Source organism: Watersipora subatra, chromosome 10 (assembly GCF_963576615.1).
Source record: "Watersipora subatra chromosome 10, tzWatSuba1.1, whole genome shotgun sequence".
NCBI lineage: Eukaryota > Metazoa > Bryozoa > Gymnolaemata > Cheilostomatida > Watersiporidae > Watersipora > Watersipora subatra.
The window spans coordinates 32,374,577-32,642,003 of record NC_088717.1 but is presented as its reverse complement, the minus strand read 5'-3'; the positions used below and the strand labels follow the sequence as shown (position 1 = coordinate 32,642,003).

Below are 267,427 nucleotides of genomic sequence, written 5' to 3'. Positions count from 1 at the left end.
ATAATTATTTTCTTGCGAACCAGAAAGTATACAATATCTAAGCTACAAGTTACAGAAATGTAGCTATTTTACTATTCTTTTGAATTTTGTTGTTCTAGAATTGAGGAATGTCTTCATAAGAAAATTACTGTGTAATATGAGTTGTTTTACTAAACAGATCAAAGTTTAGTTTCAATCTTTAACAAATCTTTTTTTATGAATTTAAATTGGTATTATTATAGTATTATTATTACCATTATTAAAGCATTGTAATACCAAATATACTTCTCTACATACCAGTTTGTTTCTGGTTGTATTTGATGACTTTACCAGTATCAAGTCATACAAGTCTTATCAAGTCATACAAGTTCTGCTCTTAAAACACTGGATTATAATTACGACTGATCATGTTGCCCTATTAAAGCTAAATAAGTATTATGTAATCTTAATTTAAAACAAAAATGTAAAAAATGGACTTTCATGAATAACTAAATAAGATGAATCTGGGAGAGAGCGCCGCTGAAGTTCTTTGCCCGTAATAAGTTATAACCATACTGGGTAGGAAACCTGTCACAACTAGTCAGTAATTGACAGGTTGTGACAGATGACTGTGAGCTGAGTGATATTTTGGTTTCTATATGATGCTCTTTGGTTTAATTTCATAAAAGGAACAATAAGACATCATCAATAAAATAACAACTAAAGGAACTTCATTTAAAAGTTTCAGAAATTTAGTTTTTAAACCAATCTTTAAGTGACCAAAAATGATTAGTTCTGTAACATAATTTTAGACAATAGACAACTCCTCAGACTTCGATGTTTTTTTTTATGATCAAAACTACGTCATAACCTAATGATACTACATTTGCTTTGTGATCTGGTGTTTCTATAAAGTAAATGACATTCTCTTTCAACTGTTTTCCATCAAAGTAGCCTATGAGAACTTATTACTAAGTACCACAAGATATTCTAGACAGCAATTAGATAAGTTATTCTAGAAGATTAAAACAATTGATAAAAGTAATAGATAAAATTGGGTTTTACCTAGTTTCCTTCCCTTAGAGAGTTATTTTCCCTTAGAGAGTTATCTTCCCTTAGAGAAGTATGCACATGTGTAAACATGAGGATGCGGAAATTGCGGAAGTTGCGGAAGTTGCGGAAGTTGCGGAAGTTGCGGAAGTTGCGGAAGCTGCGGGCTACAGAGATACAAAAGTGTTAAAATAGATATGCGATATAACTTACTCTATTTAGGAACAAGTTTGAACTAATTTGAACTATGTACTTTTTTAGGCACCAAATTTTTCTACTGAATTTTATGTGTATATTGGCAGCTATTTTGATGTGAAATAATATATAGCAAAGTTAAAAACAATATTTAACTAACATGCAAGTCTAACCCGTGAATATGACTGAGTTTTTACCTTGACGAAGCTGGGTTGTGGGTTTTAGCTCATATCAAAATGTTCTTAGAGGTGAGTTATTCTTGTTATTCTTATTCTTGCTACGAAACTTCAGAGATGTCAGATTTAGTTTATTAAACTATTAAACTAGGTTTTTTAGGTGTTTATTAGTAAATCTATTATCATTTGGTCATTGAACTAAGTTTAAAGAAGTTTTATTCATGTTGTAAATTTTTGTATTTTTATTAGATTTTTAATGCTGTCTAGACAAAGTGATTCTTGTCAAATGTCTTGTTCAATATGCTTCTGGCAATGTCTGAATATTTTGTTATTTATTTTACTGCATTCTTAACACATAACTTTACTAAAACAATTTTTTTTTGTAATTTTACAGTTGAACGTTTTACATTCCTGCTACGATAATTTTTAGTTTACTAGACGATGCTGAGCATATGTTTACTAGACGATGCTGAGCATATGTTTACTAGACGATGCTGAGCATATGTTTACTAGATGATGCTGAGCATATGTTTACTAGACGATGCTGAGCATATATTTACTAGACGATGCTGAGCATATGTTTACTAGACGATGCTGAGCATATGTTTACTAGATGATGCTGAGCATATGTTTACTAGACGATGCTGAGCATATGTTTACTAGATGATACTGAGCATATGTTTACCAAAAGTATCAAAACTTTGTTTCATGGTGCTGGTTGGTTGATAAAAGTATGAGACTCAAGTTTTTGACTTCATTTTCAATGAGTATAACTACAATATATTCAGAACCTAACAGCAACTCAAACCACACAATGCTCTGAGTTGGATACTTATGACAGGATAAGAAAACTAAAATGTTTTCAAACAGTGAATACATAAAACTTCGAATTGTATCTCGATGACTGCCGAGCAATGATGCCAAAACCAAGTCATACAGATTCAGATTACAGACTTTATGTTCACAAAAATTAGAATGCTTCCTTCCTCTACAAAACAATTACACTGAAATCGAGAAAAGAAACTGCTCTAATGTTTGTATAAAGCGATTCTTTATAAATATTTTTAGGTCCATCTCATTTCTTGTAAAAAGATAATAAATTCTTTGATGCCTGAAAAGTGCTCCATTTCTATACATCCTTAGGTAATCATTAATAATTAAACATGTCACGCTGGCACTTCTGGTTTAACAATTAAGCCAGAACATCTCTGACGGCGCCAAGATGTAGAAAATCACAGTGACAGAATTCCACATGTTTTTCGTATGAGTAGTCATGGAAAAACTCATAATATTACTTAATGCAGCACATAGTGTTGCTGGAGCCTTTGTATATGGTGTTAATTATTAACTCTCCAGATGTTTATCATGTAGCCACATGTTGGTCTAAACATTGTAATAAAGTTAAAATAGTGTCATGGAATAGTCTTCAAGGATAGTCCTCAAGCTATTGCAATCACTAGAAACTTAAAGTAAATTAACAGCCAAGGTTAGAGTCACACATACAGAGTAAATCAACAGCCAAGTTTAGCGTCACACAGACAGAGTAAATCAACAGCCAAGTTTAGGGTCACACATACAGAGTAAATCAACAGCCAAGGTTAGGGTCACACAGACAGAGTAAATCAACAGCCAAGTTTAGGGTCACACATAGAGAGTAAATCAACAGCCAAGGTTAGCGTCACACATACAGAGTAAATCAACAGCCAAGGTTAGGGTCACACATACAGAGTAAATCAACAGCCAAGGTTAGGGTCACACATACAGAGTAAATCTACAGCCAAGGATAGGGTCACACATACAGAGTAAATCAACAGCTAAGGTTAGAGTCACACATACAGAGTAAATCAACAGCCAAGGTTAAGGTCACACATACAGAGTGAATCAACAGCCAAGGTTAGGGTCACACATACAGAGTAAATCAACAGCCAAGGTTAGGGTCACACATACAGAGTAAATCAACCACCAAGGTTAGGGTCACACATACAGAGTAAATCAACAGCCAAGGTTAGCGTCACACATACAGAGTAAATCAACAGCCAAGGTTAGCGTCACACATACAGAGTAAATCAACAGCCAAGGTTAGGGTCACACATACAGAGTAAATCAACAGCTAAGGTTAGGGTCACACATACAGAGTAAATCAACAGCTAAGGTTAGGGTCACACAGACAGAGTAAATCAACAGCCAAGGTTAGGGTCACACATAGAGAGTAAATCAACAGCCAAGGTGAGGGTCACACATAGAGAGTAAATCAACAGCTAAGTTTAGGGTCACACATACAGAGTAAATCAACAGCCAAGGTGAGGGTCACACATACAGAGTAAATCAACAGCTAAGGTTAGAGTCACACATACAGAGTAAATCAACAGCCAAGTTTAGGGTCACACATACAGAGTAAATCAACAGCCAAGGTTAGGGTCACACATACAGAGTAAATCAACAGTCAAGTTTAGGGTCACACATACAGAGTAAATCAACAGCCAAGGTTAGGGTCACACATACAGAGTAAATCAACAGCCAAGTTTAGGGTCACACATACAGAGTAAATCAACAGCCAAGGTTAGGGTCACACATACAGAGTAAATCAACAGCCAAGGTGAGGGTCACACATAGAGAGTAAATCAACATCTAAGTTTAGGGTCACACATACAGAGTAAATCAACAGCCAAGGTTAGGGTCACACATACAGAGTAAATCAACAGCCAAGTTTAGCGTCACACATACAGAGTAAATCAAAAGCCAAGGTTAGGGTCACACATACAGAGTAAATCAACAGCCAAGTTTAGCGTCACACATACTGAGTAAATCAACAGCCAAGTTTAGGGTCACACATACAGAGTAAATCAACAGCCAAGGTTAAGGTCACACATACAGAGTAAATCAACAGCAAAGGTTAGAGTCACACATACAGAGTAAATCAACAGCCAAGGTTAGGGTCACACATAGAGAGTAAATCAACAGCCAAGGTTAGCGTCACACATACAGAGTAAATCAACAGCCAAGGTTAGGGTCACACATACAGAGTAAATCAACAGCTAAGGTTAGGGTCACACATACAGAGTAAATCAACAGCCAAGGTGAGGGTCACACATACAGAGTAAATCAACAGCCAAGTTTAGGGTCACACATACAGAGTAAATCAACAGCCAAGGTGAGGGTCACACACACAGGGTAAATCAACAGCTAAGGTTAGAGTCACACATACAGAGTAAATCAACAGCCAAGTTTAGGGTCACACATACAGAGTAAATCAACAGCCAAGGTTAGGGTCACACATACAGAGTAAATCAACAGTCAAGTTTAGGGTCACACATACAGAGTAAATCAACAGCCAAGGTTAGGGTCACACATACAGAGTAAATCAACAGCCAAGGTTAGGGTCACATATACAGAGTAAATCAACAGCCAAGGTGAGGGTCACACATACAGAGTAAATCAACAGCTAAGGTTAGAGTCACACATACAGAGTAAATCAACAGCCAAGTTTAGGGTCACACATACAGAGTAAATCAACAGCTAAGGTTAGGGTCACACATACAGAGTAAATCAACAGCTAAGGTTAGGGTCACACATACAGAGTAAATCAACAGTCAAGGTTAGGGTCACACATACAGAGTAAATCAACAGCCAAGGTGAGGGTCACACATACAGAGTAAATCAACAGCTAAGGTTAGAGTCACACATACAGAGTAAATCAACAGCCAAGGATAAGGGTCACACATACAGAGTAAATCAACAGTCAAGGTGAGGGTCACACATAGAGAGTAAATCAACAGCTAAGTTTAGGGTCACACATACAGAGTAAATCAACAGCCAAGGTGAGGGTCACACATACAGAGTAAATCAACAGCTAAGTTTAGGGTCACACATACAGAGTAAATCAACAGCCAAGGTGAGGGTCACACATACAGAGTAAATCAACAGCTAAGGTTAGAGTCACACATACAGAGTAAATCAACAGCCAAGTTTAGGGTCACACATACAGAGTAAATCAACAGCCAAGGTTAGGGTCACACATACAGAGTAAATCAACAGTCAAGTTTAGGGTCACACATACAGAGTAAATCAACAGCCAAGGTTAGGGTCACACATACAGAGTAACTCAACAGCCAAGTTTAGGGTCACACATACAGAGTAAATCAACAGCTAAGGTTAGGGTCACACATACAGAGTAAATCAACAGTCAAGTTTAGGGTCACACATACAGAGTAAATCAACAGCCAAGGTTAGGGTCACACATACAGAGTAAATCAACAGTCAAGTTTAGGGTCACACATACAGAGTAAATCAACAGCCAAGGTTAGGGTCACACATACAGAGTAACTCAACAGCCAAGTTTAGGGTCACACATACAGAGTAAATCAACAGCTAAGGTTAGGGTCACACATAGAGAGTAAATCAACAGCCAAGGTTAGGGTCACACATACAAAGTAAATCAACAGCCAAGGTTAGGGTCACACATACAGAGTAAATCAACAGCTAAGGTTAGGGTCACACATACAGAGTAAATCAACAGCCAAGGTTAGAGTCACACATAGAGAGTAAATCAACAGCTAAGGTTAGGGTCACACATACAGAGTAAATCAACAGCTAAGGTTAGGGTCACACATACAGAGTAAATCAACAGCTAAGGTTAGGGTCACACATACAGAGTAAATCAACAGCCAAGGTTAGGGTCACACATACAAAGTAAATCAACAGCCAAGGTTAGGGTCACACATAGAGAGTAAATACACAGCTAAGGTTAGGGTCACACATACAGAGTAAATCAACAGCCAAGGTTAGGGTCACACATACAGAGTAAATCAACAGCCAAGTTTAGGGTCACACATAGAGAGTAAATCAACAGCCAAGGTTAGGGTCACACATACAGAGTAAATCAACAGCCAAGGTTAGGGTCACACATACAGAGTAAATCAACAGCCAAGTTTAGGGTCACACATACAGAGTAAATCAACAGCCAAGGTTAGGGTCACACATACAAAGTAAATCAACAGCCAAGTTTAGGGTCACACATAGAGAGTAAATCAACAGCCAAGGTTAGGGTCACACATACAGAGTAAATCAACAGCCAAGGTTAGGGTCACACATACAGAGTAAATCAACAGCTAAGGTTAGGGTCACACATAGAGAGTAAATCAACAGCCAAGGTTAGGGTCACACATACAAAGTAAATTAACAGCCAAGTTGAGGGTCACACATACAGAGTAAATCAACAGCCAAGGTGAGGGTCACACATACAGAGTAAATCAACAGCCAAGGTTAGGGTCACACATACAAAGTAAATCAACAGCCAAGGTTAGGGTCACACATACAGAGTAAATCAACAACCAAGGTGAGGGTCACACATACAGAGTAAATCAACAGCCAAGTTTAGGGTCACACATACACAGTAAATCAACAGCCAAGGTTAGGGTCACACATACAAAGTAAATCAACAGCCAAGTTTAGGGTCACACATAGAGAGTAAATCAACAGCCAAGGTTAGGGTCACACATACAGAGTAAATCAACAGCCAAGTTTAGGGTCACACATACAGAGTAAATCAACAGCCAAGGTTAGGGTCACACATACAGAGTAAATCAACAGCCAAGGTTAGGGTCACACATACAGAGTAAATCAACAGCCAAGGTTAGGGTCACACATACAGAGTAAATCAACAGCCAAGGTTAGGGTCACACATACAGAGTAAATCAACAGCCAAGTTTAGGGTCACACATACAGAGTAAATCAACAGCCAAGGTTAGGGTCACACATACAAAGTAAATCAACAGCCAAGTTTAGGGTCACACATAGAGAGTAAATCAACAGCCAAGTTTAGGGTCACACATGCAGAGTAAATCAACAGCCAAGTTTAGGGTCACACATACAGAGTAAATCAACAGCCAAGGTTAGGGTCACACATACAGAGTAAATCAACAGCCAAGGTTAGGGTCACACATACAGAGTAAATCAACAGCCAAGGTTAGGGTCACACATAGAGAGTAAATCAACAGCTAAGGTTAGGGTCACACATACAGAGTAAATCAACAGCCAAGGTTAGGGTCACACATACAAAGTAAATCAACAGCCAAGTTTAGGGTCACACATACAGAGTAAATCAACAGCCAAGGTTAGGGTCACACATACAGAGTAAATCAACAGCCAAGTTTAGGGTCACACATACAGAGTAAATCAACAGCCAAGGTTAGGGTCACACATACAGAGTAAATCAACAGCCAAGGTTAGGGTCACACATACAGAGTAAATCAACAGCCAAGGTTAGGGTCACACATAGAGAGTAAATCAACAGCTAAGTTTAGGGTCACGCATACAGAGTCAATCAACAGCCAAGTTTAGGGTCACACATAGAGAGTAAATCAACAGCCAGGGTTAGGGTCACACATAGAGAGTAAATCAACAGCCAAGTTTAGGGTCACACATACAGAGTAAGTCAACAGCCAAGGTTAGGGTCACACATACAGAGTAAATCAACAGCCAAGGTTAGGGTCACACATAGAGAGTAAATCAACAGCCAAGGTTAGGGTCACACATACAGAGTAAATCAACAGCCAAGGTTAGGGTCACACATACAGAGTAAATCAACAGCCAAGGTTAGGGTCACACATACAGAGTAAATCAACAGCCAAGGTTAGGGTCACACATACAGAGTAAATCAACAGCCAAGGTGAGGGTCACACATACAGAGTAAATCAACAGCCAAGGTTAGGGTCACACATACAGGGTAAATCAACAGCCAAGTTTAGGGTCACACATACAGAGTAAATCAACAGCCAAGGTTAGGGTCACACATACAAAGTAAATCAACAGCCAATTTTAGGGTCACACATAGAGAGTAAATCAACAGCAAAGGTTAGGGTCACACATACAGAGTAAATCAACAGCCAAGTTTAGGGTCACACATACAGAGTAAATCAACAGCCAAGGTTAGGGTCACACATACAGAGTAATTCAACAGCCAAGGTTAGGGTCACACATAGAGAGTAAATCAACAGCCAAGTTTAGGGTCACACATACAGAGTAAATCAACAGCCAAGGTTAGGGTCACACATAGAGAGTAAATCAACAGCCAAGGTTAGGGTCACACATACAGAGTAAATCAACAGCCAAGTTTAGGGTCACACATACAGAGTAAATCAACAGCCAAGGTTAGGGTCACACATACAGAGTAAATCAACAGCCAAGGTTAGGGTCACACATAGAGAGTAAATCAACATCCAAGGTTAGGGTCACACATACAGAGTAAATCAACAGCCAAGGTTAGGGTCACACATACAGAGTAAATCAACAGCCAAGGTTAGGGTCACACATACAGAGTAAATCAACAGCCAAGGTTAGGGTCACACATAGAGAGTAAATCAACAGCTAAGGTTAGGGTCACACATACAGAGTAAATCAACAGCTAAGGTTAGAGTCACACATACAGAGTAATTCAACAGCCAAGGTTAGGGTCACACATACAGAGTAAATCAACAGCCAAGGTTAGGGTCACACATACAGAGTAAATCAACAGCCAAGGTTAGGGTCACACATACAGAGTAAATCAACAGCTAAGGTTAGGGTCACACATACAGAGTAAATCAACAGCTAAGGTTAGAGTCACACATACAGAGTAATTCAACAGCCAAGGTTAGGGTCACACATACAGAGTAAATCAACAGCCAAGGTTAGGGTCACACATACAGAGTAAATCAACAGCCAAGGTTAGGGTCACACATACAGAGTAAATCAACAGCCAAGGTGAGGGTCACACATACAGAGTAAATCAACAGCCAAGGTTAGGGTCACACATACAAAGGAATTCATGTTTCGAAGTATCACTGAAAAAAAGACTGGATAGTCTTCCGTCGCCAACTTTCAACTTTCCTCATTTGCTGGCTCTTTTCCAACTACATTGCCAAGCAGCTGGTTTGTTCTTTTGACAAAAAAGAGTCAAAATATTTGTAATATATTTCAGTTGAATAAAATCTCTCGGGAACATCTATACAAAGCATGCTGGCTAATTTCCTTAATTATAGGACACATAGGGGGGGCATAGAGATAAGAATAAGACAAAGTCATTTATGAGATAAGAGAGAGCAGTCAGTGACTGTGATAAGAGAGAGCAGTCAGTGACTGTGATAAGAGAGAGCAGTCAGTGACTGTGATAAGAGAGACCAGTCAGTGACTGTGATAAGAGAGAGCAGTCAGTGACTGTGATAAGAGAGAGCAGTCAGTGACTGTGATGAGAGAGAGCAGTCAGTGACTGTGATAAGAGAGAGCAGTCAGTGACTGTGATAACGTTTTTATAGAGCAGTCTGGTATTGTGCAAAATAATATCTTAAACGAGGTCAAGAGTTCAGCATGAAAAAGTTGGGTAAATCGTCGCTGACAAATAATAGTAATAGAGGGTTGGACATTTTTATTCATATTTGAATTATTAAAAGTATTTCCTCTGTGTGTATCATTTATTTATTATTTGGTTATTAACATTAATGAACTCTACATTTAATTAAATATTTAGCAATTAAAATACAGACATCTTAATTTATGTTGTATTTACATTTTATGGGGCCATCTTTTTGCAGAACAAGGTGGCAAACTGTTTTGCTTTACTGTCAGCCATGATGGGAGGAAAGTTAAAATATTATAAAACAGACATTTCCTATAAGTACTGAATCCTTGGTGCTTACATGTAACTAAGGTGTAACTACCATATAAAATAGCGTCAATAACTGTGAGTATTGATCTATACAAGTATAACACGGTGTTGTTATTTGTAGCAGTTTATTTGGGGACCATTTGGCAGACTCAGGGCTTATCCAACGAGAACATCGTGTCATTAAGGTAACTTACTGCATATTACGCAAACCTATAGCTTTTTACAAAATAATCTGTAGTTTATAGATGTTGATGTGTATAAAAATCAGAAGAGGTAAGCCACCAGTAGCTTAGTTTGAATATTTTGCAATCTCAATTGTGGAAAAATTTGATTTTATTTTGCATATATCTGAATCAGCAGTTTTACCGCACTCTCTTATTTGACGAGTTTACAGAACTCTGAAAATTAATAGATAGACATGCAAGTGTCACAAACCTTTAATACTTATCCAGTTGTTAGCGGACTGGAGTTCTTTATTAGTTTGAATTTGTGTAATCAAGTCTTATTAAATTTTGTTGTTTTGGTTACAAATAGAGTTATGTCACTTTTCTACTATTTCTGAACTCGTTAAATTTCAAAAAACATTAAACTAGGCCATGATACTCAAAATTACATAACCTAAAAAAATAAATAAAAAATACACCAACCTATTTTATCAAATAAAGTTTTAATTGTGAAAGTGTGAATTACTTAAACCTTTGAACGAAATGCATCCAAACCATACATAACCATACATGTACACAACTCAAATCATACATAACCATACATGTACACAACTCAAATCATACATAACCATACATGTACACAACTCAAACCATACATAGCCATACATGTACATAACTCAAACCATACATAACCATACATGTACATAACTCAAACCATACATAACCATACATGTACACAACTCAAACCATACATAACCATACATGTACATAACTCAAACCATACATAACCATACATGTACATGTACATAACTCAAACCATACATAACCATACATGTACATAACTCAAAGCATACATAACCATACACGTACACAACTCAAACCATACATAACCATACATGTACATAACTCAAACCATACATAACCATACACGTACATAACTCAAACCATACATAACCATACATGTACATAACTCAAACCATACATAGCCATACATGTACATAACTCAAACCATACATAACCATACATGTACATAACTCAAACCATACATAGCCATACATGTACATACTCAAACCATACATAACCATGAATGTACATAACTCAAGCTGTTGATTGGACAATGTCAGAGATGTGCTATTAATTACTTGCTTTAGTAAAACGTTAGCGAAAAGCATAAATGTATGGTTACTATCAGGCTATATATCTAAGTTATTATAACTGATCAGTTTGTGTCTCTATCAAGGGCTACTAAAGCTCAATATTGATTTAATTATTTAGATGGCTGCTAAAACTGTTAATCTGCCACTTTATATAATGAGTGGTCAATCAACTTTTGGTATCAATAAATGCAAACATTGAAATATATTCAACAGTATTCCATGACAGACAGTCGTATCACTCTATCATTATGGAATCTTACATAATATGGTCCCATCAAACTGACGGTGATGACCATAAGAAATAAAGTCAATAACTGTGATTATTGATCCATCTAAGCACTATATAACTTAATAATTTCTGGATATTCATTTGCTGAGATACTGACAAATAGAGGATTCAGTGCTGATGTGATGTAAACAACGTACCAATAAAGTAAGTTGCTGTATATCACCAAAATGTGTATACCTTTCTTACACAAAGCTTTAGTTCATAGATACCGCTAATGTTTATGGCAATTAAAAGAGTATTTCTATCAGTATTTTAGTATCTTAGTCTAAATATTTCTCAACCTCAATTGTAGAAAAACTTGATTTTATTTTGCATATATCTGAACTAGGAGTTTTACTGCACTCTTTTATTTGACGTGTTTACAGAACTCTGAATATGATTACTAGATGTACATGTCACAAACTGCTAATATTTATCAATTTTTCAGCAGACTGGAGCTCTTTATCAGCTTGAATTAGAGTAATCTAGTCTTATTAAACCTTGTTGTTATGGTTGCAAATAGAGTTATGCTGTGGTTCAAAAATTCTAAATTTGTTAAATGTGATATACATTAAAATGAGCTAGGATACTTAAAACAAAATGAAAGTATGATGATTCATTTTATCACATAAAAAATATGAAACATTTTAAACTTTTAAATAAATGCATCATTACTAAAAAAACCGAAACTGATGAGTAGGCAGTTTTAAAAATGGGTCTTGAGTAGGATTTGTATGTATACTTGGAATAAAAAGCGGGCTGAAACTTCAATTTGCTGCCATAACTTGGTAAAAAAGTAGCATCAAGTTTTCAATCAAGTTTTCAATTTTGTAAGACTTACATATGATACATCCACCATTGCATGTTTCAGTTTACGAGCTTTCTGTAATACAGCTTATCATTCATAGTATCCACACTTATGCAATACTATTAGATTACCAACATTTAAACCACTTTGCTTTTTAAAAGTCATCAACATAATATTAGTGAAGTAAGCTACCAGTATAATCTAGAGCTCACACAATAATTCCTGATTTCTGACTTCTTATTTTTGTTTTTGTGGGTAAAAGAAAATATCACTTTGTTAATTATTGCTAATGGCAGTAAAAAGCTATACTTACATGGAAAAGCTGTTGAAAGCTGTCAATAATGATGTGAAATATTAATATAATACAATCAAACGAACTTAGATAATTTAAAAGTTTGGGTTCATGTCAAAAGAATCAGAATTTCTTTCCTTGTTTTCCAGGTTTTACTTGAAAAGATGAAGTCTTCATGGTTATTTATTCTCTTCCTGTCTGTTGAAGCTGGAGTTGCTCTAGTAGTAAGTTATTTACAAACTCATCATTGTTAAGAATAAGAGTTAGAGTTCCAATAGCGGTACAGAGTTTGAAAGGATATATTGGAAATACTGAAAATAATTTTAATATATAGTTACATGGTATCTCCAAAGATTCTTGAACATTCTCTTATAGTTTGCATCAAATAAACATCTCTAGTAGTCACCGATAGACTCATAAATATGTATGTACAATTAAGTTTTTAGTTTGATATACTAAAGGCAAAAACTAATTGTTAGGCCAGCAGAAAGGTGAAGCTTGGCGACTATGAAAGGAAGACTGGAGGAACTCTGGTAGAAGTCAGCAATGAATCATCAGCTGTTAGTGTGATAGACTGCTCTCTTCAGTGTATGTCAGAACTGGAAGATAACTGCTACTCCTTTGAATACGATAAACAAACCAGAGTCTGTAAAATGTCTCAATTTCCTGCAGTGACAGGCAATGGAACTAACAGTTCGTCTTCTTCTGTTTATAATGGTAAGTAGAGAAAAGAGTGATCATTAGGTCTTCTTTATAATGGTAAGTAGAGAATAGAGTGATCATTAGGTCTTCTGTTTATAATGGTAAGTAGAGAGAATAGAGTGATCATTAGGTCTTCTTTATAATGGTAAGTAGAGAATAGAGTGATCATTAGGTCTTCACTTGATAATGGTAAGTAGAGAGAATAGAGTGATCATTAGGTCTTCTTTATAATGGTAAGTAAAGAATAGAGTGATCATTAGGTTTTCTGTTTATAATGGTAAGTAGAGAGAATAGAGTGATCATTAGGTCTTCTTTATAATGGTAAGTAGAGAGAATAGAGTGATCATTAGGTCTTCTGTTTATAATGGTAAGTAGAGAGAATAGAGTGATCATTAGGTCTTCTTTATAATGGTAAGTAGAGAATAGAGTGATCATTAGGTTTTCTGTTTATAATGGTAAGTAGGGAATAGATTGATCATTAGGTCTTCTTTATAATGGTAAGTAGAGAGAGCAGAGTGATCATTAGGTCTTCTTTATAATGGTAAGTAGAGAGAATAGAGTGATCATTAGGTCTTCTGCTTATAATGGTAAGTAGGGAATAGAGTGATCATTAGGTCTTCTTTATAATGGTAAGTAGGGAGAGCAGAGTGATCATTAGGTCTTCTGTTTATAATGGTAAGTAGGGAATAGAGTGATCATTAGGTCTTCTTTATAATGGTAAGTAGAGAGAGCAGAGTGATCATTAGGTCTTCTTTATAATGGTAAGTAGAGAGAATAGAGTGATCATTAGGTTTTCTGTTTATAATGGTAAGTAGGGAATAGAGTGATCATTAGGTCTTCTTTATAATGGTAAGTAGAGAGAGCAGAGTGATCATTAGGTCTTCTTTATAATGGTAAGTAGAGAGAATAGAGTGATCATTAGGTCTTCTGTTTATAATGGTAAGTAGAGAGAATAGAGTGATCATTGGGTCTTCTTTATAATGGTAAGTAGAGAGAGCAGAGTGATCATTAGGTCTTCTGTAACACATAACCATTTTTAGCATCTTACGAATACACCAAAGTAAAAGCTTTCAGCTTTCAGTAAAAAAACCAATGTTAGACGCTTGCTAAAACTTTCCATCTGATAAAACTAAGCAAAAAAGCTTAGACTTTTTTGCTTAGTTCCTGAAAAGGATGAATACTTTTTTTAGATATAATAGATACAAAAGTTTCTTCTCATCACAGATTTATTTAACAGTTGTACTTCACACAAAACTTCAAAATGAATTCAGACTTTTAATTGCATAAACTTGTTAGCTATTCACTTAAACATTGTAGCTACAGTCAAAGTTACTACAACATAAATATGGAATGTAATGACCTCGGACGAATTCTGTTTATTTAAGACAAGGTGACAATGGCTGAAGCTACATTGACTAGTGATCACATACAGTTGTCTATTTTATAGACATTGATGAATGTATAGATGAAAATGGAGGATGTAATCAAGCTCTCTGCGTAAACACTGGAGGAAACTTCTTTTGTTCCTGTGATAACTTAGCTCTTGTGGACATGGTAGAGCTTATACAGACATTCAGAAGTAGGTTCTTGACTAAAACATCTATTGGCAGCAGTTGATTGGTTTTAGTTGTTATTTCTGTTTCACCAAATACTTGTATAGATAACATTCCTTTAGGTCATGTCAAATCAACAAGAGCCAACTTATGAGACTCAATCTTATGATAACAATTATTAGTGCCGTGATCGATCGCCAAGACCAAAGTGGTATCAAAGAGAGAAGCCGATTTTTAGTCGACCAAATCCTTAACCAGGCCGAGCTCTGAACCAGCAGACGACATGATTCCTAATGATAATTCTGGTTGGCCAAGGGTCAGCTGCCGCGTCGAATGATAACAATAAATCAAGCTTGAACATGAAAAAAAACATTGTGAACAAAGCGTTGGATGAGCTCATTTTCAATGTATCTAATCAAAACAATTCTCATAGCTTTAACATCGGCTTCACTGAGTTAAAACATAGTCTGGCCTTTAAAACTAAGTAGGTAGTATGCATTGCGTAGGTGGGCTTGTTATATTATAATGTTACTGCCATCTACTATTTAATGTAATGAGTTGTGGCTCAGCGTAAAATAGCAACTCAAGCACGAGCATTGACCTCTATTACCTGAGCATGATGTCAAATTATCAGCTAGTAGCTTGTAAGGAACTCGAATAATATTAATTACTTCACTTTTTGCAGCTCTGCTTGATTTAAAAACTAGTTTGTTCCTGAAATGGGTTGAACAACAGTCTATTCTAAAAACTATGCCTAAATTATAAAAGGCTCTCGAAACTATTACCGCCTAATCTTTTGGAAGACAATTTAATTATTGTTAACCAATGATCTCCTGATAGTCTTTCTTATACAATGATCTATCATCACTTTATATCTCATCTTTTGCTTATCTAGCGCAGTATAGCACATCATATTAAAGTGATAATTAGTATTATGTACATCAATTAACATACAAATTGAGTATGGTTTAACATATTTAATATGCAGTCTCTATAGTCTTATGTTTCTAAAAACTTAATCCTTAGCAATAACATTTACTGTTTCCTACCACATATAATTAACCAAAACTAATTTATAAAAAGTTGTACTTTATTGATCTGGTTACTTTTGAGTTCAATTCACTGTGCAGATATGACAACACTGATTATATGATATATCACTGAAAAATGACAGCACTGATTACATGATATATCACTGAGATATGACCGCACTGATTATATGATATATCACTGAGATATGACAGCACTGATTGTATGATATATCACTGAGATATGATTGCACTGATTATATAATACCTCACTGAGATATGACAACACTGATTATATGATATATCACTGAGATATGACAGCACTGATTGTATGATATATCACTGAGATATGATTGCACTGATTATATAATACCTCACTGAGATATGACAACACTGATTATATGATATATCACTGAGATATGACAGCACTGGGTATATGATATATCACTGAGATATGACAGCACTGATTATATGATATATCACTGAGATATGACAGCACTGATTATATGATATATCACTGAGATATGACAGCACTGGGTATATGATATATCACTGAGATATGACAGCACTGATTATATGATATATCACTGAGATATGATTGCACTGATTATATGATACCTCACTGAGATATGATAACACTGATTATATGATATATCACTGAGATATGACAGCACTGGTTATATGATATATCACTGAGATATGACAACACTGATTATATGATATATCACTGAGATATGACAGCACTGGTTATATGATACCTCACTGAGATATGACAACACTGATTATATGATATATCACTGAGATATGACAGCACTGGTTATATGATATATCACTGAGATATGACAACACTGATTATATGATATATCGCTGAGATATGATTGCACTGATTATATGATACCTCACTGAGATATGACAACACTGATTATATGATATATCACTGAGATATGACAGCACTGGTTATATGATATATCACTGAGATATGACAACACTGATTATATGATATATCACTGAGATATGACAGCACTGGTTATATGATACCTCACTGAGATATGACAACACTGATTATATGATATATCACTGAGATATGACAGCACTGGTTATATGATATATCACTGAGATATGACAACACTGATTATATGATATATCGCTGAGATATGATTGCACTGATTATATGATACATCACTGAGATATGACAACACTGATTATATGATATATCACTGAGATATGACAGCACTGATTATATGATATATCACTGAGATATGACAGCACTGATTATATGATATATCACTGAGATATGACAACACTGATTATATGATATATCGCTGAGATATGATTGCACTGATTATATGATACATCACTGAGATATGACAGCACTGATTATATGATATATCACTGAGATATGATTGAACTGATTATATGATACCTCACTGAGATATGACAACACTGATTATATGATATATCACTGAGATATGACAACACTGATTATATGATATATCGCTGAGATATGATTGCACTGATTATATGATACATCACTGAGATATGACAACACTGGTTATATGATATATCACTGAGATATGACAGCACTGATTATATGATATATCACTGAGATATGATTGCACTGATTATATGATACCTCACTGAGATATGACAACACTGATTATATGATATATCACTGAGATATGAGAGCACTGGTTATATGATATATCACTGAGATATGACAACACTGATTATATGATATATCACTGAGATAGGACAACACTGGTTATATGATATATCACTGAGATATGATTGCACTGATTATATGATACATCACTGAGATATGACAGCACTAATTATATGATATATCACTGAGATATGATTGCACTGATTATATGATACCTCACTGAGATATGACAACACTGATTATATGATATATCACTGAGATATGAGAGCACTGGTTATATGATATATCACTGAGATATGACAACACTGATTATATGATATATCACTGAGATAGGACAACACTGGTTATATGATATATCACTGAGATATGATTGCACTGATTATATGATACCTCACTGAGATATGACAACACTGATTATATGATATATCACTGAGATATGACAGCACTGATTATATGATATATCACTGAGATATGATTGCACTGATTATATGATACCTCACTGAGATATGATTGCACTGATTATATAATACCTCACTGAGATATGACAGCACTGGTTATATGATATATCACTGAGATATGACAGCACTGATTGTATGATATATCACTGAGATATGACAACACTGATTATATGATATATCACTGAGATATGACAACACTGATTATATGATATATCACTGAGATATGACAGCACTGGTTATATGATATATCACTGAGATATGACAACACTGATTATATGATATATCACTGAGATATGATTGCACTGATTATATGATACATCACTGAGATATGACAGCACTGATTATATAATATATCACTGAGATATGACAGCACTGGTTATATGATATTTTGCTGGAATATGACAGCACTGGTTATTTAATATATCACTGAAATATGATTGCATAGATTTTACGAGGATAATAATAAAATATACACTGTATTTTGTGTATATAAATATTTGAATGACTTGAAGCATTAAGTTGCTAATGAATTTACAGGGTATCGTATGCTTTTTATGTGAAGTAGTGTCTTCATCCATGAGTTTGTGTGCCATAAAAGAATAATACAGATGTATTCTTAGCATTAAATAAAAAATACTATTGTTTAACAGCTGTTCAAATCTAAGGTTCTGTTGCCACTGTTACTGTGCTAGAAGATTTAAGAAAACCAACAACACAGCAGCTCTATACAGTGAGGTATACTACAGTACACAATGTATGGCATTTGCTTCTTGTGCACAGATGATGTAACTGCCACCATTTCATCTCAATATTATGGATCATACAACTACGGCCCTGACGCTGTTATTGATGGTAACACAGGAGCCTTATGGACTAGTCTCACTGTGACTCTTATTGAACATTCTCCATGGATACAACTTGACTTTACCATCGCTCACTGCATTCACTCTGTCAAGGTTTATGATCAAGTTTTTAATGACTTCTCAGGTAACAATGATTTAATTCTCAGTTAACTGTAATTGAGCTCTCAGTTAATTACAACTGATCTTTCAGGTAACTGTAATTGAGCTCACAGGTAACTATAATATAGCTCTCAGGTAACTATAATAGAGTTCTCAGGTAACTATAAACAAGCTATCAGGTAACTATAATAGAACTCTCAGGTAACTATAATTGAGCTATCCGGTAACTATAATAGAACTCTCAGGTAACTATAATTGAGCTCTCAGGTAACTATAATAGAGTTCTCAGGTAACCATAATTGAGTTTTCGGGAAGCTACAATTTAACTTTTAAGGGTTTGCTTTTGTTTCAGGTGAGTTGTAATTATGCAGAGAATATTAATTATTACTTTGTTGATGCTGTGAATAGGCTTTGACTGTAGTTGCCAAAATAGCTGAAATACAGCATGCTGAGAAACAACATGCTGAGTTACAACAAAATCAATTTGAGGTTTAGTCACAGCAAAGATGTTCTAATCATTGTCAACAATAAAATATGTACATACCACCATTTAATGACAGAGTACAACGAACCCGCAAAAGCCTTTGATAAATATCTTCAATAAAAAAATCACTAAAACTATTTGGCAAGAAAATGCAAAAACTGATAGTTGGTTTTTGATTTGATTTTTGTACAAACAAATACATATGTATATTTATTTATGCAAGGCACTTTCCTGACATACATGTGATTGCAGTTACGCTAGGTAAAGAGCTAGAGGTTTAATCTTTTATCAAGGATACATTATGTCTTTCCTACGCAGTCTCGGAGAATTAACAAATAATAAACAACCGATTTCTTAAAAGAAGTTTGCAGACAAATTACATGTCATAAGATATATAATTACATGTCATAAGATATATAATTACATGTCATAAGATATATAATTACATGTCATAAGATATATAATTACATGTCATAAGATATATAATTACATGTCATAAGATATATAATTACATGTCATAAGATATATAATTACATGTCATAAGATATATAATTACATGTCATATGATATATAATTCAAGACCATTGCATTAAACTACATGCAGTCTTTCTAGAAGCAATGTTTTTTTGATGAAAACTGAATCTATTTAAAGCAAACTCATATAAAATGGCCATTTCACACCCCCGCGGACTCCATGTTGTTTGACATAGTCATACTTTATACTAGCCATAGTCAGTGCAGTCTAACGAGGTACACATATGTTTTTGAGCTGAGGTAACTGTGTGTGTGCTTTTGTTTTTTAAATGCCCATGTATACTATTAGTTATTAATTTCCTTCCATAATATCAATAAATAATTAATTCACAGTTTATAATTTATAAATAACATAGCGCATACCTAAGACTTGGAATGGAACAGTATAGACTTTATGTATAAAATAAAATGGTGTAGGTCTCACGTTTAATGAAAAATAGTGTATATCTTATGCCTAAAATCTAAGTTGCAAAGTAAAAATTTGTACCTTTACATATTGAAGGCAAACAAATCCTTCTGGAAGCTTGCAGGTCTATCTAGTGCTTCCCGCTGCCTGGCCGGTAATTCTTTCAGTTGGGCTGGTTGCTCCTCCTCTTGATTCGGTGATATCGAGCAGTATTCCATTGCAACCTGGCAAGGCCTAGTTATCGTTTTCTTGAAGCAGTGAAACAAAACCATCTCCATGCCGGCTGAGTAGGGCTGCCAAGCATTCAGCCAATTGTTGGTTGTCTGGCATCCGTTACATCATCTAATAACTTTTAACAGTAAAAGGTTCAATATTGAAAACATATTGAGTGCCACAGAAAAGATATCGCAAACACCTACAACACAGAGTTACAGTTAGACGGTGCAAAAGTTAAACGTTAAGATTAACTCTAAAAGAGAGCAGCAGAAAGTAGTTCTCCTGTTGAAGCTTTTTGGAGTTTGTTATGGTGGTAGCCATGAGATTATAACAAAAAATGTGGTACCGTATTTCAAGCCAGCTGTGTACCTTTTATTACCAAAAAATGAAACGAAAAAATACACTAAACAAGGTACTTCACTTGAGTATGAGGTATTGGGCCTTTTAAGAACCATTATGGCCATAGACCCCTTACCCCATAGACCAGCTAATACCCAACTATGGTACCCCAAGCACCCATAGCTGCTACCCAGACATCTAAGATCTGAAGCTAGTTATAACAACTAGCAATGGCCTAAGATCCTCCATACCTATCTCTATGCCTCCATCCATGATAGGTATTCTAATTCCATTTTTGGTTTTACTGTTTGATTTAAAATAAGTTTCCCTTTTTTCAAATGAATAAATGAATTGACCATTTAAAGAAAACGCCAAAAAAATAGAAAGATTTGACAGCAGTCTCTTCCCTTTCGGTCTGGTCATGCATCTGGTCATGTGCACAGTCATGTGTTCAGACGAATAACCAAATTAAACAGAAACACCCTAAATTTGGAATCAGTAAAAAAGCTCTTTTTAATGTAATAATTTTTTAGCAATTATTAGCCTTTCTGAAATTGTCACCAATTTCTGTGAGGGTTGGCACTACTTAAAATGTGTTTAAATCTATATACCGTAAAACCTGTAATTGAACGCTGCCTTTATTTGAACGCCGCTATAAGAGATAGGTTGACAAACAGAGTGCAACCCTTTATTGTGTGCCACCTTCAATTGCCCGCCATATTTTTGTTGTAAAAACGTTAATTTTGGTTTCTGTGTGTAATATAAGTATGGTTCAGTTATTTCACTTGTTTACGAATATATATTGTTATGGTTTAATATATTGCCATTTTAGAACTTACTAATATGCACATTTATAGCATGTTATTTATTAGGATCTCTGCGGCCCTTTTACCACGGCTTACAACGGGTCGATGCTCATAACTCAAGTTCTATTGCACATACAAAGCTAGTTTGACATGCACACTATAGCAAACATACCAACAAGTGCGATGAGCTTTTATGCAACATTGTTAAATATAGATATAAAATAAAAATATGTTTTCAAATTTAGAATGAAATAGAAAGTAAAAACTCCAACAATTTTCAAAGCAGGACACAGGCTATAATATCATCGCAGGTCAATTGCAAACAATAGATATCAACTGATAAAGACATTTCTCGGTTTCCCGATGCACATTTATTAAGAAATCTTTGACAAGGTTGAGGTAAGTTAGCAATGAGCAGAGTTATTGCACTCAAAAGGTTTAACTGCTCTACTGGAAAAGAGAGAACCAAATATAGGTGACATTCGCTTTGCTCGTGATAAGGCCAAATTTATTTTCTAGAAATTCTGACAAGCCATTTGAAAAATACCGCCGCCAGCCTGTAGTTGAAAGCCACCTCCAATTGACCGCCACTACAGGGGAAGGGTTAAAAATAAAGCGCCATGGCTGTCAATTAGCAGTTTTGGTATATAAATCTCAAAGTTTGTGTCTGTGTCCTTCGGTTTATTCAGCAATAGGTATTGAAATTTAAGAATTTAATATCCATACCATGCTGGATTTAGGATGTAATATCCATACCATGCTGGATTTAGGGTGTAATATCCATACCATGCTGAATTTAGGATGTAATATCCATACCATGCTGGATTTAGGATGTAATATCCATACCATGCTGGATTTAGGATGTAATATCCATACCATGCTGGATTTAGGGTGTAATATCCATACCATGCTGGATTTAGGATGTAATATCCATACCATGCTGGATTTAGGATGTAATATCCATACCATGCTGGATTTAGGATGTAATATCCATACCATGCTGGATTTAGGATGTAATATCCATACCATGCTGGATTTAGGGTGTAATATCTATACCATGCTGGATTTAGGATGTAATATCTATACCATGCTGGATTTAGGATGTAATATCTATACCATGCTGGATTTAGGGTGTAATATCCATACCATGCTGGATTTAGGATGGAATATCCATACCATGCTGGATTTAGGATGTAATATCCATACCATGCTGGATTTAGGATGTAATATCTATACCATGCTGGATTTAGGGTGTAATATCCATACCATGCTGGATTTAGGATGTAATATCCATACCATGCTGGATTTAGGGTGTAATATCTATACCATGCTGGATTTATGATGTAATATCCATACCATGCTGGATTTAGGATGTAATATCCATACCATGCTGGATTTAGGATGTAATATCCATACCATGCTGGATTTAGGATGTAATATCCATACCATGCTGGATTTAGGATGTAATATCCATACCATGCTGGATTTAGGATGTAATATCCATACCATGCTGGATTTAGGATGTAATATCCATACCATGCTGGATTTAGGGTGTAATATCCATACCATGCTGGATTTAGGATGTAATATCTATACCATGCTGGATTTAGGGTGTAATATCCATACCATGCTGGATTTAGGATGTAATATCCATACCATGCTGGATTTAGGATGTAATATCCATACCATGCTGGATTTAGGATGTAATATCCATACCATGCTGGATTTAGGGTGTAATATCCATACCATGCTGGATTTAGGATGGATTATCCATACCATGCTGGATTTAGGATGTAATATCCATACCATGCTGGATTTAGGATGTAATATCCATACCATGCTGGATTTAGGGTGTAATATCCATACCATGCTGGATTTAGGATGTAATATCCATACCATGCTGGATTTAGGATGTAATATCCATACCATGCTGGATTTAGGGTGTAATATCCATACCATGCTGGATTTAGGATGGATTATCCATACCATGCTGGATTTAGGATGTAATATCCATACCATGCTGGATTTAGGATGTAATATCCATACCATGCTGGATTTAGGGTGTAATATCCATACCATGCTGGATTTAGGGTGTAATATCCATACCATGCTGGATTTAGGATGGATTATCCATACCATGCTGGATTTAGGATGTATTATCCATACCATGCTGGATTTAGGATGTAATATCCATACCATGCTGGATTTAGGATGGATTATCCATACCATGCTGGATTTAGGATGTATTATCCATACCATGCTGGATTTAGGATGTAATATCCATACCATGCTGGATTTAGGATGTAATATCCATACCATGCTGGATTTAGGATGGATTATCCATACCATGCTGGATTTAGGATGTATTATCCATACCTTGCTGGATTTAGGATGTAATATCTATACCATGCTGGATTTAGGGTGTAATATCCATACCATGCTGGATTTAGGATGTAATATCCATACCATGCTGGATTTAGGATGTAATATCCATACCATGCTGGATTTAGGATGTAATATCCATACCATGCTGGATTTAGGATGTAATATCCATACCATGCTGGATTTTAACACAAGAAGATTGCAAAAACAAGTTTTGAACTATTCATTTAGCCACCAAGTTAAATAAATGGTTTTATCTCTCTTCTTACGATTCTATTGCTCTTATCATACACTCTATACCTTTTTTTCAGTTGTCAATGCTGAATGATGTGGTAATTAAAACTCTATGAATTCTATTAACTCTATGAAACATGATACTTTTTAGTCTTTGCCATACTAGGGCTAATTTGTTTTACACTATGCGATACCAACAAACATCTCGAAATTAAAATTAAGCGGTTGTATCTCAGCATCATCCGTTGTTGCTAAATTTATATAAATTAGTTTCAGGGTTTATGTTACGCGTCTGTCTCAAAGGTAACAACTCTCTACATAGCACATTTTAATGTTATTTTACTTGCAAATTATAGCCACAAAATGCACTAAAGTTAATGTAGGTGATTATAGTCACCAAGGTGAACATATTGTTTTCTTAATGTTTTTAAATGATGATGATGATCTTGATGATTTTTAACAGGCAGTGATTGCATTAGATAAATACTATGGGTTTCTATACTACTCTATACGTATATACAATAATTTCACCTTATGATGCTAACACTGAGACGAACTACATGTACAATCATAATATAATCGTATACCAAATAATTATCCATTGAAAATCACAGCAAAACGGACCTACAACACAGCAGAGTAAGACATGATGAATCTTTTGATATTAAATAACTGTCATGTAACTTTTGTTGCAAGTCAACCTTTAACAACAATAATTATTTATAACAATAATAATTGATAACAATAATATTTCTGCTAATTTAATGGCAAGCAGTTCTAAATCCCATTTTATTTAAACATTTACCATATCTACTATATCTACCATATTTACTTTGATGAGTAACATATGCAATGTTATTTTATTATTTTTTCCACCTTTTCTGTAAAACGAATTTTTTACTTGTTACACTTATAACTAATTTAAATAGTAGTTAAGATTTAAAACAAACTGAATGCTTTTTCATATGAAATTTGTTTTTAAAAGTAACAAATTTTAGACAGTTGCATTTAGAATATACCTTATAGAATATTTGAAAACAGCTAAATGATCAATTTCAAGCATAAAATTAACAACAAAAAATTATATTTTTTAAACTAATTGTAATTCCTTTTTACTTCCATATTAATCGCAAACATTATGGACTAAAATAACAGCTATGTTGTTTGTAATTATTTGTATAATCTCCTAATCACAATATTACAAACTACCTTAAAAACTACCTTGCCTTTAGGAGATGTAATAATGGCATAAATTAGAATAATTCAGATTGAAAGCTCAGATATTATTCAATTCATATGGTGGAAATGCGTAAAGATATCTAAACTATAGACTTACTTAAAACAGTGCAGTACTTCAAAATACTGCATACTACTTTCTAGATGATAATTTGGCAAATGTCAGGGTAACAATTGGAGAGACAGAGAGTGACTTAACTGAGGAAGGTGATGAGTACTTGTGTGCTTACAATGAAGGTCAACCTCCAGGAGATGAGTTCACCATGATCTGCACTCAGAGACTCTACGGGAGATTTGTAAGGGTTACTGCTGTCGGCATCGATAAAAATTTAAAGCTGCGTGAACTAGAGGTGTTTGGCTGGTAAGACTGGCTGGTATAGTAATCAAACTTTGAGAATGAGGAAAATTCAAAATACTAACTAGCCTCTGGTCATAAGTATGTACAATTGCTAACAGCGCATCTAGTAAGTTTTCAGCTAAAATTTAATTTTATTAGTTTGTTGTGTCATCATTGTAGTCTCATGAATATACTGGTTTATTTATACTGCTTATATTAGTTGATTAGTTGCTTTACAAATGCATTTGGAGACGATCATAGGTCTGTCTTCATCTTTCGATTAGCAATTTCACAAGACCCATAAGTTGAGCTAGTTTGATTTTAACAGTTGATGCTGAAATAGGCCTTATGTAACTACTTTCTACGCACATTTTTTATCTCACAGAGCAAAGAGTGCATGCAAACGATAAAAAGTACTCGTTTGTTAAAATTTTGGTTTCACAGACACGATTAGAACTTTAAACTCACCAAGTTCGAGCTATCACAAGCTATCACAATGACTCATAAATAAATCAGTTTAAATATTGGTAGTCATCTTTAGTTTTTGAGGTAATTCATACCAAACTAGAAAACAAAACTACAATTGATAAAACAAATATTTAATACAGTGGTATGCTGGGATATTGCGGAGTACATACATGTATTTGTGACTAGTGTCTTAATGTTAACTATAGGTGGTAACTTTCTGACACATTCACTAGTGACTTGTGTCTTCTGGGTCTAGTATTTTGAACAGTGAGACAATGCCAGTTGACCTAGTTTGACATCTAATTAGAACAGATCGTGTTTTAGTAATAAAAACTGGAAAAAGAAAGAAAATATTGTTAAGATTCAAAACCAGAAATTATCAGGAGAACATAAATACTATGTTTTCTATGCTACTAATTATTACGGTATTATAATTAAATAATATACTAAGTCAAACGGATCATGTTTGTAGGGAAAACAGAATGACGCATATATATATAAAAAAAATTGTTTCCTCACCCCGGATACTCCGTATGGGTGGTGAATTCTGCTCTAACTCGGGTCTCCTACCAGAGACCTGGGAGTTTGACCACTCGCCTCAAGATCTTAGCTGCTCCCAATAGCGCACTTTTCTGCAACTCACCTGAGTTGATTGTTGTTGGTATTTGGGCAAGCCACATTTTATGCGCCGGTGTTATTGCGCCCAGTGTCCCAATGACTACTGGGATTACAGTTGTTCTTACATTCCAGCATTTTTCAATCTCTTCTCCAAGAGGGAGATATTTCTCTACCTTTTCTTTTTCTTTGCTGGCTATATTGAAGTCATTGGGTACTGCTATATCTATTATAGTAGCTCTCTTGTTCTCCTTGTCTACCACCACTATATCTGGTTGGTTTGCTAGGACATGCTTGTCAGTTCGGATGTAGAAGTCCCAGAGGATCTTAGCGCGGTCATTTTCATTGACCTTACTAGGAGCTTCCCACCAGTGTTGTGGTTTATTACGGCCGTACTCATCACATTGACTTCTATACACAACACCTGCGACATGATTATGCCGCTCAGTGTATGCGTTTCCTGCTAGCTGCTTGCATCCACTGATAATGTGTTGGATGGTCTCAGGTGCATCTTTGCACAGTCTGCATCTAGGATCGTCTCTAGTGTGATAGATTTTCGTTTGGAGTTGCCTTGTTGGAAGCACTTGCTCCTGGGCTGCCATGATTAGCGATTCTGTATTGGCCGTTAGGTTTCCTTTGTTCAGCCACATATATGTCTGGTGAAGATCGCCAACCTTAGATATTTGTTGGTGGTAAGCACCATGAAGAGGTTTCGTGTGCCAGTCAATTTCTTCATCATCAGGGCGTAGGTTCGTTGTAAGAGCGGCCGATTGAAATTCAACTAGCAACTAATCTGAAATGGCCATGGAGGCTACATATGCTTTGATGTTTTGCTCCTCCTCTTTCACTGTCTGTTGTACACTTTTGAGCTCCCTACCGCCATCCTAAGCGGTACACCAAAAAGCGGGATAACAAGAGAATGAACAAATTGTTCATCAATAATCCATCTAGAGTGTATTCCCAGTTCAAAGGTGAACTGCAGAAGCCAATGTCTGAGCCTCCCCGATCTAGCACTTCATATATACATATGCATATGTATATATATATATATATATATACATATACATATACATATATATATATATATATATATATATATATACATGTATATATATGTATATGTATATATATATATAATTGTTTCCTCACCCCAGTTAACCCGTATCGGTAGTAATTTCTGCTTTAACTCGGGTCTCCTACCAGAGACCTGGGAGTTTGACCACTCGCCTCAAGATCTTAGCTGCTCCCAATAGCGCACTTTTCTGCAACTCACCTGAGTTGATTGTTGTTGGTATTTGGGCAAGCCACATTTTATGCGCCGGTGTTATTGCGCCCAGTGTCCCAATGACTACTGGGATTACAGTTGTTCTTACATTCCAGCATTTTTCAATCTCTTCTCCAAGAGGGAGATATTTCTCTACCTTTTCTTTTTCTTTGCTGGCTATATTGAAGTCATTGGGTACTGCTATATCTATTATAGTAGCTCTCTTGTTCTCCTTGTCTACCACCACTATATCTGGTTGGTTTGCTAGGACATGCTTGTCAGTCCGGATGTAGAAGTCCCAGAGGATTTTAGCGCAATCATTTTCATTGACCTTACCTTATATATATATTATATATATATATATATATATAAAATTGTTTCCTCACCCCGGATACCCCGTATGGGTGGTAAATTCTGCTCTAACTCGGGTCTCCTACCAGAGACCTGGGAGTTTGAGCACTCGCCTCAAGATCTTAGCTGTTCCCAGCTATATATATATATATATATATATATATCCACTATATACATATATATATACATACAGCCTATATATATTATATATATGTATTATTATATATATTATATATTACTTTGTTGGCAATAATTTCATTCCAAACAAAAATGCTTTTGAAATTATGCCATACAAAAATCATAAAACAAAAACAAAAGAAAAGAAGGGCAACTATTAGCTCTTTTTTTGTTCATTGTAATGTAAAGACAACTATACTTTGTTGAAACTCAGATTGAATATTCATTTTGAAATTTATTCACCACCTAAACGCTCTAAGAGAGGCGCTGAATGAAAATGAACCTGTCATCTGCACAAAAATTATACATCTACAAGCAGTTACTACAGACAGGAAAGTCACAAACATTATACATCTACAAGTAGTTACTACAGACAGAAAAGTTACAAAAATTATACATCTACAAGCAGTTACTACAGACAGGAAAGTCACAAACATTATACATCTACAAGTAGTTACTACAGACAGGAAAGTTACAAACATTATACATCTACAAGCAGTTACTACAGACAGGAAAGTCACAAACATTATACATCTACAAGTAGTTACTACAGACAAAAAAGTTACAAAAATTATACATCTACAAGCAGTTACTACAGACAGGAAAGTCACAAACATTATACATCTACCAGTAGTTACTACAGACAGAAAATTTACAAAAATTATACATCTACAAGCAGTTACTACAGACAGGAAAGTCACAAACATTATACATCTACAAGCAGTTACTACAGACAGGAAAGTCACAAACATTATACATCTACAAGTAGTTACTACAGACAGAAAAGTTACAAAAATTATACATCTACAAGCAGTTACTACAGACAGGAAAGTCACAAACATCACAAGTACATGTAGTTACTACACTACTACACTACTGAAAGTCACTAACAAATTCAAAGCGATTTGCATGCAACAGATTTAATGGAAAAAGGACAACTGCCGAGCCTACGCCACAAGATGAACTTTTACCACATGCAAAAATGTTTTCAGCATGTCCACGCAGACACTGCACAGACACAATCAGTACGGTATATCAAAAAGTTAATTGATGAACACAAAAGCTTGTTATTTTTGCCACAAAGGAAAAATGTCCCTCATACGGCTTATAAAGAATTTTTAAAAGATGTCGTTGCACCGATTTACAATGAGTCAAAAATTCAATCCAACTATCAAAAAGAGTTCAACAGCTAAAAGTGTTCTAACATCCTGCTTGGGAAACAAATCAATCTTGCACCTACAGCTTCATTTTTGACTACATGCAATAACAGAGCTGAATGCAACCTCAAAAGTTTCAAAGAAATAGCAACGTGTAACGCCAGATACAATTTTCTCTAAAGATTGCTGAACCAGTACTTATTTAACTGAAGTTATCAGTACTTATGCAACTGAAGTTATCAGTACTTATTTAACTGAGGTTATCAGTACTTATGCAACTGAAGTTATCAGTACCTATGCAACTGAAATTATCAGTACTTATGCAACTGAAGTTATCAGTACTTATTTAACTGAGGTTATCAGTACTTATGCAACTGAAGTTATCAGTACCTATGCAACTGAAATTATCAGTACTTATGCAACTGAAGTTATCGGTGCTTTGCTAGAAAAACTGTCAACAAAGTTTCACAGTTATTAAAGTCAACAAGCCTAAGATACCATTCTTTATAGCTCAGCTCATGTAAAGCACAACAACCGCCAGCTTAAACTTTATTCATGAAAATACGTATATGGAATGCAATCATGTTTTTAAAATACCATATACCAAAACTGAATATATGTACCCTCCAAAACAGGCTGCCAAGCTTTGATAATCACAAATATCATTACATATAATAATTGGCAATGCATGGAGGAACAAGAAAAAACCTGTTTCATGTTTGGAGTTGACCATGCTAGAGGCTCCGAGACGGGGGTGATGAAAGATGTCAGCCACTAACAAAGAAGATCTACAACTACTTAAATGAGGTCCCACAAACCATCCAGTCACTAGTATGCTGATACAGCTGATATTACAAGCGTACAAGTCAATTTCTGACAGCAAAAATTAGCAATATATATACAACTAACTGCATTACCCGTCAACGGGATCAGATTCTTGTACAGCAAGAGGTTTATTGAGAGTTGTCTTTCATACTGTAAAACAACGCCAACTATGCAGTTACATCTCTCTCTCTCCGTCTCTCCCCTCTCTCCCCTCTCCCTCTCTCCCCTCTCTCTCTCTCCCTCCCTCTTTCTCTCCCTCTCTCTCTCTCCCCCCCCCCCCCCTCCTCCTCGCTCTCCCTCTCTCTCTCTTTCTCTCCCTCTTTCCCCTCTCTCCCTTTCTCCGTCTCTCCCCTCTCTCCCCTCTCTCTCTCTCCCTCCCTCTTCTCCCTCTCTCTCCCCCCCCCTCTCCTCCTCGCTCTCCCTCTCTCTCCTTTTCTCGCTCTCTCTCCCTCTCTCCCCCCTCTCCTCCTCGCTTTCCCTCTCTCTCCCTTTCTCTCTCTCTCCCTTAGTTCAACGCAACATATGCGGATAGACAACATTTTTGGTTTTTCTGTCGGGCGTATGAAGAAACAGTTTTCGGCGTGTGCCTACTTTTGAGCAGGCGATGTATAGCTGGTCATGGCTGATGCAGGGTGACAGTAAGTCGATAGCAGCTGCTCTCTTTCTTTTCACAATAGCGTATCGCAACCCTCGGAGTACTCGTGAAAGTTCTGTAATAGTAAGTTACAGTAGGCCTACTCAGAGCTGGAAAAAAATTAGTAACTCGGCTGCTGAAGGAAATGAACATGACCCACTATCACGAACAGCGGCAAATCCAACGTTATTAAGTAGTGAAGATGTGGCAATTCATAGACAATACAACATCGTATAAGAAACACTTACCTTTTTGATGTGGAAATTTAGTAGGTGAGAAATGCGTTTTTTTAGTGGCTCCAAGAAACAAACGTTTACGTGACCTTCTCGGTACACGTTGGCAGTAAATATTAATTGCATGTAAATAACTACTCATTAATTTATTTTATTTAATGAATAGTACATTTGTATAGCTGTATAGACACCTTTGTATAGGCCGCAGAACTCAGGAAAGGTGCTTTTTAACACGGCAGAAAATTTGCCGTTTAAAAAGCATGCTAACAGGGGATTTCGGTTAATGCGCTCGAGCGGTGAAAGAAAAACAACAAAATCGCCACACCTTTATATAAGCCGCTTGGCTCAAATCGTCAGAGAAAAGTAGCGGCTAATAGTCCATATTACGAAATTACGATATTACGAAATTACGATAATTAGTACTCATATTAATTCAGTTGGCTTCGTTCGACCGAATGGAAAAAGAAAGACCGCTCTATAATTTATTTACCGTTACTACCCATATTAATTCAGTTCGCTTCGTACGACCGAAATTCGTACGACGATAAAAGAAAAGACCGCTCTATAAGGCGGACAGACAGATAGACAGATAGACAGATGGATAGACAGATAGACAGACAGACAACGATTGCCGTTTATATAGTAGATAATTGACTATGCACTCAGTGTAGTTCTAATAATTCTACTAGCCCACAGAAATCACCAGTCTTTTATCAATTCTAAAAAAATGCCACTTTGATCATTGCAGAAGATACGAATTACCACGATTATGCCACTTATATGAAATACTGTTAACAATTTATGAAAGAACTAAATGGCATTCCATATGAGTAAATAGCTGGTGGTGACCGTGTCACTGCCTGTATTCCCAAAACAATTGGCTGCAATTGGTACTACATCTATAATGTTCATCAACTATGCAGGCAGGCTGAGGGTGGTTGTTAAAATACATGTACATTCACAGTGCTTGCAGTCTTATTATGGTTGAGGCTGTATTGTAAAGAAAACCGCCAGCCCCTTTACTCTCCACCCAAATAAATACAATAAATAGAAAATAAAATAAATTTATATGTTTACATGAAGTCACTGTATGATCTACCTGAGAGCTCCAATATAGTTACCTGGGAGCTCTATTACAGTTACCTGAGAGCTCTATTATAGTAACCTGAGAGCTCTATTATAGTTACCTGAGAGCTCTATTATAATTACCTGAGAACTCTATTATAGTAATCTGATAGTTCTACTATAGTTACCTGAGAGCTCTATTATAGTTACCTGATAGCTCTATTATAGTTACCTGAGAGCTATATTATAATTACCCGAGAGCTCTATTATAGTAACCTGATAGCTTAATTATAGTTACCTGAGAGCTTTATTATAGTTACCTGAGAACTCTATTATTGTTACCTGAGGACTCAATTATAGTTACCAGAGAGCTCTGTTATAGTTACCTGAGAACTCTATTATAGTTACCTGATAGCTCAATTATAGTTACCTGAGAGCTCTATTATTGTTACCTGAGGACTCAATTATAGTTACCTGATAGCTCAATTATAGTTACCTGATAGCTCAATTACACTTATTTGAGACCTCGTTTATATTTACTTGTGTGGTCATTAGATATATGGTGAGGCTGTACCAACTAGCTCCTGCGTAACCATCTATAACTTTGTGACAGCCATAATTGAATGTTCAATAATATTGAGATGAGATAGAATAAAAGTGGTAGCATCACCAGCATTCAGAATGCAGATGCTTAGTATAGGCTTAAAAATATAAAGCTGCTTGAACCCCCTAAACTTCAAACAAAAATCTTTGATATATACATGAACAGAGTAATAAAAACTGTTGTTTAGCATCAAGTCACGACTTTATAACTGCCAAACAAATGTGGTAATGGTAATAATAATACTAATATTAACAATAATAATAGTAGTAATAATTATAGCGACACTTCGTTTTGATGTTTAAAAACTTTATACTTGGAGCGAATTTCACAAGCAGTTCTAAAAGCACAGCGCAGTTGAATCAGTATAAAACTATGGTTCGAATGTTTGTACATGTATAACAAGTTTATAATAATGTTTGTTGGAATAGTTTTGAATGTCTGCACTAGTTCTAGGAAAGGTGGGCTAACACAGTGACAGGAATTATTATTAATAGTCTCATCCGTTATTTAACACAGTGTCTGGCCACACCCTTCATCTTTCATACAGATTGATTGGCAAAATCTTTCATTTCCATCTTTGCATTCATCAATATCTGAAAGTTTGTAAAGTAAAAAATCATGCCAGGTCAAAATTGGTGTGACAACTCTTTTATTACTTGGCTACATTCCGAATCAACTGCTTTAAGGTTTTTCAACATCAGGAGACCATTCATTTATATATATAAACCGCAATGTTTGTCTGTCATTTGTTTGTCCAGTTATAACAAAAAAGTTTTCGCAACGACAAATCACCTTTGTAGTGAATTTGACCTCGCAATGTTCAAATAACAAGGCTACAAAAAAACACAAGGTACAGCAGCTGCAAGTAAATAGGTAAATAGGTAATGTCATGCAGGGTATATGCGTGCAGTGCAGAGTATATGCGTGCAGTGCAGAGTATATGCGTGCAGTGCAGGGTATATGCGAGCAGTCACAGTCAACCCGTCACAGTAATGTGACAAAGGAAAAAAACAGGCTCATTTGTGAACAAATGGAAATCTGTCAAGTGCCGCTACAGCCAAATATAGCTAAATTTAGACGGATATCGAGTGTAAGATAAAATGATTTTGCATTGAAGCCTATTCTGCAAAGCTATTTAGAGTAGTCCGAAGCATTCTATGGGCATTCCATAAGCAGAGAAAAGCTGGGCCAAATGATGGAAGGATGATTTTGTGAAACTTCAGTTTCAAAACTGAGAGTCGCTCCCCCTTTTTTCATATATTGCAATGTTATGACAAGAGGAAACAATTTTAATTTGTGTTGGTGAGGTAACATAGTTTAATAAAACTCGTCGATCGAAGCGCAGTCATTCGCTATTTGAACATCAAAAAGGCTTGTATCCATCCCATAAAAAGATTGTATTGTTGCCCGCCGTGTGTCCGACATTTTGGAAATACTTTTTAATACAGATTGGCTGAGACTGTTAAACAGTATTTTTTGCTATCAGGGCTTTATCTCGGTAAGTTGGCGTTGCAGTTTACGTTGTTTATTTGCTCTTCTGATGTTCGTTGTATCAAAATATTCATACTTCTATATATACTTACATAAAGAATCAATGTTTACAACTATACACACGGAAACCAAAATAAAAACTCGTAAATTATTTTAGAAAGCATCTTCCGACGAACCAACTCTCAGTTGCAATTTGACTGTCGCCTTACATTTTTCTTTTTAACACAGTTTTTCTGGCTTTTCAGTATAGAGCATTCCGTCTTCCGACTTGAAATCTTTTTTCACGTTGCTTACTAGTCGATATGATCGCCTAAACAATGTTTGTAGCGAAGCCCAACTTGACCGCCATGGCATTGTCAAATGTTATGCTACAAATTAATTATGTACAAGTTATATCATAATAATCTATCAAAACTAAAAATATATAGTTTCAAAACGAGAGACTCAAGCAAACAACGTTAAGGATATATGCAGGAACCAAAATAAAAACTTGACAATTTTCGAAGCTGCGAAGTATCTCTATAAGTCGCTTACTATTGCTTGCAATTACATTGTAACCGTGCGTTAATCTTAGAGCCTGCGTTGAAATTTGCTAGAGCTCTCAGTCTTTTATTTCACTCTGAATTTGAAGGCTTGTTTTTTATTATAGAACTATTTTGCGCTACCAAACTTTTAGCACTCTTTGATATGTTTGCCAAAGTTTGCAGCCATCGATACATAACAAGCCGAGTGTATATAACCCCGATGACACTATAAAAAATACGGTACCAACCTGTGAGTTTATAATATAGTTATGCTTGTAGTATATAGTTATAAATTCTATAAAAGCAATCTATTGAGTGCCAAAAGTATATACATGTATATTCAAGATCAAGTGACATAAACCATACTTATAATACTCGCAACATCAAAAATTAGGATGTTAAAACATATTTACAGTCATGAAACAGAAATATTGGCGTCGTTTGCTTGACCAGTTGCGGTCTGATTGTTGCTTCTGTTTAGAAACATTTCCTATGCTTCTAACCGTTTGATACCTTTCAAAGTGTTGTCCGACCTCAAATCTCTCCGCTCAATTAATGGGCAAGAAGTGATGGTGAATGTTCTCACAAGTGAGCCTGCTCGTCGAAATGAGCCTTTCTGAAGGGATGGTTGGTGTATATTCGTTGACCTATAAGAGGTAAGTCAGTTATTATGATAACGCTTTACTATTCAAAACATCTCGCTGTGCAAATTAGCTTTTCAATTCGATTTTTACATTTTCTTACAGGTATCAATGGACGTTTAGATGACTAAAAGCTGTTTCAGTTGTCCGAAGGAGGAAAGTCGTTATCGCGCCGCCCACTATGAGTTGTAAGCTATAAAGATTTAGTTTGACGCAGCGCCGTCTTATCGTTAAATGATTTTGTTTCCAACAGGCTTCTAAATACTGCGTAATTGGTTCACCTCGTCTTTCCACTCAATTTATAGAGAAGGATCGATGGAAAATGTTCTCATGAGTTTGCCTATTGGTTGAAGGGAGCCTTTCCGAAGCGATGGTTAGTGTATATTCGTTGACCTATGAGAGTTAGTATAAGTCAGTTATTATGAAAACACTTTACTATTCGAAACCCGTCGCTTTACAAATTAGCTTTTCAACTCGATTATTAAATTTTTTTCTTTACAGATATCGAGAGACGTATAGATGATCAAGACTTGTTTCAGTCGTCGGAAAGGAGAAATTCATTGTCGTCTCATCTCATTTCAGTCAAGAGACACGGTGAGTCCATCGCATCGCCCACCCTGAGTCATAAGTTATGAACATTTAGTTTGATGCAGCGCCATCTTATCGTTTAACGATATTGTTCCCAACACGCTTTTAAATATTGAGTAATTTTATCTACTTGTCTTTTCTTTCACTTTATAGGGAAACATCGATGGCGAATGTTCTCACGAATGAGCCTACTGGTCGAAGGAAGCCTTTCTGAAACAATGGCGTGGGTATATTCGCTGACCTATAAGAGGTAAGTCAGTTATTATTAGAACGCTTTACTATTCAAAACCCCTAATGGTTGTTAGAAAGTTTTTGGTAACATTTCACAGTAATTTTTCGGGATATCGTGCTAAATTGTCATTGCACACTGATTTAGTGGTGATTCGTAAGTTTTCGCCAACATTTGACGGTAGTTGTTTGGGATTTTGTGCATATGTGCTAACTTGTCATTGCACACTGAATTAATGGTTATTAGTATGTTTTCATCAATATTTTCAGGCAATATTTATGGGGCCTTGTGCATATGGTAGACATTTAGCGCAAAGGCAAACTGTTAGATCACTTAATGTTTGAACAAAAGTACTCCCTAAGAAAATCTCATTGTTTAACAATTTCGAAAGGAAAAAAAGGTAAACAAAACATAAAAATATTAGACAGGAATCTAATATCTTAAATTTATAAACTATAAAAACCATCTTTATTTAAAGAAAATGTTATGTTCTTTTGTTACATTCTTTTAGATCCTTGATTTCTCTATTATTTAGGTCGGGTGAAATTGCATGCTTTAACACAGACTAACAGAATATACGTCTCAAAGCAGCAAATGGAACTGTCAAGACAGGTACTTGGTCTAGTCATCAATAAAGGACGAACAAGACTTCTATAAACTATCTGTAAGCATCTTGGATACAAATATTCACTACGCCATGTTTATGATGTTAAATTATTTATATTTAAAAATGGGCTCTCAAATTAACACGATGGCTCGAGCATGCTTTAACTCTCAACTCATAATTGTGTTTAATCAATCTTCAGTATCTCTTCACTTACTGTAAAAATTAATTGAGTCGTTTCATCCTACTAAAAAAACAAGTTGTATTGGCTGTTTGCTGTCACCATAAACGAATTGACTTGTTTATCTATTTCCAATAAGCAAAATGACTCGAGCCAAAATGAACTAAGAAACCGTCGACGGTTTTAGAAACCATTGATGTTAGTGAGTTAAAAGTGGTTGGGAGTGTGGTAGTTCATTTGGAAAGTAAACACATGCATATGGATGCTGAAGTTCATGTGGTGAAAAAATTGAAAAAAAACTTTTTGGGCATAACTGAGTTGAAGCAGCTAAAATTATTTGCTGTTGTAAATGCATTATGCGAAAGCAAGTTTGAGCCTGTTAAGGAATGTAAAAGTATTAAGCCAGTTAAGCCGTTTTCGCCGAGAACCATTATTGAAGGGTCAAGTTATGTTTTAGATGTCAAGTTTCAAAGGCTGACAAAAAGTACGACAGAGAGAGAGCAATGTAAAGAAAGGTCACACAGCTCAAGATTGGTGGACTTGTAAAACCAAGGGGGTGAAGAGTAGTGGATACGTAAAAATTGGTAGTCAACGGGGGACAGCCCAAGGCACCAGAGATGTGCAAGTGTCTATGGGGTGTGATAGAGGACACAGTCACGATGAGGTAAGGTAAGGTGCTGAGAAAGTAGCTGAACCAGTATCTGTAATGGAAAAAGGTTTGCTCTTTTTTAGCTGAGGTATCCAGCAATGGAATGTTAGACAGACTGCTACCTTTCTCTCATGGAATGGTCATGAGAGAAAGGTAGCAGAGATTGAAAGAAAGGAAAAGGAGGTGCGGAGGAAGTCGAAAGAGAAATTGGCTAAGCTAAAAGCCATACGTGAGGCAGCAGTCATGGAGTTGGAAAATGTCAAGGCATTCAGGGTAGTTGTGCAGGAGTTAGCCAAGGTTAAGAAGAGAATTGCTGGTAGCAGACCTGCACTGATTGCAGGTGAGGCCGAGCTAGATAGGTCTGGGCCTATGCCAACTTCCAGCTCTGCGGTGCCATCCCCTGTGCAGCCAGTTACGGCCCAGGTAGAGACCTCCCACAGGAAGCCTGTTGAGCCTGCCTCTTATTGGGGAGAGCGAGGTAAAGACGGAAGAGGCGAAGTTGAGGTTGAGGAGTCATTACCGACCCAACCAAAAGACTCCCGGCTAGTCGGGGTTGATGGAAGTAGTGTTGGAGATGTTGGTGGAAGTAATGTTGGTAGTGACAGTGGCCACAGTAAAAGTATTGGTAGCGGCAGAGGTCAGTGCGGACTGGCAATGGAGCTGGCAGTAACGAGGAGAGTATTTTAGATGGTGGCACAGGGTCAGACAAGCCAGAGGCATAGCCTATGGAGACTGCCCTAACGAAATCGGGTAACGAGCACCACAAGTAAGGTAAGTTACTACGTCTGCTTGTTGGTAGTGATGGGGTGGCCCAAAACAAAAAGAAAAAAAGAAAGGGCATGTTGTATTATGGGATTTGTTAGGCTCAGGCTATATTGGTGTCTGAGCTCAAGGCAGAACAGGTGGTCTTGGTAATTACGGTGAGTGTATAAAGCTTGATAAAGCTAGTGGGTAAAGCTAGTAGATTAGCTAGTGTAAGGCAGTATAGGGAGGATAAAAGGAAGTGTAATAAAAGACGGAGGAGCTTCTTCTTCATCTTCACATCAATACATGTAAATACATTGATTTATACAACACTGTCTTAAGTCAATTTTTTGATGAGAATCTATAAAGAATTGGTTTTGTCGATTGGTGTGAGTTGAATTGAAATAGTTCCTTGAAAGTATTTGAACAGGGTTATTTTAAAGCGTTAAAAATAAATCTAATAAAGTATGACATGAAAATTCTCATGAAACTTCTATTCAATCTGACGCAGCCAAAAAAGGTTGCATCAGATTTTGTTAATATTCTGTGCATATTAATACCTCAACTGAATTGTAAACATCGGTCGACTTGTAAGCATCGGTCGACTCGCAAACATCTGCCGACTCGCAAACATCTGCCGACTCGCAAACATCTGCCGACTCGCAAACATCTGCCGACTCGCAAACATCTGCCGACTCGCAAACATCTGCCGACTCGCAAACATCTGCCGACTCGCAAACATCTGCCGACTCGCAAACATCCTCCGACTCGCAAACATCCTCCGACTCGCAAACATCCGCCGACTCGCAAACATCCGCCGACTCGCAAACACCCGCCGACTCGCAAACATCGGTCGACTTGTAAGCATCTGCCGACTCGTAAACATCTGCCGACTCGTAAACATCTGCCGACTCGTAAACATCTGCCGACTCGTAAACATCTGCCGACTCGCAAACATCTGCCGACTCGTAAACATCTGCCGACTCGTAAACATCTGCCGACTCGTAAACATCTGCCGACTCGCAAACATCTGCCGACTCGCAAACATCCTCCGACTCGCAAACATCCGCCGACTCGCAAACATCCGCCGACTCGCAAACACCCGCCGACTCGCAAACATCCGCCGACTCGTAAACATCCGCCGACTCGTAAACATCTGCCGACTCGTAAACATCTGCCGACTCGTAAACATCTGCCGACTCGTAAACATCTGCCGACTCGTAAACATCTGCCGACTCGTAAACATCTGCCGACTCGTAAACATCTGCCGACTCGTAAACATCTGCCGACTCGTAAACATCTGCCGACTCGTAAACATCTGCCGACTCGTAAACATCTGCCGACTCGTAAACATCTGCCGACTCGTAAACAACTGCCGACTCGTAAACATCTGCCGACTCGTAAACATCTGCCGACTCGTAAACATCTGCCGACTCGTAAACATCTGCCGACTCGTAAACATCTGCCGACTCGTAAACATCTGCCGACTCGTAAACATCTGCCGACTCGTAAACATCTGCCGACTCGTAAACATCTGCCGACTCGTAAACATCTGCCGACTCGTAAACATCTGCCGACTCGTAAACATCTGCCGACTCGTAAACATCTGCCGACTCGTAAACAACTGCCGACTCGTAAACATCTGCCGACTCGTAAACATCTGCCGACTCGTAAACATCTGCCGACTCGTAAACATCTGCCGACTCGTAAACATCTGCCGACTCGTAAACATCTGCCGACTCGTAAACATTTGCCGACTCGTAAACATTTGCCGACTCGTAAACATTTGCCGACTCGTAAACATTTGCCGACTCGTAAACATTTGCCGACTCGTAAACATTTGCCGACTCGTAAACATTTGCCGACTCGTAAACATTTGCCGACTCGTAAACATTTGCCGACTCGTAAACATTTGCCGACTCGTAAACATTTGCCGACTCGTAAACATTTGCCGACTCGTAAACATCTGCCGATTTGTAAACACCCAAATAGAATGATTTAAAAACTCTGACTTGTATAAATGCTCTATGAATAAATGGATATATTGAAAAATACTAGTTTGGTTCAAAACGAATAGAACTGTGTGTTGACTTCAGTTACAAAAGTTATAATGCTAATTGCAAAGTGATATGTATGTGGATTATAAAATGGTCTTTTTAACCAGCTTCAATGAGCTTGAAAAAGTTTTAAAAAACTTAAACTTTGTTTACCTGTACATGTAAATACTTGAAGTTTTATAGTGTGTGAAAGGTCTTGTGGAACTATCACTTATTTTGGCTATTATTGCTATAAACTTATGCGTATGACTAGCAAAGTATTTTCTAAGCTGCTGCTAACTGTATTGCTAGGAAATTAGCTATGCACATATGAAGATCATAGGTTTCCTTTTTCAAATGTTGGTTTGAAACAATTGAGCAAACCATAATAATAGCATTGCTTGCTCTGGATTTCCAATTGTTCCTATGTTGTTGATTTTAAATAAGCGCGCAATCTTTTCATGCAGCTACTTTGAAATTCATTCTACAGATATTTGTGAACCTTTTGGGTTTAAATTTCAATCTTGTCCTGAATATACAGCAAATCAATGCTGAACACATAAAAACCGCCTCCTAGCTTATTAATGTGTCACTAGCTTTTGTACTACTAGCAGCACCGATTTAGAAAGAAGAGAAGTTATCAGTGATACGAACTGCAGAGTGCCTCTTTGATTGTCTTGATTCTGTGATATCACAATGGCTAACTAATAGATAATTCTAGTTATACCCTAAGAAAAAAGTAATTTTATTTATGCAGATAGCATGTTGTCATGCAGCACTGACTAGTATTAAACCATGATGTTAGAACTACAGCCGCGGCTAACTATTCAGTTTCTGCCTTCAAGTCCTTAGAAGCTAAAGTAAGTCATCAGATTAGTTGGACCTCGTCTCATCCCATCAGGCAGACTGCTCTAAATTTTAGGGTTGACCAGAAACTGGTAAACTATCAGATGCTAGTTGGTAAACTTCAGTTTAGGTGTTATTTCAACATTTGAAAAATACTTACAAATGACATCTGGTAATCCATATTCAGGAAAATAATGTGGCATTCAAATTGTAGGTTTTGTCTTCAGTAAAACAACAGCATTCTATATTCTTATGTCAATATAATACTCAATCATTCTAGCTAGTAATATACCTTGTACTCAAATAAAAAGAACTATTACAAAGTAACACCCATCAGGTCAAATGCATGCTAGTAAAGTTATGTTTAAAAAAGACAGCCTAGTGCGCTGTCAAAGGTCATCAGGTGACACGATACATTGCAAATAATAACTCTGGGCACAATAAATATGTATTTGTATATCTATGTTACAACCAATTCTATGTTAGGACTGCACTATGCCACTAAATAAGTTTAGCTAGCCAAGTATTTGAAACTCAACTACAAAAGCTGTTATAATGTAACATCAATCAGGTCAACTAGAGGTCAACTAGAGGTCAACTACAGGCTAGTAAACGATATGTCCTTATAAAAAGTCAGTCTAGTGTGTTGTAAGCGAATAATCTGAAATGTTAGCTTACAACTATTTGGTGGAGATTTTAGAGTGTTGGTCTTTCAAAATAAAAGTCTAAAGTTTAATTCATGTCTGCTATGTTTGTTTAATATTCTGCCATTTCTCCAGACAGACTGACAGACAGACAGACAGACAGACAGACAGACAGATTCACTACGCTCTTACTAAAGTAAAGATTTTGTGGCACTTCTCTACCTGTCTCATTTAGCCTTAAAGTGCATAAATTATTATAAACACCAACCAATGTCTGTCTCACTATGCCAAACAATGGCTTATTTGAAAGCCACGATATTGAAGAACCTGAATAAACTAAAACAGTACTTATGTAATTGATGTGCTTTAAGCTAACATTATTATATAATTCGAAATATTTTGATTACAAATACTAATAACCTCAATTGTGTACAAAACAGGCGATAAACTTGAGTCTTACTACTGAAGTCATTCTTGCTTTCAAAGTACAGCCTACCAGCAGACAGCATTTAACAAAGTTAAATAACAGAAAAGAACAAAGCAGATTCCATGACTGGAATACCATGGTATGTAGTTGTGTAAGCGTGTGTATAGCAAATGACCTTAGAGTCTGGTTAAAGTGGGAAACTGAAAACTCTGCATCACACTCATCTACTTAATATCTTTTCAGTGAAAAAAATCACAAATAATAGTGACGAAAATATTTTAAAGAGAAATAAATCTTTCCTTAAAATACAAAGTAAATACAAAATACATGCATTTATTTTCTTGTACTCATGTGGTTTGGTTTTTGGGGAGCAAGTAGATGAAGTTGGGCGGTTCCTTTACATTAGAAAACTTTTTAAGAAAAATTACTAATGAGGAGAACTAAAATGTTTTAGAGGACTGGCACAATAAAAACAACCTTGAAGCAGGTAGATATAAAATGTTTGTGACTATTTGGCACAATGATACATGTACTGTATGTCACTGCAACTGCGGTCCTTACCATAATTAAATGCAGTAGATAGGTCAGGCAGGCAGTACAAAAGTAGGAAAGAGAAAGATTTGCACATATCACGACATTTGAAAAACCCATCTGATGAATGTGACACTTCGGACTTTATTCAAAAAAGCTAATAGCATTGAAAAGAAGTGAAACACTACTAAAATAGTTTGGTGCGCTTACAGGACAGCCATGTCATTATTAAACTCAATAATCAATAACCTATGACATTAGTATATTAATTTTTCAGCACTAAAGATTTAGCTGCATTTTAGAACTGGCTCATTTATAAGCCCTAAAATTTAAAGTCTCAGGAACACTTAAAATATATCTATACATGACTGAAAATGCAGGCTATAGTCATACAAGTGACTCAACACATCAAGCGACTCAGCATACAAAAAAATCTAGACTCAAGCAGGTTTTCAAGTCAGTTTCGTGTTTGACAAACGAGTAATCTTTGAGATAATAGCCGGTTTTCGATGGCCGCTATATGCCCAATTATGTTAAAGGCTACTTTCAAGAACTGCATCGCTCGATTGTTCTCCTCAAATCAGCTCAAAAGTTTTGATACAGTCGGCTAAAAGTTAGTCGCAAAAATGAGGGAAAAGCAAAAACCGGAAGAGATAATAAAAAATGTAGACAATAAAATTAAAGTTTGTTTTTAAAGGTTTAGCTGAATGCGCAATGTTCTCTTGCAAATTTACCTTCGTCATTTGCTAAAATCTTATCACTGGTCTCGTTTTAAGCTCCCTTTTGCTATAACTTATAACGGAAAATGCTGAACTGAGATAACAAGCATCATATATATCTTTCAGGCATTGTGGTAGAATTTTTGGCAAATAGCATATCTTCATTTTTGTCATATTCAGTATACCGACTGCAAAACTTTAAATTTAAGAGAAATTCATTTTTATATCGTATGGGAGAAAACAACTTTTCTCTAGTACGGCGAGGATAAAAAAGCATTGTGTTTCATAGAATGAGGCAAAATAATCTTATCACTTGTGTGCGCACTAAAGTAATTAATAGTGTAGTGTGTGCAATTGTGAAAAGAGTATACAGTATACAGTGAGAGCGAGTACAATGAATAGAATGGCTTAGCCTTGTGGTTAGGTACTCATATCTACAAGTTTGTAGTTGCAATCTATATGAGTGTAAATTCAGAATGATGCACATTTGCCATTCCTAGATATTCTTTGCTAAAGCTCGACAGGCGATCGATAAACTCTGAGATTTAAAAATATAAATTAAAACTTAGCTTTAAGTGTGTGTTTAGTATGCTAAATGTATTGAAAGTAAACTCAAAGTTTCTGTTACGCAGCGTCACAAAAGTTTAACGTGTCTGGAGCGATATTGTCATGTCTCTTTCAATCCTAATCAGCCACTACGTGTGTCTCGAAGGTAGAAGCTTGTAGTGTACAGAGTATTGTTACATTTTATTGTAGAATCTAAAAACTAAATATATATTTGTTACTTTGTTAGTGTATATTCTAAACTAAAACAATTAAAAACGATTTTCCTATCTCAATACTCTGTTTTGCGCGTTTATTTATAGTATGGTTATATTAGTTGGTATTTAGTTATTTTATATAGGAAATAGGGCTATGAAACACAAGTAAATTAACATATAGATGTAAGCACAGTTCTTGAACAAATTAAGTGCGTCGAGGTATGACTCTATTCACAACTGCAAGATGCTAAAGGAACAATTGATGACAGAACAACCCTAACATTTGTTAAAGCAGATATAATGAAGAGTAGGACTGTGCATGTTGGTGAAATCAAATTTGCTAAGCTTCCTGAGCAAACAAACAAGTTGGTTTCAAACATGCAAGAAACCAACAAACTTTGATAATATTAATGATGCAAAATATATAACAGGTTAGACTAACAGTATAATGATAACAGGGAAAAAGATAATATTGAGCAAACGTAGAGCTCTAATAGCACATGCAGACTCACTTATGAAAACATGACCAGTAGCTAACAGAATATGTTAATATCAGATGAGTTGGCTTGGGTTTAATTTACCATTCAGTTTGTTTCAACTTCTATGGTTAACCAGGATCAGATACATTATACTGATTGATTTTGTGTATAACAAATGTAACTGTTATCTAGATATAAAAAGACTTAAAACCTTTTCTTGGTAAAACATGTATGTATGTCAAACTAACAAAGCATTTATATTGTAGATTATGTTCAGCGCGACAATTATATTCTAAGCTAGTATATAGAGAGAATTGGTAAGGTCACTCTGAGCAACCAGACTTTTGTGTTAAATGCTACAAGCTTCACCATTGTTTTACCAACATATCGTTGGTTTATAAGGTCAAATATTTTGGTTGCTGTCATTGCTATTGTATGGTTTATTATTATTTACCATAATAAAAGCCGCGCTTGTCTGTTTGTCCATCTAAAGCCTGATTGGAGGTTGGGAGAAAATTTGCATCACACGGTGTTTGAATCCATGCAATCATGCAAAAATGCACAGATATACTATCCCATCACTTAAGTTAGGAAATACCTAGTGCTCATCTAAAAAGATATAATAACAATAACCATCGAGTCAACGACCAGTATTTATTTTAATCAAATATTACTCCAACGTTTCCTCTTTGTTTTGCTGGTTATAGTGTATCATTGGTATCATGACGATGAATGTGTGGTCAATGGATATGATACAACTGTAAATATTTTTACGATCTTTTAGAATTGCACTGTTTATAAATTTTGTTCCAGTATGAACTAGTGACAACCAGCTGTCCGTGTTTCTAAAATTAAGTTTTCAATAAATTTCCAAACGGTGAAAATATTAAATTACCGTTGTAGTGTTGTTTGGTAGAACCAATTCTATTGTAGAGAGAAACTAAAATATTTTGTTTGACACTGACTGTACAATGCATTGCTTGATGCCCAGAAAAACCTAAATTTCAGCTCCTACACTGTATGCTAAAAGGTTGGAACAGTTTGTGTCAATAAATGAAAATCTACACTCATTTTGATAAGCATATTATACAAAACGTTAAAGATGCCGTGTCTGATCAAATAAGTTTTTTTTCTTTGATACACATAAATGAGTCATATAAATTCTTTATAAAAAGTGTTTAAATCGTACTTCATGATTTGAGGTGAATGTCAAAGTGCCTAAGATACCCCTTAATATTTGTACAAAACTACCAAAAAATCATTGATTGTTTCACAAACCGATAAAAAAGGGATATGAATACTTAAAATTGTAAACTCAAAATCTTAGAATGTTGGAAATTACTTATCTTACTTAACTATTTCAATTTTTATCTCAAATGGCAAAGATGAAAAACAAACAGGCTTTCTTATTTATATTTGGTAAGTTTTTCATTTGCATCGGGCAACTTTTTTATTTGTTCACACTGACTCCAGCAAAAGATTTATTTGGTGGAAAAGTTAAAATTTGACCAAGAGCAAATGCTTAAATGACGTTACTGTTCCAACCTTGAATCATTTCATTGAACCATAATCAGAAACCTAACATATATATTTACGATAAGGTGAATATTCTGATAACTTTGTCAATAATAATATGCCTACAAACAGACATATATATATATATATATATATATATATATATATATATATATATATATATATATATATATATGTATATATATGTATATATATGCATATATATGTATATATATGTATATATATGTATGTATATATATGTATATATATATATGTATATATATAATGTATATATATAATGTATATATATAATGTATATATAAATTGTTTCCTCATCCCGGTTAACCCGTATGGGTGGTAATTTCTGCCCTAACTCGGGTCTCCTACCAGAGGCCTGGGAGTTTGAGCACTCGCGTCAAGATCTTAGCTGTTCCCAATAGCGCACTTTTCTGCAACTCACCTAAGTTGATTGCTGTTGGTATCTGGGCAAGCCACATTTTATGTGCCGGTGTTATTGCACCCAGTGCCCCAATGACTACTGGGATTACAATTGTTCTTAAATCCCAGCATTTTTCAATCTCTTCTCCAAGAGGGAGATATTTCTCTACCTTTTCTTTTTCTTTGCTGTCTATATTGTAGTCATTGGGTACTGCTATATCTATTATAGTAGCTCTCTTGTTCTCTTTGTCCACCACCACTATATTTGGTTGGTTTGCTAGGACATGCTTGTCAGTCCGGATGTAGAAGTCCCAGAGGATCTTAGCGCGGTCATTTTCATTCACCTTACCAGGAGTTTCCCACCAGTGTTGTGGTTTATTCAGGCCATACTCGTCACATAGACTTCTATACACAACACCTGCAAAATGGTTATGCCGCTCAGTGTATGCATTTCCTGCTAGCTGCTTGCATCCACTGATGATGTGTTGGATGGTCTCAGGTGCATCTTTGCACAGTCTGCATCTAGGATCGTCTCTAGTGTGATAGATTTTTGTTTGGAGTTGCCTTGTTGGGAGCACTTGCTCCTGGGCTGCCACGATTAGCGACTCTGTATTGGCCGTTAGGTTTCCTTTGTTCAGCTACATATATGTCTGGTGAAGATCGCCAACCTTAGATATTTGTCGGTGGTAAGCACCATGAATAGGTTTCGTGTGCCAGTCAATTTCCTCATCGTCAGGGCGAAGGTCCATTGTAAGAGCAGCCGATTGAAATTCAGCTAGCAACTTATCTGAAGTGGCCATAGAGGCTGCATAGGCTTTGATGCTTTGCTCTTACTCCTTCACTGTCTGCTGTACACTTTTGAGTCCCCCACCGCCATATTTCCTATCGAGATACAATCTGGTAGTATTAGATTTTGGGAGGAGTGCTTCATGCATGTTCAGCAGGCTACGAGTTGCTATATCTGTTTCCTTGATGGCTTCCTCAGTCCACTTTATTATGCCTGCTGGATATCTTATTACTGGCAGTGCGTAGGTATTTATTGCCATGACTTGGTTCTTGGCATTGAGCTGGCTCCGTAGGACCTGCCGAAGGCGTTTCTTGTATTCAGTAATGGCTTTGTGCCGTACCTCGGCTTCGTGGTTGATGTTGCTTTGCATAATCCCCAAGTACTTGTACCCTTCTTCTATATCTTTGATGGTACCATTTGGCATTCTTAGGCCATCTGTGAGCATAGAATGGTTTTTCTTAAGAATTAGCCTTCCACATTTCTCAATACCAAAGGTCATTCCAATGTCCTTGCTGTATACCTGAGTGAGGTGTATTAGCGAATCAATGTCCCTTTCTTTGTTAGCGTACAGCTTGATGTCATCCATGTAGAAGAGGTGGTTTATGTTGGTGCCACTCTTAAACTGGTACCCATAGTGAGTCTTCTCCAGCATATTACTTAGAGGGTTTAGGCATATGCAGAAGAGCAGCGGTGATAAGGAGTCACCTTGATAGATGCCTCGCTTAATTTTTACACTCGCTAGCTTTTTGCCATTAGCCTCCAGTTCTGTCTTCCATTTGGTCATTGACATCTTGATGAATGCCACAAGAGCAGGGTGAACATTGTACATACTGAGGCACTCAAGTATCCAACTATGGGGAATTGAGTCATAGACCTTTTTGTAGTCGATCCAAGCCATGGCAAGATTGGTATGCCTTCTCCTGCTGTCTTGACAGACCGTCCGATCCACCAGTAACTGATGTTTGGCTCCTCGGGTGTTGCGTCCAATTCTTTTCTGAGCACTGGTCATATGTGAGTGACTCTGCAGTGACTTTCTCGAACTGGCAAAATGGCTCTTCCTGCCAGGCAAAGAAACTTTCTCTATATCAATCAACTGTCAAATCAATCCTACAAGTTTGTGTATGATCTGTTATAAAATTATACCGTATTTGCAATTCTGACACAAGTTGTCTTCTCCTGAATGTTTTATACTTATCTGCCAGCTCGGTAGTTGTCTAGCCTCGCTTCGGCACAATGTTTGTTCCTATGTAGAATGAGTGTTAGCCACTGTTGTATTACCAGTATATAGCCTCTTTTAAGGAGCAATTTCAAATGCTGGTTGCAAACTCAAATATCGTTGTCGTATTAATAATAGATTGGCCTATCTCAGGCTTCGATATAAAGTATATTTATCAATCACAAGCCTCATTTGGGCATAAAACGAATAAAGAAAATCGTTCAAATTATTCATAGTGTAATAAATGTATATTTTATCAAAATGAGCAATAAAAAATGTCCTCAGAAACGTGCGAGTATTATCATAGTGTTCAGCCAAATGGCTTTATCTCCTCGAGATAAAACAGTAGTAAAAGGGGTATATAATTTCACCCACTTGGCCTCCCTGGCCTGCTCTCTGCCTTGATTACTTTCAGAGACTTTTTATATACAAGCTGTCTGAGAATAACAACTTTTAATTGGCTTCTAGTCAGTATTTTGCAAACTTTGTGCAATTGCTGACTAGGCATATCCCAACAGATCGGCTATGGTGGAGCGTCTGAGCTCATCTTTCTGGGAAGCTCATGTTGTTTGAAAAACTTGGCCAATTTTCTTAGTGTGGAATTTATAAAAGTGTCTCTATCTCTTTTGTTTTTAGCTTTAAAAATCTAGAAAAATTCTGGAGTATGTATTTCGCTCCATTCTTTTCCTTACTATAAATGTCATATTTAAAAAAATGTAATCTAGCTGTGAAAATTATTAAAGCTTATTTTTTTAGAGACTCTGCTTGCTGCTAGAAGCCAGTTCCTTGGGAAATTCCATGATTAAATTTAATCCCATGGAGATCCAGTTGAAAGGACTGTTTTTCATGAGTTTGATAGTTTCTGAGGACATTTGCTTTGACATTGCCAGTGTACAATAAAACAAAAATTAGCATAAAACATAAGTGTAAAACTAACATAAAGTAAAAGCATAAAATACAAAGATTCAAGTGTAAGCTCAAATTATGTAGTTATTGTTTATGTAACATACTCAATATTTTCGTTGTAGCTCAGGGATGTACGCATGGAGGCTCTCTTCTATTCTGTACTGGCTCTTTATAGGATTGGATGGCTGCTCAGCTCTCACGTCTCTCCTTCCGATGTTTATGCAATATTTTGATGAGTTGTGTTGAATCTGAATAAGTATATAAATAAAAGTATATATTATGGTGAGATATAGTGATTGGTGGTTTTCCGTCCAGTTAGCATCCGACATCCTGGGGTGGTCTGTGCGTTGTGTTAAGATGAATAGGTCATTAAATTTTCTTTCAGCATGTATCGTTGTCATCATAGGTCATAGTACATGTAGTTTCTGGTTTCCTTGGCAAAATAGGTTCTCCTGTTTTCTTCCAGAGCTGATATCTGGCAGTACGGTATATTATAAGGATATTTTTATATACATGTACGTCAAAAAAATTTAAATGTTCACAGAGTTGAAAGAGCCACCACAAAGTTTGCAAAGAGAGGGCAAAGAGCCGCAACAAAATTTCCAAAGAGCCGACTTTACTCAATCCTGGTGTATATTGTATATTGTGCCCTGCGCTACCTAATCGGAGTTATCTCATCACGAGTTTGATATCTTATTTTTAACGTATTATGGATACATTTATAAATACACAGTGTGGTCGGTCAGTCGGTCACTCACATTTCCGAAAGCTAGCTCAACTACCGCACCGAACAGTACCATCTGCATCTAACTGAGAGCTCTCGTATCCGTTTCATATTTGGATGTTTCCTGTCTCCGCCGCGCCCCTTCGCAGGTTGATCTTGCATTCGTTGAGAAAGTCATAACCAAAGCACTAAAATGTCGCGAACAGATGCAACGCCCGAGCATACCAAGGTAAACGTGCTTTATATTAAACATTCAACATTTACAGTATATATATATTTTGTAATTTCAGTTGCAAAATACGAACGTGAATGCGTCTAACCATTTTATCAGTAAGCAAAATTGTGCACAACATTGACCAAGTAATTTCATTCGGCAATGCTAATTGTGCCCGTGCGCCTTTTGAAAACGCATAACGGTTTGTGAAACCAAAATCATGAACATTTTTTTTGTCTGGATAAATACTTCACTTTGTTATTTTCGTATGTTTAAGCAATTTTAATCGCTTTCCTGCTTAAAAACTCGGAGCTCACTAAATTCATTCTAAATGCTACCCATTGGCGATATTACCGTAATGTAAAAAATACTAAAATAATATGAAAAACTTCAGCACAGAAAGCCAAGGAGTTAAAATTACTTTTTTGCTTTAAAAGCGCATTGTTGGCCATCTTACAAAGAGTGTACTTGAATATATCAGAGTTCGCGCATTTTAATTATGTTTGTTCGACTGTATTAGATTTATTATTTTTAAAGTCTTTACTAAGGTGCTAGATATGACAACTGTATTCATATGTTAGCAGATTTGTGCCTCGGCATGGTTACTTGCTTGTCAACTTTAAATTCTATTACGTGCTTTAATCGTGTTATTCGATTAGACTTAATTAGAATGGGGCTGTAAAATGACATTTTGTGACTGCCTTTGCAAATAACTTGTAGTGGGAGTTATGCTTTCTAGTTTCAAGCATTTATATAAAACCAATGATAGACAGCCCCCCAGTGGGGGCTGCATATCATTAATAGAACATAATATGACTCCACACATGCTAGCTCATTGTTTATCAATGAAATATAAGGCTCTGCTGGAAGTTTAGCCTGTAAATCAATATTCAATCTTTCTTTTCTAATTTGTTTTACAAATAGTGTACATTGGCATTCAGCTAAAGAATTCCATAACAGGGCTCAATCTTCAATCTGAATAATAGTCTGTGTAAGTAGCCATAGCTAGAGAGTTCATCTAGTTTATAGTCATAGTTTAGTAAGTCACAACAGTGTCAGATGTCTCATGCAGAGAAGCTACCTATGTGTATACAGTGCTTCAAGATGACAGGCTATTATCAAAACCTAATCACTCATGAGGAGCATTCTATACCTCATATGGCTAATGAACAGACGACTCTTCACTACTACTTCACTACTACTCTCACTATTAATAGGCTTGGACATGTGACACATAAGACAGAAACGTAATCTGCCCATACAGCAATCTCATATTGCAGCTAGCAGCCAAGCTGGGCAATGGACTTGGGTTGCCCTTCCCTTCTTACTATGTTGTTTAGATAAACAGCCAGCTAGGGGAGCAAGAGAAAAAGGATTATAGACATTTTAGTTTGAATATACACCGATATGCAAGGATCAGTCGCTTTACTCAGTGTTGAGACAGATTTCATCATTAATTTTGATATCCTGTTAGAAACAAATTTAAAATTACTTATGTTGAAAGCAAGCAGCCTTTCATTTTCTAAACGGGCCAGCTTGTTTTAACGTTGAAGCAAACACCAAAGGCTTGTAGGCCAAAGCTAGGCAAACACCAAGCTGCTGTTACAGCTATGGAGGAATTGAAGAGTGACTTGGCTATTTTGAGCTGTTTCTAGTATACTTAAGCTATCTAGCTTGTTTCTACCTTTAGAAGGGGACATTCAGATTAACCGACCTTCAGTAGTGAGCTTGCTCTTCAAAAATCGTGCTAAAGGTGCAACAGTAAGACTATTTATGCATTATCTTCTCAGCAGTTTTGATAGCATTCAAGTCTTAGCTATTCCAATGCAAACAAAATGTGCCTGGAAAAAGATAAGATTTCCAAGAAATGGTTGTTTATTAAAACAAGAGCATATCTACCCCTGTGACACAAAGGTTAATCATTATGCCAAGGTTGCGCATGAAAAGTCCCACCAATAGAGTAGTACATGTAGTTATCAGGTTCGTAATATCGTTATAGCTTTTCATCAATGACGAATGGCTGGACTCCGTTAGTGGCAAGACATTTGAATGCATAAACCCTGCTACGGAGGAGAAAATATGTGATGTTGCTGAAGCTAATGAGGTAAGGACACAGTATTCGCTTCTATTGTAATATATATGCATGTCAAATAACTACATTTAAGATACCTGTCAGGTCATAGACGTACTCTTTAGATCATAGACCTACTTATTACATAATAGATCATAATAATTGTTAGATAATAGAAATAATAATTGTTAAATATATGTGCGCAGCAGATGGTGGGCGTGCGAGAGGGGATATTTATACCAATCCAGTTCAAGGACATTCTGATAAAGCAGAGAAAAGTATAAAATTTTCTCATGGAAAATGTATCAGAGGCTGCCATATAGATTACGGGGAATTCAAAACCTGGTGCTCAACTCCCTTTTACATAAATGTTTATAATGTTAGTTTATAAGTAAATTTTCCATTCACCATTTCTGAATGAGTAAGTTTTTTTACTTTTTTGAGAGCTTGTTAATGACATTATATAATCTCAAATCATTGAATTTTTTTTCAAATGCACGCTGTAGTTGCCCTCTCTGGTATAGGAAGATGTCAACAAGGCTGTACAGGTGGCAGCCGCTGCCTTCAAACGAAATTCTCCTTGGAGGAAGATGGATGCGTCAGCGAGAGGGAAGATTATGATGAAGGCAGCCGATATTATTGAGCAGAAGGCATCCTTTATCGCTGTCAGTGGTATTCTTCATGAATTTGTCCAGCAATCTATTTATATGAATAAAAATAATTGATTGCATACGCTTGAAAGATATGAGCGCGCAGATGTGGATCAGGGAGATGTAGATGTACGGGTAGGGGTTATATAGCTACACGTGTGGTAGGTGTGTGTACGTATGGGTTGTGTATGAATGTACATGTAGCTAAGTTGGTGAGTAGGTGTATTTGTGGGGGGAAGATGTTTGTGCTGTTAGAAGAATCGCTGAAAGTAGAATTTCACACATTGCTGTTGTATGAATATGACAGTGTGACAGAAAATATGTGTGTTTTTAAATGTTATGGTTTATTCTTTTTGGCAACAGAAACTTAATATGTTGGACACGGGAAAGACGCTAAATGAGTGTGTGGCAAGTGTTCACGGAGCTGTTGTGGTCTTTAGATATTATGCTGGTTTAGCAGACAAACTTGGAGGAAAGACAATTCCATCTGGTAAATATTATATTTTGTAATTGATGTAGTTGTGAGAGGTTATTACTCAGCGTGTTTTGCCCAACTGTCACTTCATAAACTTTTCACTATTTTCACTATGTTTGTTTTTTAATGTTACTTATATGTCGTCATGCTACTACTTCTATGTCTATGCCACTACATATCACACCACTTCATCATAGAACTATCTAACCATAAAATCTCAAGTCATGGAATTGTTTTTATGCAGTATCAAGCATAGAATTATTTTGGTATCACATGTCATAGAGTTATCTACATATCGCTTACCAAGTCTGTGTATCACATACCAAATTTATAGAAGTATACATATATCACATCTCAAATCATAAAGTTCTTTATGTATTGCATGCCATAACGTTATCGGTATGTTGCATTGTATTATAAAATGATTTATACACTACATATTGAATCATAGAGCTGTCCGTCTATCACACCTTACTTCATAGAGTTATCTACTATCACACTTTATGTCATAAAGCTATCTATTACATCATTTTGTCATTGAATTATCTACTGTACATATTTCATTACGTACCTTAATGAAATGGTTTTTAGACGGCGATTTCTTCACTTACACTAGAGCTGAACCAATCGGCGTCTGTGGAGTTATCATTCCAGTAAGTAATGCTCAATGATCTTTTATGTTCGCTGTCTGTGGAGTTATCATTCTAGTAAGTAATGCTCAATGATCTATTATGTTCGGCATCTGTGGAGTTATCATTCCAGTAAGTAATGCTCAATGATCTATTATGTTCGACGTCTGTGGAGTTATCATTCCAGTAAGTAATGCTCAATGGTCTATTATGTTACACACTGAATATTAATACAATTTATTATTCATTTTTTTCAACTAGTAAAATGAGAAGATGTAATTTGTGTATCCAACGAGATAGTTAGACAGGGATTGTTAAGACTGATTTGATCAAGTAATATTAGGGGTCAGCATACAACAGCAGGGATGACTGTACTTTCTCTTTAGGTATTGTAACAAAGAGCGCAGTCACCTGCATTGTGTTTGCCACGTAGTCGTCCTTGACATAGCCTATGCTCGCGCTTGTCTAATTAACAGTGCTATTCGATAATTAAGCTTTTTTCATTATAATAAAAAACTGGACACTAGACATTTGTAAGTTTGCTGACAGGGACAACTCTACAAGAAGAACATCCAGAATGCTGGAAACTATTATTTTGTCAATCTCTGTTAATTTTTTTTCAACAAAAGCTGAAAAACGGAATGATTCTACAAATGAAAAGAGTTGAACATTCCTTATTGATTTGGAGCACAAAGCATTTCTTACCATAGGCTAGCTTCTTCAACTGTTTCTCCACCCAGTTGGGCAACTAAAAGTGAATTACAAAGGTTGCCAATACGTCGCCCTGTCAGTCTTTCTCAGGAAGTGTATCAGTCACACCTTATACAGTGGAGCAGCAGCCGCAACATGTGACAGCAGCTATGTGACAGCAGCTATGTGACAGCAGCTATGTGACAGCAGCTATGTGACAGCAGCTATGTGACAGCAGCTATGTGGCAGCAGCTATGTGACAGCAGCTATGTGACAGCAGCTATGTGCTAGCAGCTATGTGCTAGCAGCTATGGTCATATTAGTTCCATTTTATGTTTTAGTGGAACTTTCCCATAACTCTCTGTTCATGGAAGCTTGGTCCAGCACTCGCTTGTGGTAACACTGTTGTGCTCAAACCATCGGAGTTGACTCCACTAGCAGCACTTTGCATAACTGCTGCCTTTGCTGAGGTGAGGCTCATGTACTTGATATTTTTGTCTCACGGTTGTGGTTATTTTTGTTTGTTGTGGAAAGCAGTTTACAAAGTGTTTTATTGTAACGATGGGCGGATTGCTGTGTGCTGTGCTACTCGAGTACAAATTCGAGTACAAGTACTACTCGAGTACCGATTTCAACTACTCTCTACTCTACTCGAAGGGGCCATAATATGGGATAAATATACTCTACTTGTAATCCCTTGAGAAGAAAGAACTCAGAATCTACTTGCAAACTTAAATACTCTACTTTACTCTACATCAAATATACTCTACTCTACATCAAAATACTCTACTCTACATCAAATATACTCTACTCTTACTTGCACCAGGGAGTTGTCAACTCCCTGTTGACACATAATATTTCTCTTTACTTTACCTAGACTGTGATCCAATTTGTATTGTGTACTACCTGCTTTGTTCAGCACCACAATTTCTCTGTTTGTACTCTGTACGTGTGCAATGTATGTTGGAACAAGGGCTTTTTCTTATTGAAATGTCAATCCAAGGTCACATAGACTACTGAAATGTTGTGCAAGTAACATGGTATGATAGTTAAGTGTCTATGAGAATTCAGAAAACTAAAATGTGAGGAGAGATTTATTTTAACAATGGCAGAGGCAGTGGTGGCATCTTGGTGAGGCCACATCGCGTCTCAATGAGCGATGCCGTTCTGGAGAACCTCATTTTCTGCAAATGCAACAGGCTGCAGGGCCTAGTATAAATAAAGAAAACTAGAACCCGGGGATAGTTTGACATTATACTTTTATATTATCATATTATATTATCATATTATTATCATACCCTAATCATTATCATATTATATATATAGGCCTACCTGTGATGGTTAATTTGGGGGTTTTACTTGTTTGTTCATTTTACTTTAATTTAATAAAAAGTACTTGATATTTGATTAATGTACTCTATACTTGTACTTGAAATTCAGAAGGAAAACTCTACTTGAAATTTGAGAGATAACTCTACTTGTACTCGGAACCAAGTTGTAATACTCTACTTGTACTCGGAATCAAGTTGTGATACTCTACTTGTACTCGGAAGGCAGAAACATGTGTATACTTGTACTTGTGCTCGATTTTGTTTTGAGTACTCACTTATTCTACTTGAACTGAAAAAAAGTACTTGAGCACAGCTCTGGCGGATTGTGTGAACAAGTGCAAGGCTTTTCCTCAGACACACTGCGCTAGAAAAGGTGACCGATGCTTGAAAGTGTCTGCCTAGTGCCTACTATGTAACTGCTGCAGGCTGGCCTTCCCAAAGGAGTTCTCAACGTTGTCAATGGCTTTGGACCAGTTGCGGGTGCTGCCCTGGCCTCCCACCCATTGGTGAGAAAAGTGTCCTTCACTGGATCTGTTGTGGTGAGTACTTGTGCCGTATTTAAAATATTTAGCTTAATATATCTTGAACAATATTTTCCTAAACATAAGTTATCCTGCGGAGTTGTCTTACCTGAGAAGGTACAACAGAGGACAATTTTCTGTCTCCGTCCCTTATCACTACTGTTAGTCTACTTCTTCTTGGTCTGCGCTAGCATAATCTGAAAGCAGCTTGTCAAACCTACACTGGTCCAGCAAAGAAACAGGTTATTTTTGGTCGACCCTCGCGACTAGGTCATCGCATCACTGCTGTAACACGCTTCACCTAAAGTCTGTGCAGACCAAAGTTGGTCAAGGTCATCGTATATGATCTTTGGTGTATCATAAAAACTCAGCACTGACTATATAATAGACTACGTGTACACTATTTTGCTGGTATGGACGTCTGTTGTTTGTTTGATTTATTTACGCGTAGTATTATCCTCTGAAAACAAGAAAAAAATATAGAGACGATGAGGACTCGTAGCAGACGCGTAGGAGTTGGCATGGCTAGTCAAGATGCCCGTGCAAGAAGTTGGTATGGCTAGTCGAGGTGTTCGTGGAAGATGTTGGGGTGGCTAGTCAAGGTGTCCGTGGAAAAAGTTGGCATGGCTAGTCAAGGTGCCCGTGGAAGGAGTTGGCATGGCTAGTCAAGGTACCCGTGCAAGAAGTTGGCATGGCTAGTCAAGGTGCCCGTGCAAGAAGTTGGCATGGCTAGTCAAGGTGCCCGTGGAAGGATTTGGCATGGCTAGTCAAGGTGCCCGTGGAAGGAGTTGACAACTCCAATCAGCACAGACACTAAGTGATCAGCTGGTTAGTAACTGGCTACTCGTATCTCCAATACATTCTCACCTGGTAATCTTTAAAAACCTCTGCGGTTGTCTTAGACAGGAAAAAAGATTTTGGAGATGGCTGCAAAGGATACTTTGAAGAAAGTCACATTGGAGCTTGGAGGAAAGAGTCCATTTGTTCTTTTTCCAGATTGTGATTGTAAGTGAATACCTCTTCACCCCCTTGTCAATTCAACCCCCTTACTCTCATTTGTGGATCTTTACCTTTGATATTGTAACACTGAACATTCTGATATAACTGGTTGTTGTTGTAGTGGAGACTGCATCTACAATCTGCCACAACAATGTGATGTTTAATAATGGACAGGTCTGTTGCGCCGGGACACGTAATTATGTGCATGCTGACATCTATGATGAGTTTGTTGCCAAATCAGTTAGCTGTGCCAAGGCAAGGAAAGTAGGGGATCCTACAGATGAAGGGAATCAAGCAGGGGCTTTGGTGAGTTGTCTATCAACTAGGGATCACCTAGCTGCTGGCACTCTAGAAATGTTTTATCATGTTTACTGCCGGCTTGTTGCATACAAGCGCTTGTACCTGCGAGCTTGTACTTACCTGTTTGTACTTACCTTCTTGTACCTGCCTGCATGTCTCATATGCAAGAAATTGTATTATTGTGAGCATTAGAAATAAAGCGCAGTTTAGCTGTTAGCATTTCCAAGAATTTAGGAAATAATGTTAAAAAAAATTTCGGAGTTTCATATTTGCGTTTGTATTTTTTATTGTTTCACGCAATGTTTATTCAATAAGGTTAGAGTAAAAATTTATTTATTTGAGCGTATTTTTCCGAATTGTTGTCTAATAACTTCAAGGCTAGATATTACTATCTCAAAATATTTTCATAATTCATGCCTCTTGTTCTGTTCACAGATAAGTGAGCCGCAGATGAAGAAAGTGCTTGCCTACATCGAGAAAGGCAAGGCAGAGGGAGCCAAGCTTGAGTGTGGAGGTGAAAGGATTGGTGATAAAGGGTTCTTTGTACAGCCCACTGTCTTTTCTGGAGTAACAGATGACATGACCATTGCTAAGGAGGAGGTATATAGAGTGCACCATCTAGTAATCCATTTTGACTGCTGCACCGGGGTGTAGCATGCTTAATCGCTATGCAATTGCTTTTTGGCAGATATTCGGGCCTGTACAGAGCATCCTCAAGTTTACAGACATGGAAGATGTGCTGGATAGATGTAACAACACGGAATACGGTTTGGCTGCAGCAGTCTTCACCAAAGACATGGATAGGGCCCTCTACATGGCTCACAATCTTGAAGCTGGAATGACTTGGTAAGTGTCTTGAGTTGGCTTATCAAACTATTTCACACCTGTTATGTAGTGTCATTCTTCCTGTTGCAACTATCTTACACCAGCTATGCAGTGTCACTCTTCCTGTAGCAACTATCTCACACCTGTTATGTAGTGTCACTCTTCCTGTTGCAACTATCTCACACCAGCTGTGTAGTGTCACTCTTCCTGTTGCAACTATGCTACACCAACTATGTAGTGTCACTCTTCTTGTTGCAACTATCTTACACCAGCTATGTAGTGTCACTCTTCCTGTAGCAACTATGTTACACCAGCTATGTAGTGTCACTCTTCTTGCAGCAACTATCTTACACCTGCTATGTAGTGTCACTCTTCCTGTAGCAACTATTTTACACTAGCTTTGTAATGTCACTCTTCCTGTTGCAACTATCTCACACCAGCTATGCAGTGTCACTCTTCCTGTAGCAACTGTCTTACACCAGCTATGTAGTGTCACTCTTCCTGTAGCAACTATGTTACACCTGCTATGTAGTGTCACTCTTCCTCTAGCAACTATCTTACACTAGCTTTGTTGTGTCACTCTTCCTGTTGCAACTATCTCACACCAGCTATGCAGTGTCACTCTTCCTGTAGCAACTGTCTTACACCAGCTATGTAGTGTCACTCTTCCTGTAGCAACTATCTTACACTAGCTTTGTAGTGTCACTCTTCCTGTAGCGTTAATTGCTGTATTCTGTAGTGTAACTTATGTGTATCTAACACCTATATAGAAACCACTTCTTGGTTGTATTCGGGAGCATTTCCTAAATAGCACCTGTCATGTGGTGTCATTTGTCTAGTAGCTGTAGCTTGGTGCAACTTGCTGTGCTTTTCTCGCAATTATTGACTATATAGCACCTGTACAGGAGTGTCATCAATGTTTGAATTGAGGGACTTTCTTTGGAGCATGAGATGGGTCTCAAACTTTAAAATTTCATACATAACATAGTTCCACATGTCTATTTGTACATAACGTAGTACCACATGTCTATTCGTACATAATATAGTTCCACGTCTATTCGTACATAACACAGTTCCACATGTCTATTCGTACATAATATAGTTCCACATGTTTATTTGCACATGACATCATTCCACATGTCCATTCGTACATAATACAGTTCCACATGTCTATTCATACATAATATACTTCCACATGTCTATTCGTACATAACATAGTTCCACATGTCTATTCGTACATAACATAGTTCCACATGTCTATTCGTACATAACATAGTTCCACATGTCTATTCGTACATAACATAGTTCCACATGTCTATTCATACATAACATAGTTCCACATGTCTATTCGTACATAACATAGTTCCACATGTCTATTTGTACATAACATAGTTCCACATGTCTATTCGTACATAACATAGTTCCACATGTCTATTCGTACATAACATAGTTCCACATGTCTATTCGTACATAACATAGTTCCACATGTCTATTTGTACATAACATAGTTCCACATGTCTATTTGTACATAACATAGTTCCACATGTCTATTCGTACATAACATAGTTCCACATGTCTAGTCATACATAATATAGTTCCACATGTCTATTTGTACATGACATCGTTTTGCGTGTCTATTTGTACATAATACAGTTCCACATGTCTATTCATACATGACATAGTTCCACGTCTATTCGTACGTAACACAGTTCCACATGTCTATTCGTACGTAACACAGTTCCACATATCTTGTAAGTACAATGTCACTGTGAGAAGAACTCACACTCTTCCAACCTTCCAATTAAGCCCACTCAAGTTAATATCTGCTGTCCTCAACGTTAGGTAGGTGGGCAGTGACCAATAGCATTGTTTATTTTAGGGTCAATTGTCCCAACATTTCTTCCCAGACACCATTTGGTGGTGTAAAAGGTTCCGGATTTGGTCGAGAATTGTAAGTAATTTTTAAATGTTGTCAAAAGTTAAATTCAAGTTATTTTTGTTTTATTATGATCAACTTGAATGACCTATCAATATCTCTGACCGATTGTTTATCGAATGAATAGAAATGGCGGACTGCAAGAAATAAACAGCCTCATGTATTTTCTGTGTATGTTACGAATTAGAATTTAGCCTAGGGCAGAGACCAGAGTAAATTTATGATCCTATTTCAGGGGAGAAGATGCCATGAAGGAGTTCAGTCACCTGAAAGCGGTCAGCATCAAGGTCTCCAGTAAGAACTCATAAAGAGGAAAAGTCTTGGGCTTGTGATAATTCTATTTATATTTAATCTCAATCATTCAATCAAATGCGACTTCACAGATTTCTATTTTTTATAGTCATGTGTATTTTCCAAACTATTGATGCATTGCTACACTTGGGCTATTCTTGTTGCTTCTTTGTTATCTTGGAACGCTTGTTGGTGCAAAAAACTTCTATGTTTAGCTTGCCAATAATATGTACTACCCTATGTTATTTAGCCTTTTATCATAGTCTTACTGCTGTTTGACTCAGACGATGGTTAGTGTTATGGGAGTGTTGTGTGACATAGACGGGGGTAAGAGTATTGGTACGGGAGTGTTATGGGACACAGACGGGGGTAAGAGTATTGTTACGGGAGTGTTATGGGACATAGACGGGGGTAAGAGTATTGGTACGGGAGTGTTATGGGACATAGACGGGTGTAAGAGTATTGGTACGGGAGTGTTATGGGACATAGACGGGTGTAAGAGTATTGGTACGGGAGTGTTATGGGACGTAGACGGGGGTATGAGTATTGGTACGGGAGTGTTATGGGACATAGAAGGGGGCAAGAGTATTGGTACGGGAGTGTTATGGGACATAGACGGGGGTAAGAGTTAACATAGACACATAGACATAGTGAAGTCAGTGGAGTATTAACTGGCGGCTGTCTTGTAATGCGCACTGCACAAGTATACAAATGTGTGAATAGAAAACATAAATAGCTTGTCTATGACGCTTTTCAAACATTTCACAAAACAATCTTTAGTAGAATCCATTGCAAACAATTGGCACAGTCAAGAGGTAAACATAAATGGCTATCAGTTACATGGAAATAGCGCCGCTATGTATGGAAAGATTGAGCGAGATGGACTAAACATAGAATTGTGGGTAGGGAGGTGACGTAAGGCAAACATCTTAAAAATTTGATAAGATATTTAGCAGCAATAGCATCGAAAGTCGATGAAACGACTAAAATATTAAAAAAAAGTTCATGCACAAGACCTCTAATTACGTCACACCTGCCCAACCTGCCATTTGTACCCAATAAAAAAGATGTTTCAGCTAACAATAGAGGGCATTTTAGAGTGGACTAAGTTGAAGGCTACGTGTTCGCCGAGGAGATAGCAGCTGTATTGCAAGTAGGTCAACTTGGCTAGTCTATCTTATCCGTTACTCCTCTTCCTGCGTTATATCAGCGATAGGTGCGGTGTATTGGCTGTGCCGTAGTCCAAAGCTATAGGCTGGGTTCCGTTGTCCTACTACATGCGAGGACTGAAAAACAGATGGTTAAAAGGATGGAAAGGTTATATACGTTTGTAGCTAAAGGATAGGTGAAGGTCGAAATGATTAGACTGTTAGTCGGTTTGCAAATACAATGAGAGTGGTTTTGAAATCCTCATAAAAAATGTCTCATGTCTCACGTCTGCTTAAGCAATGAGCAATCATGGAGGTTGACGCATACCAAAAACTAGAAGTCATCCTCCCATGTTCTAGATTTGGCCGATAAGCGAATGATGTAATTACTCGACATGAAAAATTCACATTTACTGATAAATCCAAAAGCAACATTTGTAGCATTTACTGGACGCATTTGGCAAGCAATCGATTATCGGCTGCCTAAAAATAATAGATATCGGTAGATTTTTTTCCATGATATTACAAGAAGTGGATATCATTGAATACAGCCCTTGTTTACATACTCCCTCTGTAAACAAAGGCTGTATGTCTCGGTTATCACATACTATCTTATCTTATAGCAGAAATCATAGCGAAGGTATTTTTGCAATAGGGAGAGGTACACGATTGGAATGAGACTGCCATGCGCCTCCCCTACACAGGAACAGCATATGAGTGGCGAGTCCCAAAGCGCTCTAACCCGAAACAAACATCAGCTAATGACCAGAAATGGTTGACTGTCTACGCTGAAATAGCCCCCTGAAAAAGTGTCGACCTTTGCTATGTATGTAATCACACCGTATGTGACCCATAAAAAAGCATGCGAGGATGTGAGGACACGAGTCCTAACATCTGTGGATCTATACGAGGCGACCAATCAAACACACGAATGCTAGAAATATCTTACATTCTCGACAGAGTGGGCACCAGGACCGGGTTTAATTGTAGCATCCTCTGGCATGTATGTCCTGCTGGTTATGCTGTAGACTGGGGCTTTTGTTTTGAACTTGTCCGTCATCTTGCTCAGGTCATATGCACCGGGTCCCGGTGTCTAAATATGACACAAACCAACAACCATGAGCAAAATCTACTTCCTTTACCTGACCGTAAAAACATCAGTTTAAAGATGATATAGCACAGCCTTTTAGTATATTTTATCAGAAGGTATCATTATTTTTCTTTCATTTGCGATGGTTTTTAATGGTTGAGGCGATCTGACTGCCAGGATGTTTCAAGATAAAAATCAACAAAACCTAATTACGGTTTAACCGCATGAAGTTGCGCGGTTAAACCGTGATGAACTTCATACGCTCATTCTTTACGTATTTTTTTGTCTGAGCATTTTAACTGCGATCAAATTTTGTCGATTTTAATCTTGAAATATCCTGGCAGTCAGATCACCTCAAACATCAAAAACAATCACAAATAAAAGAAAAATACCGATACTTTCTGATAAAATATACTAAATTTTGTCAAAGTTATTCTTTAAGCTAGTCATAAGGTACTCCATAGCAACCCAATCAAGGATTTCACATGTGTGAAGGTACTTTGAAGGTCAGTTGGACAATGTTTAGGTGAAACTACATGTATCTGCTAGCACCATGTTCTTCAGTAGATAGTCTTATATTTAGAAACACAAAATTACAGGTCATTTGAAGTACCAGTTTTTTCCAATTGGCTAAAATATTAGAAATATATGTACATGCATACTCGGCGACGGGTCAAAAGACTACTGTCTCGGCCAGCCATCTATTAACGTGTAGAAACAATTGTGTGTTACAGCAATGGCATCATATAGCACTGACATCGTATAGCACTGACATCATATAGCACTGATATCGTATAGCACTGACATCGTATAGCACTGACATCGTATAGCACTGCCATCGTATAGCACTGACATCGTATAGCACTGATATCGTATAGCACTGCCATCGTATGCACTGCCATCGTATAGCACTGACATCGTATAGCACTGACATCGTATAGCACTGATATCGTATAGCACTGACATCGTATAGCAGTGACATCGTATAGCACTGACATCTTTTCGCCATAAAACTATATAGCAGTGACACCATCGCACGACAATCTACCTCAGCCTACTTCTAATATGCTGCAACGAAAATGAGATATATATGATATGTATATACAGTATATGCTCGTGTCACCTTCTGCAGGTCTTCAGAGAAGCCGCCAACGAGGCTGCGAGAGACCATAGTGTATTGTGGTGCTGATGACTTGTTGATAGGCTTGTTGCCCACTATAGGTGGCAGTGAGTAGATATTGGGACCCGGAGCTGTGTCTACCTGTCTTCCCTTAGGCCGAGTTCCAAAGCTAAAGGCAGGGGCACTTTCACTCAGACACTTGCCTCTCAAATCATACGTCCCTGGTCCAGGGACATTCAGTCTGGAACATAGCTAATAGGATTAGGGTATATATTAGCATTAGAGACTAAAGAGGAGCAAAAGCTATTTCTCCCACACTCTCCCTGTACATCCTCACTGGTTGGCCATCGAACTTATGCAGCAAGTAGGAATTGTCAAGATGAGGTAATCTTACATGAGCAGCTACTATGACGTTTTAAAACACTAGTATTATGGGATAAGCGGAGTGTATTAATCGGGGAGCTCCCAAACATCCAGTCATCTTACATGAAAAGCTCTCCTTCAATTACTTACTTGGCTTCTGTAGGAGGGAATTTTCTAGACGCCAGTGTCCAGACAGGCAGAGAGTTCTTGTGGGAAACTTTAAGCTTAGGCAGAGAATATATAGGACCTGGGCTGGTGTCCGTAGAGAATTGTTTATGTCTGCAGTGAACAATTTTCTCAGAAGAATTTGCTGTACAATTAAAACTGCAACTAACTCGACAAAACTAAACAAGTTAAGACCTTGTACAAAACTGGGACCCCAGTCTGAGAGCGACTCAAAGCTTGGGCTATCGGTTAGGGAACTCTGTAACACAGGCTCTTTGACTCCTATGCTAATGATGTTAACACGACCCGATTTCAACCTCTTACCAGTGTTTTGATTTCTTAATGAGGCTTTTGAGCACTTATATAGGGCTGTAACATCTGTATAGCTCATCAAAAATGTGGCAGAATGCGAACTTACTTGAGACCAAAATGGTAAGCGGGAGCCTTCTGCTGACTGCTGTCTTGAGTACCAGCTCCTATGAGAGATGGCAATGCATAGCATGGACCCGGACTCGAGTACATGGCCGCCACTGGGCCACGAGGCTTTGTGTATTCGTAAGGCATTTTGGCAAACTTAACATAAAAGCATAACAAACAATTGTTAGTAATACAGTACCTGTACCTGTGTATCACATACCAAGTACACACTACGTGTACCTAATACAATACTTGTGTATCACACACCATGTACACACTACCTGTACTCAATACAGCACCTGTGTATCACACACCATGTACACACCACCTGTACCCAATACAATACCCGTGTATCACACACCACGTACACACTTATTACCTGTACCCAATACAGTACCTGTGTATCACACACCATGTACACACTTATTACCTGTACCCAATACAGTACCTGTGTATCACACACCATGTACACACTTACTACCTGTACCCAATACAATAGCTGTGTATCACACACCATGTACACACTTACCACCTGTACCCAATACAATAGCTGTGTATCACACACCATGTACACATTTACCACCTGTACCGAATACAGTACCTGTGTATCACAAACCATGTACACACTTACCACCTGTACCCAATACAATAGCTGTGTATCACAGTCAACGGTGTGACTGATTTCAAGCAGCCTGACTACCTTCTTTATTTGCTCTCTCATCTTATACAACTTGAAGACTTCATCTTCCAAAAGATAGGATTATACTAAGAACCATATGCTCAAGTAGCGCACACCATCAGAGGAAGACTTATTCAACATGCATGGATATTATACAATCAGAATCTAAAAACTAAATCAGATGAGCTCCTAAAAGTACAAGATGAGAGCATTTACTATAAATAATGGATCCCTTACAGCATTATAGATGTAGAATAAAAAGCATTCATTTACAAACCAGCTGTTTGGTGAATGACCAGTGAACTCCGTGGAAGGCTACACTGTGAAATGGACGCAGTTGTGATATCCCACACTGAGATATCGTCCACCAGAATGTTTGTTAGAACAATACAAAGCACTGTGTAACCACACTTGTGTTTCACACGAATGATTTCAAAAGACTGATACAATATTTTCTTTGTGCATTTACATGAAACTGAGACCTTTGAATAAGTGACCCGTTTTAATGTTACCTAAGCCACTATTATTGTGAGAACAATGGCTAATAAAAATAGGACTGAGCCGTGCTAATGCTGCACAGCACCTATTTTCCTACCCTACCAATTAATTTTCTAAATAAATTGCTTGCTAATTAGATTATCGTTTCACATGTAATCGTGCAATTGCGCAGTCGTGGCCATTTCAGATGGCAGCCATCTAGGCCTAGCGCATTTTTAAACGCTACTCCGACATCTGTTCAAGCGTGTCCGTATCAGATGCATGCTGATGCCGCTTGCTGCCAACCGCATGCTGCCAACGAGCCATAACTGCTTTTAACTAGTCTACAATAAGTATTTACGAGATGATTGAAAGCACAATTTACATACCACCGCAGAGCATGAACTATCAGCTAACTGCCTGTGACCAATCGGCGAAAAGTATGAAAGCCTGACTTGAAAATCGACTGAGCTGTTCGTAAAACTAAACCTATTGAAAGTTGTTGCTGTTGTTGCTGTTGCGCATGCATACACATTGATAGGAGTGTCTGTATAAATTCATAGTTAACTGAATCATTTGTCAAATAAAAATTTACAATTTTTTCAAGTTTGAAAAATAAAATTAAGATAAACATAACACTATGATAAAATTGCCTTTGGCATTCCAGAAAATAGAAATAAGAAAAGTATTATGGTCCTTAGAAGCGTAAGCTAACGGAAGACACTCCGGGTCCGTTAAACTTATCACATCACCAACTGGCATATATGTATCATTATATTGTTATAGTCACACCTACTCACTAATGAAAAAGCATCGGTATAGAGTGAAAAGACAAGATAAAATGTTTCAACCCATTGAATACAATATAAATCATATGTTACCATAAAATGAGAAAAAAATTAGTAGCATACACAAAACTACTTCATTTGAGACATTTGAGAGCGTCCAAAAGGAGCCGGTACTTCATTGAATGACTCATTTGGCAGCGTCCAATAGGAGCCAATACTTCATTGAATGACTCATTTGGCAGCGTCCAATAGGAACCGGTACTTCATTGAATGACTCATTTGGCAGCGTCCAATAGGAGCCGGTACTTCATTGAATGACTCATGACAAACTCATTTAACACAAAACAAATAGCTAAAAGATAAAAAAGAATGCTCCAAATTAATCCATTAAAAAAGTGTTTTATGAGTCTAAAAGTATAAATTAATCATTCGAGTATGACCACTAAAACTAGACGACTATTTACAGCATGCTCCGACTCCTGCATAGGAATGTAAGAGGTGGTTCCAGCAGCACCAAACATACTAGACAGAAGCACCAGACACGTGTTGTCTAATTGCTGATGGGCCGTTCAGCGGCTGGCGCAAGTAGACAAACACAGCCTACAAAAAAACACGAGCAACTTTCAAACTTAATATCACGAAGAAAATGTTTTGTGCAGGTCAAATTAAAAAAAGAAAACAACTATAAAAAGGTTTAGATGTAAATGTGAAATAATTAGCAAGTAATAGCTAAATTAAGTCTGTTTTGCTACGATTACAACAAAATATGATTTTGTAATAATACATTAATACATACAATTAATACGTACTGAAAAAAACAAAATATATTGAATAAATAATAATTCTTGCATAGAAGTGGGTGTGTATAAAAAAGATTACTGTTCCACCAGAAGCTATCCATCAAAAAATTGAATACAACGATACTGGTTGCTCTCGATACCTTAACAACTGTAAAAATGAGATATCGTACTGTCTTTGTTTGACCGAACGGAGAGACAATGTCGAAGCTCTTCCCACGGAGACAATATAACTGTTCGCGTGAGAAGAATTGACCTTGACCCCAGATATAGTAATTGAACCTTACGAAAAATATTTCTCTACAGGGGCATCGTAACACATGACCGCATTGGAAAAACAATCAGCGTGCGCTATATCTATATCCACAATGACACATACTTTGAGAAATATATGTATATATATATATACATGTATATATATACAAGTCACATATATATACATATGTATATATACATGTGAAAAATATGATGATTTTTTGACTATATATATATATACACGTATATGTATACATATATACATGTATATATATATTTCTCAATGTATGTCCATCTGTCTTCTGTCGTCGTATGTGGATCTGTACGCATTCCGGCTAAAGATCTTAAAATCTTGGAATAATGAACCCGTAGCGAGGAAAATTTGACTTCGGACCCCACCGTTTGCTAGGCCAGCACCCTACCCAATAGGCCATTGAGATTGATAGACTGGCTACGCCATATATGTCGCTATATCAGAGCAAATACTTAACAGCTTTGTGTACGACGCAGGGTCATAGCATAACGTCACGAGAAGCTGTTGGCTCACATTATTGAAGGTTGACTTGCAATAAAATTCACATTACAGTTATTTGGTATCAAAATATTCACCATGTCTTACTCTGTTGTGTTGTAGGTGCCAAATATGTGGAAATGTGATTACAAGGTCTTAAAAGCTCAAAGACGAAAAGCCGCCGTAGATTGGAATCTCTTTATTTCGATGACATAGCCATGAAATTTGGTTATCGTCTTGTCACGTGATATTCTCACGTGAATTGGAAGGCCAATAAAAAGCTAAATATAAAACTTATCGTAGCACTAGTTTATGACAAACACTTCGGGTTTTACCGAAGACCCCGTATCAAATATAGATGCTCGCTACTTTGCAGTTTTGTTTCGGTTTGGTCTAATCGGCAAGTCGTAATCTAATCATGTGACTCAATACTTCGCAAATAATTTCTGCAGCACTTTTCGACTATCACAAGTGACCAACAGGCTCGTCATGATTATCAGACAACGATATGTACTCCTTCGAGGTAAGGTTAAAATATTTAATGAATTTTTACAGTACATGTAAGTTATAAGATATCACTGCTAAAAGTGACAGCATTACGATGACGATAAAACAGACGCGTAAGAACAATAGACATAGTTTTATTGAATGCGTGAAGTATATTTGTGAAAATATTTCGACGAATAAGGTTGCATGAAAGTGTAAACAGAAACCATCTCTCACAACTACATCACATTTGAGCCGTTTTGGAAAGAGAATCCAAACTACGGCAGTCTCGTATGGCTGCGAGTTTCTGTTCGCTTTTGAGCTTTTAAGAGCTTGTAATCACCTTTCCACATATTTTGCACCTACAACACAACAGAGTAAGACATGGTGAATCTTTTCATATCAAATAACTGTAATGTGAATTTTGTTGCAAGTCAACCTTTAGGCGTACTCAAATTTTCCATTGGCAATGTGCCAGGCTAATAGCAAGCAACTCTCATTACTTCTCATTGTTTATAAGACAAAACATTTTTCTCATGAGATGTAGTTTGAAAGTTAGAATGGCAAATGTAGTTGTATGTTAAATACAAATCAATTTTTTGTCCAAAGACGTTTCTATTACCCAGCCGACGCCGGGTAGCACAGCTAGTATATATATATATATATATATATATATATATATATACACTAGCTGTACCAACCGGCGTTGCCTGAGTAATACAAAGTCTTTGGACAGAAAATTGATTGTCCTTAACATATAACAACATTTACTATTCTAACTTTCAAACTACATATCATGAGAGAAGTGTTTTTTGTAGTTGAATTAAATTAGGAGAGAAAATAAAAACAACTGTAAAAGTTTTTAAACTTTGTCAAACTGTAACTTTCAAACTTTATATCATGAGGGAATGATTTTGTGCAGAACAAGTTCTTTTCTTTTGAGGTATTAGACAATGTGTAACTTCAGAGAATACATGTATTTAACAGATTAATAAAAAAAAATGACAGAATATGGTAGTATTTTGTGGTTGAAATTTTATTAGAATAATGTCTGCCAAAAATGGTGGAATGAAAAATTAATATTAATAATAAAGATTGGAAACAAACTAAGTAATAATAGGCAACAGTGATAGGACAATGAATAACGGTAAAATTTCAAACAGATATTAAACTCAAATTATGATTAAAAAATTCAAGTTCCAATAAAAACGATAACGTAACAAACTGTAAAAACTTATATTGTAAACTTCAAAAGTTATACAAAGTTTATAAATGTAATAAGAGAATGTAAATCTACCTATATATGTATTTCTCAAAGTATGTAAATGTATGTAAATATAAGTGAGGAATAACTGATACTAACGATAAATCTTACAGAAAATCTTACATTAATCTTACAAATGATTGTTGTAAAATGTGAAAATAATTACGAATTACTAATTGGTTAGGTTTAGAAGGAAAAATGTGTAAGCTAATACACAAAGCGAGCACTGATAGAAAATTTTTTGAAACACGCATTTAACAAACGAAACATTCGGCTGTTGAGGAAAGGAAATAGCGCTTGCTACTATACTATATCGATATTAAAATAAACGCTAATTAACAAATAATATAATAACAGAATAACATTTAACAAAATAAAAACAACTGTAAAGGTTTTCAAAATTTTTCAAACAACTGTAACTTTCAGACTTCATATCATGAGAAAAAGGTTTTCAAACCACTGAAATTTAAAAGTTCATAACTTTCAGCGACGTATAGCTTTTAATAACGTACAGTTCAACCTATTCTAGCGGAACTGTTCTAGCATTGCTAACCGAGTTTTTCGAGATCCGCAACGATTTTTCCCATTAAAATAAAATCAAGTAGATTTTAATCCGTTCCGAGATGAGGAAAAACTTGGGTAAATTCAGAGATATACTTCGGTAAAGTATGTTTTCAACATTTTACACCATAAGCTGTACTGTATACTGCATACTACAAATAGAAAAGGGTATATATAGATCGTGTTTAAATTTAATAAAATGTTTTATATTTATGATGATGGAAAAAGAAAGCAAAAGTAAACATTTCGTACGTTTGGCTTTTACAACATCCAAAGCATTAAAGGTTAAAATACAATAGTAAAAATTTGTAACAAACAGTTATATCAAAAATCGTAGGAAAAAGAAAATATAAACAGCAATGGCCTGTTTTCTTTACATCTTTAAAAATTGCAGTAAAATTCACATTACAGTTATTTGGTATCAAAAGATTCGCCATGTCTTACTCTGTTGTGTTGTAGGTGCCAAATATGTGGGAATGTGATTAAAAGCTCTTAAAAGCTCAAAAACGAACAGAAAATCGCAGCCACACGAGACCGCCCTAGTTTGGATTCGTTTTCCAAAACGGCTAAAATGTGACGTATGTGTGCGAGATGGTTTATGTTTACACTTTCATGCATCCTTATTCGTCGAAATATTTTCACAAATATACTTCACGTTTGCAATAAAAACCATGTCTATTGTTCTTACGCGTCTATTTTATCGGCATCGTAATGCTGCAACTTTGAGCACTGATATTTCAAAACCTAGCATAAAAATACGTTTAATTTTTTAAACTTAGCTTGAACGATTGCATATCATCCTCTGACAAACATGATGAGCCTTTTGGTCCGCTATGATGGTCGAAAAATGCTGTAGAAATTGTTTGCGCCATATGGCGGGAATTGTAAGTCACATGATCAGATAATGTTAGTTTCAGTTCAAGTTTGATCTATCGCAAATAACAGACACGCTTTCTCATATTAAACTTGTTAATTTCAATTCGTCATAATGTCTAACGCGCCACATCGTGATTGTGCTGCTGGCAAGCTGAGAAGCACCTTTTTTCTTGGCCAAGAGCAGAGAAAAGACCAGACCTTCACCGGGCGTGGAGCAACTGGGTGAAGCTGGATGTGACAAACTTTATTTATTCGCCTGCTTACTCTTACCTTTGTTTTCGCCAGTTCAAAGACGACATGTTTTCTAACCTGTTTGCATACTCCACATGTCACCAAAGCACGTGAGTAATTTATTTTATGAACTGCTTGTATTAGTAGTAGTAACTCGGGTTATTTTCTAGTATTCTCCTAATACTATTGTATTAATCTATATTTAATATTACAATATTAATGTCATTTAATTGTAATATGATATTATTAGTATTTTATCTTTTTAATTACGTGTATTATTCTTATTATAATAACAAAACTAATTCATACTGCATATCTATCTGTAAAACGTAATATATTAATCTACAATTGATAAAATAATGTTATAAGTTTCACGATTAATTTCGGCAAATTTCTTAACCCCACTCACTTATAGATATGTTATATAAAATAGTTATTGTCATTTTCTGGTATCATCGTTAATAGCATATTAGTATTATTAGATGATTATTATTAGTATTAGATGATGAAGTTTGTGCCAACCACTGAAGACTGGGAAAAGTTTGAGCGCTATGTTGGCCAGTGTCAAACGCTCTCCAATTACATGTAAAATAGAGCTGAACTTAACCAAACTTGACAAAATATAAAGAATATCCATAGAGTTATTACTCACATTTTTATGTTTACAATATCATGGATTCTGATAAGGTTTGGTAAAATCTGTGTCATGATTGCATGGCTATGTATTTATTCTTTTTCTGATCAAGCAAATAAGATATAATAACAGGAAATGATGTTGTACAAATCTTATTGCAAGTCAACTATTGTGTTGTGATTTCAGACCCGAATCCTCCTTCAAAGAGGAGAAAATAATAGTAAGTGTGACAACACTCCAGCGACTATTTCACTGTCACGCCTGCGCCCTCCCCTGCTCATTCACGATGGTGCAAGAAGGCGGATGGGTAGAGTTCAAGGTTACATGTGCCTCCTGTCACTAATCGTACATTTGGGAAACAACTGCCAGGGTGAACAGAGCTCACGTCATCAACCCCCTGCTGGCAGCTGCATCACTCTTCTCTGGCGGATGCCTTACGCAGAACCTCCGTTTTCTGTCGCTCCTGAACATCGTGATACCAAGCCACAGCGTTTGCCTCTACCAACAAAGAGAATACTTACACGGTGTGAGTGTTAATATTACCCATAAACTTGGAACATGTGAATAAAAGCTAGGCACACTAATTGAATAACGATATTTAGAAACAATTTTTTTCTTGAAATGAAAATATGTCATCCTTCAAGCAAAATATATTATAATTTAAAATTCTGATTCTTCGTCATAATATAACACAAAAAGGGGAAGAGGATTCTACATTCTTAGACTAATGATAATGATACAAATTAATCTTGTATAATGAAGTTTTACAATATTTTACAGTGTATTGCTGAGCAGTGCACCCTGCATAACGAGGGATTGATGGCAGCAATCGATTGGAAGCTTGATTTGGCAGGTGACGATAGATGCGATAGTCCAGGGCATTGCGCACTATACGGGGCCTACACTATGATGGATCAGAGCTGCGGTTTAATAGTCAGCAGCCATCTTGTCAAGGTAAAACTTCGACAGTTTTTACTTCACAGCCTGACAAAAACCCAAAGTTTTTAGTAGTTATCAATACATAAACATAAAGTTGCTGATCTAGCTAAATAATTCATTCAAATAATGTGAAAGTGATTGTTGGTCGTAACTTTCTTTACTTTGCAGTCAACAGAGACCACCAGCTCTAACGCCATGGAGCTGGAAGGCTTCAAGCGATGCCAGTTCGATCTAATTTCCCATGGCCTGAGAGTGAGGTCCATTACAACGGATGTTGTTACAATGGTTGTGTGCATACCGCAAGCTTGCGTTTTGGCTTATGCCGCAAAATCGTCGCGGTGAGCGACGGCCTCTACCTGCCTGCTTGGTGTCTAAGATTCGAGCTCTTTTCCCACCAACGGATGATGATGAGTTTGCAGACTTGCAAACAAGATTTGCGGCATAAACCAAAACACAAGATTGCGGTATGCACACAACCTTTTCCGAGCATTTGGCGATGGCTTTCCAAATGGGAATAGATTATCTACCAAAACAATTATTGAAAAACAATAATTGCTGATCATCAAAATAATCTCGATCTTTATATAATAAAATCACAAAACTAATACACCTCTCTACTGTAGTAAGTGTACAAGCCAAATATAACAATTCTCCTTGTGTTCCACGAGTTCAGAATATGTGTGTTCAACCGATGCATTAAATGTGTAGCACAAGAATTGTAGATAATGCTTGACACATTAGCATAGCTTTGGTGTTGTTGACATTAAATGAAAATTCAACTCACTATGATATCGCAGGTAATTATTCCACCCCAACTCAAGGGGTGCAGGCGCCACAAGTTCGTCCACACCAGAATGCATACACAGGCATTCATGCTCCCCGCGGTCATGGAGACGATGAGCAAACTCAGCATCATGACAGCACAAACATTCAGGAAGAGATGGCATGTCTTGACAGCGCTTGCAGACACACCACTCTGTAGCCGGTGGTATTAGCTCCTAAAGAAATGAACAGATATGTCTATGCAACCATAGCTAATACATTAGGTCGATGTTATCCAACAGTATATCAGTGCAGCACTAGATTTAAATATTAAAATTGTTAATGTTATCATTCGAGAAAAATCTGTAATTATTTTTTCGCAATATGAAGGGATAATTATCATCACTAAAATCATATATATATAATAATATTCGTTCTATCACTCTCTAGCTAAAACTATTACTACTAGCTAGCTTGGCACATAAGAGCTGGCTAGTGGCGGTGCTTACTTGCTGGGAGGTTTGATTCTGTTGAGGATCTTCTTCAGATAGAGCGTCAGGCTCGAAACGCCAGGGTCTTAACTCTTCAGAATTTGACATTTTTTATGATCGCAACTCGGACATGTACACGTATGTTGCATTGTCGGATGGAATGGCCAAGCTGAAACTGTAAAGTAGCGAGCATCTATATTTGATATGGGGTCTTAGGTACAACCCGAAGTGTTTGTCATAAACTATTGCTACGATAAGTTTTATATTGAGCTTTTTATCGGCCTTTCAATTCACACGAGAACATCACGTGACAAGACAATAACCAAACTCCGCGGATACGTCATCGAAATCAAGAGAATCCAATCTACAGCGGCTTTTTGTTTTTGAGCTTTTAAGAGCTTGCAATCACATTTCCACATATTTGGCACCTACAACACAACAGAGTAAGACATGGCGAATCTTTTGATACCAAATTACTGTAATGTGAATTTTGTTGTAAGTCAACCTTTAAAGGAGACTCAAACTCCAAAATATTTTAGGGTAACTTGACTGGAAGGGTTAACTCCCTAGCGAAATTCTTCGGTAGAGGAGGCGTCGTCCCACATGGTTTTTCCCTTTTTGTAAAGGATTTGCTAAGCGTAAAATGCTTATCCCGTTTCCAAGCGTTTCTGGAGCTTTGCTAATTGCAATGCGCATGCTCCAGTTTAGTTGAGAACCCAATTTATGTTCAAGCTCTGAGGCAAACATCTCAAAATCTTTGGTGAAAACCCTAAAAAAAATAATTAGCACGCGCATGCTGTATATTTTATATGAAAACATAAATGATCGCTATGGTGTTATAGCTCAGTGGTAGAGCATCGGGATGAAACCCTCGTCGATGAGAAAGCCGTCGTGAGTTCAAATCTATCAGATTGCAATGATCCAAGATTTTAAGATCCATAGCCGGAAAACCGACAAATATATGACACACGACGACATATTTTGAGGAATATATAGATGTAAGATGTATTCATGTATGCATATAAATACATACACAGTGCACCCTCGGGATATGATCCCCCTGATGTACGATTTTTTCACCTTACAAAGTGGAACATGATGATTTTTTCACCTCGCTATACAAATTTTATTTTACCATACGATTTCAACAAACTTTTCGCCTTAGTTCAAATGGGGCGGTCGGTGTGCTCTACGTATTATGTACAAAGACCTATTAACTATATTTAATTAGCTAATAGGTCTATGATTATGTGCGCTAAAATAATAAAAACACCAAAATGCTGTTCACCGCAAATATTCTCACAACGACCCTAAGAGACACGATGACTGACTTCTCTGTTCAGCAACTCTTGTTTGTAAAAGGGTAACTCTTTCCATTTTCAACCAGTAACAAAGTTGGAGTTGCGATTTCTTCAAACAGAAGGTCGGTCAACATCTCTTAACCCGCTAACAAAAATCTACATCATTACGAAAGAAGCATCGTGCTTTATGTGCATGTTTAGTAAGCTAAACTTATTTGAGGTGAATTCAAAGTTGATGTTATACATACGTCTGTCTTGAAGGTAAGAACTTTCTACGGTATATTATAATGTTACATTTTATTGCAGATCATAACCACTAAATAGACTAAATACAATAAAGTTCTTGTAGGTAACTATAGTTACTAAGGTTAAAATACCATTACTAGTTAATAATTGTTACTAGTTTTTAATATGTACATTACTTATATAAAATTTTGACGATTTTTTCCAGGTTATGTTTGAATTATATAATTACTATGACAAGTCCTTAGTTGACTCCGTCCTTAAGCGACTTCGTCGGTAAACGAAACCTAAAACTGGTAATCAAAATGCCTAACAACATGTTTACGGTCTATCTAATATCTAAAGCTGTGACCATGAAGTCTATGTAATACATACAGCTGTGAGCATGAAGTCTGTAATATCTAAAGCTGTGACTATGAAGTCTATGTAATATCTAAAGCTGTGACCATGAAGTCTATGTAATACATAAAGCAATGTATGCACTTACTAGAACCTTGACCTATACAATGACCTTGACATGTACAAATCGGGAAATTATTGTGAGACTCGAAGATCGAAGGGAATGTAAACTATCTGCAGAGACTAATGTCTCTTACAGTGGGTACACTCATGTCTCTGACAGTGTGTACCATCAAGTATCTGACAGTGTGTACCATCAAGTCTCTGACAGTGGGTGCCTCATCTCTCTGACAGTGGGTGCCCTCATCTCTCTGACAGCGGGTGCCCTCATGTCTCTGACAGTGGGTGCTCTCATGTCTCTGACAGTGGGTGCCCTCATGTCTCTGACAGTGGGTGCCCTCATGTCTCTGACAGTGGGTGCCCTTATTTCTCTGACAGTGGGTGCCCTTATGTCTCTGACAGTGGGTGCCCTCATGTCTCTGACAGTGGGTGCCCTCATGTCTCTGACAGTGGGTGCCCTCATGTCTCTGACAGTGGGTGCCCTTATTTCTCTGACAGTGGGTGCACTTATGTCTCTGACAGTGGGTGCCCTCATGTCTCTGACAGTGGGTGCCCTCGTCTCTGACAGTGGGTGCCCTTATTTCTTTGACAGTGGGTGCCCTTATGTCTCTGACAGTGGGTGCCCTCATGTCTCTGACAGTGGGTGCCCTCATGTCTCTGACAGTGGGTGCCTTCATATCTCTGACAGTGGGTGCCCTCATATCTCTGACAGTGGGTGCCCTCATGTCTCTGACAGTGAATGCCCTCATGTCTCTGACAGTGGGTGCCCTCGTGTCTCTCAATACGTTGTTAAAACCTTAGGCAGAGATCTTTGTAAATAGTTTAAGCTTGTAGACTATACGGAAGTTATCTATACTTGCCCGTATAGATAACATCTTCGACAATGTGTTTCTATTGGGTCCATTAGACCTCAACCTCTAATCGATAAAGTAATTACGATGTAGTTGATACATCCTTGTAAACGGTATTAAAACAATATTTCCAAGTCGATGGACACATGTAGGTATAAAAATTAAACAGATAGCATATATTTTTTAGTGCTAAGCTCATATCCACTGATGACTTTAATGATATAACCATATAATGAATTGTAGTGATTTATAACTCACAGGTAAGAAACTTGATGTATGAGCATACTTGAACAGAGCAGATAACTCACAAGCAGCAACAAAACTAACAGTGGTGAGTTAGAGGACTAAATTGCGGGAGGGTGAAAAGAGAGCTAATACCGGCTCAAGGTAAAGGAGAAATAACTCAGGAGAGATAACAAATACTTAAGGGAATAAGAATGAGGGGATAACCTAATATGCTTGAGATGGTAGAGAGGAGGTAGAGAGGAGGTAGCTCACCAGCGCTAGCTTGAGGTAGGCTTTTTCTGTGGCGTGTCGAGGGAGTTGATCATGTAGTCAACACTATCATTAGCCAAGATGGAAAAGCCTGTGTCTCCCATCTACAATATAAAGAGCACTTTTATCATTAGTATAGAACTTCATAAGTGAAGTAAATTCAACTCAGTACAAGGTTTAGTTAGGATACCGTGATTGTGACACGAATAAGTGATTGTGACACGGATAAGTGATTGCGACACTGATAAGCGATGTTGACACGGATGAGTGATTGTGACACGAATAAGGGTTTGTGACACGGATAAGTGATTGTGACACAAATAAGTGTTTGTGACACGGATAAGCTAAGCGAATGTAACATGGATAAGTGATTTCATTGGTATTTAGGGAGTTTACAAGCCTGTCGCAGAGTTCAGTGACAGTGTCACTACTGTAGGTGCGGAGTGCCTTCCATACAAAAGCTAAAAGATGCTATAATCTTGCTACCCTTCAATGTACATGTTGCAATGATGCAAGTTGCAAATTTTACTTTTCGACCAATGAAGTGTTTCTGACAAATCTAACACTGGTAGCTCCAATATTTACCTACAGTACCATTTGTTTGTGACAATTATATTTTTTCATTAATAAAAGTGTAGCATATTCTGCTATAAGCTATTCAGTGATAAGATTGATCATGAAACCTTTATTCAAAAAGAATACAACTCCCTATATTTTCCTTGTAAACTACAAGCTAAACAAAGCTGGGGCGAATTAAATATTACTAAAAATACTAAAATCTAAGCTGTATTGTAAAATGAAAACAATCTTTGGGTGGCGGTGGATCTGACTCATGCTGTGATGTAGTTAGAAATGCCCCTCATACGAACTTTAAAAAGCAATGTAAACTGCTAATCCGTATATGTGGTTGGGCGTCATAAGGCACTAAACAGTTGAGTCCTACCATCAGTACGTACTTTAGTTGTCCACCTCTTCCTCGTATTGTCACAACTACAGTAGTAGCCTATCAGTCTCAAGGGCCATGAGGGCATGACAGGCGCAAGTGGTAGTGAACAAGGAGTGTTGTGGGTGATGAATGTCGGAGTGTCGTGGGCGATGAGTGTCGGAGTGTCGTGGGTGATGAGTGTCGGAGTGTCGTGGGTGATGAGTGTCGGAGTGTCGTGGGTGATGAGTGCCGGAGTGTCGTGGGTGATGAGCGTCGGAGTGTCGTGGATGATGAGTCTCGGAGTGCCGTGGGTGATGAGTGTCGGAGTGTCGTGGGTGATGAGTGTCGGAGTGTCGTGGGTGATGAGTGTCGGAGTGACGTGGGCGATGAGTGTCGGAGTGTCGTGGGTGATGAGTGTTGGAGTGTCGTGGGTGATGAGTGTCGGAGTGTCGTGGGTGATGAGTGTCAGAGTGTCGTGGGTGATGAGTGTCAGAGTGTCGTGGGTGATGAGTGCCGGAGTGTCGTGGGTGATGTGTGTCGGAGAGACGTGGGTAATGAGTGTCAGAGTGTCATGGGTGATGAGTCTCGGAGTGCCGTGGGTGATGAGTGTCGGAGTGTCGTGGGTGATGAGTGTCGGAGTGTCGTGGGTGATGAGTGTCGGAGTGACGTGGGTGATGAGTCTCGGAGTGTCGTGGGTGATGAGTCTCGGAATGCCGTGGGTGATGAGTCTAGGAGTGTCGTGGGTGATGAGTCTCGGAATGCCGTGGGTGATGAGTCTAGGAGTGTCGTGGGTGATGAGTGACAATTATTTCAATTGATGAGTTTCAATTATTACATCATTCAGAGTATAAAATCAAGAAAATGGTGTATAAAGTATATAGTAAGGGCTTTGAATTGCAAAAGCCTTTGTGGACTGGTGGTTAGACAATTGGGTTGCAACAATCATGAGCTCAAATCCAGCAGGATTAGATTTTAATTCCAAGATTTAACAGCTATAGCCGGACAGACAGAAGACAAACTTTGAGAAATATATATACAGTCAAACATGGATAACTCGTCCACGGATAGCTCGAACACATGGTTAATTCGAACATTTCCTTTGGTCCGTTCCCACGTAATGATAAATTGCTATAGATAACTCGAACTCAACACTGTTAATTCAAACTGTTTTTTTGCCCAACAGCTACCGAAACGGTTGTTTTCGCTTTAGAAAATCACTTTATTCAAAGCCATAGAGGTAAACTTCATCTTTTCGTAATTCATAAGCGTCGTTATTACCACCATCGGCAAAATATTTGTGTCAACGACTTTTCTAAAAGTTTGGTGAAATTTGATTTATACTGCGATACGATGAATAGCACGGGCTAGCCAGGTCACGCGCGCAAGAATTTTCGCCACGCACATACAAAACAAAAATCGCATGTTGTTTTGTATGTGCGTGGCGAAAATCTTTGAGTGCGTGACTCGGCTAGCCCGTGATGAATAGTTTTCCGACGTTGATTCCGTGTTGAATCAACGTCGGAATGTTGAATGTTTAAAACGTCTTAAAAAATGTTGTAATTAAACGTATACGTTGTCTGAGCTACAAAAAACTATTCATCGTTTGACCTAAACACAGAATACGTGTGTACATTCAATAAGTATCTATTAAAAAAGCGTGAGTGATATAGAATGTACCGTAAAACCTCGTAAAACTTCTAATTGTACTGCCTCGGAGTGTTGCTCTTAACGAATTCCAGGTAAAGTAAGGTAATCTGCATAAACTTCAAGAAAAAACGGCAAAATTGATCGTGGGTAAAACCCCAAAAGAAAAAAATGTCTTTTCTTTTGAGCATTTCAACAACGATCAAGTTTTGCCAATGTCAATCTGAAAAACGTCCTGGCAATAACATCACCTCAAACAACAAACCAATCTCAAGTGATAGAAAAATCTCTATACTTTTTCATGAAAACGTTTTAAACTTTACATTAGAAGCATTTAATTTGAAACAAGCCATTTGTGCTTTTGATTTATATTATAGTTTGTATATGTACATGTATCTACTAATAAATAAGTAAATACATGGACTTGTGACAGTGCTCTGATAACTTGAATGCTCTGATAATTCGAACACTTTTGCTCGGTCCCTTGAAGTTCGAGTTATCCATGTTTGACTGTATATAGTAAACGTATATATATATATAAATATATTTATATAAATAAACACTTTATTTTGGACATACACAATACAATTATTGTTCTTTGCAGCAGTGACCTCCAACTGACACTGACAACAATGTTACCACAGATCTTAACCGTTTGAACCCTGGCTGTTCTTGCCAATGTGTGTCAGTAACTCTGGGCAATTTTTCCAGCGATCCGAAGTATTCAAACTTTTGTTAAAGGTTGACTTGCAATAAAATTCACATTACAGTTATTTGGTATCATAAGATTCACCATGTCTTACTATGTTGTGTTGTAGGTGCAAAATATATGGGAATGTGATTACAAGCTCTTAAAAGCTAAAAAACGAACAGTTAATCGCAGCCACACGAGACCGCCGTAGTTTGGATTCGCTTTCCAAAACGGCTCAAATGGGACGTAGTTGTTACAGGATGGTTTCTGTTTACACTTTCATGCAATCTCATTCGTCGAAATATTTTCACAAATATACTTCACGCATTCAATAAAACCATGTCTATTGTTCTTACGCGTCTATTTTATCGTCATTGTAATGCTGTCACTTTTAGCACTGATATCTTATAACTTACCGTAAAAAATCGTTAAACTTTTTAACCTTAGCTCGAAGGAGTACATATCATTGTCTGATAATCATGACGAGCCTGTTGGTCACCTGTGATAATCGAAAAGTGCTGCAAAAATTATTTGCGAAGTATTGAGTCACGTGATAAAATTACGACTTGAAGATTGAATAATGCCAAAACAAAACTGTAAAGTAGCGAGCATCTATATTTAATACGGGGACTTCGGTAAAACCCGAAGTGTTAGTCATAAACTAGTGCTACGATATGTTTTATAGTGAGCTTTTAATTGGCCTTTCAATTCACGTGAGAACATACGTGACAAGACGATAATCAAACTGTAATGACAACGTCAAATAAATAAAGAGATTCCAATCTACGGCGGCTTTTCGTTTTTGAGCTTTTAAGGGCTTGTGATCACATTTCCACATATTTGGCACCTACAACACAACAGAGTAAGACATAGTGAATATTTTGATACCAAATAACTGCAATGTGAATTTTATTGCACGTCAACCTTTAAGTATATCTAAATGTGCTCATAATATAATAATATTTAGTAAAACACTAGTAAAAAAGTCGAGCAACCCACAGCAAATGTCATCAAATAGAAAAAAAACAGTATTTCACCGTTATTCGATAAAACTATAAAAATTCGTATGATTTTAAAAACTAGTAAAAACATTTACAGTAGTATCGTATCCATCGAACAAACATTCATCATCATTTCATGACTCAAAATAAACAGAAAAATTATAGCTAGTATTATAAAATACTTCATTTGCATCATATTCATCTATGATCTACCAACGACTGAGCCCTATCGATTTTTTCTCTTGATATCGTTCTAATAAAATTTGTTATTATAACAAAGGAAGTAGATGAAGATATTTGCAAACTGTTACAACTGGAAGTTAAATTTCTGGTTTAACATCCTGTGCAAGAATTAATTTGATTGGTTTGAGGTGTTACTTGAAAACAGCTTTTGTAAACAGAGCCACGTGAATGCCGGTATTCCGGCCGCTAGGGTTTCTGACACACATTAAGCAATGCTGGAATAACAATCGTTGGAGCTCAGAAGGTTAAGCACTGATCAATGGCGTGACAGAGGGACGTCAGTCTACCTTGTTACACTTGCTAAGTACATGTGTGTATGCAGGATATACATACTAGACATACCAGCTATAAACCCTGTACATGTTTGTTATACATACTATACTATTGTATACTTGCTAGCTATACATATTAGCTACATTTGTTAGCCATAATCGCTAGCTATACTTGATAGCCATATTCGTTAGCTATGCTTGTTAGCTATTCTTGTTAGCCATATGCTCAAAGCTCACCCCCAAGTCTCCAACGTCGAGTCGATTTAAAAAGGAGAGGCGAGTATCGTCTGAACCTATTGTGCTAGAGGGTCTGTCAGATAAAAGCATTCCTCCAGCAATGTTTGACACTGACTCTGGAGCACGTCTAGGTGACTTGTCCCCAAGTAGACTGGATAGTGAGAAATCTGTCATCTATGTCATAGACACATCAATCTTACAGAGCCAATAAAGCAATAAATAAAAAGCAGCATAGACATAGAAGAACATAGACATAATAACACAGGCATAGAAGCATAGCCATGGTTGAATAAACTTAGCAGTAGAAACAACAGGAAATCTCATGAGATGTGGCAGTTGTGCGAAGATATCACAAGGTCAGTATGGAGACAGCGAAAATCTAAGAAGAGGTCAAGTCTATGAGAAGATGAGTAAATGTGATGAGAAGCGGAGAAGGACATATACATGTAGGAAGTGAAACATATCGGAACAATCATTACAGGAACAAAACGCGATAGTTAAAGGAATAGAACAATTGCAAGAATGAGAAAACACGGGGAACGTACTGCAACATCAGGAGTAAGCCAAGCATCCTTGAGGGGTGCAGTAGTGGCCCCCACAGGATGAGAGGTATCTCCAGCATCGGAAGACGAACTCGTCTGTTCCTTGCAATTGACTCCCTTGGGTATGAGATTCTGGAAGGACAAAGGAGCTCCAGCTCCGTTAAGCTCCAATGAAATGTCTGAGCAAATAGATTCATCTCCTTTTTGTGTGTGACCTAGAGAAGGTAGTGATATAGCCATATAGCATATGGTGACCTAGAGAAGGTAGTGATATAGCCATATAGCATATGGTGACCTAAAGAAGGTAGTGATACAGTCATATAGCATATTGTGACCTAGAGAAGGTAGTGATATAGCCATATAGCATATGGTGACCTAGAGAAGGTAGTGATACAGCCATATAGCATATGGTGACCTAGAGAAGGTAGTGATATAGCCATATAGCATATTGTGACCTAGAGAAGGTAGTGATACAGCCATATAGCATATTGTGACCTAGAGAAGGTAGTGATACAGCCATATAGCATATTGTGACCTAGAAAAGGTAGTGATACAGCCACATAGCATATTGTGGCCTAGAGAAGGTATTGATATAGCCATATAGCATATTGTGACCTAGAGAAAGTAGTGATATAGCCATATAGCATATGGTGACCTAGAGAAGGTAGTGATATAGCCATATGGTACATTTACATAAGAGCTACTTTACTTACAGGTATGGTACATCTACATCAGAGCTACTTTGCCTACAGGTATGGTACATTTATTTCAGAGCTACTTTACCTACAGGTATGGTACATCTACATCAGAGCTACTTTACCTACAGGTATGGTACATCTACATCAGAGCCACTTTACCTACAGGTATGGTACATCTACATCAGAGCTACTTTACCTACAGGTATGGTACATCTACATCAGAGCTACTTTACCTACAGGTATGGTACATCTACATCAGAGCTACTTTACCTACAGGTATGGTACATCTACATAAGAGCTACTTTACCTGCAGGTATGGTACACCTACATCAGAGCTACTTTACCTACAGGTATGGTACATCTACATCAGAGCTACTTTACCTACAGGTATGGTACATCTACATCAGAGCTACTTTACCGACAGGTATGGTACATCTACACCAGAGCTACCTTACCTACAGGTATGGTACATCTACTTAAGAGCTACTTTACCTGCAGGTATGGTACATCTACATCAGAGCTACTTTACCTACAGGTATGGTACATCTACATAAGAACTACTTTACCTGCAGGTATGGTACATCTACATCAGAGCTACTTTACCTACAGGTATGGTACATCTAGATCAGAGCTACTTTACCTACAGGTATGGTACATTTATATCAGAGCTACTTTACCTACAGGTATGGTACATCTACATCAGAGCTACTTTACCTACAGGTATGGTATATCTACATCAGAGCCACTTTACCTACAGGTATGGTACATGTACATCAGAGCTACTTTACCTACAGGTATGGTACATCTAGATCAGAGCTAACCAAACTGTTGCAGTGCATACACATACCTACAGTAGCTCACCCGCTGGTCAAATTCGCTCACGCTGCTAAATCCCTACCTAAAAAGTAGCTCGCTGTAATTAGACCCGCGTACTTGCCTGCACCGATGTTCCTGAGTAAAGAGTTGAGACTCATCTGTGAATCACTCTGCTGCGCACGCTGCCTTTCAGCCATAACCTGTAACAGTAGGTTTATTAAAGGATCAGTTTATCAATGCATAAGTACTCCTTAAAGAATAGAGAAAGCATAATATTATTATGCTTTATTAGTTATCTTGAGGTGTTGACTGATGTTCTAAAAAAAGAATCAAGGAGATTGACCCAATAGAAGTTGAGATATAGCCAGCCAAACACAGGTCTACCTAATAACGAATCAGAGGAAAACCCTTCGCAAATCCCGAGAACTGTGACGTATGAAATCGACTTATTGGTAATGTGCCGGAGTTGCGCACCCTTACCACCGTTACGTATAATGATTGTTTTAGGCTACGAAATGTGAAACGCTTCTCGCGATAGTAAAGAATTTACAGGCTAGCTCTGGTTTCTCAGGAAAATCAAGCAAACATTGTGTGGTAAAGGCATTTGCCCACACCCCTCGCCATGATTTTTCAAAACAGAGGAGCAGATTTTGACTATTGTGCTTCAAATTTTGACTCGATCTCCACGGATATGCTCCGAAGATCCTCTGTTCAACGAACGGCGCGTGTATAGTCTATATGCGACATCCGCGATTTGCAGTTTGTTTAGAATAAGAAATGGGAATGTGAATTTTTGTTCATTCATCATTTTTCTACTGTGTACCTCTACTGCAGCATTCAGTTGATTTTCATGATTATCGTCACTATTAACAGACTGTAAGTTCACTACAGCCATAATTTTTAAAAAGAATAACTTGACCGTGCTGCTCTTGCTGTAAGAAAAGAAAACAATAACTTTTGATTTGATTTTTCTATATATCTATTATCTTATCTATGATTATTTTTTATGATTAATATAATAATCATAATGCATATTATACAAAATAATAATATAACTACCTCTAGAATAAATGATGTAACTAATATAATTTGTAGAAAATTCCAAATGATAACCGAGATTGATGATTGATTTAATTGATTCTATTTATTAGCTATAGTTAAAAAAATCTGAACAGCGCTAAAGATGAGTCTGAATAGGGAAGCTAAGTGGGAGAACAACAAAACTGAGCTGAACTAGCAAGATAGCGACCTAACTAAAGATAGCGAAATGTTGCAAAATAATAGATGCGTGTAATTATTTTATGCTAAAACTAATCTACACGTCAGAGGGACTGGTTCGGAATTCTCAGAGCAATGATTGTTAGGCCCAATTTGATTGTTCTATACTTCCAGGGATTAAACCAATTAAAACGCCGTGATTGTTATAGGAGAGTGCATTAGTTGGCTTAATTGACCAATGGCACACAAGTCGATTTCATACGTCATATATAGATGATTACCAAAACACTTGTTTTTTGGTAGACCTGTGTTTGGCTGGCGATATCTCAGCTTCTGGTTGGTCAATCTCCTTGATTTTTTTTAGAACATCAGTCAACACCTCAAGATAAATAAAGCATAATAATATTATGCTTTCTCTATTCTTTAAAGATGATCTCACGTCTCCATATTTTTCTACCATTTGCGGTTGTTTTGATGCTTTTGATCTGACTGCCAGAATGTTTCAAAATTAAAATCAACAAAACATGATCGCTGGTAAAATATTGTAACCAAGTTGTTGGCTTTTAAAAATAAAATGTAACAACTATGCATTCCTCATAGAAGCTCATGACGTATATTTATTTATATTGAAGGGCAGAACCATGTCAGCGCATGAGTTAGGAAAAGTCATAATTATAGTTATAGTTAAAGTCATAGACCTAGTAACTATACTTAATAGGTCTATAACAGGTATAGTTAATAGATCTATGGTTATAGCGCTATGGAAGATGTTTACCATAGAAATCCAAAATGACACCTAGGTACAGGTGATCGTGTACTCATGACATGTCAGTCATACTAGCGAGAGAAAGTAAACCAAAATGACACCGAGGTACAGGTGATCGAGTACTCATGACATGTGAGTCATACTCGCGAGAGGAAGTAAACCAAAATGACACCTCGGTACAGGTGATCGTGTACTCATGACATGTCAGTCATACTCGCGAGAGGAAGGAAACCAAAATAAAACCTAGAATATAAAGGAACAGGCAGCTTACGGCTGGTTTAGATGAGAAGGCAGGATCATCTAAAGCAGGAGAATCAGCTTGTGTTGACGAGTCAAAGAATTTGTCAAGTGTGGTCGGCAGCGTGGCTGAGCTGTCGACAGGTCTCATACTAGGTGAGAATATCATCCCTTCGACAGTAGGAGATATCAGTGTTGGAGTTATTCTCCTCTTCTTCATGGGGCTGTTGATTGCGTTCATTGCTTGCTCTAGAAGGTCCAACGACTCCTTTTCTTCGCCTGACTCAGAGTTTCTAGGCACTTCAGCCATAATCGACTGAACAAATGAAAAAATTGTGTGATGTTACATGTAAAACATTAAAAGAAATGTGAATTAATTGGTAAGTTATATTGTATTATAGTCTACATATACCAATCTCAGTGTTTGTGTTTGTTTTTTTTTGCCTTTTTGTACACCCGGTGTACGGTTATAGCGATTACAATCTAGCAATGATAACAGTAATGGGATTGAACTCGGAAACCCAATACATTTGGAACACGTAACAAGCGGTCAACCCACCACTCCACGCGGCTATCTTGCCCATCTTGCCCTCTCTTCTATCTATGGCATAACGCTCCTACTTATTGCAGCTACAAATCAAAGTGAGTGGGACTGCGCATCCGTGCATCCAAATGTACCAGATACATGGATAGGGTTCGATTGCAGGCATGGGAAATCTTTTTTCCCAACGTTGTAATGACGTGATAGTCCGAGTTTTTTAGCAACACATTTCACAGAGTTTTTCTGTGAAATGCATCTGTTTTTAAAAAAGTCGATTTTTAAAAGGGATGCTTCTCTTAGTTGACTTATGCAATGAACAGCTTGTGTGCCACCATTGAATACAAACAAAACTTTGCCTTTGTTCCTTCTCAATTCACAGTTTTACGTTATCTCTTTGTTTATTTTAATTAAGTTTAATTTTTTTTATAACTAAATGTCTTTGATCAATTTCATTTAAAACATTGTCATTTGTATGCATATTGTCGTTTGTATGCATGTTATTGCATGTTATATGGATATAGTATATTAGCATGCAGAATCTCCTTGCAACAGACGAGTGTTGAGTTCTATACAAGCGTTCACAAAAAAAACTCATTACAGTAATTGTTTTGTATATTGTCTTACATTTTTTTTCTGAATTTCATGAATTTATCTCTTTCCGCTCAGCAGATAGAGAACATTCTTTACCCTCGTGCACTTCAGTGATATTTTATTATACCTCATTTTTACGTTTGTACCAGCATCGCAGCGTTCAAAACTTTGATGGGCAGCTTCTACAGCAGTAATCTGTTTATATACACACTTCTATGTACTCACTGTTAAAATTATTTCAACATATTCATGATTTTTATTTGTTTTTCTCAATTTGTATTAATTGCATTACGTTAGTATCAAATATTTTTATCACAATCATTGTTACAGTAGTAAATCAGACTTGATCTAGCCATTACTAATTATTTCACATTTAAACACCTTAACTGTGGTCCTATTTTTTCTGCAAATATTTTTGAACTACACACAAAACATTTCCAATAATATGAAATTTTAGAGGATTTCTATTCTCATCTAATAAATTTTGTGTGCAACAATTAAATTCTTTAGATATTAAAATTTACAAATTGTATTTAATTTCGGTGGCTGATACACCTACTGGGAAGCCTGCCACCCTAAAAATGTGTAATGCATCATTTGTCCACGTGGTGGTGGTGGTTGGTGGTGTGAAAACTACAGAAGTGGCTGTCAGCCAGCTCAAACATACGGGCCAAATATCAAAATAATCAAATATATAAATAAACTAGATGAATGCCACTAGAAGGTTTTTGCACAGAAAACTTACTTTTAATAAACATATACAACATCTACCATTCTAACTTTTAAATGAAGGTGGTAGTTTATTTGTGTGTACTGTGTTTATTTGTGTGTACTGTTTATTTGTGTGTAGTGTGTTTATTTGTGTGTACTGTGTTTATTTGTGTGTACTGTTTATTTGTGTGTAGTGTGTTTATTTGTGTGTACTGTGTTTATTTGTGTGTACTGTGTTTATTTGTGTGTACTGTGTTTATTTGTGTGTACTGTGTTTATTTGTGTATACTGTTTATTTGTGTGTACTGTGTTTATTTATGTGTACTCTGTTTATTTCCGTCTACTGTTTATTTCCGTGTAGTTCGTACTGTACAGCTCTATACTGATTGCAATAGCCTTGCTGTCCGTGTGAGTTTAAGGATATTTCTTCTGACCAAAAATTCTAGCATAATGCGAGCTGCAGTGGTAAGCGTGAAGCCATAAAAGATTGGCATATGTAATGAGTATGCACACAATTTATTCCACAATATAGCCAGTTTAACAGTGTAGCGTATTAGATAAATACCTGTTTGCACAACTGGATTTCCAAGTTCAATCCCAGTATCAAGTAGATTATTCATTACTAAATTTTAATCGCTATAACTGGACATAAAGATGACAGAAAACAAAAAAACGAAAGATAAAAGCCTCCATTTAAAATTTAGAATGATAAATGTGCTATGTTAAATAAAAACTGTTTTTGTGCAAAAACTGTTTTATTACCCATACAACGGCGAGTATTCAACTAGTTATATTATATTGTATTAAGGGGGAATAACCGCTCGATCAGTAAATCGTCATCGGATGATAGGATGTTAAATATTCAGTCGTGCACCTGTTCGCGTGTTCTAAACCTAAAATTGTCACACACTAATGTTGAAAAAGATAAAGTAAAAGCGTAACCAAAGATCCGTGATATAACAGTTTTAGTATGAAAGACACACTGTAGAGCTAAGTCTATTGTAGGGGTATCATGGTAGTCTATTGTCTTGTAATTATTACCAAAATTAATACAGATGAACCTCTACTTATAAAAGTAATTCATTCAAGAAACCATGTCCTACGGAGAAAATTGTGCGAGTAGGAATGCATCTAGGCCTACACAAATCTCAAAGTTTGTCATCTGCCATCCAGGATGTCTGCCTGTCCAGCTATAGCTACTAAAATCTTGGAATGAAAAGCACGATGCGTGCTGGGTTTGAACTCACGGAGAGCTAACCACTGAGCTATTAATACAGTCCTTAGCTTTCCGTTGCTTTTATCAAATACCCTATACCATATACACAGGCATACGGTGCAAAGGTGCACGCCAAATGTGCACTTTCAATTATTAACTAATTTACTTTTTGCATTTATTGTTTTTCGAAATTGCTTAAAAACTAATTTTTTGCTACTAATACTTATTTCTTCAATTTGTAATTTTTAAATGTGCCGTTTCAATTTTAAAATGCATTACACTTCTATTTCTGGTTTTTTGTAAGGTTTCGGTTGCTAAATTAGTAAAAGTTAATACTTTTCACGCCGACACTTGTATTACCTCGAGTGGAAATAGCCTCTACATTTTCTCTTCGTTTGGTCAGACAAAGTACCTGACAGAGACAGCCCGATATCTCATTTTTACATTTGTACCAGTAACGAGAGGTACCAGTAAAGTTTTGATGGATAACTTTGGCTGGAACAGTAACCTTTTTTATACACACACTTCTATGCCCGAATTGATATTATTAATTCAACATAATCAGGATTTTTATTTTGTTTTCTCAGTTTGTATTAATTGTATCATTACCAAATCATCTTTCATTGTAATCGTAGTAAAACAGACTTAATTTAGCTATTACTTGCTAATCATTTCATATTTACATTTAAACACTTTTATGGTTGTTAAATTTTGTTTTTTAATTTATTTGACCAGCACAAAACATTTTTCTCATGATATGAAGTTTGAAAGTTAGAACGGTGACTGTTGTTATGCGTTAAATACAAATAAATTTTCTGTGCAAAGACTTATTACCAGGGCAAAGCCAGGCATTCAGTTAGTTTTACCAAATAAATGCCCTAATCTGTTTCAAGCCTCCACAATACTCGAATAAGGTATTTGTATAAATTATAAACACATGTTATGCTTGAAACCTATAACAAATATGTGTTACAATTTTATACTTATATCACTATGTGATGAAAAGAAAAATTAACAGAGAAATAACGGATAAAAAGTAAAACCTGTTTGTTTACTTTTGTCAGTCTAGACGAGGTTAAGCGTAGACTGTGGGAAGTAAGGAACAACGATCAGAGGAGATGGGTGATTGTCGTTTTCGTCACAATATATATATATTTCAAGAATGTCCGGAAAAAAATTATTTACATCGCCGCGAACTAAAAACAGCCGCGTCACCATACAACAACACAGAACTTTAATTGCTAGAATCAAAAATTGTTCTAGCCTTTGTGACACGATAACTCCAAAGTATTTGACAAATAAAAACTAAGCACTTGTTTACTGACTTTCGCTAGCAGATGAGACAGAGTGAGACAGAGTGAGACGCGTTGTACATCGCACCCACAAAAAGCAAGCAGGCAAAAACACAAAGCAAGCAGGCAAAAACACAAAACAAACTAACAGCCCAAAATATGAAATCAACAAATGGGCAAAAATATGAAACACCGGCTAAAATACGAAAAGCCTTTTGTAACTGGAAAAGTAACTCGTGAATATTCTACCAAAACACATTTCATAACTTAAAGATTTAGTATGTAGAATTCCACTGTAGTTTGACTATTTTTAATATTTTCCACATGATGTCAATATTATCACTATGATTGATGATGACACTAAAGGTGTAAACACACTAGGCGATTTTATCGCGAGCGTCATGAGGAGGGCGGAGATATTGCTAGCGTGTGCATTAACACACTTGAGCGATTCACTAGCAAGCGATATAATGGGCACGCCCACAAACTGCCAATAAAATTCCGTATCATTAGTTTCTTCGGAGTTGTTAATAAATTTAGGTCAGTCAATATGGCGCCGTCTAGGCGACAACGTAAACAACTTACGCATTTGTTATTAAACCTATCTCACTTTCACGGATTGTACACTGCCTACACTACAAGGAGACATAAGAAAAACGATTATTGCATTTTAACTGTAACATTTTTCACTATTTTTATACATATTTTATTTTGTAGTGGTTTTTTATATTAAGGCCTAATATATTAAATATTTACCGTTCTCAAGATGGTCAACTTGCGCAACGATTGATTCAAAATGTTGGTTTTCAACTTGGATTTTTTGTAATTTTTGTTTGTTATGGTGCACATGACTAGGAGTGCTATTATTAAATTTATGAACAATTCAGTGCTCGTTCTGAAGATGTTTCAATATTAACAAAATAGCAAATTGTCGCTGCTGTACGTTGGTGAACATCGATAAGAAATAATTACCCGCCATAAAATTGCATTCTGGTAAAATCCAACCAATCGAAATGCATCTCGCTAGCGATAAAGTTGTGCAGAGAAAGTCTAGCGTTATCGCTCTGGATGAGCACGCAGGGTGAATTCTAGCGCAGATTAGCGCTACGCAGCGCGATATCGCTCTAAATATCGCCTAGTGTGTTTATACCTTAAATGATAATCTAAACTGACATGATTCTGTGAGCCGGCTATAGACATGGACCAACCCAGTTATTCAATACTGGGTATAGACATGGACCAACCTAGTTATTTAATACTGAGCATAGACATGGACCAACTCAGTTATTTCATACTGAGTATAGACATGGACCAACCCAGTTATTTAATACTGGGTATAGACATGGACCAACTCAGTTATTTCATACTGAGTATAGACATGGACCAACCTAGTTATTCAATACTGGGTATAGACATGGGCCAACCTAGTTATTCAATACTGGGTATAGACATGGACCAACCTAGTTATTTAATACCGGGTATAGACATAGGCCCACCCAGTTATTTAATACTGGGTATAGACATGGACCAACCTAGTTATTTCATACCTTATGTTTAAAATTGGTCTGTCATGTAGGCACTGCATTGGCAATGCATTGTTGATGCGTCGTTTTGAAATGGACCTGTTGGTCTGCGCAGGTTGAAACTGAACAGCAGCGGTCTGCGCAGGTGGAAATTGAACGGCAGCGACTGTGTTTGGCTGAATTAGTTTATCACAGCGATCTTGAATATATTTTAATAATTTCCAATGCCTGCCAGTCTTGAAAATGAACTTTACATAGACGATCACGATAGGGCTTCAAACAAACATCAATTTAGCTGTTGACAAAAATATTCTCACTTATAATATATATACGAGAGCCAACTCAATGCATTGAAAGGGTTTATGAAAAATTTCAGATGCTTTCTGGTAAATAAATATAATAATATACTTTTTCTAAAGTTTAAGCAGTAATGATCTTGTGGTATTTTTGTACTTGGCTGTTTTTATAATTAACATTTTATAGACAAAATACAGCCATGTAAATAGCTATTGCTATGTTAAGTCATAAATGAGACAATCTGTTACAATCCAACATACGGTTACATACAACATACGGTTACAATACAACATACTGTTACAATACAACATACGGTTACAATACAGCATACGGTTACATACAACATATGGTTACATACAACATACGGTTACATACAACATACAGGTACAACATATGGTTACATACAACATATGGTTACATACAACATACGGTTACAATAAACATACAGCTATAATACAACATACGGTTACAATACAATATACAGTTGCATACAACATACGGTTACAATACAACATACGGTTACAAGATATGGTTACATACAACATACGGTTACAATATAACATACGATTGCAATACAACATACGGTTACAATACAAATATCATCGAGCTACTTGAATAACGCTACTGGGATATCTAGCTATGACATCATTAGCTATTTGTTAACACAAGGTATTTAGTAGCATCGGTGCATGCAGCCAATGAAGATGCAGCCACTGAAGATGCAGCCAATGAAGATAACATCACTACATTTTTTCCCTACCTTTAAAGCTACCTAGCAAATTGCATTCTAGTCAAAGCAGATGTTACAAGATATTGAATGATAACTACCCCTAGGGTGATGCAAATCACAACCGAAACAAACAATCTGCTCCAATAGTTTCAACAAACTCCACAAATAATCCACAGCTATGACCGGCAGCATTCAAATGAACGAAAAAAGAGCTATTCATTACCTGAAGCTTGGCCAACTTGGGGTTTGAGTTGGCCAAACCAGAGCTTGAGCTGTTAATGAGACGAGACAAAGACTCTGAAAGATCTGGGTTAGCACCAGATGGCTCTCTGACTTCTTTGGTTATTAGTGCTTTAAGGGACTGATGAAGGCCCCCGCCTGTTGATAGTCTCTTGGCTACGCTGTATTTACCTGTAAACAAAGTAACTCTTGTACATCACACCAACAAAAAATAAAAAGAAACACGGCTTTTGCATTTAATTTCTTCAGGGCTCAAATAAAGCCATATTCCAAATAATAAGGAGTTGGTAGTAGATGAGGAATTATTGATCAGTTCTCAATGTTTTGGTAGTAGATGAGGAGTTATTGATCAGTTCTCAATATGTTAGTAGTAGGTGAGGAGTTATTGATCAGTTCTCAATATGTTAGTAGTAGATGAGGAGTTATTGATCAGTTCTCAATATGTTGGTAGTAGGTGAGGAGTTATTGATCAGTTCTCAATATGTTGGTAGTAGGTGAGGAGTTATTGATCAGTTCTCAATATGTTAGTAGTAGGTGAGGAGTTATTGATCAGTTCTCAATATGTTGGTAGTAGATGAAGAGTTATTGATCAGTTCTCAATATGTTGGTAGTAGGTGAGGAGTTATTGATCAGTTCTCAATATGTTGGTAGTAGATGAGGAGTTATTGATCAGTTCTCAATATGTTGGTAGTAGATGAGGAGTTATTGATCAGTTCTCAATATGTTGGTAGTAGGTGAGGAGTTATTGATCAGTTCTCATTATGTTGGTAGTAGGTGAGGAGTTATTGATCAGTTCTCATTATGTTGGTAGTAGGTGAGGAGTTATTGATCAGTTCTCAATATGTTGGTAGTAGGTGAGGAGTTATTGATCAGTTCTCAATATGTTGGTAGTAGGTGAGGAGTTATTGATCAGTTCTCAATATGTTAGTAGTAGATGAGGAATTATTGATCAGTTCTCAATATGCTAGTAGTAGATGAGGAGTTATTGATCAGTTCTCAATATGTTGGTAGTAGATGAGGAGTTATTGATCAGTTCTCAATATGTTGGTAGTAGGTGAGGAGTTATTGATCAGTTCTCATTATGTTGGTAGTAGGTGAGGAGTTATTGATCAGTTCTCATTATGTTGGTAGTAGGTGAGGAGTTATTGATCAGTTCTCAATATGTTGGTAGTAGGTGAGGAGTTATTGATCAGTTCTCAATATGTTGGTAGTAGGTGAGGAGTTATTGATCAGTTCTCAATATGTTAGTAGTAGATGAGGAATTATTGATCAGTTCTCAATATGCTAGTAGTAGATGAGGAGTTATTGATCAGTTCTCAATATGCTAGTAGTAGATGAGGAGTTATTGATCAGTTCTCATTATGTTGGTAGTAGGTGAGGAGTTATTGATCAGTTCTCATTATGTTGGTAGTAGATGAGGAGTTATTGATCAGTTCTCATTATGTTGGTAGTAGGTGAGGAGCTATTGATTAGAGTTGCACAAATTTTCAACTCACATACAAAACTATAAATGCGGAAGCTAAGACAACACAAATGTCGTAACGTGTTTAACTGACAAGCTGCGCTCATAAATACGCCTCACTTCATTGATTTCGCTATGCCCAAATTAAAACCAGGTCTTTTTCACAAAATGGGGACAGAAATAATTATGTTGGTAGATTTAGCCAGTCCAAGTGTGCAATGTAATGACACATTGAATATTTAGCCAATCGAAGTGTCTGTTGTCATGACACACTGAATACTTAGCCAATCCAAGTGTGTGATGCAATGACACAATGAATATTTAGCCAATCCAAGTGTGAGATGCAATGACACACTGAATATTTAGCCAATCCAAGTGTGTGTGTGTGTGTGTGTGAAGTCATGACACAGTGAAATACTCCTGTCAACCTACATTTTGTAGCGTCAACACAATCTTCTGCTGATCATATTTTGTGCTGTAAATATGGTTTACAAACAAAAAACTTTTCATGCTTAATATCACCTACACGTGCATAGCCTCACCTCCTGTAATACATGAAACATCCATGACATGAGTCTTGGTGGAAGTGGCGCAGCTGCGAGGAGCTAAGCTTCGTTGTCTTTCTACATCTGCTATCTGCATGGCTACAGGAGCTGCTAATCGCTTGGGTAACAGGTTCTTTTGTATCACCTGTTTAGGTCGAGAAGTTAGTCGACGGGCATAAGGCAGCAACTATAACACCAATGTATTAAGTTGATGTAATAAGTAGATGTAATAAGTAGACATAATAGGTAGACGTAATCGTAGACGTAATACGTAGACGTAATAAGTAGACGTAATATGTAGATGTATTAAGTAGATGTAATACGTAGATGTAATAAGTAGATGTAATACGTAGATGTAATAAGTAGATGTAATAAGTAGATGTAATAAGTAGATGTAATAAGTAGATGTAATAAGTAGACATAATAAGTAGATGTAATAGGTAGATGTAATAAGTAGATGTAATAAGTAGATGTAATAAGTAGACATAATAGGTAGACGTAATCGTAGACGTAATACGTAGACGTAATAAGTAGACGTAATATGTAGATGTATTAAGTAGATGTAATACGTAGATGTAATAAGTAGATGTAATAAGTAGATGTAATAAGTAGATGTAAAAAATAGACGTAATAAGTTGATGTAATACGTAGATGTAAAAAGTAGATGTAATAAGTAGATGTAATAAGTAGACATAATAAGTAGATGTAATAAGTAGATGTAATAAGTAGACGTAAAAAATAGACGTAATAAGTTGATGTAATACGTAGATGTAAAAAGTAGATGTAATAAGTAGATGTAATAAGTAGACGTAAAAAGTAGATGTAATAAGTAGACATAATAAGTAGACGTAATCGTAGACGTAATACGTAGACGTAATAAGTAGACGTAATATGTAGATGTATTAAGTAGACGTAATATGTAGATGTATTAAGTAGATGTAATAAGTATATGTAATAAGTAGATGTAATAAGTAGACATAATAAGTAGACGTAATCGTAGACGTAATACGTAGACGTAATAAGTAGACGTAATATGTAGATGTATTAAGTAGATGTAATAAGTATATGTAATAAGTAGATGTAATAAGTAGATGTAATAAGTAGACGTAAAAAGTAGACGTAATAAGTAGACGTAATAAATAGATGTAATAAGTAGACGTAATAAGGAGACGTAATAAGTAGACTTAGTAAGTAGACGTAATACGTAGAAGTAATAAGTAGACGTAATAAGTAGACGTAATAAGTAGATGTAATAAGTAGACGTAATAAGTAGACGTAATAAGTAGACATAATAAATAGATGTAATAAGTAGACGTAATACGTAGACGTAATAAGTAGACGTAAAAAGTAGATGTAATAAATAGACTTAATAAGTTGATGTAATACGTAGATGTAAAAAGTAGATGTAATAAGTAGATGTAATAAGTAGATAAAATAAGTAGACGTAATAAGTAGACGTAATAAGTAGATGTAATAAGTAGACGTAATAAGTAGATGTAATAAGTAGACGCAATAAGTAGACGTAATAAGTAGACGCAATAAGTAGACGTAATAAGTAGATGTAATAAGTAGATGTAATATGTAGATGTAATAAGTAGATGTAATAAGTAGATGTAATATGTAGATGTGATGCGTGGAATAAGGGTACCAACTGCAATACGCTTTAAATGGGAAGCAACAGAAATAGAAAAATAGAGACAGCAGCTACAACATAGATGATAGGGGAAGCAGCTGTAATATGTATATATACTGTCAAACCTAAATTCGAACGCCATGGCGCCGTATTTTTCAACCCTTCAATTATGGTGGCGTTCAATAGAAGTGACATTCAAATAGAGAATGACGCTGTATTTTTTGACTTGCTCGTCAGAATCTTGGGAAGACTAATTTAACTCTTTAACAAAAGAAGCAATGCTAATCTCCCCTCCATTTTGCACTCCTTCAGGTGGAGCGACGTTAATGCCATCAGCCTCAACATTTTTCATATACATCCAAGTATCAGACCGAATTAAACAAGGTACTACTTTGAGTAACAATATATTAGCCAGATATAGGTATTAATTATTTCGATAGTGTTGCTTTTAAGATTTCAAATAAAAAAACCATAAATCTTTGGAGTTAGACAATGGACTTCGATATGCCATAATAATTGCTACTAATACGTGTACCGTGTTCTTGAAACGTGTTCTCATCGTTCATGAAAATGCTTTAAACTTTTAAACGTTAGCAAACGAAAGTTAGAAAACGAACTTCAATATACACCATCACAATGGTTGCTATTAAAAAACCATTCATCAAAATGCATTAATTGTTCACATCAGATTGTAAACCATATGGATGAATCTTAAGACTATTGATTGGACTTAGATCTCAGTGATTTTGAATCGGAGTGTATTTCTGATGATTGTGACAACCAATCTTCTCATGTACACCGTCACTAAAACCATGGCATTGGAACACCAAAAAAATGTATTCTTGTCAATGTAACCAAGTCATTATTAGTACCATTTTGTGGACATTTTTCTACCGATCACTTTCTATTTGGGTTAGTAAAGCCCAAACAAAGAATGTCAAAGTGGCGGTTTAATAGAGGTGGCGTTTAATTAAAGGGTAGCGCTGTATTTTTCAACCTTTCCCCTGTAGTGGTGGCGTTCAAATAAAAGCTTTACAGTTATTATTTTATACCGCAAGCTATATTGCGGTAGTTTATTGGCAATAAACTGACGCAAATGTAATACAACAAATTATCATGAACTCCTTTTTTAGAGCTTTTCCTGTGGGAAATCAACATGATACAATTACAAGTAAAGTGAAACAAGCCAAAAGAAACATTAGGATTAGCAAAATAGAAACCTGGCAATACACTGGTTACACAATAAAACCTGACAAGACACTGGTCATCCATTAGAAACCAGACAATACACTGGTCATCCAATAGAAACCTGACAATACATTGGTCATCCAACAGAAACCAGACAATACACCCGTTGTCCAATAAAAACCTGACAATACATTGGTCATCCAACAGAAACCAGACAATACACTGTTTGTCCAATAGAAACCTGACAATACACTGGTTACACAATAAAACCTGACAATACACTGGTTACACAATAAAACCTGACAAGACACTGGTCATCCATTAGAAACCAGACAATACACTGGTCATCCAATAGAAACCTGACAATACATTGGTCATCCAACAGAAACCAGACAATACACCCGTTGTCCAATAAAAACCTGACAATACATTGGTCATCCAACAGAAACCAGACAATACACTGTTTGTCCAATAGAAACCTGACAATACACTGGTTACACAATAAAACCTGACAATACACTGGTTACACAATAAAACCTGTTAATATACTAGTCATCCAATAGAAAACCAGACAATACACTGGTTGTCCAATAGAAACCTGACAATACACTGGTTACACAATCAAACCAGGCAATACACTGGTCATCCAACAGAAACCAGACAATACACTGTTTGTCCAATAAAAACCTGACAATACACTGGTTACGCAATAAAACCTGTTAATATACTGGTCATCCAATAGAAAACCAGACAATACACTGGTCATCCAATAGAAACCAGCCAATACACTGTTTGTCCAATAGAAACCAGATAGTACACTGGTTAAACAATAAAACCTGACAATACACTGGTCATTCAATAGAAATCAGACAATACACTAGTTGTCCAATAGAAATCTGGCAATACACTGGTTACACAATAAAACCTGACAATACACTGGTCATCCGATAGAAATCAGACAATACACTAGTTGTCCAATAGAAACCTGGCAATACACTGGTTACACAATAAAACCTGACAATACACTGGTCATCCGATAGAAATCAGACAATACACTGGTCATCCAATAGAAACCAGACAATACCCTTGTCATCTAATAGAAATCTGATGATAAGTGATGTGCCAATAGGAACCCTGACACATGCAGGATAAAATAAAGAGACTTCATGTTAACTTGCTCCATAACCGAGCTTCATATCAATAAATGAGCTGTTTGTTTACCTCCTGACGACCGAGAGCAATAGCGTCAGCTAGCTGTTTATTCTCTGATTGGAGAGGAACTCCTGGCTTCTTAAATTCAGGAGAGTCTTTAGAGGGGGCGGGCTTAAGAGCCACCAATTTTTGGAGTGACTTTGGTGTAGCTGGACTAGCTCTTCTGCCGCGTGTTGATGGAGACCGGTTGGTGTTTGGGGAAGTCGGTGTGTTCATGAGCTGTGCAAGAAAATAGTGGTTGCTAGCTACAGAATCTTCCCATTTATAAGTTACATTACATGGTCAGTTATTTAGTTTACCTGCAGAATAAGCCTCTTTAACAGACTTGCAAATATGAGCCTTTAGGTTTGACAAAGAAGCCAAATGTATTCAGTTATAAAACACTGTCTGAAATATTGTAAGCTAACCGGTACACAATTATAATAACACATAAAAGGGTAAGCGAACAACTCTGAAGTTGCTCTTCCTTCAATATTGTCTTACCATTGCTTCAATTAAAGATGAATTTTGGCTAGTTTGATGACTTTAGTGAATACAGAGTAATTTAAAGATATTTATGCAAAGCAAGGTTTGACAAGTATGAACACCAGCTACTAGCATAAACAACACGTGTGAGGATATGTCAGAGAACAGGATGCTTATACAAAGCAAGGTTTGACAAGTATGAACACCAGATACTAGCATAAACAACACGTGTGAGAATATGTCAAACAGGATATTTATGCAAAGCAAGGTTTGACAAGTATGAACACCATATACTAGCATAAACAACACGTGTGAGGATATGTCAGAGAACAGGATGCTTATGCAAGACATTTTTATTGTTTTCTTTCTAGTGAAATTGAGACAGATGCTCCGATGAATAAAACTTATGTAGAATTGATCAAATATTTTTGTAAAGCTAGCGGCAGTATTGCTCCCCTGGTATGCGCCGTGTCATAGTCTATTTTATTAGCTAAACTTTCAATTGATAATTACGAAGATAGTATGACAATGATAATGCTCATGATACTATAATAAGCTATTGTCAGTGGTAGAAGCTGCCAAGGCAGAGAAGAACTGCATTGATGCCAATACAACCTATAGGAGAGTTAAACCTAGACCTACATGTCTATTCAACATACAGTCGAACATTAGATGCAAACTTACTATATTCCTATGGCACAGGAGCCATGTAAAGTAAACATAGAGTTATTCTTGACATACAATATAATGAGATAGGTCGACATAGAATAACCTTCACAATGATAAGATAAATAAAATTGAGTTATTCCACAGCTAAAATGCAATAAAAGCGCTGACAATAGAGTTTTCCTTGCAGTAAAGGTGAATATAGAGTTATCCTTGACATTGAGTACAATAGAAAAAGCGAACATAGAGTTATCCTTGACATGGAGTACAATAGAAATGGTGAACATAGAGTTATCCTTGACATGGAGTACAATAGAAAATGTGAACATAGAGTTATCCTTGACATGGAGTACAATAGAAAAGGTGAACAAAGAGTTATCCTTGACATGGAGTACAATAGAAAAGGCGAATACAGAGTTATCCTTGACATGGAGTACAATAGAAAAGGCGAACATAGAGCTATCCTTGACATGGAGTACAATAAAAAAGGTGAACATAGAGTTATCCTTGACATGGAGTACAATAGAAAACGCGAATATAGAGTTATCCTTGACATGGAGTACAATAGAAAAGGTGAACATAGTTATTTTTTATGCAAGATAATAAGAAGGTTCAACCAAAATACTTACCAGTTTTTTTTTTGCAAACTCACTCTGAGCCAGGTTAATGAGCTTATTTATCATACCAGCAAACATGTGCACAACCTCATTGTCGGTCTCTAGTTCCGGCCACTCGTACTCCAGTCTCACCTGCCATTATGTACAAACAGATAGTCATTCACTGTGTTTCCATGTTTCGAATGAGCTTGGAATTGCCTCTACTTTGAATCATATAAAAAGGTAAAATGCCGAAGCATTTAAGAGCATTTTCATTCGCTAAATTTTTAAAGTTGTGCAAATGCATTCACTGTGAGAGCATTTCGATATCATAGAAACGCTAACTGCTGGTGGATCTGAATAGATCTGAAAATTCAGCTAAGCTCTCCCCAGAAGAGGTAAGCATATTTCAGCAGACAACCACACGGGTCTCCACTAAAAAAACATTATATTGCTACTCACTACTGTTCTACTTGTCTTTTTGCCTTTACATTAGCATTTACATGCTAAGGATGGGTTGCTTGTGAAAGGATGATGAAATAATCACTTTTTAGTGCAACTAGTTGACTACGCGTGAATTGAAGAGTGACCGTAACTCAAAAGTGAGTGCATTTTAACACGCTTTGTCTTGAGGGATACATCGCGAATCTAGGAAAGACCTATACCGCAACTCTGACTCGTTGACACGGTAGGGGGAATTTGTGAGCAGCAAGTAAGTGCGAATCCATTTGAAGCATGGAAATACAGTGAATGGTAGTTCTGCTAGTTGAAGACTTAAAGATGTGGTTGCGTCAAAAAAGTCAATCAAATAATATTAAGACCAATAAAAAGCTAAAACATCAGCTACAATTTGACGTCATTTTCGTCTTTGTAGACTAACCCTGTCCTGAGACATAAGCGTTTGAAACGACATAATTTTTTGAAATGCTCAGATTCGAGTGGGTGCTTTATTCGTGACGGGTATAGTGATACATATGAAGAGACTCCACGAGCGATAAATATAAGATCTCTTCATTAGCCAATCATTAGCACAAAATATGTATATAGACCATAATAAATGTTATCACTCGTAAAACGGGTCGTCTGTGATCTCGAAGTTAGGGATTTTACTCTATTACTAGATCACTCACCTACATCAATATTTACTGAATTAATTGACATCGTTAATTTACTGAATTACTGCATCGACACGTTTTATTGATGAAAAACAGAATTATAACAATGATTCCAGTTCCTGCGAAGGTGACTCTGAGTTTTCTGAGCATCAGGCTGTTAAAGATTGGGGCAGACAGATTAGGGTTAGAGCTGACAGGCGTCAGAAGCGTTATGCTACAGAGCAAGACAGGAGAATGGAGGTAAATTTATCTTTAACTTTGAGTCTCCTATATATATATATATATACTGTTGTGTTTACATTCAGATTATATTTCCTGTTTGAGAATACAATGTAACTTCCTGTGCACACGTGCGAGATACGAATGCACAGTGAGTTTTTGCTACAAAATATACGATGTTGATTGTTAATCTTAATCAATCTATAGCATCTAGTAATATAATGGCTTAGATTGATGAACAAGTGTTATATACCGTACAGGATGAAAATATCCGATGGATATAAAAATTCGCGATTTCGCGAGCAGTCAACTCCGCGAATTATTAAATTCCGTGAATAATTAGTTCTATTTTTTATCACAAGGGAGAATAACTACTGCATCAAATTGAAAACTAGTCGCTAGGCTAGTTTTTAATATAACTACTAAACGTAGGTGAGTTCCAAAACATTTTTAAAATCATTGCCTAGGCTTTGAGCTAACACCATTGCCAATGCATCACATTTATTTACAAAATTATTCAAGGTTGTCACAAGATAGGCAGAATGGCGTCATAGCGAAAATAGCCACTAGGCAGAAGTACTAAACGTAGCCGAGTTCCAAAACTTCTTTAAAATCATTGCCGGGGTTCCGAGTTTTATTGCCATTGCAACAAACTTTACAAAATTATTCAAGGTTTTTACGAGTAGTTCGGCATGGCTTCATCATCGCAAAAAAGCTCTCCTAGTCTTTATATATTGAAATCAACTCCATCAATCTCGAATACCGAAGTTGAGGACGATCATGATTCTGATCTGGACATTATGGTATGTATTTGATGTGCTGTGCAGATACGTTTTTCCATTATTAACTGCATTAGTTAATTCTTTTGTTTAAAAACTGATCGCTTTCATTAAATACTTCAGCTATTGTTTTTGTACTTCTTTGACACTTGTTAAGATTTTTTTCTTTTTTGTGTTTACTGCAGATTGAGAATAAAACAACCTACTCCGATTACGAAAACTAGAGACAAGTAGTAATATTCATCAAGGCAGGAATATTGGCAGAGAAGCAACCAGTCAACCTAGACCCCTTCATTGACAACAACTCCTTGATATCGCTGCAGCAAACATGATTAAATCATATATTTTATTTCATGTATAGATATATTATAATTTATTACAAACTTGAGTGTACAAATAAAATTTTACAAACGTTGAATGGAGTAAATATAAACAGTTTAGTCTATATTGCGATTGTCTAGAGCAAAAAAATTAAACTGAGACTCTTGATAAGTGAATACTAGCGTGTAATGGCGCTCTCCGACTAGTTATTTTGGTAATAGCAGCTCTACATCGCTGTTACTGTCTTGGGTAGATGTTAAAGACGATTCTCTTGCTACTACATGGCTAGTAAGGAAGTTATCATCAGAACTCTCCTCGTAGCTTACTATTGCAAAGTTCTGCCGGCTGGCCAAAGATTTGTGCTCGTAAAGGCGTTTTTGCTCTTTTTTTTAAATCAGATATATTCTCCTCGTAAGTAGCTGCGGTCACTTCTATCTGAATTTCCAGACTTCCCTGAATGATTCGTGATCTTCTAAAAATGACATACACCACCCTTGCAATCATTGTTCTTCCGTGTATGATGAAAAATCTCTCTCTCACACTAAAACAAATAATGAATTGGTAGGGATGGAAAACATGAATATTGCGTTTTACCGAAGAACCAAAGTAAGATTCAACTAATTAAGTAAATGAGAAAAATTCATTACTTACCACAAATTGTTGGTTCATCAAAGGCCTCCAAATCTGTGAATATTCGTGAAAACTTCTGAACGCAACAAAGAATTTATAGCTTAGTACGATCCACCCGTAGTCGTAAGCTAAATAGAAAACGGAACGCGCAATGCGCGCAGCCGCGCATGCGTAAGGTTAACTCTATTGCTAGACGTAATAGAGTTAACTTTTCCTAGAGAGTGGCAGTTTTCAGCCGCGAATAAATTCATCCGCGAATATGCATGAAAAGACAATTTTCGCGAAATATAACTCCGCGAATAAATTCATCCTGTACGGTATACTAAAGGTAATATTTTAATACTCATGATTACACTAAATAATAAAATGATAACTTTTCGCTTTCACTAATCATCGTTTCATAACTTTTTTATCGTTTCGCCTAATTATAATAATTGCTTCAAATTTTTTTGGCAGCTTTAGCTACATGTAGTATATTAGATTCATGATTAGAATTTAAGTTCACTTCTCACTTGTAGAAAGTGAGGAAAATCGATTTATCAATGCTCATCTTTAACTCCCAGAAACAAAGCTTCGAATTGTTGGAATATTTATTCATTTGTTAAACATTCATTCATTTTTAAGATTACACTCGCAATCTATCTAACTCCAAATTTGAAAGCTTTCAGTAGATACGGGTTAGAACAACATATCTATAAATAACATATATTTATTACATCTGTTTTATTTATTACAGGATGTTTATTTGGTGTCACCCCAGCAGCTGTGACAGTCTGAAAACTGCCAAAAATGGGAAAAAGAGAGATGAATGTGTGCTGCACAAACCATGATATGTTTTTTTTTGAGCTTGCTGCAGTAGATTAATTTGTCCTATTATATGAGCTGAGACTATGTGAGTGGTCACGACTTCGATGGATGTTTTTAATAAAAACTTTATGTTGTGATGAAAATTTTTTGGCTTGTAAAAATTATATAATAAAATAATATTGTTGAAAATAATGCAAAACATGATGTGCAGAACATATTGAATACATCATAGCCCTGTTGCCATCTGCGCTGAAATTTTGTCTGTTAAATGGATTTATAAAGTGTCATCAGAGCTGTATTGACAGGTACTTTTACATAGCTCGACTCAATTCCAACAACTCAATTCCAACGGACCAAATACTAAAAGCTCAAAAAACTCTATGCTCTAACCCACAAACCCTTAACCAAATGCAAGAATGGCTTTATTAACCCTTTGCCAGAATCGGTGGGTTGATTCCTTTCAAAGAAATTGACGCTTTGCACTCATTATTTCGGTCAACTTATAAAGCCATCTGTTTGGTACTTAAATCTGCTAATCAAATGAGACCAGTTAATTTTTTTCTACAAATCGATACTAATAATGACTAGATAACGTTGACTATACATTACTTTCTTAAGGACGCAGTTGGTTTCGCCATATATTCGAACATATTCTTTTCAACGATGCGGCATGCTTATTTTATTTAGTAACTAGTTTCCAGCGTGGGTAACAACCGAGAACTTTGCGGATACAAAGGCCGCGATGAAATAAGTCAACTCCATGACCTAATTACCGTAGACTGACAGAATGGTAGTCGGTACTCAAATGTTTACACAGCATTTAGAGGAAAATAATATGACAAACTTTTAATTTCCCTTATTTGAGGCGTTTGAGACATTTATAATAATGCATAGGTAGTTAGATTCAAAATTTCATCCTCACAATCATAGAGACAAAGACAGACTGTTTCACTATATACATCATTTTGGGCAAGTCTGGGCACATCTTTTTTTCAGAGCGTTGTTACCGTGATCAATTTTTGTCGATTTTAATGTTCAAATATCTTGACAATGAGATCGCCTAAAACAACAAACAACATATCAACAGACAGAAAAAATCTAAAATTTCTGTTGAAATCAACTCTAATTTGATGCAATCACAACTTTAATCATTGATTTGAAATTGAATCGAGGAGTAGAGAATGACACAAAACACAGCTCAGGTTTTTAACTGAGATATACAAAAATAGGTTGCAAGTGTCTAGGAGTTAATGCTCATCGGTTTTGTTCAACTTTCCAATATTAGCTAATATTGTCGAGCTACAGTGATTCCAGTTAAAATGAGTGCCGAACTTGAGCATGCTTTGTCTTTCCATCTCTTCCAGACCATAGGAGATATTGGCTTGGAGAACACGAATTATCAATACAACAAAAACATAATTTATCAAATGTATACGGTAAACTGCCACAACTACCTTGCTGGACCTGTCAAACAACAGATGCATTGCACCCATAGACAGGCTCTTAGAGTTGGCGACAGTCCAGCCAGTAGCACTCTGAGTTATCCATTCATGGGATTTGGTCGTATTGATAGTGCTATCAATATCCAAGTCTTTTCCTTCTTTAGTTTCACCGCTCTCACCGATGACTTCCCCTGGCAAATCACGAGAATGGCAGCATAGCATAGTTGAAGCTCAGCTAGAAGCCATTACTAATTATAAAAGCTGCCATCATCAATTACTAGATGATGCTGTTCTGAAAGCCTTTTCCTGCTTCAGAAGTTCAAAGGAAACCTCATCAGATCATAAGAATCATATAGCATCATATACACCAACATGTACACCAATGCTCTACATCTTCTATCATATATTTCAGTTTATGAACTTTCTGTTACAACCTTCTATCCACTATCCCAACTCCTCCGCAATACTATTAGATTATTAACTTTCTATTACTACAACCTTCTATCCACTGTCCCAACTCCTCCGCAATACTATTAGATTATTAACTCTCTATTACTACAACCTTCTATCCACTATCCCAACTCCTCCGCAATACTATTAGATTATTAACTTTCTATTACTACAACCTTCTATCCACTATCCCAACTCCTCCGCAATACTATTAGATTATTAACTTTCTATTACTACAACCTTCTATCCACTATCCCAACTCCTCCGCAATACTATTAGATTATTAACTTTCTGTTACTACAACCTTCTATCCACTATCCCAACTCCTACTCTAGACTATTAGATTACCAATTTTTAAAACACTTTTGTACAAGTAATTCAATAATTGCTTTCATACTGTCCTGTTTTTTCATACAGTTTGTTTTTTTTCTGTTGGCATGTAACGCTGAACATCATTTTGTTGATGATAGGCCAATGCCAATAAAAACTGTACATCTTATATAAATGTGTACAACTTTATACATGTACACTGTACATATTATATAAATGTGTACAACTTTATACATGTACACTGTACATATTATATAAATATGTAGTCTTTCGGCTAACAATCTTCACACTCAATGAATAATAGAAATAAAATGTTTCAAACAGATCATTTTACCTTTAATCTGCGTGGTTATATCCTGCAGCTTGTCTTTGAGAAATTTTACTGGGTCACTAGTACTGATAGGGTTTTTATCATTAACGTCATCAGATGGCTGTGGATTTGTCTCCACAGTGCTTTCACATTGAATGTCTGTAATATGACCAACTACAGGAAAATGATGCTCAGACATTGACTATTATTATTATTACCCTAGGACACTTATGTATTCGCCTCATCTAACTTTCGCGTTTTCGCGGAGTAATCCTCTTGCAAAAATTTCATGAGCGAAACTAAACTATCATAACGAATGAGCGAAAACGTGGAATTAAATAGCTTTGTTCATTGACAGTCCAAGAAACAAATAGCAGCAAGCAATCAAATTGAATTATCGATTTCGGTCACACAATTTTACCTGCGGTTTACAATTACAAACTAGTCCCAAATTGAAAAAATTTCTCTTACTGGTGAACCGAACCTGAGGAATCTAATTATGTTTGTTCCACTGCATTTATTTTCACATCACTATATTTTCGCACTCATCAAAGCTGCGAAATTAGGTTGCATCAAAATTTTACTCTGTATGCTACTCACGAAACTAAATACTAGCGAAATATAAGTGTCCTAGGGTATTAGCTTAGTTGCATAATAATAGCAACAGTGGGTCAATCCCACTCCTGACAAGCGAGTTGAGTAACTCACCTTACTTTTCAATATGTTTCCATGATAATAAACAGCACCATGATATTGCTAGGAGTAGCTCATTTTGAGGATGTAATCGTAAAGAGCAAGTCATGATGAATTCTAATTAAACATAGAAATTGAGTGAAGGCCACGCACAAGCCGAGAAAAGATGATATTTTTAACCACTTCATAAAAAGAGCAAACCCACTATCTGTGTTAGGAAATTTTAATATTCAAATAGAAAAGGTTGTCATTTAGAAAAGAATTAGTGATATCATAAACTATCTTATTTTACCGATACTACATGAAAACAATGAGCTGTTGCAAGCTGAAATTGACTACTAGGGCAACAGTATTCAATGTTATAATTCAAAATGGTAAGGAGTTGTCCCACCTTCATGATTCAATTTGAGATATTCATCAAAACTTATTGGTGGTGGAGAATTGCTTTCACATAGACTGAGATCAAATGGTTGGAGCTTAGCGTGTGAGCTTGGATAGAGCCGTATGTATGGCAACTTGTCCCACTCTCCTGGAACTTGGTCTGCAAGGGCCCGTTGCTGATTTACGATTGTTAAGAATAAGATACCAACGCAATCATATTATTTTAACAATGAAATTACTCTTGGTTTTTATTGTTATAAAGTAAGTGTTTTTCCGTGACTAGTCCGAGCTTTATTACCTGAACTATCACTGACTAAGGAAAACGAATGCCTTTTGAGAATCGGCTAATATGAATGTACAATGTACATTCATATTAGCCGTTCATATTCTCTGAACAATGTACAAGAGAACAAGGTGAATACTGAACAATGTACAAGAGAACAAGGTGAATACTGAACAATGTACAAGATAACAAGGTGAATACTGAACAATGTACAAGAGAACAAAGTGAATACTGAACAATGTACAAGAGAACAAGGTGAATACTGAGCAATGTACAAGAGAACAAGGTGAATAATGAACAATGTACAAGAGAACAAGGTGAATACTGAACAATATACAAGAGAACAAGGTGAATACTGAACAATGTACAAGATAACAAGGTGAATACTGAACAATGTACAAGAGAACAAGGTGAATACTGAACAATGTACAAGAGAACAAGGTGAATACTGAACAATGTACAAGATAGCAAGGCGAATACGGAACAATGTACAAGATAACAAGGTGAATACTGAACAATGTACAAGATAACAAGGTGAATACTGAACAATGTACAAGAGAACAAGGTGAATACTGAACAATGTACAAGAGAACAAGGTGAATACTGAACAATGTACAAGAGAACAAGGTGAATACTGAACAATATACAAGATAGCAAGGCGAATACGGAACAATGTACAAGATAACAAGGTGAATACTGAACAATGTACAAGATAACAAGGTGAATACTGAACAATGTACAAGAGAACAAGGTGAATACTGAACAATGTACAAGAGAACAAGGTGAATACTGAACAATGTACAAGAGAACAAGGTGAATACTGAACAATATACAAGAGAACAAGGTGAATACTGAACAATGTACAAGATAACAAGGTGAATACTGAACAATGTACAAGAGAACAAGGTGAATACTGAACGATGTACAAGATAGCAAGGCGAATACGGAACAATGTACAAGAGAACAAGGTGAATACTGAACAATGTACAAGATAACAAGGTGAATACTGAACAATGTACAAGAGAACAAGGTGAATACTGAACAATGTACAAGAGAACAAGGTGAATACTGAACAATGTACAAGAGAACAAGGTGAATACTGAACAATGTACAAGATAACAAGGTGAATACTGAACAATGTACAAGATAACAAGGTGAATACTGAACGATGTACAAGAGAACAAGGTGAATACTGAACAATGTACAAGAGAACAAGGTGAATACTGAACAATGTACAAGATAGCAAGGTGAATACGGAACAATGTACAAGATAACAAGGTGAATACTGAACAATGTACAAGAGAACAAGGTGAGGCAGAATAAAAGATAAACTTACACCAAGTTCTGATGTATTCTACCAGAATATCAGACAGTATATTTACTTTCCTATCATTTGAGATTGTTTTTGATGCCCGAGGTGATTGTACTGCCAGGATGTTCAAGGTTAAAATTGGAAAAACTGGATCGCAATTAAAACACTCAGTTTCAAGCGAATGTGCGATTATGACGTCTCTATAGTTGCAATTCAGAAAAGATGTCAACAGAATAGAGACGGAATAGTTGCAGTTGAGGTGCAACTAAAGACGTCATAATTGCATTTTCACTTGAAACTGAGTTCTTTAAGCGTAAACGAGTTTCATCAATCGTAATCTTGAAACTTCCTGGCAGTCCAATCATCTCAAGCTTAAAATATAATCGTGAATGATAGAAAAATACTTTCTGATAAATCTGCTACAACTTTGTGTAAGTTCATCATTAGACGTATGACAAGACGCAGCGCCATCTGTTTCTAGCAGCGCCATCTGTTTTTAGCAGCGCCATCTGTTTCTAGCAGCGCCATCTGTTTCTAGCACAAAAACAATAATTTAATTTTATTTACAAAAGCTTCAGAATGCCTTCATTAGTAAAGATTCATGCGGATTATGGCAATATAAAAGGGTGACAATAATGAAGGCAACATATGCGTCCGCTGATAAGGATACCGAGCGAACAGCGGAGGGAATCCATTTCCTTTCCAGCATCTCAATAACTGTTGATAAACTTTGCCCGCACTTTACATTCAAGCGTAAATGAGGATTGTGGGAAATGTCAGTGACGCGATGCCAAGCTGCGTTAGATTTAGGTCGCAACTCAAGGGTGATCTTAGGAGGCACCCTCGCCTTCACCACTGATGTTTCCTTACTTTGCTCTATAACACACAACATCATTATTCTAATTATTTCATTTATTATTTTCATTTATTATAAAAATAAATTTATTATACATTTACTAATCTCTTTGTATTATTTACTCTCATTTCTCAGGCAAGCATGCACCATCTGGGCCCACCTTTGCACATCTAAGAATAATTGTACACATACTTATGCCATGTGACTACACATGACAGTCTACCACGGCGCCCATCACCTCTCATGATACCAGTAGCAAAATAAAACGAAAGGAATTTCGAACTGATTAGGCAGTTATCTGCCACACCATATCTTACAACCATAAATAAACCACTTGAAAATTATCATCGGTAACATTGGTAAAGAAGCCAGAAACATTAGATGTACTTGGCATAGTTGATACAATGCACGGGATGTACATAGTTCCTGCATCGTCAAGCAACTCATGTGTATGATGTCATAGTAACTCATATAAACATCGCTGCTGTGGTGCAAGAGAAAAGCTCGCTATTGTCACAAGTAGTTTTACACTTTTTCTTCTTTTTCTTGTCTGAACCAATTCGAGGAATAGCGGACATTTGCATATGTGTACTACTAAGCAACTTCAGACAAGAGAAAACTTTCAAATTATTTCAACGCGATGTACATGTATGTGACTGGTCGCACCACGCAACTGCAATGTATAGCTATGCTAGGTATAGCTATGCTAGGTATAGCTATGCTAGGTATAGCTATGCTAGGCTGTGAAATGTAACTGTATCAGCTAACTATACTTGCTAACTTCAACAGCATCTTTAAGATTTGAGTGATGTTTTTGCGACATGAATTTTCCATGTGACAGAGAGGACTTTGATAAGAAATGAGAACTTTGATAAGAAATGAGGACTTTGATAAGAAATGAGGACTTTGATAAAAAATGAAGGCTCTGATAAGAAATGAGGACTTTGACAAAAAATGAGGACTTTGATAAGAAATGAGGACTTTGATAAGAAATGAGGACTTTGATAAGAAATGAGGACTTTGATAAGAAATGAGGACTTTGATAAGAAATGAGGACTTTGATAAATGTTTTCAAACAATAAATTAGGAAGGGAACCATTTTTTTCCTGATACCAAAATATGATTGCCGCCTTTAGTAATACTAACTGCAAGTCACAAGAAGACAGTGCAAGCACCTAGTCTGCAGTTGGTTGGATACTCCACCTCACCTCACACAACCTACAGACAACCTAAAGACAACCTACAGACAACCTCATAAAACCGACAGACAACCTAAAGATAACCTACGGAACACCCACGGACTACTTACAGACAACCTCAGACAACTTACGAAAAACCTACAAACAACCTCAGACAACCCACAGACAACCCACAGACAACCCACAGACCACCCACAGACAACCCACCGACAACCTACCTCCTCTAGCTTTCTCCATTAGATGCGAAAGTGGTGGACAGACTGGTGTCCTGATTCTGTAAAACACAGAGTGTCACTGCATGATGAACCATCGGGTTTACTTTGAGACTATCATAGCATAATTCATCTTTTAGTCTTCCCTGACTACACCCGAATGAACAGATGCCTTGCTTCAACTGATAGCCGTTAAGGATACGTTAGCGCTTATTGGAGTTTTTGTGTAATATCCATGGGTAAGATCTAATTGCGTGCAATGTCAGTTTATCTGAATATGAAAGTGTAATGTGAACAAGATAGTTGAATGCATTTTCAGCTAGCTGTATGAGGTGTACATGACTGTGAGTGCTACATGTGCTCTACATATATATATATATATATATATATATATATATATATATATATATATATATATATATATATACATATATATTCACATTAATAAATGATGTGAAACATAGTATCTGTATATGTAACAGTACACATTAGTAAATGATGTGAAACATAGTGTCTGTATATGTAACAGTTCACATTAGTAAATGATGTGAAACATAGTGTCCTTTTGTATATAACAAAACCTGGATGCGTAAAAATCTGCAATTCTATTTATAAATAAAAATTACTTCATTAAAGATAACACGCATAGCAATAATGATCTGTTATAATCTTTTCTGCTTTTCAAAACATTTCACACGTTTCTCAATCAAAACTAAAGGATTTTGATAGGGCTAACTATCCGATTATATGCATTAATCATAGAAAGACAAGAGGCTATGAGAGCAAGGTTGACTGAATGTCGGAAAAATTTGTTTAGCTTGAATCGGAATGAGGACGCAAAATGCAAATGCACTTGGGAGACTAACAATAACAAAGCCCGGTTCCTATGTAGGCCGTAAATCACCGCCAACAGCACCGAGTACCACAGGTAATTGCCGGCGGTCAACGCAAACATCGATCAAAATGATCTCAAAGGGTTTAGCGCTGTTCAAATTTTGCGAAAGCCCGCAACCGAAACCTACCCGAAATGCACTGTACAGGTGAAGGTCATCATGATCGAAACTGCGTGTCGAGCGAACATTTTCATGCGGTTATTAGCGATGAAGCTTTATGTGAACAGAAGCAGCCAAGCTTAGCGTCGCAAGCGCTTTGCTGTGCAAGATTACCATCGGGGTCTCGCAATTGATTTGGGAACCAGGCTTGAGCCAGCTTCAATGTGTTCCCAAGCATTTATGATGTCATCCCTTAGGTGCTTCGCTAGACATTTATGTCATCTCTTGAAAGTGCCACTGAACATTTATGTCATCTCTTGAAAGTGCCACTGAACATTTATGTCATCTCTCCAAAGTGTCATTAGGCATTCTTACCTGTAGAATTTGCCACGACGCCGAATTTTTGTCTCCCCTGTATAGACTAACTGCTTAAGCCACTCGGCATGCTTGGTGATGACAGCCACCTCCGAGCCCAGTCGTCGACGAAATTCCGCCCAGTTAATTATGGCAAACAGTTCATTGGCATCTTTATTTTTGGACACTAAGAAATTCAATGGCATAACACAAGTAAAAATCGAGAGTTTCATGGATAACTTTGAAGTTGTGTGCCCTCGACATAATACATGTTTCTAACTACCACACCTGAAGCTTTTATACACAGAGTGATATAATTGATATAACTGCTGTTGCTCAATGAGGTCATCCATACTCTACCAACATGGTCCATTACCAGAGAGGCGCATCAATATACTATGTAAATGTATATTATTATACATGTATATTATTATACATGGTCCATTACGAGAGAGGCACATCAATATACGATGTACATGTATATTATTATACATGTATATTATTATACATGGTCCATTACCAGAGAGGCACATCAATATACGATGTACATGTATATTAGTATACATGTATATTATTATACATGGTCCATTACGAGAGAGGCACATCAATATACGTGTACATGTATATTATTATACATGTATATTATTATACATGGTCCATTACCATAGAGGCACATCAATATACGATGTACATGTATATTATTATACATGTATATTATTATACATGGTCCATTACCAGAGAGGCACATCAATATACGATGTACATGTATATTAGTATACATGTATATTATTATACATGGTCCATTACCACAGAGGCACATCAATATATGATGTACATGTATATTATTATACATGTATAATATTATACATGGTCCATTACCAGAGAGGCACATCAATGTATGATGTCCATGTATATTATTACACATGTATATTAATATACATGTACATGTATATTAATATACATGTACATGTATATTGAATAACACAGCAACATTGCTAGCACAATCAAACCGTGACATACAAAGTGCCTCTGTTCCGATATTTGCTCCATATCATCATATGCGAGAGGATATATTTTCCTCATAAGACACAGGGTTCTGCTCAATTTGTCACAGAGAAGTCTAACAATGGTAGATGCAGTACATCCCTCAGGTTACCATGTAGAACATGATATTTTTCGTCCTCGCCAGACGCCATACAACATTTTCTTCACCATATGATATCAACAAAAAATTTTGTCAAACTTAAAATTTGGCAGTCAGTGTGCTGATAATGTCAAAATGACGAAGATGCCGACATTCTATTCACCGAAATCCTTCTCACAACGCCGGAAAGAGATACGATGTCAGCTCTCTCTCAGTTCAGCGTAATTTGTTATAAGTTATAGTGGAAACGAATCCAGAAACAGAAAGGTGGTAAATTTTAGACGATGACACAGCTAAAGTTTAGTGAAATACATACTAAAAATTAGCTTCAAGTTTGTTTGGTAAGCTAAATTCATAAGTTAAATTCAAAGTTTGTTATAAATCTGTGTCGAAGGCCAGAAATCTCTACTGTACGTACTGCACATAGTATATTGTAATGTTACATTTGATTGCTGATCATAACCACTAAATTCACTAAGGTTACTGTAGGTAACTATAGTTACTAAGGTTAACATAATATTTTGTCACTAATTTTAATTATGTGCAGTAGCATATGAAATCTTGATGTTTTTTACCAAGGGGTGCTAGCATTAAATACAGTAGACCCTGGCCATATAACTTTAAATCGTTCTAGTGTTGGCATCATACGGCGAAAATTTTGTATAGAGTGATATAAAAATCCATAGTCAATATTTAATGCAAACCCTCCATGGTAAAAAATCATCAAAGTTTTATATAAATGCTGTGCATATTAAAAGTTACTGACAAAATAATATGTTAACTTTAGTAACTATAGTTACCTACGGTAACTTAAGTGTATTTAGTAGTTATGATCTGCAATAACATGTAACGTTGCAATGTACTATGTGCAGTGCGTACCGTAGGGAGTTCTTACTTGCGAGGCAAACGTATAACATAAACGCTGAACTTAACTTAAATGTATTTAGCTTACTAAACATGCACCTAAAGCTAAGTTTTACTATGTATTTTCAACTATTTTACTGAACTTCAACTTTTTCATTGCTAAAGTTTTATCACATATCTGTTTCTGGTTTCGTTTTCCCAATAACGAATAACGCCAAACTGAACGAGATCAAGCATCGTATTTCTTTCATTCATTGTTAGAGGGATTTCGGCAAACAGCACAATGACATGATTTTTATTTCGACGGAATCAACGCATCGACTGTAAAATTTGAATTTTGCGAGAAACTTTTGTTGATTTTTTATGGCGAAAAATATTTTCGCATTGAGAGAACTTGCTCAAAGTAGTAGCGAAAATAGCCGAAAAAGTGTCCGTGTTGATTTTGCAAGACAGCTGTGGCCTTTTTCTATGGCATCAGCTAATGTAAAGTTCTATACAAACAGATCAGAATCAAAACAGTTTTTATAGACCGCATAGTTCAAAGGTTATGGCAATCTACACAAGGCCCAAGTCAAATATTAGGTTTTACCGACTATGTAATTATGTCCCGGTACAATAATTAATTTGGTAGTAAAAGAGTTTCAAGAGTAACTGCTGAACTACTGCAACTAAACCTACAAAAGCTGTTGGTAAACACAACTACACCTTAACAGACTTGTAGCTAATATAAAAAAATCCAACTGCGGGAAAGGAAGAAAGCTATGAAAGGTTTCAAGCAATGCATGAAAGCATACATATAACGTGTACATGTACAATGTACATGTACAATGTAGGTACAATTGGCTGTACATTACCTAATGTCATGTTGATCGCTCTCTGGACGGTCTTCACTATAGTCGCGTAGTAGCGTTTGATCTGCGATGGTGGTCTCATAACGGACATCTTTGTTACACAAACTTTGTAAATCTTATCAAAATCTCGGCCACACTGCAATAAGTAACCGCCATATATATACAGCATCTCGCTCACTTATGTTTTACAAGTAATGACCACTCTTCAACCTTGCCTATGATGAATACCTGCTATCTATCAGTCTGAATACCTGCTATCTATCAGTCTGAATACCTGCTATTTATCAGTCTGAATACCTGCTATCTATCAGTCTGAATACCTGCTATCTATCAGTCTGAATACCTGCTATCTATCAGTCTGAATACCTGCTATCTATCAGCCTGAATATCTGCCATCTATCAGTCTGAATACCTAATGCGAAACAGAGTGTAGTTCTGATGGTTGTGACGATCAATCTCCTCGGGCAGACGTGACTAAAAACATGGCAATCGCTACAGCAATAATGGGACACCTAATTTTTATTAATGTAGCTGAGTCACTATTAGTACCATTTTGTGGACACTTTGCAACTGACCACTTTCTAATATTAGTTTGTTAACATAAAAAAATGTTGCAGTGACGGTCAAATAGAGGTGCCTTTCAATTAAAGGGTGGCAGTGCATTTTTCAACCTTTCGCCTATCGTGTTGTTCTATTAGACCTGGCATTGAAATAAAGGTTGCATTCAAATAGAGGTTTTAGGGAACGTATGTTTCGATGTAACATTCCATGTGACATTCTGGTCTGATGTTTGAATGTGGCAGTTTGTCCTACGCTATGGTTGTAGTTTCATTCCACTTCATTTCCAACCCTAATAATAACATAGATGTCACTAGCCAAAATTGCAAAAACAGCGTTGGGTTATTTTAGCTAAACTCTATTGATTCATTAGAGCTGGAATGTATACTTTATACACATCAGCAACACAGAACACTTATGTTCTTCAACAGATTCCAGCTCTATTGATTCATTAGAGCTGGAATGTATACTTTATACACATCAGCAACACAGAACACTTATGTTCTTCAACAGATTCCAGCTCTATTGATTCATTAGAGCTGGAATGTATACTTTATACACATCAGCAACACAGAACACTTGTGTTCTTCAACAGATTCCAGCTCTATTGATTCATTAGAGCTGGAATGTATACTTTATACACATCAGCAACACAGAACACTTGTGTTCTTCAACAGATTCTAGCTCTATTGATTCATTAGAGCTGGAATGTATACTTTATACACATCAGCAACACAGAACACTTGTGTTCTTCAACAGATTCCAGCTCTATTGATTCATTAGAGCTGGAATGTATACTTTATACACATCAGCAACACAGAACACTTGTGTTCTTCAACAGATTCCAGCTCTATTGATTCATTAGAGCTGGAATGTATACTTTATACACATCAGCAACACAGAACACTTGTGTTCTTCAACAGATTCCAGCTCTATTGATTCATTAGAGCTGGAATGTATACTTTATACACATCAGCAACACAGAACACTTGTGTTCTTCAACAGATTCCAGCTCTATTGATTCATTAGAGCTGGAATGTATACTTTATACACATCAGCAACACAGAACACTTGTGTTCTTCAACAGATTCCAGCTCTATTGATTCATTAGAGCTGGAATGTATACTTTATACACATCAGCAACACAGAACACTTGTGTTCTTTAACAGATGAATAGGCCTCCACAAGATGCAAGAGAGACTTACACAAAATTAGTACAGTGCACATCCAGGATACGATTTTGATCCATTCCATGATTGGCATCGTACGGTGAAAAAATCGTATGTAGGGGTATAGAAACTATAATAATTATATAATGCAAACATCCCCTGGTAAATAATCATCAAAATTTTATATAAGTGCTGTACATATTAATAATTGGTAACAAAAGAGTATATTAACCTTAGTAACTATAGTTACTCACAATAACTTAAATATATTTAGTGAATTTATTAATTATGATCCGCATTAAAATGTAACGTTACAACATCTATGAGCAGTACTACGTACCGTGGATGGTTCTTACCTTTAAGATAGATGTACGAATAACAAAAACTTTGAATTCACTTCACACGAGTTTAACTGACTAAACACACACAATTAAAGCTAAGTTTTAGTATGTATTTTAATTATCTTACTGAATTTCAACTTTTTATCACTAAAAGTTTATTCCTTATCAGTTTCTGTCTTGGCTTTTAGTAAAACCTTTAGCGGCCCTGTGTAAAACTTTTTGAACCTAATTCGGCAAGAAAACCCAAACATTGCTGTTTTCGTAATGAAACGGACACTTGTGGGCAGGTTAAGAGAAGTTGTCTGACCACGGAGACCTTCTGTATGAAAGGACCACAACTCCAACTTTGTTACTGATTTTGAAGGGAAAATATTACCATTATATACATTGTACATGAGAACTGCTGAACTGAGAGAAATCGGTCATTGTGTTTCTTTCAGTCATCATGAAAATATTTTGTGCGAACAGCATTTCGGTGACGTTGTTATTTTGACGTACGTAATAAGCACACCGACTGCCACATTTGAACTCGGACAAAAAAATTTGTTGAATTCATATGACGAAATAAGATTCGTATGAGGTGAAAAAACCATCATGTTCCATTTCATATGGTAAAAAAATCGTATATCAGGGTAATAGTATCCTGAGGGTGCACTGTACAAACATCTTTTATTCACGAATAGACTATAACAGCCAAATGGGATAGCTAATTGTGAAGTGAAATATAAGCTCTATCTGAGAACGATCACGGTTTTATAACTGAATGTTTTTGGCATTTAAGCACTCCAGCTATTTCTGAAGTTTCTTTCATGCCAAGTAATTCTGTGAAGCTACTGTATGCTATAGAGACTCCACTCCCTTTGTTGCCAAGTAGTGCATTTCTTTAGTAAGGATATAGAACAAGGAGTCCTGAATGAGAACTGACAGTAGCTGACCATGGTAACTCACAGCAAGCACAGAGTTGAAAAAGACATCTTTATCTGCTTCAGTCCATATCGGTGCTGGAGGATGTTCTTTCTTTGCCTTTTTACACCGCTCAGCAGCTTCTAGTTCTTGTTGCCTGTAAAAAGATATTTCGAAGGCAAACAAACTGAATGAATCTAGTTACTGATCTGTTAGTTCGCTGTCTGTTATCAACACAAAGCTTGCTAGCTCTAACTAACTGATCTGTCAGTTTGCTGTCTGTTATCAACACACACCTCGCTAGCTCTGACTAACTGATCTGTTAGTTCGCTGTCTGTTATCAACACAAAGCTTGCTAGCTCCAACTAACTGATCTGCCAGTTTGCTGTCTGTTATCAACACACACCTCGCTAGCTCTAACTAACTGATCTGTTAGTTTGCTGTCTGTTATCAACACACACCTCGCTAGCTCTGACAAACTGATCCGTTAGTTTGCTGTCTGTTATCAACACACATCTCGCTAGCTTTAACTAACTGATCTGTTAGTTTGCTGTCTATTATCAGCACACACCTCGCTAACTCTGACTAACTGATCCGTAAGTTTGCTGTCTGTTATCAACACACACCTCGTTAGCTCTAACTATTATGTTAGTTTGCTGTCTGTTATCAACACACACCTCGCTAGCTCTACCTAAATGATCTGTTAGTTCGCTGTCTGTTATCAACACACACCTCGCTAGCTCTAACTAACTGATCTGTTAGTTTGCTGTCTGTTATCAACACACACCTCGTTAGCTCTAACTAAATGATCTGTTAGTTCGCTGTCTGTTATCAACACACCTCACTAGTTCCAACTAACTATTATGTTAGTTTGCTGTCTGTTATCAACACATACCTCGCTAACTCTGACTAACTGATCCGTAAGTTTGCTGTCTGTTATCAACACATACCTCGCTAGCTCTAACTAACTGATCTGTTAGTTTGCTGTCTGTTATCAACACATACCTCGCTAGCTCTAACTAACTGATCTGTTAGTTCGCTGTCTGTTATCAACACACCTCACTAGCTCCAACTAACTATTATGTTAGTTTGCTGTCTGTTATCAACACATACCTCACTAACTCTGACTAACTGATCTGTTAGTTTGCTGTCTGTTATCAACACATACCTCGCTAGCTCTAACTAGCTGATCTGTTAGTTTGCTGTCTGTTATCAACACATACCTCGCTAACTCCAACTCCTCGGCTGCACGTTTCTTTGAGAGAAGACTCGCTTGCCTTTTAGAAAGATTCAAAGACTCACTCAGACCACCGCAACTGCCGGACATGCTTCCCGTCTCGGTAGCAGCTCACCTACCGCATCATTTCTCATTATCGGATGTCACCTACATATACAACACAATCTTACAGTATTTAAATGCTATTTAAATTTGGGTTTCGATAGCTGACATTTAAAGATGAACTAGCACAGGTTATTCATCAAATTATAAAATATGCATCCTCGATAGTAGATAAGACATTGATGAGCGAAGGCTGTTTGATGGGTTGGTTGATCATTTGTGGAAATTGGAGGATGTAATACTACCATTTAGGAGGATTCAATGATTGCAAGGTGAGATAAAATATCTCTACTAAGAATGTTTTCTTTATTTGATACTATGCCAGAAATTTTAACTTAATGTGCAATGCTAAAATATTCCCAACAAATATCAAGTTATGCTTCCACAAAATCGCAGTTCAAAGGAGAACAGCCTTGACATTCTAATCTTTCAGCATAGCCATAATGTAAAATTTTAGAAAATTTTCTGTTCTATTCTGCAAGGAGTATGTCTGCATAGCTTACTGCAAGCAGAGGCTATGTCCTTTTTAGGAGCATTGTTATCGCTGCACCACAAACAATGTCTCTGTGATCTTGGCTAGACATGTTTGAGTTGAGAGGCAAGGAAACCTTGCCGACTGGAGACACGCCCAGTTGCAGGGAGCAATTTAAGGATGAATGTCATTCCTGTAACCACGAGCGGGATTTGTTGAAAGGTGGACCCCAACTTGTTTGCAGGTCAGGCGTTCTAGACCACTTGGCAAATATTTGACATTAAACCCAAAATAATTTCACCATAGTGCATTCAAAATTTCATGTCGGCGGAAGAAACAGTAAGAGAACTAGAAAAATAGAGAAATATGCTAGGTAAACTTATGCAAACTTGATCTCGTCTTAGTTGGAACAAATTAGCCGAGCATCTCTGTCACCCCCTTTACCTTCAAGTCTACACAAACCCAAACTTTCATTTTAATTTCTTCAAAGCATAGTAACAGCGGAAACATACTTTTATTGATTATTACTTCATAAATTTTGTTTTTACATAAACTTTATTGTTTCCAACTTAGTATGTTTATTTATCAAAGAGTTCTTGTATGTTTTCGGCTGTAGAATAAATGAATTAAAGAATGATTTAACAGACAAACCTATGAACTTGTTAGAGGTTAAAGGTTCGACTGTATTGCCTGAATAGACTGAAACTGAAAAAAGCTAAAAAAACATGCTAATGAGACAAATAACAGAAATTTCTTGAGTTGAACAGCAATCAGTGAACAAAATTCAGGTCTAATCTTAGGTGGGTAAAAACTACCTTCAGGGCCCATCATGCCTTTCAATTTATCAGTATTCACCAAAAATCATGTAACTAATGTAAAACCGTTTCATTTCATTATACAGTATTTGGGATTTTATCAGACTGAATTTTTTCAAGTCAAGCCACAGCTGAATAAGAAGTATGACATGGAGGCTTTTTTACAAATCCAAGTTGGATTGAGTCTTCCCAACGAATGCACATAAAGCACAGAGTCACGCATGAACAGTGTTACTGTTGAAACTGACCTCAAGTCATTGGCGACATTGTTCGGCAACAAATGTCTCGACAGTCTACCTACAAAGCTTCTAGATTTCAACTTACGTCTGAAGAGGGTTCAATACGAGATGAAACGTGAGCTGTTTTAATAATGGGACAGCCCACACACCAATGAGATACAATCCAGCAAAGCCAGATAACCCAGATGAAGGGTATCTGACATAGAGCAGTTGGTACAGCCTATTGGTACAGAATTAATGACACAGTTCGTTCCGGCGAGGTAGGCATTGCGAGTTTTGAATGGCAAGGTTGCTGAAGAAAACTTTTGACCTCAACAAAGAGCTTCTGATGGTAGAAAATTGTTTAGTGATGCCAACCTTTCAGAGAGGGCACACCCTTTAGGATCTACATACGACGCCTTGGGATGGTCAATTAGGCCATGGCTTGATTGTTAATAACCACAGAGATGGCACTTCTCATATCAACTGACTGGCAGAGCCATTAAGACCAACTGAGACTCCAGATCACCAGTGGCAGACATTTGGGACTGACCTCGTACAGCCAAAAGAAAAAACATACCTGCTTGTAGAGGATCACAGTTCAAAGTATTCAGAGCTTGCTCTTCTTGATCGGTCAGATTTCATGTCCAAGAAAATTATCACTCATATGAAGTTGAATTTTACTCTATACAGGATCCCAGAGCTGTTTGTCTGCAACAGTGGAGAGCTGTATGCAACAACGAGTTCAGGAAGTTTGTTAGTGTGTGTTGTTTTTAGTCGGTTTTGATTCGAGCATGTTACCGGCAGCCTTCACTTTGACAAGGCTAATGGGTTCACCAAGACAGTAATAAAAATGCTTTTGAAGGAGAGTTACTAGCCAACCAGGCATCTCCACAGCATGGCCTGTATCCTCCTGCAGATCTGCTGATGAGAGGGAGTTACGAACTAAAGGAATGGCACACAAAAATGACCTGAAGTGCAGGATATCAGACCTTTACAGATTCTGAGAGGTTAGCGAGAAGTGCAAACTGAAGTAGAAAGGTGATCTGACTCTGAAACCTTCGAAAAGAAATGTAAATCTTGACAGGGTAACTAGGAAAAGTTGCAAGGTAGTCACTGCTTATCACTGCTTCAGATAAAGCAGCAAGGCAGACGTTGATGAGAACTGATAACGGTAAAGCTGGGATGCAACGGAACTGATGTAAGGGTAATGCTAAGACATACACAAGAGTCTAATAGTGGGCGCAACAAGATGCACTCACTATTATTAGATCATCCCAACAGAGTTGCAGAGACAATAAGCACTGGCAATCACTAAACACAATACCCTTATTCAGTTCTACATCAACTATCAATTTGTAGTGTTTTGCAAACTTAAGAATCTAGAACCGAGATGTTGCATTTTGTTTGTCCTTGTCTTCTCTTGTATCAGGATGTTTATGTTGTATTTGGATATTTTATCTGTTACTGTTATATATGTACAGTAGACGCTATTACAACGTAAACAATCTGTTCCGAGAACGTTTATGTTACAGGGATTTTATGTTACACAAAAAGCATAGTACATGTAAATTGCCTAATCGGTTCCTAGACTTTCTCAAATTCACCCCTTTCGACCTTAAAAAAGAAGACTTGAGTTTCTAATTTCAAACTGTACTGTAGTATTATTGGTTTATGTCAACAACTTTTATCATTTTTTCTTATCACTATCACCCAGCTCATGGTTGTGACAATTTCACAATGAGTTATGGAGAACACACACCTTCAATGCCAATTTACATTGAGTTTTTGCTTTATTCGAGACAAGGTCTATTTTGCAAAAGGAAAACAATAAAAATATTTGATACGTCTAAAATACTGTAAAACAATAATATAATTTTACTATAATAAGAACGATGTCTATCTGTCTGTCAGGTTATCCGTCAAAAAAATTCAAAGATGTGATAAAAGATAGCTTTCGATGATAGTTCAACTCATTACATTCACTGACACGGAATAAGTAATTGCGAACCTACTTATTATCTGTGATTTATCGACACATCTGACGATTTCTCAAGGCGAACTATACTAGCAAGGTACCAGCATGTATAATAGAGATAACCCTATGCATCATTTTATCTCTCAAATGCGGCAAAAGAAAAAGCAATATTTTAAGGGTAACCACGAGATGCACATTATTCAAATCGAATTTGAGAACTTGCGCTGACTTCACACTTTACGTTACATAAAATTTTTACATAACACTACGCAACTTTATTTTAATTTTGTGAAGCAAAAATTTTATATGAATAATTTGTTAGGTGGAATTCACGCTATAGGAGGTAAACATTGTTCGAGCGGCAACTGTATTTGTAAGTACAATAGCCAAAATATGTACGACCATATTTCGGCAAGTCTAGTTTCATCAGATTACAAAGCACTTTAGGGCTTTTAACTTATCTGAGTAGCAATGATTCTTTTGTCCACATGCACATGAAGCACAAAAAAAACAACCAGTTGATGGAAAACCCTCCAAATGAAAAAAATTTGTTATATTTTATGAGCTTGTAGAAGTAAAGGTGTCTAATTAGCCTTCACAATATAGGTATAACCCTAGGTATAGGTATAACCCTACAAAAACTTTTTCACCAAAATATAGGTACAGTTTAAAGGATGAGCATGCTTGGAGCATAACTAATAATTCTATGACAATCTATTCTATTAGTAGACCTCCAACAAGCCTCGGATAAGCTTGCGGACAATACATCATTGGTCTAAAGAATGATCATAAGTAGAAGCAAAGCAACTTTTGAATGAGGGATAGTGTAGGATGAAAACAATTGAGGTAAAACGATCGTTGTGAGATCAGATAACAGTATACTTTGCAAAGTTATTATTCACAAAATATGGTCACAAAAAAGTGCAAATTATCAACCGCCAGCCCTTATCTTAGCACATACTGACAGAAGTTAGAAAACTTGGACGACCAAAACAACAAAATGACAGAAATACTTTAGCGCAATAGGTCCGACACAACGATTAAGATTAGCCTCAGGGTTCCCAATATACAGATAGCCATATTTAACACAAAACTATTTGAGAATGTGCTGAATGACTTATAAATAAAGAAAAATATTCATTAAAGGTTGACTTGCAACAAAATTCACATTACAGCTATTTGGTATCAAAATATTCACCATGTCTTGCTCTGTTGTGTTGTAGGTGCCAAATATGTGGAAATGTGATTACAAGCTCTTAAAAACTCGAAAACGAAAAGCCGCCGTAGATTGGAATCTCTTTATTTCTCTGACGTAGTCATTACAGTTTGGTTATTGTCTTGTCACATGATGTTCTCACGTGAATTGAAAGGCCAATAGAAGGCTCAATATAAACTTATCATAGCACTAGTTTATGACAAACACTTCAGGTTTTACCGAAGACCCCGTATCAAATATAGATGCTCGCTATTTGACAGTTTCGTTTCGGCTTGATCTAATGGTCAAGTCGTAATTTGATCATGTGACCCAATACTTGGTTTATCACAGGTGACCAACAATTATCACAGGTGACCAACAGGCTCGTCACGATTATCAGACAATAATATGTACTCCTTCAAAGTAAGGTTAAAAAACAAATGAATTTTTACGGTAAGTTATAAGATATCACTGCTAAAAGTGACAGACTTACAATGACGATAAAATAGACGCGTAAGAACAATAGACATGGTTTTATTGACTGCGTGAAGTATATTTGTAAAAATATTTCGACGAACGAGGTTGCATGAAAGTGTAAACAGAAACCATCTACCACAGCTACGTCACATTCGAGCCGTTTTGGAAAGAGAATCTAAACTACAGCGGTCCTGTTTGGCTGCGATTAACTGTTCGTTTTGGAGCTTTCAAGAGCTTGTAATCACATTCCCACATATTTTGCACCTAAAACACAACAGAGTAAGATATGGTGAATCTTTTGATATCAAATAACTGTAAGGTGAATTTTGCTGCAAGTCAACCTTTAAGCTGTCATGTAAAAATGATAATATGCCCTATAACCATAGATGAACAATGAACGATGCTGGCAAGAAAACATGATAAAATGGGGTGGAAGCAAACGGTAATTACGATGTTAGGTGATGCCATAGTCTAGGTATGTAGGAGAGACTATCCAACAGACCTGCCAACCCAAGAGTGGGGCAATTCATGAGATTTGGTTTTGGAGCAATTGATGTATCAATGATAGTATATATAAAATTGTGAAAATTGAGGCAAAAATCTCACGCATTTTCATTTTTTTGGTGATTGCGTGAGCCTCACGCCCAATGCATGAGAGTTGGCAGGTATGCTACCCAATAACCTACCGTTGTTGTATAATCGGGTTGTTGGGCAGCGGGCTACGCTAATGTCCGAGGTCATGGTAGTTACGAGAGGTTACAAGAAGTTACGAGTGGTCAAGGACGCGGTAGTTTCAAGACGAGTATATAAGCGTGGAGAGATTCAGACAGAGTCCTTCTTCGCTTCAATCACATGTGAGTACGTACATTTATACAACATGGCGCAGTTGACAGGATAGGTGGAGGGGATCAGGAGAGTGCGGAGAGTGGTGCCGCCGAGTACGACGGCAGCCCCGGGTTGCTCGAGAGCGATGGTACACAGGATGTGTTGATGGACCAGGACCAGGGTTAAAGAGTAAGGTAAACTCCACCAGCAAGGTGAGCCGCTGAATGAGTTCAAGGGTATTTCTGGAAGGTTAGTGGCCCATACAGAAAAAAAGAAAAAAAGAAAAAGGGCATGTATAATCGGGTTGTTGGGCAGCGGGCTACGCTAATGTCCGAGGTCATGGTAGTTACAGGTAGTTACGAGAGGTTACAAGAAGTTACGAGTGGTCAAGGACGCGGTAGTTTCAAGGCGAGTATATAAGCGTGGGGAGATTCAGACGGAGTCCTTCTTCGCTTCAATCACATGTGAGTACATACATTTATACAACAAAAAAGGGCATGTTGTATAATCGGGTTGTTGGGCAGCGGGCTACGCTAACTCCTGGACACCAGAAGTGGCACCTAGCTCTCCGACGACATTTCTCAATTCCCTGGTGCCCAACATGACACTTCTCTAAATACAACTTTCTCATCGACCTAGGTATGTATACCCTGTCTCTAAAGAAAAGTAGACCATCCCGTACAGTAAGCCATTCCCTTGCACTATAAAGCTTTAGAAGCTCACTGCCCAACCTTTTGCTACCTCTCGGCCAACCTTCCGTAACAAATTTCAAACATCAGCAGCCTCTTCATCTTTCAACATTTCCGACCTTAACTCTATCGTTAGTCGGTAGTCACACTGCTAACTACAGCAGTATTTACATCCTCACTCCTAACTATTTCACTTTCGCTGTCCAATTTGCCATTAGGTCGGCTCAAAGAGTCGGCCAAATACATTTGCTCCCCGGATGTATGAAATATCGTGTAGTTATACCTCATTAACCTCATGTTAAACCTCTGAACCCTGACGGGTAAGGCTGACAAGTCCTTCTCACCTAACAGTGAAATAAGTGGCTTATGGTCAGTCTCAACCTCAAACTTTCTGCCTACTAGATAGTAGTCGAACTTCTCACATGCCCATGTAATTGCCAATGCCTCCTTCTCTATCATCGCATACCTTTCCTCTGTCTCAGACATTTTTCTCGCCGCATATTCCACTGGCTGCCACACATTACCCGCAGTCAATTGTAGCAATACTGTCCTTACTGCATTTCTACTGGCATCTGCGGACACCCTATGCCTCCTATTCAAATCAAAGGCACACAAAACTGGTGCTTTAGATAAAGCTATCTTAACCTTCTTGAAAGCCTGTTCCTGATCTGGACCCCAATACCACTGTGATCTACTCCCTGACACATTGTAGATAGGCGTGCATAGCTCTGCTAACTCTTTACCAAACTTGCTCAAATAATTTACCATCCTTGTGAGCCTCCTAGCCTCCGTTTTACTAACCGGCGGTTTCAAGCCTAGAACTGCCTCTACTTTACATGGGTCTGGATTAATGCTAGCCTCACTAACAAAATGGCCCAGAAACCTAATTTCACTTTTGCCAAACTCGCACTTATCCTTCCTTAACGCTATGCCTGAACCTCTGATTCTTCCTAGTACCTCCCTCAATCTTGACTAGTGTTCATCTGCATCCCTTCCATATACTAGGACATCGTCCATTATGCATACTACTCCTTTCATGTCCCCAATAATCTTTTCCATTGCTCTCTGGAAAAATTTAGGAGCCGAGGAGATACCAAACGGCATCCGATTGAACCTATATCTACCCCAAGGGGTGATAAAGGTCGTCAATGACTTTGACCCCTTCTCAACCTGAACTTGCCAAAACCCTGAATTCTCATCTAACTTCGAAAGCATCGTTCCCTTAGACAATTCACTGAGCAGATCTGAAATCTTAGGCAAAGGGTAAACCTCTCGCTTGACAGATCTGTTCAGTTCAGTTAAATCTACACACATCCTTATCTTCCCCTCTGTCTTAGGCGCTATAGTTAGCCCTGAGCACCACTCAGTAGGTTCTTCAACCTGTTCAATCACTTCATTTGCCAACGTATTATCCAACTCCTGCTTAGCCTGCTCTCTTAAACCTGCGGCTATAGGTCGAGGCAAGTACAGCCTCTCTGGCTCTATACCTTCTTTCAACTTAATCTTAAAAATACCTGGCATAGTGCCTAGACCTTGAAAAACTTCCCCAAACTCCTTTACTGGGTCAAACTCGCTGTTGCTTACCGCGTTGACTACAGCCAACAAATTCAGCTGCCTCAACTCAGTTATACCCAACAAGTTTGCCTTAGATCCCTTCATTACGTATACCTCTGTTTCCATAAATCTATATTTACTTTCCAACTGAACACCTGCTTTACCGACTACTCTTAGTTTACGACCATCTATTCCCGCCAAGACAGTAGATGGCTCCTCTAGCCGTAGGTTCAACCTTTCGGCCGTCCCCTCGGTTACAGTCGACACCTCTGCCTCAGTATCAAATGTAAATTCAACGTTCTCCCTATTGACCTTTAAAACCTGTACAATTCTCCTTCCTAGTCAACTTTCATCATCATATTTATCCCTAGAACCAGAGAATCTAACACTTCCGCCCTTACTATTATCTCGGCACCCTTCATTATACCGGCTCGTCTCGCGTCTTTCATTATACAGGTCTATCCATACTGTTGTCCCTGTACCTACCTAACCTGTCTCTTGTCTAGCGGGGGCTTTCTCGGCCCCTGTACCGCTCCCTACTACTATCCCTGCTACCAAATCGCTCATAGCTATTATCACGACTACCTCCTGACTTCCTGCTGCTACCTTGTCTGTCATAACCTACATCTCCTTCTTTATTCCTACAATAACAGGATACATGTCCTCGCCCTCTACAAGAAAAACATTTAATGGAGGGACAACTCTTCATCTCATGGCCACTACGTCTGCAATTATATCATAATCTATCTTCACTGCCTTCTCTACTATTTGCTCTATATCTAGAGACATGCCTCTCCCTGCTATCGTCTCTATACTTCCTACTGTCCTCGTTATACTCCCGGCCTCTTGTCCCATATCTACTAGTATCATGCTCCTCACTACCATAATACCCTCTAGTACTCCTAGGGCTACCTCTAGGGGAAGATCTACCCGCTGAATAATAGCTTCTATCTCTATCATTACTCCTGTACTGCGCTTGGCTATCAAACTCTGATACCTTTGCTACTTCTCTCTTAAAGAATAGAGAAAGCATAATATTATTATGCTTTATTAGTTATCTTGAGGTGTTGACTGATGTTCTAAAAAAAGAATCAAGGAGATTGACCCCCTAGAAGCTGAGATATAGACAGCCAAACACAGGTCTACCTAATAAAGAATCAGAGGAAAACCCTTCGAAAATCCCGAAAACTGTGACGTATAAAATCGACTTAATGGTCATGTGCCGGAGTTGCGCACCCTTACCGCCGTTACTTATAATGATTGTTTTGGCTACGAGATGTGAAACGCTTCTCGCGATAGTAAATAATTTACATACTAGCTCTGGTTTCTCAGGAAAATCATCCAAACATTGTGTGGTAAAGGCATTTGCCCACAACCCCTCGCCATGATTTTTTAAAGCAGAAGAGCAGATTTTGACTATTGTGCTTCAAATTTTAACTCGATCTCCACGGATATGCTCCGAAGATCATCTGTTCAACGAACGGCGCGTGTATAGTCTATATGCGATATCCGCGATTGCAGTTTGTTTAGAATAAGAAATAGGAATGGGACTTTTTGTTCCTTCATCATTTTTCTACTGTGTATCTACTGCAGCATTCAGTTGATTTTCATGATTATCGTCACTATTAACAGACTGGAAGTTCACTACAGCCATAATCTTAAAAAGACTAACTTGACCGTGCTGCTCTTGCTATAAGAAAAGAAAACGATAACTTTTGCTTTGATTTTTCTATTGATCTATTATCTTATCTATGATTATTTTTTATGATTTATATAATATTCATAATGCATATTATACAAAATAATAATATAACTGCGTATAGAATAAATGATGTAACTAATATAATTTGTAGAAAATTCCAAATGATAACCGAGATTGATGATTGATTTAATTGATTCTATTTATTAGCTATAGTTAAAAAATCTGAACAACGCTAAAGATGAGTCTGAATAGGGAAGCTAAGAAGGAGAACAACAAAACTGAGCTGAACTAGCAAGATAGCGAAATGTTGCGAAATAATAGATGCGTGTAATTATTTTATGCTAAAACTAATCTACACGTCGGAGGGACTGGTTCGGAATTCTAGGAGCGATGATTGTTAGGCCCAATTTGATTGTTCTATACTTTCAGGGATTAAACCAATTAAAACGCCGTGATTGTTATAGGAGAGCGCATTAGTTGGCTTAATTGACCAATGACACACAAGTCGATTTCATACGTCATATATTGATGATTACCAAAACACTTTTGTTTTTTGGTAGACCTGTGTTTGGCTGGCTATATCTCAGCTTCTGGTTGGTCAATCTCCTTGATTCTTTTTTTAGAACATCAGTCAACACCTCAAGATGAATAATAAAGCATAATAATATTATGCTTTCTCTATTCTTTAACCTCACTTTTTAAATCGGTATCCTACTTCTACCCTCAGTTCTCAAAAATCTATCCGATTTGTTGGCCATTTCACGAACCCTCAATGCCTCATGCAATAACGCCCAAGTAAGATTGGCATTCTTCCTCAAATCTCTGCTTACTTCTCTATCTCCGATTACTTCGCTAAAGTTGTAGTGGTTCGTAACCACTACAACTTTAGCTAACGTAATCAAAGCAACCATAATTGTATTGAGGTTATGATAGGGCGTTTGTATAGTAGAAATTGAAATTCTAGAATATATACACGAAATGAATCTATTTTTACAAAAAATACGATTGATTTTCAGGTCATAAGGTCGCGGCACTGCGAGGAAAAGCAAACGTAATTGGGCTCTTACATGTTTTTGTTAGATGCCGTTTACAAAATGTAAACTGTACATTCACAATGAGAAGAACGTGGTGAAAACTTAGTAACGATAACTGTTTTGATTTGCAACTCGTGAGTACGTCGTAAGCCGAATAACTAACTTGAAACTTACAAATGTGTTCAAAATCAAGATGGCTTCCAAACAACGATCCAAGATGTCTTGGTATCGCTTGCCTGACAAAAAGTGTGAGTCAAGGGTTTACCAATAAATCTGTTTTTAATAACAACTTAATACTATTATTAAATATGTCAAGTAAACTCATACTCTTTTAGTGAGTTGAAGAACATTTTACAGTAACATTCAGCTCCATATTAGTACAGTTGGTCATGTGACCGACTAGCATAAGAGTGATTATCTTTGATTGGTTGCTTACGAAAATGTTTTAATAAAACTGAGAAAAGGGTAGACAGGGATAAGCATGTCGAATGAGCAGATACTTACGTGATACGTAATAATACTTCACCAAAAGAGTGAAAGATAAAAACGAAAGTTAATGAGCGAAAGCGTTCCGTAATGTGAAATTAAATTATTGGCGACGCTATTGTGATGAATACGGCGGGAGGTTTGTAGGGATGTCCTGGGGAAACCCCACAATTATTGGTTGGTAGGATATCACGTGGTAACAGTATACCTATGTAGTTTGTAACCTACGGTTAGATCAGAGAGTGACTGCGATAGTAGGTAAGTAACGATAACTTAGCGTGAATAGTGGGCGCCGGCCACTAGGGCAAACCTCATTCTAAGACGTTCCAACAGCCCATGTTTATCAATTTGGACAGTTTTCTTTATTTTATGCACACGATATGAGTTACGATTCAATAGGGATTATAGCGATATACTGTTATTGTAGCGTTCAGTAACGTAGCTATGTCTAATACGATTTGCAAGAATAGAAGAGGCAGGCACGGTGGTGGTGTTATTTTTACCTACGTTCACTTTTCCATCGACTTCATCTTGTCACCTAATCTTAATAATATTTTACCTGAATCTATTGCTATAAGATCTCTCAACCATACTCGAAACCATTTCTCACCTCAGTTGTTTACCAGCTTCCCAATTCTCCTGTTACATGGTCAGATACATTTGAAAATAAATTGCAAATTGTAAAGACATCTGTCATGAACTTATCATCTTAGGTGACCTTAATATAAATCTCAATGCTCCCAATCTCAAATGGAGTAATATTTTCAAATAACTGGATCTGGTTGAGTTAGTCAAACAAAACACGCCAGTCCAGAAAAAATCTCAATCACTTGTTGGCCACATATACACAACAAAACCAGATAACATTCATCAAACAGGTGTACTCAAAACTGGTGTGAATGATTATTATCTAAGCTTTGCATCTTAAGCATAAGTTAGGCACCTCATCTACAGTACCTAAAACACGTCAAAAACTAACATATCTTGACTGCAAAAGTTTATCAATTCAAAGCTTTTTAAAAAGAATTAAATGGAGCTGACTGGCTAACTATTTACCAATCACCTTCCGTTGAGACTATGCTTAACTCATTTACTTTTAAACTCAATTATCTTGTGTCACTTAAAAATCAAGACCAGATTTGTCATGTCCTTAGCTCTTCCCCACTGGTTGGACAGCGAAATTCTGAAAAATATAGAAAACAGAGATAAACTTAGAAGTCAACATTTATCGAACGAATATAAAACACAGAGAAATTACACGACAAATCGGATATGTAAAAGGAAGAAACTTTATAATCCTAACTTAATTTCAGGCTCAAAAGCTGAGCAAACCAAGAAGCTGTGACAAGTTATGGCAACACTAACAAAAACAACACTAATCCAGATGTGTCATCAAAAACTGATACCCCAGAACTCTCGTTGGGTAATGCAGTTAACAAACACGTTGTCAAAATTTCTAGAACTTTAAATATCGAAAACGATTGCAGTTGAACTCCTGTTTCGCAAACCTATTCAGAAGATTCGGATAGTATTTCACCTAGCCTGAGCATGGCTCTCGTGGGAGATTGGGAGAGAGAGCCTGGGACACATAGCGAAAAAAAGGTAAGACAACTTCTGCAAAACTAGCGACATATGTTACATATGACTCAGACTGATACTAATGGAAGTGTGTCGATAGATTCAGATCTCACGATGTATTAGATGTGGCGGAATTAAAAGCCTATTATTATTAATTAAAAGGTCACGTGACTTGATCTAGTAAAAAGCTCTATATTTTTGATAGGCTGAGTGGTTATGTAACACCCCGTTTGATAATAAAATGATAAGAACCATAGGTTACCATTCTCTTGCGTTTTAACGTTAGCAGTTTCATTTCCTGTACTGATAAAAATGGAGCGATTCAAAAATTACTATCAAAGCTAGGCATAGTCACACTGAGACCAGAACAGTTTCAAGCTTTACAACATACTGTTGCAGGTTTTGACCAATTTATAGTTTTTCCTACTAGCTTCGAAAAGAGTATTTGCTTTCAGATGGCACCGTTTTGCAGTGGTAGGTCCGAGTTGTTCATAATAACTGTCGCGAGTAATCATAATATTCGCGAGTAAAATAAAACTGAGATAACTTTTTACTAGATACACTTTTCTTTACTAGCAGCCTGCGATTCATTTTTGTTGTTCTATTGCTATTCATTTGCTATGTTTGTATTGTTATTGTGAATTTTTTTATTTAATTGATTTATTTTTTTATTATAATTAAATCAAAACATAATGAATTGAACATATGAAATAATATAACTTTTGTGATTGATTTATTATGCAACCAACCTTTCATACTTACTAACCAGCGTTTGTTTGCTGTCAATTCAGATTAAAAATAATACATAATACTCGCATAGATCATAAATAAGATCGTCACATGAGATACTCCTTCGGAAATAACGATTATGATATTAGCGACTTCAGAAGTCGACTTTTAGAGTTGTCTTTCTCGCGTGTTGCTATGTGTCCCAGGCTCTCTCTCCCAATCCCCCACGAGAGCCATGCCCAGGCTATATTTCACCTATCCTTCGTTTTTCGTGACGTCATTTTATCCTTGTCTGCCATCTTTATAGACAATTTTATCGTTAAAAACACGAAGCTTTTGCAATGATATTTTCAAAATGATGCTTTTGTTTGCAATTTTTTATTATAGTATCAAAACAACACCTAAAAGTACTAGTAAATAAATGTAAAACGATCGTTTTCTGCAAATATGGAGGCTTTTCTGTGAACGAACGCATGTGAAAATGACTTGACGACGTCAAAAAACAATGGATATTTTCCACCTGAAGTAGTATACATACTGCATCGCATTGGTTCGGACAAAGCTACAGGTATTGACAATATTTCAATTCGAATTCTTCGCATAGGCCTATCACTGCCATTCACAATCATTCCACTAACAAATATCAATAATAGAGCTATTAAGAAAGCTACTTTCACTGAACTATGGAAAACGGCGACAGTTACCCACTATACAAGGGTGGGATAACTATAGCAGTAAGTACAGATATGGGTCTATAATTAAATAAAAATAATTTATCTAATAATAGTTCCATATCTGCACTTTCTAAAATTTATGAAAGACATACTTACTGCGCTTCAAATACACTTAGCAACAAAACTGAAAGCAGCGTACTGTCAGGATTTAGAAAAACCACTCTTGCATCACCACCATTCATCATCTCTATTCCACTTACTCAAACCTAGTCAAAAACAACAATATTTTTGTCATTATCTTTCATGATTTTTAAAATATTTTTGACATGGTTAATCATAATATTTTTATTTAAAAACTTGCAAACATAGGAATAACTGGTAAAGTTTTTGACACCATCAGGTCATACCTGAATGGACGGCACCAATACGTGAAAATAAAAAGTGTCTGCTCAGATGCTCTTCCTATAGTTACTAGCGTTCCACAAAGTTCAATTCTTTCACCCACACTGTTTCAAATTTTCATAAATTATTTGCTTAAAGGTTGACTGGCAACAAAATTCACATTACAGCTATTTGATATCAAAAGTTTCACCATGTCTTACTCTGTTGTGTTGTAGGTGCAAAATATGTGGGAATGTGATTACAAGCTCCTAAAAGCTCAAAAACGAATGGTTAATCGCATTTAAATGGTTAAAGTATTGGGTCACATGATCAGATTATGACTTGACGATTAGTCCAAGCCGAAACAAACCTGTAAAGTAGCGAGCATCTATATTTGATACAGGGTCTTCGGTAAAACCCGAAGTGTTTGTCATAAACTAGTGCTACGATAAGTTTTATATTGAGCTTTTTATTGGCCTTTCAATTCACGTGAGAACATCATGTGACAAGACAATAACCAAGCTGGCATGACTACGTTAGAGAAATAAACAGATTCCAATCTACGGCGGCTTTTCGTTTTCGAGTATTTAAGAGCTTGTAGTTACATTCCCACATATTTTGCACCTACAACACAACAGAGTAAGACATGGTGAATCTTTTGATACCAAATAACTGTAAAGTAAATTTTGTTGCAAGTCAACCTTTAAGTTACCACTCCACAACACACATGCTGATGCTGATGATACCTCATTCTCTATATCTGAAACTGAGCCGGCATGCCTCCAATCCAAAATAAATGCAGACCTAACACTTATCCAACAGTGGTGCCTGACAAATCAAATGTCTGTTAACATCTCAAAATCTCACTACAGCTTAGTAAATTCACTATTGAATTTCCCTCTGACAATTTCTATGTTCAACAGTACCCTAACAAGACAATCTACTTTTATGCTAATTGATTTTATCATCAATGACTCTTTATCATAGCTGGACCACATCTCATTCATTTCACATAAAATATCATCTAACCTACGTTTATTTTATAACATTCGTCATCTTATGAACTTTGATACTGCCAGACTATATAACTATACTTTTTTCCACTCCCATCTTATATGGCCTACATGTCTCCTACACTACGACACCTGAAAAATATACCAACACACTATTTATGTTACAAAATAAGCAATTATAGCGAATTGGTGTTTGCTAGACTTTGACTAACTAGTAAACTGTTCGCAGCTAGGAAGGCTTGGATCTTTACTGATGAGTGTGTGGTACTTTATTTCACAATTTTGCTGATGCTAACACCACACCAGCATCACCGTGAAGTCTAAAATTACATAGCAAAAATCACTCTAATGTAAAATCACACATGTAAAACTTTTAAAAGAACATTCAATACAAGCGAAAATTTAGAGGAGTGTATGCAGTTAAAATATAATAAAATGTAAAGAGACATGCACTACTAACCTTTGGCTCCTTTACTATTAAATCTTGACTCTCAAAATAACCATAGAATGGATTGCACTGTAAGGTAAAATATTTACTCGAACACATTTTCGACAGACAGCAAAATGCTTGTTGTCTAACTGAATATTCCAAACTGACTGAGCACGCTGAGTGGATGGTTCAAGGCAGTAAGAGTTTAAAATGTGTCAGTACACCAGAAAGTCACATCCCATTAGTCAACAAAACCTGCCCCAAGTGCCCAATCCAATCCCATCCAAAACATCCACGGCGTGGAAGACTAGAGGGCAAGCTAATAAACAGACTCGCCGGCGAGCCGATAAACAGACTCAAGGGGGAGCCGATAAACAGACTTGTGGGTGCATTCTCCCAACTTTTACACCTTAGTAAGCCAATCACAATAATTCTTGATGTTCGGTCAGTAGCACTTTTAGTTTTAGTGAATGCAGCTATGATACGATGGCTGATATCACAATGCATAAGTCGAAAACAGTGACAAGAATTTGATATGCCGCTTTCCCTTGGACAATCAAGCAGTGCTATAATTATAGGTAAAGAGCGCAGTGTCTTTACCAGTACTATAGCTCACAGCGCAAAGCAGTAGCAAACAGTAGCAAACCCAGCAATCGCACAACTGAAAGGTTATCTAGTAAACCAAGGAAAAAATCCGCAGTTGATTGGCTGCACTAACTAGCCACATAGTACAAGTACTAACAATTTTTTTTAATATTTATTTAGTAACACTAACTAGATTACCGGAGAATAAAAAAGTCTTAGCACAGAAACTTGATTTGTATTTAACATATAACAAAATTTGCTATTCTAATTTTTAATCTACATATCGTGAGAAAATTTTTGTGTAATCGAAATAAATTAAGAGGGAAAACAAAAACAACTGTAAAAGTTTTCAAACTTTGTCAAACAACTGCATCTTTCAAACTTCATATCATGAGGAGAATTTTTGTGCCGGTCGGATAAATAAAATAAGTAAAACAACTCTAAAAGGGTTTAGGTATAAATTCGAAATAATTATCAAGCAGTAGCTAAATTAAGTTTGTTTTGCTACGATTACAATAAAAAATGATTCGGTAATGATACAATTAATATGACGTGAGAAAACAAAATAAAAATCCTGAATATGTTGAATTAGTAATAACAATTCTTGCATAGAAGTGTGTGTGTATAAAAAAGGTTACTGTTCCACCAAAATCTATTCATCAAAACTTTGATCGTGACGATACTGGTACCTTTCGATACTGGTGCAAATGTAAAAATGAGATATCCGCACTGTCTTTGTCTTACCGAAAAGAAAAAGAATTTCGAGACTCTTCCTACGGAGATAACACGATTATCCGCGTGAAAAGAATTGGCCTTGACCGTGGATATAGCAATTGAACTTTACGAAAACCAAAAATAGGAGTTCAAGAAAACACGAAAAAGTATCGTGTTTCATAGAGTTAATAGAATTCATAGAGTTTAAATAATAACAATAATTTAGCGTGTACATACGGTATACATTATATAATAGCTCCTCTGATCAGTATGCCGTGTATGGCTCAGGGGTAGAGTGCGTGGATTTAAACTTGCGGTTGCAATCCATGTGAGTTCAAATCCATCATAATGCAGAATTTTAAATTCCAAGATTTTAATAGCTATAGATAACAGATATACAAATTTCGAGAAAAATATATAAATGCCAGTCTTAAAACAGTATGGTAATAAATGGTTAACATAATATTTGCTATCATGTAACATACATGTATATACTACAATTGATAATTTAATATTTGCTATCATGTAACATACATGTACATGTATATACTACAATTGATAGCATAATATATGCTATCATGTAACATACATGTATATACTACAATTGATAACATAATATTTGCTATCATGTAACATACATGTATATACTACAATTGATAACATAATATTTGCTATCATGTAACATACATGTATATACTACAATTGATAACATAATATTTGCTATCATGTAACATACATGTATATACTGCGATTTCAGTAGACTGCATATTTGGAGTTTTTTAGAGTATGAAAGACAACTCTCAATAAACCTTATGCTGCACGTGAACTTGTTCTTGTAGGCGGGTAATACAGCTAGTACATGTATATACAATTGGCTATGTTAATACACATGTTTTAATACACATAAATGGCTTTCTTACAACACCCTTATTGTGTGTTGTGTATGCTTATACTGATGACAGTGTTATTGTTCAATACACAACGACATCACCTTACTGAAACAAAAGTCTGATTTTGATCTCAAATTCTTCAGTGAATCAACCTTACGAAGAGCACTGTGTTGTTGATCAGTCGTCTCAATATGGATACTGTACCCTTCAATTTACTCTGGCTGATACTTACATTCTGTCACGGAGGAGATTGATCAATCGTCTCAATATGGATACTGTACCCTTCAATTTACTCTGGCTAATACTTACATTCTGTCACTGAGGAGATTGATCAGTCATCTCAATATGGATACTGTACCCTTCAATTTACTCTGGCTGATACTTACATTCTGTCACGGAGGAGATTGATCAGTCATCTCAATATGGATATTTTACCCTTCAATTTACTCTGGCTGATACTTACATTCTGTCACGGAGGAGATTGATCAGTCATCTCAATATGGATACTGTACCCTTCAATTTACTCTGGCTGATACTTACATTCTGTCACAGAGGAGATTGATCAGTTGTCTCAATATGGATACTGTACCCTTCAATTTACTCTGGCTGATACTTACATTCTGTCACGGAGGTGATTGATCAGTCGTCTCAATATGGATACTGAACCCTTCAATTTACTCTGGCTGATACTTACATTCTGTCACGGAGGAGATTGATCAGTCGTCTCATTATGGATACTGTACCCTTCAATTTACTCTGGCTGATACTTACATTCTGTCACGGAGGAGCTTGATCAGTCATCTCAATATGGATACTGTACCCTTCAATTTACTCTGGCTGATACTTACATTCTGTCACAGAGGTGATTGATCAGTCGTCTCAATATGGATACTTTACCCTTCAATTTACTCTGGCTGATACTTACATTCTGTCACGGAGGAGATTGATCAATCGTCTCAATATGGATACTGTACCCTTCAATTTACTCTGGCTAATACTTACATTCTGTCACTGAGGAGATTGATCAGTCATCTCAATATGGATACTGTACCCTTCAAATTTACTCTGGCTGATACTTACATTCTGTCACGGAGGAGATTGATCAGTCATCTCAATATGGATATTTTACCCTTCAATTTACTCTGGCTGATACTTACATTCTGTCACGGAGGAGATTGATCAGTCATCTCAATATGGATACTGTACCCTTCAATTTACTCTGGCTGATACTTACATTCTGTCACAGAGGAGATTGATCAGTTGTCTCAATATGGATACTGTACCCTTCAATTTACTCTGGCTGATACTTACATTCTGTCACGGAGGTGATTGATCAGTCGTCTCAATATGGATACTGTACCCTTCAATTTACTCTGGCTGATACTTACATTCTGTCACTGAGGAGATTGATCAGTCGTCTCAATATGGATACTGTACCCTTCAATTTACTCTGGCTGATACTTACATTCTGTCACTGAGGAGATTGATCAATCGTCTCAATATGGATATTGTACCCTTCAATTTACTCTGGCTGATACTTACATTCTGTCACGGAGGAGATTGATCAGTCGTCTCAATATGGATACTGTACCCTTCAATTTACTCTGGCTAATACTTACATTCTGTCACGGAGGAGATCAACAAACCTACTCAGCTTCATCAATAAGCGATGATCTTATATGGTTCGAAACATAATTCATCAAACGTGTTTTTTTCAAGGTAATGCAGAAATATCATAAACAGAAAGACACCGTTGTTTTACTTTCAATATGTGCATTGTCATCTGATCAGTGGCGTTGATCAGATGGTCAGTTGATCAGACTTCCTGTCTCACAATACCTACAGCAGCAAGAGATATTCCTCTTACAGAAATCTATACTAAAACCTGTGAACTACCAAGCACGCATTCCAACTTACAGATCACAAAGTTGCCTCATCCTGAACTTGCTCGTTTTTGCATTTGTGTTACAGGTTTCCAAGTTCTGCTTGAACTTTGTCCAAAATGTTTGTTTTTATTTTTCCACACACATGACAAACATCGCTTCCTATTTCATATTGCAACATACTACATCTACCATAATATGTTTCAATTTATGATTTTCCTGTTACTACAACCTACAATACCCTATCCTAACTTTTCTGCGATACTATTAGATTACCAACTTTTAAAAAATTTTAAAACCAACCTGTAAAAATCAACTCACTCAATAATTGCGGATTTCTGTCTTTTCATTTTGTTTTCTTTTTTCGCGTGTTTTGAAAAATCTTCATTTTGTTGATGAATATCAATAAAAAACCATACATACATATGCACATACATACACAAATACATATACACATACATATATTCACACACACACACATACATACACGCATACACACACATGTAAATACATACGCATGCACCACACACGCATACACACATACATGCTCACACACACGCACACACACATATACACACATACATCTAAACTTTTTTTTTCAAACTTGTCTCTGCTCAGTGAGCACATGACACTTGCCGTGTTCACCATTCATTCTCAGTTTAAATCCTTCTGGCAAAGTCTTATTCCCAGTATAAACGTAAGCATACAGCTTGCTGACAGTTTGGGCAACTCAGCAACAAACTTCTGTGAATTTTGTAGCTGTTTTTAGTTAATAGCTTGATAGCATAGTTAGCCTGTTCTTCCAGTTTGGCGAACAATCAAACATTGAAAAATGTCCCAAATTGCTCTTTGATTATTCACCTAGTTCTATTAATCATGATATTCCCAACATATTCACTGTATTATTGACAGTTTATACTAATGGTTCTATGATAGACGTTGCATTATATGCTTTCTCGTTATAATTCAGTTAACCTACCCATTTAGCATTCTTGTGTAGATCTCTCAAACTCCATTATAGTTCAAGATCATTGCATTTCGTAAGAATGTAGAAGCAGGAGTTTCAGTCTACAGAATTCAGTAGACAGAATGGAGAACAGATAAAAGTTCTAATCAGGTACTGCCTAGCCCGTATATTGGTTTGCTTTTATCGCCTAATTGTACATATGTGACCTAGCTTTGCTCCGTGATGCGATACATTGCACTAATGATCTCAGGGTTCAAAACCTGCATTAAATTTGGCTGTAACTAGAAGTTACATGTATGGAGTCAGCAAAATATGTATTGTAGTGTTCAGTAAAGTAACTCTAATACGATATACCCTACCTATGTATACACTTATATGTTGGAGTTATCCTCTTGTTATGGTCACACAACTGAGATTATTCACCTTCGATCGCAGAGTTCTGTCGTCTGCACTTAGATGAAGAACTATACAATAAATCTATTATTGATTAAACTTAAATCTGGAACTATCTATTATTAAGAACAAGTATGTAGATACATCTATGAACACTAATTAATAGGAAATCAGGGATCTGTATTAGTATATTTTTGCTATATTACGGATAAACCACAGAATATTTGTTACAAGTTATTAAAAGAAGCAAATGCGTGATATCTGTCTAGAGAAAACTTTTAGTGTACAATAATAATTAACAACTCAATTCTATAAGTGTTTGCTCAATGATCAATAAAATCTGTTATGCAACTGTTGTCAAGGTCTTATGTGGTAGTGCATGCAACTTATGTCGAGGTATGTGTAAGGTGTATGCAACTTATGTCGAGGTATGTGTAAGGTGTATGCAACTTATGTCGAGGTATGTGTAAGGTGTATGCAACTTATGTCAAGGTAGGACTCAATCTTTTGATAATTTAAGATAGATAGAAAGTAAGAAAATAAGGATGTTTATTGATCATCCAAGTTGGCTCATCCACCAAATACTTCAAATACTACTTTCAAATATTGCAGAGAGTTTTCTAAAACTAGAAATTCTACTGTCATACAGCCCACGACCAAAATAATAATGGAAAAAAGAAAAAGTACTGTTGGTTGTTGAAAAAGTAGTTATCAGCAGGAATTGACCGAGTATAATGTAAATGAGACTTGTTTGAGATGATATAAAATAAATTTGAAATCGTTAGACTGTATGGAGTGTTTTGTCTGCTGAACTCATTAAGTATATTGTATCTTGAACCTGTTGTCTATTGAAGTCATTAAATACTGTATATGGAATGTGCTGTTTCCTGAATGCGTAGTCTATTGAAGTCCTTAGGCACACTGTATGCCGAATGTGTAGTCTATTGAAGTCATTAGACACACTGTATGCCGAATGCGTAGTCTATTGAAGTCATTAGACACACTGTATGCCGAATGCGTAGTCTATTGAAGTCATTAGACACACTGTATGCCGAATGCGTAGTCTATTGAAATCATTAGACACACTGTATGCCGAATGCGTAGTCTATTGAAATTATTAGACACACTGTATGCTGCATGCGTAGTCTATTGAAGTCGTTAGACACACTGTATGCCGAATGCTTAGTCTCTTGAAGTCATTAGATCACTGTATGCCAAATGCGTAGTCTACTGAAATCATTAGACACACTGTATGCTGAATGCATAGTCTATTGAAGTCATTAGACACACTGTATGCTGAATGCGTAGTCTATTGAAATCATTAGACACACTGTATGCCGAATGTGTAGTCTATTGAAGTCATTAGACACACTGTATGCCGAATGCGTAGTCTATTGAAGTCATTAGACACACTGTATACCGAATGCGTAGTCTATTGAAGTCATTAGACACACTGTATGCCGAATGCGTAGTCTATTGAAATCATTAGACACACTGTATGCCGAATGCGTAGTCTATTGAAGTCATTAGACACACTGTATGCTGCATGCGTAGTCTATTGAAGTCATTAGACACACTGTATGCTAAACGCGTAGTCTATTGAAGTCATTAGACACACTGTATGCCGAATGTGTAGTCTATTGAAGTCATTAGACACACTGTGTGCTGAATGCGTAGTCTATTGAAGTTGTTAGACACACTGTTTGCTGATTGCGTAGTCTACTGAAATCATTAGACACACTGTATACCGAATGTGTAGTCTATCGATGTCATTAGACTCACTGTATGCTGAATGCCTAGTCTATTGAAGTCAATAGACACACTGTATGCTGATTGCATTTTCTGCCCAACTATTCCAAATCTCTAAAAATCAGTCCTTTCCTATTTGTGTTTATTAAGCATGTTTAGTAATTCACTTTTGTGTTATGTAGCTTCAACTTATTGTTGTCAGCATTATAATTGTGCCCTGCCTTATATGATCTTGTTCTCATTGTAAGAATGTATCGCATTTCGCTTTGTTAGTCAGAACAGCATCATTACAAATGTACTTTTTCCTAGAAGTTATTAATTTCGAAGTTATTATGACAAATACTACTATTGCTACTTTATATACCACTGTTGCTACCATATATACCACTATTACTACTATATATACCACTGTTGCTACCATATATACCACTACTGCTACTATACCATTAGCATTTAAGACACAGGATACAGTGAAGTACTTTTGTTCACAACTATCTATCGAATGAAACTTTATTGCATATTGTTAAGCATGGAATGGAATAAAAGCATATTATGTTTGCACCGGCAGAGTCTTAGCAGTTCTTTTATACTGTCTGCCATCAGGTATAATTAGTTAAGCAATTTGTACAATGCTATGTATATTCAGCTCTCTCTTTAAGTTTAGTAATGACTTTATCCGTGACTACAGGCTGCCCGCTTAGCAACGCTGCCTGTAAAGACATAGTACAGCTGCCTCGGCACGCATTTCAGTCGACACCAGCATTTAACCATTTTCACCCTGGTGTAAATTATAAGGTAAGTAAGCCTTGGGTAGGTTTCATAATCTAGGTTTTATTGTTTTATAACGTACTTATAATTTAGTGATTATTATTATTGCTAGCGCAGTTTTGGTTTGTGATATACTGAGAGAGATAGCGGGTATAGCGGATAGCCCTCTAGTTATCTGCCATATCTATCTACTTCGACTATATTTAATTGTTTTCCCTGATATATTAGCACATATTTACCCTATATTTATTTGCTCTCTCATAACCCTTCAATACCATATCTATCTACATTACCTTTTTCTACACCTTTTTTTATTACCATTATGTATCAGTTTTTATCTACACTAACAATTAAAGTATTGCTTTACAATATACAAATCCTTTTTTCACTTCTCCTTGCCTACCTATGAAACACTGTAAACAAGTTACAGTTTAGCTGTTAACTTGAAACTGGCTGTCTTTGATTCGCGTGCGTTGACAGGTTGGTGATGCTGAGCCTATTTGCACAGCCGTATGTAATTGAAGCTCTTTTATTCATTCGATAGACTTTTAGATCTCTGAATGCTGTCGTGCGTTTCATACAAATGATCAATATTGACCAGACAAATAATTTTAAGCAAAGTTAGTGAGCATTATTTCATATAGCTTGGTGGTCACTTTCTACAGGTACTCGCATAACATTCCCTCTGTTGCTATCGTTTTAATATGTCATGCGATTGTTCTAGAAGATCCGGGATGGAGTCTCCCGGTGGTACAACTGCTGCCAAAGCTAGTCAACTTGGTACTGTCATAGAAGAGGAACGCAGTGCTAATACTGGAGATAAAGAATCAGCAATTGAGAGTATGAGGTATATTTTTTAGATTTGAACTTTTTATCAACTCTTTAGTATATGTTCCCATTTTATTGATTGGATGTTGTATGAGTCCATGGTCACTTTGTGAACACAGATATGTTATTGTCTCAATCTGATCATCATCAAAGCTGCTACATACATGTAGATAAACCCTTCTACTAGATGATAAATTATATGACTATTTATATATAATCCCACGACTTTACACGAGCGAAGCGAGTGTTTGGGAGCTTGTTGATAAATGCATATGCGCACACAAGTTCTGAAAACTATTCATCAACGCTGTACCCAAACCTTTGTACCAAAATCTCATCAACAATTTAACTATTTTTCTATGGAGTCGTTTAAGTATAATAACGATACAAAACACATATAAACCTATTCAATTATGTTACAAAGTCTTTTAAAATTCTCGACAATATCCTAAAACTTACTCATCTGATCGGATAATACTTAACTAGACAGATTAATTTGGCCTAAAATAGCCATTAATACCTGACAAGCTTTTTTTAATCAAAATTAAGGCCTGTCAACGAAACACCGATAAAGCCGTGCGACAGAGAGTACAACCATTAAATCGTGCGCATTTCACGAGAAAAACGTTCACATTTCACCAGTCTATTGTCTTACCCAATTGCCGAAGGTTTCTGTAAATAACGTAGAAGTACTAAAAAGTAATCGGTTCTTTTTTGCCAATTTTAAAGTTAACTCTGAAGATTTGGACACTTATAATGAGTACTTTGGTATTCCAACTGATGTCCAAAGCAGTGAAAGTATAGGAAATGACAATGATATTTTTCTAACAACTTTTATAAGATTATTACAATATTTAATTATAAGAATAATTATTCGATTTTATAAGATTATTATAAGATTTAATTATAAGAATAATCATTCGAATTTACAAGATAGAAGTATATAGTGACCGATGGTGTGCAATATGTTACTATTATCATTTTTCTAAAGATTTTGTTGATGATACTACTGCTGTGCCCAATATCCCGGTACTGCAAATATCTCCAAAATTAAGTAATAGGCCTACATTTTCTTATAGATGTACAGCTATTTCTATGACAACCAACTAAAATCTGTTTAGATTTTTAAATTCAGCATAATTTTTTGCATATAAATACAAAAATCTAGATAAATATCACAACTTCTTGATATTGGTTGCTATGACATTTTGAAATGTAAACAAAATTGTGCATTGGTTTTCATTTCTCAAACTTTCATACCAGTTTTCTCAAAACTATGTTTTTGCACTATTGGTAAACATGCATTCAGTTTATTGACCATAAGATTTGCTGTAATCAAACTATGTAGAATCAATTTTTTTTGTAAAATAGCTGAGAATTTTCTCCTTCTGCTAGTGTAGATAACTCTAAATCTCACTCACCCGACTTAACAGTGGTTTCTGTGATCATGACAAATTTCTTCACTTTGGTTACAGATCGCTGTCAAAACCATTCTACATTCAACACAACTGTGTATATTACACAGCAGCTTGCCATACATCTAATATTGCATTTCTCCTATTACAGGGGAGATATATAAACACATAATCTTTTTCTTTCATTATTGCTGTTTGTTGTACATATTAACACCAGTACATTGCAGCTACCATTGCAGTTCTCCTATTGCACTGCAGTGCCATTTGACTGCTAATATTGCATTTCTCAACCAGCAGTACCCTTTCTTTTTTCCAATATCACTTTGGTCATGGGCTGTATGACAGGAGAATTTCTAGTGAACATGTAAGTAATGTACATGTAAGTAACGCATTTAAATTTTGGCTATAATAAGAGCAGTGATCATCCGTCGCCACAGTTGGGTGATGAAAAACAGGTTGCATCACACTAGGTTCAAACTCAGGCATTTGGCTTAGCTGCCAGATGATTCACCGTCAGTGCCAAATGACTACCTTGCAACATCATGTGTAATAACTATTCGGATAGTTATTACACATGATGATCTCTCATGGTGCACCAGACTGCCTCGGCACAAGTCGGCATGAAATACATGAGCCAAGTTTTAAACTTAGGTTGTATTCTACTAGCAAATCAGTTGTTGGCAATGTGCCAGGCTAATGGCAAGCGGCAGGCAACTAAATATCCTGTCATTGTTTATAAGCTGTTTTAATACTCAAGCAACGCCGGACATTCGGCTAGTCTGTTAATACAAATGTAAAACGAAAGTCATATCACAGCACGATTTTTTTTGGATAAACGTTATTCAAATCTTGTTGCTTTTTCCCATCACTCACCTATCCTAACAAATGTCGTATTCACATGTAAATTCAGTAGAGTAACAGTGTCATCTGAATCTGTTGCTACTTGAATAAAGCTGATCAGGAAGAATGAGAATGTTTATAGAATATAACCTTGGATTGACCTTCAAAAGATGACAACATCAGCTGTGTGAGCCATTTTCATAGATAGTGCAGACAACTCCATTTTAAAGTCATAATGAATAATGAAGGCGTAATAAACAACCTACCTTTACCTACCTCTACCTCTACCATGAAAAGTTTAGCTAAAATCAATGATTAGAAACCCCACATAGACCTTAGCAGAGTAATAGTAGTTCATAGAATTGGTCATAATGAGCACAAGTGTTCATAGAGCTCCAGTAAGCTACATAGGCCTATACAGAAGAACGTGACCTATAATTTTGGACTGCCAACATGAAGTAACTTCATAAAGGGGTTACTCGGCCAACACTATTTGTAAGCTTGTGAATAAAAGTACTGAAAGAGAAAACTCCACTTCCGACGGCATTAAAAGCAGAGCCATTACATTTGAAAGTTCTATTTCTATTTTGGCAGGATTAACAAAACTACCTGACGTCCAAACTATATTATTGTATATATTATGTTGCAGCTGCCAATGGATATTGTTTTTACGTTATTAGATTGCGACTGGCTTGACAGCTTGCGGAAAGCTATTTCAAGTGCTGTCGGGATTAGCTAAGCAAATATTTGGTAAAAATGTTTTCCCTAGCACCAGCATATACAAGAGCATGTTTACGCTCACGTTTATTAAAGGCTGTCTGATCAGTTTACTCCTTCTCTTTACAAGGTTTCTCACTCTGTCACTCTAGGGTTCACTCTAGGGCTCACCCCAGGGTTCACTCCAGGGTACATCCTAGGGCTTACCCCAGGGCTCAGCTCAGGGCTCTGTATGAACACTTTATACTTAGTTGTATCGTAAGTATTGAGGCAGTATTATACAAATCAATTACCAAATCTAGTTGAACTGCTCTTAGGATCTCAAAGATTGTGAAGGCTTCTCTTACGGTTTGTCTAGCTATGAGGAATTATATTTATTGGTGTTACATGAAGCTTTTTGCGGATTTTTTAACATATAATTTGAAAAAATAATACTTACCTACAACACGTTTGACTTCGAACCACAAGTTTCTGCGTTTGTCTTCAACTCTGCACAACTATGACAGCAAGGGCACTCTTGCACTTGTCAGAAAGCCCGTTACCTGAGACTTCTAATAATGTTGCTATAGCCTGAATCTCTCTTCAGCCTGAATCTTCACTCGCGAAATGCCAAAAAGGCTGACAGCGAGCCGATTTAGAGCTATGCATTTATTTCGTTTTATTGTTCACTTATTTATTTGATAATTATTTATTACAAATTTATATCTGGCAGTATACTGTATCTGTAAACTTTCTAAGAATTGGTTTGTTTAGCTCCTATATCATTAGCAATAAAATACGCTTTTACTAGAAGCTGCTTCCTGTCGCTGTTTCATTCATCCAGGAGGAAGAGTGTGCAACTGGGCAAAGAACCTGCAAAACGGAAAGACTCAGGCCCTCGATCTGGTTCAGAACTGCCTCTTCGAAGCAAGTGGGGGGTCAACAGACGCATGTCAATTATGAGCAACATGAGTAGCAATTCTAGAAGGTTTGACCCAACTCCTGAGCCTCATAAGACCCTCCCCCCAACATATCGGTGAGTAACTCTGCCGCCTCCTTCAGCACAGTAAGTAATCTTACCTCTAGTATTCTACTGACTAGCAAGCACTACCAACCTTTCACTGAATAATTCCTTCTTCAACTTACCCATAAATAAGGGTCTAGTTCCTAACTTGGGTATAGGTAATACTACCTCCAACCTATCAGTAAGTAATACTGCCTCCAACCTATCAGTAAATAATACTACCTCCAACCTATCAGTAAGTAATACTACCTCCAACCTATCAGTAAGTAATACTACCTCCAACCTATCAGCAAGTAATACTACCTCCAACCTATCAGCAAGTAATACTTCCTCCAATCTATCAGTAAGTAATACTACCTCCAACCTATCAGTAGGTAATACTACCTTCAACCTATCAATAAGTAATACTACCTCCAACCTATCAGTAAGTAATATTACCTCCAACCTATCAGCAAGTAATACTACCTCCGACCTATCAGCAAGTATTACTACCTCCAACCTATCAGTAAGTAATACTACCTTCAACTTATCAGTAAGTAATACTACCTCCAACCTATCAGTAAGTAATACTACCTCCAACCTATCAGTAAGTAATATAACCTCCAACCTATCAGAGAGAGAGAGGGGGAGAGAGGGAGAGGGGGAGAGGGGGACAGTGGGAGAGGGAGAGGGGGAGGGAGGGAGGGAGGGGAGAAACACAACAGCCATAATGTAACGTGTGATCAAACAGTCATTGAATGAACAGATTTTTGAGCACGACTAATCGCGAGTCATTGGATGTATCTGCTATATCAGTTGTGACTTTGCTTTAAACTATATATCTAGTTCTTTGAAAGCATATCGGACCCGAAGTGGGATGTTTTGGTGCACACTTTTTGGGCTTCTGGCTGGCCATTTTGTTGCGGGTTAAAAGTTCAGAATTATTCCATTTTTCATTGGGATTTATGGCTTAACAAATTTTAAGTAGGAGAGGAAAGGAAAACTTTGTAAATAATTGCTCCATTTATGTATTTGACAGACGTAGATCAAATTTGGTAATGTGAACGTAGAAATTTGTATAAAGGAAGAATTTGCACTAAAGATGACGAAGTGATTAATGAAATAAGTCAGCATGGCCACGGATCATCAGCTGCATCAATTGAAAGTATGAGCAAAATGTGCAATAAAATGTCGAGTGAAATACTGAACTGAATGAGTGAAATACTGAACTTAACGAGTGAAATATTGAACTGAACGAGTGAGATACTGAACTGAACGAGTGAAATATTGAACTGAACGAGTGAAATACTGAACTTAACGAGTGAAATACTGAGCTGAACGAGTGAAATACTAAACTGAACGAGTGAAATACTGAGCTGAACGAGTGAAATACTGAACTGAACGAGTGAAATACTGAACTGAACGAGTGAAATACTGAACTTAACGAGTGAAATACTGAACTGAACGAGTGAAATATTGAACTGAACGAGTGAAATACTGAACTGAACGAGTGAAATACTGAGCTGAACGAGTGAAATACTGAACTGAATGAGTGAAATACTGAATGAGTGAAATACTGAGCTGAACGAGTGAAATACTGAACTGAAAGAGTGAAATACTGAACTGAACGAGTGAAATACTAAACTGAACGAGTGAAATACTGAGCTGAACGAGTGAAATACTGAACTGAACGAGTGAAATACTGAACTGAACGAGTGAAATACTGAACTTAACGAGTGAAATATTGAACTGAACGAGTGAGATACTGAACTGAACGAGTGAAATGCTGAACTGAACGAGTGAAATACTGAACTGAACGAGTGAAATACTGAACTGAATGAGTGAAATACTGAACTGAACGAGTGAAATACTCAACTGAACGACTGAAATACTGAACTGAAAGAGTGAAATACTGAACTGAACGAGTGAAATATTGAACTGAACGAGTGAGATACTGAACTGAACGAGTGAAATACTGAACTGAACGAGTGAGATACTGAACTGAACGAGTGAAATACTGAACTGAACGAGTGAAATACCGAACTGAACGAGTGAAATACTGAACTGAACGAGTGAAATACTGAACTGAAAGAGTTAAATACTGAACTGAACGAGTGAAATATTGAACTGAACGAGTGAGATACTGAACTGAACGAGTGAAATACTGAACTGAACGAGTGAGATACTGAACTGAACGAGTGAAATACTGAACTGAACGAGTGAAATACTGAACTGAACGAGTGAAATACTGAACTGAAAGAGTGAAATACTGAACTGAACGAGTGAAATATTGAACTGAACGAGTGAAATACTGAACTGAACGAGTGAAATACTGAATTGAACGAGTGAAATACTGAACTGAACGAGTGAAATACTGAACTGAACGAGTGAAATACTGAACTGAAGGAGTGAAATACACTGAACCGAACAAGAAACCTAAATAAAATGTCAGTTCACTTTTTCATGCATTTTAAAGAAAAATGTATGTGAAGTTTAATGAATAAAATTATGTTTTTGGTATATTCTTGTTATTATCACTGCGTATTAATTTACTACATATAAGCATAAATAATTTTCTTGATGTAAAAATAGCAGTGTTCAAAAGTCGGGTGCCAAAAGGCTTAGCCAAATCGTCCTCCGCCAGAAATTCCTAGACCATATCAGACCATGCTCAAAGATGTTCTTGAGATGGCTTCAAGTATAGCCATCTACACTTGCTGTCAGGCAGTCAAGTTCTACTTTGTACTACTAAGCATAGACAGTCAAGTTTCACTTTGGACTGCTAAACGTAGACAGACAAGTTTCACTTTAAACTACTAACTAGCATAGACAGTCAAGATTCACTTTGGACTACTAAGCGTAGGCAGTAAAGTTTCCCTTTGGACTACTAAGTGTAGAGTCAATTTATAGAATACTACAATGCTAGTTGATTCTAGATCTGACAGATCTGACCGCGCTGTCTGCTAGCTAGCATTTATTCATGCTGCCAGGTTGATGCCGAAGGAAGAAGAAGAGTTTCACTGGTGGAAAGCTCGGCCTCTTATAGAAGATATTCTCAGCGTCTACTCATCAGACCTGACGTATAACCCCAAGACTTGCTCGAGGCAGTGTCTAGTTCTCGCAGGTGACTCTTCCGCACTTATTTCATTTAACTAGTTATTGATGATTATTGATTGAACGATTATAGATTTCATTGAAAGCAAACACTCCACCTTTTAGCTTGACTTCTGCTTTCTGGTTTAAACCTCCAATTTTAGATGCTTGCTTGTAAATGAGTAATAAGTTTTCCATCACGAACTGCACTCACCTCTTGCTGTCGTTCAATCGTCTTTATGAATGACAGAAAAAAACTTGTAAATTAATTTTGTTAGTATCACTGGTAGCAGTATATTTATAGTAAAAATATTAAAATGTGTTACCATTACTTGTACGCAGCTGCTAGTAGCTGTAGTAAGGCCTATTGTACAATGAGGTTGCGTCATGCTCTGTAAACTTGTTCAGCTCAACAGAGAAATATATTGGTTGGAGGGGAGAAGAGATTTTTGTAAAAAGCTTTTACTTTAGCTCTCTGTTCAACTGTTTCTGTAATGGTGAAACACCCAACAAGGTCAATCCCATAGAATAGTAACATCATGGTGACATCATGGTGACATCATGATAACATCATGGTAACATCACAGTTACATCACGGTGACATCACAGTTACATCACGGTGACATCACAGAACGTCATGGTGACATCATGATAACATCATGGTGACATCATACTGTCATGCATATAATATGATCTGATAGATATCTGCACTTAACAAGAGTTGTCTACACATCCTATATTTGCAAAATATTTTACTCTGTTTGGAGGCCGACAAAAATGTCACACTGATATTAAGAACCACTCTCTGACTCGGTTGAATTTGACTTGGCTAGGTTATTATGTAACTTCAGCATTATTTGAGAGAAAGTGACCCCAGTGATTTATTGTCAAAATTCCTTCATGAATAGGCGCCACATACATGTACGCTTGTTGCTCGCAGTACTAATTTACATAAGTTTCACATACCAGACTGGTTTTATGAACAACAAATTTTGAGTCTTAAAATAGCAACACAAGTTTTTCTGAAGTCATTGAACATTGCAACTTTTTTTTCTAGACATGGTGAAGAACAAGATGAAGATCCTTGGCTGTAATCGTCACAAAATCATAGTGACCGTTGATATTGGGCAAAACCAAGAGCATGCTATGGCGCTTGCTAGTCGGTGTGTTTGGAATACAAAGACTGATAATAGTCTTCACATTCAACAGAGCAATAAAGATGTCTATATCGTTGTTAGTGTCTTTGCTATATTCAAGGAATGACACTTCTCTGACATGCAATACAATGCTTTCTTTATCTTGATAGTACTATGAAACACTTGTAGAAGGTTATTATCATCTGTCCAAGACAAAACTGGTTGTAAAACTGTTTCTGACAGCTCACTTTGTGAGATTTACTAATGTCATAATGCTATACACTCTTCATAAACATATTTATGAATTACTTGGCATAAATTATTTCTTTGTTATTATCTTTCATTCTTGTAAAAGCCGATTGGCAACACTCAGGCTTCGCTCTGTTAAAAAGCGAGTGCAACTGCCTGCATGTAGACTGTGACTGTCGTTTTATATGAAAAAACAAGATAAAGCAGCGACTCCTTTACGTGCTTTCTCTTTAACAACAACGCTTGACAGTATCCTTTCTAGTGTTTTCTCTTTAACCACAACACTTGACAGTATCTTTTCTACATGTTTTCTCTTTAACAACAACACTTGACAGTATCTCCTCTACGTGTTTTCTCTTTAACAACAACACTTGACAGTATCTTCTCTACGTGTTTTCTCTTTAACAACAACACTTGACAGTATTTTTTCTACATGTTTTCTCTTTAACAACAACAGTTGACAGTATCTCCTCTATGTGCTTTCTCTAAAACAACATCATTTGACAGTATATTCTCTACGTATTTTCTCTTTAACAACAACACTTGACAGCATCTCCTCTACGTGTTCTCTCTTTAACGACGACAGTATCTTCTTTACGTGTTTTCTCTTTAACAACACTTGACAGTATCTCCTCTACGTGTTTTCTCTTTAGCAACAACACTTGACAGTATCTTTTCTACATGTTTTCTCTTTAACAACAACAGTTGACAGTATCTCCTCTATGTGCTTTCTCTAAAACAACATCACTTGACAGTATATTCTCTACGTATTTTCTCTTTGACAACAACACTTGACAGCATCTCCTCTACGTGTTCTCTCTTTAACGACGATAGTATCTTCTTTACGTGTTTTATTTTTAACAACAACACTTGACAGTATCTCCTCTACATGTTTTCTCTTTAACAACAACACTTGACAGTATCTCCTCTACGTGTTTTTAGTAACAAACTATAGCTTCTTACTGGCTGATGATTGGAATATGTGGACGCATGCCTGCTGGCCCCATCCCACTACCAGATTAAAACACTTGCCATGAATAGTTTAGAAAAGTTGTCTAACCATGGACGATGATTGGAAGCATCAAAATTACATCTCGTATAATAGTTCTTTGTACCAGGCTGCCATAGGCTTCTAGAAACTCCATAATCGGTCTACGCTTTTTAAACCAGTGTTTATGGCAGATGAGAGTCTTTTTGATGAAAATCTTTCAACTAGACATGCTGTTAAAAGTCTCTAGATACTGACAAGTGAGTTATATGTCTATGTATATTGAAGTATGTTTTTCTGTGGTAGTATTTGCATACTCTTCATGTTGGTACATGTATATACATACCTGTACATATTGTGTTTGAATGTATGCAAAAGAAGACACCATTTAGCCACTATATGATATGTTTTTAATAGTTTATAGATATTTATGTGCTAAAATTAATTATATATATTGTCTATGATTGTACTGTTGATATATATACATAAAAGAAAAAAAGCTTATTTGAAAGTCACTACAAATCTGTTTTGCACAACTGCGCTCTGCACGTAACTCATCACTCAAAGAGTGCGGTTGAATGAAACAAATTTGTAGTGACTCAATTAGGGTTTTCTCTTATCATTTTAGTATTATTTGCTCTACAGAAATTTTATTTTCACTTCCGAGCTTTCTTTAAATAGCATTTTAGTAGTGCCAACTGTGATGTGCAAATTTATATGTAAATCTAAATACATATCTCAATGTTTGTCTGTCTGTTTGTCTGTCTGTTTTTCCATCTGTTTGTCTGTCTGCTTGTCTGTTTGTTTGTCTGTTTGCTTGTCTGTTTGTTTGCCTGTCTGTCTGCGTTTCCAGTTATAAAGATAAAGTTTTAAGAATGAAAACCCGCTACACGCTGGATTTCAGCTCACAACCTCTATTTATGCAGACAGGCATTTATCCAATCCACTATGCTGTCCAACTGATTACATGTATACTATGGAATAAATTGGGCACGTATTTATTTCACATGCCAATATTTTATGGTTTTATGCTCAACATTGCAGCTAGCGTTATTCATTAAACTATACCAGAAGAAAAGTGCATACCCATACATGAAGAAAAGTACTTAAACTCACATCTTTAACAAGACTTGCAATCAGTGTAGTATCTGTAATAAGTACTGCAGCTGGAGAAGTATGAATTACGCATAAACAAACACAGTGCACAGAAATAAACAAAAACACCTTCATATAAAATTAGAATGGTAAATGTTGCATTTGTTGATTAAAAATAAATTTTCGGTGCAAAAACATTTTTACCTGTGCAACATCGGGCGTTCACCTAGTATATATACAAGTATATAATACAAATATAAAAATATAAATATGCATTTGTATTGCAATATGCGTATATAATGTATGCAGTGGTTATTTTAAGATTACAGTAATTATTAACAGTCACTAGTTATAGAATGTTGGTATTCTTAGCAATCTTAAAGCACAGCAACAGGACTTTAGACATCCACGCAAGTCATGAATCATGCCAAGACAAATCATTCAGCCCACTCTCGCATAGTATGGATAAACTAATCAAAGTATATATGATTGTGTTTGAGCTTTTCCATGAAAACTATTTAGTTTATTGAAGATTTCAGTGTCACATACTTGACTGTTAGTATGATGGATGATGCATTTATGTATATATGCACTTTTCCATATACCTATTCATTCTCTATTTTAAATTAATCTATTATATATCGTCTGATTTACACTTGTTTTTTTAGCGCTACACTTTTATACTTCAAATATTTTATGGCATCAACATATTTTATGCGGTCAAAGATAGTAGTATAAAAATAAAAATTGAGGTGATGGGAAGCTTTCAGTGGGTGGCTTTGCACCGAAACTATAAATCAATCTTACAAGCTTCAAAGTGGAAAAATTCCTAAACAAATCCTGCCAAGACTAATTCCCATCTACTTCAGGTATTATTTGGTTTAGGCATTGCAATAAGCCAACATGGAGGTTTTTACAGACACCTTGATTGAACTGTCACTATTGGAAACTATGCACTTCTTTTGAGGAGAAGGCAGAAATGAGCTTGGGAGAGGGAGTATATATTATAGTAGGTAGCATATCAATTGCACAAGCATTCGTTGTTACCAAGTTTAATTTTAATACATCTATGATCAATACATCGATGAGTTTTTTACAAATACATGCATCTAGGACAACTTCAAATACACTTGTGGTCGATACCTCTATTGTTGATGCCCTTGCTGTAAAGATCATGTAAATAAAAAAGCTTTACCAAAAACATTTCAAGTGACCATGCATTGTTTTATCACTGTATTGTCTTCTCTTGTTAGAAAACTAACCTGTGAAAAAATTATCAAATGTTATTTCCAATAATGACCATCGTTAAGGTGAGGCTAGTTAAATACCTACATCTTAATTCTGCGGCCCTGTCCCATGGAACAAGACAAGGCCTCACATCTTGATAGCTTATTTTTCTATAATTTTTATTTATTCGCTTGTAGTTTCTGCGCTGCCTTTTATATTATCAAGGTCGGTTGTTGGTATGTTAACATTCGTGCTCGTCTCTCTACATGGCAAAAGAAGGCTGGTATAATCAAAACTAGAAACTAGTCAGAAAAGTGGCTAGCAATATATAGTGCCAGCTTTAGCTCTCCTTAGAAAGCCTTCATACAGATTAAACTTATGCTGCCTTCAATGCCCAAAGATGCAGCAATAGTTCTTTCTTTGCGAGTTGTTCAGAATAAATTATGGCTATACCTTATTAGGCTTTGCCCAATAACTTTTTTCTGTTTTTTAATTGGCTCTAAGTTGTATGCCAACCATGAAATCACAGAAATGACACGGAATATCTTGCTTAATGTAATGTTTTTGCCCACATTTCAAAAAAAATAGTTGGCAAAGATTTGCTTGTCACATAATCAGACCATATGAATTTGGCTCTTTAAACTCCAAATAAATTATTACTTGATTCTCTTTTTATAAATATTGGCACCAAACTCCTTTTGGCATTTCCATAACAACTTGGCAGAGGCATCAGCTGCAATTAAAGCTTGGTAGTGCGTTTTTAATTTGTAACAGTCAGCAGACCTTGTAAATAAATCTGGCACTTCGTTAACAAAGCAATCAACTTTTATATTTGTCTTGTTTGTAGCTCAGCAACCGGAATACTGCACTGCAGAACAACATTTGTAGTTCTACAGTAAGGTCTACAGTAGGGTCTACAGTAGTTCTAAAGTAGTTCTACAGTAGTTCTACAGTAGCTTTACAGTAGTTCTACAGTAGTTCTACAATAGTTCTACAGTAGTTCTACAGTAGTTCTACAGTAGTTCTACAGTAGTTCTACAATAGTTCTACAATAGTTCTACAGTAGTTCTACAGTAGTTCTACAGTAGTTCTGCAGTAGCTTTACAAGAATGTTACAGTAGTTCTACAGTAGTTCTACAGTAGCTCTACAGTAGTTCTACAGCGCTATCAAACTTTTCAAGGGGGTTGTTCTAGGACTAGTCGCCGAGTAACACTGTCGCGGTTATACAATTAATATTTTTAATATCATATATAATATACATATATCTATATATATCTCAAGGTTTGTGCGTTCATCTGTATTCCGATGTGTTCAGCTATAGCTAATAAAATTTTGGAATGAAATATCCCCTTCATGCTGGATTTGTTCTCGGAATCCCGTTCACCAGGCAAATATCTTACCAATTAAGCTATGCAAAATGCATTGAATTCTGAGGCAATATGATCTATTATGTTGGTTAAAATAGACATAACATTCTGCGTTATGCAGTACAAAGTGACTAACACTTGCTTTCACGGCTCATATTAATAAGTTTAGCAAGACAGAGAGTAGTGTACAAAAATTAGTCTTTGGCATTGTGCCAGGCTAATGGGAAGGGGTAGGCAACAACATTACCTGCCACTGTTTATAAGCTGTTTTTAATACCCATGCAATACCGGCCATTCACCTAGAATTTTATATGCATGTAATTACTATAATAATATACATATTTATTAATGATTTTGATGTAATAATAGTGGGTATCGTTGCTATAAACATTTCTTCACAAAACTTGATCGACCTTGCTAAAATGTATAACAGAGATACTTGTTACCGGATCGACGACACTTCCCAAAATTGATTGTTTTTAATTAAATTCATGATGCCTCATTCTATGTTTTTATGAATGTTGACTACAACAATTGTTGTAGTTATGCCCACTAATGCCTCACTCTATGCTTTCATGAATGTCCACACAACAATTGTTGTAGACATACCCATTAATGGCTCACTCTATGCTTTCATAAATTTCGACACAATAATTGTTGTAGTCATGCCCACTAATGCCTCACTCTATGCTTTCATGAATGTCGACACAACAATTGTTGTAGACATACCCACTAATGCCTCACTCTATGCTTTCATGAATGTCGACACAACAATTGTTGTAGACATACCCACTAATGCCTCACTCTATGCTTTCATGAATGACGACACAACAATTGTTGTAGTCATGCCCACTAATGCCTCACTTTTTGCTTGTACATTCTGAAACGCAATATACCACCACAAACATGATATATTCTTTATTGGCAATATGAAATTATTGCCAATACAGTAATATTCGTATATTGATCAGGGTTTTTGACATCAGCATTAAGCATATAAATGCGTATGTTCATAATAAAAATGCGTTGACATGCTCAGTTGCAAATTTGAAATGTTCTGTGATATCAGTAGTAATATTGTTGGTGGGTGCTGCAGATTGCTGGTTGGCCAATCAGGTGGGACAGTTTAATTGATCAGCAAATACCCATGCGCAAAGAGGAATCTAGATTGGAACTAGTTTCTGCCCACTCATAACACTTTTCAGCTAAATTAGTGTATTAGCTATATTAGTGTGTTAAATATATTAGTGTATTAGCTATATTAGTGTACTAGCTATATTAGTGTATTAGCTATATTAGTGTATTAGCTATATTAGTGGGTTATCTATATTAGTGTAGTTAGACCCCTATAATACTTACACTCTTCTAAACAGGCTATCCGACCACAAACAACTATTGAATCATGTTTATTTTGTCAGAACTGACAAACAAAGATACATTTTATTTTGTTTAATGAAATCAATGATATACAGCCCCCCAGGGGGCGAAATTTTTTTCCCAAACAGGTTTACATACGGCAGTAAAATCTTGGCTCCTGATTGGTTTTAGTAAATGAGTTTTAGTAACCAAAACCTACATCAGTAGGGCATCAGTACATTAGAAATCAATAGTTATAATTAGAAAGGAACACAAAATTCTAAATAAAGTAATAAAAATTATGTTATCATTCAAAAAGTGCTGTTAAAACGTAAGAGGGCACTCACTTAAAACTCATTAATTTAAACCATTTTGAATAAAATTTTAGAATTTTGTGTTCTTCTCTAATTATAACTATTGACTTTTAATGTAATGATGTAGGATTTGATGACTAAAACTCAATTACTAAAACCAATCAGGAGCCAAAATTTTACTGCCATATGTAAACCTGTTTGGGAAAAGAAATTTCGCCCCCAGGGGGGCTGTATAGGGGGGCTGTATAGGGGGGCTGTATAGGAGGGGCTGTATAGGGGGGCTGTATAGGAGGGGCTGTATAGGGGGGCTGTATAGGGGGGCTGTATAGGGGGGCTGTATAGGGGGGCTGTATAGGGGGGCTGTATAGGGGGGCTGTATAGGGGGGCTGTATAGGGGGGCTGTATAGGGGGGCTGTATAGGGGGGCTGTATAGGGGGGGCTGCATAGGGGGGCTGTATAGGGGGGCTGTATAGGGGGGCTGTATAGGGGGGCTGTATAGGGGGGCTGTATAGGGGGGCTGTATAGGGGGGCTGTATAGGGGGGCTGTATAGGGGGGCTGTATAGGGGGGCTGTATAGGGGGGCTGTATAGGGGGGCTGTATATCATTGATGAAATCCTGATGATAACAATGCAAGTTTATTGAAATAAAAGCACGGCAAGGCGAGTTATCCCACAATGCCTTACAATCATGCTAAGATTTGTTATTGTGAGTGACTGGCACCATCTAAATATGAGCTTACATATAATTTTTCTAGGTTTTATCAGAAAGTATTGGTATTTTTCTTTTATTCGCGATTGTTTTTGTTGTTTTATAGAAAATAAAAAAAGAGAAATAGAAAAATATAAGAAAAATAAGAAAAGAAATAAGAAAAATAGAAAAAAAATTTTTTTTACATATTTTTCATACATACAGACGGTATATATCCTCATAAAATCAATCATAGCTCAAACGCAAGTGCTGCATTATACCGAGAGCTATGAATGATTTTCAGAAATTAGTACTGAATGTATTACATTTAATAATACAACCTCATTTCCGGATCTTTACTAATCACCTGGCATGATGTAAAAAGCCATTGAGTTCAATGTCAAGGCGGTGCATTTTAAATGTATTATTAATCATGTGACAAGGTAAGCAGGTACTTGGTACAGCCTATCGCTAGTGTGGGCCTACATCTGTAAGATTTTGTGCTTTTTCAGTGTATTATGAAGTTGAAGGCATTTGTTCAAGGTAGAGTGTAATGTAAAAATGGTTTGTGTGCATCTTCATGGTGCGGATGTGAGGCTCAGTAGCTAGTACAGTCTGTATGAGAGGGTACACTGTATGAAGTATGGGAGACTCCAGTCTATGAAGTATGGAAGAGTACACTCTATGAAGTATGGGAGACTCCAGTCTATGAAGTATGGAAGAGTACACTCTATGAAGTATGGGAGAGTACAGTCTATACAGTATGGAAGAGTACTGTCTGAGCTCACTCCTTAAGCTGATGAGCATCAAAGTAACACCTGCAGTCATGCAGTCATGTCTGTATTGTATGCTTCATCTACTGTGCAATTTTATTTTGCTTTTTAATTAATTTAGTTTATGATTTATCACTGTAATATGGTGTCTGCATGCTTTTAAGTTGTTTGTAATATTTGCTATTTTGCAACGATTTGAATAAGAATATTTTTGGACATAACCAAATTGATTTGTTATAGTTGAATTTTGTCACTAACCAAGTTTCTTTGCCTGGTTCGATTTTTCAAATTGTGTCGCCATGATTGAATTCGATCAAGTTCTATCAACAATGCCAGAGAGTGATGTTGGTCTTTGGCTGTAGCTTTCATAATTTTCTAATGTATAGATATTTTTGTTGATTTCCTGTGATGGGCTGTGAATCATGGACTACCTTGATCCCACCTTAACTGTGGTGCCAGCTGTTACATTGGAACTCTCAAAGCCTTAAACTTGAGCATAAAAAGGCATTAATTGTGCCACAGACCTTTATACAGTTTATCACTGATTTATTGACTATTAATGAACTGAGGATTGACCACGCGTGTAACATGGCTTTAGATGACACTGGATGAATGAAATCACTCAGCACAGCCTCCACATCGTGTTAGCCTGTTTACATCTAATCGCTTGGATAGTTTGTTATTGAAATAGTTGTGCTCAAAGTAGTCTCCCTCTCTCCTACTCGTAATAGCCGCTTCTTTAAAATTGTTACTCAATAAGGATATAGATATTTTCCCTTCTTAGCACCTTAAATTAGTACCAACTCTGAATCTCCTAGATTTTGAGTTTTATATGCCTCTTAAGCCATCCCCTTGCTACACCCCTTGCTACACCCCTTGCTATATGTCACACAAATATGACGAACTTATGAAAATCACTGTTGTTTTGAGGGCATCACAGCATAACTTGAATAAATTTGATGTTTCCTATGACGAATTCAAGAATTCCGCTTTAAGTAGCCGTAGAGATTCATGAAATTGAAGTTTTTTATTTCCGCTCATAAAGTGTCACTCAAGATTATTCATTCAGTTTAGTTTTTTTATTGGCAAACTTGATGTTTGATGGCTTGATGGCTGGCTGATCGACAGCGCGATAAAGTGTAAAGAAGTGTTTAACAAAGTGATATCGATAAAACAGTTTTATTTGCTGCCTTTTGAGGAAAAAGTTACGGGCAAGTGACCAATAAGAATTGCCATGCATCAATATTATGCAAAATCATCGAAATGACTTCGGAAGGACTTGAGAGATATGAAATAAATGTGGTTAAGGAACTAATTAGTTACAAGTACACAGCATTAAAGTTAATGGCCTTTGGCATTCATTCACTTGTCTCATGCTTCAGCCTTTTGTAACAAGCTTCCTTTTGTCAAATCTAAATCACGTTAGTGCATCACCTGATAGATCTGATTCTCTCAACAATTTTCTGTTTTAAAAATGAACCCTGAAAGAGTCATGCTACTAGTACTAGAAAAATTTGGGTATGTTGCCAGAAGACTAGGTGAGAATGGCGTAAAAGGTCGCTGAAATGTTGATATAATATATCAATATTTCAGCGACCTTTTATGCCATTCTCACCTATTTCATAGCTATAGGTTTTTATGACCATCTCATATTATGAGATGGTCATAAAAAACTTATAGCTATGAAATAGCATAAGCTGCGAGGAGCAATACATAACCATAACAAAACTACTCTTTAATATAATGCTTTGGAAATGTTTATCTTAGTTATACGATTAAAGGTAGCTCCTTGGCTCCGTTAAACTAGGCATCAAAGACTGCAATTAGCAAGTTACCTATATTAACCTAATTACCATAAAGTTGAGCTACCTAAAATATTTTATTTTTATTTTAGCTTTGTTACATTTGGTCAACTAACTCTGTAAGCTGTTAGTTTGTCATTTCTGCCACTACGTTATCACTTTAGTGTTTGATACGCGCCTTGAGCGCATCTAACCCAAACAATGAGAGGGTCTGGAGCTTAGACATACATCAAGGAACCAGCTTAACACATGTCCAGATTTGTAATAGAGTATTCACAGTAATGCAAATGTATAAACTAAAAAAATTGACTAAGTATAAATTTGAGTTTGTGAGCAGCTGTTTTGTTTTCTTCTCACTACAGCTTTAAGCTAGTTCACCTTAGTTCGGGTTAGTTTTTTGTAAAATATAATTTAGTTATAGATATTTGGATTGGAAGCTTGTGGCTTTACTAAAGACTATCTACACAAAGAAAAAAATGGGCATGTAGTTGAGACACTGTTTGTACGGGCTACATAAGTGTTGAGCATTTGATAGGAATTAAAGCAGAATAATTCAACATGGAACAATGGTATGCTCTAGGTCAATGACAATTAGTTCGCTTTCACAGAAAAACTAATTTGGCTGTAGTTGACTTGATAGACTTGACTGACTTAGGTGACTTGATTGTCTTGATTGACTTGATAAGTCGACATTTGTGAGAGAGAATTTTCAGTGACACATTTAATAAGTTAGGTTTAATCTAGAGGAAAGGATAAATTAAAGCATAGTTGCACGGGATGGTTAATATATCAGATAGTTGCACGGGATGGTTAATATATCAGATAGTTGAAATAAGCCGCTAACACAAAACAAGTAAAGCAATTAATATATTAATTTTCATGCAGCCTTTTTAAAACTTTGAAGCCCTATTATGCACCTGATCAACTATGATCGATATAACTATGATTATGATCAATATAACTATGATTAATGATCAATATAACTATGATTAATGATCAATATAACTATGATTACTCAACTTTAATATAAAGCTGGTAATCAACAATGTAACTAATTGATTTTATGCTTGGTTATGAAGTTTAGTCAGTATATTGAACACCTCAGAAACCTTAACCACATTTGGACGTTCAACCCAACATTATTCAGTCTAATCGTTTGTTCAAATTTCAAAGATCTTCTATTCATTTCCTGCCCTTAAGTAAACACCCTTAATATTACCTCTAATAACCCCTATAAAGTATCTTTATGGTACCATCTATGCTTTATAACATTCATCTTACTCGAATACAATGCTAATATTTACGATTTCCTAATGGTGTATGTGGTGTACATTAGACTGCATGCCAAAGAATATTTTCAATATCCAAGAATAATATTTCAACCAAACTATAAATTACATATTTCTTTAAGCACTTTCTGTGATATTCTACAGCCAAAATCTAAATAATAATGTGTTATACCCAGAGTACACCACATGCACACTGTATCATGATTTAAGTGTATTATTGTACACATAACAAACGCGATAACAACATGAATATCACAGTTTAAAAGAAATGATAAGCAAACCTCTACAAAACTTGGTGAATATATGATGATAGAGTTATAGCCAAAGGTATAGAAGTTGGTGAGGATATGATGATAGAGTTATAGCCAAAGGTATAGAAGTTGGTGAGGATATGATGATAGAGTTATAGCCAAAGGTAAAGAAATTGGTGAATATATGATGATATGGTTATAGCCAAAGGTATAGAAGTTGGTGAGGATATGATGATAGAGTTATAGCCAAAGGTAAAAAAGTTGGTGAATATATGATGATATGGTTATAGCCAAAGGTATAGAAGTTGGTGAATATATGATGATAGAGTTATAGCCAAAGGTATAGAAGTTGGTGAGGATATGATGATAGAGTTATAACCAAAGGTATAGCAGTTGGTGAAGATATGATGATAGAGTTATAGCCAAAGGTATAGAAATTGGTGAATATATGATGATAGAGTTATAGCCAAAGGTATAGAAGTTGGTGAATATATGATGATAGAGTTATAACCAAAGGTATAGAAGTTGGTGAGGATATGATGATAGAGTTATAGCCAAAGGTATAGCAGTTGGTGAGGATATGATGATAGAGTTATAGCCAAAGGTATAGAAGTTGGTGAGGATATGATGATAGAGTTATAACCAAAGGTATAGAAGCTGGTGAGGATATGATGATAGAGTTATAGCCAAAGGTATAGAAGTTGGTGAGGATATGATGATAGAGTTATTGCCAAAGGTATAGAAGTTGGTGAATATATGATGATATGGTTATAGCCAAAGGTATAGAAGTTGGTGAGGATATGATGATAGAGTTATAGCCAAAGGTATAGAAGTTGGTGAGGATATGATGATAGAGTTATAACCAAAGGTATAGAAGCTGGTGAGGATATGATGATAGAGTTATAGCCAAAGGTATAGAAGTTGGTGAGGATATGATGATAGAGTTATTGCCAAAGGTATAGAAGTTGGTGAAGATATGATGATAGAGTTATAGCCAAAGGTATAGAAATTGGTGAATATATGATGATAGAGTTATAGCCAAAGGTATAGCAGTTGGTAAATATATGATGGTAGAGTTATAACCAAAGGTATAGCAGTTGGTGAGTATATGATGATAGAGTTATAACCAAAGGTATAGAAGTTGGTAAATATATGATGGTAGAGTTATAACCAAAGGTATAGAAGTTGGTGAGGATATGATGATAGAGTTATAACCAAAGGTATAGAAGTTGGTGAGGATATGATGATAGAGTTATAACCAAAGGTATAGAAGTTGGTGAGGATATGATGATAGAGTTATAGCCAAAGGTATAGAAGTTGGTGAGGATATGATGATAGAGTTATAGCCAAAGGTATAGAAGTTGGTGAATATATGATGATAGAGTTATAGCCAAAGGTATAGAAGTTGGTGAATATATGATGATAGAGTTATAACCAAAGGTATAGAAGTTGGTGAGGATATGATGATAGAGTTATAGCCAAAGGTATAGCAGTTGGTGAGGATATGATGATAGAGTTATAGCCAAAGGTATAGAAGTTGGTGAGGATATGATGATAGAGTTATAACCAAAGGTATAGAAGTTGGTGAGGATATGATGATAGAGTTATAGCCAAAGGTATAGAAGTTGGTGAGGATATGATGATAGAGTTATAGCCAAAGGTATAGAAGTTGGTGAATATATGATGATATGGTTATAGCCAAAGGTATAGAAGTTGGTGAGGATATGATGATAGAGTTATAGCCAAAGGTAAAGAAGTTGGTGAATATATGATGATATGGTTATAGCCAAAGGTATAGAAGTTGGTGAGGATATGATGATAGAGTTATAGCCAAAGGTATAGAAGTTGGTGAATATATGATGATAGAGTTATAACCAAAGGTATAGCAGTTGGTGAGTATATGATGATAGAGTTATAACCAAAGGTATAGAAGTTGGTAAATATATGATGGTAGAGTTATAACCAAAGGTATAGAAGTTGGTGAGGATATGATGATAGAGTTATAACCAAAGGTATAGCAGTTGGTGAGAATATGATGATAGAGTTATAACCAAAGGTATAGCAGTTGGTGAGGATATGATGATAGAGTTATAACCAAAGGTATAGCAGTTGGTGAGGATATGATGATAGAGTTATAACCAAAGGTATAGAAGTTGGTGAGTATATGATGATAGAGTTATAACCAAAGGTATAGCAGTTGGTGAGGATATGATGATAGAGTTATAACCAAAGGTATAGAAGTTGGTGAGGATATGATGATAGAGTTATAGCCAAAGGTATAGCAGTTGGTGAGGATATGATGATAGAGTTATAACCAAAGGTATAGAAGTTGGTGAGGATATGATGGTAGAGTTATAACCAAAGGTATAGAAGTTGGTGAGGATATGATGATAGAGTTATAACCAAAGGTATAGAAGTTGGTGAGGATATGATGATAGAGTTATAATCAAAGGTATAGAAGTTGGTGAGGATATGATGATAGAGTTATAGCCAAAGGTATAGAAGTTGGTGAATATATGATGATAGAGTTATAACCAAAAGTATAGCAGTTGGTGAGGATATGATGATAGAGTTATAACCAAAGGTATAGCAGTTGGTGAGGATATGATGATAGAGTTATAACCAAAGGTATAGAAGTTGGTGAGGATATGATGGTAGAGTTATAACCAAAGGTATAGCAGTTGGTGAGGATATGATGATAGAGTTATAACCAAAGGTATAGAAGTTGGTAAAAACTCAACTACAAACAAGTTTTAGTGTTATTGTTAATATTAGTTTCTCAAAGATTGTCTTTCCTTGTTTTAGGGTATTTTTCAATGTTTGTATCAACTGTAGTACATCACAGGTTTGTAGTTCTAAAATGGTCAAGTTTAATATAGACACTTTTGTACTTTGTGCGACATAAAAAATTTCTTGCTACATTCTAACCTACACATCATACCACTGTACGGCTATATGTTCTAATTTTTAAAGTTTCTCACTGTACAACTATATTTTCTGCTTTGTATATTTCACCACCAATTTAGTACAATTATATGTTCTACCTTGCATATTTTATCACTGTATGACCGTATGCTACACCCTGTACACTTTATCATTGTGGGACTATATACTACCCCATGTACAATTTATTATTCTGTGACTATATACTACACCCTATACATTTTATCAATGTATAACTATTAGCTACATTTGAACCACTTCCTAGCAATTATGTGAACTCTTTCACAGGCCACAATCTATCACGCGCTGCAGTCTCTCACGTGCCACAATCTCTCACATGCCACATTCTCTCAGGTGCCACAATCTCTCACGTGCCACAATCTCTCACATGCCACAGTCTCTACATGCCACCATCTCTCACATGCCACAATCTCTCACGTGCCACAATCTCTCACATGCCACAATCTCTCACATGCCACAATCTCTCACATGCCACAATCTTTAGGAGCGCAATGTCAAGTCAGGTACATAAGCCTTTTCTTCTTTCCAATTTTCAAGTTTTGTCCATTTTTTAGAGCAGTTAATTATAACTATTTTAGTTGAATACCTGTCATTGCTCGGGTAATAAAATTTTTTGCGATGCGGTTTTTTTAATGCTATATTTTAATCGCTAAAGCTGGACACAGAAATGAAAACGAAAAGACAAACGAATACTGAGATTCATATATATACTCGCTGAATGTCCGGCGTTGCCCGGGTAATAAAAAGTCTTTGTACAGAAAACTTATTTTTATTCAACCTATACAACATTTACGAATCTTACTTTTAAACTTCCTATCATGAGAAACGTGTTTTTGTGCAGTTCAAATAAAATTAAGAGAAAAAATAGACAATGAGTGCAAGAAAGGGTGTGTATAAAAAGGTTAAGGTTGCAGTAGAAGCTAATTGTAATCAAAGTGTTGATGGATGATACTGGTACAAACTGGTACAAACTGGTACAAACTGGTACAAACTGGTACAAACTGGTACTCGATACTGGTACATCTCGATACTGGTACAAACTGGTACTCGATACTGGTGTCTGATACTTGGTCTGGCCAAACGGAAAGAGAGTGTAGAGGCAATTTCTACTCCAAATAATCCGATTGTTCATGTCGAAAGCTTTTAGCTTTTACAGATTTAACAAAACCGGAAATATGTGTGTAACGGCACATTTGAAATTGAAACAGCACATTTGAAAATTACAAATTTAAAAATTTAGCAATAGCAAAAAATTTAGCTTTTAAAAAATTAAAAAAGAAAATGAGTGCAAAGGTAATATTAGTTAATATCAAAAAGTGCACATTTAGCGTGTGCAATCACTAAAAGGATATACAGTATATGGTAAGAGTGATGGGAATGATAAGAATGGCTTAGCCTTGTGCTTAAGCACACTGGTTAGTAGACTTGTGATTTGACTGTCGCGAGTTCATAAACAGTGCGGAGCTGACTTTTCATTGCTAAAACTTTATCACTATAACTGGACAGACCAATGACAGACAGACACACTGAGATCTATATGTATATAGATTCATTGAAATTAACAGCTATTAAATCAAATAGCAAAAATAGGGAAATAGATAAAAAATAAATATAAACATTAGTTTGCTTTAAAGGTGTACCAAGTTTGATTAGATTAAATTACAATAGAGTAACTACAGACCGTCATGACAACATCGGAGTAGTCACTCTCATGGTTGCATGAACAAAACTTTCAGGTTATGAGTTCAGATTGTTTTATGAAAACCTAACAGGTGTGAAGTTGTTATTTTGATGACTCCATGCTAGAATCTAGCGGAAGAGAGAGAGAACTTACATATCGCTCTGCTATATTTACACCTAGCAACCTTTACTATAGTAAGAGCGGTGTCTGTCCATTCGTCTGTACAAAGTCACGCTTAGAGTATCAAGAAAAGAATTACCTTGCATGAGATTCAGACTCAGACATTCTATTTTGCAGCCAGGCACACTACCAACTACTCCACCCAACCAGCTTGTTTTGCTGTGGACTAATGATGGATATAGTTATTGCATGTATTACACTTGACAATCTTTAGTGGTTTCCCTGGATTGCCAGGCTACTAGTAATACATAGATAAACAAATCACTTTATTGAGTTTCTACAGATGGCTTATGAAACATAGCAAGCAGTACATAGCAAGGCTGATAGACAGACTCATCATGCTCATGCATACCTTCTTGGCAGATGTGAATTAACTCATGACATAATAGCCTAATCAAACCTCCCTATATTGAATGGGGCTCTTCATCACGCTTCCTATCACCTTCATGTACCAAAACTGACACCAAATTACCAATGACTGACTTTGGCCAATTATATCTCCTCATGCACTAGTTCGCTGGCCCCAAACTCCCGCCATACTAACTCCATAAGCCCATTGGCTGGCGGTCTGGGAGATTATTAATGAGAGGCATGTGAGGTGGGAATAGATTTATTGACGAGATGATACCAAATAGTGTCATTTGATTTTAGCACTCAGTAACGGCTGTCACTATCCTCTGGCTACGCCATACTATAGCTCCTCACTACCTCGGTAAGATCGGTTTACCATATATTAGAGCCTGATCTAACTTGTATTTTAATTTCATTATTCATTTAGGTGAATAGGATGGTAACCTAGCCATACATAATAGCATTTTTAGCTAGACTTCCGAGTATGGTGTTCTGTTGAGTTGTAATTATTGCAAGGTAATCAAGGTACTCAAGCTATTAGCTGTACTAAACATGAACCAGTGTTCAGTCTCAGTATGACTAGATTGTCTCCTTGGAGATATGCACTCATTTGTGTTTAGCAAGTACTCAAGCTCTTGCCAAACACAGAAACACACTTCGAACCCGATGAACCTTCTGCTTCTTGTAGATCTGATAATTTAAAAATCAGAGGTATTAGTTGCCTTATAAATCATTAGAAGTTATCACAAAACCAGAGTTGTAGAAACATTGCTTGAGTGTGCACAGATCCATGTGTACTGAGTGTGTACAGATACGTGTGTACTGAGTGTTCACAGATTCGTGTGTACATATCCGTGTGTACTGAGTGTGTACAGATCCGTGTGTACTGAGTGTGTACAGATCCGTGTGTACTGAATGTGTACAGATACGTGTGTACTGAATGTGTACAGATTCGTGTGTACTCAGTGTGTGCAGATTCGTGTGTACTGAGTGTGTACAGATACGTGTGTACTGAGTGTGTACAGATCCATGTGTACTGAGTGTGTACAGATACGTGTGTACTGAGTGTGTACAGATCCGTGTGTACTGAGTGTGCACAGATCCGTGTGTACTGAGTGTGTACAGATCCGTGTGTACTGAGTGTGCACAGATCCGTGTGTACTGAGTGTGTACAGATCCATGTGTACTGAGTGTGTACAGATCCATGTGTACTGAGTGTGTACAGATCCGTGTGTACTGAATGTGTACAGATACGTGTGTACTGAATGTGTACAGATTCGTGTGTACTCAGTGTGCACAGATCCGTGTGTACTGAGTGTGTACAGATTTGTGTGTACTGAGTGTGTACAGATACGTGTGTACTGAGTGTGTACAGATCCGTATGTACAGATCCGTGTGTACTAAGCCTGCCAGTGTATCTAGCAGTTATCAAAAGTATTTATAGGATATGTTGAGTTTATAGCATGGAAACTTTACCTCGTGAGTTGGGTTGTAGGTTTTTACCTCTAATGTCGGATTACAGCACCTGCCTTGTGTGTCAACTGGCATTCCATTTCAACCAGCAATATTATTAATTAGTTCTCTTTGATTTGATTATTTATAAATTTCTAATGTTGTTGCAAACATCCTGGTGTTATCCCCAAAGTCATTATGTTCTGCTGCTAGTTGCAACATAAATTGAACTTCCCTTTATTGACAATTTCTTTTTGATCAATCCATATCAACACAACCTGCAGTTTCTCTTTGGTTTGCTCACTCCAGCACAACCTGCAGTTTCTCTTTGGTTTGCTCACTCCAGCACAACCTGCAGTTTCTCTTTGGTTTGCTCACTCCAGCACAACCTGTAGTTTCTTTTTGGTCAGTCCATCTAAGCACAATCTTTAGTTTCTCTTTGGGTGGTCCACTTCAGTACAACCTGCAGTTTCAATTTTCATTATAGCTTGTTCATTATAGTAAAGATTTTTATTTATACATTTTGGTAAGAAACATTGCAAAATGAACACTTTTTATTCTAGTAGAAGGCTACTCTATGATCAGTCACTTTATGTTCGTCCCTCTATGATCAGCCACTTTATGATTAGTATGCCTGCTCCACTCAATGACAGTATGCCTGCTCCACTCTATGATCAGTCACACTATGATCAGTCACTCTATGATCAGTCACACTATGATCAGTCAATCTATGACCAATATGCCTGCTTCACTCTATGATCAGTCACTCTATGATCAGTCATTCTATGACCAATATGCCTGCTCCACTCTATGATCAGTCACTCTATGGCCAATATGCCTGCTTCACTCTATGATCAATCACTCTATGATCAGTCACTCTATGATCAGTCACTCTATGACCAGTATACTTGCTCTACTCTATGACCAGTCACTCTATGACCAGTATGCCTGCTCTACTCTATGATCAGTATGCCTGCTTTTGTTTACTCCCCTTCTCTATCACTCCTTGGTTAGTATGTTGTGTATTGTCACATATAACACTGATTATAACTTAATCCTTCACGGAGGGACCCTATTTTACATATGGCTTCGCCCAGCAAGTTAAATTGCCAACTGCGCAATGCACCAAACCGTTCGTCTGGTGCTGGTTAACCACTGAGTAGCTGTGACTTTACCACAAGGTCACCTTCATTGAGGTGAGACATTTACAAGTTGACAAGTTTAGCAGAAAGCTCTGAAACTTTACATCTTGAGAAATAGCAGATTTTTAGTCTTAGCAAGCTCGCTATAGAGACTTGCGGAAGAACAGTAGGATCACAAGCTATGCTAGATGTCGTCATACCCTTGAATTAACTGTTGTTATACTGGCACATTTATCTAGCAAAAGATATGCTTTTCAGCAATGAAAATATCTTTGTAAAATAGCAACACACACTTTGCTCTAGTATCCTTTTAACTAAATTTGAACAAACTTGTAAAGAACTTGAAAAAATTTGACAGATCACAATAATACCTTTACCGTAAAACCTCTTATTGAATGCTATGGCGCTCTATTTTTTAACCTTTCCTCTATAGTGGCGGTCAATTGGAGGTGGCGTTCAAATAGAGGCTGGCAGACTATTTTTCAACTGACTTCAGAATGTTCGGACGATAAATTTAGACATTACGAGCGTAGCAAATGTCGCCTATATTTTACCCAATTTTTTCGGTGGACCGATATTAAGCATTTTGAATGCAATAAATCTGCTAACTTACCTCTAACTTGTCAAAGATCTTTCAATAAATGTGCATCGAGAAACCGAGAAATATCTCTACCAGTTGATATCTATTGCTTGTCATTGACCTGCATTGATATTATAGCCTGTGTCTTTCTTTGCAATTTGTTGGCATTTTCAATCTTTATTTATTTCTAAATTTAAAGACATATTTTTATTTTATATTTATATTTAACATTGTTGAATAAAGGCTTATTGTACTAACTGATATTTTTGCTACAGTTTATAGGCAAAACTAGCTTTTTATGTGCAATAGAAGTGGAGTTATGTGCATCGATCCATTGTAAGCCATGTTAAGATAGCCACAAGGATGCTAATAAATAACATGCTATTATAAATCTGCATATTCATAAGTCTATTTATAAGTCTGCGCAATAATAATCTATCAAATAATACAAATATATGTTTATCAACAAGTGACATACACGAATTGTACTTATATTATGTTCAGAAATAAAAATTAACGTTTTTAAAACAAAAATATTTTCATCGTTTGCTCGGATAGATGTTTTCTGATTGTTGCTTTCGATGGAACGAACATCTTCTAGTTGTCCAATACCTTCCACAATATCTTCTGACCTCACCTCTTCTTCAGCGCTGCTAAACTAGTTGATATTAGCGTCCAAACAATTGTTTGAGAGAGCCAAACCTTTACGCGTTGCATTTAGCACTAAAGCAACGTGTAAAAGTTTGCTTGCTAAAAATTTGCTTGCTTAACCTTTAATCCAGAACTTGCGAACTGGTTATTATACACGTGTACTTCAAAGTATTAAGACCGGGTTAAACAAGGAACTACTATTAGCCTGAGACAGTAATTATGTTTATAGCGTCGATTTGAAAGTTCATCTAGCATCGTAAATTTAAGCCTTTTATATATATATATATATATATATATATATATATATATATATATATAGGCTACTTCGAAGCATAAAGACCAAATTAAACAGAGTACTACTAGCTTCAGACCGTTATTGATTATTGAAAATTCAAAAACTTTGGAATTGGACAATGAGAGAATTAATTTTTGTTGATATAAACGATTCATTATTAATACAATTTTGTGTACACTTTTATACTGGTCAGTTGGTATTATGGGCTTGAGAAGATCAAGTAATGTCAGTGGCGGTCTATTGGAGGTAGCGTTAAAATGAAGGTGGCGGTTAAATAGAGGTTTTACAGTAACTCTCTTACTACCGTAATGACCGGCCATGAGCTACTACTGCCATAGGCCAGTGTGCAGGAAGAAATCAAGTTAACTTTGCAACTATTGATCGCGCAAAGGAAACTTGTACTCAATGTTCATGAACCTCTCGAAAGTATATAATTTAAGATATTTACTGTCTTAGAATAGCATTTTCGCACTACCTGGGCATATAAACATGAAAGTCGTATTTATTAAAAACGTTGCGACACGCGGTTGATGTTAAACTTATGTAGCATTCTTTTTAAAGTACCCCTAGCGCCTTACCTAATGGATATATAAAGTTGGAGACGTATGCCATCTATTCGATAAAATATAATTACTGGACAAGAAACATTCTTTATCAGTCTTTAGTACATAAAAAATGAAGCCTCACTGTCTCTGCCAACTGATCTATCTTGGTTAAAGTTATCCCCATAGAGCCAAAACACTTTTTGAATATAAAACCTAAAAGTTTTCTCAACTTCTCAACTTTGCATTGTTATCAGCTAATAATGAGAAAAGAAAAACTTCCGCTTGCCCGAAGACAATTAAGTATTAAATGACTAATATTGTTTATTTATCCAATTAATTTAAAATTATTAAGTAGCCGATTAAATATTAAATTATTAAATTAATTTTAAATAAACTAAAGTATTAAATTAAATTTTGCAACAGACTTTCTTTATAAACATCAAAGCTGGTCGTGGCAACCGCAATCATACGACAGTTGCATTCAAACTATGGATCAATTAACCTTGATTTTATTTTTATGTAGCTATTAGCAGTAGATACCTGTAGATTAGAGATAAGCAGCATTTTTGTGTTAACCGTTTCACTGCCGTAGACGCAAAAATGCGTTTTCGTGGGACGACTGCCATAGACGTTTTTTACGACTTTCCCAGCAATTGCGTAGTTACCTAATTTTATTATTCATTGACAACATAACCCACGATCTTTAAGACTTTTATGAAATTGACAGTGTTGTCCGAAAATTTGTCCATAAAATTAGCTTAAAATAACGAAGCAATTTTAAACTTTTGTTTGAGAATTTGTAATTTAAAAACAAACTTTTTTTGTGTGAGTTAATTAATTACCGTGGCGAGTTAAAAAACAGGTAATTAGTTATGTTGATGGCATTATAGCCAATACAGATTCATATTTTCGTGATTATACAGATAATTAAAGCAGCAGCGCTGTCTTTGATAGTGGTGAAAGTAATAGTTTTGTAATAGTAAGGAACATTATGGAGGATTGTTTTAGCGTCACATCGATCGTAGCTTCACATAGCTTTATCATCGCACAAGGTATAGATCCATTGAATTTTTGCATCGCGATGTTGGTTAAAATGTTGACAAAATAAAATATGTAATAAAAATGTTCTAGATAAAGATTGAAATTGAAAGAACGCTGTTTACATATCATGAAGCAATATCGGCAATTTTCGGTAAATTGGCTGGCACTAGGCCGATAGCCGAATTTGTACATGGTTGGCAGTGAAAGGGTTAAGCTCCTCAAGTAAATTACTCACAAACGTAAAGTATGTTTGCCAACCAGAGTCATTCTTATGTGATGCTATTTCCATGATAGAACATAAGAGCCTTCTATCATTGGTAAATATGGCATACAACCTCTAAGGGATATAACCTCTAAGGGATTCAAGGCCGTAACTTATTTCACTATCCAGAAGACAAACCAATTCTTCCGAAACATGCGCGGACCAAATTTTTAGCGGAGGAGTAGCCAAAGGTGTGACAAACTGTCTGGCAGCAAGAGAGCTAAAGTACACAAGAAACACTCAATCTAATGAGTTGTTTGACAGTTTACCCTGGGAGTCTAACATGAGTTTCTTGATTCTCATCTTGATTGGTTAGCCCTAGATCAGACCACGAGATCTACGAGAGATCCACTATAGATGAGTTCTAAAGCTGTTTGTGTACAAGCTGGTAATTGGGCAGATCTTACCAAAATATTCATTTGATAAATACTAAAAAACCTTCATTTTCAACTGACTAAAAATATTTCAAAAACTTGCTGCACTAACTGTAATTGATTGATCGATTACCGATAATCAGCTAAGAGCAGATCAAGAGCAGATCAAGCAGTCGTGTCAAGCAAGTGTAGAGCAATCAATCTGTTCATTTGTTAAGCAGATTGTCCGCCACAAAAGTTGGCTGAACACCGGCCGATAAGAGATTCTCAGCTAAATGAATGCTCGCAACTTCATCTTTCTTTTTGTATGAAAATGATCAGATGTAGTTAGAGATGATTCGTTGTGGGGCTAAAAGATTGTTGTCCGTCTTATCCAGGTTATTGTGCATAAACACCAAACACTCTTTTACTAAGAGATAGAAACTTACTAAATGTCTAATAGAGTAACTGAGCTTCAAAATTAATAATTTGTGTTCTAGCCGACTGGAACCACTCATCGGCCTCCACTATTTACTTATGAGAGAACAACTCCCAAAGTGTGACTGGAGCATTTTCTATACATGTAGTCTTTGGCTAATTAGTAGATTGTTCTCAGAACAAATGCCATTTTCATAGCCTTGAGAGTGAGTACAGTTGCACCATGATTTATGGGCAACGTACGTAAGAATACAGCCTTGTGCCTAAAGTACTAATGGATATAGCCTTTGTACTCAAATAATCTGTTTGCCTATCGGTGCAGGCTACTGACTTTACAAAGCCCCTCTTCCCAAGTGATAGACATAACCATCATGAGTGTCTGAGCAATTCCTAGGAATCGAATATGATGTCTGCTGAGCTTACTGGAAGCAGAGGCTGTGTTTTTAGGAGCAGCATTGTTATACAGACATTGTCTTGTCTCCGTAATCTTGGCTAGACATGTATGAGTCCAGTGACAAGGGAGCCTCAATGACCGGACACATGCCCAGTTGCGGAGAGGGATTTACGGTTGGATGTCATTGTTGTCACTATCAGTGACATTTTTAAAGAATTGAACCCTCAACTCATTGTTTGGGAGGCAGGCATTCTTGAACAGTAAAACTATGGCTGCTCTAAGATGTCATAAGCGCACTTTTACAGTTGTGTTTTATTAAAATGACCTCACAAGTCATGACTGCGTGCCTGCAATGGCCCCCATTAATGAAACGTAGTCTCCTCTTCCAAGAATTGACAAGATTGATTTGTTGACAGGTAGATAAATGACAAGTCGGGTGGTTAGTGAATAGAAAAGGAGATAATCAATAAATTGTGGTGAGACTGACTGCTACAGCTACGTCATTTTTAACCTAAAATATGAAAAACAAACCATTGATAGAAGAGACAGTATTTGTTTATCTTCTGGAAGTGATGAACATTATAACTAGTACAGCTACCTTATGTAATATAACTGGTACCTCGTGTAGTAGTACCAGTACCTTATGTAATATAACTGGTACCTCATGTAGTAATACCAGTACCTTGTAACTGGTACTAGCACCTAATGCATTGACTTCGGAGGCATTTAAAATTGATAGACAGAGCTGTCAGGCACTTCGAAAATTCATTTGTTTAATAATTCTTCATGATTTTTGTCAACACACCTTGCTGATCTCGTTCTGAATATTAATTAACGGGCAAAACAGCCCTGATATAGGCAACAACAATATTTACTCCTTTGTTGTGCTATAAACAGGTGGGACTGCTTGTGACTAGGGCTATAAATAGGAGTGGCAACCTGTGACTAGGGCTATAAATAGGAGTGGCAACCTGTGACTAGGGCTATAAATAGGAGTGGCAACCTGTGACTAGGGCTATAAATAGGAGTGGCAACCTGTGACTAGGGCTATAAATAGGAGTGGCAACCTGTGACTAGAGCTATAAATAAGAGTGGCAACCTGTGACTAGGGCTATAAATAAGAGTGGCAACCTATGACTAAGGCTACAAATAGGAGTGGCAACCTGTGACTAGGGCTATAAATAGGAGTGGCAACCTGTGACTAGAGCTATAAATAAGAGTGGCAACCTGTGATTAGGGCTATAAATAGGAGTGGCAACCTGTGACTAGGGCTATAAATAAGAGTGGCAACCTGTGATTAGGGCTATGCAGCATCAAAAAACCTCTTTTCCTTTCATACCTAACACACAAAAATAAGAGACTCTTAAATATTTTCAAAAGGCGAGGAACGTGCTCTAAACAAACACCAAGACATTGGTCCCCAATACTACTGGTAAAATGTGCCTAATACATCAGTACTTTTATACTTCCAAAGCATACATATTTCTAGCTGTCTGCCTGTTTTGACTAGCGAAAAGTTCAATAGAGTTTGCGTAAGCTTTGTTATGATTGGTGACTAGTAACGTCATACGTAAACATATTCACGTGTGCCTTAAGTCACAGAATAAATTAGAACTTGCTGGCTATTTCAACAAAAGCACATCAGTTTCAGTCAAATAATATTTAATGTTTTACTTCGTTGTAGTAAGATTTAGATTATAAAAACAACTATTCAGACCTCATTCCATTTCAGCTCGCAATATTATTCATTAGTTCTCTTTGACTTTTGGCAATCATTTATTATTTCTAACTGTGTTGCCAACATCCTAATTTTATCACCATGAAATGAAGATACCGGCAGTTTGTTTTTCTTGTTATTGATATCGGTTATCGTGTTCAAGGTACAGGGTTACGCGTCTCTATTCTGTTGGTCTCTTTGCCAAAGCGCAACTATAACCTCCATAATTGCAATTTCACTTGAATCTGAGTGTTTTAACTGTGATCAAGTTTTGTCGATTTTAATCTTCAAACAGCCTGGTAGAAAAGTCACCGCAAACATCAAAACAATTACAAATAATAGAAAAATACTGGTAATTTATGATAAAATCTACTAAGATTCTGTGTAAATTCATTTTAATAGCAGTTGAAATAGGAGTTTTATCAGCATAACTTGGCACTAAAATAAATGCATTGGCAGTATAAGTTGATTTTAAGAGATGAGCTTTTATATTAAAAAATAACAAAGTTTAGTTTATATGTAATTAATAAACTGCCCTATGTAAATGATAATGGCACATGAATGCAAGTGATGTACATGTGATAGTACACTTGCTACCGCATGTCACAAACTATTTATAATCTGTTATTTCAAAACTTTAATAAGTTATGTGAAAGTATTTTCTAAAGATATGATAAAATAAGTAGGATATTGCTGATTGCAGCCTTAACAGGACAAATTTTATGACAATAGTGAACAACACCTCGTTGGTCACTCGTCATCTTCTCAATCTACATGTCAATCATGTTTTTGGAAACGCCTGAAAAAAACTGTTAAACTCTCTGATCCATTTTTATATGTTTGTATGCGCTGAGTTTGTCATTGATCCTATCATTTTTGCCAATTTGACACTCAATCAGTTCATCACAGCTTTTCTTATGTCACGACCTGCAGGTGCTTTCCATGCCTTCAAAGCTTTCAAGGTGGTCTGACACACCTGCCTCATAGTGGCAAAAAACGCATGACTGCTTTTGTAGCTTTTAATAATCCTAACAACCAATCTATAAGGAAGGTGCTGTTACTTTAAACCTGCTTTGAAGGTGATAATTATTTTTGAAGAATCTATGCTAAGAATCTATCAACAAGAGCTCTTGCTTTAACTGTTTATGTTGATAATAAGGGTCATGAATTACTCAGCAAAAGACTTTCTTCTAGCAGTAGCAATAATTTGGGGTGTAACAAAGATCAGGAGCTCTGTTGTCTGGACTGGTTATGGCTATAAAACCTGTATGATCTATATAGAAACTGAACGAACTATATAGAAATTGTACGAACTATATGGAAACTGTACGAACTATATACAAACTGTACGAACTATATACAAACTGTACAAACTATATAAAAACTGTACAAACTATTTACAAACTGTACAAACTATATACAAATTGTACAAACTATATACAAATTGTACAAACTATCTAAAGACTGTACAAACTATATACAAACTGTACAAACTATATACAAACTGCACAAGCTATATACAAATTGTGCAAACTATATACAAACTGTATACAAACCGTACAAACTATATACAAGCTGTACAAACTATCTAAAAGAGAGACTATCACATAGAGACTGACACACTCCTGTCAATCCTCCTATGAACCCAGCTATTAACAAACAGATACCGTCATTATGCAAGTTTCTATGCCCTCCTACACAAAACCTTCCTTTTGATATCTCCGAAAAACTATCAACTGAATGAGTCTGTGAATGCCTTAAGCTAACACAGCGGATAAATATTGTGTGAATGTGTTGTTGAATTGGCAGGCTCTGCTGCTGAAGCAAAGACACTGGTCAATGACAGTTGAATTTATGTTTAAACTTTAAATGTTTGTTTGTCACCTGTCAGCGATTGAGTTTCACAATAAAATTCAAACTAGACCAGAAAATGACGAAACAAGCAAAAATTCGTTAACATATGATGTGAATACAGTATAAATCCACAATTTACTAAAATATAACAATGTGAAAACTTATATTTATTGATTTAGATCAGTTTTCATATTGATTGCTTGTCTGGTAGCTGTGCTAATCATTATGAGCGAGCAGCCCGTATGAACTATATGTTCCTTTCTCCTTGCCTTTTCCTACCCAAGAATAAACAGGTGGCAGCTTCATAACATCCTAACTTCTAAGCCACTCTAGGAGTTTTACCGGTTCTGTGAGTCGGAGTATAGACACAGCTTATAACTCATTGAAAACTTGTGTTGTGTCGATGTATTGTGGAACTAACGCGGGTGCATTGCGATACAGCGTGAACCAGCCTCCAAGTTTGAGCCAATACTTTCTTTGACGTACAAAGTAATTTTCTACATACAGTATCTGGGGTATTTTCCATCATTGCAGTTTTATAAATTGGTGCACACTGTATGTACTTATGTGACACTCTTTGACATACAATGTAGTTGATTTGACATACAATGTAGTTGATTTGACATACAATGTAGTTGATTTGACATACAATGTAGTTGGTTTGGTGCTCGAATATCATTTAAAGATGCTTTATACCATTCTTTGCTACCATAGATCTAAAACCAAAGATCTAAAACCATAGATCTAAAACCATAGATCTAAAACCATAGATCTAAAACCATAGATCTAAAACCATAGATCTAAAACCATAGATCTAAAACCATAGATCTAAAACCATAGATCTAAAACCATAGATCTAAAACCATAGATCTACAACAAACTTGAGTGAGTGGTAGTGGTGGTAATAAAATGGAAGAATGTATTGCTTCCTTGTTAGGACTAAAACAGCGCATAACGGTATAAACATCAGCAAACATATTCAGGTCAATTTTTTAAAACAGTCTTCAAGAGTTACTGTGTCGAAAAAAGTAACGGAAGTTCAAAAAATAAGCCTGAAGCAATCGAAATATCAATTGTTTAAATAGTTCCGCATCTCTGTCATAATTTCAATCATTGGTCTGAATTGGCAAAATTAAACTCAACTCGCCAGTTATTTAACACTACAATACCCCAGGTCTTTAATACCCCAATACCCAAGGTCTTTAATACCCTAATACCCAAGGTCTTTAATACCCCAATACCCCAGGTCTTGAATACTACAATACCCCAAGGTCTTTAATACCCCGATACCCAAGGTCTTTGATACCCTGATACCCCAGGTATTTAATACCCCAATACCCCAGGTCTTTAATACCCCAATACCCAAGGTCTTTAATACTCCAATACCCAAGGTCTTTAATACCCCAATACTCCAGGTCGTTAATACCCCAATACCCAAGGTCTTTAATACTCCAATACCCCAGGTCTTTAATACCCCAATACCCAAGGTCTTTAATACCCCAATACCCAAGGTCTTTAATACCCCAATACCCAAGGTCTTTAATACCCCAATACCCCAGGTCTTGAATACTACAATACCCCAAGTCTTTACTACCCCAATACCCAAGGTCTTTAATACCCCAATACCCAAGGTCTTTAATACCCCAATACCCCAGGTCTTTAATACCCCAACACCCCAAGTCTTTAATGTAGAGGTGAGGTGACATCAGAAGCCTCTTTATATTTCTTACTGCTGTTATTCATTTCCTTACATATAATTGAGCTTTTTGCATTCAGTATTTTAACATGGGTTTGTGTAATCCGTTTGTTTTAATATTAAATGGATATGCCTGTATTTGCCATGTAGTTGCTGAACAGCGAAATGTATTAAATTGAATAATAATAACAATAATAATAATGGCATGCTTCTGTCATGTAGTGACAATGCTTTGTAGTGTTCTCTAGTAGAGAAACACACCACCAGGACAATAAGCCACCCTGACACCCTATAAAATGGAATACCATAATGAAATACAACATTGTACGCTTATAAAAATAATTGCTTCAACGTACAATAGTTTTAATATATGAAGGAAATATCAGCAAGGGTTAATTTCATGTGTCAAGGTTTTAACCCTTTGGCAGGAGAAATGACTAGAATGTTGTTTACCAGTTGCGTGGGGAAACGAAATTTAGGTCTATTTCGGTAGACATTTATAAAGCTGTCGCCTAGTCACGTTAAACAAAGGATATGAACACTAGTAAGTTTTAAATATCATCAACAAGATATCAGTCGATGATTTACAATATGAAACGATTATCTGAGAGGTGTTGCTTTGTACTAAAAGCTAAACAAATCGTGCCTCCTTGAAAAAGAATAAAAGTTGGAAAAACAAGTCAACATCGGCTCGACTTTCAAAACAGTAAAATAAAAGATTATTTGATCTTGCGATCGTTAGTGATTTATTGTCTGATCAGAATAAAAATAATTCAAATGATAAAAGTGATGTAAACTTTTTGGACTTTTAATATACTTGTAATATACAGAGAAAACGATCGTTATGGTGGCTCGCACGGCTACGTTATAGCGTTTGACTCTACCAAAAAAAATGCTTCCAAGCATTTCATACAGGGACAATTGCACATGGTTGTATTTCTGTTTAGTAGTAGATATGTGAATGAATGTATATGTACAAAAATCTTTGTTCGTAGAAATAAATTTAAGATTTGAGCTATGCATGTTCATAAAATATCGACTTTATTGAATTTTCGAAAATAAATTACATAAGTTTTGGTTATTTTTGGGGGGCTTATACCTGGTGAAAGGTTTTAACTGTAGTTTGAAACTTTCAATTGTAATCTTGTGGAGTTGTCTGCTCGAGAAACTGTATTTATTTTGTCCCATTACCAAATGACAAGGGCCCAAACATTTGCGCTTTTATTAATTTCATTAAAAAGGTCAGCAAGGCTAAGGACCAGGCTTGACTAGGTCACCCTTTGCACTCTCTTTTTCTTCTTTCTAATAAACTAGAGACCTTTGAGGAAAGCATTAAACATGTCAATGCCATCATAAACATAAATTTATTTTCATGTTTGACAAAACAGTTATTTTGACAAATGACATTCCAAATACTTGGTAATGAAAATAGAATTTTTACAACAACAGAACATTAGTGCTACAACTATCTCCCTCTTGTGCCTGTAGATTAACAAGCTGATATGACAGAGTTCATTTGCTAAAACGACAGACAGGTGTTTCCACTGTTAAAGGAGGTGTGATGTGAGAGTTTCACACTTTTTTACATTTTTCATTTTGTTTTATGTCACAACCAAACTTAGGCTTGCTTCTCTTGTTCAACCCTTTACACTGTTATATGCCCAGGTGCTGCTCACTAGACAATGAGTACATAGTGAAAAATAGCACAAATTTCAAAAATAAGCTCTGCTCCTATCGCTAGCGCAGATAAGATAGTAAACTCCTAACACTCGTGATGCTTTGCTAATATATTAGTTAATTTTACTAGCAATATAAGAGTTTCCTTTATCATAGACAATAGAATAGAGTAGCCCGAGATTCTTTAGCAATGCGTAATTTGATAACAAAGTATCAGCAATTATGCTGACATCAGACTTGGTTTTTAAGGCAGATACTAGGTTATTTCAAGTTGTACAACAGTATGAGAAAGACAAGGGCAGCTGTACACAAGCATCTACATGCAGTAGATACGATTGACCTAAACATCTGCTTGAGCACAAGCGCGTTAAGTGATAATAAAAATATACAGAGTTGTCTGCTCTTAATTACTTACTAAGAATTATACAACAGTTATAACAATTATAGTGATGACATATTCCTGCTAGCACACCTGCTATAAAAATAACAGGTGGATATTCCTGCTAGCACACCTGCTATAGAAATAACAGGCGGATATTTCTGCTGGCACGTCTGCTATAGAAATAATGTTCCAGATAGTCACCATGCTACAACAGACTTTAAAAACAATTTTTTCTGACTTGGTGCAGTCTGAATTTAGCATGATGTTGTAGCAACTGTACTGACTAGCCACTATCTCACTGTCCACTCACAAAAGCTCTGTAGGTGGTCTGGTTACTTCAGCCAATGAGAATGAGCCCAAATGCTATGTAAAGCTATGTGGCTCATGCAGCTTTGGTAACTACAGATAATTATGAGCAGAACTACATTACATTACATGTAGAATCTAAAGATGCGGTCAATGGTGGCAACTCAGTGGCTAGCTTATGAGCCTTTGTTCCAGGATTGTGGATATATAATCAGATCATGGTTGGAAACTGCTAACAGAGGGCAATTTTTCAGCAAAGAGTATGAGAATACGACATGAAACATTTACCTTTTGCACTGACAGCATACATAGTACTCTTCACAGTTGATGCCCTTCTGACAGTAAGTCACTTTCCCCTATTAGGGTAAAAGTAGCTATTATTAGCTATTGTTATTGTGTCTAAGTGATCACACGGGTGTCCTAAAGTTTGTACTATTGTACTCTAGAGTTTGTACTATTGTACTCTAGAGTTTGTACTATTGTATTCTAGAGTTTGTACTATTGTACTCTAGAGTTTGTACTATTGTACTATAGAGTTTGTACTATTGTACTCTAGAGTTTGTACTATTGTACTCTAGAGTTTGTACTATTTTACTCTAGAGTTTGTACTATTGTACTCTAGAACTTGTACTATTGTACTCTAGAACTTGTACTATTGTACTCTAGAGTTTGTACTATTGTACTCTAGAGTTTGTACTATTGTACTCTAAAACTTGTACTATTGTACTCTAGAACTTGTACTATTGTACTCTAGAGTTTGCACTATTGTACTCTAGAGCTTGTACTATTGCACTCTAGAGTTTGTACGATTGTACTCTAAAGTTTGTATTAGTATACTTTAGGGCATATGTTTGTATACCTAGAAAACTGCTAGTATAACTTATGAATTGTAAAAGCATTTATCCAAGATGCTTAGTGTATTTTAAGGAATATAGTAAAGTACTTTCATGATTGCAAGGATTCAGGTACTCAAGTATTCAGGTTGTCAAGTATCCCTTCAATTATTCCCTCACGCACGCTCTCAAGTATATATTCAGTACTCCTACAAGTTTTTCCTTTAGTATTCCGTCAAGTGCTCCCTCAAGCGCTCCTTCAAGCGCACCCTCAAGCGCACCCTCAAGCGCTCCCTCAAGCGCTGCCTCAAGCGCTTCCTCAAGCGCTCCCTCAAGCGCTTCCTCAAGCACTCTCTCAAGCGCTTCTTCAAGCGCTCTCTCAAGCGCTCTCACAACCGCTCCCTCAACCGCTCCCTCAACCGCTCCCTCAAGCACTTCCTCAAGCATTCCCTCAAGCGCCCCTCAAGCGCTCTCTCAAGCACTCTCTCAAGCGCTCTCTCAAGCGCTCTCTCAAGCGCTCTCTCAAGCGTTCTCGCAAACGTTCTCTCAAACGCTCTCTCAAACGCTCCCCCAAACGCTCCCCCAAGCGCTCCCCCAAGCCCTCCCCAAGCACTCCCCCAAACGCTCCCCCAAGTGCTTCCCAAAGCGCTCCCCCAAACGCTCCCCCAAGCGCTCCCCCAAACGCTCCCCCAAGCACTCCCCCAAACGCTCCCCCAAACGCTCCCCAAAGCGCTCCCCCAAGCACTCTCCCAAACAGTTCCTTGGATGTCTCCACAGAGCTTAATGAGCTTACTGAATAAAGCATAGGACTGTCTTATATTGTATAAGGTTGTTTTCCGAATATGCAAACCATTTGGTCAAAGTATTTCGGTTTCTGTAAGCTAAAACCAGCCTGTCAAAAACATAAACTGGTGGTGTAAAGCAATGACCTGACAGTCTATCCCACAAACCGGTGGTTGTCGATTGTTGACTATCGATCAATATTGTCTCCACTAATGTTTTCATCATTCTTATTGATTATTAGCAGTTACTAGTTATGTGTAACTAGCTAATGTGTACACACAGCTAATGTACACACAGCTAGTGTACACACAGCTAGTGTACACACAGCTAGTGAACACACAGCTAGTGTACACACAGCTAGTGTACAGACAGCTAGTGTACACACAGCTAGTGTACACATAACTAGTGTACACACAGCTAGTGTACGTACAGCTAGTGTACACATAACTAGTGCACCCGCAGCTAGTGTACACTCATCTTATGTACACAGAGCTGGTATACACACAGCTAGTTAGATACGCGTAACTAGCTTACATGCCAACAAAGTGCACACAACTCTACAATAGCTGTGTGTACACTAATTACATAAACACTAGTTACGTAAACGCTAGTTATGTATACACTAGCTGTGTGTACATTAGCTGTCTGTACACTAGTGCTGGGAACAGGTAATAAAACTCATTGAACTCGCAGGTGTATCTTCTCTCGTGTCTCGGGGAATAGAAATTTTGAGTATATCGATCTTGCGGGTTTGGGTTTGGACTTGCAGGTTTGGGTTTGGACTTGCAGGTTTGGGTTTGGACTTGCGGGTTCGGTTTTTAGTACACGAATCCTTTGAGTAGAGTGGATCTATTGCGCCCTGTGATATGAGCATTGTTTAACAACCCGTCTGTTAACACAGCGAGCACAAATATCGGTTGATAGAAAGTAGTAAAAAGTAAGAAATATATTGAATGGAATTGTAATTGCATTTTGAATTTAAAGATATGTACGATGTTTGGAAGTTTCAGACATGAAACCCGTATCAACAAACCCGATACCCAAAAAACCCATTGGCCACAAAGTACTCGTGCCAAGCGCTACCAGCTACCCGATACTCGAAAAACCTGAACACAAGGGGCCGGGGTCTAAACTCGTTGGCCAAGAAGTACTCGCGCCCAGCACTAGTGTACACACAGATTTACTGACAGTTATTAATAAAAATTATGGATATAGTATTAAATTTTAAATTTACTTAGAAGTAATACAGCGAGTTAAGTTAGTACATTTGCTCGAGATTAATTTTGAGAATTATCTGAAAGAGCACGTAATCTTTAGTTAACATTTATTTTCTTGTGTTGTACAAATAATCAGTTGTACAACAATACATATATACATGCAGTTAAATCAATAGAATTGAAAGTAAGTGTGGGGAACTGATGTCAGACTAATTATTGTCTAGGATGCTGTTACTAGCTGCTAGTAGTTTCTCAGTTTGTACTAGCTCATGTTCTACTACTAGCTCATGTTCTACTACTTATATGAACAACTACATAGCTATTACTATTCAAGGCTGGCACCCCTCACTGATACAAGACTAATATGACATTACATACCGTATTAATATAACATTACATACCGTATTAATATAACATTACATACCGTATTAATATAACATTACATACCGTATTATTATAACATTACATACCGTATTAATATAACATTACATACCGTATTAATATAACATTACATATCGTATTAATATAACATTACATATCGTATTAATATAACATTACATACCGTATTAATATAACATTACATATCGTATTAATATAACATTACATACCGTATTAATATAATATTACATATCGTATTAATATAACATTACATACCGTATTAATATAACATTACATACCATACTAATGTAACATTACATACCGTATTAATATAACATTACATACCATATTAATACAATATTACATACTGTATTAGTATTACATTACATACCGTATAAATAAAAAAAGGTTACAAACTCTCTACAGCGTTATTATTGCTTGCATAGGCTTCAGACTTGTTAACTAGGTTCAATTTAAATTAAATAGGTGTCAGATTTGTGCTCTAATGTAAATTGGTGATTAGTTAGTTTCACTAAAAATCTTGCCAAAAAGTATGCAGCATGAAGTTTGTTTATTGTTCAGTTGAAAAGCGAGAGTGTTCGAGACTCGCTTTCAGAAAATGTTTTGTACGCCGATCTACATGAAGACTTACATGTAAAATAGCGAGCAAAACAATAATGGCCTGCTCTTACTTTCTGATCAGGCGATTATGTGCCATTGGCATTTGCTAACTGCTGGCTGAGGTTATAAATGCAGGTAAGAATTTTGATTAATGACCTACAAAAACTAACTGGCACTGGCAGTTAATGGCAGGTAATGGTAAGAGATCATATACATTCATCTAAACGCGTGTGGCAACACATAATCATTCCTTGCAAGCGGTATTTCTATAAGTAGCTGGTCAGGGTTAGGTGAGAGAATATCATTCATATTATTTCATCAATTTGATTAAATTCTGTTCTGAATCCTCACTCAAAAGATATTTTTTTGAGATGCTGCAATATATACATACGTAATATATATCATTTATTTATTGTCTAAAGTGACTGCAAGTAAAACATTTAAATGCTACACTTCATTATTATAAATGTACATACTATGTATTTATAGTAATATACATTTAATATGATAAATAAAATATATTATATATTAATGCTATGATAAAGTCCTGAGGAGATATTGTCAAATAGTGTACTTTACTTTGTTATTATCAAATATACTTTATAATGATTTATTGTTCAACTTTTATATTTTATATGAGCGTTTTATACTTTGATAATAGTTTTTTATTATCAATTATTTTTAATTGCTTGGTATGTATTGCTGTATAATATTCATTGTGTTCATCAATTTATTAATTTACATTTACGTAATTACCAAATTATATATGATTATTTCAGAATGAACATATCGAGAGGGTCTCAGAAAGATATCACATGTCCATTAGAAACAACCCCGGTCTGAGGTCATTGACGCACTCGGAGATTGAAAAAGTAATGCATGCTATAGCGGAATCACAATCATTGCCTAGCGGTCAGTGTCAAGAGCAGATAAATTCAGCTTTTTGCAATACTGCATTTTTTCAACAAGTTCATCAAAAGCTTTACTATAATAATCTCTAGCATAATGAAAGCCGTGCCATTTCATTCATTTATTCCTGACTGGAGGTTGAAACTTTGAGCCGTCTCAGAATATTCATGCTTCTCATATTCTGCGGACTTTACATATTCTATAAAGTAACGAATAGTTACTTCTTTCAACTATAACTCTTTTAAAACTGGTAAAAAAACTTGCATTTGTTTGCTCTTCAGTGATTTTTGAAACTTGAGAAATGGAAGTTCACTTTTTAAAAATGAAAGCTTGCTCAACATTGGTCAATATTATCACACAAAAAACTATGGTACAGATAGATATATCTTTAACTTGCAGAAAACCTAAAAAAATGTCTGTTAACAACCAACATTCTCAAAAGTAGAGCAAAAAGAAGTACTGTCTGGTTAGAAGAATGCACTTGTTTTTATTATTTAAACACTCAGACACCTTCAAACTTGTATCATTCTTTGTTTATTTCAGATTAATCAGTCACACAATGAATAATTTGCTGAAATTGGAATAATTTACAAATTTTAAAAATGCTAAGCCAACTCGTCAAGAGCATAATGTTTCGGTGGGTGCACAACCAAAATACTATCTTTGCTGAGTTAACAGGAGAGAGCTCATACCAAAACAAAACCATTTAATGTAAGAATGAGAGAGGCTGGCATCAGGAGTCGTCTAACATGTCATAACTCATCTAATAATAGCCAATTTTAGAATTATTTAGAAGCAAAAATCATGAATATGATTAATATATTTTTTGCAGGGTCAACCCACTATAGCATATTCATTTGACAGTTCATTTGGTGACAGGATTAGATGCGTGTCACTTAGTACTTGTCTGGCTGGCTGATAAGGCAAAAAGTATTGCCAAGAAAGAAATTCTTTAGAATTAATTAATATAGATTATTGATGAGTGAAGATTTGTGATAATTAATTGAGAATAAAACTTGTACAAGTGCCATGGAATTTAGCTATGTCACCCATGACGATGGGTGTACGATGTACACCTATGGTTGTGGGTGACCTAGCTAAATGGGTGACCTATCGTCGTGGGTCTGAGTTGTAACTCTAATCGCGAGTAACAGCTCAGACATATGAAGTGGTATGCAAATTGCTCTTCAATGCCCTTAGCTGATTCATTTTCAGTTTCCACGAATTTCTCCAAATCTGGTAAGTGGTTTGGCTTGCTTGCTGGATAACAACCGTCTGGGATATGACAAAGTGTACCCTCTACAAGTAGCCTTTAGAAAAATGTAGTAATTATTTAACCCTAAACGTCATGTCTGAACCAGATAATATGGCTGTCGACCACAAACAGAATAATGAAGAGTTTCTATGAATTGGATAGCATTAGAACTGGGCATTTAAAGTTGAGATCGCTAACACCGCACTGCGGGGTGTCTACCTGTAGATGAATAGATAGTCTAAAGCCCCAAACCAATTTCGCGCCAAAATTAAGCTCTTGCAGATAAAATTCTCTGTAGAATTATAATTTACATACGAATATTTTAGAAGAGAGCTATGAACGACTAACACACTGTCAGCCGCGCCCTCACATAATTGAAGAAAGAGAGATTAGGAGTCGTCTCATCGAACAATCAAGCAGAATGAATACAATCAGCGGATATTACACTGTACAGGTTAATCAGCCAGGATTGAGACAAACCACTTCCTGTTTGCTCTTGCATCGCTGTCATAAGCATTCTGGTTGCTGCACAGGGAGAGAAGAAGAATGCAGTGTTCACACATCGGAGAGTGTGAACGTAGATGTAACAGTCGCTAGCTCTGAAGTAAGTTTTCTAAACAGCGAGTAGCCAGAGTTTATCAACTGCAGATGTAGCTATTAAAAGTTTTCACAATTTGTTTTAGTTATGAATCTGGAAAAGGTTTGGCTTTTTCTCCAATAATTACCTGCAAAATTAAAAAAAGTTTGTAGTAAGTATATTTTTGCTATTTAGAAATTTTCAAATTTTTAGCAAAGACCCCAACTATAATATTTGTATCAAAAACAGAAATTTAAAATCATTATTAACGGAGTTGCTGAATTGTACAAAAGTAAAGTCTAGAAGTGGAACAAGCCTCTTAGATTACTAGTTACAATGAGTAAACAACTCCTCGTTTGCATCTCATAGAATGTGTCATTCATTGGCTGACCTTTCAAGCTTCTAATGTCTAATGTTGTGACTAACATAAATCAATTTCAAGTCTTTAGTATACATTTTTAAACGAGCAGCAAATTAATTTTGCTAGTAAATGCTACAAGTAGTCTACAGAACTAGCAATAACCCGAGTGGAAGAATCAACAGTATACATACAGTGGAACCTCGATTCTCGAACATAATCCGTTCCAGAAGTTGTTCAAAAACCGAGTTGTTTGAGATCCAAAACAATTTTCCCATTAGAATAAATGTATGTAAATTTTAATCTATTTCATGGCGAGAAAAAACTTTGGTAAAGTATTTTTTCAACATTTTACACAATAAACTGTACTGTATACTGCGTACTATAAACAAAATTTTTTAGATGTACATGTAGATGGTGTTTAATTTTAGTAAAAGGTTTCTATTTGTGATGATAAAAAAGAAAACAAAAGTAAACATTTCGTAAGTTTTGCTCTTGAAGCATCAAAAACATTAAAGGTTAAGATACACTACCAAAAATTGCAGAAATTGATAATAAAACAGCAAAAAATGCAACAGATCAGTTACATAAAAAATGGTAGGAAAAAGAAAATATAAACAGCATTGGCACGTTTACTTCACATCTTTGAAGCAGAACCCTTCTCTAAAACAATTTAGGGTAACTCGGCTGGAGGGGTTATCTCCCTAGCAAATCTTTTCGGTAAAAGAGACGTCGTCCCAGATGGTTCCTTTCTTTTTGTAAAGAATTTATGAAGCTCAAATTGCTTCTCCGCTTGTTAACGAATGTTTTCATGCTGTTTCCGGAGCTGTTCCAATTCTAATGCGTATGTTTTGGCTTGGCCGAAAACAAAATTTATGTTCGCGATACGGAACGAACAAATCTCACAATCTTTGGTCAAAAACCGAGTTGGTCGAGAACCAAAATTTTCGAGAACCAAGGTTTCACTGTCTGTACAAGGACGGCAAGCGACATTCTACCACATTCAGTCTTTGCTTAGCAGCGCTTCCATCAGGCTTCGTTCATCTCCGCTTATGAACAAGTGTATGACCAGCTCTTAATGTGTCTCATGTGTCAATTCTATAAGAAGTGACATCAGAGGCAGTGGCATATGAACAAGTATATGACCAGCTCTTAATGTGTCTCATGTGTCAGTTCTATAAGAAGTGACATCAGAGGCAGTGGCATATGAACAAGTGTATGACCAGCTCTTAATGTGTCTCATGTGTCAGTTCTATAACAAGTGACATGAGAGACGTGGCATATAGCAGGCATAAATTATGAAATCTACTGAGCATTGCCGGATGCTGAATTTAGCATTAACATCCTTGTTCTGTTTATTGCAAGATGAAAATTGTGAAAAACTAAGTTATTCCAAAGAAGGCTGAATTAAAACAGTAAGCTGATCAAATCCTACCAACTCTTAATATATGTACATGTACATTATATTAAGAGTTGGTAGAATTTGATCAGCTTACTGTCTTGATGTAACTTTAGTTCAGTATAGATATGAAATGTTTAACTTTGAAATGAATTGCATTACACAAACCTTTCATTACAGAATGGATCCTTCGTGAAGGAGATAACATTTCTGAATCATACAGCATGCACTTGCAAAAGACCGACGTCAGTACAGTGAGTTGAGTCAGGCTGACATTCTATAAGACAGATTAATTTGATAATAGAAGCATAAATCTTAAATAGTCAGCATTGTTTGGTAATCGTCATAGTTACTTGAGAGTTGGAAAAATCCTTTAGGTAAGCTGCTTGAAAGGCGTAGAGCTATTTCTAGCATAAATGCTGGGCATTGCGAACTGGTACGCTTTAGCTTGTTCTATTGCGGTAGAGTGTTGAGGTTTTTGACTTACTCCTTGAAATTATGTGTTTTGTATTATGACAGAACATGCCAACTTTGTTTTCATGCGGCGGGTTGAGTGGGCCGCAGGAGATTTTATGTAAAGAAGGTGATTGTCAAACGATTTTGTGCATGAAAATTGGACTGAAGCACGCAGTGAGCTTAATGTTGAATATCACATAGAAACTGGAGACAAGATTGAGTAAAGCTCACTTGTCTTGTACTGTATAACTGTCGAAAGTATTTCACAACCCATAATCCATGCATAGCAGTCTTTCATGCTAGTCCACTTCAACTTGAAGTTGTTTGACTAGATGTATTATTATTATTATTATTATTATTCCAACATTATAAATGTTTTGCTAGGCGTATTATTTTAAGTTACTCCTTGAGTATTTCCTTGAGAAAGATTAATAATTTGACACGAATAAACTTCATAGTAAAAATAACTTTAACAAAATATAGTTTTAGATTGTCTTTAAACAAGGCAGTACTATTGATGCTTGGATGTGATAGGACGACTCTAACCTAATATCTCCTTTCATGTTAAGCTTTATGGACCAAGCTAAAGTAAAAGTGATCGTTAGATTAATTGAAGTAAATTATTGATTTTGAAGAATAAAACTGCTGAGTCAGCTGGGTTATTGCATTATTAATACACTGGCTGTACCAATGTCAGAGATAACCAGGTAGAAATCAGCATCTATGCCTTTTTCTATTCAAATTAAGTATTAAATTATTTGCAGATGTTCTTGTCTTCATCCATACAAAAATGTATCTACCGGTTTTTTGGATAAACCCTGCAAGTGTGAGTGCAAACCAAACCATGCCAGTGAATGTCAACAAATCAATTTTGGACAAGCTAGGTGAGTTTGGTATCTACTCAGTGATCGGTAAACATTCCACCTGACAGTTTGAAGTACTTAGAATGTAGACACTTGAAGACACTTGTCAATGCTCGATTTGAGAATATAGAGTGTTTGTTTAATAAAGTAGTCATAAGTAAAACACAATAGTATCGAGTAAAAGTATTTATAACAGTTGCAATATCACTAGTTCACGAGAGCGCAATGGAATTGAGTCTGAGGCATGACCCGAAACACCTTCGCCAGCTAGCACTAGCCATGTCTGTTGTGTTACGACAAAACCTCAATTGTTGCTTTCGTACCAATGTTACATCAGATATATATATTTATGTATATATATATATATATATATATATTTATTTATTTATTTATATGCTACATACAGTACTGTTTCGGCTATTGAAGCCTCATCAGTACAGCTCAGAGCTGACAAGGGAGACGAATCCCATTGTCAATGAGAGTTGGCTTCTTGCCTTGAAACAACTAAGTTGTCTCACAGACTTTAAGAAAGTCAATGTGCTGGCACCAGAGTTCTAAAATCACAAATGTGATGAGCTTTGCAGCATTGCTACCAAATGTTGCATAATATATATATTAATTATATGCATTATGATTATATATACATGTATATATACTAGCTGTACAATTCGACGTTGCTCGGGTATTTAAAAGGTTTTTGCACAAAAAATGGATTTGTATTTAACGTATAACAATATTTGCCATTCTAACTTTCAAACTACATATCATGAGAAAAGAGTTTTGTGCAATTGAAATAAATTAGGAGAGAAAATAAAAACGACTGTAAAGGTTTTCAAACTTTGTCAAACAACTGTAACTTTCAAAATTACTATCAAGAGATAAATGTTTTGTGCAGGTCAAATAAATTAAAAAACAAAATAAAACAACTAAAAAAGTGTTTAAATGTAATGTGAAATAATTAGCAAGTAATAGCTAAATTAAGTCCGTTTTGCTACGATTACAATAAAAGACGATTCGGTAACGATACAGTTAATATGAACCGAGAAAACAAAATAAAAATCCTGATTATGTAGAATTAATTAGGGCAACTCTTGCATAGACGTGTGTGTATAAAAAAGGTTACTGTTCCACCAGAAGCTGTTCATCAAAACTTTGACTACGACGGTACTGGTACCTCTCGATACTGGTACAAATGTAAAAATGAGATATCGTACTGTCTTTGTCTGACCGAACGGAGAGATAATGTCGAAGCTTTTCCCATGGAGACAATATAACCGTTCGCGTGAGAAAAATTGAACCTTACGAAAAATATTTCTTAACAGGAACGCCGTAACACGTGGCTGCATTGGTAAAATAATCAGTGTAAGCTATAGCCAGAATGACACGCACATCCACACACATACTGTGAGAAATATATATATTTTATATATATTTATATTATCTATAGGTGTATTTATATGTATATATATATGTATTTATGTATATATATATATATGTATCCGTCATCTTCTTCCCAGCATGACTCTATAAAGTCTTCAAGTTGCTCCTCAAACTTTCTCATTAAATATATGTATTAAATATATGTATTGTATTATATATTATGCAATATATAATATTATTGTAATATATATTATGCAACATTTGTTAGCAATGTGGTGCGAATCTTACATACCTATACTAGACTAAATTTTTGGTGGAGTAAATACTCCTAGAACACTGGATAATTTTATCAATGCTATTACCCTGTGCCTAGAACACTGGATAATTTTATCAATGCTAGTACCCTGTGCCTAGAATACTGGATAATTTTATCAATGGTAGTACCCTGTGCCTAGAACACTGAATAATTTTATCAATGCTAGTACCCTGTGCCTAGAACACTGGATAATTTTATCAATGCTAGTACCCTGTGCCTAGAACACTGGATAATTTTATCAATGCTAGTACCCTGTGCCTAGAACACTGGATAATTTTATCAATGCTAGTACCCTGTACCTAGAATACTGGATAATTTTATCAATGCTAATACCCTGTGCCTAGAATACTGGATAATTTTATCAATGCTAGTACCCTGTGCCTAGAATACTGGATAATTTTATCAATGCTAGTACCCTGTGCCTAGAATACTGGATAATTTTATCAATGCTAGTACCCTGTGCCTAGAATACTGGATAATTTTATCAATGCTAGTACCCTGTGCCGTGAACACTGGATAATTTTATCAATGCTAGTACCCTGTGCCGTGAATACTGGATAATTTTATCAATGCTAATACCCTGTGCCTAGAATACTGGATAATTTTATCAATGCTAGTACTCTGTGCCTAGAATACTGGATAATTTTATCAATGCTAGTACCCTGTGCCTAGAATACTGGATAATTTTATCAATGCTAGTACCCTGTGCCTAGAATACTGGATAATTTTATCAATGCTAGTACCCTGTGCCTAGAACACTGGATAATTTTATCAATGCTAGTACCCTGTGCCTAGAATACTGGATAATTTTATCAATGGTAGTACCCTGTGCCGTGAACACTGAATAATTTTATCAATGCTAGTACCCTGTGCCGTGAGAGATTGGAGACATCTCTCACGGCACAGGGCAAGTATCTGTGCAATAGTTTTAAAGCATGGAAGGTGAAGGGTTGGTACAGGTGATGCTTAGAATCCTATATGGTGGAATTTTTTTCTAACCTCCAACCATGGCTTTGGACAGATGAACTGACCAACCCTATTATAGTAAATATATTGAACCTGCAAATACAATACATATATTTAATACATATATTTAATATATATACTTAATGAGAAAGTTTGAGGAGTAACTGGAAGACTTTATAGAGTCATGCTGGGAAGAAGATGACGGATATTTCTTCAATGACATTTTTTAAATATCTGAAGTGTTAAAACGAGCAATTTCGCTGAAGTTTTGAGGCATATACTTAATGATGGGTCAGATGATGAAGCTCACATGATACTGTCACAAGTGTGATTTGAGTTCAATAACCATGCCGTTTCCTTCAACTGACCTCAATCTAAATAATGTTAACTATCTGTGTTGTAGCATAGCGTGGAGTCGATCAAGGCTGTTTGCACAGTTTGAGACGCAGCGGCACTATGAGACTTGCTACGAGAAGAGCTTATTGGGTAGTTGGAACGTCTCTTCCATATTCAACTCGGCTCCAAAAATATACTGTCCACCTATACCATGTTCATCCGGTTACACATTTAGTTCAACAAGACTGGCTTGTATTCCAACGCCATCTATTTCAAGCCAAACTACAGATTCCGCTCTCTCTACAGAGCGTCGAACGATAAGAGAAATTCATGACTCGGATTACAGGGAGCAGTTGCCTCCATCTAATGAGGCTACAACTTCAATAAGCTTTTTGACAACACCTACCTCGAGACAAAATTCAATGGTCAACCAAGGTTTGAATAAAAATAGATCAAACAATCATAAAAAACAGAGTAATAAACTAAGACAGCAAATTTTCAAAAAGCTGAAGCGAATAAAGTCCAAAGGTTTAATTAAGTCTCTATCGACCTCTGAACTTGCTCGAAGAATCTATGAAAGTTATAGCCGTGAGGCAAGCAGAAGAAAAGGGCTCTCTAGAAGAAAAGATATAGTTGTTAGCATGCATAAGAAGGGGGCACGAGTGACTTGCAAACCTATAGCAAAAGAAACCTACTATGTTCTGACGCTGCCATCGGATTATTTATTCTGCTCAGTGGGTGTGCCATAGATGAGTATCTCTTGCTGCAAAGGTGCTAGTCGACTTACTTTATACATTAAAATGTTTAATAGACAGGGTTTCAACATTGTGCATTATTTCTTGTTAATCAAGGCATATCTTTGGTAACAACACTATATATATTGTATGTTCCTCAGTCTATTATTTTAGAAAGAATAAAACCTAACAGATATTTTACAGATTCAATTATTAGGCATGCAGCCACGGAGACAGATATTTCAGAGCACTGGTATCAAGCAAAGGGTATTTTAGTGCACTGGTATCAAGCAAAGGATCTTTTGGTGCACTAGCATTTAGCAAGGGGTATACTGGTGTCTGGGTAAACTGACAAGGAGTGTATTAGTGCACTGGTGTCCGGCTTGCTGTCTGTCAGAAATTGACAATCACTTGCATTTTACCGATGCATGTTTAGGTCGAGCAGTATGGTGGAGAAAAGGTGACACAGGCTTCAGTATCTATCGCTCCCGGAACTGTCAGATTAACCTGAAGGAATGCCTTTGCAACAAGATCCGGTCTGACAGGCTAGGTAGACATTTCACTTGTTCAATGTGCAAAGAACAAAGGTGGACCCTTAACGTACCCCATGTTGTCAGTGTCAGGGGCCCCCAAGTTATGTTCTAGATCTGAAAGATCCAGCAATTTAGGGTTGAGAGCCTTCTGAGAGTTTTATGGCAGATCGGTATTAAGCAGGACTCAAACCACCAATCCCATGGTTGACAGTCAAAGGCACTACCACTAGGTCACCCTACACCCTGACACTTGCACTGGTATTTAGCAAGGAGTATTTTAGTGCACTGGTATCTAGCGAGGGGTATTTTAGTGCACTGGTATCTAGCAAGGAGTATTTTAGTGCACTGGTATTTAGCAAGGAGTATTTGAGTGCACTGGTATCTAGCAAGGAGCATTTTAGCGTACTGCTATCTAGCAACGGGTATTTTAGTGCACTGGTATCTAGCAAGGGATATTTTAGTGCAATGGTATCTAGAAAGGAGTATTTTAGTGCACTGGTATCTAGCAAGTATTATAGAACACTGGTATCTAGCGAGGAGTATTTTCGTGTACTGGTATCTAGAAAGGAGTATTTTAGTGCACTGGTGTCTAGCAAGGGGTATTTTAGTGCACTGGTGTCTAGCAAGGAGCATTTTAGTGTACTGCTATCTAGCAACGGGTATTTTAGTGCATTGGTATCAAGCAAAGAGTATTTTAGTGCACTGGGATCTGGAAACGGGTATTTTAGTGTACTGGTATCTGGAAAGGGGTATTTTAGTGCACTGGTATCTGGAAAGGGGTATTTTAGTGCACTGGTGTCTAACAAAGGATATTTTACTAATGTTCTTCTAGAGAGCTTTGTAAGCGCTGTAGAGGAACATTGGCTCAATTTTTGGCCCATTGAATCAAGCTCATGAGCTTTGATGTTCAAATAACCATTTGGCTAATCTCTATATCCTACAGTAAATAAGAAGAATCAAGGGTGTGATGTGGTGGTGTTTTTAGGCGCCAACGGTTCCATTACCATGTCCTAGGTATGGTTTAAGCTACTCACCATATCTATTACATTGAACCTTATTAAAAATTGATCAATTTAAATAATTTGAAACTGGCAAGCCCACCATTGATAAAAGCACCACTGGAGTGTGTTCAGCTTTTCTGAGAATCTGTGAGTTTGTGCTTTTGGTAAAGGCCTCACCATGACATGGTGTAGCAATGTACATTATGCTAATAAGGTAATAACAAATTGAGAATCATCTTCTTTTTATTCTCAGGATTAGAAAAAGAGCAGACAACCAGTTACATAATGTTACATATGTTATATAACCTTACTTTTAGCCAAGTTATATCACTTTTGGCTGGAATATTCTGCTTGTTTTCATATAAAATTTTGTTTTTCATATGAAATTTTTAAGTCATAAAAATCCTGTTTGCATAATTGTTTTATCTGATTTCAGATAAATTTTAATAAATCGATAAAGCGCATTACACCTATGTGCAAAACATTGTCCTCAGAAGTCATTCCAAAATCCTTGATAATTCATTTGTCTTTGCTTATATCCTGGTAAAAGGTTTGTTTACAGAAAAAGCCACGGCTGATTTCCTGCACAAGAGACTACATGTTTATCAATTGTGTATAATGAATATATGAATACTAAAAGGTTTCCATAGGCACTTAGACATTAATTTACGTTCTTTCACTAGTTATTAGGCAGTAACCAGATTTGCTTGCGCGTGCATGCCTGACATGCAATACTTTTCTATGCTACAAGGTCAATTGCGAACAACTTGTATGAAAATATCCACAGCATCAGCAGAAGGTTATGGTGGTTGCTTTCTAGAACTTTCCTAATGAACACCTCCTTAAGTTGGGTTGTGCTAGGCTACAGACTTGTACCCTAATAGTAATATCGCAGTAGGTGATAGAAAACCTAAAATGGCCTTCTATAGGTCACAATGAATAAAATATCAACATTGATGAATCATGTTTTACAGACAAGATGGTAACGAAAGCACATAGCGATAGAACGATGAAGAGAGCATGGCAAGCACAGATGTACTGGAGATGCTGTATATATTCACCTGTCAAATACCTACTCTGTATTATTGTCAATAAATATTCATAAATCTTTGAGGCATGCGATTTGAATTTGTTTGTACAGAAAACTGCCACAAAAACGCAATTGAAAATTAAAACCAATAAAGCTGAAGTGAAACCTGTTAATAATTTTACATTACAATATATTTAGTTGTCATCGTATTTGGTATAGCTAGTGAGTGACACTTGGATGGCCTCCATAGACTACGCATATAAAGTTGTACAAAGTGTTGGTAGCATTTGTAACTTCATTTTCGCAATTACTAGGATACTACAGTTGTCATGGATGCTCAAAATACGAAATATTATTAATGACAATTCATACAGAGATCAGTGTTTAGCAAAGGCCTATAAGAAGTGATAATCAAAAGCTAAGATAGGTATATAATATATATAACATAATATATAATGATGGATGAATATGAAGATTCCAAATTGAAGACAAATGAAGCTAATGAGCTCTACAACTGGGCGAGTGACAGTGTGTACTGGAGGTGCATGCATAGTTCTTATTGGCCTGGCTGGAATCTGAGAATTCACTCTGGAAAGCTGTAGCTAGAGCCATGCAGCCTGGGTTTGCACATCGATAGAATTGTTATGGAAACCTGCCACACACCCAGAAATGATGATGCTAAAAATATGACTTCCGCTGCTTTGAGAGACACCAAAACTAATTAAAAATTAGCCATTAAAATACAAGTTTAAGTAAATACAATACATTTATATTCACATGACAGAATATCAGCTTCTAACTTTGAAATGAAGTAACTTTAGATGTATCGCAGTTAAAAGAATGAGTGTGTCAAGTCACCAGTTAGTCACATGACTATTGGGCACCTTTGAGACAGAACTTTCTAGAGAAATTCAAAAGTGCTTTAAAACAAGTTTATTCTATTCATAAGGAAACATGCTATGCACATGGTGACCGATGTGACAGTGCAGCGATGTTAGCCCTTGGCCAACGAGAATCATGATTAATCTCTCCCTGGTTTTGGAGTCATTGCCAGCATACCATCGAGGCGATACAAGCCAAACTCTGATTGGTCTAACGATTGGCAGCTAAGAGATGATTAGTTGCTTGGGCTAGGTCATTGTTGTATAACCTCAATGCTTGGGCGGCTTGTTCTCTGTTAAAGCCCATGTTCGTAAGGGTAAGTACCTTATCTTCAGCGGGTACAACTGCAGCGCCTCTACCCATTAACCAGGTTCTAAGGCTCCTTCCTGCCTATAAGACACGGATGAGATCTAACAAGGAAAGCACCTAGTTTACAGCGAAGTTGAGGAATAGTATAAAGGGTGTACTGACTGACAGTACACTGGGGTTTCTGCCTCAGTGTACTGACAGTACTTTGGGTACGCCAGGCAGACTCCCAGTGTACTGCCAGTACTTCAGGATACTCCAGGCAGACTCACAGTGTACTGACAGTACTTTAAAGGTTGACTTGCAATAAAATTCACATTACAGTTATTTGGTTTCAAAAAATTTGCCATGTTTTACTCTGTTGTGTTGTAGGTGCCAAATATGTGGGAATGTGATTAAAAGCTCTTAAAAGCTCAAAAACGAACAGAAAATCGCAGCCACACGAGACCGCCCTAGTTTGGATTCGTTTTCCAAAACGGCTAAAATGTGACGTATGTGTGCGAGATGGTTTATGTTTACACTTTCATGCAACCTTAATCGTCGAAATATTTTCACAAATATACTTCACGCTTGCAATAAAAACTATGTCTATTGTTCTTACGCGTCTATTTTATCGGCATCGTAATGCTGCAACTTTGAGCACTGATATCTCAAAACTTAGCATAAAAATGTTTGATTTTTTAAACTTAGCTTGAACGATTGCATATCATCCTCTGATAAAAATGATGAGCCTTTTGGTCCGCTATGATGGTCGAAAAATGCTATTGAAATTGTTCGCGCCATATGGCGGGAATTGTAAGTCACATGATCAGATGTTGTTAGTTTCAGTTCAAGTTTGATCTATCGCAAATAGCAAACACGCTTTCTCGTATTAAACTTGTTAATTTCAATTCGTCATAATGTCTAATGCGCCACATCGTGTTTGTGCAGCTGCCAAGCTGAGAAGCACCTTTTTTCTTGGCCAAGAGCAAAGAAAAGACCAGACCTTCATCGGACGTGGAGCAACTGGGTGAAGCTGGATGTGACAAAATTTTATTGCCTGCATTTATTCGCCTGCTTACTCTTACCTTTGTTTTCGCCATTTCAAAGACGACATGTTTTCTAACCTGTTTGCATACTCTACATGTCACCAAAGCATGTGAGTAATTTATTTTATGAACTACTTGTATTAGTAGTAGTAACTCGGGTTATTTTCTAGTATTCTCCTAATACTACTGTATTAATCTATATTTAATATAACAATATTAATGTCATTTAATTGTAATATGATATTATTAGTATTTTATCTTTTTAATTACGTGTATTATTCTTGTTATAATAACAAAACTAATTCATACTGCATATCTATCTGTAAAACGTAATATAACATTATTTTATCAATTTTATCAAGTTTCACGATTAATTTCGCCAAATTTCTTAACCCCACTCACTTATAAATATGATGTATAAAATAGTTATTGTCATTTTCTGGTATCATCGTTAATAGCATATTAGTATTATTAGATGATTATTATTAGATGAAGAGTTTATGCCAACCACTGAAGACTGGGAAGAGTTTGAGCGCTATGCTGGCCAGCGCCAAACGCTCTCCAATTACATGTAAGATAGAGCTGAACTTAACCAAACTTGACAAAATATAAAGAATATCCATAGAGTTATTACTCACATTTTTATGTTTACAATATCATGGATTCTGATAAGGTTTTGTAAAATCTGTGTCATGATTGCATGGCTATATATTTATTCTTTTTCTGATCAAGCAAATATGATATAATAACAGGAAATGATGTTGTACAAATCCTATTGCAAGTCAACTATTGTGTTGTGATTTCAGACCCGAATCCTCCTTCAAAAAGGAGAAAATAATAGTAAGTGTGACAGCACTCCAGCGACTATTTCACTGTCACGCCTGCGCCCTCCCCTGCTCATTCACGATGGTGCAAGAAGGCGGATGGGTAGAGTTCAAGGTTACATGTGCCTCCTGTCACCAATCGTACACTTGGGAAACAACTGCCGGGGTGAACAGAGCTCACGTCATCAACCCACTGCTGGCAGCTGCATCACTCTTTTCTGGCGGATGCCTTACGCAGAACCTCCGTTTTCTGTCGCTCCTGAACATCGCGATACCAAGCCACAGCGTTTGCCTCTACCAACAAAGAGAATACTTACATGGTGTGAGTGTTAATATTTACCCATAAACTTGGAAAATGTGAGTAAAAGCTTGGCACACTAATTGAATAACGACATTTAGAAACAATTTTTTTCTTGAAATGAAAATATGTCATCCTTCAAGCGAAATATATTATAATTTAAAATTCTGAATCTTCACCATAATATAGCACAAAAAGGGAGAAGAGAATTTTACATTCTTAGACTAATGATAATGATACAAATTAATCTTGTATAATGAAGTTTTACAATATTTTACGGTGTATTGCTGAGCAGTACACCCTGCATAACGAGGGATTGATGATAGCAATCGATTGGGAGCTTAATTTGGCAGGTGACGGTAGATGCGATAGTCCGGGGCATTGCACACTATATGGGGCCTACACTATGATGGATCAGAGCTGCGGTTTAATAGTCAGCAGCCATCTTGTCAAGGTAAAACTTCGACAGTTTTTACTTCACAGCCTGACAAAAACCCAAATTTTTTAGTAGTTATCAATACATAAACATGAAGTTGCTGATCTAGCTAAATAATTCATTCAAATAATGTGAAAGTGATTGTTGGTCGTAACTTTCTTTACTTTGCAGTCAACGGAGACCACCAGCTCTAACGCCATGGAGCTGGAAGGCTTCAAGCGATGCCAGTCCGATTTAATTTCCCATGGCCTGAGAGTGAGGTCCATTACAACGGATGTTGTTACAAAGGTTGTGTGCATACCGCAAGCTTGCGTTTTGGCTTTTGCCGCAAATTCGTCGCGGTGAGCGACGGCCGCTACCTGCCTGCTTGGTGTCTAAGATTCGGGCTCTTTTCCCACCAATGGATGATGAAGAAGAGTTTGCAGACTTGCAAACAAGATTTGCGGCATTAGCCAAAACACAAGACTGCGGTATGCACACAACCTTTTCCGAGCATTTGGCGATGGCTCTCCAAATGGGAATAGATTATCTACCAAAACAATTATTGAAAAACAATAACTGCTGATCATCAAAATAATCTCGATCTTTATATAATAAAATCATAAAACTAATACACTCTCTACTGTAGTAAGTGTACAAGCCAAATATAACAGTTCTCCTTGTGTTCCACGAGTTCAGAATAGGTGTGTTCAACCGATGCATTAAATGTGTAACACAAGAATTGTAGATAATGCTTGACACATTAGCATAGCTTTGGTGTTGTTGGCATTAAATGAAAATCCAACTCACTATGATATCGCAGGTAATTATTGCACCCCAACTCAAGGGGTGCAGGCGCCACAAGTTCGTCTACACCAGGATGCATACACAGGCATTCATGCTCCCTGCGGTCATGGAGACGATGCGCAAACTCAGCATCATGGCAGCACAAACATTCAGGAAAAGATGGCATGTCTTGACAGCGCTTGCAGACACACCACTCTGTAGCCGGTGGTATTAGCTCCTAAAGAAATGAACAGATATGTCTATGCAACCATAGCTAATACATCAGGTCGATGTTATCCCACAGTATATCAGTGCAGCACTAGATTTAAATATTAAAATTGTTAATGTTGTCATTCGAGAAAAATCTGTAATTATTTTTTCGCAAAATGAAGCGATAATTATCATCACTAAAATCATATATATAATAATAATATTCGTTCTATCACTCTCTAGCTAAAACTATTACTACTAGCTAGCTTGGCACATAAGAGCTGGCTAGTGGTGGTGCTTACTTGCTGGGAGGTTTGATTCTGTTGAGGATCTTCTTCAGATAAAGCGTCAGGTTCGAAACGCCAGGGTCTTAACTCTTCAGAATTTGACATTTTTTATGATCGTAACTCAGACATGTACACGTACGTTGAAATGTCGGACGAAATGGCCAAGCTGAAACTGTAAAGTAGCGAGCATCTATATGTGATACAGGGTTTTAGGTAAAACCCGAAGTGTTTGTCATAAACTATTGCTACGATAAGTTTTATATTGAACTTTTTATTGGCCTTTCAATTCACGCAAGAACATCACGTGACAAGACAATAACCAAACTCCGCGGATACGTCATCGAAATCAAGAGATTCCAATCTACGGCGGCTTTTCGTTTTTGAGCTTTTAAGAGCTTGTAATCACATTTCCACATATTTGGCACCTACAACACAACAGAGTAAGACATGGCGAATCTTTTGATACCAAATAACTGTAATGTGAATTTTGTTGCAAGTCAACCTTTAAGATAGTCCAGGCAGACTCCCAGTGTACTGCCAGTACTTTAAGATACTCCAGGCAGACTCCCAGTGTACTGACAGTACATTAGGGTACTTCAAGCAGACTCCCCGTGTACTATCAGTACTTTAGTATCCTTGAAGCAGACAATTTAGTGGCTAAATTAGCCATCAATGTCACTTATTTGGAGCTCCCAAGCCACACCTCACAACTATCAGAAATATTTACAATTTTTGACGACTATTAAACTGCTTATATCAAAGTCTGCATTGATAGTATACCCCGGAAATCGATGTCAAAAGACATATTAAAAAATAAAAGTAAGACAAGCATGAGTAGGGAGTGGTGCCTTAATGGACATAGGCACAAATTCAATACGACCAGTTACGCTTACTGCATGCAAATGAAAGTAAAAGACTGATACAATACAAGCTGATGTGTAAAAGGTACCAACATGAGCATTCTGATTTCCCTGAATTCTCATGGTGGCCCTTATCATGGCTTGCTCTATTCTTTCTTCCTCCTCTAGATGCTGCAGCTCCAAGGTGGCCCCATAGTTGGTGCGCGTGACCTTATCTACCTCCCATAATAGTGGCGAAAACAATTTGTGGCAGATTGTGCCGATAATTTTGGGTATCATAAAATACTTCTTCAAAAACAGGAAATTGCTTCGAAATAATCCTCCAGCAGCCTACAAATCATAAACAACAAAATGAAGAAACCACAACACTTCAACTATTAGTCTGGGTGATATTCTAGATATCCGAGAAAAAACCGAATATACACTGTCACTATTTGTATTTATTGTAGCATCTAAATATAGAGATCTACTTACAATTCCTATGAGAGATACACATAGAGACTCTAGAGAGCTGCTAGAAATCTACAAATAAAACATGGCTGTGTTCATGTAAACTTAAACAGACATTAATCCAACATCTTGAGTGTGAAAACTAACCTTCTAAGATCAATGAACAACAAAAGCATATTATAGAAGTAGTACATATGATGCATGTCATAACTGATAAATGACTGCAGCTGATAAACTGATAAGTCATCTATAGAAGTAGTACATACAACATATATAATAGCTGATAAAATATTACATCTTATAAACTCATGAGTCATCTATAGAAGTAGTCCATACAACATATATCATAGCTGATAAATGACTGCAGCTGATAAACTGATGAGTCATCTATAGAAGTAGTACATACAACATATATGATAGCTGATAAATTATTACAGCTTATAAACTCATGAGTCATCTATAGAAGTAGTACATACAACATATATGATAGCTGATAAAAGAATACAGCTTATAAACTGATGAGTCATCTATAGAAGTGGTACATACAACATATATGATAGCTGATAAAAGACTACAGCTTATAAATTCATGAGTCATTTATAGAAGTAGTACATACAACATATATGATAGCTGATAAAAGAATACAGCTTATAAACTGATGAGTCATCTATAGAAGTGGTACATACAACATATATGATAGCTGATAAAAGACTACAGTTTATAAACTGATGAGTCATTTATAGAAGTAGTACATACAACATATATGATAGCTGATAAAAGAATACAGCTTATAAACTGATGAGTCATCTATAGAAGTGGTACATACAACATATATGATAGCTGATAAAAGACTGCAGCTTATAAATTGATGAGTCATCTATAGAAGTGGTACATTCAACATATATGATAGCTGATAAAAGAATACAGCTTATAAACTGATGAGTCATTTATAGAAGTAGTACATGCAACATATATGATAGCTGATAAAAGACTACAGCTTATAAACTGATGAGTCATCTATAGAAGTAGTACATGCAACATATATGATAGCTGATAAAAGACTACAGCTTATAAACTGATGAGTCATTTATAGAAGTAGTACATGCAACATATAGGATAGCTGATAAAAGACTACAGCTTATAAACTGATGAGTCATCTATAGAAGTGGTACATACAACATATATGATAGCTGATAAAAGACTACTACTTATAAACTGATGATTCATTTATAGAAGTAGTACATACAACATATATGATAGCTGATAAAAGACTACAGCTTATAAACTGATGAGTCATTTATAGAAGTAGTACATACAACATATATGATAGCTGATAAAAGAATACAGCTTATAAACTGATGAGTCATTTATAGAAGTAGTACATGCAACATATATGATAGCTGATAAAAGACTACAGCTTATAAACTGATGAGTCATCTATAGAAGTAGTACATGCAACATATATGATAGCTGATAAAAGACTACAGCTTATAAACTGATGAGTCATCTATAGAAGTGGTACATACAACATATATGATAGCTGATAAAAGACTACTATTTATAAACTGATGATTCATTTATAGAAGTAGTACATACAACATATATGATAGCTGATAAAAGACTACAGCTTATAAACTGATGAGTCATTTATAGAAGTAGTACATACAACATATATGATAGCTGATAAAAGAATACAGCTTATAAACTGATGAGTCATCTATAGAAGTGGTACATGCAACATATATGATAGCTGATAAAAGAATACAACTTATAAACTGATGAGTTATCTATAGAAGTGGTACATACAACATATATGATAGCTGATAAAAGACTACAGCTTATAAATTCATGAGTCATCTATAGAAGTGGTACATACAACATATATGACAGCTGATAAATGACTACTACTTATAAACTGATGATTCATTTATAGAAGTAGTACATACAACATATATGATAGCTGATAAAAGACTACAGCTTATAAACTGATGAGTCATTTATAGAAGTAGTACATACAACATATATGATAGCTGATAAAAGAATACAGCTTATAAACTGATGAGTCATTTATAGAAGTAGTACATGCAACATATATGATAGCTGATAAAAGACTACAGCTTATAAACTGATGAGTCATCTATAGAAGTGGTACATACAACATATATGATAGCTGATAAAAGACTACTACTTATAAACTGATGAGTCATCTATAGAAGTCGTACATACAACATATATGATAGCTGATAAAAGACTACAGCTTATAAACTGATGAGTCATTTATAGAAGTAGTACATACAACATATATGATAGCTGATAAAAGACTACAGCTTATAAACTGATGAGTCATCTATAGAAGTGGTACATGCAACATATATGATAGCTGATAAAAGAATACAACTTATAAACTGATGAGTCATCTATAGAAGTGGTACATACAACATATATGATAGCTGATAAAAGACTACAGCTTATAAATTCATGAGTCATCTATAGAAGTGGTACATACAACATATATGACAGCTGATAAATGACTACAGCTTATGAACCCATGAGTCATCTATAGAACCTATGAATACAACAGAAAATATTTCAGAAACTAAGTCAGCGCATCTGTGACATAGAAAACAGATTTGAAAAAATTTATAAATAACTGATCAATGATTTTTCTACGAACATGCTAATTAAATGCTAATATGAACATGCTAATAGCTTAAATGGACCATGATTGGGTTGAACAGTTTAAGAAGAAATCCTCAAACTAACTGAATTACACTGTATGCAAGTAGTGGAGACAAACTTACCTGCAAACCGCAGATATAAGCGATGGCTTTACCAGATACCGGAATCCCAATTACTGCTGCACGAACTATCCTTGGGATGTCAAAATAAAATGGAACGAACAGGGAAAATATCACAGCGAGTCTGAAACATTATGAAAAATTTCATTGTTTTCTACAAGTTGAGAATGAGATCGTGGCAATATGTAAATTGCGCTTACCTGCTAATTTTAGAAGAGTTACAAAGTTAGGAAGTGGTTGACAGCCGCCTCTTAAATATGTACTCATGCTGGTGAGGTTTGAGAAAAGTGGAGAAGTAACACTACTACATTTCACAAAATATTTTAAAGTTGTTCAATCAATGCAAATGCTATGTTTGCAGTTTATTCCTAGCAACAACAAAAAATACCAGACAGCAAATATACTAGATAGCAAACATACTGGATAGCAAACATACCAGATAGCAAACATACCAAATAGCAAATATATCAGATAGCAGACATACCAGATAGCAAAAATACCAGATAGCAAACATACCAGATAGCAAACATACCAGATAGAAAACATATCAGGTAGCAAACATACCAGATAGCAAACATACCAGATAGCAAACTTACCAGATAGCAAATGTACCAGATAGCAAACATACCAGATAGCAAACATACCATATAGCAAACATACCAGATATCAAATATGCTAAATACCAGATATACTAGGTATTAGATATTTCAAGTATCAGATATACCGGATATCAAATATGCTAGATATCAAATATCTCAAATATCAGATGCACCGAATATCAAATATGCTAGATATCAGATATACTAGGTATAAGATATCTTACGTATCAGATGTACCGGATATTAAATATGCTAGATACCAGATATACTAGGTATTAGATATTTTAAGTATCAGTTATACCAGATATCAAATATGCTAGGTATCTAGTATTGCAGCTACCGAGTATGCTGAGTGTAAAATATACTAATGAGTACATAAGCCATGTCTAAGGTTTACTGGTCATGTAGTATGTACACATTGTATGAAGCAAACTTACGGTCCATTAGGGAGTGAAGCAAGGCCCCAATGTCTCTTCGAGGATAAATAGAGTAGAGCCAGTTCAAACAGGAGAGATATTAGAAACACGCTGCAGAGGTAACTCTAAAATAAAGCTAGTTGATATAATTCACATCGGTGAAAAACAGCCCCCTAAATATAAGGTACATTGTATAATATAGACATAGAAGAAACCCTAAACTATACACAGTTTAAATAAGATTTTACATAGATTCATAGCATCATTTTACATTCAGTACAATGATAGTTGGCCACCAGTTATATCTAGGGCTAGTCCAGACTGTTGAAAACAGCTCTGAATATAAAAAACTGTCACCAATTGTGTTACTCATATATATTTAGTTAAAGTACTTACAGCAAACTTTCGTGACCCATAACGTTTTTCAAACTTTTTGAAATGCAGTATGAGTATGACTGTTAGGATGATCTGTTTGGGATCCGTGACATAAAACTTGGAGATGAGTAACTTCCAAAGCTGTGCAAGATTTAAATATAAGTTGCGTCACATTCCTTAAAGGTAATAACAGCATATCAACAACATTGCATTCCCATTGAGCTGTAGAGGTGTATCTAGTGTGCAACGTCCACAGATAACACCAGAGTCAAGTCATTTATTCAAAAATAAACACATGGCACCAATATTCCTATAGTAATAGGAGTAATTCTACAGAAAAAGCTTGTTTGTGTCTTACCTCACGTCTCATTATGATGTTTTCTACATTGACTTCCGCAAGTGGAGGAAACATGGCACTATGAATTCTGGTTATAAAAAAGCTGCTGATAGAACCAGCAAGTGCAAGAGAGCTGAGTGGTGCCATCGCTGCAAAGCAATCAAACCTGGTAGGCATGGCACTAAAAGAATCAATTGAATTTTTTACGATCAAGAAGATGGTGGGTTTTAATAAAAGTAAATTTTTAACTGGTCTGCTCTGCATTTACATGTACGCTTTTTGGCAAATAATTCATCGCTTTCCAATTTGCTTTTTTGCCATTTATTCACCTGTATCACCTAAAAGATGTGGCAGAATTGATTTAGTAAATAGCGAAAAGTGTGGTGATTCATATTTAACTTCTCCCGTGTTTGGGCAATTTGGACACTATTCAAATCAGGTGCCCGTTAGCATGCTTTTTGTGAGTTTTCATGATTGTTAGGAACTATTAATTAGGCTCTAAAGACATGTTTTACAGACCATGAAATACAGAGCCAATATACCATCTAAAATATTGACCATTCAATCTGTCCATATTTTAAGTTCAGCGCGCAATGCCCATAAACTGAGTAAAAGTGTATTCCTTATGCTACTTAATGAGTTGCGTATTTTGGAGCACCATGTACTAAGGAACTACAAGTATGAGGAGACAAAATTTGAAGGCTATTAAGCTGCTATCATAATAATATATTTCCGTTAAAAACCACAAGTAATATTAATTTAGATAGCAAACAAAAGTGGTCAGATCACTGAAACTTTGCATACTGTACTTTTTCCAATTGTTTTAATGTTAAGTAGTGTGAAAAGTATAGAGATGGGGAGTGCAGAGACAAATAGCAGATAAAAGAATACAACAACACTGACATGTAAATCGACTATCTGCTTAGTAAAAATAACTGGATTTTTCAAATACAAAGCATGTGAGGCTTCATTAAACATTTATTCTAAAATTTATCATCATAATTTTTTGGTGAGCATTTATACACATTTATACCTGACATTTATACACGAGGATGAAATGAATAACAATGTCATAAGCTAGCTATGTTTAGTCGGCATTAGAAGTATAAATTTAACACTTTTGTAATTATATCAAGACGTCTGTTTGCTTACGGATGTCGACAACATGCTATTCATTTTGAAGACATGTGCAGAACTCAACAACCAAACAGGAATGAGATTTTACATGCAAAAGTTGCCCATCATTAAAGATATCATTGATCGGTGTTTGGCTTACAGAGAATCGACCAATTTTTAATACTAACAAAGTTGGTATTAAAAATTAAAAATAGATCCCAAAATGAAAATATAAAAAATGATAAATTTAAAACAAAAAAAAATTGCCCCTGGTCAGACCTATGTCTTCAGCACTGTGAGGTCATCATACAAGAAGACACCCTTCTCTTACAAAAAACTATAGCAAAGTATCATCTGAGAATATCCAGCCATTATATGGTATTCAGTCATTATATGGTATTCAGTCATTATGTGGTATCCAGTCATTATATGATATCCAGTCATTATATGGTATTGTCATTATATGGTATCCAGTCATTATATGGTATCCAGTCATTACATGGTATCCAGTCATTATATGGTATCCAGTCATTATATGGTATTCAGTCATTATACGGTATCCAGTCATTACATGGTATCCAGTCATTATATGGTATTCAGTCATTATATGGTATCCAGTCATTATATGGTATCCAGTCATTACATGGTATCCAGTCATTATATGGTATCCAGTCATTATATGGTATTCAGTCATTATATGGTACCCAGTCATTATCCAAGAATCCAGGCAAGCCGAGCAATAATCTAAATCCAAAATAGTAAAGGTCTCAACACAAACTGCTCTGGTACTCCCCACAGACCTGCATCAGGAGTAAATTTTTGGTTTTTTCGCAACTGCTACCTAAACTTGAAAAATTAAAACTTCAACAATTTAATCGATACTACCTTGACTAGGATTATAGAATTGACAGCTTTGCGTTCTCCATTTAAGACCAATCATGGAAAATGTTGAAGTGGATTTAGGTTAGTAGGCTAAGAGGGGTTGCCTGATACCTGACCTTCTGTTTTAAAGGGATCACAACCCTTAACTTGTTGCTGTTTTGATAAGGGAAAAATACCACTTCCTTTAGGTCCTGACAAGTGGAAATGACCAGAGGGATTCAACTGTCCTGCTGGTGTACTGTGATGTTGGTACAATCTGAGATGCTGGTGCAAGCTGAGAGATTAACTGCCTAACTGTTAATTAAAAATGATGCTTGCTGGTGCATTTGTGTTTGTTGGTGCAATGCGTATGCCGGTGCACTGTGTGTGTTGGTGCAATGTGTATGCTGGTGCAATGCAGGTTAAGTCGAGCTAGTTGATGTTCATAGAAATATCCAGTGAAAATTGCAGTATGTCTGGTATTGTGCACAGGAATGAACATATCCGTACAGGCAGGGTATTTCTATCTCAGGGGTTTACCAAGTTTAACCAGGTTAAAGAGAACAGCTAGGTACATGAAAGCTTGTAATGAAAAACAGGCCCCACCCACAACATATGATTAGATAATGGCTACACATATAATTACTACGCATACAGAAACAAGAAATAACAGATATACCTTGGATATGTATAATTGGTTATTTGTATCAGTCCACATCACTGTACACAATTAGGTTTAAAACGATCACCAACTTCTAAAGCCATAATGAGTCTGGCAAAATATTAAGTTGATCAGCATATAACCAATGATATACAGCCATGTATATAATTGATATAACTAAATGTTTTGCTACAGTGCGATTCAGCACTTGTTATCTAGATCACTAGTTGTCGCCAAATGGTGACAATTTTTTCTTCTTGTGCACGATGCTCCTTAAACTAGTAGTAATACTGCTATACTTACTGAAGCTGCCAAAATAACCGTTAGATAATCTATGGTTTCGATCAAATTCCCTCTCCATTAATATATTTATATATTTTTAGATCTAGTTCTGAATTAAGTTAACTGCTTTGTAGGATCAAATTAAATTTATTCCAAAACAGCCAAAACTGTTTTTCAACCTTATACGATAAGAGTTAAACGCGTATTAAACCGATTCGCGACTTTTCAGATTTTCCTAAGTAATTGGCCAAAACGACGAGTACAGCAATATGATTCGTTTAGGCTATGATAGCTTGTGAACAGTAAAGCTTTAATCAACAGCTATAACAACAACTGCCTAAAAAATGTAAGCGTCGTTTACAGTCTATCAAGGACTTTGTTCACTAGTTGACTACGGGTCGGGCGAAAGCATCAATTAATTTAATGTTCGCTCAGTACAATGTGTGTTTTTTAAAGAATTATGTGATACACAATTGCTCTGCATCTACCTATACATCAGTATTGAATTTGCTTTGTTTTCTTTTTTTATTTTTCATATGTTTAGTTTGTGCACTTTTTCTTAGGTTATGTGAATTAAATTGATATCGTGTTGTGATGATTATTGATAGTATTGGATTATCCTACCAAGTAATCTTACAATGGTTAGGGAGTAAGCTCAGGTTTATTGTCACGAGCAGATGCACTGCTAAATTATTATAATAAACTCAGATAGGCCTAATCTTGATTAATGACTGTTAACCAATGTTTCGTTGATTAAGTATTCAGGATCTTATAAAAGACCCTCCTAGATGTGAGAATCTAGGACTATGCTCTGAGATAAGGAAATTCCTAAGGTATGCAAAGAGGGGTTTCACAATACCTTATGTTTATTTAAGAACAAGAAAATATATAATAAGTTGCACTTTAGACTAAACTTATAAAAGTATAAAAGTAATTTCTAGAGACTCAGAATATAGTCACCCCCTTTTGTTCTCCTAAAGTTGACTCTTCCATTTCTTCTACTAACACGTCTGATTGCTGTGAAGAAGCTTGTATTGAAGAGTGAAGTATGAAGGTGAATATACGTCCTTATATATCGATTAGGAGTTAGCCTCGGTGTCAAAGAGTGAAACTATATGTTTCAGATCTCCAATTTTGGGTTTTGCAGTTTCTGGGGTTCCTGGCTATGTCCTGTTGAATTTACGTCAGCGGGGTTTCATAACATTTAATCTTCCAGCTTTAATCCCTGTCTGGTGTAGCTTGGCACCAGACGCGGATCTTCGTACCGCATGACGAAAGTTGTTATCGTCTGGGTGTTGTCGTTGACTGGGGGTGTGATGCCGTTTTTAGGATTTTAATCTGGGTTTTCATTACTGGCTTTTTGCAATAATCTTGAGCCTTCTAATGTAACGTTCTTAATGTTCAGACAGTGGAATGAGGGGGTTGTCATGTGATGGCACTAATCCCAAAGATGAGATTTGTGGATGTCGTAACTCTGGAAGTTTGTCAAGTAAGCCATATGGTGATGTAACTTGTTATTTTCTTTACGTCTATCTGTACATGGCTGATATCAGATATAACAATCGATTAAGACACTAGCGAAGGTGCTGAGCTGGGATTCGTTAAGAACAGCACTCCGAGGCAGTTCAATTAGAAATTTTACTAGGTTTTACGGTACATTGTATATCACTATATCACACACGCGGGACTCACGCTTTTTGAATGGATACTTATTGAATCTACATGTATTCTGTGTATAGGTCAAACGATTAATAGTTTCCTTAACTAAGACAACGTATACGTTTAATTACAACAATTTTCAAGCCGTTTTAAACATTCAACATTCCGACGTTGATTCCGTGTTAAGTGATATACAATCTACCGTAAAACCTCGTAAAACTTCTAATTGAACTGCCTCGGAGTGCTGCTCTTAACGAATCCCTGCTAAGCTATAAGAGATGTCAATATTTACTAGCAACAGATATATCTATATTTCTACAAATCTAACGCTTTAGATATACAAACTACCAAAATTCTAAACCAATAATAATAATAATAATAATAGGGGTGAAATAATAAAGACAGCCAATGAAAACTACACCCTTGCTCGAACAGTTGTCCTTTCGCTCAGTCTCGTACGTCGACGAGTTTCAAGACTCAAAAAGAAAAAGGCAGAGTCAATGGAGCTCATTTATAGCTGTTTTTGTGAGTCTTTGCGAAAATGTTTAACTGTTCAAGCTCTGTTCTGTATGTTGTAGAAAATCGGTATTTGAGTAAAATGGTCTTGAGTATGTAATTCAAATGTACTGGTTGGAAATGATGACTAACTGCTGTTATTTTGGTTACGTCTACCTGAGGTTGGCAGAGCTGTGCGTGTGTAATCGCTTTCAATATGTATTCTTTAGGTGATACTTCTGAACACCCTCTTAGTGGCCCCCTGGCGCTTTCTGATTCGCCGGCTAATGCATCTTCTTGATTGATTTTCCTAAGATTCTTTTGGTGTACTAGATGTTTTACGGATTAATCAAATTGCATACATTTTTTGCTCAGACTCTCTTCCTTTTTTGGCTTCCCATTTCAATGATATCTCCATACAACACATTACATCTTCAACACCGAGTTTTTATCTTGACTTGTAAAACCTGTTTTCTCGTAAGTTTAAAACATCTATTTATTTTAGGTTTTTCAAAGTAAATTTAAAGTTTAGGTGGTGCACGAAATTGAAGTTGAGTTTGGAAGTTGAGTCCACTTTTTGGCGGTTTTAGTCAAAGGTTTCGGTGATGTTTAGTGTACATGTAGGAGGATCGTCTAAGTGTTGACAATTTGGTGTTGAAATAGCTAATTTTAAGGCAGGTTTGAATTTCTGACTTGTGATGGTATTTTCTGAATACTTTGTGGAATGCTTCTTGGTGCAGCTGGTTGTTGAAGAATGTAGACAATACTCCTAATTATTGTTTGCTATCTGACAGACAGTCCAGCTTCTCTATTTTTAACTAATGTATACAAAAAACAATTGTCATCTATGAGTTATTTTTCAAACACTGGCGGTTCTAGAATGTTCTAGTCAGTGTACGAACAGAAACAGAAAATCATCTAATAAAACACAACAATCCCTCAAACTTGACAAAACCAACACAATACACACAATACAGACCCGGGCCATGGTGAGCGACCTCCTGGTCACCACAGTCACCAGGCCGAGCCTTCCGGTCACAAGAGACATGTGAGACTGCTCGGTCACCATTGAGGATGCTTGGATGACCAAAGAAACTGATTAGAAAACTGGAAGCACGCTAAAGAGAAAAGTGGGCGGAGCCTAAAAAAGAAGAAAGTATATATAACGAGCAAGATTCGATCGTTTTGGCAGAGCTGTGCGTGTGCACTCTCTGCATGTTTGAATGCGGTTCATTGCCTGTCATACATGTATGCTTATGTATATTTGTTTATTATTATATATATATATATTTAATAATGTTTATTTATTAAATATATATATATATATCATTGGTGGTTAACACTCGGTGTGGTCGCTTGACTGTTTTGTAGAGAGTAAAGGGAACCAGCAGTTTATTTTACAATATCATAATCGTTCATGTGGGGTAGCTCTGATTTCGTGTGATAAAACACATTACTCATTAACTTTTGTAACTACTCAGTAGCTTTTCTAGCTGTATCGTCGAGTCCATATGACATTAGCTGTTTGTAGCATCTTTCCCAGACGATCAACTTGCTCCATAGATATGTTGCAACATAAGTTCTTAGTGCAAGGATAGATAGGTTGCAGCGTAAGTTCTTAGTTCAAGGATAGATATGTTGCAGCATAAGTTCTTAGTTCAAGGATAGATATGTTGCAGCATAAGTTCTTAGTGCAAGGATAGATATGTTGCAGCATAAGTTCTTAGTGCAAGGATAGATATGTTGCAGCATATGTTTTTAGTACAAGGATAGATATGTTGCAGCATAAGTTCTTAGTGCAAGGATAGATATGTTGCAGCATAAGTTCTCAGTGCAAGGATAGATATGTTGCAGCATAAATTTTCATTGTAGGGATAGATATGTTGCAGCAGCAGTCAGGTCATGGTAGACTTCCCAAGTCGATAAATGTTTGTATTCAAAACAATGATAATCCTAAAATTATTTATCTTTTTTAGCCTCAGATTATTTTAAACCATAACTGTCACGAACAACTTTTATCGAGCTTGCTATGTAAATTAGACACGCTGATTCCGATTTTGTACTCAAAATAAAGATTAGTCCACTAACCTTCAAAGTCATTTAGGCATTTTTAAAGCATTTCAATATCCGTTTCGAAAACAACACAATCGGCAATACAAGCTCCGCCCATAAATATGTGACGAAACCTAGCTTTTTCAGAAACGGAAGTTAGGAATGTTTAGTCCGATTTAGAATAATAGAGATGGGTGTCTTAAAATCCATTATTATCTAAATCCAGCCTGTAAAATAATTTCAGTTTTTTATGAAAGGGATATTAACTATTTAAAATTGCTCGCAGCTTGTTACATGACGTTTAAATGGGCTGGACGCCGAGAAAAATGAGCTCAAAAAGCGCAGTTTTATCACAAGCTAGCGTTGTTATTGTGCTTTTTAAATATGCAATGCTAAATAGCTTATCTACCTTTCAGAAAAGACTGATATTATTTTTAAGGCTGAATTTAGATATTAATGGATTTTAAAACACCCATCTCTATTATTCTAAATTGGTCTAAACATCCCTACGTAACTTCTGTTCCTAAAAAGCTAGGTTACGTCACGTATTTATGGGCGGAGCTTGTTATGCCGATCGTGTTGTTTTCGAGACCGATATTAAAACGCTATAAAAAGTCCTTCATTACTCTGAAAGTTAGTGGCCTAATCTTTATTTTGATTACAAAATCGGAATCAGCGTGTCTGATTTACCTAGTAAATACGATAAAAGTTGTTCGTGGCAGTTATGGTTTAAGATGTCATTTTAGTCAAATTGCGTGTAATTACAGATTGCTGCGCCTGATGGAGAAACACTGCAAAGTGGTAGTTATTGGCGCAGGAGTCTCTGGTCTTGTCACAATGAAGACAATGAAGCAGCTTGGAATAGATTGCATTGTCTATGAGGCTGGAGATTATCATGGTGGTCTTTGGCATTTTAACCCAAACAGATACGGGGTGATGGAGTTCACACACATGTAAGGTTCACACACCTATATATTGTTCACACACCTATATATTGTTCACACATATGTAAGTGGTTCACACACATGTAAAGTTCACACACCTATATATGTTCACACACATGTAAGTGGTTCACACACATGTAAGTGGTTCACACACCTATATATGTTCACACACATGTAAGTGGTTCACACACATGTAAGTGATTCACACTAGTGCTGGGCACGAGTACTTCTTGGTCAATGGGTTTAGACCCACCCCCTTCTGTTCGGGTTTTTCGAGTATCGGGTAGCTAGTAGAGCTAGGCTCGGGTATTTATTTGCCTACGGGTTTTTCGGGTATCGGGTTTGTTGATATGGATTTTATGTTTAATTTTTCTAAACGGATTTATCTTCAAATTTACAAAGCAATTATATTTCTTTTCAATTTATTTATCATTTTTCACAGTTTTTATCGACTGAAATTCGTACTCGCAGCGTTAACAGGTGGATTGTTAAACAGTCAAAATAGTCTGGGGCTACAGGGCATTTTCGTGTCAACAGGTGGCAGAAGATAGGGTCTATGGTAGCTTAATACTTAAGCATGTTCTATGTACCTCTCTGACTTTTTGTAGATGGTGCTCCAAATCTCACAAAAAACTTTACATTATCGGCTTTTTCCGTTAGTAAGGCTTGTTGGCTTAGTAAAACTTGGTTATAATGAATTATGTAATCCATAATAGCTAGCTGCGGTAATCAATTTAAACAGAGTTGTTAAATTTTCACTGGTACTACCAACGCTGATGGCTGTTTCTAACAAGGCGATAGCGGAAACAGACTAAGGACCTATGTGTTATCGGTGATAGCGTACACGCGCCGTATTAAAAAAGGCATAGATTTGTTTACGAAGCCGAATTGGCTAATTGCGCAAATAAAATTTGATGTAAGTATTTTTTCTCACCTTTTAATGACAAGTAATCACTGCTTGACTACAATATTTTGAGTAGGTATAGTAAATAAGGTATGATATGTTTTATTCTATCTATTAAATTAAAGACTCGTTAAACCCCATTGTCATGCCTCCTTAGCAAAAATGACACAGAAATGCCCTGTGGTCCCAGACTAAAAACGCAGGGCGCAATAGACCGAGTTTTTGTTAACACTACCCGACGGATCCGTGTACCGAAACCTGAACTTAAAAGTCAAAACCCGAACTTGAAAGTCAAAATCCGAACCCGAAGGACCGGAATACCCGAAATCTCTATTACCCGATACTCGAGAGAAGATAAACCCGCGAGTTCAACGAGTATTACTACCCGTGCCCAGCACTAGTTCACACACATGTACGTGGTTCACACACCTATATATGTTCACACACATGTAAGTGGTTCACACACATGTAAGTGGTTCACACACCTATATATGTTCACACACATGTAAGTGGTTCACACACATGTAAGTGGTTCACACGCATGTAAGGGGTTCACACACGTGTAAGTGGTTTTTTTATTGCTATCTTGAAGCTGACATCTATGAAATTGTCTCTGAGTTGCGTGTTGAGCTTAACTTTTCGCTGAAAGAAGCATAGCAAAAAATTGAAATACTTATGATCAAGTGTAGCATTAGTAGTCTTTGATGTGATGAACAGACTTTACAATACTTATAATAATATATAGCATTAGTAGTATTTGATGTGATGGACAGGCTTGATAATACTTATAATAATATATAGCATTAGTAGAATTTGATGTGATGAACAGACTTGATAATACTTATAATAATATATAGCATTAGTAGTCTTTGATGTGATGAACAGACTTGATAATACTTATAATAATATATAGCATTAGTAGTATTTGATGTGATTAACAGGCTTGATAATACTTATAATAATATATAGCATTAGTAGTATTTGATGTGATTAACAGGCTTGATAATACTTATAATAATATATAGCATTAGTAGTATTTGATGTGATGAACAGGCTTGATAATACTTATAATAATATATAGCATTAGTAGTATTTGATGTGATGAACAGGCTTGATAATACTTATAATAATATATAGCATTAGTAGTATTTGATGTGATGGACAGGCTTGATAATACTTATAATAATATATAGCATTAGTAGTATTTGATGTGATGGACAGGCTTGATAATACTTATAATAATATATAACATTAGTAGCCTTTGATGTGATGAACAGGCTTGATAATACTTATAATAATATAAAGCATTAGTAGTCTTTGATGTGATGAACAGGCTTGATAATACTTATAATAATATATAGCATTAGTAGTATTTGATGTGATGAACAGGCTTGATAATACTTATAATAATATATAGCATTAGTAGTATTTGATGTGATGAATAGACTTGATAATACTTATAATAATATATAGCATTAGTAGTCTTTGATGTGATGAACAGGCTTGATAATACTTATAATAATATATAGCATTAGTAGTATTTGATGTGATGAACAGGCTTGATAATACTTATAATAATATATAGCATTAGTAGTCTTTGATGTGATGAACAGACTTGATAATACTTATAATAATATATAGCATTAGTAGTATTTGATGTGATGGACAGGCTTGATAATACTTATAATAATATATAGCATTAGTAGTCTTTGATGTGATGAACAGGCTTGATAATACTTATAATAATATATAGCATTAGTAGTATTTGATGTGATGAACAGGCTTGATAATACTTATAATAATATATAGCATTAGTAGTCTTTGATGTGATGAACAGACTTGATAATACTTATAATAATATATAGCATTAGTAGTATTTGATGTGATTAACAGGCTTGATAATACTTATAATAATATATAGCATTAGTAGTCTTTGATGTGATGAACAGGCTTGATAATACTTATAATAATATATAGCATTAGTAGTCTTTGATGTGATGAACAGGCTTGATAATACTTATAATAATATATAGCATTAGTAGTCTTTGATGTGATGAACAGACTTGATAATACTTATAATAATATATAGCATTAGTAGTCTTTGATGTGATGAACAGGCTTGATAATACTTATAATAATATATAGCATTAGTAGTATTTGATGTGATTAACAGACTTGATAATACTTATAATAATATATAGCATTAGTAATCTTTGATGTGATTAACAGACTTGATAATACTTATAATAATATATAGCATTAGTAGTATTTGATGTGATTAACAGGCTTGATAATACTTATAATAATATATAGCATTAGTAGTATTTGATGTGATGAACAGGCTTGATAATATTTATAATAATATATAGCATTAGTAGTATTTGATGTGATGAACAGGCTTGATAATACTTATAATAATATATAGCATTAGTAGTCTTTGATGTGATGAACAGACTTGATAATACTTATAATAATATATAGCATTAGTAGTCTTTGATGTGATGAACAGGCTTGATAATACTTATAATAATATATAGCATTAGTAGTATTTGATGTGATGAACAGGCTTGATAATACTTATAATAATATATAGCATTAGTAGTATTTGATGTGATGAACAGGCTTGATAATACTTATAATAATATATAGCATTAGTCGTCTTTGATGTGATGAACAGGCTTGATAATACTTATAATAATATATAGCATTAGTAGTATTTGATGTGATGAACAGGCTTGATAATACTTATAATAATATATAGCATTAGTAGTATTTGATGTGATGAACAGGCTTGATAATACTTATAATAATATATAGCATTAGTAGTCTTTGATGTGATGAACAGGCTTGATAATACTTATAATAATATATAGCATTAGTAGTCTTTGATGTGATGAACAGACTTGATAATACTTATAATAATATATAGCATTAGTAGTCTTTGATGTGATGAACAGACTTTACAATACTTATAATAATATATAACATTAGTAGTCTTTGATGTGATGAACAGGCTTGATAATACTTATAATAATATATAGCATTAGTAGTCTTTGATGTGATGAACAGACTTGATAATACTTATAATAATATATAGCATTAGTAGAATTTGATGTGATGAACAGACTTGATAATACTTATAATAATATATAGCATTAGTAGTATTTGATGTGATGAACAGGCTTGATAATACTTATAATAATATATAGCATTAGTAGTATTTGATGTGATGAACAGACTTGATAATACTTATAATAATATATAGCATTAGTAGTATTTGATGTGATGAACAGACTTGATAATACTTATAATAATATATAGCATTAATAGTCTTTGATGTGATGAACAGACTTGATAATACTTATAATAATATATAGCATTAGTAGAATTTGATGTGATGAACAGACTTGATAATACTTATAATAATATATAGCATTAGTAGTCTTTGATGTGATGAACAGACTTGATAATACTTATAATAATATATAGCATTAGTAGTATTTGATGTGATTAACAGGCTTGATAATACTTATAATAATATATAGCATTAGTAGTATTTGATGTGATTAACAGGCTTGATAATACTTATAATAATATATAGCATTAGTAGTATTTGATGTGATGAACAGGCTTGATAATACTTATAATAATATATAGCATTAGTAGTCTTTGATGTGATGAACAGACTTGATAATACTTATAATAATATATAGCATTAATAGCCTTTGATGTGATGAACAGGCTTGATAATACTTATAATAATATATAGCATTAGTAGTATTTGATGTGATTAACAGGCTTGATAATACTTATAATAATATATAGCATTAGTAGTATTTGATGTGATGAACAGGCTTGATAATACTTATAATAATATATAGCATTAGTAGTCTTTGATGTGATGAACAGACTTGATAATACTTATAATAATATATAGCATTAATAGTATTTGATGTGATTAACAGGCTTGATAATACTTATAATAATATATAGCATTAGTAGTATTTGATGTGATTAACAGGCTTGATAATACTTATAATAATATATAGCATTAGTAGTATTTGATGTGATGAACAGGCTTGATAATACTTATAATAATATATAGCATTAGTAGTCTTTGATGTGATGAACAGACTTGATAATACTTATAATAATATATAGCATTAATAGCCTTTGATGTGATGAACAGACTTGATAATACTTATAATAATATATAGCATTAGTAGTATTTGATGTGATGAACAGGCTTGATAATACTTATAATAATATATAGCATTAGTAGTCTTTGATGTGATTAACAGGCTTGATAATACTTATAATAATATATAGCATTAGTAGTCTTTGATGTGATGAACAGGCTTGATAATACTTATAATAATATATAGCATTAGTAGTATTTGATGTGATTAACAGGCTTGATAATACTTATAATAATATATAGCACTTATAATAATATATAGCATTAGTAGTATTTGATGTGATGAACAGGCTTGATAATACTTATAATAATATATAGCATTAGTAGTCTTTGATGTGATGAACAGACTTGATAATACTTATAATAATATATAGCATTAGTAGTATTTGATGTGATGAACAGGCTTGATAATACTTATAATAATATATAGCATTAGTAGTATTTGATGTGATGAACAGGCTTGATAATACTTATAATAATATATAGCATTAGTAGTCTTTGATGTGATGAACAGACTTGATAATACTTATAATAATATATAGCATTAGTAGTCTTTGATGTGATGAACAGACTTGATAATACTTATAATAATATATAGCATTAGTAGTATTTGATGTGATGAACAGGCTTGATAATACTTATAATAATATATAGCATTAGTAGTCTTTGATGTGATGAACAGACTTGATAATACTTATAATAATATATAGCATTAGTAGTCTTTGATGTGATGAACAGACTTGATAATACTTATAATAATATATAGCATTAGTAGTATTTGATGTGATGAACAGGCTTGATAATACTTATAATAATATATAGCATTAGTAGAATTTGATGTGATGAACAGGCTTGATAATACTTATAATAATATATAGCATTAGTAGTATTTGATGTGATGAACAGACTTGATAATACTTATAATAATATATAGCATTAATAGTATTTGATGTGATTAACAGGCTTGATAATAATAGGCGTTTAGCCAGTATGGTGTTTTAGGATTAACAGCAACATTTCAGTAAACCACTTAGCTGCTCCAACTACATCTCTACTCATTTCAATACTAATATACTAAACTATTCAATATACATGTAACAAAGGTTTTCATCCATATGATTGCAGAAACGTCTCGAGGTACAATTATGCCTTCTCAGATTTTCCCTTTCCAGATGAGGGCCCCGAGTTTGCCCACCACACAGCCATATCCTCTTACATAGATGATTATGCAGAGCACTTCAACCTCGCACCCCATATCCAATATAAAACGAGAGTCGTCAGTGTACAGCGATCTAGTGAGAACATTTATCATCAGGCTATTTGCAAACGATTTATTCGTCACTTATTAAGTAGCAATTGCAGTGGTATACAGAATGCTCCATAGCGGTACATTTAAAGCATATGCTTGCATGTAGGTTCCGTACCATCCAACAGGTTGTACAATGATCATTAGTAATCGAGTGAGAGAATTTGAAGGACTGACTTGATACTAGTAATTGTACTTGATCATAGAGTTACACTTTTTCCTTTTAGGCAAAAGGCGGTGTGTAGCCGTAGCTGTTAGTCTTGGGGCCTTATGCAAATCTTTTATCGTTAATTTATTGGACCCTTTCCAAACAATACTTTTTGTATTGGTTCTGCACAGGTGGTAAGGGTCCTTACGGAGATGATGGTGGACAAGTCAACTGGTTAGTGTATAGTGAGAAGGATGGCAGTCGGTTTTTGACTACCTGTGAGTACCTGGTTGTCGGCACCGGACACCATGCTAAACCTAAGATACCAACTTTTGTGGGAGAAGACAAGTTTGAAGGTTCTTGCTCTTTGCTTTTTCTGCTCAGACTCTGACCTTACCTTATGATTACCAATTTTGTTCCTTGTGAGGATTCTATTAGCATAGCCACTTATTCATCTAGGCTGAGGTAATGTCAACAATAGATATTTGGATTACCTTCAAGCCGCGCTTCTTACTTCTATTTTAACATCGTCATTAAAGATCAACTTAACACAACATTTTTTGTAGATTTTAAAAAAAGTATCGGTATTTTTCTATCATTTGCGGTTACTTTTGATGTTTGAGTTAATCTGATAGCCAGGATGTTTCAAGATTAAAATTGGTAAAACTTTACCACGTTTAAAATGCCTAGATTAATCGAAAGCGCGATTATGACGTCTGTAGTTGTAAAACGACCAACAGATTAGAGGCGCGTAACACTTCAACTTCAATGCAACAGCCAATATCGACTATCACATTGATAACTACTAGTGATATCAACTATCACATTGATAACTACTAGTGATATCGACTATCACATTGATAACTACTAGTGATATCGACTATCACATTGATAACTACTAGTGATATCGACTATCACATTGATAACTACTAGTGATATCGACTATCACATTGATAACTACTAGTGATATCGACTATCACATTGATAACTACTAGTGATATCGACTATCACATTGATAACTACTAGTGATATCGACTATCACATTGATAACTACTAGTGATATCGACTATCACATTGATAACTACTAGTGATATCAACTATCACATTGATAACTACTAGTGATATCGACTATCACATTGATAACTACTAGTGATATCGACTATCACATTGATAGCTACTAGTGATATTAACTATCACATTGATAACTACTTGTGATATCAACTATCACGTTGATAACTACTAGTGATATCAACTATCACATTGATAACTACTAGTGATATCAACTATCACATTGATAACTACTAGTAATATCAACTATCACATTGATAACTACTAGTGATATCAACTATCACATTGATAACTACTAGTGATATTAACTATCACATTGATAACTACTATTGATATCAACTATCGCATTGATAACTACTAGTGATATCAACTATCACATTGATAACTACTAGTGATATCAACTATCACATTGATAACTACTAGTGATATCAACTATCACATAGATAACTACTAGTGATATCAACTATCACATTGATAACTACTAGTGATATCAATTATCGCATTGATAACTACTGGTGATATCAATTATCACATTGATAACTATTAGTGATATCAACTATCGCATTGATAACTACTAGTGATATCGACTATCACATTGATAACTATTAGTGATATCGACTATCACATTGATAACTACTAGTGATATCGACTATCACATTGATAACTACTAGTGATATCGACTATCACATTGATAACTACTAGTGATATCGACTATCACATTGATAACTACTAGTGATATCGACTATCACATTGATAACTACTAGTGATATCGACTATCACATTGATAACTACCAGTGATATCGACTATCACATTGATAACTACTAGTGATATCGACTATCACATTGATAACTACTAGTGATATCGATTATCACATTGATAACTACTAGTGATATCAATTATCACATTGATAACTACTAGTGATATCGACTATCACATTGATAACTACCAGTGATATCAACTATCACATTGATAACTACTAGTGATATCAACTATCACATTGATAACTACTAGTGATATCAACTATCACATTGATAACTACTAGTGATATCAACTAACACATTGATAACTCCTAGTGATATCAACTATCACATTGATAACTACTAGTGATATCAACTATCACATTGATAACTACTAGTGATATCAACTATCACATTGATAACTACTAGTGATATCAACTAACACATTGATAACTACTAGTGATATCAACTATCACGTTGATAACTACTAGTGATATCAACTATCACGTTGATAACTACTAGTGATATCGACTATCGCATTGATAACTACTAGTGATATCAACTATCGCATTGATAACTACTAGTGATATCAACTATCACATTGATAACTACTAGTGATATCAACTATCACATTGATAACTACTAGTGATATCAACTATCGCATTGATAACTACTAGTGATATCAACTATCACATTGATAACTACTAGTGATATCAACTATCACATTGATAACTACTAGTGATATCAACTATCACATTGATAACTACTAGTGATATCAATTATCGCATTGATAACTACTGGTGATATCAATTATCACATTGATAACTATTAGTGATATCAACTATCACATTGATAACTACTAGTGATATCGATTATCACATTGATAACTATTAGTGATATCGACTATCACATTGATAACTACTAGTGATATCGACTATCACATTGATAACTACTAGTGATATCGACTATCACATTGATAACTACTAGTGATATCGACTATCACATTGATAACTACTAGTGATATCGACTATCACATTGATAACTACTAGTGATATCGACTATCACATTGATAACTACTAGTGATATCGTCTATCACATTGATAACTACTAGTGATATCGACTATCACATTGATAACTACTAGTGATATCGATTATCACATTGATAACTACTAGTGATATCGATTATCACATTGATAACTACTAGTGATATCGACTATCACATTGATAACTACCAGTGATATCGACTATCACATTGATAACTACTAGTGATATCAACTATCACATTGATAACTACTAGTGATATCAACTATCACATTGATAACTACTAGTGATATCAACTAACACATTGATAACTCCTAGTGATATCAACTATCACATTGATAACTACTAGTGATATCAACTATCACATTGATAACTACTAGTGATATCAACTATCACATTGATAACTACTAGTGATATCAACTAACACATTGATAACTACTAGTGATATCAACTATCACGTTGATAACTACTAGTGATATCAACTATCACGTTGATAACTACTAGTGATATCGACTATCATATTGATAACTACTAGTGATATCGACTATCATATTGATAACTACTATTGATATCGACTATCACATTGATAACTACTAGTGATATCGACTATCGCATTGATAACTACTAGTGATATCGACTATCGCATTGATAACTACTAGTGATATCAAATATCGCATTGATAACTACTAGTGATATCAACTATCGCATTGATAACTACTAGTGATATCAACTATCGCATTGATAACTACTAATGATATCAACTATCACATTGATAACTACTAGTGATATCAACTAACACATTGATAACTCCTAGTGATATCAACTATCACATTGATAACTACTAGTGATATCAACTATCACATTGATAACTATTAGTGATATCAACTATCGCATTGATAACTACTAGTGATATCAACTATCGCATTGATAACTACTAGTGATATCAACTATCGCATTGATAACTACTAGTGATATCAACTATCACATTGATAACTACTAGTGATATCAACTAACACATTGATAACTCCTAGTGATATCAACTATCACATTGATAACTACTAGTGATATCAACTATCACATTGATAACTACTAGTGATATCAATTAACACATTGATAACTACTAGTGATATCAACTATCACGTTGATAACTACTAGTGATATCAACTAACACATTGATAACTCCTAGTGATATCAACTATCACATTGATAACTACCAGTGATATCAACTATCACATTGATAACTACTAGTGATATCAACTATCACATTGATAACTACTAGTGATATCAACTAACACATTGATAACTACTAGTGATATCAACTATCACGTTGATAACTACTAGTGATATCAACTATCACATTGATAACTACTATTGATATCAACTATCGCATTGATAACTACTAGTGATATCAACTATCACATTGATAACTACTAGTGATATCAACTATCACATTGATAACTACTAGTGATATCAACTATCACATTGATAACTACTAGTGATATCAACTATCACATTGATAACTACTAGTGATATCAATTATCGCATTGATAACTACTGGTGATATCAATTATCACATTGATAACTATTAGTGATATCAACTATCACATTGATAACTACTAGTGATATCGACTATCACATTGATAACTATTAGTGATATCGACTATCACATTGATAACTACTAGTGATATCGACTATCACATTGATAACTACTAGTGATATCGACTATCACATTGATAACTACTAGTGATATCGACTATCACATTGATAACTACTAGTGATATCGACTATCACATTGATAACTACTAGTGATATCGACTATCACATTGATAACTACCAGTGATATCGTCTATCACATTGATAACTACTAGTGATATCGACTATCACATTGATAACTACTAGTGATATCGATTATCACATTGATAACTACTAGTGATATCAATTATCACATTGATAACTACTAGTGATATCGACTATCACATTGATAACTACCAGTGATATCAACTATCACATTGATAACTACTAGTGATATCAACTATCACATTGATAACTACTAGTGATATCAACTATCACATTGATAACTACTAGTGATATCAACTAACACATTGATAACTCCTAGTGATATCAACTATCACATTGATAACTACTAGTGATATCAACTATCACATTGATAACTACTAGTGATATCAACTATCACATTGATAACTACTAGTGATATCAACTAACACATTGATAACTACTAGTGATATCAACTATCACGTTGATAACTACTAGTGATATCAACTATCACATTGATAACTACTAGTGATATCGACTATCATATTGATAACTACTATTGATATCGACTATCACATTGATAACTACTAGTGATATCGACTATCGCATTGATAACTACTAGTGATATCGACTATCGCATTGATAACTACTAGTGATATCAAATATCGCATTGATAACTACTAGTGATATCAACTATCGCATTGATAACTACTAGTGATATCAACTATCGCATTGATAACTACTAGTGATATCAACTATCACATTGATAACTACTAGTGATATCGACTATCACATTGATAACTACTAGTGATATCGACTATCACATTGATAACTACTAGTGATATCGACTATCGCATTGATAACTACTAGTGATATCGACTATCACATTGATAACTACTAGTGATATCGACTATCACATTGATAACTACTAGTGATATCAACTAACACATTGATAACTACTAGTGATATCAACTATCACATTGATAACTACTAGTGATATCGACTATCACATTGATAACTACTAGTGATATCAACTAACACATTGATAACTATTAGTGATATCAACTATCACATTGATAACTACTAGTGATATCAATTATCGCATTGATAACTACTGGTGATATCGACTATCACATTGATAACTACTATTGATATCAACTATCGCATTGATAACTACTGGTGATATCAACTATCACATTGATAACTACTAGTGATATCAACTATCACATTGATAACTACTAGTGATATCAATTATCACATTGATAACTACTAGTGATATCAACTATCGCATTGATAACTACTAGTGATATCAACTATCACATTGATAACTACTAGTGATATCGACTATCACATTGATAACTACTAGTGATATCAATTATCGCATTGATAACTACTGGTGATATCGACTATCACATTGATAACTACTAGTGATATCAACTATCACATTGATAACTACTAGTGATATCGACTATCACATTGATAACTACTAGTGATATCGACTATCACATTGATAACTACTAGTGATATCGACTATCGCATTGATAACTACTAGTGATATCGACTATCACATTGATAACTACTAGTGATATCGACTATCACATTGATAACTACTAGTGATATCAACTAACACATTGATAACTACTAGTGATATCAACTATCACATTGATAACTACTAGTGATATCAACTATCACATTGATAACTACTAGTGATATCAACTATCACATTGATAACTACTAGTGATATCAACTATCGCATTGATAACTACTAGTGATATCAACTATCACATTGATAACTACTAGTGATATCAACTAACACATTGATAACTCCTAGTGATATCAACTATCACATTGATAACTACTAGTGATATCAACTATCACATTGATAACTATTAGTGATATCAACTATCGCATTGATAACTACTAGTGATATCGACTATCACATTGATAACTACTAGTGATATCGACTATCGCATTGATAACTACTAGTGATATCGACTATCACATTGATAACTACTAGTGATATCGACTATCACATTGATAACTACTAGTGATATCGACTAACACATTGATAACTACTAGTGATATCAACTATCACATTGATAACTACTAGTGATATCAACTATCACATTGATAACTACTAGTGATATCGACTATCACATTGATAACTACTAGTGATATCAATTATCGCATTGATAACTACTGGTGATATCGACTATCACATTGATAACTACTAGTGATATCAACTATCACATTGATAACTACTAGTGATATCAACTATCACATTGATAACTACTAGTGATATCGACTATCGCATTGATAACTACTAGTGATATCAACTATCACATTGATAACTACTAGTGATATCGACTATCACATTGATAACTACTAGTGATGTCATCAGCAACTGGTGATGTCATTTCGCACCCCTTTTTCTTCTGAGCATTTTAATCGTGATCAAGTTTTATCAATTGTAATTTAGAAACATCTTGGCAGTCAGATCACTTAAACATCAAAAACAACTGTAAATGATAGAAAAATACCATTACTTTCTGATAAAATCTACAAAAATTGTGTAAGTTCATTTTAATGCGGTGAATTCTTTGCTAGCAGAATAAAGTTTTCCTTCATTTACGGAGAGACTGCACCGAGTTATCTAACTAAAGCTGCACTATTTTAATTTCATGCTCAGCCGTCCTAAGTTACTAGCCATAGTGAATATTACTTTTTTGAAAATTATTGTAATTGGTACTTCTTGTTTTACGTCAGGAGAGATAATTCACAGTGTAAAGTACAAGGATGTACATCGCAGTGGATATGAGGGCAAGAATGTAGTGTTGATTGGTATTGGGAACAGCGCTGTCGACATCGCTGACAACCTGGTTACCAAAGGACAGTGAGTTGATGCTAATTTGGTTTTATTCATACTTGTCAGTGATGTCTCTCATGTCTCTGTTGATGTAACTAAACATATAATTTTACAACACGCGGTCATAACCATTGGCCAGTCAGTAGTTGACGGATTGTTTTAGTTTGGCGTTGTGGTTTTACATAATATCGTTAGGGTAGTACCCCTGTCCTCGAGTGGAAGGGTAGTATATATGTTCTAGTCCTTCTGTAGTCTCCTCTCGCAGTCTTCTCTCGTATTAGTCACTTGTCTGTCTGTCTATGCAGTTTTCTCTCATAGTTTTTGGGTCTCTTCGCCCTTATCTTCTAGTTGCCTCTCTTAGCCTCCTATTGTATTCTACCCTCACAGTCTTTCCATGTTCTCTTTTCTCATCAATTTCTATTTAGTATCCTCTTAATCTTCTATGATATTCTTTACTCATGCAATAATAATAATAATAATAATAAACCAGAATTATTTTTTAAATTCCGTGTTTTTATGTCATCCTTTCTGTTAGCCGAACAAGGAAGGAGCCGAATAGCAAGAAAAAATTTTTAAGGAAACAAGTTGTATTATAGGAAACGTTTTGTTGCTAATAGAATAATCAAATACAAAAAATTTATTTTGAAGCTTGTATTTAATAATATTGAATATTGTTTTTGCTCATTAACAATGCATTTCTCAACACCCCTCACATCATGCGAGAGTCCAACTGAATCTCACTTCAAAGACGTGTCGTGTGAATGTTGCTTTCTACTCATTTTTAGGTGTCCAATAGTTCACATAGCCTCCAGATCAGGAGCTTGGGTTCTTCCCAGCTATTTCTTTGGCAGCCCCGGTGACCTCTACCTCAACCGCATAGGTGACAGCAACTCCCCAAATGTGGCTGATACATTTCTCTCATCTTTAATAAAGCTGCACAGCGGACATCCAGAAAGGTGTGATAGCTGGCTACGATATATTAGACAAGTTGTGCTACCCGGCGTTGCCCGGGTAATAAAAAATTCTTTGGACAAAAAATTGATTTGTATTTAATATATAACAACATTTTCCTTTCTAACTTTCAAACTACATATCATGGGAGAAGTGTTTTGTGTAGTTGAAATAAATTAAGAGAGAAAATAAAAGCAACTGTAAAGGTTTTCAAACTTTGTCAAACAACTGTAACTTTCAAACTTCATATCATGAGGATAAGGTTTTGTGCAGGACAACTGAGTTAAAAATAAATAAAACTGTAAAGGTTTTCAAACCAATGTAAATTTAAAGTTTCATAATTTTCAGCGACGTATATCTTTGAATAACGTACAATGGAACCTCGGTTATTAATGATATCGTTTCATCGATAATCATATATTATTATTCAAGCATTAATCCGTCCCAGAAGGTTTTTGAAAAACGAGTTGTTCGAGATCCAAAACAATTTTTCCCATCAAGATAAAATTATGTAAATTTTAATCCGTTCCAAGGCGAGAAAACAACTTCGGTAACGTATTTTTTCAATATTTTACACCATAACCTGTACTTGCTAAGCTTGTACTTGTACTTGCTATTTTACACCATAAGCTGTATTTGTACAGCACAAAACATTTTCCTCATGATATGAAGTTTGAAAGTTATAGTTGTTTGACAAAGTTTGAAAACCTTTACAGCTGGTTTTATTTTCTCTCAGATTATTTCAACTACACAAAACACTTTTTTCAAGATATGAAGTTTGAGAGTTAGAATGGCAAATGTTGTTATATGTTAAATACAAATCAATTTTCTGCGCAAAGACTTTTTTATTACTAATAAAAAAGTACTTTCTATGCAAGTAGGCCAATAGCTAAATTAAGTAGGTTTTGCTACGATTACAATAGAAGGTGATTCGGTAATGATACAATTATTACAAACTGAGAAAACAAATTAAAATTCCTGAATATGTTTAATTAATAATAGCAATTCTTGCATAGAAGTATGTGTGTATAAAAAGGTTACTGTTCCACCAGAAGCTATTCAACAAAACTTTGAATACGACGATACTAAAAAATATGACAGAATATGGTAGTATTTTGTAGTTGAAATTTTATTAGAACAATGTCTGCCAAAAATGGTTGAATAAAAAGTTAATATTAATAATAAAGATTGGAAACTAACCAAGTCTAAACGATAATGATAGGAAAATGAATAATGTTTAAACTTTAAACACAATACTCAAATTATGTTTAAAAGTATGCAAATTGAAATGATAACGACGAAACAAACTTTAAAATCTTATATTATAAACTTCAAAAGATTCTAAGAAGTTTATAAATGCAATAAGAGAATGTAAATGTCTGTAAATATAAGAGAGTGAGGAATAACTGATACTTGTAATTTTACACGATAAACCTTACAGTAATATTACAAATGTTTGTTGTAAAATGTGAAATTAATTACGAATTACTAATTGGTTAGGTTTAGAAGGAAAAATGTGTAAGCTAATACACCTAACTGTACAACCCGGCATTGCCCGGGTTATAGAAAAAGTCTGTGGACAGAAAATTGATATTGTTGATATCGTTTTGCCGAAAACAAATTAGCCCTAATAAAGCATCGCGTTTCATAGAGCTAAAATAGTTCACAGGGTTGTAATTATTACATCATCTAGGTATGAAAAAGGAAAACGATGTATACGTTACGTATAAAAAGGGATCGATTGTATGAACTTCCATTGTCTCGTGGTTAAAGCGTTGAATTATCAATCTGCGTTTGCGATCTTCGGGAGTTCAAGTCCGGCATAGCGCAGAACTGTATATCCAAAATGTTAATAGCTATAGCTGGACATACCAAAAACATACATACTTTGAGAAATATATATATATATATATAGATTTAATATTTATGAAAGTTGTATATTGATGATTGTAGAAAAACGAGGAGTAGCCCTGACATTCCATTACAATACCAAACTTATCGTGCATTAATTAGCCATTAATTCAGTAAACTCACTAGTTAGCCCAGCTGTACTACTATATACTCACTAGTTAGCCCGGCTGTACTACTATATACTCACTAGTTAGCCCGGCTGTACTACTATATACTCACTAGTTAGACCAGTTGTACTACTATATACTCACTAGTTAGACCAGCTGTACTACTATATACTCACTAGTTAGACCAGTTGTACTACTATATACTCACTAGTTAGACCAGCTGTACTACTATATACTCACTAGTTAGACCAGTTGTACTACTATATACTCACTAGTTAGACCAGCTGTACTACTATATACTCACTAGTTAAACCGGCTGTACTACTATATACTCACTAGTTAGACCAGCTGTACTACTATATACTCACTAGTTAGACCAGCTGTACTACTATATACTCACTAGTTAGACCAGCTGTACTACTATATACTCACTAGTTAGCCCAGTTGTACTACTATATACTCACTAGTTAGACCAGCTGTACTACTATATACTCACCAACTGTGATGCTATGAAATTCAGATGTTCAAAGCTTTAACTACATTGAGAGATTTAGAGAAGCCCTGTTGTTGTCTCCAGGTATTTCACCCATTCACTGAAAGGAATGCCAACTTTGATATTTTACAGGAAAGATTCATCTGTGCGTCTGACTACCGTCAAGTCAGTTTTATGGTGCCTTCTCTTGTTCTGTAAAAGTAAACAAAGCTGAATGCATGAGTCGATGTCTGTTTTCATTCATGAACAGCACCCCTTTTCTCGGACTCATGGATACAATAGGCCATACCTTATCTGAGCATACCATATCTATGGCATGCTCAGACAAGTTTCACGCCTATCTCTATGGCATGTTCAGACAAATGTCATGTTCCCACTGCTTTCACAGTACATGTTTGACACTAAGGCTTCTGTTTATCATGTAGTATTTACTTTCAGCTGGTTAAGTTGAACGGTCACCTGAGAGAACCGTAGAAGGTTCTCTTGCTAACACACCTGCCATTGGATCATTATTAACTGCGGTATGAACATTATCAAGGGCAGTATCCATCATTTTTTTACGTGATCAAGTTGTTTGCACATGCGCTCGTTCACGAAAAAGCTGCCATATTTGTAGAAAACGATTGTTATTCTTTTAATAGTGCTTTTTGGTGTTGTTTTGATACTATAATTAAAAATTGCAAACAAAAGCATCGTTTTCAAAAATTCATTGCAAGCTTCGTGTTTTTAACGATACAATTGTCTATAAAGATAGCCGACAACGATAAAATGGCGTCACGAAAAAACGAAGGATTGCCTTTCTGAGAAGTTCTCTCCCTGAAAAGCTTGGTCGAGAGACAAGTTCGTTCATCTTAGCATATTGTGATTCGGGCTTTTCTGTGGCTATGTATTTATAACTCTATAACTCTATGTATGTATAACTCTATGTATGTATAACTTTATGTATGTATAACTCTATGTATGTATAACTTATATTAGCATTGGTGTCCATCAACAAAATGATGTATTTCGTTAACGACAGAAATATTGCCATGTAACGGCAGAAATCAGGAATTAATGAGTGAGTTGAAAAAAATTGTTTTCAAAGTTGATAATCTAATAGCATTGCAGAGGTGTCTGGATAATGAATTGAAGGCAGGTGGAATAACAGAAAGTTCATAAACTTAAACATACATGTGCAATGGTGGATCTAGTAAGTTGGCGTCACGAAATAGAAACAATGTTTGCGCTAAGTATGTGTAGAAGGATAAATACAAATGTTCTTCCAATTTTTGTTCAATTGCTCTGGCACTAATATGATTACTTCAAAGACATTCTGCTAGTCAGCAATTATGAGTTGTCACCTCTTCGTTGTTTTTAATCACTAAAACAAAACTCCAAAGAAATCGCTTTCTTGTTTACTTGCTAGAGCTCTTTGGGACATACGTTATTCTTTATCGCAAATTCACTCAGTGACAGCGAGTTGCTGTTGTAGATGGGGCCTGAATCCTAAGTACGGTCCCTCTCGTACCCACCCCACAGTCAGCCAAACTCTTGTTCACCACATACAAAGAGGCAAAGTAAAGGTCTCTCCAAATTTGAAGGTAAAATGTTTTATAAATCATACATTCAGTGTAGTAACAAAACCACTCGGACCAAAATAAAAATTCCAGCTACCAGCACCTGTTAGGTAGAGCCAAACTGCCAACTTCTATTAGGAAATCTACCCACAAACACCAATAGGGAATTTACCTACAAACACCAATAGGGAAACCTACCTACAAACACCAATAGGGAGATCTACCTACAAACGTTGTATAAATCAATGTACTCACATGTACTGATGTGAAGATGAAGAAGAGCCTCTGTCTTTCGTTACACTTCCTTATATCCTCCCCATACCGCCCTACACTAGCCAATCTACTAGCTTTACCCACTAGCTTTATCCAGTTTTATCCACTCACCGTAATTACCAAGACCACCTGTACTGCCTTTAGCACAGGCACCAATATAGCCTGAGCCTAACAAATCCCATAATACAACAACAAACACTAATAGGGCAATCTAACTATAAACACCAATAGAGAAATCTAACTACAAACACCAATGGGGAAATATTTTTCCATGTTAAAATTAAATAAATTAGACACAATGTTTTGCTCCAGCAAAATACTATGATAAATATTGTTGTAAGATGTACAAGGAGATGATAACATTGTGTCTCTGTTTGCTTCTATTGTATATGACAAGCTCACTATCACAGACAAAACCACAGTTCATCATAAATATACTTCTTTTATTATTCATAATTTGTGGTAATATCTGCTTAGAGACAATGTGAGCCAGCACATACTACTAATATTTCATTAAAGACAATGTGAGCCAGCACATACTACTAATATCTGCTTAGAGACAATGTGAGCCAGCACATACTACTAATATCTGCTTAGAGACAATGTGAGCCAGCACATACTACTAATATCTCATTAGAGACAATGTGAGCCAGCACATACTACTAATATCTCATTAGAGACAATGTGAGCCAGCACATGCTACTAATATCTCATTAGAGACAATGTGAGCCAGCACATACTACTAATATCTCATTAGAGACAATGTGAGCCAGCACATACTACTAATATTTCATTAGAGACAATATGAGCCAGCACATGCTACTAATATCTCATTAAAGACAATGTGAGCCAGCACATACTACTAATATTTCATTAGAGACAATGTGAGCCAGCACATACTACTAATATCTCATTAGAGACAATGTGAGCCAGCACATGCTACTAATATCTCATTAGAGACAATGTGAGCCAGCACATACTACTAATATCTCATTAGAGACAATGTGAGCCAGCACATACTACTAATATTTCATTAGAGACAATGTGAGCCAGCACATACTACTAATATTTCATTAGAGACAATGTGAGCCCGCACATACTGCTAATATCTGCTTAGAGACAATGTGAGCCAGCACATGCTACTAATATCTCATTAGAGACAATGTGAGTCAGCACATACTACTAATATCTCATTAGAGACAATGTGAGCCAGCACATACTACTAATATTTCATTAGAGACAATGTGAGCCAGCACATGCTACTAATATCTCATTAGAGACAATGTGAGCCAGCACATACTACTAATATCTCATTAGAGACAATGTGAGCCAGCACATACTACTAATATCTGCTTAGAGACAATGTGAGCCAGCACATGCTACTAATATCTCATTAGAGACAATGTGAGCCAGCACATACTACTAATATTTCATTAGAGACAATGTGAGCCAGCACATACTACTAATATCTGCTTAGAGACAATGTGAGCCAGCACATGCTACTAATATCTCATTAGAGACAATGTGAGTCAGCACATACTACTAATATCTCATTAGAGACAATGCGAGCCAGCACATACTACTAATATTTCATTAGAGACAATGTGAGCCAGCACATGCTACTAATATCTCATTAGAGACAATGTGAGCCAGCACATACTACTAATATCTCATTAGAGACAATGTGAGCCAGCACATACTACTAATATCTGCTTAGAGACAATGTGAGCCAGCACATGCTACTAATATCTCATTAGAGACAATGTGAGCCAGCACATACTACTAATATTTCATTAGAGACAATGTGAGCCAGCACATACTACTAATATCTCATTAGAGACAATGTGAGCCAGCACATGCTACTAATATCTCATTAGAGACAATGTGAGCCAGCACATGCTACTAATATCTCATTAGAGACAATGTGAGCCAGCACATACTACTAATATCTCATTAGAGACAATGTGAGCCAGCACATACTACTAATATCTGCTTAGAGACAATGTGAGCCAGCACATACTACTAATATTTCATTAGAAACAATGTGAGCCAGCACATACTGCTAATATCTGCTTAGAGACAATGTGGGCCAGCACATACTACTAATATCTCATTAGAGACAATGTGAGCCAGCACATACTACTAATATCTCATTAGAGACAATGTGAGCCAGCACATGTTACTAATATCTCATTAGAGACAATGTGAGCCAGCACATACTACTAATATCTCATTAGAGACAATGTGAGTCAGCACATACTGCTAATATCTCATTAGAGACAATGTGAGTCAGCACATACTACTAATATCTCATTAGAGACAATGTGAGCCAGCACATGCTACTAATATCTCATTAGAGACAATGTGAGTCAGCACATACTACTAATATCTCATTAGAGACAATGTGAGTCAGCACATACTGCTAATATCTCATTAGAGACAATGTGAGTCAGCACATACTACTAATATCTCATTAGAGACAATGTGAGCCAGCACATACTACTAATATCTCATTAGAGACAATGTGAGTCAGCACATACTGCTAATATCTCATTAGAGACAATGTGAGTCAGCACATACTACTAATATCTCATTAGAGACAATGTGAGCCAGCACATGCTACTAATATCTCATTAGAGACAATGTGAGCCAGCACATACTACTAATATCTCATTAGAGACAATGTGAGCCAGCACATACTACTAATATCTCATTAGAGACAATGTGAGCCAGCACATACTACTAATATCTCATTAGAGACAATGTGAGTCAGCACATGCTACTAATATCTCATTAGAAACAATATGAGCCAGCACATGCTACTAATATCTCATTAGAGACAATGTGAGCCAGCACATACTACTAATATCTGCTTAGAGACAATGTGAGCCAGCACATGCTACTAATATCTCATTAGAGACAATGTGAGCCAGCACATACTACTAATATTTCATTAGAGACAATGTGAGCCAGCACATACTACTAATATCTGCTTAGAGACAATGTGAGCCAGCACATGCTACTAATATCTCATTAGAGACAATGTGAGTCAGCACATACTACTAATATCTCATTAGAGACAATGCGAGCCAGCACATACTACTAATATTTCATTAGAGACAATGTGAGCCAGCACATGCTACTAATATCTCATTAGAGACAATGTGAGCCAGCACATACTACTAATATCTCATTAGAGACAATGTGAGCCAGCACATACTACTAATATCTGCTTAGAGACAATGTGAGCCAGCACATGCTACTAATATCTCATTAGAGACAATGTGAGCCAGCACATACTACTAATATTTCATTAGAGACAATGTGAGCCAGCACATACTACTAATATCTCATTAGAGACAATGTGAGCCAGCACATGCTACTAATATCTCATTAGAGACAATGTGAGCCAGCACATGCTACTAATATCTCATTAGAGACAATGTGAGCCAGCACATACTACTAATATCTCATTAGAGACAATGTGAGCCAGCACATACTACTAATATCTGCTTAGAGACAATGTGAGCCAGCACATACTACTAATATTTCATTAGAAACAATGTGAGCCAGCACATACTGCTAATATCTGCTTAGAGACAATGTGAGCCAGCACATACTACTAATATCTCATTAGAGACAATGTGAGCCAGCACATACTACTAATATCTCATTAGAGACAATGTGAGTCAGCACATACTGCTAATATCTCATTAGAGACAATGTGAGTCAGCACATACTACTAATATCTCATTAGAGACAATGTGAGCCAGCACATACTACTAATATCTCATTAGAGACAATGTGAGTCAGCACATACTGCTAATATCTCATTAGAGACAATGTGAGTCAGCACATACTACTAATATCTCATTAGAGACAATGTGAGCCAGCACATGCTACTAATATCTCATTAGAGACAATGTGAGCCAGCACATACTACTAATATCTCATTAGAGACAATGTGAGCCAGCACATACTACTAATATCTCATTAGAGACAATGTGAGCCAGCACATACTACTAATATCTCATTAGAGACAATGTGAGCCAGCACATACTACTAATATTTCATTAGAGACAATGTGAGCCCGCACATACTGCTAATATCTGCTTAGAGACAATGTGAGCCAGCACATGCTACTAATATCTCATTAGAGACAATGTGAGTCAGCACACACTACTAATATCTCATTAGAGACAATGTGAGCCAGCACATACTACTAATATTTCATTAGAGACAATGTGAGCCAGCACATGCTACTAATATCTCATTAGAGACAATGTGAGCCAGCACATACTACTAATATCTCATTAGAGACAATGTGAGCCAGCACATGCTACTAATGTCTCATTAGAGACAATGTGAGCCAGCACGTACTACTAATATCTCATTAGAGACAATGTGAGCCAGCACATACTACTAATATCACATTAGAGACAATGTGAGCCAGCACATACTACTAATATCACATTAGAGACAATGTGAGCCAGCACATACTACTAATATCACATTAGAGACAATGTGAGTCAGCACATACTACTAATATCTCATTAGAGACAATGTGAGCCAGCACATACTACTAATATTTCATTAGAGACAATGTGAGCCAGCACATGCTACTAATATCTCATTAGAGACAATGTGAGCCCGCACATACTGCTAATATCTGCTTAGAGACAATGTGAGCCAGCACATGCTACTAATATCTCATTAGAGACAATGTGAGCCAGCACATACTACTAATATTTCATTAGAGACAATGTGAGCCAGCACATACTACTAATATCTCATTAGAGACAATGTGAGTCAGCACATACTACTAATATCTCATTAGAGACAATGTGAGCCAGCACATGCTACTAATATCTCATTAGAGACAATGTGAGCCAGCACATGCTACTAATATCTCATTAGAGACAATGTGAGCCAGCACATACTACTAATATCTCATTAGAGACAATGTGAGCCAGCACATACTACTAATATCTCATTAGAGACAATGTGAGCCCGCACATACTGCTAATATCTGCTTAGAGACAATGTGAGCCAGCACATACTACTAATATCTCATTAGAGACAATGTGAGCCAGCACATACTACTAATATCTCATTAGAGACAATGTGAGCCAGCACATACTACTAATATCTCATTAGAGACAATGTGAGCCAGCACATACTACTAATATCTCATTAGAGACAATGTGAGCCAGCACATACTACTAATATCTCATTAGAGACAATGTGAGCCAGCACATACTACTAATATCTCATTAGAGACAATGTGAGTCAGCACATACTACTAATATCTCATTAGAGACAATGTGAGCCAGCACATACTACTAATATCTCATTAGAGACAATGTGAGTCAGCACATACTACTAATATCTGCTTAGAGACAATGTGAGCCAGCACATACTACTAATATCTCATTAGAGACAATGTGAGCCAGCACATACTACTAATATCTCATTAGAGACAATGTGAGCCAGCACATACTACTAATATCACATTAGAGACAATGTGAGCCAGCACATACTACTAATATCTCATTAGAGACAATGTGAGCCAGCACATACTACTAATATCTCATTAGAGACAATGTGAGCCCGCACATACTGCTAATATCTCATTAGAGACAATGTGAGCCAGCACATACTGCTAATATCTCATTAGAGACAATGTGAGCCAGCACATACCACTAATATCTCATTAGAGACAATGTGAGCCAGCACATACCACTAATATCTCATTAGAGACAATGTGAGCCAGCACATACTACTAATATCTCATTAGAGACAATATGAGCCAGCACATACTACTAATATCTCATTAGAGACAATGTGAGCCAGCACATACTACTAATATCTCATTAGAGACAATGTGAGCTAGCACATACTACTAATATCTCATTAGAGACAATGTGAGCCAGCACATACTACTAATATATCATTAGAGACAATGTGAGCCAGCACATACTACTAATATCTCATTAGAAACAATGTGAGCCAGCACATACTACTAATATCTCATTAGAGACAATGTGAGCCAGCACATACTACTAATATATCATTAGAAACAATGTGAGCCAGCACATACTACTAATATCTCATTAGAGACAATGTGAGCCAGCACATACTACTAATATCTCATTAGAGACAATGTGAGCCAGCACACACTACTAATATCTCATTAGAGACAATGTGAGCCAGCACATACTACTAATATCTCATTAGAAACAATGTGAGCCAGCACATACTACTAATATCTCATTAGAGACAATGTGAGCCAGCACATACTACTAATATCTCATTAGAGACAATGTGAGCCAGCACATACTACTAATATCTCATTAGAGACAATGTGAGTCAGCACATACTACTAATATCTGCTTAGAGACAATGTGAGCCAGCACATGCTACTAATATTTCATTAGAGACAATGTGAGCCAGCACATACTACTAATATCTCATTAGAGACAATGTGAGCCAGCACATACTACTAATATCTCATTAGAGACAATGTGAGCCAGCACATGCTACTAATATCTCATTAGAGACAATGTGAGTCAGCACATACTACTAATATCTCATTAGAGACAATGTGAGCCAGCACATGCTACTAATATTTCATTAGAGACAATGTGAGCCAGCACATACTACTAATATCTCATTAGAGACAATGTGAGCCAGCACATACTACTAATATCTCATTAGAGACAATGTGAGCCAGCACATGCTACTAATATTTCATTAGAGACAATGTGAGCCAGCACATACTACTAATATCTCATTAGAGACAATGTGAGCCAGCACATACTACTAATATCTCATTAGAGACAATGTGAGTCAGCACATACTACTAATATCTCATTAGAGACAATGTGAGCCAGCACATACTACTAATATCTCATTAGAGACAATGTGAGTCAGCACATACTACTAATATCTGCTTAGAGACAATGTGAGCCAGCACATGCTACTAATATTTCATTAGAGACAATGTGAGCCAGCACATACTACTAATATCTCATTAGAGACAATGTGAGCCAGCACATACTACTAATATCTCATTAGAGACAATGTGAGTCAGCACATACTACTAATATCTCATTAGAGACAATGTGAGCCAGCACATACTACTAATATCTCATTAGAGACAATGTGAGCCAGCACATACTACTAATATCTCATTAGAGACAATGTGAGCCAGCACATACTACTAATATCTCATTAGAGACAATGTGAGCTAGCACATACTACTAATATCTCATTAGAGACAATGTGAGCCAGCACATGCTACTAATATCTCATTAGAGACAATGTGAGCCAGCACATACTACTAATATCTCATTAGAGACAATGTGAGCCAGCACATACTACTAATATCTCATTAGAGACAATGTGAGCCAGCACATACTACTAATATCTCATTAGAGACAATGTGAGCTAGCACATACTACTAATATCTCATTAGAGACAATGTGAGCCAGCACATGCTACTAATATCTCATTAGAGACAATGTGAGCCCGCACATACTACTAATATCTGCTTAGAGACAATGTGAGCCAGCACATGCTACTAATATCTCATTAGAGACAATGTGAGCCAGCACATACTACTAATATCTGCTTAGAGGCAATGTGAGCCAGCACATGCTACTAATATCTCATTAGAGATAATGTGAGCCAGCACATACTACTAATATCTCATTAGAGACAATGTGAGCCAGCACATGCTACTAATATCTCATTAGAGACAATGTGAGCCAGCACATACTACTAATATTTCATTAGAGACAATGTGAGCCAGCACATGCTACTAATATCTCATTAGAGACAATGTGAGTCAGCACATACTACTAATATCTGCTTAGAGACAATGTGAGCCAGCACATACTACTAATATTTCATTAGAGACAATATGAGCCAGCACATGCTACTAATATCTCATTAAAGACAATGTGAGCCAGCACATACTACTAATATTTCATTAGAGACAATGTGAGCCAGCACATACTACTAATATCTCATTAGAGACAATGTGAGCCAGCACATGCTACTAATATCTCATTAGAGACAATGTGAGCCAGCACATACTACTAATATTTCATTAGAGACAATGTGAGCCAGCACATACTACTAATATTTCATTAGAGACAATGTGAGCCCGCACATACTGCTAATATCTGCTTAGAGACAATGTGAGCCAGCACATGCTACTAATATCTCATTAGAGACAATGTGAGTCAGCACATACTACTAATATCTCATTAGAGACAATGTGAGCCAGCACATACTACTAATATCTGCTTAGAGACAATGTGAGCCAGCACATACTACTAATATCTCATTAGAGACAATGTGAGCCAGCACATACTACTAATATCTCATTAGAGACAATGTGAGCCAGCACATGCTACTAATATTTCATTAGAGACAATGTGAGTCAGCACATACTACTAATATCTCATTAGAGACAATGTGAGTCAGCACATGCTACTAATATCTCATTAGAGACAATGTGAGTCAGCACATACTACTAATATCTCATTAGAGACAATGTGAGTCAGCACATACTACTAATATCTCATTAGAGACAATGTGAGCCAGCACATACTACTAATATCTCATTAGAGACAATGTGAGCCAGCACATACTACTAATATCTCATTAGAGACAATGTGAGTCAGCACATGCTACTAATATCTCATTAGAGACAATGCGAGCCAGCACATACTACTAATATTTCATTAGAGACAATGTGAGCCAGCACATGCTACTAATATTTCATTAGAGACAATGTGAGCCAGCACATGCTACTAATATCTCATTAGAGACAATGTGAGCCAGCACATACTACTAATATCTCATTAGAGACAATGTGAGCCAGAACATACTACTAATATCTGCTTAGAGACAATGTGAGTCAGCACATACTACTAATATCTCATTAGAGACAATGTGAGCCAGCACATACTACTAATATCTGCTTAGAGACAATGTGAGCCAGCACATGCTACTAATATCTCATTAGAGACAATGTGAGCCAGCACATGCTACTAATATCTCATTAGAGACAATGTGAGCCAGCACATACTACTAATATCTCATTAGAGACAATGTGAGCCAGCACATACTACTAATATCTGCTTAGAGACAATGTGAGCCAGCACATGCTACTAATATCTCATTAGAGACAATGTGAGCCAGCACATACTACTAATATCTGCTTAGAGACAATGTGAGCCAGCACATGCTACTAATATCTCATTAGAGACAATGTGAGTCAGCACATACTACTAATATCTCATTAGAGACAATGTGAGCCAGCACATACTACTAATATCTCATTAGAGACAATGTGAGCCAGCACATACTACTAATATCTGCTTAGAGACAATGTGAGCCAGCACATGCTACTAATATCTCATTAGAGACAATGTGAGCCAGCACATACTACTAATATTTCATTAGAGACAATGTGAGCCAGCACATACTACTAATATCTGCTTAGAGACAATGTGAGCCAGCACATGCTACTAATATCTCATTAGAGACAATGTGAGTCAGCACATACTACTAATATTTCATTAGAGACAATGTGAGCCAGCACATGCTACTAATATCTCATTAGAGACAATGTGAGCCAGCACATACTACTAATATCTCATTAGAGACAATGTGAGCCAGCACATACTACTAATATCTGCTTAGAGACAATGTGAGCCAGCACATGCTACTAATATCTCATTAGAGACAATGTGAGCCAGCACATACTACTAATATCTCATTAGAAACAATGTGAGCCAGCACATACTACTAATATATCATTAGAGACAATGTGAGTCAGCACATACTACTAATATCTCATTAGAGACAATGTGAGCCAGCGCATACTACTAATATCTCATTAGAGACAATGTGAGCCAGCACATACTACTAATATTTCATTAGAGACAATGTGAGCCAGCACATACTACTAATATCTCATTAGAGACAATGTGAGCCAGCACATGCTACTAATATCTCATTAGAGACAATGTGAGCCAGCACATGCTACTAATATCTCATTAGAGACAATGTGAGCCCGCACATACTGCTAATATCTCATTAGAGACAATGTGAGCCAGCACATACTACTAATATCTCATTAGAGACAATGTGAGCCAGCACATACTACTAATATCTGCTTAGAGACAATGTGAGCCAGCACATACTACTAATATTTCATTAGAAACAATGTGAGCCAGCACATACTGCTAATATCTGCTTAGAGACAATGTGAGCCAGCACATACTACTAATATCTCATTAGAGACAATGTGAGCCAGCACATACTACTAATATCTCATTAGAGACAATGTGAGTCAGCACATACTGCTAATATCTCATTAGAGACAATGTGAGTCAGCACATACTACTAATATCTCATTAGAGACAATGTGAGCCAGCACATACTACTAATATCTCATTAGAGACAATGTGAGTCAGCACATACTGCTAATATCTCATTAGAGACAATGTGAGTCAGCACATACTACTAATATCTCATTAGAGACAATGTGAGCCAGCACATACTACTAATATTTCATTAGAGACAATGTGAGCCCGCACATACTGCTAATATCTGCTTAGAGACAATGTGAGCCAGCACATGCTACTAATATCTCATTAGAGACAATGTGAGTCAGCACACACTACTAATATCTCATTAGAGACAATGTGAGCCAGCACATACTACTAATATTTCATTAGAGACAATGTGAGCCAGCACATGCTACTAATATCTCATTAGAGACAATGTGAGCCAGCACATACTACTAATATCTCATTAGAGACAATGTGAGCCAGCACATGCTACTAATATCTCATTAGAGACAATGTGAGCCAGCACGTACTACTAATATCTCATTAGAGACAATGTGAGCCAGCACATACTACTAATATCACATTAGAGACAATGTGAGCCAGCACATACTACTAATATCTCATTAGAGACAATGTGAGCCAGCACATACTACTAATATTTCATTAGAGACAATGTGAGCCAGCACATGCTACTAATATCTCATTAGAGACAATGTGAGCCCGCACATACTGCTAATATCTGCTTAGAGACAATGTGAGCCAGCACATGCTACTAATATCTCATTAGAGACAATGTGAGCCAGCACATACTACTAATATTTCATTAGAGACAATGTGAGCCAGCACATACTACTAATATCTCATTAGAGACAATGTGAGCCAGCACATACTACTAATATCTCATTAGAGACAATGTGAGCCAGCACATACTACTAATATCTCATTAGAAACAATGTGAGCCAGCACATGCTACTAATATCTCATTAGAGACAATGTGAGCCAGCACATACTACTAATATCTCATTAGAGACAATGTGAGCCAGCACATACTACTAATATCTCATTAGAGACAATGTGAGCCAGCACATACTACTAATATCTCATTAGAGACAATGTGAGCCAGCACATACTACTAATATCTCATTAGAAACAATATGAGCCAGCACACACTACTAATATCTCATTAGAGACAATGTGAGCCAGCACATGCTACTAATATCTCATTAGAGACAATGTGAGCCAGCACATACTACTAATATCTCATTAGAGACAATGTGAGCCAGCACATACTACTAATATCTCATTAGAGACAATGTGAGCCCGCACATACTGCTAATATCTGCTTAGAGACAATGTGAGCCAGCACATACTACTAATATCTCATTAGAGACAATGTGAGCCAGCACATACTACTAATATCTCATTAGAGACAATGTGAGCCAGCACATACTACTAATATCTCATTAGAGACAATGTGAGCCAGCACATACTACTAATATCTCATTAGAGACAATGTGAGCCAGCACATACTACTAATATCTCATTAGAGACAATGTGAGCCAGCACATACTACTAATATCTCATTAGAGACAATGTGAGCCAGCACATACTGCTAATATCTGCTTAGAGACAATGTGAGCCAGCACATGCTACTAATATCTCATTAGAGACAATGTGAGCCAGCACATACTACTAATATTTCATTAGAGACAATGTGAGCCAGCACATACTACTAATATCTCATTAGAGACAATGTGAGCCAGCACATACTACTAATATTTCATTAGAGACAATGTGAGCCAGCACATACTACTAATATCTCATTAGAGACAATGTGAGCCAGCACATACTACTAATATCTCATTAGAGACAATGTGAGCCAGCACATACTACTAATATCTCATTAGAGACATTGTGAGCCAGCACATGCTACTAATATCTCATTAGAGACAATGTGAGCCAGCACATACTACTAATATCTCATTAGAGACAATGTGAGCCAGCACATTCTACTAATATCTCATTAGAAACAATGTGAGCCAGCACATACTACTAATATCTCATTAGAGACAATGTGAGCCAGCACATACTACTAATATCTCATTAGAGACAATGTGAGCCAGCACATACTACTAATATTTCATTAGAGACAATGTGAGCCAGCACATACTACTAATATCTCATTAGAGACAATGTGAGCCAGCACATGCTACTAATATCTCATTAGAAACAATGTTAGCCAGCACATACTACTAATATCTCATTAGAGACAATGTGAGTCAGCACATGCTACTAATATCTCATTAGAGACAATGTGAGCCAGCACATACTACTAATATCTGCTTAAAGACAATGTGAGCCAGCACATGCTACTAATATCTCATTAGAGACAATGTGAGCCAGCACATACTACTAATATCTCATTAGAGACAATGTGAGCCAGCACATGCTACTAATATCTCATTAGAGACAATGTGAGCCAGCACATACTACTAATATCTCATTAGAAACAATATGAGCCAGCACATACTACTAATATCTCATTAGAAACAATGTGAGCCAGCACATACTACTAATATCTCATTAGAGACAATGTGAGTCAGCACATACTACTAATATTTCATTAGAGACAATGTGAGCCAGCACATACTACTAATATCTCATTAGAGACAATGTGAGTCAGCACATGCTACTAATATCTCATTAGAAACAATGTGAGCCAGCACATACTACTAATATCTCATTAGAGACAATGTGAGTCAGCACATGCTACTAATATCTCATTAGAGACAATGTGAGCCAGCACATACTACTAATATCTCATTAGAGACAATGTGAGTCAGCACATACTACTAATATCTCATTAGAAACAATATGAGCCAGCACATGCTACTAATATCTCATTAGAAACAATGTGAGCCAGCACATACTACTAATATCTCATTAGAAACAATGTGAGCCAGCACATACTACTAATATCTCATTAGAGACAATGTGAGTCAGCACATACTACTAATATCTCATTAGAGACAATGTGAGCCAGCACATACTACTAATATCTCATTAGAGACAATGTGAGCCAGCACATACTACTAATATCTCATTAGAGACAATGTGAGCCAGCACATACTACTAATATCTCATTAGAGACAATATGAGCCAGCACATACTACTAATATCTCATTAGAGACAATGTGAGCCAGCACATACTACTAATATCTCATTAGAGACAATGTGAGCCAGCACATACTACTAATATCTCATTAGAGACAATGTGAGCCAGCACATACTACTAATATCTCATTAGAGACAATATGAGCCAGCACATACTACTAATATCTCATTAGAGACAATGTGAGCCAGCACATACTACTAATATTTCATTAGAGACAATGTGAGCCAGCACATGCTACTAATATCTCATTAGAGACAATGTGAGCCAGCACATACTACTAATATTTCATTAGAGACAATGTGAGCCAGCACATACTGCTAATATCTGCTTAGAGACAATGTGAGCCAGCACATACTACTAATATCTCATTAGAGACAATGTGAGCCAGCACATACTACTAATATCTCATTAGAGACAATGTGAGCCAGCACATACTACTAATATCTCATTAGAGACAATGTGAGCCAGCACATGCTACTAATATCTCATTAGAGACAATGTGAGCCAGCACATACTACTAATATCTCATTAGAGACAATGTGAGCCAGCACATACCACTAATATCTCATTAGAAATAATATGAGCCAGCACATGCTACTAATATCTCATTAGAGACAATGTGAGCCAGCACATACTACTAATATCTCATTAGAGACAATGTGAGCCAGCACATACTACTAATATCTCATTAGAGACAATGTGAGCCAGCACATGCTGCTAATATCTCATTAGAGACAATGTGAGCCAGCACATTCTACTAATATCTCATTAGAAACAATGTGAGCCAGCACATACTACTAATATCTCATTAGAGACAATGTGAGCCAGCACATACTACTAATATCTCATTAGAGACAATGTGAGCCAGCACATACTGCTAATATCTGCTTAGAGACAATGTGAGCCAGCACATGCTACTAATATCTCATTAGAGACAATGTGAGCCAGCACATACTACTAATATCTCATTAGAGACAATGTGAGCCAGCACATACTACTAATATCTCATTAGAGACAATGTGAGCCAGCACATGCTACTAATATCTCATTAGAGACAATGTGAGCCAGCACATACTACTAATATCTCATTAGAGACAATGTGAGCCAGCACATACTACTAATATCTCATTAGAGACAATGTGAGCCAGCACATACTACTAATATCTCATTAGAGACAATGTGAGCCAGCACATACTACTAATATCTCATTAGAGACAATGTGAGCCAGCACATGCTACTAATATCTCATTAGAGACAATGTGAGCCAGCACATACTACTAATATCTCATTAGAGACAATGTGAGCCAGCACATACCACTAATATCTCATTAGAAACAATATGAGCCAGCACATGCTACTAATATCTCATTAGAGACAATGTGAGCCAGCACATACTACTAATATCTCATTAGAGACAATGTGAGCCAGCACATGCTACTAATATCTCATTAGAGACAATGTGAGCCAGCACATGCTGCTAATATCTCATTAGAGACAATGTGAGCCAGCACATACTACTAATATCTCATTAGAGACAATGTGAGCCAGCACATACTACTAATATCTCATTAGAGACAATGTGAGCCAGCACATGCTGCTAATATCTCATTAGAGACAATGTGAGCCAGCACATTCTACTAATATCTCATTAGAAACAATGTGAGCCAGCACATACTACTAATATTTCATTAGAGACAATGTGAGCCAGAACATACTACTAATATCTCATTAGAGACAATGTGAGCCAGCACATACTGCTAATATCTGCTTAAAGACAATGTGAGCCAGCACATGCTACTAATATCTCATTAGAGACAATGTGAGCCAGCACATACTACTAATATCTCATTAGAGACAATGTGAGCCAGCACATACCACTAATATCTCATTAGAAACAATATGAGCCAGCACATGCTACTAATATCTCATTAGAGACAATGTGAGCCAGCACATACTACTAATATCTCATTAGAAACAATGTGAGCCAGCACATGCTACTAATATCTCATTAGAGACAATGTGAGTCAGCACATGCTACTAATATCTCATTAGAGACAATGTGAGCCAGCGCATACTACTAATATCTCATTAGAGACAATGTGAGCCAGCACATACTGCTAATATCTCATTAGAGACAATGTGAGCCAGCACATGCTACTAATATCTCATTAGAGACAATGTGAGCCAGCACATACTACTAATATCTCATTAGAGACAATGTGAGCCAGCACATACTACTAATATCTCATTAGAGACAATGTGAGCCAGCACATACTACTAATATCTCATTAGAAACAATGTGAGCCAGCACATACTACTAATATCTCATTAGAGACAATATGAGCCAGCACATACTGCTAATATCTCATTAGAGACAATATGAGCCAGCACATACTACTAATATCTCATTAGAGACAATGTGAGCCAGCACATGCTACTAATATCTCATTAGAGACAATGTGAGTCAGCACATGCTACTAATATCTCATTAGAGACATTGTGAGCCAGCGCATACTACTAATATCTCATTAGAGACAATGTGAGCCAGCACATACTGCTAATATCTCATTAGAGACAATGTGAGCCAGCACATGCTACTAATATCTCATTAGAGACAATGTGAGTCAGCACATGCTACTAATATCTCATTAGAGACAATGTGAGCCAGCGCATACTACTAATATCTCATTAGAGACAATGTGAGCCAGCACATACTACTAATATCTCATTAGAAACAATATGAGCCAGCACATGCTACTAATATCTCATTAGAGACAATGTGAGCCAGCACATACTACTAATATCTCATTAGAGACAATGTGAGCCAGCACATACTACTAATATCTCATTAGAGACAATGTGAGCAGGCACATACTACTAATATCTCATTAGAGACAATGTGAGCCAGCACATACTACTAATATCTGCTTAGAGACAATGTGAGCCAGCACATACTACTAATATCTCATTAGAGACAATGTGAGTCAGCACATACTACTAATATCTCATAAGAGACAATGTGAGTCAGCACATACTACTAATATCTCATTAGAGACAATGTGAGCCAGCACATACTACTAATATCTCATTAGAGACAATGTGAGCCAGCTCGTACTACTAATATCTCATTAGAGACAATGTGAGCCAGCACATACTACTAATATCTCATTAGAGACAATGTGAGCCAGCACATACTACTAATATCTCATTAGAGACAATATGAGCCAGCACATGCTACTAATATCTCATTAGAGACAATGTGAGCCAGCGCATACTACTAATATCTCATTAGAGACAATGTGAGCCAGCGCATACTACTAATATCTCATTAGAGACAATGTGAGCCAGCACATACTACTAATATCTCATTAGAAACAATGTGAGCCAGCACATGCTACTAATATCTCATTAGAGACAATGTGAGCCAGCACATACTACTAATATCTCATTAGAGACAATGTGAGCCAGCACATGCTACTAATATCTCATTAGAGACAATGTGAGCCAGCACATACTACTAATATCTCATTAGAGACAATGTGAGCCAGCACATACTACTAATATCTCATTAGAGACAATGTGAGCCAGCACATACTACTAATATCTCATTAGAGACAATGTGAGCCAGCACATACTACTAATATCTCATTAGAGACAATGTGAGCCAGCACATACTACTAATATCTCATTAGAGACAATGTGAGTCAGCACATACTACTAATATCTGCTTAGAGACAATGTGAGCCAGCACGTACTACTAATATCTCATTAGAGACAATGTGAGCCAGCACATACTACTAATATCTCATTAGAAACAATGTGAGCCAGCACATACTACTAATATCTCATTAGAGACAATGTGAGCCAGCACATACTACTAATATCTCATTAGAGACAATGTGAGCCAGCACGTACTACTAATATCTCATTAGAGACAATGTGAGCCAGCACATACTACTAATATCTCATTAGAGACAATGTGAGTCAGCACATACTACTAATATATCATTAGAGACAATGTGAGCCAGCACATACTACTAATATCTCATTAGAGACAATGTGAGCCAGCACATTCTACTAATATCTCATTAGAAACAATGTGAGCCAGCACATACTACTAATATTTCATTAGAGACAATGTGAGCCAGCACATACTACTAATATCTCATTAGAGACAATGTGAGCCAGCACATACTGCTAATATCTGCTTAAAGACAATGTGAGCCAGCACATGCTACTAATATCTCATTAGAGACAATGTGAGCCAGCACATACTACTAATATCTCATTAGAGACAATGTGAGCCAGCACATACCACTAATATCTCATTAGAAACAATATGAGCCAGCACATGCTACTAATATCTCATTAGAGACAATGTGAGCCAGCACATACTACTAATATCTCATTAGAGACAATGTGAGCCAGCACATACCACTAATATCTCATTAGAAACAATATGAGCCAGCACATGCTACTAATATCTCATTAGAGACAATGTGAGCCAGCACATACTACTAATATCTCATTAGAGACAATGTGAGCCAGCGCATACTACTAATATCTCATTAGAGACAATGTGAGCCAGCACATACTACTAATATCTCATTAGAGACAATGTGAGCCAGCACATGCTGCTAATATCTCATTAGAGACAATGTGAGCCAGCACATTCTACTAATATCTCATTAGAAACAATGTGAGCCAGCACATACTACTAATATTTCATTAGAGACAATGTGAGCCAGCACATACTACTAATATCTCATTAGAAACAATGTGAGCCAGCACATGCTACTAATATCTCATTAGAAACAATGTGAGCCAGCACATGCTACTAATATCTCATTAGAGACAATGTGAGCCAGCACATACTACTAATATCTCATTAGAGACAATGTGAGCCAGCACATGCTGCTAATATCTCATTAGAGACAATGTGAGCCAGCACATTCTACTAATATCTCATTAGAAACAATGTGAGCCAGCACATACTACTAATATTTCATTAGAGACAATGTGAGCCAGCACATTCTACTAATATCTCATTAGAAACAATGTGAGCCAGCACATACTACTAATATATCATTAGAGACAATGTGAGTCAGCACATACTACTAATATCTCATTAGAGACAATGTGAGCCAGCACATACTACTAATATCTCATTAGAGACAATGTGAGTCAGCACATACTACTAATATTTCATTAGAGACAATGTGAGCCAGCACATGCCACTAATATCTCATTAGAGACAATGTGAGTCAGCACATACTACTAATATCTCATTAGAGACAATGTGAGCCAGCACATACTACTAATATCTCATTAGAGACAATGTGAGCCAGCACATACTACTAATATCTCATTAGAAACAATGTGAGCCAGCACATACTACTAATATATCATTAGAGACAATGTGAGTCAGCACATACTACTAATATCTCATTAGAGACAATGTGAGCCAGCGCATACTACTAATATCTCATTAGAGACAATGTGAGCCAGCACATACTACTAATATCTCATTAGAGACAATGTGAGCCAGCACATACTACTAATATCTCATTAGAGACAATGTGAGCCAGCACATACTACTAATATCTCATTAGAGACAATGTGAGCCAGCACATACTACTAATATCTCATTAGAGACAATGTGAGCCAGCACATACTACTAATATCTCATTAGAGACAATGTGAGTCAGCACATACTACTAATATTTCATTAGAGACAATGTGAGCCAGCACATACTACTAATATCTCATTAGAGACAATGTGAGCCAGCACATACTACTAATATCTCATTAGAGACAATGTGAGCCAGCACATACTGCTAATATCTGCTTAAAGACAATGTGAGCCAGCACATGCTACTAATATCTCATTAGAGACAATGTGAGCCAGCACATACTACTAATATCTCATTAGAGACAATGTGAGCCAGCACATACTACTAATATCTCATTAGAAACAATATGAGCCAGCACATGCTACTAATATCTCATTAGAGACAATGTGAGCCAGCACATACTACTAATATCTCATTAGAGACAATGTGAGCCAGCACATACTACTAATATCTCATTAGAAACAATGTGAGCCAGCACATGCTACTAATATCTCATTAGAGACAATGTGAGCCAGCGCATACTACTAATATCTCATTAGAGACAATGTGAGCCAGCACATACTACTAATATCTCATTAGAGACAATGTGAGCCAGCACATACTACTAATATCTCATTAGAAACAATATGAGCCAGCACATGCTACTAATATCTCATTAGAAACAATGTGAGCCAGCACATACTACTAATATCTCATTAAAAACAATGTGAGCCAGCACATACTACTAATATCTCATTAGAAACAATATGAGCCAGCACATGCTACTAATATCTCATTAGAAACAATGTGAGCCAGCACATACTACTAATATCTCATTAAAAACAATGTGAGCCAGCACATACTACTAATATCTCATTAGAGACAATATGAGCCAGCACATACTACTAATATCTCATTAGAGACAATGTGAGCCAGCACATACTACTAATATCTCATTAGAAACAATGTGAGCCAGCACATGCTACTAATATCTCATTAGAGACAATGTGAGCCAGCGCATACTACTAATATCTCATTAGAGACAATGTGAGCCAGCACATACTACTAATATCTCATTAGAGACAATGTGAGCCAGCACATACTACTAATATCTCATTAGAGACAATGTGAGCCAGCACATACTACTAATATCTCATTAGAGACAATGTGAGTCAGCACATGCTACTAATATCTCATTAGAAACAATGTGAGCCAGCACATACTACTAATATCTCATTAGAAACAATGTGAGCCAGCACATACTACTAATATCTCATTAGAGACAATGTGAGCCAGCACATACTACTAATATCTCATTAGAGACAATGTGAGTCAGCACATGCTACTAATATCTCATTAGAGACAATGTGAGCCAGCACATACTACTAATATCTCATTAGAGACAATGTGAGCCAGCACATACTACTAATATCTCATTAGAGACAATGTGAGCCAGCTCGTACTACTAATATCTCATTAGAGACAATGTGAGCCAGCACATGCTACTAATATCTCATTAGAGACAATGTGAGCCAGCACATACTACTAATATCTCATTAGAGACAATGTGAGCCAGCTCGTACTACTAATATCTCATTAGAGACAATGTGAGCCAGCACATACTACTAATATCTCATTAGAGACAATGTTAGCCAGCACATACTACTAATATCTCATTAGAGACAATATGAGCCAGCACATGCTACTAATATCTCATTAGAGACAATGTGAGCCAGCGCATACTACTAATATCTCATTAGAGACAATGTGAGCCAGCGCATACTACTAATATCTCATTAGAGACAATGTGAGCCAGCACATACTACTAATATCTCATTAGAAACAATGTGAGCCAGCACATGCTACTAATATCTCATTAGAGACAATGTGAGCCAGCACATACTACTAATATCTCATTAGAGACAATGTGAGCCAGCACATACTACTAATATCTCATTAGAGACAATGTGAGCCAGCACATACTACTAATATCTCATTAGAGACAATGTGAGCCAGCACATACTACTAATATCTCATAAGAGACAATGTGAGTCAGCACATACTACTAATATCTCATTAGAGACAATGTGAGCCAGCACATACTACTAATATCTCATTAGAGACAATGTGAGCCAGCACGTACTACTAATATCTCATTAGAGACAATGTGAGCCAGCACATACTACTAATATCTCATTAGAGACAATGTGAGTCAGCACATACTACTAATATATCATTAGAGACAATGTGAGCCAGCACATTCTACTAATATCTCATTAGAAACAATGTGAGCCAGCACATACTACTAATATTTCATTAGAGACAATGTGAGCCAGCACATACTACTAATATCTCATTAGAGACAATGTGAGCCAGCACATACTGCTAATATCTGCTTAAAGACAATGTGAGCCAGCACATGCTACTAATATCTCATTAGAGACAATGTGAGCCAGCACATACTACTAATATCTCATTAGAGACAATGTGAGCCAGCACATACTACTAATATCTCATTAGAGACAATGTGAGCCAGCACGTACTACTAATATCTCATTAGAGACAATGTGAGCCAGCACATGCTACTAATATCTCATTAGAGACAATGTGAGCCAGCACATACTACTAATATCTCATTAGAGACAATGTGAGTCAGCACATACTACTAATATTTCATTAGAGACAATGTGAGCCAGCACATACTACTAATATCTCATTAGAGACAATGTGAGCCAGCACATACTACTAATATCTCATTAGAGACAATGTGAGCCAGCACATACTACTAATATCTCATTAGAGACAATGTGAGTCAGCACATACTACTAATATTTCATTAGAGACAATGTGAGCCAGCACATACTACTAATATCTCATTAGAAACAATATGAGCCAGCACATACTACTAATATCTCATTAGAAACAATGTGAGTCAGCACATACTACTAATATCTCATAAGAGACAATGTGAGTCAGCACATACTACTAATATCTCATTAGAGACAATGTGAGCCAGCACATACTACTAATATCTCATTAGAGACAATGTGAGCCAGCACGTACTACTAATATCTCATTAGAGACAATGTGAGCCAGCACATGCTACTAATATCTCATTAGAGACAATGTGAGCCAGCACATACTACTAATATCTCATTAGAGACAATGTGAGTCAGCACATACTACTAATATTTCATTAGAGACAATGTGAGCCAGCACATACTACTAATATCTCATTAGAGACAATGTGAGCCAGCACATACTACTAATATCTCATTAGAGACAATGTGAGCCAGCACATACTACTAATATCTCATTAGAGACAATGTGAGTCAGCACATGCTACTAATATCTCATTAGAAACAATGTGAGCCAGCACATACTACTAATATCTCATTAGAGACAATGTGAGTCAGCACATGCTGCTAATATCTCATTAGAGACAATGTGAGCCAGCACATACTACTAATATCTCATTAGAGACAATGTGAGCCAGCACATACTACTAATATCTCATTAGAGACAATGTGAGTCAGCCCATGCTACTAATATCTCATTAGAGACAATGTGAGCCCGCACATACTGCTAATATCTGCTTAGAGACAATGTGAGCCAGCACATGCTACTAATATCTCATTAGAGACAATGTGAGCCAGCACATACTACTAATATCTCATTAGAGACAATGTGAGCCAGCACATACCACTAATATCTCATTAGAGACAATGTGAGCCAGCACATACTACTAATATCTCATTAGAAACAATATGAGCCAGCACATGCTACTAATATCTCATTAGAAACAATGTGAGCCAGCACATACTACTAATATTTCATTAGAGACAATGTGAGCCAGCACATACTACTAATATCTCATTAGAGACAATGTGAGCCAGCACATACTGCTAATATCTGCTTAAAGACAATGTGAGCCAGCACATGCTACTAATATCTCATTAGAGACAATGTGAGCCAGCACATACTACTAATATCTCATTAGAGACAATGTGAGCCAGCACATACCACTAATATCTCATTAGAAACAATATGAGCCAGCACATGCTACTAATATCTCATTAGAGACAATGTGAGCCAGCACATACTACTAATATCTCATTAGAGACAATGTGAGCCAGCACATACCACTAATATCTCATTAGAAACAATATGAGCCAGCACATGCTACTAATATCTCATTAGAGACAATGTGAGCCAGCACATACTACTAATATCTCATTAGAGACAATGTGAGCCAGCGCATACTACTAATATCTCATTAGAGACAATGTGAGCCAGCACATACTACTAATATCTCATTAGAGACAATGTGAGCCAGCACATGCTGCTAATATCTCATTAGAGACAATGTGAGCCAGCACATTCTACTAATATCTCATTAGAAACAATGTGAGCCAGCACATACTACTAATATTTCATTAGAGACAATGTGAGCCAGCACATACTACTAATATCTCATTAGAAACAATGTGAGCCAGCACATGCTACTAATATCTCATTAGAAACAATGTGAGCCAGCACATGCTACTAATATCTCATTAGAGACAATGTGAGCCAGCACATACTACTAATATCTCATTAGAGACAATGTGAGCCAGCACATGCTGCTAATATCTCATTAGAGACAATGTGAGCCAGCACATTCTACTAATATCTCATTAGAAACAATGTGAGCCAGCACATACTACTAATATTTCATTAGAGACAATGTGAGCCAGCACATTCTACTAATATCTCATTAGAAACAATGTGAGCCAGCACATACTACTAATATATCATTAGAGACAATGTGAGTCAGCACATACTACTAATATCTCATTAGAGACAATGTGAGCCAGCACATACTACTAATATCTCATTAGAGACAATGTGAGTCAGCACATACTACTAATATTTCATTAGAGACAATGTGAGCCAGCACATGCCACTAATATCTCATTAGAGACAATGTGAGTCAGCACATACTACTAATATCTCATTAGAGACAATGTGAGCCAGCACATACTACTAATATCTCATTAGAGACAATGTGAGCCAGCACATACTACTAATATCTCATTAGAAACAATGTGAGCCAGCACATACTACTAATATATCATTAGAGACAATGTGAGTCAGCACATACTACTAATATCTCATTAGAGACAATGTGAGCCAGCGCATACTACTAATATCTCATTAGAGACAATGTGAGCCAGCACATACTACTAATATCTCATTAGAGACAATGTGAGCCAGCACATACTACTAATATCTCATTAGAGACAATGTGAGCCAGCACATACTACTAATATCTCATTAGAGACAATGTGAGCCAGCACATACTACTAATATCTCATTAGAGACAATGTGAGCCAGCACATACTACTAATATCTCATTAGAGACAATGTGAGTCAGCACATACTACTAATATTTCATTAGAGACAATGTGAGCCAGCACATACTACTAATATCTCATTAGAGACAATGTGAGCCAGCACATACTACTAATATCTCATTAGAGACAATGTGAGCCAGCACATACTGCTAATATCTGCTTAAAGACAATGTGAGCCAGCACATGCTACTAATATCTCATTAGAGACAATGTGAGCCAGCACATACTACTAATATCTCATTAGAGACAATGTGAGCCAGCACATACTACTAATATCTCATTAGAAACAATATGAGCCAGCACATGCTACTAATATCTCATTAGAGACAATGTGAGCCAGCACATACTACTAATATCTCATTAGAGACAATGTGAGCCAGCACATACTACTAATATCTCATTAGAAACAATGTGAGCCAGCACATGCTACTAATATCTCATTAGAGACAATGTGAGCCAGCGCATACTACTAATATCTCATTAGAGACAATGTGAGCCAGCACATACTACTAATATCTCATTAGAGACAATGTGAGCCAGCACATACTACTAATATCTCATTAGAAACAATA

The 267,427-nt window shown here is 36.2% G+C and overlaps 8 protein-coding genes and 1 long non-coding RNA gene across 15 annotated transcripts in view; 5 read left to right on the top strand and 4 right to left on the bottom strand.

Moving 5' to 3' along the window:
* Positions 1-39,629: 39,629 nt before the first annotated feature.
* On the bottom strand, positions 39,630-51,300 carry LOC137406977 (dentin sialophosphoprotein-like). The gene is made up of 2 exons (XM_068093576.1): positions 51,210-51,300; positions 39,630-41,059 (listed from the first exon to the last, which is right to left on the bottom strand). Exons 1-2 carry the CDS (start codon positions 51,298-51,300, stop codon positions 39,630-39,632), a joined length of 1,521 nt encoding a protein of 506 aa, XP_067949677.1.
* On the top strand, positions 51,209-62,299 carry LOC137406459 (aldehyde dehydrogenase 1A1-like). The gene is made up of 13 exons (XM_068093044.1): positions 51,209-51,351; positions 53,336-53,440; positions 53,932-54,072; positions 54,421-54,547; positions 55,124-55,185; positions 56,193-56,321; positions 57,608-57,721; positions 58,606-58,708; positions 58,824-59,008; positions 59,438-59,602; positions 59,691-59,848; positions 61,707-61,778; positions 61,999-62,299. The coding sequence occupies exons 1-13, from the start codon at positions 51,316-51,318 to the stop codon at positions 62,069-62,071; spliced, it is 1,470 nt and encodes a 489-aa protein (XP_067949145.1). The 5' UTR covers positions 51,209-51,315; the 3' UTR covers positions 62,072-62,299.
* A 311-nt stretch (positions 62,300-62,610) lies between these two features.
* LOC137406330 (ciliary microtubule associated protein 1A-like) lies at positions 62,611-67,376 on the bottom strand. Its single transcript, XM_068092896.1, has 6 exons — positions 67,314-67,376; positions 66,359-66,513; positions 65,926-66,054; positions 65,416-65,653; positions 64,152-64,295; positions 62,611-63,340 (listed from the first exon to the last, which is right to left on the bottom strand). Exons 2-6 carry the CDS (start codon positions 66,502-66,504, stop codon positions 63,239-63,241), a joined length of 759 nt encoding a protein of 252 aa, XP_067948997.1. The 5' UTR covers positions 66,505-66,513; positions 67,314-67,376; the 3' UTR covers positions 62,611-63,238.
* An 893-nt stretch (positions 67,377-68,269) lies between these two features.
* LOC137405652 (uncharacterized) lies at positions 68,270-135,055 on the bottom strand. 4 transcript variants are annotated; one of them, XM_068091981.1, is made up of 21 exons: positions 134,973-135,055; positions 125,595-125,725; positions 123,394-123,554; positions 122,216-122,327; positions 119,203-119,335; positions 116,362-116,527; positions 115,001-115,056; positions 113,398-113,603; positions 111,143-111,308; positions 110,083-110,217; positions 108,981-109,159; positions 103,689-103,808; positions 101,938-102,147; positions 97,893-98,082; positions 95,872-96,059; positions 88,782-89,063; positions 86,648-86,726; positions 85,016-85,227; positions 84,471-84,644; positions 79,461-79,561; positions 68,270-68,901 (listed from the first exon to the last, which is right to left on the bottom strand). In XM_068091981.1, the coding sequence occupies exons 3-20, from the start codon at positions 123,495-123,497 to the stop codon at positions 79,466-79,468; spliced, it is 2,808 nt and encodes a 935-aa protein (XP_067948082.1). In that variant the 5' UTR covers positions 123,498-123,554; positions 125,595-125,725; positions 134,973-135,055; the 3' UTR covers positions 68,270-68,901; positions 79,461-79,465. The 4 variants fall into 4 exon arrangements, with proteins under 4 accessions (XP_067948082.1, XP_067948084.1, XP_067948083.1 ...); XM_068091983.1 differs by lacking the exon at positions 125,595-125,725 and having other exon boundaries at positions 134,973-135,046; XM_068091982.1 differs by lacking the exons at positions 125,595-125,725; positions 134,973-135,055 and adding an exon at positions 134,796-134,813.
* Positions 105,690-106,186, top strand: LOC137405654 (uncharacterized). The gene is made up of 2 exons (XR_010979791.1): positions 105,690-105,792; positions 105,954-106,186. It is a non-coding gene; the product is annotated as an uncharacterized lncRNA (long non-coding RNA).
* On the top strand, positions 134,605-157,026 carry LOC137405653 (dynein light chain Tctex-type protein 2B-like). Of its 2 annotated transcripts, none has more exons than XM_068091986.1 (7): positions 134,605-134,716; positions 144,853-144,948; positions 147,629-147,735; positions 148,436-148,555; positions 152,332-152,523; positions 155,481-155,614; positions 156,641-157,026. In XM_068091986.1, exons 4-7 carry the CDS (start codon positions 148,443-148,445, stop codon positions 156,844-156,846), a joined length of 645 nt encoding a protein of 214 aa, XP_067948087.1. In that variant the 5' UTR covers positions 134,605-134,716; positions 144,853-144,948; positions 147,629-147,735; positions 148,436-148,442; the 3' UTR covers positions 156,847-157,026. The 2 variants fall into 2 exon arrangements, with proteins under 2 accessions (XP_067948087.1, XP_067948086.1); XM_068091985.1 differs by having other exon boundaries at positions 148,433-148,555.
* Positions 157,027-173,551: 16,525 nt separating this feature from the next.
* Positions 173,552-201,646, top strand: LOC137406328 (uncharacterized). Of its 3 annotated transcripts, none has more exons than XM_068092891.1 (7): positions 173,552-173,656; positions 188,276-188,421; positions 192,692-192,824; positions 194,403-194,680; positions 196,591-196,664; positions 197,631-197,750; positions 200,795-201,646. In XM_068092891.1, the coding sequence occupies exons 2-7, from the start codon at positions 188,356-188,358 to the stop codon at positions 201,474-201,476; spliced, it is 1,353 nt and encodes a 450-aa protein (XP_067948992.1). In that variant the 5' UTR covers positions 173,552-173,656; positions 188,276-188,355; the 3' UTR covers positions 201,477-201,646. The 3 variants fall into 3 exon arrangements, with proteins under 3 accessions (XP_067948992.1, XP_067948995.1, XP_067948993.1); XM_068092894.1 differs by having other exon boundaries at positions 173,598-173,656; positions 188,296-188,421; XM_068092892.1 differs by having other exon boundaries at positions 173,608-173,656; positions 188,216-188,421.
* A 2,413-nt stretch (positions 201,647-204,059) lies between these two features.
* On the bottom strand, positions 204,060-217,989 carry LOC137406021 (ubiquitin-associated domain-containing protein 2-like). The gene is made up of 8 exons (XM_068092532.1): positions 217,838-217,989; positions 214,918-215,045; positions 214,581-214,700; positions 214,206-214,309; positions 213,173-213,293; positions 210,396-210,443; positions 210,015-210,251; positions 204,060-205,297 (listed from the first exon to the last, which is right to left on the bottom strand). Exons 1-8 carry the CDS (start codon positions 217,893-217,895, stop codon positions 205,118-205,120), a joined length of 996 nt encoding a protein of 331 aa, XP_067948633.1. The 5' UTR covers positions 217,896-217,989; the 3' UTR covers positions 204,060-205,117.
* A 4,805-nt stretch (positions 217,990-222,794) lies between these two features.
* LOC137406056 (flavin-containing monooxygenase 5-like) overlaps positions 222,795-267,427 on the top strand; it is a 75,937-nt gene continuing 31,304 nt past the window's right edge. Inside the window, exons 1-6 of the mRNA XM_068092577.1 lie at positions 222,795-222,975; positions 229,194-229,363; positions 229,714-229,878; positions 236,909-237,035; positions 237,794-237,964; positions 241,945-242,053. Of these exons, the coding sequence (XP_067948678.1) occupies positions 222,803-222,975; positions 229,194-229,363; positions 229,714-229,878; positions 236,909-237,035; positions 237,794-237,964; positions 241,945-242,053 (915 nt within the window). The 5' untranslated portion in view covers positions 222,795-222,802. The remainder of the gene's footprint in view (positions 222,976-229,193; positions 229,364-229,713; positions 229,879-236,908; positions 237,036-237,793; positions 237,965-241,944; positions 242,054-267,427) is intronic.

What these genes read in the sequence shown, in the direction of transcription:
- LOC137406977 (XM_068093576.1), bottom strand. Translation starts at nt 51,300, where the DNA reads ATGACTTTCTCAACGAATGCAAGATCAACCTGCGAAGGGGCGCGGCGG. An exon ending in AACGGATACGAGAGCTCTCA is followed by an intron (nt 41,060 to 51,209) that starts GTTAGATGCAGA and finishes ACAAATCGGCAG; the next exon opens with ATGTTTACGAGTCGGCAAAT.
- LOC137406328 (XM_068092891.1), top strand. Translation starts at nt 188,356, where the DNA reads ATGAAACATTTACCTTTTGCACTGACAGCATACATAGTACTCTTCACA. An exon ending in ATCACAATCATTGCCTAGCG is followed by an intron (nt 192,825 to 194,402) that starts GTCAGTGTCAAG and finishes CGAATATTTTAG; the next exon opens with AAGAGAGCTATGAACGACTA. An exon ending in ATCAATTTTGGACAAGCTAG is followed by an intron (nt 197,751 to 200,794) that starts GTGAGTTTGGTA and finishes TCTGTGTTGTAG; the next exon opens with CATAGCGTGGAGTCGATCAA.
- LOC137406459 (XM_068093044.1), top strand. Translation starts at nt 51,316, where the DNA reads ATGTCGCGAACAGATGCAACGCCCGAGCATACCAAG. An exon ending in TCTGTGGAGTTATCATTCCA is followed by an intron (nt 55,186 to 56,192) that starts GTAAGTAATGCT and finishes TTTATGTTTTAG; the next exon opens with TGGAACTTTCCCATAACTCT. An exon ending in GGAATCAAGCAGGGGCTTTG is followed by an intron (nt 59,009 to 59,437) that starts GTGAGTTGTCTA and finishes TTCTGTTCACAG; the next exon opens with ATAAGTGAGCCGCAGATGAA.
- LOC137405653 (XM_068091986.1), top strand. Translation starts at nt 148,443, where the DNA reads ATGGAGTCTCCCGGTGGTACAACTGCTGCCAAAGCTAGTCAACTTGGT. An exon ending in ACCCTCCCCCCAACATATCG is followed by an intron (nt 152,524 to 155,480) that starts GTGAGTAACTCT and finishes TCATGCTGCCAG; the next exon opens with GTTGATGCCGAAGGAAGAAG. An exon ending in GCAGTGTCTAGTTCTCGCAG is followed by an intron (nt 155,615 to 156,640) that starts GTGACTCTTCCG and finishes TTTTTTTTCTAG; the next exon opens with ACATGGTGAAGAACAAGATG.
- LOC137406021 (XM_068092532.1), bottom strand. Translation starts at nt 217,895, where the DNA reads ATGGAGAGGGAATTTGATCGAAACCATAGATTATCTAACGGTTATTTT. An exon ending in CGGTTATTTTGGCAGCTTCA is followed by an intron (nt 215,046 to 217,837) that starts GTAAGTATAGCA and finishes ATTGCTTTGCAG; the next exon opens with CGATGGCACCACTCAGCTCT. An exon ending in ATGGGTCACGAAAGTTTGCT is followed by an intron (nt 214,310 to 214,580) that starts GTAAGTACTTTA and finishes GCTTTATTTTAG; the next exon opens with AGTTACCTCTGCAGCGTGTT.
- LOC137406330 (XM_068092896.1), bottom strand. Translation starts at nt 66,504, where the DNA reads ATGCCTTACGAATACACAAAGCCTCGTGGCCCAGTGGCGGCCATGTAC. An exon ending in GCTTACCATTTTGGTCTCAA is followed by an intron (nt 66,055 to 66,358) that starts GTAAGTTCGCAT and finishes TGTTCACTGCAG; the next exon opens with ACATAAACAATTCTCTACGG. An exon ending in TCTCTGAAGACCTGCAGAAG is followed by an intron (nt 64,296 to 65,415) that starts GTGACACGAGCA and finishes TGTCATATTTAG; the next exon opens with ACACCGGGACCCGGTGCATA.
- LOC137405652 (XM_068091981.1), bottom strand. Translation starts at nt 123,497, where the DNA reads ATGTCCGGCAGTTGCGGTGGTCTGAGTGAGTCTTTGAATCTTTCTAAA. An exon ending in TTCCCTCCGCTGTTCGCTCG is followed by an intron (nt 111,309 to 113,397) that starts GTATCCTTATCA and finishes ATCGTAAATCAG; the next exon opens with CAACGGGCCCTTGCAGACCA. An exon ending in TATAACCACGCAGATTAAAG is followed by an intron (nt 109,160 to 110,082) that starts GTAAAATGATCT and finishes GTGATTTGCCAG; the next exon opens with GGGAAGTCATCGGTGAGAGC.